General features: G+C 40.1%; 2 protein-coding genes and 1 non-coding gene across 16 annotated transcripts; 2 read left to right on the forward strand and 1 right to left on the reverse strand.

Annotated features, from left to right (window-relative positions):
* Positions 1–10,171: 10,171 nt before the first annotated feature.
* On the reverse strand, positions 10,172–95,428 carry FBXO36 (F-box protein 36). The gene is made up of 4 exons (XM_028105331.2): positions 95,333–95,428; positions 41,012–41,120; positions 21,134–21,306; positions 10,172–10,619 (listed from the first exon to the last, which is right to left on the reverse strand). The coding sequence occupies exons 1-4, from the start codon at positions 95,426–95,428 to the stop codon at positions 10,431–10,433; spliced, it is 567 nt and encodes a 188-aa protein (XP_027961132.1). The 3' UTR covers positions 10,172–10,430.
* On the forward strand, positions 27,619–27,724 carry LOC148164661 (U6 spliceosomal RNA). The gene has a single exon (XR_015767944.1). It is a non-coding gene; the product is annotated as a U6 spliceosomal RNA (small nuclear RNA).
* A 505-nt stretch (positions 95,429–95,933) lies between the features above and the next one.
* TRIP12 (thyroid hormone receptor interactor 12) lies at positions 95,934–232,986 on the forward strand. Of its 14 annotated transcripts, none has more exons than XM_088021522.1 (43): positions 95,934–96,061; positions 134,235–134,381; positions 149,741–149,866; positions 150,690–151,345; positions 151,433–151,492; positions 164,467–164,572; positions 167,161–167,297; positions 172,560–172,643; positions 173,568–173,663; positions 183,130–183,278; positions 186,248–186,283; positions 186,370–186,465; positions 187,343–187,435; positions 187,634–187,795; positions 189,609–189,677; positions 189,768–189,933; positions 192,738–192,855; positions 192,976–193,135; positions 194,955–195,108; positions 196,231–196,459; positions 196,762–196,880; positions 199,215–199,422; positions 202,218–202,318; positions 202,552–202,726; positions 203,921–204,062; positions 205,149–205,340; positions 206,839–206,990; positions 208,519–208,691; positions 209,072–209,145; positions 209,228–209,427; positions 210,220–210,347; positions 211,415–211,566; positions 212,236–212,378; positions 213,471–213,627; positions 215,630–215,728; positions 222,155–222,269; positions 222,588–222,742; positions 223,792–223,956; positions 227,291–227,455; positions 229,029–229,142; positions 230,860–230,954; positions 231,656–231,759; positions 232,445–232,986. In XM_088021522.1, exons 2-43 carry the CDS (start codon positions 134,284–134,286, stop codon positions 232,639–232,641), a joined length of 6,120 nt encoding a protein of 2,039 aa, XP_087877648.1. In that variant the 5' UTR covers positions 95,934–96,061; positions 134,235–134,283; the 3' UTR covers positions 232,642–232,986. The 14 variants fall into 14 exon arrangements, with proteins under 14 accessions (XP_087877648.1, XP_027961063.1, XP_027961056.1 ...); XM_028105262.2 differs by having other exon boundaries at positions 192,976–193,132; positions 208,534–208,691; XM_028105255.2 differs by having other exon boundaries at positions 150,690–151,492.
* Positions 232,987–243,793: the final 10,807 nt, after the last annotated feature.

Consider the following 243,793-nt stretch of genomic DNA (forward strand, 5'->3'; position numbering starts at 1 on the left):
ACACTGTTAAGCTCAACCTCGGCAAGGCGGGAGGCAAGGCTAGCTGTCAGACAGTGAGTCTCAAGTGTCCTTCCTACTGGAAGCATGTGTCCCGGAAGAACAGGATGGAGCAGAGACTAACCCCATCTCCCTGGGGAGCGTATCAGAACCTCCAAGGGAGGAATTTCAAACTATCACCCTCCTACCCTCATTACCCTCCTCCACTGCCATCACCAGGCAAGCTCCGTGAGAACAGGGCCCTGGCCCATCTTCTTCGAGGTGTTCCCAGGCCCTTGGCACAGTGTCTCCCACTGGGCACAAAGCAGGAGCCTGAGAAGCCCCTGGGCAAAAGCCCCCTTGCGGTGCTATGTTTGGTGGTGGTGAGCTTGAGGCACCAGCAGCCTCTCTCTCACGCAGCATCACACCACATAGGCTTGGACCCATGAACAGCCTGGAGAACTAACCTGGAGGTTAAGTAGAGGCACATGTGCAGGACGTTTAGGGGTGGGAGGAAAGGAGCAGAAAGCTAGGAAGCGAGCCCACTAGCGAAGAACCTTGGACGTTACAGGAGAAAAAAGCTGAATGTTTACTGCCTGTGAACTTGCTGGTGGGTCGAGCTGTGTTCTGTCTACATGAGCATCCCCAGTGCTGAGTCCAGTGCTTGGAGCAGAGTAACTAATAAATAGAGTTTGGAAATGAATTAACAAGGAGAAACAGGGTAGAAGCTAAGGGAGTCACTTCAGAAGGCTGCCAATAGAGGCAGGAAGAACAGAGGACATAGTGGGAGCAAGGGGGGCGGTAAATGAAGAGTTAAAGAAGTTTGGAGGTTGCCAAGGAGAGAAACAGGATGGCACTGAGAAGGACAGTAGGATGAAGGGAAGTTTCTTTCCAGGAGAGATGGATGCAGATAAGGAAAGAAAACCAATGGGGATCTGTGAAGAGGAGAGCCTGAAGGTGCGGGAGAGCAAAGAGAGGGGAAGGACCACGGTCCCTGCCAATGGGAAGGAGTGAGCGTTGGAAATAAGGTATCATCTGCCTCTCAAGGTAGAAAGAAGAGAAGGCAGGGCCAAGGACAGGGAGATTTATTTAAAGCAGGAGAGAAACACAGCTGTGAAGTTTACACTGATATTTTCTGCAAAGGGGGAGGCAAGGTTTGAAGATCCGCTGTGAGGAGTCCAGGAAGTAGATGAGACGACAAGTGGGCTGTTAAAGGGGTGGCGGGAAGCCAGATGAGCCTGGCCGGATTCTGTGGTGCACCAAGGCAGCGCATCTGAGCATGTTCGCCCCAGCAATGCTCTGGCACTCTGCCGCAGGGAAAAGGAAGTAGTCTGCCAGTCCAGCAGACGCTGATGGTGGAGGGGGAGGGCTGTCAGGTGTCACTGAGGGTGTCACTGATCACAGAGATCAGAGAGGGCGGGCTACCAAACACAGCCGGTGAAGGGCTACTGCCTGAACAGGAAGAGCTGAGAGCAGAGTCAGAGATGCTTGGAACAAGGGGTGGGTAAGGAGACACCCCTGAAAAGGGAGCCTGGCTTCACCCCAGAAATCTCAGATGGGAATGCTGCAGAAGAGCCCGCCATGTTGGCCACGTGGGAGTGTGCTTATGGGGGCCGGAGATCTCCAACGTCAAAACGTTCACAAACAGCAAAGTGAGGAGAGAATGCTGATGCTGAATTAGGAAGGCTGGGAAGGAAAGGAAAACTGGGTCGTGTGGAGGGTGGAGATCACTGGAAAGGTTAAAGTTGCCACAGATGAACTCTATGGACCTCCAGCAATGACAAGCAGAGAGGGTTGGGTTGAGAGTCTCACACTGGCACTGGGGAGCCTCTTCCGTTGTCAGGTCAAGTAGAAAAAGGGAAGAGTCTTTGGGAAGGACTCGTTCCCAAGTGGAAGAAGTGGCAGGAAGAAGAGGGGACTGAGTCTGAAATTCCCACTGAGCCATATTCAACCCTCCACTCAATCCCTTACTTAGTTTTCCTGAAGACTGTGTGAGGGTTTGGAAAAAGAATTAACTCATTATTAAATGAACTTAAGGTACTTGTTTATAGAAAAAAAAAGGGCAATAATTTAATTCATCAAGAACCTAGATGGAAAAATCCTCAACAAAATATTGGCAAAGCAAATCCAATAATACATTAAAAAAATCATTCACCATGATCAAGTGGAATTTATTCCCAGGATACAAGGGTGGTTCCACATTCACAAATCAGTCAGTGTGATACATTGCATCAACAAGAGAAAGGATAAAAACCATATGATCATTTCAACAGATACAAAAAAAAAGCATTTGACAAAGTACAACATCCATTCATGCATCCATTCATGATAAAAACCCTCAACAAAGTAGGTGTAGAGGGAACATACCTCAACATAATAAAGTCCATATATGAAAAACCCACAGCAAACATCATACTCAATGGGGAAAAACTGAGAGCTTTTCCCCTAAGGTCAGGAACAAGACAAGGATGTCCACTGTCTCAACTTTTATTCAACATAGTACCGGAAGTCCTAGCCGAAGCGATCAGACAACAAAAAGGCATAAAAGGCATCCAAATCAGTAAGGAAAAGTAAAACTTTCACTATTTGCAAATGACATGATACTATATATAGAAAACCCTAAAGACTCCACCAAAAAACTACTAGACCTGATAAATGAATTTGGTAAAGTTGCAGGATACAAAATCGATGTACAGAAATCCATTGCATTTCTATACACTAATAATGAAGCAGCAGAGAGAAGAGATTAAGGAAACAGCCTTGTTTACAACTGCATCAAAAATAATAAAATACATAGGAATAAACTTAACCAAAGAGGTGAAAAACCTGTACTCTGAAAACTATAAAACAATGATGAAAGAAATTGAAGACGACCCAAACAAATGGAAAGACATTCCAAGCTCATGCATTGGAAGAACAAATATTGTTAAAATGTCTATACTATTTGAGGGGGTCTTTGGTCTTGGAATCAGGGTAATGCTGGCCTCATAGAACAAGTTTGGAAGTTTTCTATTTCTATTTTTTGGAACAGCTTCAGAATAGGTATGACTTCTTCTTTAAATGTTTGATAGCGGGGCACCTGGGTGGCTCAGTCAGTTAAGCATCTGCCTTTGGCTCAGATCATGATCGCAGGGTCCTGGGATCGAGCCCCATGTCGGGCTCCGTGCTCAGCGGGAATCCTGCTTCTCCCTCTGCCTGCCACTCTGCCCGCTTGTGCTCTCTCTCTCTCTCTCAGTCAAATAAATAAATAAAATCTTTAAAAAAAAATAAATGTTTGGTAGAATTCCCCTGGGAAGCCATCTGGCCCTGGACTCTTGTTTTTTTGGGGAGGTTTTTGATTACTATTTCAATTTCCTTGCTGGCTATTGGTCTGTTCAGATTGTCTATTTCTTCTTGTTTCACTCTTGATAGTTTATAAGTGTCCAGGAACACATCCATTTCTTCCAGATTGCCTAGTTTGTTGGCATACAGCTGTTGGTAATAAGTTCTAATAATTGCCTCTATTTCCTTGGTATTGGTCGTGATTTCTCTTCATTTATGATTTTATTAATTTGGGTCCTTTCTCTCTTTTTTTTTTTTTTTGGATAAGTCTGGCCTGTTCATAGCAGCAATGTCCACAATAGCCCAGCTGTGGAAGGAGCTGAGATGCCCTTCAACAGACGAATGGATAGAGAAGATGTGGTCCATATATACAATGGACTATTACTCAGCCATCAGAAAGAATGAATACCCACCATTTGCATCGACATGGATGGAACTGGAGGGGATGATGCTGAGTGAAATAAGTCAAGCAGAGAAAGATAATTATCATATGGTTTCACTCATATGTGCAACATAAGGAATAGTGCGGAGGACCACAGGGGAAGGGATGGAAAACTGAATGGGAAGAAATCAGAGAGGGAGACAAACCATGAGAGACTCTGGACTCCAGGAAACAAACTGAGGGTTACAGAAGGGAGGTGGGTGGGGGGATGGGGTAACAGGGTGGTGGGTATTAAGGAGGGCACGTGTGGTGATGAGCACTGGGTGTTAAATGCAAATAATGAATCGTTGAACACTACATTAAAAACTGATGATGTTTCATAGGTTGGCTAATTGAACATAAAAAAAGCCTATATTATCCAAAGAAATCTAGAGATTTAAAGCAATTCCTATCAAAATACCAACAGCATTTTTCACAGAACTAAAACAAATAATCCTAAAATTTGTATGGAACCACAAAAGACCCCAAATAGCCCTAGCAATCTTTTTTTTTAAGATTTTATTTATTTATTTGACAGAGAGAGAGAGAAAGCACACAAGCAGGGGGAGAGGCAGAGGGAGAAGCAGGCTCCCCGCTGAGCAGAGAGCCCGGCACGGGGCTCAATCCCAAGACCCCGAGATCATGACCTGAGCTGAAGACAGAGGCTTCACTGACTGAGCCACCCAGGTGCCCCTAGCCAAAGCAATCTTGAAAAAGAAAAACCAACATAGAGGTACCACAATTCTAGACTTCAAGTTATATCACAAAGCTGTAATAATCAAAACAGTATGGCACTAGCCCAAAAAAATAGACACACAGATCACAGAATAGGAAGCCCAGAAATAAACCTACAATTATATGGTCAATTAATCTTTGATGAAGGAGGCAAAACTATACAATGGGAAAAAGTCTCTTCTACAAATGGTATTGGGAAAACTGGAGAGCTACATGCAAAAGAATGAAACTGGACCACTTTCTTACACTACACACAGACATAAACTCAAAATGGATTAATGGATTAAAGACAACATGGATTAAAGACCTAAATGTGAGACCTGAAACCATAAAAATCCTGGAAGAGGGCACAAGCAGAAATTTCTCTGACATCAGATGTAGCAACATTTGTCTAGATATGTCCCCTGAGGCAAGGGAAATAAAAGCAAAAATAAACTATTGGGACTACGTTAAAATAAAAAGCTTCTGCACAGCAAAGGAAACAACCAACAAAACTAAACAACAACCTAATGAATGGGAGAAGATATTTGCCAACAATATAGCCAATAAAGGGTTAGTATTTTAAATATATAAAGAATTTATATAACTCAACACTAAAAAAAACCAAGTAATCCAATGAAAAAAATGGGAAGAAGGCATGAACAGACATTTCTCCATAGACATTCAGATGGCTAACGGACACATGAACAGATGCTCAGCATCACTCATCACCAGGGAAATGCAGATCAAAACCACAATGAGATATCACCTCACACCCGTCAGAATGGCTAAAATCAACAACACAAGGAACAACAAGTGTTGATAAGGATGTGGAGAAAAAGGAACCTCGTGCACTGTTGGTGGGAATGCAAACTGGTGCAGCCACAGTGGAAAACAGTATGGCAGTTCCTCAAAATTTAAAAATAGAACTACCCTAAGATCCAGTAATCGCACTACTGGGTACTTATCCAAATAATACAAAAACACTAATTTGAAGGGATACATGCACCCCTATGTTTATTGTTACATTATTTACAATAGTCAGATTATGGAAGCAGCCCAAGTGTCCCTCAATAGATGAATAGATAAAGAAGATGAATAGATAAAGATGTATCTTTGTAAAGATACAATGGAATATTATTCAGCCATAAGAAAGAATGAAATCCTGCCATTTGCAACAACATGGACAGATCTAGAGAGTACAATGCTAAGCAAAATAAGCCAATCAGAGAGAGACAAATACCATATGATTTCACTCATATGTGGAATTTAAGAAACAAAATAGCAAACAAAATAGCAATCAAAGGGGAAAAAAAGAGAGACAAACCAAAAAACAGACTCTTAACTATGGAGAACAATCAGATGGTTACCAGATGGGAGGTGGAAGGGGGGTTGGGAGAAATAGGTGAAGGGGATTAAGAAGACACTTACCTTGATGAGCACTGAGTAATATATAGAATTGCTGAATCACTATACTGTACACCCGAAACTAATACAATACTGTATATTAACTGCACAGGAATTAAAATATTAAAAATAAAAAATATAAAATAAAGGGCGCCTGGGTGGCTCAGTCAGTTAGGCGTCTGCCTTTGGCTGAGATCATGATCCCAGAGTCCTCGGATTGAGTCCCGTGTCAGGCTCCCTGCTCAGCGGGGAGTCTGCTTCTCCCTTTACGCCTTCCCCCTGCTCGTGATCTCTCTCTCTCTCTCTCTCACTCTCTCTCAGATAAACAAATAAAATATTTTTTAAAATAAAAATGAATAAATAATAAAAAAATGAATAATTTAGTTCATCAAAAGCTTGGAATATTCTCTGGATAACTAAATTAGAATGGTCTCTTATATTGTGCTCAGGGCCTAATAATTTCAAATGACCTTGGGTAAATCCCATCACCTTTTCAAATTCCACTGGTCAAATGCGGTGTTGGCTCTGAAAGGAGAAGTGATATGTGGCACTTGTGGTTAAGAACATAGACTTTCAGGGGGCCCCTGGGTGGCTCAGTTGTTAAGCGTCGGCCTTCGGCTCAGGTCATGATCCCGGGGTCCTGGGATCAAGCCCCGCATCGGGCTCCCTGCTCAGTGGGAAGCCTGCTTCTCCCTCTCCCACTCCCCCTGTTTGTGTTCCCTCTCCTGCTATGTCTCTCTCTGTCAAATAAATAAATAAAATCTTTAAAAAAAGGACACAGACTTTCAGTATAGATTTAAATCTCAGCTTTACCACTTATTAATCATGAAACCTTGGGAAATTTGTCCTCTTTGAGAATAATTTCAGCTTTGCAGGCCATATAGTCTGTATTGTAACTACCTAATACTGCTATTGTCATGTGAAGGTGGCCATAGATAATACATAGGCTGTGCTCCAATAAAACTTTATTCTACAGACACAAGTGGCTGGTCAAATTAGGCCTATACCATAGCTTATAGATTTCTGATCTATGGGACAGAAATAATAAATAATCACTTACCTTCAAGGGTTGCTGTAAGAATTAAGTTGGTTACTATCTGTTTTTTGGCACCCAGTAGACACTGAACAAATAGAAGCTGCTCTTCTTCTTATTATTATTATTTTTACTATTTCTAAGGTTTATTATTATTTTTACTATTTCTAAGGTTATTCCAACTCAGTCTGTGACCATGGATCTATGGCTGTAAGACTTCCTGGATGTGCAGAACAAATTTCACAACTGAAAATTACTTTTCTGAATGGAGATCTCTGTGGAAGGAACACAGATCCGGGAACTAATAAACAGGAAACGTGGGAGTTCTCTGTGGCTCCCGACCCTGAGGACTCCACATTACGAGGACAAACCACTGCTATCCCAGTGTGTGGATGATCTTGTTTCAAAACAATAAATGTGTAAATCTAAGATAGCAATTTTCCTTTGTAAAATGACCTGATACATGGCATTATGCTCCTAACTGCCAGGGCACCTTCTTTCATGTGGTGGTTGCTTGTCTACTTAGCGTTTTTAACACCCAAGTGAAGACATTCATCGTCATTTGAAACCAACTATTCAGAGTTGAAAAGCTTGTATATTGTCCCATAGTATATTATCTTAACAAAAACTGAAGATAAATGTCATCCCACTAAATCTCAGAGCAAAAAACTATGCCGTGCACATGTTTATGTTTTTGGTAAGGTTGTTCTATATTAGTCGTTGGCATCTTGGGAGTCAGGTTGGGGTAATTAATGAGGGCTGGTGACCATCTTGGACAGAAGCCGCTGGGAAAACAATGATAAGTGGTGGCTAGCGAGTTGTCCCTACCCCTGCTTCCCATCCTTCACTCCAATCATAATCTGTCTGAGGCGCCTGGGTGGCTCAGTCCCTTCAGCATCCGACTCTTGATTACAGCTCGGAGCATGTTCTCAGGGTCGTGGGATCGAGCCCCACATTGGGCTCCATGCTCGGCACAGAGTCTGCTTCTCTCTCTCCCTCTTCTCCCCCTGCTCTCTCTCTCTCTCCCTCAAATAAATAAATAAATAAAATCTTTTTATAAATTCATAAGCTCAGTCTCAGTTCTTGAGTCTACCCAGTGCACAATAGTTTGGATTCCATTATAACTGGGGTTGAAGGCACGTACCATGCTAACTTGTTCAGGGGGGAAAAAAGCAGTAACGGAACTTGATAGTAAGTAAAATATATTTATTTTTTTATTTTATAAACTTTCACATTTGCTGTTGTTCAGTAGTTGTTCTTACAAAACTAAACATATAAATCATCAGAAAATATCAGCATTTTGCTTTTACTATTACAGTGGTAAATGAGAACAGACTAGAAACACTTTTGACTTAAAAGATGGGAAAGGATAAGATTATAAAATGCTGTGGCATTTCACTCTGAAATGGTATGTCACACATACAGTAATTCGTCCACATAAAAGCTGTCTGTGGAGGCAGAGAGGTGTAGCTATCTATTCCCATCTGATGGGATTACCCCGTGGGATCTAACACGGAAAATAAGGCTGAAGAAGAGGGGCAAAATGTTCCAACCACTGAGGATACCAGTCCCCTGCAGAATTTTAGGTTGGTAATATTTGTTTGCTTTTTTTTTTTTTTGGACCAAAAAAAATTATAATTGTGTAATAAGGCACCCAAATTATTAGGGCTAATAATCACTGGAATAATAATAACCTGTGCTATTTTAACTACTATCAGCAATAGCCAATGTATAAATAACTCATTTTTCATTGCTATTTACTGTTATTATCTATTTTTATGTTATAATATTTTCCGTAGATAGTAAGAGTTTTCAAATGGCCACATTTGTGTTCTTACTGATTCACGTTGAATCTAGAACGTCTTGTCTGCCCATAAGCTTTCAGAGTCTCGGTTAGTTGATTAAACAGGACATATGAAATGCTTAAGCTGTTGACGTATTTGCATCGATGTTACGAAGGAGCTGTGACTTTATATTTATGCAGTTATGTTGTGTACCACACCGTACATACACACAGTCGTTGCGCACACAAGGTATTAATCAATGTTCTGGCCCTGAGTGAGGTTGCGGACTTCCGGGAGAAACAAGGCTGCAGGATCTGTGCAGAAGTGCGTGCCCCCTCGGCCTGCCGGCGGTCACCTGTATCACCCTGGCAGAGGCCCTCCTGGGTGGCGAAGGCAGCCCAGCTCTCTCGCCAATTAAACCTTTGCTCTTTGCTTGGACTACGTCCAGAAACAACTCTGACAGGCTCCTCATCTGCCAGGAAGCCGACTGCACTCGATTTCACAGATGTCGCTGGAAATATATGACTGAGTTTTAAGGGGGTGAGTTTTAAGGGATGGGGGTTAAACCTGGTTTGATACGAACACAGGTTTAGTAAAAAAGATCCCTGAAGTCGTGGCTCCAAGCCATTCAGGAGGACTTGAGTGGGGAGATCAGCCCATGCTGGAGGCCTCAAGATAACACAGGAAATTCCTCTGCACGGGGAGCAGGTGGGGCATGTATTATTTCTTCCAGGCACTAAAGTGCAGGTTGCAGGGAAAGAAGAAATGGCATAAGGGGATGGGAGGTTGATAGCTACTTCTTTCTGTAGCCTAAAAGGAGTCATCAGATGATTTGCTGCTTTGAGTGTCATGGGGGGGGGGGGGGAGGGACTACTTTATTCTCAGGAAAGCTTGGGAAGAAAACAATTTGTAAATTACCCATTCAGAGAGACAGAGTTTCCTCCCCTCAAACTGTACTGTTTTTACCCCTCTTCCAAGTTAATAGACTACAAACCGCACTTGGGTTTTCACTCGGTTACCCACAGCTTGAGATCTTAAAAATCCCTGGGGTAGAAGGGGTAGCTTTCCGCATTCCTGCGGGGACGGGAAATTGGGGCAGCATCCCCCTAAGGAAAGTTTTATAGGCTTATTTGGCAATGTGAAGTCCCGGAAAGTTGGACTCTGGAGAGGCTCTGTGAGCACAACAGTGGACTTCGCTCCAGCCACGCCCCAGGGCCAGATCGGAGGCTGTCCACATGGAGGGACAGAGCCTGGCATCCAGGGGCCACATGACAGGGCCCTGAGTTAAAACGTAGGCGAAGAGCGCTGGGAAGGCGGCCGTGCCCACCAGGCTGCCTCCCGTGGCCCCTGCCCCTCGCTGTTTCCCGTGGGGACGCGGAGCCCCCTCTATCAGGCCAAAATTCAGAAGCGCAAGTAATCCTTTCAAATGCCTAGAGCAAAACAGATAAGGAGTAAAAACCTGCGAATAACCATTTATTGTTTGTTTCTGTACAGCAGAAGCCTCTTTTTCTTACGGGTGTCACGGGCTTCCTATCCAGCAGCCCTTTGCTGGGGCCACGAACTGGACCCTCCAACAGGGGGACCGTGGTTCAAGCGAGGCCCCGCCTCGTCGGGTGGGGCTGCAGGTGTGTGCAAACCCGGTGTGCTTTTCCGATGGCTCCTTGAATCACCAAGTTCAAATTTGAGTTCGGGGTCGAAGGAAACGGGAGAGATTTGGACACGGAAGGGAACTACACCCAGGCCTCGACGCCCCTGCCGGTAAGAAAATGTGTCCCTAAAATTTACTGTTTCCCTGGCTCTCTTGTCTCTGTTTCCTCTTGCGGAGTTGCCGCTGAAGCTGCAGCTTGTTGGTGAAGAACATCTGCCTCCAGCCTATGTCCTTGGCCAGGGCCCGCATGTCCGGCGTGATGGTGTCACAGGCAGACTGGACTACCTTCTCCCACAGCTCGTCAGACATGCACAGCTATGGGCGGGAAGAGCCAGGGGTCGTATGTCAGACACGGTTAAGTACGAGGCATCTACTCACTCGCATCATCGCTGCGCAGTTCCCGTGGCCTGTGAGGCACCGGGGGAGACGCGATGTGCGCATGTGCACCACGACGCTCTCTTCCTGGAGGAAAGACCGGGGCACGAGCGCCTGGAGGACAAAGCAATACTGGGTTCGTGGCATAAACCAAGGCCCGATCTCACTGAAGGTGGAAAAGGCAAGATAGCTATAAATAGTACATATAGAACATTGGGTTGGTTTGTTGTTTTTTTTTTAAGATTTTATTTATTTGTCAGAGAGAGAGAGAGCACACAAGCAGGGGAAGCTGCGGGCAGAGGGAGAGGCAGGCTTCCCCCCGCGCAGGGAGCCCGAGGCGGGACTCGATCCCAGGACCCTGGGATCATGCCCTGAGCCGAAGGCAGACGTTTAACCGACTGAGCCACCCAGGCGCCCCATATGTAACGTTATACGGTTAATTTATATATGCATTATATTGTTCATTTCCAATGAACCACCTAACAGAGGCTGACAGTGTGGTCGACCTCCCTTCCATCCAGTGCTGCAGTAAATTCTCAGATGGGAGCATTGCTAACTCCTGCTAGGCTTGCCTCCATTTTATTTTATTTTATTTTATTATTTTATTTTATTTTATTATTACTATTTTTTTTTTTAAAGTGGGCTCCACGTGGGGCTTGAACTCTCAACCCTGTGATCAGGACCTGAGCTGTAACCAAGACTCGGTCACTTAACTGACTGCACCACCCAGGCGCCCCCTGATTTCCCTTTCATCAGTTCTAGTCAGTGGTCGTTATTCGTGAAAATCCAGAAGTGGAAAGACATAGGCACTGTGGGCAAGCAAGAAGGAGCCCAGAGTCCCGTTAGACCCGTAGTGCCCGAGCACACTGGCCTGGCTCCTCCCTTCTGCTCGAGCCCCTCTCAGACATGCCCCAGCTACCCGAAACCCCACAAAGTCTTCTCTTACAAGGAGGCAAAGAAAAGCAAGAAGTCTGTGGACCCCTCAAAGATCAATAACTCATGGAGCAAAGGCTAAGGGCAAGAAATTTTGTGTTCAGGACCACATTTATTTATTTATGTCTATTTATTTCATAAATTATTTATTACAGTCAAATAATCCGAAGCAATCTCATAATGGGATACAATGATGGAAGGGAAGGCATTCAGTCAATTTACACACAATGTTGCTGAAGAACCATGGTGTGCAAGGAAGGCAGATCCATGTCTAGAATAGGGCCAGGATCTGGGAAGGACAAATTGCTGCTTCCTCCATGATGAAGAGTCTGGTGTTACTCACCTGCCACCAAGTTACTGACTGGACCCCCCTGGAGTACAGCCTTCACTGGGGGCGCAGTATTAGCCTCTCCTGTGGCAGTAGCCCGATTTATCTTGATAGGAGGAGGCTACTGTTGAGGACACACAGGCCCCATCTTTGCCATGGGCCATTTTGTTTATGAGCCCAGCAAACAGGAGGGTGGCTGGGGAAACACGCTGACTGACATTCGCAGAGCATTTTACCCATCTAATTACTGAAAACCTCCTCTGCATTAAGTGCCTTTTGCTGAGCAGTCACATGGGACACAAATATTGTTATCCTCTGGCTTATGCTGAGAAGTCCATCCAAATACCTCTTCCTTAGGAATCATCACTAATCTCCAAATCCGGTTCTTTTCAAGACTTTGACCATCTAGCCCAAACAGTAGCCTTCGCCCAGGAGAAATCCAAAAACAGAACAGTTTTCCTACAAACAAATTTTTGTCTTTACTCTAAGGCCCTGGGGGACAAGCTGTATGTTTCCTCGGGAGGTGTGCTGCAGGTCTCAGCAAGGACCCAGACAGGCCCCCCTGCCATGTAGGCTGCAGACATTTAGAGCGTCATCAAATCTGCTGGCTCATGAGAAGCCAGTGGCACGGCTGCTTACAACACAATCCAGACCAGCAGCTGCACCCCACTCACCCCTGGCGGCTTTAGAGCTATGTGCAGAAGCACACTCAAATTGTATATGTACCTTGAAAACTAAAAAAGATCCACAAAGATCCATGGCCGCTTTCTTACGGTAGAAAGTAAATCTAAGGCACGGGTTCTTAGGTAATTTATTGAGATGGCAGGCCTCTCAATTTTTGCGCAGTTCGTCTCCACCTCCTTGGCATATACATATCTTGCCTGAGCATCCAAGGTATCTGCTACCTCCTGCTCATCAGCATGATGTCATCAACGTTGAGCAGCACATAGGAAGGTGACAGGATCAATAGATCTGTGATATATGACCCATAGCCAGAGAACCAACATAATCCTGATGCAAAATGAAGAAGGTATACTGTCATCTCCATCAGAGGAAAGCAAATCTATTGTGGTGGTCTTATTGGAAAGTCCAGGAAGACATGAGGATGGTGTGTGACAGGGTGGTGGCAAGGGAGGAGGTGAGAGATGGCCAGACTGTAGATATATTTTGAAGGCGGATCTCCTAAGACTTGTGAATGAATTAGATGAGAAGTAAGAAGAAAGGGAAGAATTAATGATGAGCTTTTTGGCTTGAGCAGCTGGGTGAATGGTGTTGCCAATGACTGAGAAAATAAGATTGGGAGAAGCAGAACTGGTCAATAGGTATGTGGCGGGGGGGGCGGGGGGAATATCTAGAGGTCTGGTTTTGACACATTAAATCTGCGATGTCTATACTACATCTAGGTGGAAGTGTTGAGCATGCAATTAGACTTAAAAGTAAGGAGTTCAAGGGGGCAACCTGGCCTGAAAACATATGTTTGAAAATTATCAGTGTGTAAATACTGTTTAAAGCTCTGGGATTAGATGCTATCAGCAGATGTGATTGTAGAGAGAGAAAATGCCCAGGGAAGAGCTCTAGGACATTCCAACAAGAAAGCAGTCAGAAGGTACTGCATGGAGCACTGGGTGTTATACAAAAACAATGAATAGTGGATCATTACATCAAAAACTAATGATGTCTTGTATGGTGACTAATATAACATAATAAAATTAAATTTAAAAAAAAGAAAGAAAGAAAGCAGTCAGAAAATAAAAAAAGTTTCCAGCAAGGGAGACTGAGAATAAGGAAGAAAACCCAGACCGCAATCCAAGGTCTCAAAGGCTGCTGAAAAGACAGGAATGTAAAACTGGTGTTTTCGCAAGATTGTGTGCAAATGGCAACCTTAACAAGAGGTTTTGATGGCACAGTGGGGACTGAATGCCTGGCTAGCGTTGAGCCCGAGAAAGGACAGGAGAAGAGGAAGTGGATATAGAAAGTACAGTCACTCTTTTGAGGGAATTTTGCTTGAAGAGCTGAATGGGGAATCAGGTCAAGGCTTTTTGTTTGTTTGTTTTAAAATTTATGTGCCGATGGAAATGATCCAGTAGAGGGGGTAAAACTAGTGACAGGGACAGCTGCATGAGCAAAGTAGTGGAACAGAGGAGCTGAAATGCACTGGTGGAAGTGTGACCATGGGTAATGAGGAGAACTTCTTACTGGGACAGGAAGTTCACAGGGTCGATGGGCAGAGGGATGAGGTGCCAGTAGAAGAGGGGAAGGGACAATGGAACAGTCCTCTGGGTACTGCTTCGGAGAGATCGGGCGCGCTCAGGGTGGTATGGCCGTAGACTGGGGACTGCTTCGGATTCCTCCGCGAAATGAGGCCACAACGTCAGCTAAGAGTGAGGAAGAAGGAGACTTCAGGAGAGAGAAGAGAGTGTAACATAGACATCTTGGAGGGCAAAGGAGAGTAAGAAACTCCGTTTCTAAGATAAAAGGTATTTTATGTATAATGCCGTCTTTGGTTCTGAGTCAGTTCTTAATGCCAGACACATGTTCAAAAAATATGGTCCCAAGAAACACGGAGAAAGAAGAGAAGTGAAAGGATGAAGGTCTCTTGTTTCTAATGTCGAAGATGTGAAAGCAGGGCACTGTGTTCAAGACGGCACACTATTATGGTCCTGCCTACGGATATATGGATCTTGATGTGTGCCCTGCTCCATTCTGGATATCTGGTTTGTCACAGAGCCAGCGGTGCTCAGCAAATATTGCATGTGTTCGCCACCCCCGCCCCACTATTTCCCGGCCCTCTGCAGTCAAGGGGGGCTGCAAAAGTAGTTATGGTCGAAGGGCTAGGAGTAGAAGTGCTATATCCAAACCCAGGATGTGAACCTCCAGCTGTCTCTTCCCTGCCACAGTGTCTGAGGAGACTGCGCATTCCAGATGGTGCAGTACAAGATGGCGGCATCTCCGGTCCCAGATGGCCCACTGAGCATCCAGCCCTGGCCAGCGGGAGGTCAGGAGAGCAGTAGCCTTCACCCCCTAACCTGTGGCCTTAGACATAGTATGAATAGCACCACATCGAAGGGTTGATGCCCCGAACGTTTCAGAGAGCATGGTGGGTGAGGAAGCCCAGTGGCCTCCCTTGTCTCTGGGAGGAAGGCCTAAGCGATTACAGCCCCCTCCCCCAACACCCACAATGTAATGTGTGTGTAACCGGAGCTGGTGTGTGCTCCGGCCCTGGACACAGTCCTGCTCTGCCTGTTGCCACCGCCATCTCTACCTGTCCCTCACAAGCTGCGCCCGACCCCGAGGACCAGGATTGGAATCCAACCCAGCATGCAACAGCTGTCTAAAGGGGAAGCATGGGTGCCCCTGATTTCTGCCCACCGACCGTGGGCCACCATTTCAGCCCACGTGGCGCACAGCCCGCCACCTACTTCCCTCCCTGCCCCCAGCCCCAGGCAGCCAAGCATTCCCACTAGTACCCCTCCCCCGCCCCCAGGGCCTGGCCTTGGCTCTGTCCTGCCTTGCTCCCCTGCATCCTAGCTTCCTTCTGAGGAGCGGGGAAACATGTCAGCATCATCTCTATTTCAGGACACCATTACTGCTCAATTTTGAGCAGAAAGCAGCCAGGACTTTTTACTTTTGCACTTTCCTATATTTTTATGCTACTCTAAAAGTACTCTAATAAGGGAAAAGAAGGAATTACAAATAGAAATGAATAGTCTAAGAAGGCATAATCACTTAAGATCCTTTCTGCAGAAATATCAAAGCAAAAAGTATTACACATACACATAATGGATACTATGACACAGCAACACTGAATCTTCCGATATTGACAGCTCACCAAACATTCTGATATCAATCAAATCATTTGTTACCTTCAACAGTCCTTCAAGGTCTAATTTCTCTACTCGGATCACAACATATTCTAAATATAAGCAACAAAGGGCAACTCTTTAAAAGTGTCTTAATATTGAAAAATTAAATGGATCTTCCGATCCTCCTTTAAAAGATTTGAACTCTAACACCACGGTAGATGACTACCGCATTACCGGCACAATACATTTCAGGATATCAGTGTGTCTCATATAATGAAGATTATTGAAGAAAACTATGAGATTTGGAGGGAAAGAAAAAAATTCTCAAAAGAGAGCTGAAATTCCCACCAGTGTAACTTCATTTGTGACTCATATTTTATACTGGAAATATTTACAGTTTGTTTTATATTATAAATTGGTCTACATAATACCCCCATTTAAGACGCCCAAACCCTGGGGCTCTTTGCTTGGTAGATGCCAGGCTGAGAAACACAAGGTATGCATCCTGACTATGGTTCCAGTTATTTGATCCAAGGCACAGCTAATCGTGGACTTAGCTCCCCCTCGTGGTGGTGCATGAACTTAACACACATGATGCTATTTAAAAGTTTAAAGGGATCCTAGGGCTTATCCACTTAAGACCTCTCCTTTTACAAATGGGGAAATTAAGGGTCTGAAAGAATAAGGGTGGGGCACCTGGGTGGCTCACTCAGTTGGGCATATGCTTTCGGCTCAGGTCATGATCTCGGGGTCCTGGTATCGAGCCCCTTGTCGGACTCCCTGCTCAGTGGGGAGTCTGCTTCTCCCTCTTCCTCTTCTTCTGTGCTCTCTCTCACTCTCTCTCTCAAATAAATAAAAAAAAATCTTAAAAAAAAAAAAAAGAATAAGAGTGCTGCCCAAGGCTCCTAGTGGGGAGTGGCTGATCGAAGAACAGAACTCTGTCTTTGTCTGATTTAAACACCTCCCAATGCCTGTACACAGTGAAGGTAGGAAAACACCCCACCACCACCACCACCCCCCCCCAACAGAACTCTGTCTTTGTCTGATTTAAACACCTCCCAATGCCTGTACACAGTGAAGGTAGGAAAACACCCCACCACCACCACCACCACCCCCTAACCTGTGGCCTTAGACATAGTATGAATAGCACCACATCGAAGGGTTGATGCCCCGAACGTTTCAGAGAGCATGGTGGGTGAGGAAGCCCAGTGGCCTCCCTTGTCTCTGGGAGGAAGGCCTAAGCGATTTTGCTTGAGACCTTTTATCTGTACCATTTTAATATCAAATTCTTGGGCAGGATTCAGAATTGGGTTGCTGTAAATACAAGCAAACACATCAAGAGCAGAGATGCTGGATCCACCTCAGACCTGCCCACCTACCAGGGTGTGGGCCTCGAATCTCTATTTTCACCTGCTCCCCAGGTGCTTCGCCTACTTGGCCAGTCTTGGGAATCATGGTCATAGGGAGTTTGTAGCTGTTCCTGAGTCATGACCAAGATGAATATGTTTATATACCAGTCACCATAGTCTTGCCCTGTCTGGGCTTCAACCTTTCATCTAGCTGCTGAGGTTCTTTGGGTCTACTCGGCTGTAGTTTGCTGAAAAAGGATAGCATCAAGGCCTGGTGCCACCTGGGCCAAGCCAGCATGCCCCCAAGCAGGTTCCTAGCAGCATTACCCAGCAGGAGTTTGCAGCAATCCCAGGGCTGGCTCTCAGGCAGCCTTTCTCGTATACCATGACATGGGATTCACCTTTCAGGGGTGTGCTCATATTAGCCAAGCTCCCAGAGGATGCCTCTTTGTTGTTCACCCTGAGAAATACAACCACCCAGCAACCAGGCTTTCGGATGCTCATCCATGGAGGCACTGTGGTTGGGTCAACATGGAATCAGAGCAAGAGCAGATGGTGGGAGTTAAGAGAAGTGGGTCGAGGGCGCCTGGGTGGCTTAGTCAATTAAGCGTCTGCCTTCGGCTCAGGTCATGATCCCAGGGTCCTGGAATCGAGCCCCATGTCGGGCTCCCTGCTTCGAAGGGAGTCTGCTTCTCCCTCTCCTTCTGCCCCTCCCCCGGCCTGTGTACTCTTTCTCTCCCCCAAATAAATAAATAAAATCTTTAAAAAAAAAAAGAGGTGGGTCAGAAGCAGGACATTCCTGGGGAAGGTAAGAATATTAGCAAATGCCAAAGGCCCAAGAGAGCCTACCCAGCACATGAGAGATGGCCAGGAGAAAAGCCAGCAGAAAATCCTGGAAACAAAGATGGGTCAGGAAGTGAAAGGCCTGAAACAGGCCCTTTAGATGTGACAATGAAGGGGTTCCTGTGAATGAGGCCAGGGATATTTAGTTATATTTCTGAGGCATGGACAGAGGGGGGAAAAGGGAGATGAGGTAGGTTGAGAGTAGACTAGTGGCTTTGGGAATTTAGGATGTCATAAGACCATTGAAATTTTTAGAAATCCAACAAAACAAAAATTAAGAACCAAAATAAGGTTACTAACTTTTTTAATTTTTCCAAGTAAGGATAATTGGTTAAAATGATCATGATTTAAGGCCATTATTTCATAAAAGAAGGGACATTTTGGGGTGCCTGGGTGGCTCAGTCAGTGAAGCATCTGCCTTCGGTTCATGATCTCAGGGTCCTGGGATCGAGCCCCTCGTCGGGCTCAGTGGGGAGTCTGCTTCTCCCTCTGCCTCTGCCGTTACCCCATCCCCTTGTTCTCTCTCTCTCTCAAATAAATAAATAAAATCTTTTTTAAAAAATAAGATAAAATTATTTATAAACAAAAAGGTTTTTAGGGCCGCTTGGTGGCTCTGACTCTTGATCTCAGCTCAGGTCTTCATCTCAGGGTCGTGAGTTCAAGCCTCGAGTTGGGCTCCACAAGGGGTGTGGAGCCTACTTAAAAAAAAAAAGGTTTTTTAAAAACAATAACAACACAGAAGAGAAAGGAGATAAGTGGCAGACTAAAGTCCCTTGGGTCAGACCTCGGAGCCAGGTGGCAGGCGGCACTGGCCTGCAGAGGAGAACAACACCTCCCTCCCTGAGGTCAGAGGAAAGGATTAGATATGGACACAAATAATTTGCTAATAAATTTGCCTGCAGAAATTTGAAATGGAAGCTTTTTTCTTTTCATTAATAAGGAAGTAAATAGCAGGACAAAGCAGAAAATAATGTATAAATGCAGGTGAAAACTAAGTAAATGGTATGCAGATAAAATGTAGACTGAAGACAGAAATGAGTGGTTACTGTTACATGGAGAGAAAAAGGCAGCAGCCCTGGACCATTCTCCATCTTCAAAAAATTCTGCTCTGCAAGGATACTGAGAGCTGAAATCAGCAACCTAGAAAAGGCTTACTTTAGAACAGCAGGTAAAGTACGGAGGATATTTCCAAGACAGCATTGAAATAATGGCAGGACGCTAAGAGGAGTCATCAAGATGGGAAGGGAGCAACACCTGGAGAGAAGACAGTTGCTCAGTGTAAGGAATAAATTGCACAAGACACTGCAGTTGCTGCCATTCTCTGTCAAATCCTTCCATTTCATTTCGGGAACAAGCGCAGGCCCTAGCAGAAGCTTTCAATAGATCCCCACTAGTATATTCATGTATTTAAAATTCTTTTTCATTGAAAGTATGAATAATCAGATTCTTATCAGCAGCAAATCTTAACTTTAATACATATGTTAATGGCAAAAAAATGTACAGAGATTACTCATAATACTTGCTTCTGTCTCTCCATTTTTAGGGGGAAAACCAAGTAAAAACATATGGCTTTATCCTCAAAGATATGAAATAATATAGATTATATTATTTAATATGTATCAAGAAATATGATGGCATTATTGTGAAAAAAATGTTGACTTTTTAGATAATAAGACTACGAACTGGGGCGCCTGGCTGGCTCCGTCGGCAGAGCATGCAACTCTTGATCTTACGGGGTCCTGAGTTGAAGCCCCACAATGGGTGTGGAGCCTACTTAAAAATAAATAAATAAATAAATATAAATAAAAAGAAATGGGTGAATACTGTCTTCTTTTATTTAAAGATTTATTTATTTATTTTTAGAGAGAGAGAGATCTCACGTGTGGGGGGGCGGAGCAGCAGAGGGAGAGGGAGAGAGAGAAACTCAAGCAGACTTTGCACTGAGGGCAGACCCCAGTGCAGGGCTCAATCTCATGACCCTGAGATCACGACCTGTGCTAAAACCAAGAGTCAGATGCTTAACTGACTGTGCCACCCAGGCGCCTCATGAATACTGTCTTTAAAGAAAAAAAAGAGATTATGATTAAAATCATCTTGGGAAATATTGCATGCTCCTTTTTTTTAAGATACTATTTATTATTTGACAGAGAGAGAACACAAGTAGAGGGAGAAGCAGACTCCCGGGGAGCAGGGAGCCCGATGTGGGACTCGATCCCAGGACCTGACCTGAGCTGAAGGCAGACGCTTAACCGACTGAGCCACCCAGGCGTCCCTACTGCATGCTCTTTTATAAATGGACATTGCCCCAGTAAATTACAACTAAATACCGGGTTAGGTTTCTTCTGTTTCAAACAAACTCCAACTCTGATTAACTTAAGCCAAAAAAGGATTTAATGGAAGTGTGTTTAGGAATAACTAAAAGGGCAGGAACCAAGGCACCTTCCAGGATGCAAGGAGAAGAACCAATAATGGTTGCTGCAAGACCCTGACATTGGGCGAAATTAGCACCAAGTGTGTCTTCCGATGGCATCATTCTGCTGAGGATTCAAAGTAGTGAGAGACAGTCCATTCTGTCAGCCTGGGGCATGGAAGACAGGGCACTATGATGAACAAGTCCCCAAAACCACCCACATTGTGAATAGATAATTCTACAAAGGGCTGTTAATGGAAGAAAGGGAGATGGATAGAAGATTCACTACTCACTGTCTTCTTTCATGTGGCCATGCCTCTGCCGGAATCGTTGCCTGGACTTAGAATGCCCCTTGACCTGAAATACCCCTAGTCTTCCAGACCACCTGGTGAGCTCCTATTTTCCCTTGAAACCCCAGATAAAGTAATCCCTTCTGTGAAGCCTGGCAGAGGAAATCACTTTGTACTGTCTTTGTACCTCAAACACACATCCCTTGTTGAACTCCTCACATTATATTGTAATAATCTGTATCTGTTAGGGTCTCTCCTATTAAACTGTAAGTTTCTTGAGGGCAAGAATAATGTCTTTTCATGTCTGCTACCTCTGTGCCTAAAACAGGGCTCATGATCAAGTAAGTATTCAACAAATGCTTGCTGAAATGAATGCAAACAATAAACCACCATGTGAAAGAAAGCAAGAAAGCAAGCAAGCAAGCAAGCAAGCAAGAAAGAAAAGACTTTGAGAAAGCACAAAAAGAAACCTGCATAGACATAAAATAATTATGTTACCTGTGCAAATCTGCGTGATGTTTGAGAAAGCCTGGCAATATCTTCAAGATCCAGATAAGAAATGATATTCAGGAGCAAATTGTCTGAGAGCTGTTCAAGGAAGTCAAATTTACCTTCACATAAATTGAAGACATAGTCTAATATTCTTGCACCAAATATTAAGGCAATTTGAACTGTAATTCAAAGAAACCAACAAACCAACAAGGTTATCATGTGGAGTCAGGTAAAAACCATGATCTTTATCAGTAAGACGTGCTATAGGGCATTCTTCCCCAGGGAGTAATGTTGGCTTCTGCTGAGTTATCCCCACCTTCACCAAGCTGCCTTTGGGACCAGTGACATACGTTTGTGAGACATTTGTTTCCAAGTGCTGTCCCTGCCATGAGATCGGCACCTTTGAGGGACACTCACTGTTTAACGCAGTGATGAACTACATCCCCTTGATCTCATCAGCACCAAATCCCAGTCCAGACGACTGACTTGACTAGTTCTTAGCTCCATCCTCACCATCACCCCTGAATGGGCAAAGATGCTAGTCCATGTGGGTTTTCTACCATCCTTCCTCTCCCCAGATTAGTCTGAAACATATTAATATCTCTTAATTTTAGTTGACTTTTGTTCTCATTGTTGTATGTTGTTTCTCCACCAAACTTTCTTCTTTCCTCTTCACCTTCTTTCTTTCTTTTTTAAAGATTTTATTTATTTATTTGATAGAGCACAAGCAGGGGGAGGGCAGGCAGAGGCAGAGGGAGAAGCAGGCCCCCTGCTGAGCAGGGAGCCCAATGTGGGACTCACTCCCAGGACCCCGGGATCAAGACCTGAGCCGAAGGCCGTTGCTTAACCAACTGAGCCACCCAGGCACCCCTCTTAACCTTCTTTCATCCCTATCTTTACATAATGGGAAAAAAAAATAGAAAGAGGCAAAGAGGAAAACAAGTGGATATTTCATGAGAATCATGTTAACTTTTTGCCTAATATTTTGTACAATTTTTCAGTTATTTCCAAATTAGAAAATAGTTCAAAAAGAATCAACCAATTATAATGATCTAAACATTTTCAATGCAAGAAAGTAATAGCTTATCTTTTTTTAACCCAGTTACCTAAAAAAAAAAAAAAAAGAAAAGAAATGGCTAATAAGTAGGAAAACATGTGTGGAAGGATACATATTCAAATTTTAACAGTGGTTAAATCTGGGCAGTGACTTTCATTTTCTTCCTTTTGTTCATCTGTATTTTCTCTTTTTTCTACAATATACCTATATTACCAGTGTAATTTTTTTAAATCTAGGAAGGAAGGAGGGAAGGAAGGAAGGGAGGGAGGGAGGGAGGGAGGGAGGGAGGGAGGGAGGAAAAGGGGAACGGAGGGAGTGAGGGAGGGTCGAAGGAAGGAAGGGAAGCCTGCTACCTCCTCATACAAGAGAGGAAGACAGGGTAATGATGGAGTAAGCATGTGGATTCCAGTGATTCCAAAGCTGGGGACTTTTTTGGTTTCTTGAAGCTCATTTTTTTTCCCTTCTGATTCTGAAAGCACCACTATAACTACCCTTTCTAGAGGCCTGTTCTTAGACGAGAGAGAGTTCTCTACTCTACAGGGACTAAATACCCAAGATTTGGGGACCACCTTCCTTCCTCAGCCTGAGCATTCTTTCCGGAGCAAATAGGATGGAACTGTCAGGAACCCTGGGCTCCATGCGGAAGTCAGTAGAACCGAGATTCGACTGGTTGATGGGTCTCTGATTTCAGAATGGATGTAAGGTGAGAGCTATCTTTATGTCAAACTCCAATTGTGCAATGTAGAAGAGCCAGGTATATAAGATTGCTCTCCAAAATGGGTTAGTCCAGCATTCCAAAGGCATTAAGGGTTTTAGTGGCTTCTGAATTCCGAGAGCTTCCAATTCAAAGCACTTCTAAAGTCCAAGGGCTTTCCAGAGGGAAAAAATACCCTTGTCAAAAGTTTAACTCTAAAGGATAGGTTTTGTGGAGGGACGCCTGGGTGGCTCAGTTGGTTAAGCATCTGCCTTCGGCTCAGGTCATGATCCCAGGGTCCTGGAATCGAGTCCCACATCAGGCTCCCTGCTCCGCAGGAAGCCTGCTTTTCCCTCTCCCACTCCCCCTGCTTGTGTTCCCTCTCTCAGTGTCTCTCTCTCTGTCAAATAAATAAATAAAATCTTAAAAAAATAAATAAATAAAAATAAATAAACTACTATATCCCAAACAAAATACACAGAGCAAACACTGACAGAATTACGAAGAAAAAATGATAACCCTCCACTGCAGTGGGCAATTTTATAACCCTTCTATCAATACTCATTACATCACACAGAAGTGAAATTATAGAATATTTGAGTAACACTTTTAAAAAGAGTTATTAAAAAAAAGTTATTCAATGGACATTGTTGTAGAAAGACAAAGATCTAATATTAGTAAGTTATGCACCCAGATAAAAAAAAATGGTTACCTCCCTCAGAAGAAAATATAAAGATAAGAGCAAATATTAATAAAATAGAAAAGAAACAATGGAGTTGATCAGGGAAACAGAAGGGTTGATTTTTAAAAAGATTAATAAAATAGATAAACTTCCAAGAACAAATAAGAAAAAAAGGACAAAAGCATAACTCAGTCCTATAAGGAATAAAAAAAAAAGAATATAACTAACTACAACAGGGACTTACAAAAATTGTTACACTGGGGCGCCTGGGTGGCTCAGTCGGTTAAGCGTCTGCCTTCGCCTCAGGTCATGCCCTGCTCGGCGGTGAGTCTGCTTCTCCCTCTGCCCCTCACCTTTTTCCTTTTTCTTTTTTCTTAAGATTTTTTTTTATTTATTCACGAGAGACAGAGAGAGAGAGAGGGAGAGAGAGAGAGAAGCAGAGGGAGAAGCAGGCTCCCAAGGAGCAGGGAGCCCGATGTGGGACTTGATCCCAGGACCCTGGGATCATGACCTGAGCCGAAGGCAGACGCTTGACCATCTGAGCCACCCAGGCGCCCATCTCTGCCCCTCACCTTGCTTGTGTTCTCTCTCTCTCTCAAATAAATAAAATCTTTAAAAAAAAATTGTTATGCTAACTAACTTAAAATTAGACCTATTGGACAATCCTTCAGAAATATAGAACTTATCAGTTCTGACTCAAGAAGAAAAAGAAAACCTGAGAGATTATAACCAGTAAATAAATTGAATCCACTGATTGGATCAAAAAGGAAAACCTCAGGTAAAGCTTCAGACTTTCACTGCTTTACAGGTGAACTTTATAAACTCTTAGAGAACAGACAAGCCATATTTTATGCAATTTGTTCCAAAAAATAGAAACAGAAGGAAACTTCCAAATTAAATTATGAGGCTGCTCAAACTATGATGATGGTAGGCAAAAGCAAAGGTGCATGTGAAAAATCACTTAGGAATGCACACGGCTGGGGCGCCCGGGTGGCTCAGTTGTTAAGCGTCTGCCTTCAGCTCGGATCATGGTCCCAGGGTCCTGGATCGAGCCCCACATTGGGCTCCCTGCTTGGCGGGGAGCCTGCTTCTCCCTCTCCCACTCCCCCTGCTTGTGTTCCCTCTCTCGCTGTGTCTCTCTCTGTCAAATAGATAAAATCTTTAAAAAAAAAAAAAGGAATGTACATGGCACACATTCTAAATATAATGTTAGGAAATTGAATCTATCAAAATATCAAAAACATAGGTAAATTGTGACCACTACAGTTAATCCTGAGATAATCCAAGGATGGAATAACTTTGGAAGACTATTTAATAAAGTTTGCCATATTAACAAATAGGGGGGAAAATGATCATCTCAAAAATATAGGAATATTATTTCATAAAATTCTAACACCTATTTATGAATAAAAACTCTTAGAAAATTGATAATAAAAGGGAACTTTTTAAAATCTTTTTTATTGTTATGTTAATCACCATACATTACATCATTAGTTTTTGATGTAGTGTTCCATGATTCATTGTTTGTGCATAACACCCAGTGCTCCACGCAGAACGTGCCCTCTTTAATACCCATCACCAGGCTAACCCATCCCCCCACCCGCCTCCCCTCTAGAACCCTCAGTTTGTTTTTCAGAGTCCATCGTCTCTCATGGTTTGTCTCCCCCTCCGACTTACTCCCCTTCATTCTTCCCCTCCTGCTATCTTCTTCTTCTTTTTTTTTTTAACATATATTGCATTATTTGTTTCAGAAGTACAGATCTGTGATTCAACAGTCTTGCACAATTCACAGTGCTCACCATAGCACATACCCTCCCCAGTGTCTATCACCCAGCCACCCCATCCCTCCCACCCCCCAGCACTCCAGCAACACTCATTTTGTTTCCTGAGATTAAGAATTCCTCATATCAGTGAGGTCATATGATACATGTCTTTCTCTGATTGACTTATTTCACTCAGCATAACACCCTCCAGTTCCATCCACGTCATTGCAAATGGCAAGATCTCATTCCTTTTGATGGCTGCCTAATATTCCATTGTGTATATATACCACCTCTTCTTTATCCATTCATCTGTCGATGGACATCTTGGCTCTTTCCACAGTTTGGCTATTGTGGACATGGCTGCTATAAACATTGGGGTGCACGTACCTAAAAGGGAACTTTTTTAACCTGATTATCTGATATAGGCTAATTACCAGAATCCTAATAACAGTAGCAATAATAATAACAATAACAAGGCACCTAGCTGTCTCAGTCAGTAGAGCATGTGACTCTGGGTCTCAGGGTCATGGGTTCAAGCCCCATGTTGGGTGTAGAGCTTACTTAATAATAATAATAATAACAACAGTAGCCAATATTTGCCAGGTATAGCTCTAATATATATGTACACACACACACACATAGTGCATATAAATCATATATATAATCATTTGGTTCTCACAATAATTCTATGAGATGGGTACTATTATTATTCCCCTCTTAAAGAGAGAAAGATGGTAAATAGGGTAAGTGGCTTGCCCAAAGTCACACAGTGAGAACCAGGATTGAACCAAGCAGTATGCTCCACTGTGCCTCTCCTAACCATGATGGTGGATGACCTTCCATGTCAGGCATGATTAGAATGCCCACTCTCATCACCGTTTCTACTCAGCATTGTTTTAGGATCAAAAAATAAGTAAGTAAAAGACATAAAAATACATTGGGGTTAGAAAGCAAGGACAAACTGTCAATATTGCAGATGATCTAAATATCAGCATATGAAAGTCAAGAAATTGTACTGAAAAATGATCAGCATCACTTCTCTATACACCAGCAACAATTCAAAGCGATGACTTAATAGGCATTTGTCTTTTGACCCAGTAATCTCACAAACATATATTGACCAAATATGAAATGACCCATGCACAAGGTTATTCATTTTGGCATTATTTGTATTACCACAAAATTGGAAAGAATCCAAATTTTCATCACTGGGATTTTCTGGTGCATTCACACAAAGAAATACTATGCACTTCTGGAAAAAAAAAAGAAGGAGGAGGAGGAAGAGGAAGAGGAAGATCTTTAAAGACATGAAGTGATCTCCAGGATCTACTGGTGGAAAAGTAAGCTGTGAACAGTAGGGATAGAACTCTACCATTTGTATAAGGGGTGAGGGAATACAAATATATATATACGAGTTTGTTTATATGGCAGAGAGAATCACTGAAAGGGCACCTAACAAATACAAGTGCTTAGCCCAGGGCAAGGGAAGGAAAGGGTGGAGCAGACTGGGATGAAACCAAGCCTCTGAATGTACATTGTTTTACAGTTTTGAATTTGGAAACACACAAGTTTTATATAATCTTAAAATTGAATTTTAATCTCTTTAAATTTTACTCTTTATAACTTAGAGGCACCAGGTGGCTCAGTCGCTTAAGCATTCAACTCTTGATTTCGGCTCAGGTCATGATCTCAGGGTCAGGAGATTGAGCCCTGTGTTGGGCTCTATACTCAGTGCAGAGTCTGCTTGAGATTCTCTCTCTCCCTCTGCCCCTCCCCTGCTCTCTCTCTCTAAATAAATAAATAAGATCTTAAAAAAAAACTTAGCATTAAAATTATTTTTTTTACATGATTCTATTCTTAGTTACAAAATAATCATAAAGTACCTGGGAAGAATTTGAGTAAAAAATGTTGAAAGGTCAAATAAAACCTATATGAAGAAAACATTAAGACTTTATTGAAACACATAAAAGAAGACCTAAATTGATGGGGAGACACACCATGCTGATTTTGAGCAGACCAAAAGATGACAATTCTCACCTCAAAAACCTAGAAATTGAGTCCAATTCCAATTAAAATCTGAACAGGGGGGCACATGGGTGGCTCAGTCTGTTAAGCGTCTGCCTTCAGCTCAGGTCACGATCCCATAGTCCTGGGATCCAGTCCCGCATTGGGCTCCTTGCTCCACAGGGAGTCTGCTTCTCCATTTGCCCCTCCTCCCACTCATTCTCTCAATCTCTCTCTCTCTCTCAAATAAATAAATAAAATCTTGAAAAAAAAAGATATTAAGTAAATATGGTGCTCACTTCAGCAGCATGTATAATGAAACTGGGATGATAAAGGGAAGATTAATATGGCCCTGAGAAAGGATGACAACAAAATTAAAACCATTTAGATAACATGATCACATGATATCAGCTAGAAATCAAGAAAAAAAAGTAACCAAAAAATCCCCAACTACCTGAAAATTAAACAAAATCTTTCTAAATAATCTAAGGGTCGAAGAAGAAATCAAAACTTAAGAACTTAAGTTATGGAACTTATGAAACTTAAGAGATATTTTAAACTGAATGAGAATACAGGTACAACTTATCAAAACTAATAAAGCGGGACACCTGGTTGGCTCAGTTGGTTAAGCCTCTGCCTTCAGCTCAGGTCACCACCCCAGGGTCCTGAGATCGAGTCCCACATCGGGCTCCCTGCTCAGTGGGGAGCCTGTTTCTCCCTCTGCCTGCTGCTCCCCCAGCTTGTGCTCTCTCTCTCTGACAAATAAATAAAATCTTTAAAAAAAAAAAAAGAACTTCTTTAAAAAGAACAAAAAATGAAAACTAGTAAAGCTACACCTAAAGAAAATTTAGGGGGAAAATGAAAACAATGATTTAAACCTCTATCTCAAGAAGCTAAGAAAAGAACAACAAATCAGACCTAAGGGAAGTAGTAAGAAGGAAATAATAAAGGTAAGAACAGAAATCACTATACACCAACAACAAGACAGAAGAAAGAGAAATTAAGGAGTCGATGCCATTTACAACTGCACCCAAAACCATAAGATACCTAGGAATAAATCTAACCAAAGAGGTAAAAGATCTGTACTCTGAAAACTATAGAATACTCATGAAAGAAATCAAGGAAGACACAAAGAAATGGAAAAACGGTCCATGCTCATGGACTGGAAGAAGAAATATTGTGAAAATGTCTATGTTACCTAGAGCAATCCACACATTTAATGCAATCCCTATCAAAATACCATCAACTTTTTTCAAAGAAATGGAACAAATAATCCTAAAATTTGTATGGAACCAGAAAAGACCCCGAATAGCCAGAGGAATGTTGAAAAAGAAAAGCAAAGCTGGCGGCATCACAATTCTGGACTTCCAGCTCTATTACAAAGCTGTCATCATCAAGACAGTATGGTACTGGCACAAAAACAGACACACAGATCGATGGAACAGAATAGAGAGCCCAGAAATGGACCCTTAACTCTATGGTCAACTCATCTTTGACAAAGCAGGAAAGAATGTCCAATGGAAAAAAGACAGTCTCTTCAAATGGTGTTGGGAAAATTGGACAGCCACATGCAGAAGAATGAAACTGGACCATTTCCTTACACCACACACAAAAATAGACTCAAAATGGTTGAAAGACCTAAATGTGAGAACGGGATCCATCAAAATCCCTGAGGAGAACACAGGCAGCAACCTCTTCCACCTCAGCCACAGCAACTTCTTCCTAGAAACATCACCAAGGCAAGGGAAACAAGGGCAAAAATGAACTATTAGGACTTCATCAAGATAAAAAGCTTTTGGGGTACCTGGGTGGCTCAGTCGTTAAGCATCTGCCTTCAGCTCAGATCATGATCCTGGGGTCCTGGGATCGAGCCCCACATCGGGCTCCCTGCTTGGGGAGGGAGGCCTGCTTCTCCCTCTCCCACTCCCCCTGCTTACGTTCCCTCTCTGTGTCTCTCTCTCTCTGTCAAATAAATAAATAAAATCTTAAAAAAAAAAAGATAAAAAGCTTTTGCACAGGAAAGGAAACAGTCAACAAAACCAAAAGACAACCAGCAGAATGGGAAAAGATATTTGCAAATGACATATCAGATAAAGGGCTAGTATCCAAAATCTACAAAGAACTTATCAAACTTAGCACCCAAAGAACAAATAATCCAATCAAGAAATGGGCAGGAGACATGAACAGACATTTTTCCAGAGAAGACATCCAAATGGCCAACAGACACATGAAAAAGCGCTCAACATCACTCGGCATCAGGGAAATCCAAATCAAAACCTCAATGAGATACCACCTCACACCAGTCAGAATGGCTAAAATTAACAAGTCAGGAAACGACAGATGTTGGCGGGGATGCGGAGAAAGGGGAACCCTCCTACACTGTTGGTGGGAATGCAAGCTGGTGCAGCCACTCTGGAAAACAGTATGGTAGTTCCTCAGAAAGTTGAAAATAGAGCTACCCTACAACCCAGCAATTGCCCTACTGGGTGTTTACCCCAAAGATACAAATGTAGGGATCCGAAGGGGTACATGCACCCCCATGTTTATAGCAGCAATGTCCACAATAGCCAAACTATGGAAAGAGCCAAGATGTCCATCAACAGATGAATGGATAAAGAAGATGTGGTATATATACACAATGGAATATTATGCAGCCATCAAAAAACCACGAAATCTTGCCATCTGCAACAACATGGATAGAATTAGAGGGTATTATGATAAGTGAAATAAGTCAATCAGAGAAAGACAAGTATCATATGATCTCACTGATATGAGGAATTTGAGAAACAAGACAAAGGATCATGGGGGAAGGGAGGGAAAAATGAAACAAGACGAAACCAGAGAAGGAGACAAACCATAAGAGACTCTTAATCTCAGGAAACAAACTGAGGGTTGCCGGAGTGGTGGGGGGTGGGAGGGATGGGGTGGCTGGGGGATGGACATTGGGGAGGGTACGTGCTATGGTGAGTGCTGTGAATTGTGCAAGACTGCTGAATCACAGACCCGTATCCCTGAAACAAATAATACATTATATGTTAATAAAAATATTTTTTTTAAAAAGAACAGAAATCAATAATAACAATAAGTAAATAAAAATAGAGAAAATTAACAGAGCTAAAAGGTCTATGAAAAAATAATAAGATGAATCAACCCCTAGCAAGGAGTCACAAAAAAAAGGGAGAAAGCACAAATTACCATTATCAAGGAAGGAAAAAGAGGAGAGCATTACAGACACCACAGCCATCAAAAGAGCGTATTCTGAGCAAAGTATTTGATAATTTGGATAAAATGAAGTAAAAGTGACCACTGTTAACATCTTTTGTTAGTATTGGGTATAATATTATCTTCTTTTTTGTAGGTTTAAGATATTTCTGAATTTTAAAGCTTTTATATTTATTTAATTTATCTTATTTTATTTTGCCTTATTTTATTTATTTGGCACAGAGAGAGAGCACAAGCAGGGGGAGCGGCAGGCAGAGGGAGAGGGAGACGCAGGCTCCCCGCTGAGCAGGGAACCCAATGTGGGTCTCAATCCCAGGACCCTGGGATCATGGCCTGAGCCAAAGGCAGACGCTTAATCATCTGAGCCACCCAGGCGCCCCAAATTTTGAAGCTTTTAAAGAGCAAGGTATAGGACACAATGTATAAGATTCTTTTTTGTTTGTTAACATATTTTGTATAAATGCATAGACCATTTCTGGAAGGATATACAAGAAAACTGTTCATGATGGTTGTCACAGGAACTGGGAACATGGGGCCAGAGGCAGACTTACTTTTATTCTAAAACCTCTTTAAACTGACTTAATTTTTGTATTTACTGTGTGTGTGTATTAATTTTTTTAATCTCAGAAAATTAGTTAATAAAAAATGATAAAATACAAGAAGAGTCTTGCTGAGATCTGCCTTCCCTGCTCTGTAGCCCAGAGCCAGGCTCCCACACTTCCTTGAAGTGCTGTGTCCAACACTCTCCCACCCTTCCTTCACCCACAGATGGGCAGAAACTAGAAATCCAGGCTGAAGTCAAGGAGCAGCTGATTCAAGAGGACAGAGAGAAGGAGGGAAGTAGACTAAGAGGTGGTGGGCAGGCCTAAGAAAATAAAGTTGTAGGTCAAAGGCTGAGATACAGGCTAAGTGAAGAAGGGACCCAGAGAAAATGGATCATGGATCCATGGCATGGGGCTGATGCAGATTTGGGAACAAGGAAAAGCCAGTTGTTTCCCACTCTCTTTTTTTTTTTTTTTTTAAGATTTTATTTATTTATTTGACAGAGAGAGACACAGCGAGAGAGGGAACACAAGCAGGGGGAGTGGGAGAGGGAGAAGCAGGCTCCCGGCTTTGCAGGGCTCAATCCCAGGATCCTGGGATCATGACCTGAGCCAAAGGCAGATGCTTAACGACTGAGCCACCCAGGCGCCCCAGTTGTTTCCCACTCTCTTATTTCTCACGTACCAATATCCCTAGGATCTAGAACTCAGGCCAGTATTTCAGGATTATTAGTATTGATTGGTATTATCAATTTTCCCTTATAGTCCCCCATTTCAAACATGCAGTCCCGTTTTCCTCATAAATCATCTAAGTGTCTAAGAAAATTTCAATTCTTTGACATCTAAATTATATCACCCATGCTTCCTTTTACAAGCAGTAGCAGAAATAAAAAAAACCTTTGTCATTTGGCTCAGAAGATATGGTTGTTGAAGGCATTTGGTTTTATCATGGGGATTTTTGTGGATTGGCCTAAATCCTTAGCCACCACTTATAACTCATTCAAAGATCAAAGCAATCAACTTTAAAGCGGACTTAAGTTGGAAAACAACTTATTTTTAGGTTGGACTCAACCTCAACTCATGAATCAGCACTTTCAACTGAGTTTATATAGGCATAATTTTGCTTTAAAGTCAATTTTAACAAATATTTCCAATAACTAATTTTCTGGTAATTCCTATTTCTTTAATTTAGGGGAAAAATCCATAGATGTTTCTTCAGATTTTTAAAGGTCTCAGAGGAAAAAAAAAAAATTAAACTTCCTAGACAAGTGGACAAAGAATACAAACAGGCAAATTACAGAAAGGATATAAATGGTAATTAAACATGACAGGATGCTCAACTTACTAGTTATCAGGAAAATGCTAATTAAATATGACACTATTTTCACCATCTGAGTGGAAAAGATGAAAAAGAATAGTAATATCTAATTAGTGATGGCAAAGTTGCAAGAAAACCATATCCTGTCGGATGGAATATAATTAATTCAGCAGTTTTTTGGAGGGCGGTTTGTGAGGACATTGAAGTAACTGGCATTTTATGTAAATTTTGGATTACTCAAAATTAAAATATGGTTACATCAAAATATTAATGAAGTCTCATTTATGAAGAAACGTTGAAATAATGTAAATTGCCTGATTTAAAATTCTTTCAAAATAGCATAATCATAAAGGTCAAATAAGTTATAGATGGCATTGGCACTGCATCCATCCCATGGCAGGGCTACTCAAGCTAGCTAACAGAAATACCATTGCTGGTCAAGTGAGCCTTGAACTACAGATTCAATAATAAAGTAAGATATTTAAAATACTCTATCAAAAATTTATAATGTATATTTCCTTGGTCCTAGTAATTCCATGACTAGGAATCTATGTTACTAATATTCTCACATAAGTGTGCAAAGATAAATATGCCCCAGAATGTGCCCAAAGCCTTCTGAAAATGCCCATCAATGGAGGATTGTATATTTCTACCATGAAAACACCACAGTCTTGGAAAAGGACGAGGTACTTCTTTATGTATGCTAACAGAAAAAATGTTCACAATATAGTAAGTGCAAAAACAAATTAAAGAATTAAAGATTCTATTTTTGTAAACAAACATGCACAGTCCCAAACAGAAAGAATTCAAATGCAAAGGAAACTATTTATAGTGGTTATCTCTGGGGAGTAGAGGTTGGAAGAAGAGAGAAGGAATTTTCACTTTAAAAATTTTAAAAACTAGGGCGCCTGAGTGGCTCAGTCGTTAAGCGTCTGCCTTCGGCTCAGGTCGTGATCCCAGGGTCCTTGGATCGAGTCCCACATCGGGCTCCCTACTCGGCGGGAAGCCTGCTCTCCCTCTCCCACTCCCGCTGCTTGTATTCCTGCTCTCGCTATCTCTGTCTCTGTCAAATAAATAAATGAAATCTTTAAAATAAATAAATAAATAAATAAATAAATAAATTTAAAACTATATTAGCTAGTTTATAGGTGTTAGGCAAATTCTAAGCACTTCATTCAATTACTCCTCATAAGGACCCTATGAGCTAAATGCTGTTATTATTCCCGTTATCAACAGTTGAGGAAACATATCCAAAGAGACAAAATTAGGACCTCCTGGTTGGCTCAGTCAGTGGAGCATGCGGCTTTTAATCTCGAGGTTGTCAGTTCAAGCCCCACACTGGGTGTAGAGATTACTTAAAAAAAAAAAGACTAAATCATTTGCCCAAGGTCACATACGTAGTGCATTTGAAGTCAAGATTTGAATAGAAATAATCTGTATTAAGCAACACTCAATTGCCTGCTAATAGTTTCCCATGTATGTAAGTATGAATGGCTTTTTAAATAAACATATGAATTTTGTCTTTTAAAAATACAAATCTACAGGCACCTGGCTGGTTCAGTCAGTGGAGTGCCTGACTCTTGATCTCCGGGTCGTGACTTTCAGCCCCATGTTGGGAATAGAGATTACTTGAAAAAAAAAAAAAAAGCAAATCTGGGGGGGTAAATTCAGCCATGTTTTTTATTTTGACACCTATCGCTGTGGTAGGCAAGATAATGCCCCTGCCAAAGATGCCCTATATCTAATCTCCAGAGTATGTGACCTTACATAGCAAAAGGGCCTTTGCAGGTGTGATTAAAGATCTTGAAATAGGGAGATGATCAGATTAACTGGGTGGGCCCAATGTAATCACAAGGGTCCTTGAGAAGGAAAGGAGGATGCAAGAGGGGCAGTCAGAGAAGATGTGACCACATAAACTGTATCAGAGCAAGAAAGGTTGGACATGCCATCATCATAGGTTTGGAAGATGGAGGAAGAGGCCAGAAGCCAAGGGATGCAGGCACCTCAAGAAGCTGGAAGGGGCAAGGAAACAGAGTCTCCCCTAGAGCATCCAGAACGAAGGCAGTCCTACTCACATCTTGAATTTAGCCAGATGAGACTTCTGAACTCCAGAAATATAAGACAATAGGCAAGGCACTGATCTATGCAGCTTTACAATTCCTATAAATAATAAAATTACCTATTTATTCGTGACAACAGAAAAAAAAAAGAAATATAAGACAATAAATTGTTATTATTTAAGCCACTATATTTGTGGTAGTTTGTTACGGGAGAATTAGGAAACCACTACAATCATTAATTACTAATGTAGTAATGATACACTCTGTTTCTAAGATTATGGGAATTCCCCTACATGGAAAGTTTGTGTTTTGCTATGGGCTGAACTATGTCCTCCCAACCTCCCCCAAATCCACATGCTGAAGTCCTAAACCCCAGAACCTCTGAGTGTGACTGCACTGGGAGAAAGGACCTTTATCGTGGGGCTTGAACTCATGAACCTGAGATCAAGAGTCACATGCTCTACCAACAGAGCCAGCCAGGCCCCCCCCCATGGAGAAAGGACCTTTAAAGGAGTGATTAAGTTAAATTGGTCATATGGGTGGGCGCTAATCCATTCTGACTGGTATTTTTTTTTTAAGATTTTATTTATTTATTTGAGAGAGAATGAGAGAGAGAGAGAACATTAGAGGGGGAAGACTCCCTGCTGAACAGGGAGTCTGATGTGGGACTCAATCCCGGGACTCCAGGATCATGACCTGAGCCGAAGGCAGCTGCCCAACCGAGCCACCCAGGTGCCCTCTGACTGGTATTCTTAGAAGAAGAGGAACTTTGGACACCTGGAGAGACACCAGAGGACAGGTCCTATGAGGACACAGTGCGGTGGCCATCTGCAAGCCAAGGGGAGAGGCCTCAAAAGAAACCAACCTTGTCAGCACCTTGAACCTGAACTAGCCTCCAGTGCTGTGAGAAGGTACATTCCTGGTGTTTCAGTCATCCAGTCTGTAGTATTCTGTTATGGCAGACTTAGCACACTCGTGCAGATTTATATGATGTATTCCTCCAGAGCTGCTTATAACTACCCTAAGTATTAAAATACTAGGAAGTTCTAGAATTTACTCCCTGTGCTCTTATATGAATATAGAGCCATGAAAATATAATTTGAGCACAGTGATTTTGTTATTTTAAACAATATTCCTGCATCAGAAAATGTATTTTCATTCATTTTAACAAACATACTAAGTGCCTACCAGGTACCTGATCTTGAAAATGGAAGGATTAATAAGATGTGGTCCCTGTGTTTGAAAAACCGTCTTCAAAGTATCAGTCTGGTAGTGTGACCAGACTTGGTGTAAGGTATTTTCCGCCTCTGGAATAAACCATTGATCAGAAACCTGAACTCTGTTAGGACCAGACTTATAATTTAGAAGGATCTGTTTTAGAATTTACCTTGTCCCACTCCCTAAGAGTTCTCTCAAATAATTCATAAAACCATTTACAGAGCTATGTACCAGGCATTGCTCTAGGTGGGTGCCAAAGACCCATTGGTAAGCAAAGCAAAGTCGTTACCATAATGGAGCTTACATCCTAGTGATGGAGACAGACAATAAGTGAACAAATAACATAGACTATTTCATGTGATGAAAAACGTTATGGGAGATCCAGTCTTCCCCAGTAAGGAAGGAGGGGGTGATTTTTTTATATGGTGGTTAGAGAAACACTCTCTAATAAGGCAGTTTTGGCAGAGACCTGAATGAAGAGCAAATCATGGGGACATCTGGGAAAATGCATTCTTAACAAAGGGAATAGCAAGTGCAAAGGCCCTGAGGTGGGAACATGCTTGCTTTGTTCAAGAAACACCAGGGAGGCCAGTCTGCCTGAATTAGAGTAGGCAAGAGGGGAAAGTGGCTGAAGATCACTACAAGACTTGGATTTTTACTCTACATGAGATAGGAAGCCACTGAAGGGCTTAAAGCAGACAATGTGACCTGATATATGTCTTGAAGGGCTGATTCTGGCTACTGTGATGAGAACACACTATTGTGGGGCAAGGGCAGAAAAAGTGAGACCAGTTAGAAGGCTAATTCAATAATCTGGTGAGAGGTTGTTGTTGGTTGGACCAGAGTTGGAATTGGCGAGAAGCGTTCTGTATTAGTTATCTACTGTTGCATAACAAATAATCCCCAAATTTACTAGCTTAAAACAACAAACATTTATTGTCTCACACAGTTTCTGAGGTTCAGGAATGTGGGAGTGGGTGGTTCTGGCTCAGAGTCTGTCTCTCCTGAGGTTCAGTCAAGACGTTATGTGGGTCTGCATCATCTGAGGCCTTGACAGTGCCTCTAGGGTCCACATTCAAGAAAGCTCATGCATATGGCGGCTGACAGAAGGCCTCAGTTCCTCATCACATGGGCCATTCCACAGGACTGCCTCAAGGCACAGCAGTGGCTTCCCCCAGAGCAAGTGATGAGAGAAATGGGGAAAGGAGAAAAGTCAGACGTCATAGTGTCACTTGTAACCTTATCTCAAAAGTAACACACCATCACTCCTGCCAGATTGCACTGGTCACACACACTGACCGGGTACAGTGCGGGAGGGGATTTCACAAGAGCATGAATGTTGGGAGGTGGGCATCTTTAGGAACCATCTTGGAGTCTGCGAACCACCGTTCAGATTCTGGTTTTGTTGATGGATTATATCTAGTGTGTGCGAGAAAGAAAGGGAGCAAGGCTATCCGTGGGATTTAGGCCTTTTTTTTTTTTTTGCAGGAGGGAAGATCAGGAGCTATTTTGGGATATGCTACATTTGAGAGCCTATTAGAAATAACTCAAGTGGAGATGTCAAGGGAGCAGCCAGATAAATATCTGAGTGTGGGGTTTCTGGGGAGATGGGCCAGCTGAAGATATCAATCTGGGACTGCAGTATATGGTGGCATTTAAAGCCGGAGCCCGGATCCAATCCCCCAGGAGTCAAGCACAGACAGACAAGAGAACAGGCACTAGAGATAAGCCCTGGCCCCCAGTGTTTAGATTTGGAGAGAAGAGGAGGAGCCATCAAGGAGGCCCAGAAGGAGCCAGTGAGGCAGGAGGAGAACCAAGAGCTCGGAGCTCCCAGAAGCCAGGGGAAGAAAATGTCCCCTCCAACTTCAGTGCTGCTGAGAGGTCAAGGAAACAAGAGTAACACGGTTCTGGTCCTCTGCCAGGACCGCCACCAAGGGTGACCCAGATTCTAGAGACCTACCACCAGTGTGCACCATATGAGTAGGAGAGGACCTTCAGATGAGAAAAACTTTGGGGGGATCTTGGGAATATGATAAGGAGGAATGGAAAAAAATCAAACCCAGTCAAATATCAATACTTAACAACAGCAGATAGTGATTACGAGTTGATTATGTATTATGTGCGGCTCTAAATACTGTTCATGTGTCAGGGCACTGAATGCCCAAGCGACCATGTGGAATAACCATTTTTTTTCCCCAGGTATGAGGAGAAAGTGGGCTCATAGAGGGAGTTAGGGTCAGCCTGTGGTCACACAGCTGGGTAGAGGCAGCAGGGATTCAAATCCTGGCCACTGGCCCCTGAGCCCCTCTCTCGGCCCAGGGCACACCTGTTCTGCTGTAGAGACGCCTTCTGAGGGATCCCTTAAGGACCAAGGAGGAGAAGGGGACCAAACAATATCATTGTCTGGAGTTTTCTCCTCTGCCAGAGACCTGGATGCTGTAGGAAATCTAAAAAGTGAAACACAGGAGACTTTGAACTTGCCAGGTGATTTAATTCAGTATATCAGTGCTACTCCTGGCTAGAGGCCACCAGCCAGTCCTGAGACTGCAGTTCTCACACTGCTATTTTGTTTTATTTTATTTTATTTTATTTTTTAAAGATTTTATTTGTTTACTTGAGAGAGAGCAAGAGTGAAAGAGAGCACAGGGGGAGAGGGAGAAGCAGACTCCCTGCTGAGCAGAGAGCCCACGTGGGGCTCGATCCCAGGACTCCGAGATTATGACCTGAATGGAAGGTAGACGCTTAAATGACTGAGCCACCCAGGCGCCCCTCAAACTGCAATTTTAAAAGTCCCACTTTATTGCCTATTTTCTCAGGATCAGGACTCCCACAAGTGTTATCCCCAAGCCACTGTTACCCCACCCTCACCCCTATATCCTAGCAGGGGGCAGGAGTGTGGGAGGTGTCTGGGGCAAGCAAGAAACTGTACTCAGAACACAAGCAAGGCCAATGTTCCTTGCCAGGTTTTGTGGAAATCAATTAGAAAATCACATGGTCTGTCAATGAATATTTATCACTTAGACATAAGCTTTGTGGTAGTTACTACAATGTTTAGAAAGTAAAATGGAGGGGCGCCTGGGTGGCTCAGTTGGTTAAGCGACTGCCTTCGGCTCAGGTCATGATCCTGGAGTCCCAGGATCGAGCCCCGCATCGGGCTCCCTGCTCGGCAGGGAGTCTGCTTCTCCCTCTGACCCTCTTCCCTCTCATGCTCTCTATCTCTCATTCTCTCTCTCTCTCTCAAATAAATAAATAAAATCTTTAAAAAAAAAAAAGAAAGTAAAATGGATCCTGACATGAAAATGAAATGTGTTATATAGCAGTTTACTTTATTTTTAAGATTTTATTTGTAAGTAATCTCTATACCCAACATGATATAGAGTTACCCCAAGATCAAGAGTCACCCACTCCACTGACTGAGCCAACCAGGCTCCCCTACAGCAGTTTACTTCATAACTGTGCAGAAACATGTCTATTTTACAATTAAATAAGTAAGGAGTGCCTGGACTGATTTTTATTCAATGAAAAGTGGATAGTCTTTCCCTAACATGGTTGTTTTTAAACCACTAATGCATTTTATAAGTACTTGCTATAAAGAGGTTAACAAAATAAGATGTATGTAATATCAGGAATTGAAGGCAATCAATCCAGACTTTCAACTGGTTAAGGAAGCACAACCAAACCAAACCTACTCTCTGTCTTACAAAAAACTATTACATGCTATAATTTAAAAAATAGAATGTCTTTTAAGAGTGTTGATTATCAAAGATCCACCCAGAATGTGTCTTTGAGAATAAGATTAATGTACTTGATTTTTCCACTCTCGGTGCTTAGTCCTGGCAATGTCCGTAATTAGCTATGGAACCCTGGAAAGTCACATCCATCCTGAACCTCACTTGTGAAATGGGGATAATACCAGTTATTTCACAAGGATATTGTAACAATAAAATGAGAAAGCATATATAAAAGTATTTGATACTAACTCCTAATAAAATAAAAATCTCTAGCATAGCTTCTAGTTTTCAATTTTTATACTCAAAGTAAATAATTATTAAGGAGTTTAGTTAAAGGGCATCCTTTTAAGGGACACATACTGAAGTAGTTTAGCATGAAATGATGTAACAACTAAGATTTGCTTCCAACTAATCCAGTGGGAACAGTGGCTTGGTGTAGAGATTTTGGCCACATCTTGAGTCTCATTGAAGCCAGGTGATAGGTACATGGGAGTTTGTTAAAAACCACTGTTTGCTTTTTATTCTTTTTAAATTTTATTTATATATTTATTTTTTAAAGATTTTATTTATTTATTTGACAGAGACAGACACAGCGAGAGAGGGAACACAAGCAGGGGGAGTGGGAGAGGGAGAAGCATGCTTCCCACTGAGCAGGGAGTCCGATGTGGGGCTCTATGCCAGGAACCTGGGATCATGACCTGAGCCGAAGGCAGACGCTTAACAACTGAGCCACCCAGGCATCACTTATTTTTTATTTTTAAAGATTTTATTTATTTATTTGTCAGAGAGAGAGAGACAGAGAGGACAAGCAGGGGGAGAGGCAGGCAGAGGGAGAAGTGGGCCCCTCCCCCCAAGGCAGCTGCTTCACCGACTGAGCCATCCAGGCACCCCTGCTTTTTATTTGAAATTTTGATATTGTGAAAGCAAAAAGCACAAGGGAAACTGGAGGGCAGTTTGTATTTAGCTCATGTACTACCTGATTAAGGCTACTTCTGAGCAAACCTTGATATTAAAAAGAAATGGGGGTGCCTGGGTGGCTCAGTCGGTTGAACATCTGCCTTCGGCTCAGGTCATGATCCCAGGGTCCTGGGATCGAGTCCCGGGTCAGGCTCCTTGCTCAGCGGGGACCCTGCTTCTCCTCCCTCTGCCTGCCACTCCCCCTGCTTGCGCTCTCTCTTTCTCTCTCTCTGACAAATGAATAAATAAAATCTATAAAAAAATAGAAAAAGAAAAGGTAGCAATTTTGCCCAAATGCATGAGAGTTCATGGATTTGAGAATTTGATTATGTTTTCAAATAACCTTTTAATTTATTTTTAACTAAAGGAAAGCCATTTTAATTAAATGTTATAAGAAAAAATTAAATTTATGCAATTTAAGATTATTAATGGAATCAACGCATCAGCCTGGAATCTTAAACACTTGGAGATCTTTCCCAAGAGAAATTTTGGGATATGTTTAACAATTTTCTGTCTTGAAGTACATAATAACATATCAATATTTCAAATGATGATATGCTGGATATTTCTGTGACAAAATCTATCACTAATTAAAGGGAACTGAGCAGTAAGTACATAACATGCTCCCTTCCTTACCTTGAAGATGGGAGTTCCCTAGGAACTCTTCATGAGACTCTTTGGCTTCTCCAGGTTTTGTTGATCGATACTCACTCCTCAGAGAGATCTTCCACCATCTAAAGATCACCTGTGATTGAATAGAAGGGGATAGGAATTAAAACTGATTCCAATACCAACAGCTACAGTTTGGCCTGGGATTTTGAAAGATCACTGCAGTAGGCACATAAGGCTATGCGTCCAACATCATATGTAACTTTGCAATCTGGTGTCACATCACATTAGAAGTGAGGTCTGTGCATCAGTGAACATTCTTCTCAGAGATTAGGGTCACAAAACCAAAGTGCTGGAAGGAATCTTAAACATCTATCAAGTCACTTGATGTTAAAATCACGCAGACCCAAATGGCTATCTGTCTCTTGAGGGTCTCTGAGAATAGGCATTCTCTAACTCGCTCCACTCTCTGCCTTCCTTCCTGTCTACAGGGCAGACACAATGCGTGGATACTTCCCTCACAGAGAAAGACAGTTACATGGCCAGCACCAGGGAAAGCACCATTATGCTTTGTCTGATGCATGTAAGTGTCATTACACAGGACACTTCTTGGTCATGGATCTGCCGCTAGTCTGTTTGACTTCTATGAGCCTGTTGGTTTATCAGGAGCAAACCTCATTTCCATGGTTATGGACTGCATGTAAGTTCTATGTTGATTTCATGGCAGTGTCAACTCCTGGCCTGGCTGAGGAGCCCCCTGAAGCTTATCCAATTTATCTCACGCTCTTCAACCTGTCATGGAACTGGGTAGTTAATTGAGATAACAAAGCCTCCACCAATTTGACAAGCAAACCAGATTCTTTCCACACTTAGATGAGGGCTACGGGGGAAGAAATGGAGAAGGGGACAGTGCAGAGAAACTGGTTGGCTTCCATTCTCGCTAGCATCACCTTGTAAGGTTACAATTATGGTCAGGAAAGCTCAGCCCAAGGCAACATTGTTAAGCAAGTGAAACTTGCTGTGGGCCCTCCCCTTGTTTACAGTTTCCTCTCCCCCGTCCCCACCCACCCATCGCTCCCTGGGGTCCTCACAGGTCCTGGGTATGCCTTTTTGGGCCACTGCCCTGTTACCTACAGCTCTTCGCCCCTGTCCCTAGGCCCTTTTTTTTTTTTAAGATTATTTATTTATTTATTTGACAGAGAAAGCACGAGCAGGCGGAGTAGCAGGGAGAGAGAGAGGGAGAAGCAGGCTTCCCGCTGAGCAGGGAGCCCAACGCAGGGCTCAATCCCAAGACTCCGGGATCATGACCCGAGCCGAAGGCAGACGCTTAACCAACTGAGCCACCCAGGCGCCCCCCAGGCCCTTCTTGGTGTTGTTCTGGAACCCCTCCCCCACAGGCTTTGAACTGCCCGACCACCTCATGGCTCCTCACTCCTTTCTCCTTGCTTGCAGGCCTGGACTTCAGCCAGCGTTCCTCTCCTTGTAGAGCTGCCTCCCTGTGTCCTGTCGTCTCCTGAGGCCCTTCTCCCCTTCCCTGATATCCGAAAGATAACTGAACTCTCAGGGCCGGGGAGGCTTTTTATACCATCTTACCTAGCACCCTGCCCAACAGAAGGTAGGTCCTTTTAAAGGGTTGCTGTTCATATAGGTTTTGTGCTGATCACTATAGAATATGTAAGTTACAAAACCCCAAAGTCTCAAAATTGTGGTAGCTGATTCCTTTCAGCAAATCTGTTAACCTGCCACTTTTGATTTTCCTGAGCAGGAGCCTCACCAAAATTGTCCTCTTAAACATCTTTCTACCCCATCTCCACAGAGGTGAGGGGCATTTTAGTCCCTAGGGCTGCCATAACAAAAGACTAAGGGCTGAAACAACAAAATTTATTTATTCACAGTTCTGGAAGCTGGAAGTTCAAGATCAAGCTGTCGACAGGTTTGGTGTCTGGGAGGCCTCTCTCCTGGGCTGGCAGATGGCCACCTTCTTAATGAAGCCTCTCACATTGGCTTTTCCTCTGTGCGTGTGCATCCCTGGTGTCCGTCTCTTCTTATTAAGGACACTGGTCATATTGGATTAGGGCTCCACCTCTATGACCTCATTTGACCTTAATGACCTATTCAAAGCCCCTATCTCCAAATATAGTCACCCTGGGGGTTAGTGCTTTGACATAGGCATCTTAGGGGGACACAATTTAGTCCCTAGCAGAATTATCTGTTACTGTATCTATATGATACACAGGGCCATCAGTAGAAAGAGCACGAATTCTGGAGAGAGGCAGAACTTTGCTATTTAATCGCTCTATACTTCAAATTCCCTTTTTATTCCCTTTCTATTAGACATCATTGAAATTAACATTAAATATGATAAATATTTCTTTTCTATTGAATAAAGATGCCAGGCAATCTGAATCTAATGCTATGTTCTTTATATCACATGATCTAGGACTTTTAGAACTAATTGGGAAGTCAGAAATAATTTAGTCCACCTCTTGCAACTCATACAGCAGAGCAAAAAGTTTCCAAGAGGTTAAGTTAGAAGTGGTGGGTTGTCTCTCGCTACGACCACACCACTGGAAGTATGTTACAATGAAAGCAAGTCTCAGGTTGAATTCTGCCACAAGAAAAACCAGCAAGCAGGCACCACAAGAGTCCAAACTACATTTCTGGAAGCTCAATGGAGTCCCCTCCTCGCCGTGCACTTGGACACACTGCAGGAACCTTCACAGGAAAGTTTCCCTCTGGGGCACGTGCCCCTCTATTACAATGATGTAATCAGCTACTCTTCTAGCCAGATCAAGCAACGAAATCCTTGGGCAACTGGAGGATTCCGGAACAAACAGAGTTCTAGACAGGGCACTAATATAACAGCAATGTTGTTAGTGAGCTTATTTCTTATGTTGTTCAAAAAAAGGCAGAGAGATGTACACAATTGTCGAATCACAATATCATATTCCTGAAACTAATATAACACTGTGCATTAACTATCCTGGAATTAAAACAAAATAAAATAAAATAAAATAAAATAAATTTTTAAAAAGGCAGAGAAACACATCTGCAATCTTACTTGTCTCATATCTTGCACGTTACTCATTTCATCAGTGAAAAATTATTTCCGACATTCATTAGACTAATTAATTAACCCTCCGGTACTGATTTAGAAGGCAATATTTGAAGTGCTTGCAATAATGGCCTCTAGAGGGAGGATCCTCAGGGCACAGACTCAAGTTAACTTGCACAGAGATAAGCATCCCACTGGCTCCTCTGAGGTATTTAAAGTAAATTACTGAGAATATAACACTTGCCTAAGGAAAGATGACTGGTTAGAACCGGAATCCAAGCCTCCTTACTTCTAACTCATAAACACAGGGTTTGTTCTGAGGCACAAAGCTTTCTTGAAGTATGACTTTTATGCTACAGGTCAGCAGATCACCCCTACAGAGCACAGCACAGAAGTCAGAATCACTACTTAGCCTCATCAAGACGCAATTATGCTCCATATACTATACTTATTAAAATAGAAAATTATATTAGATATTCTCTACCACCTACTGTCTCTCAGAATGGTAAAGTTGTGTTTTTGTCTTTTTGGTTTTTTTTTTTTAAGCAACAAAGCCTAGTATTGGTAAGGACAAGGAAAAATAAAAGCCCTTAATAATCACTGAGAAGGGCATGCATTGGTTTGGCAATATTCATCAAAAACCTTAAGTTCATTCCTACCCTTTGACCCAAACATTCTACTTGTTAAGAATTTATCCTCAGGAATTTATTAGAAATGCTTATAACATGAAGGATAGTTGAAAGACAGGCAGGCAGGGAAAAGCACCCCGCCCCCAAGAGGAAACCACCCTTAAAAGGATTTTACACCACCCTGGAAGGAGCACTCCACCCTTTCCCACATGATAGGTAGATGACAGGCACACAGAGGGTTGATCAGATTAAAACAGCCTACAACAAAGAGCCCATAAAAACCCCTAGATCTTGGGGCGCCTGGGTGGCTCAGTCGGTTAAGCATCTGCCTTCAGCTCAGGTCATGATCCCAGGGTCCTGGTCTCGAGCCCCACATTGGGTTCCTTGCTCAGCAGGGAGCCCGCTTCTCCCTCTCCCTCTGCAGCTCCCCTTGCTTGTGCTCGCACTTGTGCTCTCTCTCTAATAAATAAATAAAATCATTAAACAAAAACAAAAATACCTAGGTCTAAATGCCAAATCGGCAACCCTCTCAGGTCCCCTCCCTCTTCAGGAGTTTTGTACTATCGCTCAATAAACTTTACTATCACTTAACAAGCTTTGCTTTGCTGCCCACCACTGTTCGTCTGTCTGGTCTACCTCTTCATTCTTCTAAGCAGCATGACCAAGAACTGTGGGCAGTGAAGGAGAAGAAATCCTGTAACATTTTGATATAAGAATGTCATAGGTTAATTATGACAATGAAAAATCAGAACTGACCTAAGGGTTTGAAAGTTGGGACTAATTAAATAATTATGGCACATTTAGATGATGGAATACTTTGCAGCCAATAAAAGAATATGTGAAAAAATAACATAGAACAATGTTAATGATCATTTGTGAAAAGGCTCAAAAGTATATACACCACTAATCCAAATATTGAAAGGAAAATATATACACAGAGGGAAGGAGCATCAGTGTAGCAGTAAATACAACTGTTTCACATGACAGAAATAGCTTGAAGGAAGCTGAGCTAAGAGGTATCCCCCAAATATTTGTGAAGTGGTTGCTAACTATTCTGGTATTATCTCATCTTAAATCAAGTCATATATTCATATATAGTTATTCATATATAGTTATTGTTACATATTTATCTCTATTTTGAAAACCTTGAAGTCCATAAATACTGTTTTAAACATCATTCTTATTTATTTTGAGACAGAGGGTGCACTCAGGTGCAAGTTGGGGGGAGGGGCAGAGGGAAAGAATCTCAAGCAGACTCCCCACTGAGCACGGAGCCCACGCAGGGCTCATCCCAGGACCCTGAGATCATGACCTGAGCTGAAATCAAGAGTCGGAGGCTTAACAGACTGAACCACCCAGGCGCTCCAACATCTTGTTCTTATTAACTGTGAGTGTTTTGCTAATGAACATGCCTACAAGAAAAGCTACAGAAGAGCTGGCACTGTTTTTGCAAGACTGTTGAGATTTGGCTGGAACATGGGCTTCGCCGTGCTCTCCCCAGGTCTCCTGAATCTCCCAAACGCCTGTGAGCAGTACACGACTCTTTTTATGAAAGGAGAAACTGACCCTAGACCGCTTAGAGACCTTGTGTCTGCTCTGGCCGCGGTGGCATCTGCTGACCTTCCCCAGTCTAGTTCTTGTGCATTGCTTCATACCCGCTCTAGGAAGGATGGGCAGTGAACCTCGTTAGAAGGTACATATCATTATTTGGTAGCTTAGTAGAAGTCACGTGACTATTGGTAGAATTCTTTAAAATTTTTATTTATATTTAGCGTATTTTTAAATTTCTTATATATTTCCAGTAAATCATTGTAATAAACTTGGAAATTGTGTTTACTTTTAAAGAGAAGTCAAAGGTTTCTCATTAATCCCTGGGCACCTCTTCTTCATCATTTATAAAGGCAAGATGATGAGGCATTTCTTGTTCACCTGGCAAAGGTCCCTAAACGTTAGGTCCTTTCCCCCATTGGGCCAGCAACTCACTAGGCAGCCCTTGAGGGGACACTGGGAAAGAAATGGGCCCACCAGGGCATCTCAGCATCTGAGAATATCTGGACAATGCACAACCCTGTCTTTTTTTTTTTTTTTAAAGATTTTATTTATTTATTTGACAGAGAGAGAGCAACACAGCGAGAGGCGGAACACAAGCAGGGGGAGTGGGAGAGGGAGAAGCAGGCCTCCTGTGGAGCAGGGAGCCCGACGTGGGGCTCGATCCCAGGACCCTGGGATCATGACCCGAGCCGAAGGCAGACACCTAATAACTGAGCCACCCAGGCGCCCCGCACAACCCTGTCTTCACCCCCCGGTTGAAATTGTGCTAATCCCACGACTGCCCTAACTGACAAACCCTGCCACTGGGACCAAAGGCAGAGAGAGTCTGTGATTAGACAGGTCTGGGTTTAAAACCTGTTCTCTTTTACCTTGGGCAAATGTCTTCGCCTCTTTTGGCCTCAGTTTCATCTCCAAAATGGAAATAATGATGATGCCCCCCTCACCGACTCGGATGGATGACATGAGATAAATCCAAAGCACCCAGCCCGATGTCAGATATGGAGTACACCCCAAAGAGGGAGGTCCTTGCCTCTTTCTTTCTCCCTTCCCCTCTTGTTCACCTGCTGACCAGTCAGTCCATCATATCTGTAACAGCCAGCTCAGCCCCAAATACCAAATATCTCTTTCCTCATCAACTACCTAACAATATTTGGTTCTTGACCGTATTTTTGATTGTATTCTTCAAAGACATTTATTTCAGCTTTTCACTCTGACCTGGTGTTTGATTTTTTAATCAATAATCATTAAGAATCGCATGCTCTTTGCTGTATTTCCTCTACAGCATAATTATCATCTATCATCTATCCAGTTAAAAAACAAAGTTTCTCATGAAGGGTTGGAATGACTTGACAGATACCACACACTCAGTGGGGGATTACAAATCTTTCTAAGCGTCTGTCTAGGAAATAGGTTTGTAAGTTAGCACACGGCTGTTTTCGCTTTCTCCTGCAGACTACTGTTATTCTATCAGATCAAATTGCTCCTTGCTTTGGAAATCATATATAATTAGGGGGTTACACAGAGTGGGGGTTGAGATACTATGTCATGGAGAGTTTGTGGAATCAGATCTTTTATTAGGGGAAGAAGGATTTTGTTATCTGAACAGCACACTGAGAAATGGAGAAGTGAGGACTGCAAGGTAAACCCTACATGTAACTTTACCTTTTGATATTACTCAAAAGCTCACAAAGCACCGGTTTCCTGAAAGGCAGAAAGATATTATTTTTTAAGTGAATTATGAAGAGAATTGATTTTATTTCACCTCATTTAAACGAGACAACAATTATGGTTTCAATGCAAATTTACAACATCAAATATGTGCTCCCCTCTGTGTGTCTGTGTTTGGTTCAAGTTGTCTAAATACAGCAAAACTTAGATTTTCAAATATCCAAAATTTCACTCTGGAATGGTAGTAATTTTTATACATTAGGAATAAAAGCAACATTATTATCAATATTAGTAGTAGTAGTATTTAGAGAGAGAGGGAGGAAGGGGCAGAGGGAGAGGGAGAGAGAAAATCTTAAGCAGGCTCCATGCCCAGCACAGAGCCCAACGTGGAGCTTGATGTCACAACCCTGAGGTGAAATCGAGAGTCAGATGCTTAACTGTCTGAGCCACCCAGGCGCCCCAAAAGCAACATTATTAATAATGGACAAGATGAGTCTGAGGCTAAGATGGGAATGGAATAAACTGAAATTTATAGTAAGGAAGAGCTGACTGCATTGAAATATTTCTTCAAGAATTCAGAAATGCAGTTGCCCTTGGAGAGTCAAATTAGTAAATTTCAAACACAATGGATATGATTAGGAATTGATAGCAGACATCGCTGGTTGCCACCCACCTGCCTTTCCTAGTAGAGCCCAATTTGTCCAGCAGTCTCTCTCTTCTGCATAGCTTATGCACAGAGTTCAGGCCTCATCTCTAGTCCTAGGAGGCAGGACATGATGGGTCTAAGTCATTCTTGGTAGTTTTTCCCCTTGGCCAGTGATTGGTGTGGGCATGGGCATGTGATAAAATTTTGGCCAATGAGACACCAGGAAAAGGCTGCAGAAGCTTTGGGAAGATTTATTACTTACAAGAAGAAACAGAGCCTCTTTTTGGGCACCAACCATTGTGCTTTGATGTGATTAATGGAGTTGCTGCAGCCACTTTGTGACTATGAGGGGAGCCAGGTTGAGATGACAGCAGTCACCTGGAGGAGACAGAAGCAGTAAGTTGTGGAGAAGAGGAGCTTGAGCACGTCACTGTGCTGGGAACCTCTTTTTCTTTGGATGTGTTCATGTGAAATAATATCATATTTCATCAGATCTAATACACTATCCATTGTATGTCATGTCACAGCATTATTTTATGTGCCATGTAGAAAGAAATAACACTGGCAAAAAAACTGATGCACATTTTTTTTAAAGATTTTATTTAGTTATTTGACAGAGAGAGAGGGGGAGCACAAGCATGGGGAGCAGCAGAGGGAAAGGGAGAAGTATGCTCCCCGCTGGGCAGGGAGCACGATGAGGTTTCCATCGCAGGACCCTGGGGATATGACCTGAGCCGAAAGTAGATGCTTAACAGACTGAGCCACCCAGATGCCCCAGCATGTTTTTTTAATCACTTATTTTATATTTATTGAAAGGCTATTTTATTTGTCACTAGACATGTATTTTATTGTTATTTTTAGTATTTGTATTACTTCATTAATTTTATAAATTATATTGACACAATATATGTATTTTGTTAATTGTGATATAATAAATTTATACTGTCCTTGTGTATATCTAAAAAAGGAAAATATAAGTGGAATAAATAGATGAAGGTATTCCTGAAACTTCCCCAGATTCAGAGTCTGAGTCTTCTGGATCACATTGTGGATGAGAGTCTTCATCATTTTACTCAGAATATTGTCCTCTGTGACACCAATAACATGATGATAACCACAATAAAGTACTGAACTCTTTTTTTTTAAGATTTTATTTATTTATTTGAGAGAGAGAGAGAGAGAGAGACCACGAGCTACAGAACACAATCGGGGGACACAGGGCTCAATCCCAGGACCCTGAGATCATGACCTGAGCTGAAGGCAGACGCTTAACAGACTGAGCCACCCAGGTGCCCCTAAAATATTGAACTCTTAAGCTGGCTTTGGGGTTATGCAGAGCTAGCCTCCTTTTGATTTCTACTTTGGGAATGAGGTAAACATCTCAGATTCACCCCGCTCTCTCATAGCTTCTGGATTTTCTTCCAAGCTGCTGCTTTGATGCCTGGGCTTCTGAGTTGTTTTCAGTTTCTGGCTATTATGAATAAAGTTTCCATAAACGTTTGTGTACTGGTTTTTGCCCTCTTTGACTCCTTTTAAGTTGTTAACCATCCTCTATTCGTTAACAATTCTTTATAATAAACTGTCCCTGGTAAAATAGCAGTATGGTTTCTGTCTCCTCAGTGGACCTGATATGAATCTTCCACCATTCATTATATAGGGCACTTGGTAAGAGGTTTTAATTTAGGGATACTTCACGTCTAAGACATTTTCTCGTATAATTTTTTTTTCTGGAATCCCCCCCCCTTTTTTTCCCAGCTATTGGATGTCCTGTTCTAATTCTTTTATTTTTTTCCCTATTTTCCATCTCTTGCCTTTGGTTCTTTTTTTTTCTAGGAGAGTTCTTCAATTTTATCTTCCAACCCTTCTGTTGAGTTTTTCATTTTTCCTATCATGTTTTTTATTTTCTAAAAGCTTTTGTTAATTTTCTGACTTTTTTAAATGATGTGCTGTTCTTGTTTCATGGCTACAATACCTCTTCTTATGCTGCTGAGGCTATTACTGATGAGTATTTTGTTCTGTGTGCATTGTCTTTATTTTCTCCAAAATCATATTTCCTGGATTTTATTGGTGATGGTGGCACTGATGATTTGTTTTGCCTTTCCTGAGAAGCCTGATAACTCTTAGCTGTCCATGTGTATTCAGGAGTGGGGTGCTAGGAAGCTGTTGATTGTAAGTTCTGGCATTTGAGCAGGGCTTGTCCAGAGGAGGACCTCATTATAGGGTGATCTGCTGGGGCTCTTTGGTTGGAGGATCCGGAGTATGAATATCTTCTGATCTTTTCACTTGGCTTGGTCTGATTCTCTAGAGAAGAATCTTCCAGCTTTCTGCCTAGAGGGCATGAGGCTGGCTGCCTACAGCATCCTGTGAGCCTTGGGAAAGTCAGAGTGAGTCTCCTAAATCAGTATGTGGATTTTCCTTTCATCTCTTGCCATATTCAACACTGAGTTCCTCTGTCCCAGTGACCTGGGGTCTTGAGGCTACAGTATCCCTCCTTAACCCTCCAGAGACCAAACTTCCAGTCTTCTGGAGGGTGAAGCAAAACGGTTGCTGGTTGTGCAGAGGAGGGGAGGAGGTGAGGAAGGTGGTTCTAACCACATCTCAAACAGAATTTTAATCATTCCTATTGTTTTCAGGTCCTTCTTTACCCTTGTTTTCAAAAGAACCCATTTCTACCCATTCCTGAGCCTCCCTGCTCTGAGTTTCTGGGGCACAAATCTGATTGCTTCTTGACTTGGCCACCACTGGCTTAGATTTCAGCTTTTCTGGGGCTGTTGAATCAGCTACCAGTAGGTCATCTGCCTTCTAGCTCACAAAATTGTTGCCTTTCCTATTCTCTTTGTCTTTGTGGGTTATGCTTTAAAAAACCCTGTAATTGTCATTTTAGTGGTGTTGCCAGAGGGAGGAAAGGTATATAACAGTTCTTTAACTAGAAGCTGTACTTTGTGTATTCTTAAGATGTTTAAAATGTCACCATAGAGAATCTGAGATACTGTATTTCTCAATTTAATATAAACACATAGGATAATGTAAATGATTGAGTTGGTAGTCAATATTTAAACTTAGGAGTATCTGTTACACTTATAATGATTTTAAGATATTTAAAAGAATTTGATCTACATTTTTACATTTGTTTCATTAATGCTTTGCACACACTTGGCTAGATTTTGTTAGATTTGTGATTATGTCTCTTTAGATTTTAGAAATGCTTGAGAAAATCAAATACATTAACTTTGTGGTATAGATTGAAGCGTTTAAGACGATTTAATTAAGTTTGTAAATAGTACTTACATTTAAGAGAATTTAATTTGTTAAATTTATAAGTTCCATAGCTTTAATTAATAATTTCTAAGATAATCTAATTAAGTTTGTAAACGGTGCTTTAAAGTTTAAAGGATTATAATTTGCTAACTGTAGTAAGTTCATTAAACGTTCAAAAAAGGATAATGAAACTGAGTGTTTTGAATTGTCATTCAAAATTACTTGATTTACAATTGAATTTACTAGGTTTGTATTTGAATGTTTAAAGAAAAATAGGTTTTAGGGGCACCTGGCTGGCTCAGTCAGTAGAACAGTGGAGCTTGGGACTCTTGATCTCAGGATTCTGAGTTCAAGCACCATGTTAGGTATAGGGATTATAAATAAATAAACTTTAAATTTAAGATTTTATTTATTTATTTGAGAGATAGAATGAGAGAGAGAGCGTGCACACGAGTGGGGGAGGGTCAGAGGGAGAAGCAGGCTCCCCGCTGAGCAAGGAGTCAGATGCGGGGCTCGATCCCAGGACTCCAGGATCATGACCTGAGCCGAAGGCAGTCGCTTAACCAACTGAGCCACCCAGGCACCCCTAGGTTTTTAAATTTTTAACTTTAATTGAATAGCAATGAAAAACACAAATAACTGTAATAAATCAAAGTATTTGTATTAAATTATAAATTATAAATAATTACAAATAATTGTAAAATAGTTTCCTACATCAGATTAAAAAGTTTGATTTAGGTATTTGGGGACAACTTAGCCATTTGGAAAAAAAAAAATTGATTTATGCCTAACACCAAGATAAACTCCAAACAGATCAAAGATCTGCATGCAAAAAATGAGACCATACAGGAGCTAAAAGGAAAAAATGGTGAATTCCTTTATTATCTTTCTATGTCTCAAAATCTAAAAGCCATAGAAGAGAGGATTGATAAATTCGACTATATAAACATAAAAAACTTGGAAACATGATAAGGTTTAAAGCAACTTTATTTGTAACACCTCTGGGTTGAAAACAACCAAAATATCCATCAACTGGCAAATGGATAAATAGATCCATATGACAAAATATTACTCAGCAATAAAAGGACCTGCTGATACATGCAATCACATGGTTGAATCTCAAAAGAATTATGCTAAGTGGAAGAAGCTGGATATAAAAGGCTTACAGACTGTATGATCCCATTTAGGATTCGTTGGAAAAGGCAAAACAGAAATCAGGTGAGTGGTACCAAAGGGATGGGGGTGGGAGAGGGGAATGACCACAAAGGGACATGAGGGAAATCTTGGGTCGATAGAAATGGTCTCTCTCTTTACTATGGTGCTGGTATTTCATTTGTCAAAAATCACCTGAAAAGGGTGATTTTTACTATACTGAAAGCATACCTTGAGAATCCTGATTTTCTTAAAGTTCATTTATTTTTTTAGTAATCTCTACACCCAACATGAGGCTCGAACTCCCAACCCCAAGATCAAGAGTCAATGTTCTTCCGATTGAGCCAACCAGGCACCCCATAATAAGCCTGGTTTTTTGAAAAAACATATCAGACAAAGTCAAAAGAAAAATGATACTCTGGAAAGAACATCTGCAATTAAGATCATGACAACAGGCTAATCTCCCTAAAGAGTTTGTAGAAATAGAGAAAAGGCCAACAAATTAATTTTTAAAACGAGCAAAAGACATGAAAACAAAGGTCACAGGAAAAAATATTTACACAGCTCAGAAACATATGAAAAGATGCTCCGTTTCACTCATAATAATAGAAAAGCATATTAAAATCACATCTCAATGTGATTTCATTTCTCATCTATCCAGACTGGCAACATCCAAAAGACTGAAAATGCCCTCTGTTACCAAGAATGTGGGTAAACAGGTACTCTCAATGTGGTACAAAAGCTATGGAGGGAAATCAAGCATGATCTAATAAAATTACAGAGAGTAAGAGATGCATGATTGATTGATTGATTAAAGGATTTTATTTATTTATTTGAGAGAGAGAGAGCAAGCACAAGCAGGGGGAGCAGCCGAGGGAGAGGAAGAAGCAGGCTCCCCACTGATCAGGGAGCATGATGCGGAGGCTCGATCCCAGGACCCTGGGATCATGACCTGAGCTGAAGGCAGACGCTTACCCAACTGAGCCACCCAGGCACCCCAGAATGATTTATTTAATAAATAATGTTGACATGGGGCGCCTGGGTGGTCCAGTTGGTTAAGCATCCGCCTCTTGATTTAGGCTCAGGTCATGATCTCAGAGTTAGGAGGGTTGAAATCTAGCTGTATACGACTCTGTGCTGGGCGTGGAGCTTGCTTAAGATTTTCTCTGCCTCGGTTAGCCTGGTGATGGGTATTAAAGAGGGCACATTCTGCATGGAGCACTGGGTGTTATGCACAAACAATGAATCATGGAGCACTACATCAAGAACTAATGATGTAGTGTATGGTAATTAACATAACAATAAAAAATTTTTAAAAAGAGATTTTCTCTGCCTCTCCTCTGCCCCTCCACCCTCCCTCCCCAGCATGCATGCCCTCTCTAAAAAAAAAAGTGTGGACATGATAAGCCATCCATCTAAAAGAAATAAATTTAAACCCCTACCTCCAACTACATTCAAAAATAAAATCTAGGGCACCTGGGTGGCTCAGTTGGTTGGGCGACTGCCTTCGGCTCAGGTCATGATCCTGGAGTCCCGGGATCGAGTCCCACCTTGGGCTCCCTGCTCAGCAGGGAGTCTGCTTCTCCCTCTAACCCTCTTCCCTCTCGTGCTCTCAATCTCTCATTCTCTCTCTCAAATAAATAAGTAAAATCTAAAAAAAAAAAGATTTCATTCCTTTAAAAAAAATAAAATAAAATCTAGATAAACTAATATAATAAATGCAAAAAGTAATAATGTAAGATGTATTACTTTAAGAATAATAAAAAATAGCATTTTCATTTTAGAAAATGGTACAGGAACCAGCGATAGTATCACACTGAGCATGATTATGCATGCTTTTTTATATTTATTTTTGAAGTGTAGATGACATATAGTATTTTATTAGTTTCAGGAGCACAACATAGTGCAATTTTAAATGTTATGCAATGCTCACCAAATATAGTTACCATCTGTCACCATATAACGTTATTGCAATATTAATTGACTATATACCCTATGCTGTACTTTTTCATCTCTGTGATTCATTTATTTTATTTTATTTTTTAAGACTTTATTTCTTTGACAGAGACAGCGAGAGAGGGAACACAAGCAGGGAGAGTGGGAGAGGGAGAAGCAGGCTACCTGCTGCGCAGGGAGCCCGATGCGGGGCTCAATCCCAGGACCCTGGGATCATGACCTGAGCCGAAGGCAGATGCTTAATGACTGAGCCACAAAGGCACCCCCGTGATTCATTTATTTTAACTGGAAGTTTGTACCTCTTAATCCCCTTCACCTGTTTCACTCACCACTCCGCCTTCCTCCCCTCTGGCCACCACCGTATGTTCTCTGAGTTCAAGAGTTTGTTTTTTAATTATACATGCTTTTAATATCATCTTATTCTCTCGCTGAAATCTCGGAATCAGAACTCCAGATTCTGACTGATTAGAAGCTGTTATTTTAACTAGGTAATTCACGACAGAGGTTGTAGCTTTTGGTTTTGCTTCCACAACTCATTTTGAGATCCAGAAGTGCAACTTTAAGCAGTATTCTTTATAGAAAAACATTCTACTATAATAGAGCAAATTGGAGGCCCTACACAATTCACAATGACTGTAATTTTCTCCTCACCGTTGCATAAAGACCTGGGTGTTTATACACCAGACAAAATATCACATTATGAAGATTTTCTGAAAGCAAAACTTGCACAAGATTTTTCACAAAGGAGGATATGTAAGAAAACCACACATACTAATGATAAGAATCTTTGCAAAAGAGGGGCACCTGGGTGGCTCAGTCGGTTAAGCGTCTGCCTTTGGCTCCGGTGATGATCCCAGGGTCCTGGGATCGAGTCCTGCATCAGGCTCCCTGCTCAGTGGGGAGCCTGCTTCTCCCTCTCCCTCTGACCACTGCTCTGCCTACTTGTATTCTCTGTGTGTGTGTCTCTTTCTGTCAAATAAATAAATAAAATCTTAAAAAAATATATTTTTGCAAAAGAAAACGGACAGGATGCCAGGCTGCCTCAATTGGTTCAGCATTCTACTCTTAATTTTGGCTCAGGTTATAATCTCAGGGTCGTGGGACTGAGCCCTTTGCCGGGCTCCATGCTGGCCCTGGAGCATGCTTAAGATTCTGTCTCCCTTTCCCTCTGCCCCTCCCAACCCCCAGAAAGAAAAAAATAATAAATTGTTAAAAAAAAGAAAAGAAAACGGGCAAAATCCCACATGAGTCCTTATGATTCAGGAGAAAAAAGTCATATAAGCAATAAGAGGATTAAACATATGTCACGCCAAATTGGGTGGGATGTCACTGACTGTGTTCCTACGATGTGAAGGCACAATGTCAAGGGTGTCCAAGCAGTTGTTTTGGACCCAGAGGGACATTCCAGTGCTAGGACTTAGTATCAGGGTGACCTTGGGCCCGTCTCATAATCTCTGCCTACTCGCTCGTATCAGTCACATCTTCAGGGAGGATAAAAATGAAATGATTCATATAAATGAGCTTAGCAGAGCACCAGATAGGTTTTTATTTTCCTATCCCATCAAATTATTACTGGAATTTGTTTACATAAGAGGTCACAAATATAGATGCAGTTCCCTAGGTTTAAAAGAAGCACAGATCCACTCTTACAGCTCTAGATGGAGAACCTGATGAAAGCCACAATTTCCTGAGGCTGGAGACGGCAGGCTCCTTCACAAGTGCAGAGACAGTGTGAGTCAGGGCTACACCAGTCAGTTCTAACACACACGCTGCAGAGGCCTGACCCTAAAACACTGTGTCTGCCAGATGGGTATGCAGAAAATCTCAAAAGAAATTCAAAGTACTCAGGATGCCTGGGTGGCTCAGTCGGTGAAGCATCTTCCTTTGGCTCAGGTCATGATCCCAGGGTCCTGGGATTGAGTCCCTCATCGGGCTCCCTGTTCAGCAGGAAGTCTGCTTCTCCCTCTCCCTCTGCTACTCCCCCTGCTTGTGCTCTTTCTCTCCTTCTCTCTGACAAATAATAAAATCTTTAAAAAATAAATAAATAAATTCAAAGTACTCAATAAACAATACACTCAAACCAAAACAAAAAACAAAACCCTCTAAACACAGATGCAATTGCTTTTTTAAATTATTATTTTTTTGTATTAGTACAACAGTATCTTCTGGAACAATGCCCAGAAAAAAATAATACAATCTGGAATCTTTTCTCCAAAACCTTCCCAGATAAGGGCAGGAAAAGTGACCAAGCAGGTAGAAGGCCCAGGTGTCTATGGCCCCACTTCACAGACCCCATCTCCGGGTGTATGTGCCTAAAGCTTGCAACCTGCCTTCTTGATAAAATTACTATTTACAGCTCGAAGGTGTCTTTGCTTTTGCTTCTGGTAACAAGAGTAACTTGCTGGTAGAAAATTTATTTTTAATTTTTAATTTTTTAAATTTTTTTAAAGATTTTATTTATTTATTTGAGAGAGAGTGAGAGAGAGAGAGAGAGCACATGAGAGGGGGAGGGTCCGAGGGAGAAGCAGACTCCCTGCTGAGCAGGGAGCCCGATGCGGGACTCGATCCTGGGACTCCAGGATCATGACCTGAGCCGAAGGCAGCCACTTAACCAACTGAGCCACCCAGGCGCCCAGAAAATTTATTTTTTTTAATTTTCCCCAACTTTCTCGGGGGTCTAGTTAGAAGTAGCTCTGTGTAGACCTAACTGGTGGAGAAATGGACAGTGTCTCTCGATAGCAAACATTTGCTATCAGAAATATGGTTGCCTTCTCTCTCTCTCTCTCAGCTTTCTCTCAACAGCTGTTGCTAGCCCTAAACCCTCTGGTGACTTACCCATTCTGTATCACTGCTCCTTCAAATGCATCCTCAGGTAGAGTCCCACCACTCAGGAAGGAGCCTTTCGGGCTCTCTGCACACGTAATGTTTCCCTCTTCCCGATGGTTTCCTTTTTCTTGTTTGTAAAATGAACACCTGCTACTGAATACTTGGATCTCTTTCCTTCTCAGTGCCTATCTGCTAGTCAAAACACAGCCACCAAAGTCCCTTTGTTACTGGGAATTAAAGATAATTTAATTATCCAATATATCAAAATTGGAGTTACTTTGTCAAAACCTTCCTCACCTTCTGTTACGGACTGAACTGTGTCCCTCCAAAGTTCCTATGCTAAAGCCCTCACCTGGGGACAGGGTCTTTGAACAGGTAAATGAGGTCATAAAGGTGGGTCCTAATCCAGTCCTTAATAAGAAGAGTAAGAGACAAAGGGGATGCACATTTTCAGAGGAAAGACCTCGTGAAGCCCCCGTGAGAAGGTGGCCACCTGAAAGGCCAGGAGAGAGGCCTCACAAGGTGTAGTGCTGCCAACACCTTGATCTTGGACTTCTAGCCTTCAAAACTATGGGAAAATAAATTTCTGGGTTTTTTTAAGCCCCCCAGTCTGTGGTATTTTGTTATGGCAGCCCTAGCAGACTAATACGGCTCCCAAAGTGATAAGATAGTAACAGATGTTTTCAAGTGCCTACCACGTGCCATGGGCAGGCAGTGTGCTTTGGACTTTTTTCCCATTTAATCTTTACAACAACCCTGGGAGGTGAGCCTCATTGTACATTTTACGGATGAAGAACTGGCCCGAACTCCTTCAGTGCTCAGTGGGTTTTGAATCCAGGTCTATCTGACCCCAACGCTTCTACATCTGTTCAACATGTTGCCTCACTGGAATGACGAAAGGCCTTAACTTCTCCATGTCCACAATACGCAGGGAAGCCGTGGTGTTTACAAACCTAATGGTGTTAATCTTTAAATCATGAAGACTTGACATTGGATGGGTTTCTCACCTAATTTTGGTGGGAGTGTGACTGACGCGCTGAGAAGTCACAGCATCTCATGCACTCGCTCCCCATTCCACAAGTACGTCGGGTATCGCATTGTTCTAGCAAAAGTGACAAAGCCCTGTGCCCATGGAGCTTGCATTACATGGGGGTGTGTGTGGGGGGAGATGGACAGTCCACAAAACAAGTAAATATATTTCATAGTGTGTTAGAATGTGAGATAAATGCTGTGAAGAGAGGCGCCTGGGTGGCTCAGTGGGTTAAGCGTCTGCCTTCAGCTCAGGTCATGATCCCACGGTCCTGGGATCTAGCCCCGCATCAGGCTCCCTGCTCAGCAGGGAGTCTGTGTCTCCCTTTCCCCCTGCTCTCTCTCCCTCTCTTGTGCATGCACTCCCTCTAATAAATAACTAAAATCTTTTTTTTTTAAACGCTGCGAAGAAAAACAAACTAGGAAAGCCAGACAGGGAGTGCTGACCCTGGGCTGGGGGTTCCATATTAAATAGGGTTTTGGAGCAGGTGTCATTTGAGCCCTTCCGAAGCCAGATGGTGAGAGGAGCCAGTAAACTGCTTTGCTTCTCACCCAACATGCCCCATGTAACCTTTCCAAACATGGAGGTGGTAAGCAAAATCCCTTTCTAGCAACTGACCCTAAAGCTGAGTTGCTCACCGGAGACAAATGGTACCTGTATCATATCTCATAACCCCAGGATTACATCTAACAGGTTTTCCTGCTAAACTGCAGACTGAAAGGGTGAATAAGAGCAAAAAAGCAATCTCGAACACTTTCTTCAAGTGCTTTGATATTCACTCGTGCATTTGTTTTCATGTCTGTATGCTCTGTAAGAGCCAGCCCCTTGGGAGATCTTGTCTGGAGCCCAATGCATCTTCCATGCCTAAGATGCTAGCAAACGCAATGAAAAATTGGCCTCTGGATGATCAGCATCCTATCTCCCTGTCCAGTATCATTTCTCATCATCACCCCAGCGAGTTGTGTGTGCCATGTTTGGATTATACCGCCATGCATTTGCACACGCATGCCCAATGCCTACAGTGTCCTCCCCTGCCTTGTCCTCCTGAAAAAAACTCATCTTCAGACTTAGTTTGAGTCACTCTCTTTGTGTCATCACAGTCCATAAAAGGTCTTATTTGTCTGCTATTCAAACGACTTGCTAGATAGAGAAATGTTCTCTATTCTCTCCGGAAAACAATTAGCCCTCGATATATGGTCAACTTCCAAAATGATTTGAATCAAATCTTCAAAGGGTCTGTAGTGATGGTCACATATCCATTTACTTTATCAATATATTTATCAATCAGATAAATATTTTCTGTGTCCCTACTACTTGCAAAGCAGTGAGCCAGCCAACTGTTTGTGTATGGAAAGAGGGTAGTGTAAAAAAATGAATAAATCTTGTTTAAGAAGATCCTATCTGTAGAGCCAGAACATGAATACAAAGTAATATAAAACAATTATTTATGTTGGCTTGTAAAACGACTATCTGGCTTTAATTGCTTAGAATCTATATTGTTATAACAACATAGTAAATAGGACACTCACTTGCTTAACACACGTGCAAGAAATAAAATTTTTTCTATATGTGAATATTTTATTTTTGAATAGGTAATAAATGCACATGGTAAAATGAGCAGGGTAAACAGGGAAGAGCATCTCTTTCCATCCCGACCCCAAGGGAACATGTTTCCTAAACCTAATCTCGGTCCCTTTGGCACCTCCCTCCTCTCTACTGGGGCTGAGTCCAAGTTCCAGGGGAGCGGTGAGGCCTCTGTGCCATTCACTATCTTCAAGCCAGCAACAGGTGAGATGGCCTCCATCCCACCTGTTCTTGGTTTCTCGTGGCGCAGGAAACTGGTAAGGGCTGTAGCAGTCTCCTCCTGGTCCCCTTGTGGCAACATTTCCCCCCCAATGGTGGCCTGCAGAAGGAGGTGCCCTATGACCAAGGTGGCTGGGAGGCTGTCAGCCAGTCCGGACAGCACCTTCTCTGGCCACCTGCCGGGGGTGGGAGGCACTTGAGACCTCTCAGCAGGCTCTCCCATTCACCTGCCTCTCCTATTCCTCACCTGGTGCGGAGGGGGAGGGCAAAGGTCTGCTCAGCTCCTGGAACTTCAGTCTACCTGGGGAGTCCCTGGGTTTTTGACCTTCACCCCCAACCCAGCTTGGAAGGAAATGGCCAAGGGCTCTTCAGGTGAACCAGCAGCATCTAACTCCTCTTTCCCTCCTCTCTGAATCCTGCTTCCCTCTGCAATCTGGAAGGTTTTCTCAGTTGGAGATTCAGGAGAGGAGCACTTACATTCTAACTGTTGTCTGTTCCAAAACCTTTAGGCACCCATCCCCCCCACCTAGTTTGGGCTTTTGAAATTTAAAATCCTAGGGCCTTGCATCTCAAAGCCTGATCTTGGGAAACTCCCTGAAGGCAATGCATGAAGCTGATTTGAGGGAGGAAAGCAGATCTTGAAGGGAAAACAAGATAAGAAAATTCAAGACACCCTCAATCAAATTTAAGGTTTTGTGTGGCCTATAGTCTGCTGTGATAGTGTAACCTTCCAAATGCACAATTTAAAATAAAGTAATGCTGGCACTTGGGTGGCTCAAATGGTTAAGCGTCTGCCTTTGGCTCAGGTCATGATCCGAGAGTCCTGGGATCAAGTCCTGCATCAGGCTCCCTTCTAGGTGGGGAACCTGCTTCTCCCTCTGCCTCTCTCTCTCTCTCTCTCTCTCTCTCTCTGACTCTCATGAATAAATAAGTAAAACATTTAAAAAATTTAAAAAAATTAAAAAAATAATGACTAAAAGTATTTATATTAGGTACAGTAATTAAAATGATTTATGGTGAAGTGTTCTCTTGGGCAGAAAAACATTTTCTTGAGAAAGTTTAAATGAAACATACTTGATTCAAAAAGTTTTCCCTCCACCCCCCAAAATAAGTTCTTTCCCAAGTTACATTAATGGCCATAGTGCTAAACTTGGGAAGTTTTCTTGTCAATATAGATGAGGTTCCATTTTTGGGTTTAAGTTTAACAGCTGGCCAAGCATCCCATGGTTCTTTCTGTTTAAGCTACATTGGAATCAGCAAAAACCATTTGTAAGCATCTGACAAGCTACACAATCTAGATTTTTCTGCTTCCAGCCCCTGACTTCTGACCTTGGGCAGAACCCACCTTATCTCCTGTGAAAAAGAAAACCACAAGTCCAAAATGGCGTCACTTAAGCCAGGTCACGTCCCCAAACCAGAGCTTACTACTCAACTCAATGGCAGTTTCATCCTCCCCCACATATAGGGTCCTAACCAGTCAGGCATTTTATTGTCTCATCCCTTTTCTGCCTGTAGAATCCTTCCATTTTGTATAGCTCCTTGGATCTCCTATTTGCTAGATGGGATGCGGCCTGATGCATGAACTGATTAATAAAGTCTATTGGATCTTTAAAAAATTGACTCGGTAGAATTTTTTATATTTAACACTCCACACCTCCTCCCCCACCTTCCCTCTCCTACAGACTCAGCTCTTGGTTTTTTATTTGGGCCGTGATTTTAATGCAAGGTCTTGGTCCCACAGCTCTCACCCACTCCCCTGGGGCCAGTCCTCAAACTACATGCTAAGATTCTTTCTTCCCGAGACAAAGGACAATTTCCTCCAGTTGGCCACGTATCTCCTGTTCTTCCGAGGAGCCTTTTCCAAGTGTAGTCTAGGCATTGTCTCCAATTCCTCATCCCATCACTTTTCAGGCCACTGTAAAAGGGCTCTGCACTGCTCTGGGGACACGGCTTAAACCAGCAGTGATCTCTAATGGTTTAATGGGGAAACACTCACTCATTCATTCAACAAATATTTATTGAGTGTCAACCATGTGCCATGCACCGTTCTGGGTGCTAGGGATACAGCAGTGTATGGAAATGATGAAAAGTCTCTGCATCCATGGAACATTCTAGCAGGGGGAGAGGGACCATATAGACTTATTTCTTTACTGTCCCCATTTCAGTGACATACCAGTCACCATCTCATAAAATGGAAATCTAAAAGAGCCTGTACTTCTTCACCCTCCATTCAACTGGTTATCAAGTCTCAATTCAACTCCTAAATCTTTCTCTTAATCCACTCTTTCTCTGTATTGCTACTACTTGCCTTAGTTTGGGCACGATAGAAATATTTATATGCAAAAATTGGCAATTGCCACAAAGCAGGTTTTTTCCGCCCCTGGAGAGTCAGTTGTAAAGCATCTCCCAGCACATTACTGATTAAGCACCTTAAATGTTTTCCCCTTGATCAGGTACAGAGGTTTTCTGTTTCTTCCCTCTTCCCCATGCTACCCTCCTGGAAGTCAACCTTCACACATCTGCTGCTAGGATGCCGCTTCTAGGCTTCTAAGACATCACCATGATTGTTTCAATCCTCTGCCCGAAACTCTTTCAGATCCCCATCCCTTTCAAAGTGTTAGCATCGCATATAAAACATTCCAGATCTGGCCCTTATCTCTCCAGCCTATGTCTGATGTTACATTTTGGTCTACCTACATACCAGCACTTTTTTTTTTTTTTTAAGATTTTATTTATTTATCTGTCAGAGAGAGCGCACAAGCAGGAGGGGCGGCAGATAGAAGGAGAAGCAGGCTCCCTGCTGAGCAAGGAGCCTGATGCGGGACTCCATCCCAGGACCCTAGGCTCATGACCTGAGCTGAAGGCCGATGCTTAATCAGCTGAGCCGCCCTAGTGCCCCTACCTACATACCAGAACTTGTATTTGTCTCCCTCTCCTCTGTGCTTTGGCATAGGCTGTTCCTTCTGCCTGGGATACATGGCTAACTCCCGGGCATCTCACAAGACTGTTTTAACAGGCATGACATTTTGAGTTCCCCTTTCAAGCTCATGCTGGTTAGATGCCTGTCCGTGTGCACTTACGGATCCTTTGCATAAGTCCATCACAGCACATAACCCACTGCACTGAGTCTGGTTTCCTTCTTGTCGAGTTCTTGGTTAACCTGTGTGGGACTGTGACCCTCACTCCAATCCTGGACGAAAGGACTTTTTGTAGGCTCTTCCTTAGCTTTTTCCTTATCTTACTCGTAGACTACATAGTCTTTCTGGGTGATCTAATCCATCCCTGACTTCCTTGGCTTTCTACCATCTGTGTGTTAATGATTCGCCATTTATATTGCCAGCCCCGATCTCTTGGCTTCATTAGCATCTCTACCTGGATATGCTGCCTTTATATATTTAAAACAGAATTCAATTATCTTCTCCAAGCCTCCTCTTCCTGGGTTCTTGTGTCAGTGAATGGCATTACGAGGGGTCGGCAAACTCCAGCCAATAGGCCAGCTATGCCCACAGCTTAGGCAAGAATGGGTCCTGCATTTTTAAAAAAGAAAAAACAAAACACAAAAAAGAATATACAGTACAGACCGTATGTGGCCCACAATGCGGGCCAATGTGGCCCGCTAAATATTTCCTATCTGGCCCTATATACAGTTTGCCAACTCATGGGTACTACCATTTGCCAAAGAACCTGGGTATCAATAATAGTATTAATTAATAGTAATAATTAGCAGAAATTGAGTTTACCCTATTCAAACACTGGATGTTGTACATATTTCACTTTATTCTCCTATCAACCTCTAACTGTTAGGGTACTTTTGGCCACATTTAACCGGAAACCCTGACTAGAAGGCTGAAATGGGAGTCTAGAGAGAGGGAAGGCTCTGGCACAATGTGATCAGTGGTTCAATTATGTCATCAGGGACCTAGGTATTTCCCTTGTTCTGCTTTCTGGAGCTCAGCCAGTACTGACTGCAGCTAAAGTCTGGTTCCCGTATGGTCATGGACTTGGCTGTCAGTGGCAACTGGGGCTACATGTGTTCTCACGAACATCTGCTGAGAGCGGGAGAGACTCCTCAACCATGGAATAGGAGGACTTCTGTAGGACTGAGCCAAACAGGACAACATGCCCCACCCCCCTGTCTACTGTATAACCTTCTCTCTCACCCCAGATCCAAATAGTAACTGTGTCTTCAAAACAATTTTTTAGCCTCCTAAATATCTCTTGAATTTATTTCTATTCTTCACAACTACATCCACCAGTCTGTAACATCCTAGAAAGAGAGGACAAGTGTCTTCTCTGCGTGTCCACCATCTGCCATCCTAGTGAATTATATGAATGAATGAAGAAACTTCAGGCATGTATCAGGTTGTCATTTTACAGTAGAGGAAAGTGAGTTTCAGAGGGCCAAGTTCACACAGCTACCGAGATTTACTTTAGGTCTGTCTAACATGGAAGCTCATCTTACTCAAATTATATACCACGCTCCTCTTCCTCCTGTTTTGTCATCTTCTCCTTTTCCACTGGCTCCTTCTTCTTAGCCTTAAACACGCTCAAATCTCTCCTTCCTAACAATCCCTTTGGCCATGCTTTCCCTAAATTTGAGCCTTCTCTGATCCTTCCCTTTATAAACAAGTTTCTTGGAAAAATGTCCACTTGCCTTGTCTTTATTTCCTCCTTTTTCATCCACACCATTATGTCACTGAATCCATCTTGCAAATGTTACCAGGATCTTCCCAGCTCTGTATCAAAAGGCAACTCCCCATCTTTATTTTACTATATTCTGCAGCATTTCTCCTCTTTCCAGAATCCTCCCTGATTTCTAAGGTTAAGTTCTCTAAGGATTCCTTGCCTTGTAATGTCTCCCTGTCTTTGCACAGGATGGCCTAAAATCCCCTCATCTTCTATGGCCCCAATTCCACCCAAGCTTCATGTTACCTACTGGCTTTGTATATGGCCCATCGAACTGTAACTATCTGTTTATCTTTTGTGACTATTACTGCCCTCCAAGACGATCTCCATGTCTTAGTCGGAGACTTTTTTGTAGCTTGCAGAGCACCCGTGGTGAAAGACACAGAGTTGATATTAATAAGTGCTTGCTGAATGAATTATTGAATAAATGAACACACTGACTTATCCAACAGCACATAGCCAGAAAATGGCAGAAATCAAATCAAGAGAGGTCAGAGATTTTTCCAGGAGACGATACGTTGAAAATGACAGCAAGTTTTTTAGGTTTTAGAAGTCATCAGTATGTGGGATATAAACTGCATAAAGTTATACTTTGGACGATACAAAATTCAAGTAACATTTCTATTTATAGAGTTATATTCACAAACATTTAGATTTACTTTGCAGTAATTTACTTCTATTTAAACAAAGCTTAGGATGTACACTCATTACACATTTATGGTATTTCATTTAAAAGTCAAAAAGAATAAACTAGGGATACCAAGCAATGGAAATCTAGCAACTGAGACATTCTTATTGTTATGAAAATACCAGAAATGCACTTTTCTGTGAATGAGCAGACTATTTTCTGTTAAGTAAAATTAAATACTTTAATCATATTTAAGCATATTAAATAATTTAAAAATTAAGACGGCAATTCAGCCACATCTTCTGATTTTATAGCTGAGGGAGCTAACGAGAAGTGGGGCGGGGGGCAAATAATGACTGCCTGCTGCTTTTCTTCTTTTTTGAAATGCTAAGTAAGGCCAAGTGCTGGGGAAATGAACATAAGGAAAATGAAGAAGGGATTCTCCTGCAGTGTCACTCAAATGGCCATAAAAAGAAGATTAAACTCCACAAAAGGGCTAAAACTTTTGCAGATTGGGCTGCAGCCTATTTCCAAAGTGGTAGGCAATCCCTCAAAAACACAAACAAAAAAAAGAGGTGATATGTTTTAGAATTGTAAAATCGGGAGGTACTACTGTGAACAGGTCTATAATAAATACATTAAAATTAGCCTTACCTCTTTAGGGAGCTCCACTATTTTATTTGCATTTAACTATGAATTGCATAAGTACATAGCATTTCTTTGTAAATAAGCTTTTCATACCAAAAAATAAAATGACATAAAACATAAAATATAATAAATAACCTGAGACTGGGGTGGGGAGATAAACTATAGAGTTACTCTGGGGTAGGAGCCCATCTTTAAAATCCAAAACTTCATGACGTTGCGTGTTCTTATACTGTGTGCATAAAGAAATATCTTCCTAGATGTACTAAAATTACTGTGGATATATTTCTAAAGAAAAAATAAAAACGAGGAGTCCTAAATGACTGAAGTTTAAGCTGAAACCATAAATATATTTCCTTCCCCCGTCCCAACTCCTCAGATTTATAAAAAGTAAAATGGAAGAATTGAAATATATTCTCCGTTAAGGAGGTAATCAACTAAGTTCCAATTATTTTTCAGTAAAAAGCTTAAAAATCTGCCAATTAGGATGTCTCCACCTACTATAGACGACCCACCAAAAGCTGAGTCAGTTTTCCTGGAGTGTGTTTTCATTTATTCGGCTTTTAGCAACAATGGCCGCACCTCTTCCTGAACAGTTTGCTGGCAACAACTCCCCACATTACTTTCTTAATGATATTAATTGTTTAAAGAGAACATTTTAAAACATCAAAAAGCCCTGATAGTTTTTATAACAGCAATAAAGCTGATTGCAAACAGTTCAAATAACAATACAAAGCACGGTGGGTAAGTTAAAAAGAAACCAAAATCTAAAATCCCATTTCCAGGTATTAAGCGTATTTTACATTCTCCAAACATTCCTCAGACTCTACACTTACAGATTTGTGTGTGTGTGTGTGTGTGTGTGTGTGTGTGTGTGTGTGCGCGCGCACGCGCGCGCGCGCGTCTGTATGTATCAGTTTTACATGAATGGGATAATAGTAAACATGCTCATTTGTGAACTCTTCTTTTATTCTATGTCACAGACATCTATTCATGCAATGTCTAAATATAGCTTCATCTAGCTTTGTCTCTAGTGGCTTCACGGTGTTCTCTTATACAGAAGTATACATAATTTATTTAACCAATTTTCTACTGAAGGACTTTCAGCAGATGCCCCATCTTACTTTTTGGTTATTATAAACAATGCTGTGATGAATATCCAGTTTATGTGTCATTTCCAACGTGGGTAATTAACTCCTCAAGGTAAATTCCCTGAGGTGGAGCGGCAGGGTTAAGGATACACACACTACTTGACTAAATATTGCCAAACTGCCTTTGGGAAGCAGATCGGTAAGGATTAAGTTCAGTTGACTTCAAGACCCAACAAGATGGCTTACACAAGACAGAGGGTTATATAGAAGATGAGGCAGTTTATGACCCAGGGGACCAGGCACCTTCCATTTTGGTACTCCATCATCTTCAGAACTTGGCTTCTTCTGCATGGTGTGAGGTGGCTGCTTAAACTCACCACTTCTGGTAACATCTATTGGTCATGTGGCTACATCTAGCTACAGGGCAGACTGGGAACATAGTCTCTTTCTGGGATGCCCTTATGTTCAGTTAAAAGTCAGGTATTCTTTTACTGAGGACAAGGGAAAATAAATATTGGGGACCACCAACAGTTTCTGCCATGGGAAGGATGTACCAATGTATACCCCTGTGAACATCACACAAGAGGCGCCATTTCCCATCTCTACCAAGCCTGTTATCCAACTGTTCCCACTGCCATTGCATTTTATTACTTACAAGGACAAATATTTAGCCTATTCTCAAATAGCCTGTGTAGTTCATGCCACCAACATCAGTGATGTACACCGCCCCACCCCTCAGCCCCCCACCAAAAGTATTAAGAATCCAAACGTGCCTTGATTTGTGCTTCAATGTTAACGCTCTGCCCTTAGTTAACTTCTCTCCTCCCTCCAGGTAATCTTCCATAGCTTTAATGCTGTTGAGTAAAAATCTGTATTTTCATTCCTGATCTCCAGAGACTTAGTAAATTAGCCAGTTGATTACTGTGTATACTCATCTGGGTAATCCACCAGCATGTTACAATCAACTATAAAAAAAAATTGGTCCCATCATCTTGTCTTAGAAACACTTCTTCCGGGCGCCTGGGTGGCTCAGATGGTTAAGCGTCTGCCTTCGGCTCAGGTCATGATCCCGGGGTCCTGGGATCGAGTCCTGCATCGGGCTCCCTGCTCAGTGGGGAGTCTGTTTCTCCCTCTGCTTCTCTCTCTCTCTCTCCCTGTCTCTCATGAATAAATAAATAAAATCTTTAAAAAAAAAGAAACCCTTCTTCCTGCATTCCTTATTTTGGTGGCACCAGTTGAGTCATTTTAGACTCTTACCTTTCTCTCATCAAAACACTGACTTCATGGCCAAATTCTATTGATTTCACTTCCATAACAACTTTCAACATTCCCTTCATCTCCAGTGTGCTCTTGAGGATCAAGATAAAATCTCATGACTCTCTGCCTCCATGCTTGAACCAATCCAGGCTACCCTTAACACAGCAGCCTAAGGCTTCTTACTAAAATGCAAGGTGAATGTGATGGCTCTCTCCCACCCACCCACCCCCAGTCCTTTAAAGGCTTTCCATAGTCAAAATTCTTGGTATGGCACGTGAGGTCCCCCAGCCAGTGACCTTCATCAGCATCATCTTGCGTTAACCCCCTGACTGTGCCCCATATTTCAATACATTACTTGCAGTTCCACAATCCAGTGACTTTGGTAAAGTGGATCCCTCCTGCCTAGAATTCCTGGAAAAGATCTATTCCTTTCTCTCCCCCCCCTTTTTTTTTGTTTGAGATTCAGATCCTGTAGACACATGAATAAAACCCTTCCTGATCTGACTCCCCACCTTGTGGCCACTCCTTTGTTTCGTGCCATTTTTGTATTCCATACTTCCTTCTAAAATGTTATGTAAATGGGGTTAATATTTATTAATCCAACAAATATTTACTGAATTCCCACTGTGCGCTCAGCATTAAGCTAAGCACTGGATTCAGGGCCATGTGTAAGCTGAACATAGACCTTAGGTACTTGCAACTTTTAGTCTATACAGCTTACATTAGTAAACCTAATTTCCATTCATCATCTTGGTTTGCTAGAAAAGAAATTACTTCTCTCTCCCATTAATCTCCATGAGAGACTAAGAAACTGATGTTGCCCTGTTGCTGATCATGTCAAGAGACATTTTCTTTAGTGTCTTGTTGCTTATTCAAATATTCATTTATTGTGCTTTTATGACTTCATGCTGTTGGCTGCCACTCTCAAGTCACTTGGATGTTTAAGAAGGACAAATTGGGGGGAACGTTATTTGACCTATTATTTCTCAAGCTCTTTCCTCAAACTTACACCCGACAAAGGCCCAGTTAAGGGGATTCCTGGCAGAGATGAAGGTAGACCTAAGAACAGGATGAATAACGAAGCAAAGATTGGGGTAAAGGGTGGTCCAGGTGTGGCGGGGCAGTGTAAGCAAAGGCTTAAGGACAGAAGTGAGGAGATGATATCTTTCAGAGGATAGGTGCCCCCTAAACAGACTGCATAGGGTTAGCTCACAGCACGCTTTAGACACAGCAGAGCACTGAGACTCGGCTGCACCCACGTGGGTCATATATGACCCATGGAAGTGCAATTCTAAGGCCTGCATCACCTGCCTCTGCTTCCTTTCTCTTTCCCAGGACTGTACTGCAAACTTGCTACTCCAGTGTTCTTTCCTTCCCTTTCAAATCTTCCCAATTCCCAGTTTCCTCTTTTACCGTCTATCCAAAATAGGAATAGACTTGAACCAAAAAAATCTTGCAGAGAAGATTTACAGAAGGAAATCCAGGTACACTAAATTTTGCACAAAAAAGAAATCCCAGTTAGGGAGAAACTCATGATTTAGTGTAGAGTACTAGAATGCATTCTGGATAGATCAAAAATATCTGGGTGTATTACTCAGGACTGCCTGGTCTCAAGAGACAAAATTCAATCCGGAGAATTTTAAATAAGAAAGCAGTCGTGTCGGGTTATATAACTTGGAAAGACAGTGGTGTGGCTAGCCTCAGGCATGAAGGGATCCAGGGGTGCAAAATGACAGCCTCAGATGATCAACTCTCTCTCTTTCCTTCTGTTTCTGTCCCTCTCTGTTGTTGGCCTCATTATCTTCTATTGCAAATGTGTGTCACTCATGCAAGTGGGGAGCCTGGCAACTAGAAACTCCAAGGCTACATCACCCAGTTGGAGCATTCCCAAAGAAATGAGAAACTAACTCTTTCTAATTGAGGGTGAAAAATCCCAGGGAATAATTGCATGGGGCCTGTCTGTCAAGTACCCACAGGTGTCCTGGAGGTGAGGGTGGGGGTTGGGGGGGTTCATGATGGGCCAGGCCCGGGTCATGTGCCCATCCAACTGCTGGCACCTCAGTGGATTCTCCACAGGTGTGGAGGTGGAGGTAGGGGGGAGGAGCAGTGGCTGAAAATAATTCTGGGCAGACAAAAAATAATGTGATTTGGTTGGAACAGAGGCTTTGTGGCAAAGATCATCAGGAGATGCGTTAGGAGTGGGAAATGGGGCCAGATTGTGTAGATCAATATCCCGTAACTGAAACGGAGCACCAAAGACTCCAAAAAGTCTGTGTATGTGTATGTACATACACATGTACAGCTGATTCTCGTTATGCACAGTACTTAGGTTCTAGAAAGTCACTGCTCCTGCTGAATTAGCAAATCACTGCCCTACGGGAAATACAAGAATAGGTTCCTGTGAGCCTCTGGTCACATTTTCATCAACTGATCAATGCATAACCTTGTTTTGTGTGTTTCTGCTTAAAGATTATTTAATATATATTGTTGATTCATTAACATGGGCCTCACAGGCAAAAGCACTATCACTCATGTCTGAAGGGCACTTATCTAACACATGTGTTTTCTGCATCAGGCACATTGAGGCCTTCTTGCACTTAGGAACACTGGACGGCCCCGCAGCACGACACTTGGGGCCATTTTAAGTAGTGAAATCACCAACAAAAAGCACAAAAATAAGAAAACCATGGCACTGAATGGACCAGGAAATGGACCCTGGCTTGTTTACAGAATGAGAGCTGACCCATGAAGGCAGGTGTTGCCCCGTTCCGCCTCAGTTGGGGTCATGCCAGTGGGTGGACTCGGTTTCTCTCTCTGCTCTGCAGAGGTCCAAGAATGACTGCAGAACTGTCAGGAGAATATCAGTTTTGGGGGTTATACAAATTTTAGCAAGCAGGCAAATTCACAAAGACAGAATCTATGAATAATGAGGATGGACTGTATTTCCCCCCTCAGTATTTGGGAAGATTCCCCTGGCAGTGGTGGGCAGGAAGGAGGATGGCGTTGGATGTAGAGATCAAGTGCGAGAAGCAGCAGTGCTGGTGGGAGGCCCTGAGGGAGCAATGTGGAGGCAGTGAGGGATGAACACGAGAGGAAGGGAGGACAGACCTGATTCCCAACCGGACATAAAGGGCGGGGGAAGGCCACATCAAGGAGGAGGGAGGAGTCAGCAGCTTGAGTGTAGAAGAACGAAGAACCAAGTCTGGAACAGAATCTGACTTCAAAGGGCAGAATTTGACTTCAGTTGTTTGTTTGTTTTTTAACTTATTTATTTTAAAGTAGACTTCACGCCCCATCTGGGGCTTGAACTCCTGAACCCTGAGATTAAGTCACACACTCTCCCCATTGAGCCAGCCAGGGGCCCAACTTCAGTTCTGTAATGAGCCATTTGTTGGTCCTGTCAGACGCTTTTGTGTTCCTTGCTCCAAGATTTTTAAAAAAGCTGTACTTCAACTGACTTAAAAGTAGGGAACAAGTACTGTTCTAGTATTACATGTCTCCACTTTCAATCAACTAATTAACCAATTAATCAACTAATTAACCTATAATAATAATGGTAATAAAACACACACACAGCACTTACTATATGCCAGGCATTGTTCTAGGCCCTTTATGTTTATTAGCCTATTTATTTCTCACAGACTATGAGGCATCATTATCAGACCCATTTTTAGATGAACAAACTGAAGTGGAGGGTAGTAACTTGCCTGCAATCCAACAGCGAGTAAATGGTGGAATCTGCGTGTCTAACTACCATGTTATATTGGCGGTATCAGTTATGGTTTCCTTTTTTTGTTTTTAAAGATTTTATTTATTTATTCGACAGAGAGAGAGCATGAGCAGGGGGAGCAACAGGCAGAGGGAGAGGCAGGCTCCCCGCTGAGCAAGAAGCCGGATGTGGGGCTCCATCCCAGGACCCTGGGATCATGACCTGAGCTGAAGGCAGCCGCTTAACTGACTGAGCCACCCAGGCGCCCCATCGGTTATGGTTTCCTTATGAACTCTCTTGTACCACACCGCTGTCTCCCTGCCTCCCCACTGCCTGTGCCAATTCCCCCCACTTCCCTTCCAGCCAATGTATGGCTTTGTCAATGTTGCTTACTATTTCTCATCTAAAATAGGGGCACCTGGGTGGCTCAGTCATTAACCATCTCCCCTCCGCTTGTGTTCCCTCTCTCACTGTGTCTCTCTCTGTCAAATAAATAAATAAAATCTTAAAAAAAAAAATAGAACAGTAATAAACCACGTTCACCCTAATTTCTTTCTTCTTCATTTTTCTCCTAAAAAACCCCAACAATGATCTTTAGCTACCTAAATTTATGTCAAACTATAGCTCACAAATCCCTGTGTATCACGTTTCTTTTCTGAATAAGCCTAAACTCTTCATTTTCTTATACTTAAACAATACCAGGTTGCTTGCTTCTATCAGCAGTTGTTTTCTCTCTTTTATTTTTTTAAGTAATCTCTACCCCCAATGTGGAACTCGAACCCACGACCCTGAGATCAAGAGTCCCATGGCCCACTGACTGAACCAGGTGGGTGCCCCACTTTTTCTTTTATATTTAAAGTAGTAATAGGGACACCTGGCTGCTTCATTTAGTTAAGTGTCTGCCTTTGGCTCAAGTTGTGATCCCAGGGTCCTGGGATCAAACCCTGCATCGGGAGTACTGAACAAGGAGCCTACTTCTCCCTCTGCCTGCTTCTCCCCCTACTTGTTCTGACAAATAAATAAAATCTTAAAAAAAAAACAGTAATAATCTAGACTTTTTAGGTACTAACCAAAGAATTCTTTTTGCCTTAAGTAACTCATTTGACATCCTCATGTTTAAAGAAGTAATACTGGCAAACCATAAGTAACCCTTAACCACAGAGAACAAACTGAGGGTTGCTGGAGGGAGCTGGGTAGGGGATGGGCTAGATGGGTGACAGGCATTAAGGAGGGCACTTGTGATCAGCACTGGGTGTTATATGAAAGTGATGAATCGCTAAATTCCACTCCTGAAACCAATACTACACTATATGTTAACTAACTTGAATTTAAATTAAAAGAAAATAAAGTAGTTCTCATTGGAATACTATAATAATTAGTATTTACAAAACAACTGGAAAGTTGGGGCACTTGGGTGGCTCAGTCAGTTAAGCATCTGACTCTTGATTTCAGCTCAGGTCTTGATCTCTGGGTTGTGAGTTCAAGCCCTGCATTGGGCTCCACGCTGGGTCTGGAGCCTACTTAATAAAACAAAAACAAAAACAGAAATAAAAAAAATCCTGGAAAGTAATAAATGGAATTTTTAAATAAATGCAAATGTTTTAATGTGGATTTGCCTAGAACATCTACACAAACATCTCTTTTGTTTGCCAGCTTTTAGTTTTTATTTTGTTTGATTCCTCAAACATAGCTGGTTTTTAGGTGTGGAGAATGAGGGAGAGGTCTTGTTCAAGAAAGGTGGGAAGTATTTAATTCAGCAAACACATACTACTCTGTGGCAGCCCCTTTATTCAGCACACACAACCTCATGCAGTTTTCATGAAAAGATCTTGGGAGATGTCCACAACAGCAGTCTGTCTAGGTTCAAGTACACAGCCACGGTGTGCCGGCAAAGCTGCCAATGGGCCAAGGCTCCTGAATGCTTCACATACTTAAGTGCTTTTCGAGGCTACTGTTTTATGTTGTTTTTTTGTCTTAAAACGACAGCCATCATAATTTAAGAACACAAAACTTTTAACCTTGCCTTGCATACCCTTCTTATTTATATTTGGAGAAGCTGAGCATCACACTGCCTGTCTCACTCACATCTCTGGGCTGAAATTCCTTGAGCACACTTTGTTCTGCAGGTGACATCTGGTTGCTACCCCAACTACGGCAGATTGGACCAGGGTGACCATCTGACCCGGACCAGTGAGGATGTTTTCAGTTTTAGGTGATGGAAAACCCTGTCACCCTGGTTTGCGAGAAAAAGAGAAGGCGATTGGCTTACACAGCCGTAGGCCTGCTGGCTCCAGAAGCTGCAAAGGAGGCCACAAAGACCCGCTCTCTCTTCACCTCTTGGCTTCTTCCTCTGTGTTGGCTGCATTTGCAGGCAGGTTGTCCCTGGTGGTGATAAGCTAGCAGTTCCTTGGTGAGGATAAGATGGCTGCTTATAGCTCTAGGCTCATATCACTTCAGCTTCGAGTCTAGGGGTAAAGGGAATGCTCCTTTCTCAACAGCTTTAACATCAAATTGGCTTCAGCTGGGTTGTCAGCCCATTTTCCAATAATCATCACCACTCGAGGTCGGGTTCATCTATTTGGACCATATACCATGAACACAAGGTAGGGGTGATTTCTTCAAGGAAAATCAGGGCACTATTACCACAAGAAGGGAGACAGATACTGGTGGCAAAAAAATCAGCTCTTCACACATGACCCAAGGATAGGCAATATAGAGGCTTGACTGTGGCCAAGGAGGAGGCCTGTTGGGAAAAACTCCCCAACAGGGACAAGTGGCTGAATAAAAACACGAGATCCTCTCTCTGGAGAAAAGGGAACTAGGTCCAGAACTGAGTAGTGGGTAGGGGCAGCATAAGCAGGAAACAGAGACCAGAGACAGGGAGGGAAATGGAGGGGCTGAGTCCCGTGGTAGGGCAGCAAGTAAGCCCCAATGAGCTTTGCTGAGTGAAACCAGGCTAGTCCTGAGGCCTGTGGGACCTGCAACATCCTCATGTCTCTGTAGCATAGCTGAGCTGCCAAGAATTCCTACTATCACTAACTCCAGGTATTGCCTCAAGATGAGGACCCACTAGATTAAGTAAGTGGGATGAAGAATCCCAAGGACTTCACCAACATTTAATTCAGGAAAGGTAAAGACAAACAAGAAGGAAAAGAGATAAAGGGACAGAATGTGGTATACGGGGGAGAGGCAGAGAGCACTACTTCCTGTGCTCTGTGCTAGGCCAGGATATGGGGGGAAGGGGGCGGGTAAGTTGTCTCCCATTATCCTTTCTACCCCTTCTTTGCCCCCAAGGTTTATTTCTAAGCAGCCAGTTGGAGAAGCCCCTCACCCCCACCTCACCCTTATGGAAATGTCCTGGAAGTCTTGAATACTTAGCTTCAAGGTCATACCTGGCTACCAGGGAGGTAGGACATGCAATCTTTCGGCTAGGCAGCTTTAAGCACAATGACAATGGTCATAGAGAGGCGACTTGCCATCTCAGCCACATCCCCAAATCCAAGTTCCCCCTCCTCTGTGCCACCACAGCCACCCATGGCCATGTCCCTTCTTGTGGTGTTTTTTCTGCTTCTCTTGTCCAGTAGCTTTCATATGGTTCAGAATGGCCACCTTAAACTTCCTTTTTACTTTTCCATTTTAGTTCCCTGCAGCTAATTGGCTATATCCCTTCTTGTCCAAATTTTCAAATGAAGGATCACCTTTTCACACCAGGCCCTACAAGTCATACAATTGCTGGTCTGCCAATGGATTCACTGGCCTAAAGACAGGTGTCCATCTTGGTCCAATTAACTGGCAAGGGGAGGGACTGGGGGACTGTATATTACAGATGGTGACTTATCTCAGATGGGGTTGAGACAAGGTATGTAATGACTGACATATCCAGACAACTGTGTTTTCCCCTGACATATTCAGGTGAATCAAGTAGGTGGGCAACAGATGTCCTCACATATTGCATTAGTTTCCTAGTATTGTTTTAACAAAGTTCCACAAACTGAGTGGCTTAAAACAATAGAAATTTATTGCCTCAAGGTTCTGGAGGCGGAAGTCTGAAATCACAGTGTTGGCAGAGCCATGCTCCCTCTGCACCCTGCCTTGCCTCTTCTCTTCTAGCTCCTGTGGTTTGCTCACAATCTTTGGTCATCACATGGTTGTCTTCTTATAGACATCGGTTGTACTGGAGTAGTGTCTACCCTACTCCAGTATGACCTCATCTTAACTAATAATATCTGCAACAATCCTATTTCTAAATAAGGTCACTATCTGAGGTAATGGGGGTTAGGACTTCAACATCTTTTTTGGGGAGGACACAATTCAACCCTAACACATACCTACTTGGTTGCACAATCAATTTCTCCACAAATCAGGGAGACATCTAACCCTTATAGCAGACTTACTACCAGAAGTACAATCCTTACTCAAAAGATATATGACACTGCAGCAAGTACTATGATAAAGATGTTTTTACTGTGTCTTTCTGTATTCATCAAATGTTCTTAGTTATGCTATTAATAAGTGGTCTTGGTGTTAGTAACCTCCTTCCAGAAAAGAAAAAAGGTAAAAAGAGAATCGGTATTCAAAGGTAACAACAAGGAATAATTTTTATTTACTTCATAAACATATATTTTAAAAGTCACTGCTTAAAGTCTATTAATTGGAAAAAATAAATCTATCCAGTAGACAAAATACAAAAGCACTAAGAATGCATCAAACTCTTAGCTCCGATAGTGTCTTATGTGGAGCCTTCATAAAGGCCAAGATGGCTGCCATCTTCAAGGAGGGTAGAACCTTGAGTAACTGCAGGAAGTCATGACCATGTCGAAGAGAGTAATGGAGAAGCTAGAGGCAGCCACTGAAATGCAGTTTGGCATAAAAGGATATGAATGTGTAAATAACTTTTTCCTGTGGAATGCCAACCTCTCCCTTTAAAAAAACAAATGGCAAAGAGACATTTTAATAGTTTTAGAGAAGAGAAAAACTCATCTTGGAACTAAAGGAAATGTGCCAGAATCATAATGTAACGTAGGAAGGGAATTGTGTCAATAATTTGTATACATAAAATCCTTAAAACATTCCTATGCAGTAGGAAGTATTATCTCTCTCTCTCTCTCTTTTTTTTTTGGATAAGAAAATGAGACCATTTCAAGAGTCTGAGTGCCCATCTCCCTTCTCCCATTCTCACAGAACCTTCCTCCCTCTCCCTTGTGTCATCCATACAGCTGCATTCATGCCATTCTCCTCGGCAAGAAGCCTCGCTGCATTCCTATTACCTAGAACAGACTTTTCATAGCAGAACCCTTTTGTTAAGGGAAACTCTGTACAGACGTTATTTATATCGACTTACGTGATTTATATCAATTTATGTTTATCAAATAAACAAAAAGGGTACTTTATGAAGATTTTTTAAAGTTTAGATTAATAGTATTATGAAGTTAACAAGAACAAAGAAACTATTCTCATAAAAACAGCACTTTGAAATTAGGCAGTGAAACACAGATGAAGATGAATATTAGTGTTACTCAGCACCAGTAGTCAGTTAATTTCAGCATTTGGTGATAAAATAAAAAGAAAACCCTAATCCATGCAGACATCATAAATCTGTTCTCCACATTATATCCTACTGATCTTTTAAAAATACAAACCCAAGGGGCGCCTGGGTGGCTTAGTCGTTAAGCGTCTGCCTTCAGCTCGGGTCATGATCCCAGGGTCCTGGGATCGAGCCCCACATCGGGCTCCCTCCTCCGTGGGAAGCCTGCTTCTCCCTCTCCCACTCTCCCATTCTCCCTGCTTGTGTTCCCTCTCTCGCTGTGTCTCTGTCAAATAAATAAATAGTATCTTTAAAAAAAAAGAAATGCAAACCCAATTAACATATTTCATCAACTCATTAAAATGCCATCGATTGTAAGTTGCATCATTATTTTATGTATAGTCCAAAAAGAAAAAAATGCTAATTAAATGTTGATTTGGGAGATACTAAGATGTTAAAAAAAGTGTGTCTCATAATCATTGGAATGTGGTATGCCAGCCCCTTCAGCCTCTTAAAAAAACCCGTGGCGTCTAGTTCTCTCAGGATCAGGACACTGCTCCTGACATTCTAGGAAACCTCCATGGCTTCACCATTGTGTTCTCTGCATTCGAGCTGCCCTGGCCTTCTTTCCATTCACCCAGCCTTCCAGGTGGCAGATCAAGCTTCACTTTCTCTGGAGAGCCTTCCCTGACCTCCCTGATCAGGCCACACCCTTGAGCACTTGGGTGTCTCTCCTTGACCACACTCCCCATGGTTGACATCTTCTTTGGTTCCCATCTTAGTTTGGCTTATGTGTTTATGTGATCAGCATCTCACTCGGCGAGGGCAGAGAACATGAAGTTCTGCTCCCCACTGTAACCCTAGTGCTTGGCACAGCAACCGCTAGTGTCTGATACACAGAAAGCACTCAAACATTTGTTGAATAAATGAATTGAAATAAAAATTTTAAAAATTCATGTTGCAGTTTTTAGGATACTCTTCAGTTCAGAGGATCTCGAAGATCCATGAATGTGAGTAGTAAGACTTCTGTTTCACGGTTGAATCATTAACAGTATCTACCAAATTCTTGTCTCCTTCTCACAGATCCCACATTTAGACAAAAAGCATTGAAAATTACTCACTATATGTTAAAACTCCCCTTAGCTCAATGTTTTTATCAGAAGGTGGTCAGTGTGTTTTTGTAAACTCTCAGTTCCAAGATTCTGTGCTGAGCTGGTATGTCTGAGCTTCTCCTAATTCTCAGGCTCCCTCTCCGCTCTGATTATACCTGCCTTGTACAGGCACGAACCCAAAGTGGGTTGGTCAGAGCTCAGCCTTCTGAAACAATGACACATTTGTAAGAAATTCTCCTGTGTTCACAGTGATGACAGATGCTCTCCTGCATCTGCCTGGAGATCTTCTAGATCTAGTTCATCCAGATTATGGGAGCACAAGTTAAGGCTTTAATATCTGGTACATAAAACATCTAAGGGTGTACGTATTTCTTTTGCATAACAAGCTTTAAGTTAGTGAAAAATATTCCGAAAAAGGATATTTGAATAAAACACCTGCAGAACCTCAGAGGTACATTTATTTGCAAAACCAAAGGGTATGTGAAAACCACTGACTGGTTCTATTGAGTCTTTTTTCTTTCTTCTTCTTTTTTTTAATATTTTATTTTTTAAAGCAAACTCTGTGGGACCTGAACTCATGACCCCCAGATCAAGAGTCGTATGCTCTACCAACTGAGCCAGCCAGGCACCCCTGGCTGTATCAAGTCTTCATGCTTGATTTACCAGGGACTTCCTGATCTGTTCCCTGGCTGCTCCTCAGTGGGCCCAGCACCCAGCTTCACATTTTGCAATTGTACAATACTTAGGACTTGCCCCTGGAATGAGCTCTGCCCTCACGTACCTTAGGCCCAAAGGACTGCCCCTAGTTTTTCTGTTTTGGTCTCTGTTTTCTGTTCTGTTCTAGTCTTTGTGAATCTTCCCTGACATGCTGCCAGCTCAATTCCCTCCAATGCTCTAACCAGACAGCTTGGATCTCTGCTGTATGTGACCTTGCTATAGTCTGTCTGTCTGTCTCCCCATTAGACTGCACACTTCCTGAGGAAGGGGAACTCATCTTTGCATTGTTGGCATGGTCCAGGACTAGGTGTGCAGCAAACACTGAAAGAAGCCTTTTCAGAGCCTTGCCGATCTGGATAGTTTCAATTTTTTGCCAGTAGAAAAATTTCTATCTGTGGTTTTCAATTGTATTTCCTTGATCACTAGTAAGAGTAAGCATCTTTTCATCTTTTTATTAATTTATTTTTTAGACAGAGAGACCGTGCACAAGGCGGGGGGTGGTTGGGAGGCACAGAGGGAGAGGAGAGAATCTTAAGCAGACTTCATGTCCAGCTTGCAGTCTGACCTGGGCCTGGATCTCACAACCCTGAGATCATGACATGAGCTGAAATCAAGTCGGATGCTTAACCAACTGAGCCACGCAGGCATCCCGTTAGGTAACTCTTTCTTCATGTTCTTTGCCCATTTTTCCATGAGGCTATTTATCTTACTAATTTGCCTTGACACTTGCAAACTATTGTTTTTTAAAGATCTTATTTATTTGAGGGAGACCGAGAGCGAGAGCGAGAGAGCACGAGTGGGTGGGAGGAGCAGAGGGAGAGGGAGAAGCAGGCTCCCCACTGAGCAGGGAGCCCGATGCAAGGCTTGATCCCAGGACCCTGAGATCATGACCTGAGCTGAAGGCAGATGCTTCACCGACTGAGGCACCCAGGCGACCTGACACTTGCAAGACTATTTCAAAAAGATCTCCCAAGTAGGAAATTCCATAACCTTTTGTAGTCCTTCATCCCGTTGTGTTTAAACCTAAATCCCACACACTGCAGTGGGCACTCATTTCCTCTTGTTTTGATCCCTGCTGTGTAAATGGAGACTAGCTGATTATCATCAATTATGGTGAAATCATTCTTAAAAAAAAAAGTATTAAATAACCCAAGCCTCCCTTATTTAATTAAATAATCATAATTATTTAACCTATACTCATAGATCTTATTTCCTAATTATTTTTCTCTTTATTACTAAACTCTACATTATTATTTTTTTAAGATTTTATTTATTTGACAGAGAGAGAGCACAAGCAGGGGAGCTGCAGGCAAAGGGAGAGGGAGAAGCAGGCTCCCTGCTGAGCAGGGAGCCCGATGTGGGGCTCAATCCCAGGACCCTGAGATCAAGACCTGAATTGAAGGTGGTACACCCTTAACTGACTGAGCCACCCAGCTGCCCCTAAACTCTACATTCTTTTTTTCTTTTTTTAGTATTCTATTTATTTGTCAGGGAGAGAGCAAGCGAGCAAGCATAAGCAAGGGCAGTGGCAGGCAGAGGGAGAAACAGGCCCCCTGCCGAGCAAGGAGCCCAATGTGAGACTTGATCCCAAGACCCCAGGATCAGGACCCTGAGCCAAAGGCAGACGCGTAACCAACTGAGCCACCCAGGCATCACTAAACTCTACATTCTTTGGTCTAGAATCTAGAGCTTAAAAATGGGGCCCAGGGACTGGCTAGTTGTAGGCATAACTGGAAGATGACCTTATGGTTCCTGATGTCTGTACTTCTATTCCTGTCTCCCATTATGGTGCCTCCACTCCTTGCAAGGCTATATTCTTGTTTCATTGCTTGATAATCACTCCTAAAATACCTATCAGCCAGACTGAGGAAGATTACAGAGAAAGACTCCCTTTTAGTAATTATTGCTCTGCCCCAAGTACCTGACACTCTTAATCAAAATTCTGTGACTTTCTTACCATTTGTCCACATTAGTAAGGATTCTACATTAATAATGCCAATCCTATTCCCTAAAATCGACACCATTTTAGCAAATGGGTTTTAAAACAAATTTAATGGCTATGTTTCTTCTTTTTTTTCCCTAGATTACTGGCCACTTTGTCCTCAAACCCCATTCTCCCAAGTTAGCATGTATTTTCATAACCATGCTCTGAGTTTGGTCCTCTGTCCAGTGAGCCTTTATAGGATGGTTGTAACCTGATTCCCTAATACATGGGTGAGTGTTTTCTATAGAATATAATTTTAAACATGTTAAAAATCAAAATAGACTGCATCAAGTCTCCCAAATCCCCCTTTCAAGGTCATAAAGAATGAGTCTGACAAGGCTTTTCTCTTCATGAGTATTCACGTATCTGTCCAAGTTTTTTTTTTTTTAAAGCTTTAATTCAGGTCATCCTTTAACTTTAGAAATTGTATTATTCTGCTAGAGTTGTTCTAACACAGTACCACAGACTGGATGGCTTAAACATAAATCTATTTTCTCATAGTTCTGTAACATAGAAGTCAAGGTGCTGGCAGGTTGGCTTCTTCTGAATCCTTTCTCCATGGCTTGTAAATGGCTACCTTTTCTCTGTGTCTTTACATGGTCTTCCGTCTGCACATATCTGTGTCCTAATCTTTTTAGGAAAGCAGCATTGAGTTGCCATAAACCCAGAAGAACCTGGAAATAAGAATCCATGGGCTATAAAGAAGGGAAGCATTTCAAGAAAAGGCTGATCAACAGCATGAAATGTCAAGTATGCTACAGTCGAAAGATATCCTTTAGATTTGGCAATTATAGAGTTATTAAGTAACATAACAGGAGTAAGAGGGAGGTAAGAGTTATCTTAAGGAATGAGTGAGAGAAAGGGCCATGGAAGCAGTGAGTACTTTGTGAAGGAAAAGAGTAAGAGCAGAAAGGGATGTAGGGTCAAGGATGTGATTTTTTTTTTTTTTAAGGTGGCAACTTGAAGAGAAAGTACTTCAAGAGTAATTTATTGCATATTAATCTCTGAATCATTCTGAGTCATTCATTGTTTTCATTGAATTTTTTTTTCTTTTTTTAAAATGGAAACAAAGCAGAGATATAGCGGTAGCGTTTGGAAAAAGCCCAGATAGAGTAAGTAAGGCCGGCCAAAGGTTATTCTCTGCTTAACCATAATGTACAGATCCCAGGCAATTTACTTAAACTCTCTAAATCCCAGTTTCTCATGTATATAACAATGGTACCCATTTTATAAGCTTGTTGCAAGGATTAAATGCCTCACCTGTTACAAGCACTCAATAATGTTGAATATTACTATAGTGATTAGGTTTGTTATTAAGAGGTGGCTTTAGAGGGATCAAGCAAATTCTATTTGATTGACTGTGGATTTTAAGATGGTTCTTAGGTGAATAACTGTTCATTGAGACCAAAACAGAAAACAACAACAAACTGATTTTTTACTGAAGTAATCAGGTCTATTTCAATGCTAAATCATACCTTAACCCCACAGTGAAGATTTTTCTTTTTAAAGATTTTATTTATTTGAGAAAGAGAGGGAGAGAGAGCACAGCCAGGGGGAGGGGCAGAGGGAGGAGAAACACTCCCCACTGAGCAGGGAGCCTGACACGGGGTTCCATCCCAGGACCCTGGGATCATGACCTGAGCCAAAGACAGATGCTTAACTGAGCCACCCAGGCGCCCCCCCAGTGAAGATTTTTGAAAGTGAAGACTGTCAACCAATCTCTCCAAATCCCTAAATAATTCTATAAGCCATTTAGAACTTCTAAACATATATTTTTAAGATTTTATTTTTGAGAGAGAGAGCATGAGTTGGGGAGATGAGCACAGGGAGAAGCAGACTCCCCTGCTAGGGAGGAGCCTGACACGGGACTCAATCTCAGGACCCTGATATCATGACCTGAGCTGAAAAGGCAGATGCCCAACCGACTGAGCCACCTGGGTGCCCCTAGAAATTCTAAATATTATGTAGATGTTAGAATACTAGCATAGTTATTTACTTAAAAAAAAATCGATTTATTTAAACTAAAAAAAAAAACCCACCTATTTCTCCCAATCCCAACCCCCTGCCTCTGGCAACTACCAATCTGTTCTATCTGTGAGCTTGGTGTGTGTGTGTATATATATATATATATATATATATATATATATATATATATATGTAATATATATATATTAAATTTCACATATAAGAGAGATCATATGGTATTTGTCTTTCTCTGTCTGCCTTATTTCATTTAGCATAATACCCTCTGGGTCCATCTATGTTGTTGCAAGTAGCAAGATTTCTTTTTTATGGCTGAATAATATTCTGGGGTTTGTGTGTGTGTACGTGTGTGTGTGCATGTGTGTGTGTACTACAACATCTTTGTCCATTTGTCCAATGGTGGACACTTAAGTTGTTTCCATATCTTGGCTATTATAAATAATGCTGCAATGAACATGAGGTGCATATGTCTTTTGAATTAGTATTTTTCTTTTCCTTGGATAAATACCCAGAAGTCAAATTGCTAGATCATATGGTAGTTCTATTTCTAATTTTTTGAAGAATCTCCATACTGTTTCTCACCAACAGCACACAAGCGCTTCCTTTTCTCCACATCCTCAGCAACACTTATTTGTCTTTCCATTCAGACAGGTATGAGGCAGTATTTCATTGTTGTTTTGATTTGTATTTCCCTGATGATTAAATGTAGAGCATTTTTTGTGTACCTTTTGGCCACTGGTATGTCTTCCTTGGAAAAATGTCTGTCCATATCTTCTGCCCATTGAAAAATTAGATTTGTTTTTGTTTTTTGCTATTGAGTTGTATGAGTTCTTTATATATTGTGGATATTAGTCCCTTATCAGATATATCATTTGCAAATGTCTTCTCTCATTCAATACGTTTCTCTTTCATTTTGTTGATGGCTTCCTTTGCTACGTTGAAGCTTTTAAGTTTGATGTAGTCCCACTTGTTTACATTTTTGCTTTTGCTTTGGGTGTCAGATTGAAAAAAATTATCACCAAGACTTATGTCAAGAAGCTTACTGCCTCTGTTTTCTCTCAGGACTTTTATGGTTTCAGGTCTTACATTTGTCTTTAGTCCATTTTGAGTTTGTGTATGGTATAAGAGAGTGGTCTATTTTCTTTCTTTTGCAGGTGAGTAGTTTTCCTAACATCATTTATTGAAGAAACTGTCCTTTCCCCAGTGTATACTCTTGTCTCCTTTGTCATAAATTAAATGACCATACATGTGTGGGTTTATTTCTGGGCTCTCTATTCTGATCCATTGATCTGCCTATTTTTGTGCCAATACCACACTGTTTTAGTTACTATAGCTTTGCAATACAGTTTGAAATCAGGGAGCATGACACTTCCAGCTTTGTTTTTCTAAATCAAGATTGGTTTGGCTATTCAAGGTCTTTTATGAATTCATACAAATTTTAGGACTGTTTGTTCTATTTCTGCAAAAAATCCCATTAGAATTTCGATAGGGATTGCACTGAATATGTATATTGCTTTGGGTAATATGTATATTTTAAGAGTATTAATTCTTCCAATCCATGAATATGGAATATCTTTCCATTTATTTGTGTCTTCTTCAATTTCTTTCACTAATGTCTTGTAGTTTTCAATGTACAGGCCTTTCACCTCCTTGGTTAAATTTATTTATTGGTACTTTAAATCTTTCTGATGTAATTATAAATGGAATTGTTTTCTTAATTTCTTTTTCTGATAGTTCATTATCAGTGTACAGAAATGCAATGGGTTTTTGTGTATTGATTTTTGTATCCTGTGAATTTTCTGAATTCTTTTTACTAGTTCTAACAGTTTTCTGATGGAATCTTTAGAGTTTTCTAGAAAATGTCGCTTGCAAATAGTGATAGTTTCACTTGTTCCTTTACAATTTGGATACTTTTTATTTCTTTTTCTTGCCTAATTGCTCTGGCTAGGATTTTCAATACTATGTTGAATAAAACTAGTGAGTGGGCATCCTTGTCTCATTTGTGATTTTAGAAGAAAAACTTTCAGTTATTACCACTGAGTATATGTTAACTGCGGGCTTGTAATACAGCATGTGGACTTTATTATGTTGAGGTATGTTTCCTCTATATTGCTTTGCTGAGAATTTTTATCATAAATGAAAGTTGAATTTTGTCAAATTTATACAATTAATAATCTTTAGGTACTGAGTATATTATCTCTTTGCCTGCAAAATATTAGCCAACATTTTCTCCCAGGAAATTTATTAATTTTAAGTATCATTCATGAAACAAACTTTATTTTTTATTTATTTAGTTTTTAAAGATTTTATGCTTAAGTAATCTCTATACCCAACATGGGAGCTCAAACTTACAACCCCAAGATCAAGAGTCACATGCTCTACTGAGTAAGCCAACCAGGCACCCACAAAACTTTATTTTTAAAAAAAGATTTTACTTGGGCGCCTGGGTGGCTCAGATGGTTAAGCATCTGCCTTCGGCTCAGGTCATGATCCCAGGGTTCTGGGATCAAGTCCTGCATCGGGCTCCCTGCTCCTTGGGAGCCTGCTTCTCCCTCTGCTTCTCTTTCTCTCTCTCTCTCTCTCTCTGTCTCTCATGAATAAATAAATAAAATCTTTAAAAAAAAAGATTCTACTTATTTATTTGTCAGAGAGAGAGAGTGCACAAGCAGGGGGAGTGGCAGGCAGAGGGAGAAGCAGGCTCCCTGGTGAGCAAGGAGCCCGAAGTGGGACTTGATCCCAGAAGTCTGGGATCATGACCTGAGCCAAAGGCAGACGCTTAACTGACTGAGCCACTCGGGCATCCCAAAACTTTATTTTAAATGTACTTGATCTGCCATTCTTTTCCTTTATGGCTTCCAGATTTGAGTTTTGTGTAGACTCTACTTCCAGGCTCAAATAATATTCTCCCTCATTTTCTTATGGTACTTTCCTAGTGTATATTTGTGTGTATAACATTTACTTCTTCAATCCATATAAAATATTTTTAATAGTATAAGATAGGGATTTAGTTATTTTTTTCTATTTTGTGGCTTTTTTGATAGCCAGTTGTTACAATAATTATTCAATGGTTCTTCATTTCCCCACTGATTTCAAATGTTAAGTGGGCATTTTATTTTTTATTTATTTATTTTTATTGGAGAGGCTGGGAAAGGAGGGGCAGAGGAAGAGAGAGAAAATCTTAAGCAGGCTCCATGCACAGCGCAGGGCTGGACATGGGGATCGATCTCACAACCCTGAGATCATGATTTGGAGGAAAATTAAGAGTCAGATGCTTAACTGATGAGCCACCCAGTTGCTCCTTAAGCAGGCATTTTAGATGAGACTCAAAGGAGGGGGAGAATTTGGATGTGGGGGTCTGACAGGAATTGACTCACATGACTGGGGCCAAATTCACAGGGACAGCATGAGAAAATGATGGGTGTTCTTTAAGGAATGCTGAGTGTGGTGGTCCTGGAGCCAGGAAGTGCTCAGTTTATAATAACCTCAATAATAATTTAGGGTGTCTGGGTGACTCAGTTGGTTAAGCGACTGCCTTTGGCTCGAGTCATGATCCTGGAGTCCCAGGATTGAGTCCCGCATCGGGCTCCCTGCTCAGCGGGGAGTCTGCTTCTCCCTCTGATCCTCCCCTCTCTCATGTGCTCTCTCTCTTTCTTGCTCTCTCAGATAAATAAATAAAATCTTAAAAAAAATAATAATTTAAAGAAAAACAGCAACCTTGAATTTTAGTATATAGCTAAACCTTTTTGTTTTTTTTTTAATTTTTTTAAAAAATAAAATTCATTATCCATTCAGAATAGAAACTTTCTGCAACCTTGAATAAAAGGAAATACCTTAGGGCACCTGGGTGGCTCAGTTGGTTAAGCGACTGCCTTCGGCTCAGGTCATGATCCTGGAGTCCAGGGATCGAGTCCCATATCGGGCTCCCTGCTCAGCGGGGAGTCTGCTTCTCCCTCTGACCCTCTTCCCTCTCGTGCTCTCTGTCTCTCATTCTCTCTCTCTCAAATAACTAAATAAAATCTTTAAAAAAAAAAAGGAAATACCTTAAACTTGATGTGAAAAAACCTGCAGCACACATCATACTCTATGGCAAAATACTGAAAGCCTTCCCATAAGACAAGAATGCCTGGTGTCATCTTCTTTCTTCAACATTTTAGTGGAAGTCTTAGCCAATGTCATAAGGCAAGGACAAATAAGATATGAGGATTAGAAAGGAAGAAATATGTCACTATTCACAGAGGACATGAATGTGCCAGAAAATCTAAAAAAATATGAATTATTAAAATTAGTAAGTGGCTTGGTAAGATCACCAAATAAAAGGACATTTACTAGAAGCAAAAATCGTTTTTATTAGTAGCTACAAATAGAAAATACAATTTTAAGAAGCAATATAACTTTAATCAAACACCTAGAAATCTAACAAAATATATGTAAGATTTCTATAAGAAATCCCTAACCAAAATTAAGGAATACTTAAAAAAAAAAAAAAAAAACTTCTAAAAAGAAGGATATACTGTATTTTTGGATTGGAAACTTGATAGTGTAAAGATGTTAATTCACCATAAATGGAGTTATATATTCATTGCAATCCCAATCAAAACACGAATAGGTATTTTTGTGGAAATACAAGCTAAGTGTAAAAACAAAAAAAAAATAAAAATAAAATAGGAGTCAAGAGTTTCTATAATCATTTTCATGTAAAAGGTGAAATTTAGGGGTGTCTGGGTGGCTCAGTCAGTAAAGTGTCTGCCTTCAGCCCGGGTCATGATCCCAGGATCCTGGGATCGGGTCCCACATCAGGGGTCATTGCTCAGGGGGGAGCCTACTTCTCCCTCTGCCCCTCCCCCTGCTCGCATTTTCTTTCTCTCTCAAATAAATAAATAAAATCTTAAATAAAAAAAGGGTGAAATATGGCTGATTTGGCATTGGAAGAAGACAATACAATGTAAATATTTAAACTCTTCAGTATTTGCTGCTCTTGTACCAGGCACACTGCTGGGTATTTTCCAGTTAGCATTCCCCAAAACCTCAGCTCATGAGGTGCTCAGAGATAAAAGGGTTCCACAGTCACAAGCCTATAGGAAAAGCTCCATGGTACAGTCTCCTCTTGGGGGATTCATGGTGGACAGCAGGATTTTAAAGGCTCTGACAAATTCCAGAGAAGAAAAGAAAATAGATTGTGTTTAACCCAGGATTTTCCAAACTTATTTGATCATACAAGCCCTCTTTGAGAAACACTGGCCTGGAGTGCTTTTTATATGTATCTGTTCTTACCATATCTGTGAAATAGCCAAGAGTTGAATTGTTCATTTTATGGATGAAGAAATGGAACCTCAGGCAGCTAAAGACTTATATAGGTCACATAGCTACTAATACAGAATCTTCAATGCAAATCTATAAAAAAAAAAAAATCTAGTACTTTTTCCGGGATGAAACACTACTTACATGCAAAATAGCATTTTAGAAATGGAATAAACCTTTGTGATCTCTTGGAGTAGTAACCTTATAATGTTGATGAGACAACTGGGGCCCAGACAAATTAAGTGCCTTGCCCCAGGTCAAGAGCTTACAGATGAGCAGGAGGAATAAAAGAATCCATGACTCAGTGACTCCCAATTAAGTGCTCTACTGCCCCATATAATTAGGAGACAAATATGTGTCAATGTAGGGTGAGACCAAATTAACTGCCCAGATTGAGTAGGTGCTCACAGATGCTGAATGAACGATTTACCTGAGAAAAGAAGATACTGGAGCTCTGTCAGGCTGTCACGTAATTTTGAAATGAGGGTTTAGGAGCCACTTGACAACTGGGTTATAATATGGTAGAGCACTGAATATTGTCATTTTTAAGAATTTAACCCTTATTTGTATTATTTTATCCCTCTCTCCCAAAAACTGCACATGTCACTTTGAAAAACTAAAAGGAATTTAAATTTCTGATCCAAAGCAATTTCACAGCTGGAATTGGGTACATCCTGGAGTGTCACAGGTTGGGAATCATTTTTCTGAAGTGTGTCAGATCTGAGGACTAGAAGGATAATGCAGTAGGCATGAACACCTGGCCAAACCTGTAGGGCAGGGAAGGGTGTTCACGGCAGGTGCTACTGTCGGAAAGAGCAGGAGGGAAAACCAAAACACTCGTGAGGAGGGCCTCGAGCAGGGCTGGGCTGAAAGTTCTAAGAGTGAGGAAAGGAAAAGCCTCTATTTCACAGCAGAGGGAAAAATGAGGGACTTAGGGAGACAAAAGAGCCAGCCCCCTAAAAGAGGAGGAGAAGTCCATCGAAGTAACAGGGAAGAGGAAGATAAGCAAATGCAAGCATTCCACTGAATTTTGGACTTTAAAAGGAGCAGCAGTCGCTCTGTGTAGCAACATTCTGGCTGTGGCTGAATGGGTGAAATAGCTTGACATCTGCAGACATATTCAGTCTATCAGTGGGAGACATTCCCTTAGCGACAAGGAAAGAGTAACCGGAAACAAAAAAGGAATGTATGTTTTATTCTCCTTTGCTTTATCTTCTCCATGTATGTTACTCTTGGGGACCTTATGCAGGGAGCGGGGCTAGAGCAGAGGATGATTTAGGAGTTCCTGGGTCCCCTGGAGAAATACCATCATATCAATTTGACTGCACCCCATCCTCCTTCCAGAATGTGCAACCTGGTGTCTAGTTAATATAATTTTAATTTACTTGAGAAGTTCTGTTCTTTAATAGTTCATTACTACTATCTCACCCCCAACAAAGCAAGAGAAGATAATCCTTTACTTTCTCAAAAGTAATTATTACCGACATTAAAAACTAAAAAGCAAAAACACGTAAAATCAGGAGTTTCTAGACATTAAAATTTCCTAAGTAACCATCAGCCCACTTGTACCCTCTAAATTTGTTGAATTAGAACCACTCCCTCCCCCAGTCAGTAGACTCTGGTGACACAGTTACTAATGCTGCCCATCATGTAACGTGGGAGGTGGCTCAGAGATGGTACCGGTGGAACAGATGCAAGTTCAAGTATTGAGCAGGACAATTTCTCAGAGAATGTGCTATCCACTCACATTTTCATTTTCAATTTTTATTGCTTTTCTCAGATTATAAAAGTAAATGTTCATTGTAGAAAAACTCAGATCTTTCAAAAATATGTAATGCAGAAAGTGAAAGCAATCAAAATTCCATCCCTTGGAGTGAAGCGCTTCAACTGTTTCCTCTAACATTTATTTAAATTTCATTAACATTTATTTAAAACAAAATAAAACTATTGCGGTGGTCCTTTTTTCAAGCGGGATCATAGTAATGTTTAACTCAGCAACTTACTTTTCTTGCTTAAGATCTGGTTAACTAAAGAGATCCATCATATTGTTAAAAGGTTGTATAGCATTCTCTGGTATGAATGATTCAATTTAACCAGATTTCCACTAATGGAAAAATATTTTTACAATTATTTCACTCTGGTGAACTTCTTGCTCACATATCCTAGTACATAGGTGAAAGCATTTTTGCATTTAAAATCCTAGAAATGGATTTGCAGGATCAAAGGTGCGTGTATTAACATTTTTATTAGGCTGTGCTTGAATCTTAAATCTTTAAAATTGCTGTGCAGTTTGAAACAGTACCGGCCTGATTCTTCGTTGCAAAGTCTAAACATCAGCCACTAAATCTAGTTTTAATTCCTTTTTCAGAAGTCTTTGGAGAGGACAGTTTCCTGTCATAGGCTGGCATGGAACCTCATGTGTTTTCTGTCTGTCAGCGCTACAGCTCTAACGTACGTTAAAAATATTTACTTTTGAGGAGTGAGCTTTTGGAATTTTTTTTTTCAGATGACATTAGCTTTAGGTATCTTTTTGGAGTTTTTAGTAGACTTAAGTAAAATAGGCAAATTAAGGTAATCTATCACTCATTCTTCCTCCTTTCATTCCCTGGAGTGACTATCACATATAGATGCTCTTCGGACAACTGCTTAACACAGGCGCAAGAATCTGCCAATTCTCATCTATTTAGCATACAGTTACTGTTTCTAGCAGTTTTCCAGTATTTGTCACATTAAGCTTAAGTCACCATAGGTGACCATCTTAAGCAATACTTCCACTTCAAGAGAATGAAGATGACAAAATTTCAACAGTAAAAGACTGATAATGGTACCGTCCCAAGCCTCCTACTCTAAAGTGATTTTTGCTTCCTCTGGACTCAGATTTTATTTTTTATTTTATTTTATTTTATTTTTTTTAAAGATTTTATTTATTCATTTGAGACACAGAGATACAGAGAGAGAGAGAGAGAGAAAGCATGAGCAGGGAGAGAGGCAGAGGAGAGGGAGAAGCAGGCTCCCCGCTGAGCCAGGAGCCTGATGTGGGGCTCGATCCCAGGACCCTGGGATCATGACCTGAGCCAAAGGCAGACGCTTAACCATCTGAGCCATCCAGGCGCCCTGGACTCAGATTTTAAATCATCTGTCCTATTCATTAACAAGGTGATGAACTTCCTTTGTTCTTAAAAAGCCATTTCAGTGTTTATATGAATCAAATCACTAACCATATTCTCTCACCTAGATTATATGCTCTACAAGAGGAGGGATTTTGTTTGGTTCACTGATGTTTCCCCAGCATCCAGGACAGTACCTGGCACATAAAAGTTGCTTGGTACATATTTGTGGAAGGAAAGATGAATTCTTTGAAGGCAGAAATCTTATATTTTGCATCTCCATAGTAAATGCCAACTTGCTGATTAAATTAAGGAAAGGATCTTCACTTAGGAACACAATTTAAGATTTTCTTAGAAGCAAAGTGTGGAGTATCCCTTGCCTAAATAATATTCAAGGTTCTTTCCAGCTCTAACTTACTATGAATCTAGTAGTTTTCAAAGAATTAGAATCCAATATAAGAAAATATATATACTACTAAAACTAGAGTGAATATAATTGGGTAAATCTTTGATTTAGAAAGCAGTGCAGTGATTTTTCTAAGTCTTCAGATCATTATAAAGATCAAATGTGGAAACTATATTGACCGCAAACTATATTCTGTAAGCGCCTTTTTGGGGAAAAAAAAAATCATGGCATTGAGTTGTTAATTGGGAATGCCTCTATAAGCATAGAAATATGTATTTAATGTTACTGTATAAGCAAGAAGGCAAAGAAAATATTTATGTACAACATTTATATTCTGGGCTATAAGAACGGTGGTATGACCCTAATGAGAGAGATATCTGCCTTCATATCCATGTCAAATGTTTAGTTATTTGAATTTAAAGTCAATAAAAATAAAAGCAGTGAAAAAGAATAAAAAAGAATCAGAGGGACAGAAAGATCCATCTAAATCTGGGGCATATTTCGAATAATATACAAGATTTTTGGAAATAAAGGAAGAAAGAAAGAGGAAAAATTTTAGAAAGTCACTCCAGAAAAAGTCCATCTTATAAAACTCATTTTAATTCTAGTCTTTCAGTACTTATTTATGTCAGACCACCTTTTAGTGGATGTTTGGTTTCCTGTGCTGAGCCTTAGAAAAATTATCTTGTGGTCAGAAAATAGCATATTCTCAAGTCGGTTGACTGAAAAGACTGTTTTTTTGGCTTACTATTTTTTACAACAAATTTTACTTTAAAAAGAGAGTGAATTAATCAGATTTGAGAACTGTAGTGGATATAGTCTGTCTGCTTAAAAAAGAAAATGAATCAGCCTGAAAGGGATTTTATATAGAACCAATTGACATGAAGAATAGGGCCTGAAATGAAAGCCAGTTTTTGATCTGCGAAAGGAAGAAAGAAAGAAAGAAAAAGAAAAGAAAATGAAAAAGAAAAGAGGAGAGAAAGCTTTAAGAATCCTTGGGTGGGGGAGGGGGAACTTCATAAAACACAGTAGTTAGAAGAAGGCGTGTGCCCAAGTTAGACCACAGAGCAAAGTCTGAACATCAACAACAGAAGCATTCTTGGGGAAAACTAATGCCAGGAGCACTCTTATGGTTAATTTACTAAAATAAAAAGGTAAACAAGTATTCATTTGTTGAAGCTCAGGACATGATAGTACACATGACAGTACACTTGTAATACCGGACCTTCAAGAAAAAGAAATCCTCAAAAAAAAAAATTTTTAAAAGACAAATTATGGAAAAAAACTGTAAACTTAGAACATTTTAACTTAGGTGAGGTAGATGAAAATAGAAAACGAAGTATGAATATGGTAAGATGTTACTGCTTTCAATCATTAATGTTAGAATGTGAAAAATTGTTAGGATCATACATCTTAAGACAAATGGAAAATGGTCCTAAAAATGTACAAAAAATGAATTTTAGCGTTTAAGAAATTCCAATTAATGTGTAAAAACTCCCCTCCCAAAAATGTTCAATTAAATATTTAAGTATGACAGGCTATCTGTCATGTTTTATTATTGATATACTTGCAATATTTATAAATCTCAGGTTTAAAAAAATAAAATATATATTATTTTTAAAAGATGCTTTTGAAGATGAAAAAAAAAAGCATTCTCTGCCTACCTAAGGGCTCACGGGAAAATTGATGCAATGTTCAGTATCTACACCAAAACAAATATATACAAAGTTCTAAATTTCATTTTATAGAAATACCATCTATTAAAGAACAAGGTGCTTTATCTCAGTGACAGGCTTAAGCTCAGCCAGGAATCAGAAAACGTATTCCGAGTGGAGGCCCAGTTCAACTTGATCATTTCATGAACACAATAAATCATCCAAAAAGCCCACCTTAAATAGCTAAAGTAGTCATAAAAATAGGCTGATGGTTACTTTACTCCAGCGATAACATAATCCTCGGTCTTATTGTTGTGGAGCAGATGTCATTATGGGTGGGGCTGACGCGCAGAGCAGCTGAAACATTTTTGTACCACCCCCCGCACACTTCCAATGGGATAGAAGGGGCTCCAAGAAGGTAAGGGGAAAGCTCTCAACAATGAATTCTTACTAGAAATGAGGAAGTTTTGATGTGGTCGTGGTACGCATAAAGACCACAATGAGATTTTAAAAACCCCCCATGATTAACTCCTACCCTGGAAAAGAGATCGTCCCTTTCTCCCCTCCCCTGCCGACTCCTCCTTGGGACACTTGGCTGAGTCTTTCTTTCTCTCCTTCCCACGCTGAGGTGAGGCTGCACGCAAGCCAGGGACGCCTGTTTTTCTCTTCGCGCGGAGAGAACTCTGCGGGTAGGAACCCCGGGTGGCAGGAAGGGAGCGGGCGGCGATGTGGGAAGGCAAAGAAAGCTCGCCAGGGACGAGCCGGGCTGGGGTTGGAAAAAGACACGCAGGCCACCGAGGAGCCGGCCGAGGAGGCCGAGGTGGCCGAGGTGACGAGGGAAATCTCCCGGCTCGGAGGTGGGACCGGACGTTTCCGGCGGGCCACAGTCGCTCTCGGCCTAGCGCGGCTCGCGTTCCGCGCTCCACCGGGGCGGCAGGGAGTTAGAGAGGGTAAACCGCGCCTCGCACTTGCCTGGGACCGGGTGACCAATAACTGGTAATAGTCTTTGCTCGGCGCTGGGCCTTGTCCTACAATTTCGAACAGAGTCTCTGGCAGCCACGACGCCATCTTGGGACGCCACCGCCGTCGCTAAGACAACCAGGAAGGGGCGGGGCTTGATTGGGGTCATGGGGCCAAAGCCCTAGTTTCAATCGAACCCCGCTTTTGGGCTAGCAGGGGGTTTCTGCCTTGGGGTGATCGACCTCTCTCCCAAGAGTCAGAGGGAACTCTGGTCCGTGAAATTTCAACCCTCAGGCCCCGGTGACCCGAAAGGGAATTAGTTCCTGCTACCATGGAGGGGAGGGGGTGACCCCGGCGGAGGGATACCAAGCACAGCCTCACATTCCCCTTCCTGGTCCCTCGATCGGGAGGAGATCTCAGGCCGCTGGGAGAGAGTCGCTCGGGGCGGTGGGGGAGGGAGGGGCGATGTGATGGGCCGCGAGTAGGCAGCGGGGCCTTTCCCGCGGACGAGCTCGTCAGCCCGAGCCGGCGGGCAAAATAGTTCCCGGAGGGTGTTGGAACGGGCGGGGAGGGAGGCGGCGCGGGCGGAGGCGCACGCCGGTCGTGGTGCTGCGGCTCAGCTGATAATTGAAGGGACCCGAGGAGCCGCCGCCGCCGCCGCCGCCGGGGGGGGTGGGGGGAGCGAGTGGAAGTTACTGCCGCGCCACCGAGTCCGGACCGGAGACTTTGGGGCCTAACTAGGTAATTGGGGCGCAGTTCTGAGCGGCCGGGCCAGGCTTGGGGGAGGGGGTTGTGCCGAGGGGTTGGGGGGGCGGCCGGGGGGGGTGGGGAGGAGCTGGAACAGAAAGTCCCAGGAAGCCTGGTTGTGTCATCGCCGCGATTCGGCTCCCGCTCGGCCTGCTCCCGGCGGCGGCGGCGGTGGGGCCGCGGAAGGACCGGGCTGGGGGTTGACGGGCGAGGCGCTCGAGGGAGACCGGGGCCGGGCGGGAGCGGGGGGTTAGCTGGGTTCCTCCTCCGGCCCCCCGCGATGAGGTGGGCCCTTCACGGAACCAGGGTAAGGCGTGCGGGTCTTGGGGAGCCCGGTGGTGGCCGGGGGGGCCGGAAGTGGGCTTTGGAGCTTGGGGGGCGTCTAGGAAGCGAGAAAGTGGGGGGCCGGAAGTGCAGGTGGGGGGTGTGAAGACGGCAAGGGTTCCCCGGAAATGGGATGGGGGGCCCGGAAACCGGGAGAGAGGAGGCTCCAGGGCCGGGGACGGCCCGGAAATGGAAACTAGGGAGCAGCTCGAGTGACAACAGTTGTGGGAAGCGAGGGTCAGAGGAGGGAAGAGGCCGGAGCGACTTTAGACCGCAGTAAGGGGTTTCCTGCCAAGGGGGGAGGGTTGTGGGCGGGCGAGGCCGGAGACGGGGTCTGCGCTGGGCAGTTTCTTTAGCCGTGGGAAGTTGAGGCTGAGTGAGGATGACGAAGAGACGGGCATGCAGGGGGGCTGGAAAAGAGGCCGAGAAACTTGGCTGAGAAGAGCAGAGCATGCTTCTAAATAGATCAGAATGGAAATCGGGGGTGGGGGTCCAGGACTTGGGAGGGAGGTGGACCAATTGTCGCTCCAATCTTATTAGCATTCAAAGCGAATCAGGCGATTAATTTATTTATATGTGGATTACATAAAACCTATTACATCGTTTGTCCATTCAGTTCCCCCTCTTCTGCATCCTCCTCCATGGTGAGTGGGTTTCTAGTTCAGAAACAAGTTACAGGGGAGTTCAAATAACGAAGGTTGGAAAATCCCAAATCCTGTCCTTGGTGGCGCTTCCTTCCTCAGAATAACAGGAATCCTTAATTTGCTACAGGGAAGAAGATTAATAAAGACTTAAAAACACATGCAAATCGGGAGGAAATAACTTAACACATTTGAACGCTGGGGGGACGGGAGGGAATTGGTTACCCTTGTGTGGTAAGGAGAGAACGGAAGAGGCTGCTCCTAAACCCTTAAGACAGGTTGGTTGGTTTTTGATAACGCCGTTTTACTTTGGAGATGGTTAGCTTAAGCATCGTGTCTGGCGGTGGGTAGAGTTTAATTGCTTCGTTAGGTAATTGAAGGAGGGACTGTGTCAGTGAGTAAACGTTCGTGTGTGAGGGGTGCGGGGGTACGTTTAATAGCGCAGTGAATGTGTTCTGAGTGGACGTCTAACTGCTCCCCTGCTGTCTCCTTTCCTAGTCGGCCTTCCCCGGATCTTGCCTGGGCTGCCAAATCACCCGATCCCCGGGCTTTACTCCGTTTTGTAGGCCCTTTAGTGCTGTGTTCAACTTTCTATTCCTCTCCAGTCTCTGTAGATATTTTTGGCATTTCATTTTTTAAAGACCCAGAAAGTTGAGGCTGAGGATCTTCTCTCTAAAAACAAAACAAAACAAAAAATATAGGGTAGAAAGTTGAAAGAGCTATTGAGTGGGGCAAAAAACCGACGCTTGGAACAAAGGTCCTAGTTATTGGGGAAAAAGGCAAGAGGCCTATATGTGAGGCCTGTGTGTGTGTGTGTGTGTGTGTGTGTGTGTGTGTGTGTGTCGCATTTACTCGGGGTGGAGGGGAGTGGGGGGGCGGTTAAGGTTGAGGAATGGCATTATCAGGTTTAGAGACAATCAGTTGGCAGATGGTTTTGTTGAGGTTTCTTTTCATTATGCAAAGAGATCAATACTAAGTGTGAATTTTAAAGTAAACAAAATTTCTTTTGAAGTAACCCTGCTCCATTTTCAGGCCCAGAAATATTAATTTATTAGTGTGCCTTTGTGTGAGATTGGGGAGTTTTTATTTCATTTATTTTACGCTTAAGAGAACATATTAACATGGTTGGAGTTTGTGGGCTTTGTCCACATCTGCTTTTCTATGAATGTGCCAATATCCATAAGGATTTAAGAATTGCCATGTAATTAATGTAGAATGTAATTAATGTTATCATTGTTTCTATTCGATTCCCACTTTTTAAGGAGTTTGAGTGGTTTTTAAGTCTGCTGAGTTGATGGTTACTGTTTAGTTTGTGTGAGTGAACAGGCTTTTTTTTTTTTTTTTTTAGTTTTTCATTTACTTTCTAAAAGTTTTAGAATACTTTTGGCAGTTAGAGTTCCAGAAGCTGCTAAGCTAAAATAATTATTTTAAAAATTAAGGGGATCCTAAGCCAGTGTAAAATCAGTGTTTTCACCTAGCAAAGTAAATTTGAATATTTACCTTTCCATTCTGACTTTTACGATTACTGGATTTATGTTATCTAGATAAGATTTTATGATCTTATTTTAAGCACATCATCCCAGCAAAGAGACAAACAATGGCTTGGGAATTCACACACTGCCAGTTAGTAGCTGTGTGACCTTGAACTATTCATTTACCCTATTTGGTCTCCAGTTACGTATTTTTTTTTTTTAAGATTTTTTATTCATTTGAGAGAGAGAGCGAGTGAGCATGACCAGGGTCAGAGGGAGAAACAGACTCCCCACTGAGCACGGAGTCCCATGTGTGGCTCCATCCCAGGACCTCAGGAACAAGACCTGAGCTGAAGGCAGACGCTTAACTGACTGAGCCACCCAGGTACCCCTGGTCTCCAGTTATTTTATCTGTAAAGTAGGGATGGGTAATCACTGTTTTACCTCACTGGGTAGTTTTGAGACCCAGTGGATATGGTGGCTGTGAAAAACTACAAACTGCTAAATAAGTGTAATATATTATCATTAGTTTTAGAAAATTACAGTAGCTATTTTGAGGTCGTTAAAAACAAGAGCTTCTCACCAGTGATGGTGATAGGGGGGTGACCTTGATGTAAGGTAGGTTGCAGATAAGAAGTTACAGCAACTTATATTTTGAAACTGCTGCCAAATTGGTAGTGGAACTTGGGCTCAATTTCTGTTATTTTTTTTATTATTATTATTTGCATCAGCATGGTAGATACTTTTTCACCATATCTCCTACTGAATAAATTTGTTAATCATCCTTAGAGAAATCTCTTTACATTTTTATTATTGATAACCTGTATGTGTTCAGGTCTGTGGGTCTTAAGAAATAGATTTCTAATGTCAGAGACTACAATTAAGGGAGAATATTGCCAAATCTTGATCTGTTTTCTTTACAGGATTTAGGGGGATTTTTTTTTTTTTTTTTTTTAGTTCTTTTAAGTGGGTGGGTAAGGATCTTTCTGAGCAAATAGGATACCAGTTGACCCTTTATCTTTCCGTTTGCTGAGGTAATTGAATGGACTCAAGTTGAAAAAGCAACCTGTTTGTTGCTTTTCCTCTTCATTCATGTTCTTGCTACTGCCAGCCTGACATGCACTTTTCGATTATTTAAACCATTTTAGGTTCACTTCAACTCAACCCTTCATATCACTTCCTCAAAAACTTCTACCCCATGACCTTTCCTTTTTATTTCTTGGTTATCTAAATAAGCTCCATTTTGGGATTATAGTGCTGAATTTGTTGACATGTGTTCTTTTTGTTTCCCTAACTGGATTATAGCCTTCCCGAAGTCAAGGATTATCTTGTATCACTGTGTTTTGCATGAAGGTGCACTCATATGCCTGATTGAAAATAATACCCATTTTCCTTCCAGTAATGTTAGCCTAGTCTTGCTGACTATGCAACCAGTCTTCCTGCTTGGGAAGTTTCTTAGCCTCGACAGATTCCTCAGGATGCTATTTGGTTTTGTGATCACAGCCTCTTCATGTCTTCCTGACTGCTGTACCATTGAGTGCCGGGAAAGGGAGGAAGAGTAAGAAAGAAGTTGATGGATATTACACCATAGATAGAATCTATAGATTGTTCAATAATCCTGGTGCTTGTAGTTCTTAACATATAATGTTAACTTTACATTTGTGTGTTTTCTTTCAGTGCCTCTGTATAGTTCATACAGATTTCTTGAACACCTAAACCCCTCGCAGTTATTCTCTATAATCGCTACCTGGTCTGCTAGGTTACACTGACACACAGTGGGTGCTCACTGTTAGAGTAAATAGGTGAATAGACTGATCCTGAACCAGTCTCTTGATTTTTTTTTTTTTTAAGGATTTTATTTATTTATTTGAGAGAGAATGAGAGACAGAGCATGAGAGGGAAGAGGGTCAGAGGGAGAAGCAGACTCCCTGCCGAGCAGGGAGCCCGACGTGGGACTCGATCCCGGGACTCCAGGATCATGACCTGAGCCGAAGGCAGTCACCTAACTGAGCCACCCAGGCGCCCCAGTCTCTTGATTTTTTAAGTAAAATTTAACTTGGCGAGTGTTCTGGATTTTTAACAATGCAGTTCTTTAAATCTAATACCCTGACTTACTGATTTTAGGTGATGGGCAAGAGAAATTGTTTCCTAGGCTGAGTTAAGTCTGCTTCACAGTTCTTCTCTGAGGCCTTTCAGAGTTTGGTTGTGATTCTTATAGTTTCATTAAACTGGGTTGGCCAGAAGAAAAAGGAACTTGTCCATTATCCAGACCTACATGTTTTGTCTTGAGTGTGCAGAAGCTATTAGTAATAGTTTTGCAGCTCTGCTTGATTTAAAAAGTCATTTTAGTGGTCTAGAGTGAAAAAAACTGCTTGCCACTCTGTCCTTTTCATTAGAGAACAGCATTTATTGTTCAAGTGAACATCTGATTTGAAGGTAGAAGACTTGGGTAGTGGTCTTGACTGCCTTTTCCGTCTTTGTGACCTTGAGCGAATAGTGAGTTTCAAGTGCCTAATCCGGAGTGTGGTTATTGCCACCTAACCTAGATTTAATTGTCATTTGTATGCTAGACAATGTATTTAGGAGGTTAGGCTAGGAAGCTAGATTGGAACACAGGGCCCTTCCTCACTGGTTCATTGCCATTGCCTTATTTGGTAACACCTTTCTACCTAGAACATACTTATATATGTAGACTGGAGAGTTTTTGAAGATACGATAGTGTTCTTTAGTTGATTATGAATTCCTTCAAGTCCATCTTCCCCCCTTTTTTTTAATCCCTCTAGCACAGTGCCTGGCCTGTATAAAGGAATCTTTGAATCCTTATTAAAGGAACAAGTTTTGTGAGAACAAAATATTGCTGTAAGTGAAAATAATTTGTAACGGTTTAACGTCTTGTTTTGACAAACTTTTTTTTTTTAAGATTTTATTTATTTATTTGGCAGAGAGAGATACAGTGAGAGAGGGAACACAAGCAGGGGGAGTGGGAGAGGGGGAAGTAGGCTTCCTGCTGAGCAGGGAGCCGAATGCGGGGCTCCATCTCAGGTCTGGGACCATGACCTGAGCCGAAGGCAGACTTAACGACTGAGCCACCCAGGCGCCCCTTGACAAACTTTTTGAATCATAGTTGATGCTAAAAAAGATTTTGAAAGTTTTCTTTTTAATCTGTTGGATATGTTTTAGAGACTACAAGTTACTTTAAGTCATGTATTAAAAAAATGAGGACAAGCCATTTCATAATCTTTAATAATCCCTTATTTACATATAATAGTTGATCATTTAAATTCTACACTGAGGCCCTAAATATATCGATACGATGCATATATATTTATGCAGTTGAGTTTTATACATCATTTTTGTTTCGTTTCTTTGTTTCTTTTTTAGAAAGGATATATTATTTCTATAAATACGATGTTATTACCCATATGTGGATTTTGAAGGCTATTTATAAGCTGAAGTGTCTATCAGCAAGTCTTCAAGATTTGAAGTTACAGCATTTCAGTGTGTATTTTAATCAACTTGTTGGCTGTCATAACCAGTGAGTTCTGCCCTGACTTCAAAACTCCTACTCATTCCACCCGTGGGCAGCATTCTGAATAAATAGATGTACCTTGTGCTATATCTTCTTAAGGTCAGATTAACTCAATGTGAAGTCCTACTGGTAAAACATGTGTGATGCCCTGGAACCCCACAATGAGTTTTTACAGATAGCCCGTCTGAAATTCACTGTTGAGTTGTAATTTAAGCTGCTTTGTGTCCTTAGAGAGTAGGTTCATGGAGATCATATGGAGGGCCTCTCCCTCCCCCCCTTTCTTTTAATCTTCTTGAAAACCAAATGCTTGTGGTTGCCTTGTAAATAGTAAATACATGAACATGCTGTAACTTCTGCCATGGCCCCAGTATTTTGTAATCTTGTCTGTTTTGCACCTTTGGCTGCCTGCAGTCAGATCAAGCTGCTTGTTCCTCTCTGAACACACTCCAGCAACTTCAGCTTTCTTGATGGACTTTGACTGTTAAGTCTACCTGGATCGACACCCTTCCCTCATCTTGGGTCTCTTGTAGCTACAGGTACACACTTCACTTTCTTCCAGTATCTCCTGTAAGAGTTTTACTCCTCACTTCTCCCTTCCCTAGCATTTTGTTAGTTTTAGTTACTGCTTTCACCATCTGTTTTCTAATTAGTCACTTACTTCTTCTTAACTAGATCTTCGGCTTCTTGTGATAAAGCTCTCATTCTGCCATCACCACGGTGGCTGGCACAGGCTCCTGACCTGCATTGTACATGGCAGTGATAGTTTGTTTTGGTGACACATTGAGGAACTATATTGTGAAATAATGGTAGCACCATTTGCCATAGTTTCAGTCAGCTTGCTTATTTTCATTTCTCAGGGTTTCATTTCTCAGCCCTGTGTGTAGGATGCTAGAATATACATTTTTCAGAATTAGGGCTCATGAAAATCCCCATTTTAAGGGATTGTTAAGGCACTAGACTATTTTACTAACTTTGCTACCTTAGGTTTAGCATTTGGGAATTATGTTTACTAGCAGGTAAAAAGGTGTTTATCAATACATATTTATCTAGTGCTTACTGCGTGCCAGGTCTCTGCTGGGAGGAATACAGAAGGTTCTTGTCCTGAGTTCCATGGTTTCATTTAGTTGAAAATCACTTAGCTGGTTGAATCTACTTGATAACTATATATAGTATAGTGTTTAGCATAGAGAAATATCCTGTAGATATTGTTTTGTTTTTTTTTTTAAGATTTTATTTATTTATTTGCCAGAGAGAGAGAGAGAACGCACAAGCAGGGCGAGCGGCAAGCAGAGGGAGAAGCAGGCTCCCTTCTGAGCAAGGATCCCTATGTGGGACTTGATCCCAGAACCCTGGGATCATGACCTCAGCCGAAGGCAGGCGCTTAACTGACTGAGCCACCCAGGTGTCCCTCCTGTAGATACTCTAAATGCAGGTTTTCTAAATGTAGAATATGAGAATCTAAATTAAGAAACTGATAAATTAGGGCACGAAATTTGGCTTTACTGAATAAATTGGTGGAAGTGCCTTCATTGTGAAAATATTTCCTCAGCAAGTAATGCATGTGCATTTCTGGTTCCAAACCCTCTTGAAAAATGCTGAGGAGAAATAGATTTATAAAATGGGATCTCATGTTGAAGAGTTGTGGTACTTTATTGTAGATGAGTTCAAACTCTGACGACAGAACACAACATCTAACATTGTGCATGTTGTTAAGTACAGAGTTGAGTTTTACAGAGTGGGTACTCAGAAGCTTAGAGATTCAGTCCTAGGTTGAAGTTGACTAGGTTGAGGAAGACTTTATGGAGAGACGAGGGACTGGAACTGGCCTCAATTGTTTGGGTAGGTAGAGAAGAATGGGGAGCTTAAAAAGGTGAAATTGAGGTGCGGGTCTAATGATCAGATAAACTGGCTCTTTGGAGTAGAGGGTCCACATTTATGAAATAGGAAGTCAGGCTGAGATGATTGAGGTTCTTAAATGGGAGAAATTACAAAATTAGATTTAACGAACAGACATGTTGAGTTTATTGATCCCTGAATAGGCGGTGACATGAAAAAAGTATACAGAAATATTTAATTTGTAAATGATCTACAAAGAAAAAGTGCTTTCAGATCTTATTTGGATCTTACCTTTCTATGAAATGGCTTCCCTTTCTGGGACTGTATACTATAGGGGTTATTTTAAGTTTGGGGGTGAAAGAAGCAGTGGAGGTAAAACTTCTTGCTTAGTTTCCCTACCTTGTTTAGTTTCCCTACTTAGCAGTTAGAGTACCTCTGTTAAGTAAGCAGGAGCTGTCTAATGACTCCTGTTACTCCTCTGTTTAGTCATAGAGTTCGTCCCCGTTAATGGAAGGTGGCAGTCATTCTGTCTTAACACATGCATCTATGTTTTGTTGTATTGTATGTAATTTTGTTGAATTGTTTATATTCAGGTTTTTTTTAATTCAGAGTACTATTTCAAAATTAATACTTGATTTTTTGAGTTCCTCAGTAATGTCAGCCCTCTTTATAAGAGAAACTTTTGCTAAGCATGTAATGCAGTAAAAAACACGGTGTTTTAAGAAAAGCAAATTGTGGCTTCAGTGTTTACATAATTTTTTTTTTAAAGATTTTATTTATTTATTTGAGAGAGAGAGAATGAGAGCTAGAAAGCACGAGAGGGAAGAGGGTCAGAGGGAGAAGCAGACTCCCTGCTGAGCAGGAAGCCCGATGTGGGACTCGATCCCGGGACTCCAGGATCATGACCTGAGCCGAAGGCAGTCGCTTAACCAACTGAGCCACCCAGGCGCCCGAGTGTTTACATAATTTTTTAAAAAAAATTATTATTTGAGAGAGAGAGTGTGAGTGAGAGCACGAGTGGGGTGGGGGGGCAGAGGGAGAGGGAGAAGCAGACTCCCCGTTGAGCAGGGAGCCTGACGCGGGGCTCCATCCCAGGACTCTGGGATGGTGACCTGAGCCAAAGGCAGACACTTAACCAACTGAGCCACCCAGGCGCCCCTACATACTTAAAAAAGAAAAAAAAATTTAGTTATTTCTTTTGAGAGAGAGAGCTCATGAGTGCGGAATCTCCAGCAGATTCTGGAGCCCCAGGAGTGGGGAGCTCAATGTGGGGCTTGATCCCACAACCCCAAGATCATGACCTGAGCTGAAGTCAGACGCTTAACTGAATGAGCCACGCAGGCGTCCCAGTATTTATATACTTTTAAAAAGTGCAAGTTAGGGCGCCTGGGTGGCTCAGTCGGTTAAGCGGCTGCCTTCGGCTCAGGTCATGTTCCCAGGGTCCTGGGATCGAGCCCCGCATCGGGCTCCCTGCTCTGCAGGAGCCTGCTTCTCCCCCTCCCACACCTCCTGCTTGTGTTCCCTCTCTCGCTGTGTCTCTCTCTGTCAAATAAATAAATAAAATCTTTAAAAAAAAAAAAAGTGCAAGTTAATATTACCTGTTCTTTTGGGGTCTTTCGTTTGTTTTTCCTGAGGGGGGGTTGCGGGGGTAGAGGGAGAGGAAGAGTGAGAATCTCAAGCAGGCTCCATGCTCAGCAAGGAGACTGATGTGGGGATCATGACCTGAGCCAAAATCAAGAGTTGGTCACTTAACCAACTGAGTCACCCAGGCACCCCAATATTACCTGTTTAATCAAGTTAAATATCTTAGTAAAATATTTGCCTAGCACTTTGGTTGATGTCATAGCAGACTATTTGTTATCCCTGTTATTTTATAAAAGTACACAAAACAGGATTTCAAAATTAGGAAATGAGGTTAGCTGGTGGCTAAAGGGAAACTAAAGATACAGAGAATAAAACTTCATTCAGGGGTCTGGTAGCAATAATATTTAGTTTTCTTACAGCAGCTTTTGTTCCTAGAGTATTCTTGTAGACTTTGCTGATTGCAGTTTGAATTCATTTTATTCTTGTGTGGAAATAGGAGAGATGTTAGCAGTTAGTGCAAGTTCATGACTTACACCTGTTAAAGCTGTATAGCACAAAATTTGTGGGGGTTCGTGGACTTTGGAATAAAAACGTTTATGAAGGCTGTGTATTTTACTAATACAAGAGACAAGAGTGTTTTTTAATTCAAGGCATTCGTGCAGCTTCCTAATTTTTCCTTTATTAAATACATTTCCTTGTATCCACCTAGGGAAAGCAGCCTAGTCTCGAGGGAATTAGACTTGAAGTCTACCCCTCCATCCCAGACCCACAAGCATTTCTGCCTTTCTCCCAGTAGATGGCAACAATTAGGCTGATTTTTTTAGAAGATTTCAGTAGTTTGTAGCTTTGTATGTAATCAGACTAGTTTCCTAATTATTTCTCAACTGTCATTAGGAACTTCAGTGTTAATTTACACATCTTGACCTCAAAATACTTTTCTCGGAAAACTAGACTGTTAATTGCAGAGTTCATTCTTTTTTTACTTTACTCTTCACCCGGTCTTTTTGAAAAGTTTGCCCTTCCAGTTGCTGCTATGAGGTAAGACTTGGGGAATTTCAGCCTTTGGTGTGGCACTGTAAGATAATCCGCTTCTGCCTCTTTGAACCATCTAGTATTACTTTTCAGCTGCCTGTATATTAGGCCATGCCATTTATCCTCCAGGTATCTTCTCATCACACAAACTAAGGATTCTGAAAGGAATTATGGAAGAGATAGTAAACCCCCATCATTTGGGGATCTCCGTTGTGGCACTGGTGTTAAATGACACTCAGTTCCTAGTTCTTTTTTTTTGACAGAGAGAGAGACAGCGAGAGCAGGAACACAAGCAGGGGGAGTAGGAGTGGGAGACGCAGGCTTCCTGCCAAGCAGGGAGCCCCATGCGGGGCTTGATCTCAGGATGTTGGGATCATGACCTGAGCCAAAGGCAAATGCTTAACCGCTGAGCCACCCAGGCGCCCCTCAGTTCCTAGTTCCTGATTCAGCTAAAGAATCTGTAAACTTCGTGTTTGCTGGAATACCAGCGTTTTCTTTTCTGTGGGATGGACCTTCAGCTTAACTCCTGCATTTACTTCCATTCAGCATGCGTTAATTCTTCCTTGTTACTAAAAAAGAAAAATAAGATGATTCATAATGCCCAATTAACTTTTCAGGGTTTACTATATTTAGAGATACTTAGAACTTTTTACAGGATGCCTGCTGAGTTTATTTAAATTTTTAATGCGATAGTAAAGGATTTGGGAAGTTTCCATATTAATTAAGAGTTTTAAAGTTAGGAATGGCTTAATCTTTTAAGGAACATACAGTCAGAGACTTAGTAAAACAGTGGTTCTAAAAAAACATTCTGCAATTAGGTCTGTCTTAGGGTCCAGTATTAGAGTCATGGTCCAGTGGAAGGAATTAGGCTGGTTTCAGCAACTGCTGCATTTATCTTTTAGAGGTGTTGCTTAAATTGCATTAGCAACACTCAGACCTAGAAAAATACGTAAGATGTCTGCTCTCAGCGTAGGTAGTCTGAAGTCAGTGGTGGACATAGAATTAATGTATATGAGTAATAAGCAAATGGTATGTATTATTACAGATCTTTTTGAATACTAAAGTCCTAAATCAAGATTTAGGATTAGGAAGATATGTAAGATGTGGTCCTTGGCCTTGAGTTTATAGTCTCATTAGGGAAGGAGATAAAGTTGGGAATAAAAGTAACTATAAAAACTCTTAAACTGAATTTTAAGACATTATTCAGATGTCTTATCAGGTGACTAGCTGTTAAGAACAGAGAATGTGGTAAAAATATCACTCACATACTTCTCAGAATAGTTATCTTCATCCATGTATACTTGATCACATTTAATTCCAAATTCAATTCCTTGTTATCTTTCTGTTGTGATTTTCACTATAAATATGTATAGTATAGTCTAACAGTGATGTAGACCAGTCTAGTGTGGGAGATGAATGGGTTCAGAATAACAAGAAAAGGCTCTATGAATAATAGCAACAGCAACCAACCTCTATTGAATCCTTCCCTTGGCTTACTGGTACTTAGGTCAGTCTCCACTGGAGGAGGGATGGGAAATGGGGAGGTAGGTGGGCTGGGGATGGGTAGGTAAGGGGGTAAATAGAAGAGAGTTGGACATTCTGCACAAGAAGTGTAATGAGGGTGGATGAGAGTCTGCTTCAGAAGAGGGTAGAATTTTTCGGTGGCCAAGGAGAGTTAATTGTACTGAGTAAATACATTCTACATGCTGTGTTTATTTTCTGTGTTTATTTAAGTGAGTTTTTTGCCCCACAACTTTACATAGGGAGAATGTACCATATATTCTTCCTGTGTTTTGAGTATCCCTGGGTTATTCATAAACCCAATTGGAATAACTGGAAATATATAAATAGGGTATAATGGAAAATAAGATGAAAGTATGAGCCAATTAATATTTGTGCATACATTTACATGAACATTTTTCTTTTTAAAGTTGGTGTTTTTATCGTGAAACTTTAGTCAGTTTTCATAAACAATTTTGCTTTTTCATGGCTATACACATTTACATATTTTGAAGGCAGTGCCCTCCCTGTACAAAGGATATGGGCCTTGGTGCAAGGAACTCTAATTTAAACAAGTTCCTCCCTGTGCTAGCTAGGTGATCTTGGATAAGTCATTTAAACCCTCTGAGGCTTAGTTTTCTTTTGTATAAAATGGGTTGCCCTTAGGATCTTGCATAAGTAGTATATACTTCAGTGATAGCTGCTGCTGTTTTTATTTATAATGATGAAGAAAAAATGTATATTAATTTAGATGGTTTAGAGGAAGGCTTTTACACTGTCTTCCAGAACCGGGGTCAGCAAACTTTTTTTTATAAGGTGCCAGACAGCAAATATTTTTGGCTTTGTGGGTCATGTCTTCTCTGTTGTAATTACTCAGCTGTTGTGGGGCAAAAGCAGCCATTGCTTTTGTTTAAATAAAACTTTATTTACAAAAGGAAGCAGTGGTCCAGATTTAGATTTGGCCTGTGTGCCATAGTTTGCCAACCCCCTGCTCCAGAGTATTACTTGCTGCCTTTACTTGGTTCACAGGATTTGGAAATGACATCTGTATGTCTTAAAAGGTAATGTAGGGCGCCTGGGTTGGTTAAGCGACTCCCTTCGGCTCAGGTCATGATCCTGGAGTCCCGGGATTGAGTCGCACATTGGGCTCCCTGCTCAGCGGGGAGTCTGCTTCTCCCTCTGACCCTCTTCCCTCTCGTGCTCTCTGTCTCTCATTCTCTCTCTCTCTCAAATAGGTGAATAAAAATCTTTAAAAAAAAAGAGGTAACGTAATAATACGTAAGTGATAAAGGAATTTGGTGTAAGTGGCTAAGAGCAAAGACTGGGATTTAACTTAAACCCTGGCTCTGATACAATTAACTTTGTGACCTTGGGTCAGTCACCTTTTTTTTGGCTTCAGTTTTGCATCTGTAAAATGGGAATGATAGTAATACCTATTTTAGGTGTGTTGTGAGGATTAAATTGGTTACTATGTAAAACTTTGAAACAATGGCGGGTAAAGGATAAGTGCTCCATGCGTTATTATTGTTAATAACCATTCTTTTTGAGAGGAAGCTTTTCTTTCCTTTGTTGATAGACTATCTAAAAAGACAGGTTTGAGAAGATGGATTTCTCTGATAACATCTTGGAATTCCCTGAGTGTTAGAGTTTTAGGGTTGAAGGAGATCATTTGATAGTATGGGTGGACGCATCAGCAGGGTGAATTTGGGTTCTGGTTTCCTGGTTGTTTGATCTTGGGCAAGTTATTAAGGTATAAAGTATAGGAAAATCGTACTTTGTAGGATTCTTTTGAGTTTTTAGTGAGAGAGAAGTGCTTAGCACAGAGCCTTGTTCCCAGTGAGGTGATCAAATGATAGTTGCTGTATTACAATTTTTTTGATTAGGGTATTGGCTCCTGGAAGGAGTTTAATAGCTTTTTTCTATATAAAAGAACCATATAATAGTTCTTTTTAAATGACTTATTTTCGCAGTTTTTATAAATGTATGAAATTACAGTCAACAGTGTGAATTTACTATTTTTCAGATGTCATAATTTAGGTGTTAGTAAATTTAATAGGCAATTAAAATGACACTTTAATATATATTTTTTTAATTTTTGAAGACTATTTGTTTATTGGAGAGAAAGCAAAAGTATTCCTGAAGGATGCTGAGCATACTTCATCATACCTTTTATTTGGGGAGAGCTAGGGCATACCTCTGACAAAAATAAGAGTAATGGTGTAATTGTATGAATATAGGTTTAAACCACTGGCTTTTAAATTCTTTTGATCTTCAGTCCATGATAAGAAATGCCCTACTTTGCTTCACCAGTGTATGTGTAGAAATGTGTATGTAACTGAAGTAAATGTCAAACAGTACTTAAGCATTCGGCATGCTGCTATTCTCTATTTAATTTAAAACTTCTGGTTACGACCTTTTAAGTCCGAGAATTCTTAACCTTTTCTGTCGTGTGGACCATTTCACAGTCTTAAGCTGTGGACTCCTCAAAATAATTTTAAATTCCTAAAATAATTGCATAAGACAAAACCGCCAGTATATCAAATGTTGAAATCTAGTTCTTAAACTTAAATTAGTATGCTGTAAAATAGTAAGACATTTCTTTATTAGCATTTTCAATAACATGATCTAGCAGCTGTTGAAAGCGGTGACGGGTGTAAATGATATTTTGAGGTATCTGCAACAATTGTAATGTGATAGGATAATATCTGTGATTTCTCTTGGTGCAAAGCCAACACTACTGCCAATAATGCTGTGGTTTATTGCCTATTCAGGATGGAAGGAAATGTTAAATTTCAGTTAGAGGTTAGTGAAATTTTTTTCAATCCAAGTTCATGAACTCCTGATTATGAACCCCTGGTCTAAATTGATTTCAAGGCTCTAATCTTAGAGTTTGAGAAAAAATACTGGCTTTGGCCCAATCATGACTCATCCCTTAGGGGCCAGGGAGTAGCCTCCTTCCTCAGAGGTGAAGGGATTTTTACCCCCTATAAGGCAGGATTCTTTTAGCAGGGAAGAGTGTGGGATAGATGGAATTTGGGTAGGGAATGTTACCTTCTGCCTTCTCCTGTGTGTAGTCCCCCCTCCTTTATTCTCTCTACTGATTGCTTAATTTTCCTCCCAGTACTATCCAGTGTTACTGTTGTCTGCTTCCCCAATGGTAGGTAAATAACCATTGGGGAGAGATTAGCCCTTTCAGTAATTGAGTAGCTGAGTAAGACCTGGCACTCCCATATCCCAACTAGTAAGTCTTGGCCTTGGTGCCCCTCATTCTTCCCTCCCCTCCAAAAAACCGGTGTGACCATTGCAAAGGCTGAAATGTGAGGAAATGTAGGTAAAGGCACTGCTCCGAAGTGCTCTACATAGAGGAGGTGATTCTCCTGGTGTAAAATGACCTGTGTTCGTGTGGTTCCCCGCCCTTGGTTTTTAGATGTGTGGGTACATCTCATATAGTTAATAAACCAGGAGCAGAGATATCTTTTTTTTAATTTGTATATGAGGAATAAAAAAAGTACTCAGTAAAGAATTCTAGTCTAAGGACATTAATGTAAACCTCTCTGGAGTTGATAGTATGCCCTCCCCTCTTCCCCCACCCTACCTTCATTTTTAAATTTTTTTATTTTTCACTTCAGGGCAATCTGCTTTTCCTTCAGCAGGCATTCTTTCTTTTCCTTTTTTTAAAGTGGGTGGCCCCAAACCTGATCAATGAAAATTCTTGAAGAACTGGTTGCTATAGTTTTGGATTTTTTGTTTTAACTTAGGTGGTTAATTTTAAAGTTTAAAGCTTTAAAGTTTAAAGGTAATTTAAAAATTTTAAAGTTTCCTTAAAGCAATTATTTCTGACTTAAAAGACACATCAGTGCCTTTTGCACAGTTGGACTGCAAACATCTGTTGATTGAGTACATTTTTACGAGTCTACATATCTAGAATATCTGTCCCTCAGTCTTTAGGTTTGTTAAAGTTTTGATAGAAAGTAAACTAGTACTTCCATTTGGATCACTGGACTTTTTGAGTCCTAGAAGAACTTCTTTTGGAACAGGTAAGTGATAGTATCCATGTTGGATTTAATTATTCTTGTTTTGTTTGCTTTAGAAAAAATTAACAATTGCTTAAATTGATCCATTATTAGGTATTGTGGAATATAGTTGTCAGTTCCTATGTAAATACTTCTGGTTTTCATTTTATTTTTATATTTAATGACATTGTTGGGAAACAAGAAAAAGTTAATGACGTTCTAACCAGTGTAAGGACTATGAAGTAAAAAGCATCATTACTTTATTAGAATAGAGAATAGGAAAATGTATAAGTAGTGAAGAAATTGGATTATCAGTCAGGTTTAGTAAATGCATTAGAAAATATTCCATTCTACGTAGGAGCCTTTTCATTCTTAAATGATGATTATTTGTCTTTAAAATGTCAGTTGGTTTATAGTACCTTTCAATACCTGTTGGGAAGAGCCTGGCATGTTACATTTTGTTTGTTGACATATTTGAAGATCTAAAAGCAACAGCTTTAGAATTTTCCTTTTTATGCAGTACTTTGGAAGGCAGGAAACACTTTCAAAGCAAAACAGATTTTTTTTAAGCAGCTCTATCCAGATACATAATTCTTATGCCATACAATTCACCCATTTAAAATCTACAGTGTTTTTAATATATTCACAGAGTTGTGCAACCATCGCCATGGTCTAATTTCAGAACATTTCATTGCTCCAAAATAAACCCTGTACTCATTGGATTTTCTGTAAACTTTTAGGGTTAAGTTTTAGAATTGACGATTCAGATGTGATGTCTTTCTGTTAGTTAAAATCATACCAACTAAAAAAAGTAGCCTTGCCCATTTTGTAGTATGGGACTGCAGATGGAAACTACTTGGTACTTGGATTTATCCTCCAAGGAGGGTTCAAACCCCCTTTTGATAATTTTTCTACTTGAAATTATTATTTGAATTTAAACAGCCTGTTAGCTAGAAACTATGCTTATTTGTTGGCTGTAACAGTGTCACTTGGAGAAGGCTGGATAGGAAACTATTCTTGGAAGATGCCATATTTACTTCAGAACCAAACTCAAGAGTGCTGGTTCTACCTGGTAGGGAGCAGTTTGCCAGTTCTTTTTGATATTTCAAGGTAGAAGTCCAACATGTAAAAATTGAATTTTTGATTGGCTTCTACACACTTCCATTCATTTTCTTATTTTTTTTAGAAGTTTATACAGAATGTTTTGTTTTGAAAGACATATTAGCACTTTCTATGTTATTGTCTTTGATATGCAGTTAGGTTGGCAGAGTTTAGGTGTGCATTACTTCTTTGGAGTTTCTTTTGTCATTTCATTTGTTGAGGTGCTTTCAGACTTTTCCTCTTAAACTCCCCTCCGGCTATTTCCTGTTGATTCATTCGTTCATTTATCTACCTCCCCAGGCCTCCCCCCTCTCCCCCAGGCCTTTCTGAAGCTGTCTCTCTGTCTGAAATGCCCTCTTTCTTTGCCTTCTCACCCCACTCTCTTCTGGGCAGATACAGGAAGAGTTTTCATATTTCCACACCCTGAGAGATGTATCTCCTCCCCTAAGGAAGGCTTGGATTTTTCTTCTGAAATAAGTGCTTCTGGTAGTAGTCTGTCGGTTTTCACTCCACAGTTTTGCTCTTTCACTGGTCTGAGCTTCCCAGAGTTCCTTTGAGTCTTGCCTGCATCCTACCAGACATTCTAACGTCATCATTGCTCACCTTACTTTAAAAGAGGGCCAGGGCTAGCTGATGTCTCAGCACAAAACGAAATCGTCCTTAACCCTTTTGTCACTTCTGGTTTATGCTTCCTGGTGACTTTTTTTCCAGAACAGACGCAACTGTCCTCTTTTATGTTTTGGCACTGCTTCCTCTTTCTACCTCTCCTCTAGTTTGTTTTGGCTATTTTTTTATTTGTGGGTGAGAAATGACTGCACATAGAAATTCGGTGGCTGTGGTTTCGTTCAGTTCTCTTTCTCTTGCTTTTACTGCTACTACAAGTTGTATTAGATGTATTTCATCTTAATATTTTTCTCTTTTAAATTTTAATAAAGGATGGGAAAAGAATACTAAATTTTATGATTTCTTGATACTGATTTTAGTGTATTCAGCAATGCTATTGGTACAGTTTTTAGAGTGGTATCTTATTTTAGTGGAACTGTACGTGTTATCACTTACTGTTGAATTTTTTTCACTTAGGGTTACATATCGAAAGTTACAAACTGGATTTGATGCATATGAATTTATACTTTTTTAAAAAAGATTTATGTTTTTATCTTAGAGAGTGATCGAGAGAGCGGGGGTGGGATGGGGTAGAGGGAAAAAAATCCCAAGCAGACTCCCTGTGGAGCATGGAGCCCAATGTGGGGCTTGATCCCACGACCCTGAGACCACAACCCGAGCCAAAAATCAAGAGTCAGCTGCTCAACTGATTGAGCCATCCAGGCGCCCCTGAAATTATACTTTTAAAAAAGGCATCTTATAAGATTATTGGTCTGAGAGTCAGGAAACTGGAATAATAATCTGATTTCAATTTTAGATACTTAAGCATAGATGAATTTCCTTTGAATCTCTTCTGTTAGATATGAGTAATATTTGTTCTTGCTACAACTCTGGGATTGTTAGGATTAAAGAGAGAGACCTATGTTACAAGTATTCATATAGAAAAACAGTATACAAAAACTTTATAGTTTTGTCCTTGTTACTGCTATTGGAGAAAACAGTGAATCTCCATGACTGAGTTAGACTTGAAAGAACATCTGAATTTGGAGGCATAAAAAGGAAACTAGGACTTAAGGATTTTATTTGTCAGAGAGAGCGAGAGCGAGCACAAGCAGGGAGAGTGGCAGGCAGAGCAGGCAGAGGGAGAAGCAGGCTCCCTGCTGAGCGGGGAGCCCGATGCAAGGCTCAATCCCAGGACCCTGTGATCACGACCTAAGCCGAAGGCAGATGCTTAACCACTGAGCCACCCAGGTGTCCCCTCCCCTCCTTTTAAGATTTTATTTTAAAAGTAAACTAGGACTTAAAAAAACATTCAAGTGTTAATTGGATACTGGGTCACCTAGAGTTATTACTTGAGATCAACTACCCATGTTTGTCTAATGAAATCTTTTGAGGATGGAATCAGGAAGCTAAGCCTCAGGAGCAATTAACTGAAGCCATCAGTTCAGATATTCTTAACCTGTTGTCTCTACTGTGTGTGTGTGTCTGCTTTATCTCTCTCTCTCTCAAGACTCCTTCCTAATGTGCCTGTCTTAAACATAATGCCAGACTTTGCACTTGACAGTCTAGGTACCCAATCTGAAGTACCTTTGGGAAGGACTCTGAGTGATCTAGCATAGGTCATTTACAGAGTACTGAACCCTAGTTAACTTGTGGTGGGTGTTGTGGGATAGACTTGTCAGGTAGTATGTTACAGCTTCTATAAGAATCTGTGAGACTATATTGAATAGAGAGAAATAGATGAAACATGGTTGTCTAGTACATGTGTCCCCTTGTATTTAATGACATAACTAAATTTGCAAAATGCTGTGGAGCTCTTCAGAGTTGTAATATGCAGAAACAGAGATTTAAGGCAAGATTTTTAAAAACTTGAATATACAATATTTCGGGTGAACTTTAGTGGGGCAATCAGAGAAAAAGCGATCTAAACCTTGCCAGTGGATAATGAACTTAGAGTTAATTGCCATTTGACTGTAAAAGTATGTATGTATGTATTTAAGATTTTATTTATGTATTTGACAGAGAGAAAGACACAGAGAGGGAACAGAAGCAGGGGCAGAGGGAGAGGGAGAAGGCGGCTTCCCACGGAGCAGGGAGCCCCATGTGGGGCTCGATCCCAGGACCCTGGGATCATGACCTGAGCCAAAGGCAGACACTTAACAACTGAGCCACGCAGGCGCCCTGGTAAAAGTATTTAGATACTGCTCTGGAAGTGTGCTTACTTTCCCACTGTGGGATATTCTAGTCCTGTTTTTGCTATTGATTTCTGTTCATTTGTATTCATTGTGGTCAGAGAATATGCTCTGTGTGATTTCATTTCTTTGAATTTGTTGGTTTACTTTATGAGGCCTAGTGTACGGATAGTTTCTGACAGCATTCTATGTGTGCTTGAAAAGAATGTGTATTTGCAGTATTATATTTGTCCCCATTAGGTCTATAAAGAATATTGTTCACATCTGTATCCAAACTAATTTATTTTTTGGTTGTCTAGTTAATATCAGTTACTGAGAGAGGAGTTTTAAAATTCTGGATTTGTGTATTTTTCAGTTTTTGTTTTAAGGTTTTAAAGCTGATGAAGAATTGCTGTCTTCCCGGGGGTGCCTGGGTGGTTCAGTTGGTTGAGCATCTGACTCTTGTTTTGCTCAGGTCATGATCTCAGGTCTTGGGATCTAGCCCCGAGTTGGGCTCTGTGCTCAACAGGGAGTCTGCTTGAGATTCTCTCCTTCTCCCTCTGCCCCTCCCCTGCTCATTCTCTCCCCCCGCCAAATAAATTTAAAAAAAAATTCTTTTTATTTATTTTTTTTAAGATTTTATTTATTCATTCATGAGAGACAGAGGGATAGAGAGAGAGAGAAGCAGAGGGAGAAGCAGGCTCCCAAGGAGCAGGGAGCCCGATGCGGGACTCGATCCCAGGACCCTGGGATCATGACCTGAGCCAAAGGCAGACGCTTAACCATCTGAGCCACCCAGGAGCCCCAAAAAAAATTCTTTTTAAAAAAAGGGAATTGCTATCTTCCTGAATTGAATCTTTTATTATCATGAAGGAACTATTTTTTAAAAATTATTTAGTTTTAATTTTTTAATTTTTTTAAAGTAAGCTCTATGTCCTTTGTGGGGCTTGAACTCATGAGATCAAGAGTCGCATGCACTGATTGAGCCAGCCAGGCATGACTGAAGAAACCATTTTTATCTCTAGTAATGTCTTTTTAAAAACTTGTAATGTCAGTTTTTTAATGCTAATAAACTACACCAGCTTTTTTTGTCCAGTGTTTGCATGGTATTTTTCTAACTTAGATCTGTTGCTTCTGGTTGAAGTGTTTTGAAAATCCAACTAGACATTGAGTTTTACCATTTTATTTTCTAATTTGGTGCCCTCATTTGAATTTATTGTTTTTCATAGGTGTATGATTCTAGTCTTTGGTTACTTTAAAAACTAAAATAGTATATCTAACAAGGTCTGTAATTAATTGGTACCTTTACTTGCAGAAAACACAAAGACCTTAGAATAGTAACTCAGTTTACCAAGCTCCTCTTGGCTTTAAGATATTGTTGTCATTTTACTTTAATCAGTTCTTAAAACCTTAAGTAAATAGTATAATTTCATAGCATTAACATTCATTTACATTTATCTGTTTGTCACCTTTATTTTCTTGAATCTCAGTACTATATCAAGGTCATTTTCTCTGTATTGCTGGTGGAAAAAACTCAGTTTTTAGTCTGACAAAAGCTTAATTTTTTTTTTAACACTTTATTTATTTGAGAGGAGGGGGGGAAGAGGGGCAGAGGGAGAAGGAGAATCATAAGCAGGCTCCACGCCCAGGGTGGAGTCCAACGTGGGGCTTGGTGCATGACCCTGAAATCATGACCTGAGTGGAAACGAAGAATTGTATGCTTAACTGAGTCACCCTGGGGACCCAAAAGCTTGATTCTTTAAAGATAATTTCATTTGGTATAGAATTCTTAACTGGCATGTATCTTAAGTGTCCTGAAGAAAATAAGAATTCTTCTGTCTTCTGGCTTCCATTGTTGCTTTCAAGAAGTCAGCTGATAGTCTGTAAAAAATTTCCCTCCTTTCCCTTTTGCTGAATATTTTCTCTGTCTTTGGTACTTAGTTTCATTATGACATGTCTAGGTAAATATCTTTTTATTTATCTTGTTTAAATAATCATTTGGGCTTCTTGAATTTAAGGATTGGTATCTTTCACCAGTGCCAGAAAATTCCAAGCCAATAAATGTTTAGATATGCCTCACCGTGTCTTCGTTCTTGTACTTCTGAAATTGTGACTAGACATATGTTTGAACGTCTTTTATCCTCATTATTTCTTCTTTATTTTTAATCTTTTGGCTTCTATGCTGCATTCTGTGCAATTTATATCTTAATGCTTTGCCTAACTTTGTCTAATATGCTGCCAGACCTGTCTATTGAGTTTTATTTTTATTCACATATTAGAAATTCTCTTTGGCTCTCTTTCAAATCTTTCCCTTTGAATAGTTTTTTTGTTACCTTTATTACTTTTTTCAGTTTTGGCCTTTGTATTTTAAACATAGAGACTGCTTTGCTTAAGATTTGTCTGATAACTCTTAATATCTGAAATCTGTGTGATTGTTTCTGTTGTTTGTTTTTGCAAATCCTTGTTCACGGTGCCTTGTTTATTTATGTGTACTCTATGTGGTGTTCACTGTCTATAGTTTATTTGTAGATGTTTCCTGAAGCCTGGAATAGAGAAGATGTGCTTTGCTTCTGGCAGGTATTTAGGGGCACCAAGACTTTCCTACCCAAAGTGTAGCCCTTGGGCTGGCATGGGAGCTTGTTAGAAATACAGCATTTCAGGCCCATACCTGTATTTTAATAAGAATCTGCATTTTAATGAGATCCCTAGGGCATTCTCAGGCAGGCTAAATATTAAGCAGCCCTGCACTAAAAAATTGACAAGATTTGGAAAACTCTGGTTTAAAGTATTTTAGATTATTCAGATTATTGAAATTTCAGATTATGACTAGAAATCTTGGCCATACATGTAGAGATTTTCAGATACAGTTTTTTTTTATTCTCTCTTTCTCTCCCTCGATGAGTCCCTCTGTCCTCACCGCTTAGCAGCAAGGTGATTTAGCAGTTGGGTGCATTGGGGATTAGGCATATATCTGGTCATCTCAGTCCTCACAGTATAGCCCAGAGTGGTAGTTTGTTTGTTTTGTTTTGTTTTAATGATAAAGACTAAAATTTGAAATAAGATTAGATTCTTGAAGTTTGGGTTTGGAGAGGCAAGTGGGAAAATCTTTTTAAGGAAGTGATCAACATCATTAGAAAGGAAGTATAAATTCAAACAGTGAGATACCACTACCCCTCCATGAGAATAGCTAACTTTCTAAAAGACTGATAACACCATATGTTGACAAGGTCATGGAGCAACTGGAAATTCTATTCTTATTGGTAGGATTGTAAAATATAGCTGCTTTGGGAAACGTCTTATGGTTCCCTTAGAAGTTAATCATAACCTTCACGATGATCTAGGGATTCTACCCTTAGTATTTACTTAAGAGAAATGAAAGCATATGTCCTTTGAAAGACTTGTAGAAGAATGTTTGTAGCCCCTTATTCTTAATGGCCGAAATCTAGAAATAGTCCATGTGCCCGTCAACAGAAGAATGGATAAACCAAATGATAATCACACAGTGGAATACTACTCAGCAGTACGTACTCATGCACTCAGCCACATGAATGAATCTCAGGATATACTGAGTCAAAGAAGCTTTGTGCAAAAGAGTACACGTTCTTTGGTTCAATTTACAGGAAATTGTGGAAGAGGTAAAACTAATCTCTGGTGAGAAAAATTAGCATGATGGTTTTTAGAGTTGGGAGAAATGCAGGATTGACTGGCTAGGAGCACAAAAAAACTCTTGGGTGATACTCTAGCTTGATAAGGGTTTAGGTTACACATTTATTTAGGATTTAGGTGTATAAGCTTGACAAAATTCATTAAGCTTTATACTTAAGATTTGTGCATTTCACTGTATGTAAATTTAACTGAAAACTTGAAACAAAATTTGCACCCTAGTTAATGATACAAAGTATAATGATGTCTGCAGCTTAATTTGAAATGCTTCAAAAATAGGATGGGTATTTGGCCAGACAGACAGGGATGAATAGGTAAATAAATAGGGATACATCTGTGATAAAGATTAGCGTACTGCTACTTGTAAAAGCGTAGGTGATGGAATTATGGGTATTTATGGAACAATTCTCAAGTTTCTGTATTTTGAAAATTTTCATAATTGTTGGGGAGAAGTTGTGAGTGAGAAGTAAAAAAGATTACAATGAGTTCAGGAAGGGAATTGGATTTGTACAACTAGCCTGTTTTCACACATTTTGTTCAATTTGTATTTGTGCTATTTTAAGAGTGGTAAATATTCTTTTGGGTGGCTCAGATGGTTAAGCGTCTGCCTTCGGCTCAGGTCATGATCCCAGGGTCCTGGGATCGAGTCCCGCATTGGGCTCCCTGCTAGGCAGGAAGCCTGCCTGCTTCTCCCTCTGCTTCGCTCTCTCTCTCTCTCTCTCTCTGACTCTCATGAATTAAAAAAAAAAAATTTTTTTTTTAAATGGCTTTTAATTTTTTGATCATTTTATTTCAGCTGAGAAAATTTTGTTTAGGCTAGAAATGAGATCCGCTGGTCCATAACTACTCAATGTGCCAAAGATTGTTGGAACTCACCATCATTGCTGTTTGTATCCACTTACATATGTGTAAAAGATCCAGTGCTCAGTTGAGAAGGGCTGTTGTTAATATACTTTATTGGTCCACATGGGCCAGTTTACTTTGTTTTCATTGTATTCCATGTTTACATGTTATTTACATGTTCTTGCTAAAGGTGCTGTTAGTCAGTACTTGAGACTTAGCAGGACGCTGACGTGCAGACTCCCTGAAGTGGAGGTGTTTGTCTTTTCGTATGGAGAACTGTTTAGCTCCACCGAAAATAATTGGGTGAAGGGTTGAACTGATTCTGCATCCTCTGGAGTTTGCTGTTAGGCAGTTGGATCTTACAGTATCAGAAGACTTGTGCTCAGCTTCTATAAGGAAGGAGTACTTCCATACTTAGAAACTATGGAAAACAGGGCTGTAGCACGATGTATAGGGTCATTGTGGCCATTTCTCAAATGATGGGGGACAGGGTTTGTTTTCTTTTGTGTCTACCTCTGAAAGGCACGTCTTCTTTGATAATCTTCCAGTGTGTTAAGAGTTGGGAGGCAAGGATTTAAAGGATGAATGAATGAAATGTAGGTTGACACATTTAGGTCAGGGATGATTTGTTCTGTATCCAGAAGCTTAATTTTTCTCATTTCTGATAAAAGTGAAATCTCTATGGACATATTTTTTAAAAAAGCAAGTGGTAATGACTCTGAAAACAAAAGCAAGTCTCCTTTCCCTTCCAAAGTTCCTAACAACATATATTTGGGTGCTTACTCTTTCTGTGAGAGACTTATTCTGGAGGATTTCGAACATACACAGAAATAGAACTGTCTAATGAACCTCCGTGCACCCAAGACCCAGATCCTACACTGTCAACTCCTGGCCAGTTTTTTCACCCATACTCTTAGCCCCGCCTCAATTATTCTGAAGCAAACTTTGGTTGTTACTTGATCTGTATATATTTCAGTCCGTTTCTTTGAAAGATGAGAACTCTTTTTAAAGACATAAGCTTAATCCCATGACTGTACAATAAAAAATAGTTCCTTACGATCTGTAAATATCGTGTTCACAGTTTGCATACTGCATTTTGTTTCTGTGTTTCTTAAAACTTAATATGTACATGCTCTCTTTTTCCCCCTTCTTTGCAGTTTGCTTGCCTTTTTTTTTTTTTTTTGAGAGTGCAAGACAGCACACGTGTGTGTGAGACTGGAGAGGGCACGCGGGGCGGGGGGGGGGGGCGGTGGTCTTAAGCAGGCTCCTTGCGCAGCGCATAGCCCAGTGCAGGGCTTGGTCTCACGACCCTGAGATCATGACCTGTGCCGAAGTCGAGACAGATGCTTAACTGACTGAGCCACCCAGGTGCCCCTGCTTACTGTATCTTCTAAATGTTATACTTTTAGTTATTTTTATTAACCTGATGAGATCTACGTATCTTCATTTTATAGATGAGGAAACTAAGCCTTTGATAAGTAATAAATCTCTCCCAGGTAACATGGTTTATGGTAGAGCCAGAATTCAAACTGATTAAAGCAATAGGTGCTTTTTACAAGCTTCCCTCTCTTCTTTACTGTTGACATTTAGGTATATTTTTCTGGATTTTCTTCCCCTTACATAGGTACAGACAAATACATAGAATCTTTCCCCCTGTTTCGTTCTTGTCCTCTGGTCTCAGCTTAAAAATCTCTCTTCAGACAGGTATTACCTGATGAGTCAACCTAAAGTAGCTTTTTCCTTCCCACTTCCTGTTGTTCTTTGCTTTGTCCTCTCTTTCTCCTATTCCATCTTCCACGGTACTTAGCACAAGGTGCAGATAACTTGATTAGTTTTTGTCTTCCCAACTGAGCATGAGCTCCATCCAGGCAAAGATTATGTTTGTTGATGCCTGTCAAGGCTCGCAAATATTTGTTGCAGGAATTAAGTAAGTTCTGCCCTTCATAGGAGTGCAGTATGTACAAATCTGCCTCTTTGTTTTTAGAACCTCTAAGCATGCTGTAGACTTGCTACAGTGCGCTTATTTAACCGTTCCCTACTGAGAACATTTGGATTCTCTTCGGTTATCCTCTCTGGTGTACAGCAGCTAGCATCTTGATTACATACATCCTTGCATACTTGTGCAAGCGTTTCCAGAGGTTAGATTCCCAGAAGATTCCTAGAAGTGGAATTGCTGGATTCTAAGAAGATGAGTGGCAGTTTTTAATTATGGGAAGGAGGAGATTCCTGTAAAGGTTGCACAGGATTAGGTGATACGTAATGATAGCAAAAAAATGATGGAACCTGTGTCAGTTCTGAAACCTAGCTGATACTAGAATAATGTAAGGAGCTTTAAAAAAAAAATCAGCTTGATTTCCCTTTACCCTCATTCTGATAGGGCCCAGGGATCGATATGGAAAAAAAAAAAAACCCTTTAGGTTTGGGAGCAATAGCTTTAATATTTTCCTTCATTATAGGTTTGTTACTTGTTCTGGCTCATTGTAGATACAGTCATTATACTTATTTTTGGTAAAAATGCTACTATTTATAGAAATGTGGGGCACTGCTCTGTAGAGTATGTAACATTCTAAATATGAGGTTTTTTTTTAACTTTTGAAAAATATTTCTGAGACTGTTTCCAAATTTAGATACATTTCCTATGACATGATTTTAAACAAAAATTTGGCACTATGCACTGTTCTACCTTGTTACAGTCCATATCTTGTCTCTTCAACTTTGAGTTACATTTTTTAGTTTACTTTGCCTTGAGCCTAACCACAAATTTAGTAATATTTGTTCCTGAAAATTCTCCAGGATCTAACACTGTTGATTACAGGTTACATATTGTTGCTTCAAGAAGTTGGTACCAATCCATGATTATCACAGTGTTGAAATAGTTTTTGTTGTTGCAAGGAAGGCTAGGTAGACTTTCTAATACAAGCAGTGTTAAAGAAATTAACCTCTTTGATTTCATTATTATGGTGGAGTTTGCAGCAGTGACAACATGTATTGAAAAAAATATTTTGAAAGTAATTTGCCTTATTATGTGTGTCCCTGTGGTCTAACGGTCATTTACCAAACATAAAATTATTTTTGTCCACCGGGAGCACCTTGCTGTAAACTACAGGATACTTTGTGTTTTACTTTAAATAACTGATTCTTACGCAGCAGGCATCATTCTGTCCCTGGGTGGAGAGAGGCATTTCCCTAATTACTCCTTCCTCCCTCTCTCAGTAGCTCTTCTCTTTTGATTATCCCTCTGTGTGATCATGGTGTTACTAGGTCTTTATAAGGAAGAATTTACACAATATACTCCATTTAAGAAAAGCTAAAATAAATGTTAGGTTAGAGTGTTAGAAAATTTAGAGCAGAATCAGATTTTAGAGATTATCTAGTACGTAACCTTTCCCTTTTGTCTCTTCATTCCTGGGTAGGTGGAAAAGAACATCTTTAAGAGGATGCACTAGCCAGCAGGATTGCGACCTCTTAAAACTGGGTCTATGAGCCATCTTTGGCACATGGGCTTAAACTTGCTGACTCTAGTCTGTAATCCCTGAGACCTTAACAACTAGAAGGAAACACTCTATTAAATGCAGTTAGTATTTTGAAGGATTATGCAAGTGATAGGAGCTAGGACAGGACCCATATTAGGGAATGAGGTGCTATTTTAGAAGTAGCTGGGCTAGATTGTATCTGTTTCTGATAAATCGATCATAGTACAGTGTTCCACAAAACAGACTTTGGTGCAGTGATGGATACGAGATCTCTGGCTCTTTCAGAGTGTCATTCTCTGTGGTCTGTGTTTTTAGGCAGTTAAAACTCCATTTTCTTGGAAACAGGATTTGGATTATGAAATTACTTTCTTTTTTTAATAAACCTGTATCTGGGGTATAGAAACCTTTGAAAATAATCAGATTTTGAATTTTTCTGCAGTTTCTACTAAAGAGACCACGATTTAAAAAAAGAAAATGAGAAAATAATCTGCTAAAAATGGGTAGTTTTTCATGTATTTTTTTTTGTTATTTTTACCCACTGTCATCTTCTGTAGAGTTAAAATTACAACATACGTAATTGTGTAGAGAATTTTTTGAGTAGGGAAATAGGTACATGATTCAAAATATAAAAGGTCTCAATGGGTCCTGTTCTAAAAAGGTAGATGATTTAAAAAATTTTTTAAATGTATTCTCTATAGGTAATATTTAAGCCAGTGATTACTTATTTATACAAAGTTATATATGTAGATGTATTCCGTGCCCAGCATTCTGTACATGCTTTTTCGCTTAACAAAATCTTGACAGTAGTTCCACTTGAAATGCGTAGAGCATTTTCCGTCTCAAAATCTGAAGGTTGTCTTCCTGTTTGATAATCAGTTTTTTAAAATTGTGCAATAGTATTATTTTTTCCTCTTGTTTCTTTTATTAATCATGTCCTTCCTTTTTGTCTCCTTCATTTGTTTCACCAATTCGAATTTCTTCTTTGCCCTGCAGTTAATTTTCAGTTTTGCTTTTGGTTGTTCTCCCTTTGAGCAGAGTGGATCATCTCGGTGCAAAGCCGTTGTGCTACCTTTGGCCTGGTGGTTTAGTGATCGTTTGCCCAGCTGATCTTAATTTTGGAGTTGGCTGTTTCCCTTACCTGCTTCTTTCCTGGTTCTAGCCCGTTTTTTGTCTCGGTTAATCAGGGTGCTGTTAAATACAAGTGGTGCACCTGCCTCCTTTTTAGTAGCCACACCTTCCTTGCTACTCTGGCTTGTGAAACTGGCCCCTAAGGAGGAGGTGCTTTGATCTTTTGTTGCCCTTGCTCTATAGTTCTTAGTTTTTTCAAGGAAAAGGTCATTGATAGGAAGGAACCCTTAAGATATTCTTCTTACCTTTTTCTTCTTAAAAAAAACAAAACAAAACAAAAACTCTGGGATCTTTACCTCTTTCCTGTTTTTGTTATAGGGTTTTTTTTATAGATTTTATTGTATCTGGCAAATGGTCTTGCATGATTTAGGGTATAGTCCGTTTTTCCTCTAGTTTCATTACAAATGGGATTTTCTTATGCATCTTTTTTAAGATTTTATTTATTTATTTGACAGAGAGCTAGAGCAGGAACACAAGCAGGGGGAGTGGGAGTGGGAGAGGGAGAAGCAGGCTTCCCGCCAAGCAGGGAGCCCAGTGTGGGGCTCCATCCCAGGACCCTGGGATCATGACCTGAGCCGAAGGCAGCCTCTTAACCAGCTGAGCCATCCAGGCGCCCCAAGATGAAGTGTTTGTTGTAGGCACTTTAGTTTCTAATTTGTACTTTGTAAATGAAAGTATAGTATAGAAATTATTCAGAGTTCAGACGCTGGTGGTTCAGGTGTATTCTGTTTCCCCTCTGTAAATGGATCAGCTGTCAACAAATCAGACAGAAAGTGGTTGAATTGGTGTTTTGGAGTAGAATGGCGTAACAGAAAATGTACTTTTCACTGGCATTCTGGAGAGCTGGATTCCACTGTTAGGTGTGTCCCTAAATAGATGTACGCTCTTGAGCGGTTGACTCTTTGGATGAGGATTTCCTCTTGCATAAATGAGATAATCACATCAGGTGTGGATTGACACTTAGGTTTATGGATCTTCTTACGTAGGTTCTTAGTGCTGCTGGGCGGTCTTCCTTGCTCATAGTCCGCCCAATTCCCGGTCCTTCATCAGGGAAACTCGTTGAACTCTCCATTTCTCTTATTTTTCTCATACATGTTAGTCACAGATTCAGTCCAGCTAGGCATGCGCTTCCTTGCCTTCATTTATCTTATCTTGCCTTGGAGATTGATGTGCCTTTCTAATTGTCTGAGGCTTATACTCTTTTTTTTTTTTTTCTCTTTTTAAGATGTTATTTATTTGACGGAGAGACACAGTGAGAGAGGGAGCACAAGCAGGGGGAGTGGGAGAGGGAGAAGCGGGCCCCCCCGCCGAGCAGGGAGCCTGATGCGGGACTCGATCCCAGGACCCCGGGATCATGACCCGAGCCAAAGGCAGACGCTCAAGGACGGAGCCGCCCAGGCGCCCCTGAGGCTTATGCTCTTAGTTCTCTTTTTCTTCCTGTAGCAGACTATACCCGATTTCCAGCCCTTTCAGTAAGATTTTCCCTTAAATACATAAACGTGTTCAAGACTTACTTTTTTTTTTTTAAAGATTTTATATATTTATTTGAGAGAGAATGAGATAGAGAGAGCATGAGAGGGAGGGGGGAGGGTCCAAGGGAGAAGCAGACTCACTGCTGAGCAGGGAGCCCGATGTGGGACTCGATCCCAGGGACTCCAGGATCATGACCTGAGCCGAAGGCAGTCGCTTAACCAACTGAGCCACCCAGGTGCCCAAGACTTACTTTTTTAGAAAGGAAAATCACACACATTCCTGCCCATGTGTCCTTTGTCAAACCTGCCTGCCCCTCCTTCGTTGGCTGTCTCTTCTGTCCTCTTTATAGTCCAGCATTTAGTATTTACTGCCCATTGAACGTAACCATACGTTCTCCTCCTCAAATCTGATGGACACTTCAGTCTTGTGTGTCCTTTCTGTGACCTTTGAACTCTGCTTGTCTTATTCCTCTCGGTGTCTGCAATACCACCTTCCTGATTTTTCCACCATACTTTTTGTTTTGTTTTATACCTTCAATGTTTATTCCTCATACTTCAGATGAGTCTTTGATTCTGCTCAACTGGATTCTTCCTTTTCTGTTTTCCTTTGATTTTAGTGTTTCCTAAGGTTTCATCCTGGGCCTGTTCTTCTCTTACTCTGCATACGTTTCATCGAGGAGGTGAAATCTCCTTATTTTGGTTTCAGCCTACCTTCTGCACATTGATAATTTTTCTCGTCTACACATTCACTTAACTACTTAATTCCAGATCCTTATTTCCATCTGTATACTGGAACTCTTTACCTAGATATCCTACATAATAAGTCAAACTGGACACGTTTGGCATTAGACTTCATTTTTCTGCCCTATATGTTTCATTTGGTAATGTTACTACCATCTCTTGTATGATTTTCTGGAGTTAAAAGCATAACTTAAAACAATAGAATGAACACATAGTAAAGACTTTATTCATCTCACTAATTAATGAAGGGGGGGACCTCTTAGGGTGAGGCTGGTTTAAAAGTATTTGGGGAATTGGATATTTATAGGATATTTAATAAAGAATTGTAGAATAATGGGGCGCCTGGGTGGCTTAGTCGTTAAGCGTGTGCCTTCGGCTCAGGTCATGACCCGGGGTCCTGGGATCGAGCCCCGCACCAGGCTCCCTTGCTCCGCGGGAAGCCTGCTTCTCCCTCTCCCACTCCCCCTGCTTGTGTCCCCTCTCTCGCTGTGTCTCTCTCTGTCAAATAAATAAATAAAATCTTCAAAAAAAAAAAAATTGTAGAAAAAGATTACTGATGCCGCCCAGGGTAGCAAACTGCAGTCTTTGGGGTTATCTTGTCAGCTGTTGTAGAAGTTATTTCTATTTCCACCAGACACAGATCTGCAAGGCAACATGTGAATTCACTGTCCGAACCCCTCAGTGATAGTATATAGCAAAGTTAATGCTCTTCTTTCCTAGAAAATTAATTCCTGTTAAGTACTCTTTCCTTTGACATTGAAAGGATATGCTATCTTTACATGGCTTAGATCACTTTCCTTAACCCTTGTCACCAGAGCAAGAAACTTGAGTGGCATTCCTATTCCTGTGCACGCTGAAGTCTGATAACCACAGACCTGTATTCTCTTTTCTGATTGTGTAGATTTTATAGTTTCAGTGTTTGACTGCCATCTCTTCATTCTGTCTTCCATTATCAGACCCTCATTTATCCTTAGATTTATGTGGTAGCTTTATAGTTGATCTGCCTCCATATCTGTAGATCTCAAATGCAAAATTTTGAGTTTTAGGCCCTTCATGATACAGATTGGGCTTGTTTCCAGGTCCAAGTTCTTCCCAGATCTCGTGTTTGAGCACTGTTAACCTACTCAGCGTTCCTCCATTGTGACTTCCTCATTCCTCTGCCCTTCTCATGTCTCTGTCTTTTTAAGCTGGCCCCTCAACCTGGTGAGGGCAAAGTTGAGTCACCTTTTCTTCTCTGTTTACAGTGTCACTTTTGATACTGCTTCTCAGATCATTTAGTGCATTTTCTGACAATTCATTTACAGAATGGTCAGTTAAACTGATTTTTTTTCAAAGAACTATGAAAGGATTAGAATCTTCAGGATATGCTCCAGACTTGGAATGTCATGGTTCTCTAATGTTTGACTCTTTAAAAAAGGTAAATGTAGAATTCATTTTTGTTTGTTCGGCCATATTGATATAATCCTAAAGGGCATGGACTTTAGGTCAAGTCTGTGTTTGAATGTGGCCTGGTTACTCGTTGGCCTCATGGTGTTAGGATTTAACTAAGTTCCACCGTTTCTCGGAAGGAAGGTAATTTCCAGTACCTATTTTTTGTAAGGTTGTTGTAGAAATTAGATGAAAAGGTACTTAGCCTGGTACATGGTAAGCACAGAGTAAACTTTATCTATAGTTTTTATTTTAGTTTTCACTTTAAACCCTGCATCTTTCCACTAAATATTGTTTTCTAGTGTTAAAATATATAATTTGAAAATACTACTTTTATGTGTTGTACAACATTCAGTATTCCATCATGACGTTGGATTGGTTTTGATGCCCCTAAATTGAAATAAATGCCTAGCTGACATTCTCACGTCACTTGGCCTTTTTCTCTGTACCCAGTGGCTCTTACTCCCCCCTTTCTGCTCCTTGGTGGTTGGGGATTGTTTCCTGTCTCTCAGCACCTCTCAGCCCCTTGCTCTTAGGAAAGCTGAAAGGTTTTTCATTCCTGTTTTAAAGATAGTCTTGTTTGAAGTCCTTGGCATTTTTATTTATGCAAAAATGACTTCTTATGTAAACAAGGGTGACTTCTATACTATTTTATTGTGGCGTTGTTTAATACTACCACTGGGGTGTTTAACTTACCATACTTGCTCCTAAGTCTTAGACTTTTTTTTTTGGATCTAGTATATGGAGTTTTTCACATTTGCAGTTCTGGATGCCATTGCTTGCAGTCTGAAAGTCCATATGCCGTATCTTGTTGCATGCAGGCTACTTAATTTTGTAATACTTCCCTTACCTTATTTATAAAGTAGGAATAGTAAAATGGTTTGTAAGGCTCATTGGCACCTTTATATTTTGCTTAATAGAATCGGAGGAATAAACGTGTTATGCAGTTGTGTTTATTACTGTTGTGATTAAACTCCAGTTTCAGAATCTGAAGCCAAAGCAAGTCTTGTTTGGAGGACCATATCTAAATAGAGGGCATTAGAAATGAGGGTGGCAGAGACAGTGGATAAATTCACTTTCAGTGTCAGTTCTGGAAGCTGGAAACTTTTCTGCAGACACCCTGTGTGGATATAAATGTTAGCTTTTTTAATGTTACTGTCTTTACTGTGAAATAATGCAGTTTTTTTTTTTCGGTTTTCAGTGTTGTCACTCAAATAGGTAATAGGTAGTGATTACATGAATAAACACATTAGGTTCGCTTTGGGGCTATTCATGACTCCGTTTTGCATTACTAAATTGGAGATTTGCTTTCCAGTCTATCAAATGCCCTTCATGTGATAAAAATTCTGCATAAATACTAACCTCTGTGGTATTCCTTTCATACTTGACCATTTGATTAGGAAGAAATAGCACATCCTAAAGTTAATTTTTGCAGTCTGTTTCTCTTGGTGTTCTGAGTTTTACACTAAATGAATGGTTGAATTTTTTTTAAGTTTTTTTCCCCTAACCTTAACCTCTCTTCTGTGATTTTTGAAATACAGAATTAGAAGGAAAATCACTTTCCAAAATGACTGCAGTTGAAGTTTCTTTGAAAGAATACCCTTTTTATAAAATTTTAAGGATGAATTTTTAAATGTAGGTTAATAACGCAGTTCTGTTTTTCTTGAAAAGGTTCTGTTTGCCTGAAGAACTAAGCACTTACTTGTTTTATCTACCTACCTATCTATCTGAGAAAGCACAAGCACGGGGAGTGACAGGCAGAGCTACAGTAATAGGCTCCCGGCTAAGCAGGGAGCTTGGTGTCGAGCAAGGAGCTTGGTGTCGAGCAAGGAGCTTGGTGTCGTCCAGGACCTTGGGATGATGACTTGAGCCGAAGGCAGACTCTTAGCCGACTGAGCCACCCAGGTGTCCCAGAACTAAATACTTTTTCACATAAAATTCAAATGCTGTTTCACCTGAACAGTGAGTAAGTTTGTTGGACACTTAGCTGTGAACAAAGTCACAAGATTTAGTCTTGAACATACCCATTAGTATTTTTATGCTTCTCCTATTGAGTTCAAAGTCCTATATGTCATCTATTTTATTTTAGTTCTCTAGGAATTAATATCAGAAGTTTTCTGTGACAAAAGCTTGGTGATTATTTTCACAGAAATGAAGGTAATAGAAGAGTAGTATGTTTATAGGACTTGATAGTTAGGGTTACTGATAGGCTGGACTTAAAACTTCTAGTTTCAACATGATGATGGAATCTTTTGAGTTCATATTCATTTCAGGTTATTAAAACATTCCAGCAATATAATTTTTATATTGATGTAACTCGTGTGTGTTTTAAAATTTAATTAGTAAAATACATTAGGCATAAGTAATTGGTTAAGACAGTACTGAATATTCATATAATAAGGAAAAATCATTGCTTGGTAAAAACTTTTGGGCTCTTACCTGGAGCCAGAGAGGAATTAAATTTGATTGAAGTTGAGGTGGTGGTGATCTCCAGAAGGGTTAGATCTCAGTATCAGGATTCAGAGACTTGAACTTTTTTGGTTTTGTCTGTAATGTGAAGAGTTGAACTTGCTTTTTCTGGAGGGTCCCTTCCAGCTTTGGATTTATTGGTAACCTGGCAGAGGGGGTGGTCCTGTATGTATTCTATGTTAATCTTATATTTACTTTCTGGGATTTAAACTCCACAAAGTTTAATAGAACCTGTCCTCCTTCCTTAGAGATCAATTTAGGCCGTACCTGGCTAGCTCAGTCAGTGGAGCATACAACTCCTGATCTTGTGGGTTGTGAGTTCAAGTCCCATGTTGGGTGTAGAGATTACTTAAAAATAAAATCCAAAAAAAAAAGATCAACTTATGCTTTAAAAACTAAAAGCATAAAAAATGCTAAAAAAATTTATCGGTAAATAAGTGTCTTGTTACTTGCCACCCTTTCTCTTGTAAATCTCAAGAATTACCCATGAGCAGGCCATGGTCTGATAATGGTACTGGTGGACAAGCTCTGAAGATGTTGAGGGTGTTATTTAGATTACTTTGGTAACTATAGGTCAGAATAACCAGTGTGACTTAGACTCCTTTGAATGACTTAATACCCCGTGACAGGCAGTATGCATTTAGTAGCAGGAAATAGGCAGGTGAGATCTACCAAACTTGTTTAATAATAGTCTTTGCGTTTCAAAGTGAAAGCAGCAGTATCACCCTGTTTCCTGTGTATCCATGCTGTTTAGGGTCTAAGTGAAATGGCATCGTGATGTTTGAATTGGTGAAGCTTCTTGGGTGAATTCTGAGTAGAACGGCTTTTACTTAATTCTCTAATAGGGAGTTGTTCTCTGGTGCAGTCCGGTAGGAGAGCTCTTTTAAAATGTCTCCAGTTTCTGCACCCACAGAATCGGAATCTCTGAGGGCAGAAGCCAGGCATTCATATTTTCACAAAGCTTCCCAGGTTATATTGTGAAGTTCATCCATAATTAAAAAACTATTTATTGTGTTTATAGCAAAATTCACTTTGAAACTATATTGCCAGAAATGTAAGACTCAACTGGACAGTGGTTTTTATGGTGAAGTCTCCCTCAATATGTTGTTTTGCCACCAGTATTTTTATTCTGAATAAGCATTGATAGTAATAACAGTAATAATTAACATGTACTGCACCTTTGCAATACCAGAGGCACTGTGTTACATGGTTTGCGTGGATTTCTCATTTAATCCTTCCATCTGCTCTAGGAGGTAAGTTCTTTATCCCCATTTGGTAGACGGAAGCACAGAGAACGAGTTGTGTGGAGTCAGAATTCAGACTCAGCCAGAGGCAGTGTAACTCCAGAGCCCTGCATTTCTAACTCCATTGCTAGAGTGACCTACCTTTATGGCTTGCAAAAGGTAAATAATAACAATGACTCCTTTCATCGCAGACTTCAGACCCCAGGTCCTCTTTCCCAACAGCAGGCAGTGTTTCGTTTTTTGTTTTTTTTGTTTTTTGTTTATTGTTTTTTTTAAAGATTTTATTTATTTATTTATTTGACAGAGCACAAGTTGGGGATGGTGGGGGGGAGCGGCAGGCAGAGGGAGAGGGAGAAGCAGGCTCCCTGCTGAGCAGGAAGCCCAATATGGGACTCTGTCCCAGGACCGAGATCATGACCTGAGCCCAAGGCAGACGCTTAACTGAGCCATCCAGGCGCCCTCAACGGCAGGCAGTATTAACAGAGTGTTTTATGATTCCTTCCATCAGTTTGCAATGTGTAGACAATATATAAGGATACATACTTGACCTTTTAAATATACATACACAGCTCGGAGTTTTATAGTGTTTACCCTCTAACATATCTTGGGGGGAGATCTTTCCATATTGGTACATGTAAATTTAATTTTTCTCTTTCTCAGTGTTTTCATACTGTCTCCCCTTTTTTCTTTCTAAAATTGGTGGTAATTACATTAGTATGAACTTTCTCACCAGAGTTTTTTAGTATATTAATTGATGATGTGGGCACATGTGACAGAAACAGTCCTTTTCTACTGATTTGGGTCAACTTGTAACTCAAAAGAAAACTCACTTCCTGTTACAGGCAAGCCATGGAATCTCTTAAAACAAAATCTAGTAATAGATTTAGTCATGATTGATTTGCATTCTCTTTAGCACCAGTTCCTGTAATGTCACATTTGTTCTCTTCCCTCCCAATAAATAGAATTAAAGAACTCTACTTGGCATTTGACTCAAGGCTTAAAAAAAATTGTGAAGATTTGATTTATACAAATTGTGATTATTTCTATGATAGTTATATTGGCCTCTTTATCAGTTGAACAGATTTTCTTTGAGTATCAGCATTTTTTCCTGCATAATAATTAAATTTCTTACAGAAAGTTCACATTTATGATTAAAAACCGTGTTTTGAGCTAAATTGTTATACTTAGGAATTATTCTCTCAATTTCTAGCAATTTTTTGAGATAGGTGATAACACTGATTTCACAGAAGAGGTCAATGAAATCTAGAGATTAAGTGTCTTGTCCAAGGTCACAGCCAGCATAGCTGATGTTGAAATTTGGGATATCTGGGACCATTTCTCAGTTCACTGTACTTGAGCCGCTTTCTCCTCATTTCTCCATAGTTTTAAGGTTTCTTTTGTATTTATGATGGCATTTGTTATTGACAGCAATACTGTGAAGTAGGCATGACGTGTTGTTTTTTATTCTGTGGCTGAGGAGTTGGAGGCTAGAGGCTCTGGTTAGTACAAAGGCAGACTCCTTTAATACCTGTTCTATCACAGGACTTGAGCCATGCTATTCTGATGTTAGGCGTAGTGCCCTTTGCTGCACACCACAGGAAATGGAGAAGCAAAGATAAATTTCTGCTTGTGCTCTGTTTTCTTTGAGAATTTCCTGGGTGTTCCATGCGAAATCTATGTTAATTTTATGTCCTGGGTTTTGGACCACCTGCCTTGAATTTGGTATGTTGCTGACATCTTACAATATACTAATCAGATTTCAAATAAGACAATGTAGCATCGGTGAAGGCTGTACAGATTATTTACATAAAATTTCCCCTTCATCTTTGGTTCCCTTCATTTGGTTTCTGTGTTGTACCACATATAGCTGATATTTTTTTCTCATTTTTTCCCCTTTTAGTGAATGGTAGTGTCTAGAAAGGGTATGTCCCTTCAAGAGAGAGGTGCCAATGTCCAACCGGCCTAATAACAATCCAGGGGGGTCACTGCGACGTTCACAGAGGAACACTGCCGGGGCCCAACCACAAGACGACTCGATAGGAGGAAGGTATGTATTTGATGGTAATTTGAAAAGTAATTGGTGAATAAAAGCGTTTTTAGAAACCTCATTATGAGGACAAAAACTTAAATGGTTCACTACAAATGGGTAATTTTTTCCTTATTTTTGAGCCAAGTAACACAAATAAAACTGGAATTCAAAGCAGTTCTTTCATCATTTCCCAAATGTGCTAGGATCAAAAAATAGTTGTCAGTCATTGACATTGTCAAAAATCTAACTTAAGGGTCACGAACATAATGATATGTCGTATTTGGTTTGCCCGTTCTCTTCACTCTCTTACACACGTGCTGTAGCACGGCTTTCGATTGATGGTTTGTGGTGCCTTTCTTTATGTCTTTATTTTACTGTGAAAGGAAGCTTCATTTGTTTTAAGATCTTGAGTTCTGATGTTTAGCTTTTGAGTCCCCCCCCCCCATCTTATTGTTTGACAGTATATGGATGCTGACAGGCTGGTGAGGCAGTCTGACTTTGTGGGCATATCACTTCCTCATCATTTTCTTAGTGGTCTGCTGTTCAGCAGGTTTTTAGTCGGACTACTTGTATAGGAGGCACTGTGAAGAATCAGATGCATTCTCTGGAATGGAAAATTCCTTGTCTCATTTAGCCAAGGACTGTCATTTTATGTATAAAATACTCCAAACTTTACTTGCAAGGCGTCATTCTCCGACCCATGTTTAGCTTGCAGTCAATAATGGCAAGATCCTAATACAGTTACCTGATACAACATTTGGAGGCATTACCGTGTATATATTGTCTAGTAAATTATATTAAAAAAACTAAATGTCAAATGTAAAGAATATATCATCCCCCCCTATTGATGTCAGGCTATTTTGGTAGTTGAGCATATGGACTTTGGACTAAGACAGCCTTCTGTGCAGTGACTGTCACTGCTGTTAAATAGCCGTGTGTCCTTTGTTCTATCTTTTGGAAACCTCAAGTTCTTAGTCCACACAGTGGGGGGATATCTGTGTCGTAAGACTGTCAGTTAACTTCAGCAATGTGTGCTACCCTGGTAGCACAGTGCTTAGTACAGAGTTCTGTTCTGAACTTGTTTTTTTTGCTTTTTTACATTCAGATTCTTTGTAGCAGCCACACTTTATCTGTTGATTAAAAAATATTCCTCTTCTATTATAAAAACAATCCATGTTTATTTTAGAGAATTTGGAAAACACAGAAGAGTGTAAAGGAAAACATCCAAACAATTCAAATATTACCACTGTTAACATTGGCATAGTTTCCTTAGTTGTCTTTATCACGTGAATATGTGTGCCTATATGTGCATGTGTTTACACATAAGTACTTGTACCATTTTGGGGGTGCCTGGCTGGCTCAACCAGTAGAGCATGTGACTCTTGATCTCCGTGGCATGAGTTTGAGCCCCATGTTGGACATAGAGATTACTTTAAAAAAAACTTTAAAAAATCACTAAGCAACTTGAACCTTTTGCACAACTGCAGTTTTCCATAGTAATACTCAGGTTCTATTTGAATTCTTGGACATGACTGACAAAGATTTTGGTCTTTATACAGTACCCTGGTTCTAAAATCCACAGTGATGTTTCAGCAGCATTGTCTTTTTCTATATGTTGGTGTTAAATATTTTATTGTATTATGCATTTTAACAATATGAGCGGGAAATAGAAATGGGAGTGGTTGATATTAGTTATTAAGATGCATTAGTTTAAATAACTAATAAAGTTGTAATCAAGATGGAACTGTAATTTGATTTGTAGATTGGCACACTTTTGCCATAGTTTATTTGCTTTAAGTCTGTCAGTCATATGTTCAGTTGGTGCGGTGACTGTGGAAAACAGTATGTAGGTTCCTCAAAAAATTAAAAAATAGAAATACCATGCAATTCAGTAATTCTGCTGGGTATTTACCCAAAGAAAACAAGAACACTAATTCCAAAAGATATATGCACTCCTCTGTTCATTTCAGCATTATTTATAATAGCCAAGTTATGCAAGCAACCTAAGCATCCATCGTTAAAATGATGGATCAAAAAGATGTGGTATATGTGTACAATGGAATATTACTGAGCCATTTAAAAAAGAATGAAATCTTGCCATTTGCAACAACATGGATGGAGCTGGAGGGAGTTGTGCTCTTTTTTTTTTTTTAAGATTTTATTTATTTATTTGAGAGAGAGAGAATGAGAGAGAGAGCACGAGAGGGAAGAGGGTCAGAGGGAGAAGCAGACTCCCTGCTGAGCAGGGAGCCCGATGCGGGACTCGATCCCAGAACTCCAGGATCATGACCTGAGCCGAAGGCAGTCGCTTAACCAACTGAGCCACCCAGGCGCCCAGAGGGAGTTGTGCTAATTGAATTAAGTCAGTCAGAGAAAGACAAGTACCGGATGATTTCACTTATATATGTAATCTAAAAAGAAAATGAACAAACTAAAAACAGAAACAGATTCATACAGAGAACAAATTGGTAGTTGCCAGAGGGAAGGGGGGGTGGGTGGCAGGATGGGTGAAGTAGGTGAAGGGGATTAAAAGTTCAAACTTTCGGTATTAAAATAAGTCACAGATGTGAAAAGTACAGCCTAGGGAATATAATCAGTAATGTTGCAGTAATGTGTGTTGACAGATGGTGACTACACTTAGTGTGGTGAGCACTGAGTGACGTGTAGACTAGTCAGGTCACTGTGGTGTTCACCTGAAACTACTAGGACATTGCCAACCATACTTCAGTAATAACAGTTTGAAAAAAAAATTGTACGCTCGTTTGTGAAGGATAAGTATAAAATTTAAAAATGTGTTTGAATGGCAGAAAACATGCCAAAGAATATAAAGCAGAGTATAATGAGGGGTTTTGTACTTTATTCCCTTCTCCCTTTCAGTAATGTAGCCTATTTCATTTCTTACAGTTTCAACTTTTGCATGTTTTCAAAAAACATTTCCTGGCAAAACTGTCACACACAAGAGGGCCAAGTCCTACCCCTCCTCTCCCTTAAAACCCAGTATCATTTGTGTCATTTCCCATGTCCCTAAAATTGTTTAAAAGACATGACTTTTAAAATTTTATGTTCCAGTGTGTGGCTGTACCATAATTTAGTAATAACTTTGAATATATATATTTTTCCTCCTTTTATGTGGATAAGTATGATTATGATCAGGACATTCAAATTTAGAATATTAGCCCCCAAAATTTACCAGTTTGACTAAGAATGCAAATTAGGAGATATTAGTTCGTTCGAATTTTATTTTCTCTTCTTAGCTTGATTCTTTTTTTTTTTTTAAGATTTTATTTATTTATTTGAGAGAGAGAGAATGAGAGACAGAGCATGAAAGGGAGGAGAGTCAGAGGGAGAAGCAGACTCCCTGCTGAGCAGGGAGCCGGATGCGGGACTCGATCCCGGGACTCCAGGATCATGACCTGAGCCGAAGGCAGTCGCTTAACCAACTGAGCCACCCAGGCACCCCTTAGCTTGATTCTTTGCTCATGATAGAATCTTGAACCTGGAAAGGGACCTTTTTATCAAAGCCCAGGCTGACATTGAAACCCCCTGTAGAGTGTGCTATACTAGAAGTGATCTAACCTATAGAAACCTTTCTGGTGATTTTGGGGGTAAGAGAGAGGACTGGGTAAGTGGGGAGGGCGCAGTTAACAACTGTATTTTTGTTCTCTTTATCTGATTCCTATTGATTAGCTTTCCTAAGTAAAATGCTGTTATTGTCAGCTTTTGATTCAAAAGTAGACCTGATCCTGAAAATGTACTCATAGTGGGGTGGTTAAGCATCTACCTTCGGCTCAGGTCATGATCTCAGGGTCTGGGATGGAGCCCCGTGTCCATCCTGCTCTGCTCAGCGGGGAGCCTGCTTCTCCCTCTGCCTGCCATTCCCCCTGCTTGTGCTCTCTCTCTCTCTCTCTCTCTCTCTCTGTCAAATAAATAAATAAAATCTTAAAAAAAAGAAGAAAAGAAAATGTTCTCATAAGTGATACAGTGATTCAACTCATGGTAATAACAACATCCACAACAACAACAGTGCACTGTTGGCGTGTTTTAAGTTAAAAATTTTTTTATACATGTTCTTCCAGTAAAGACTCACAGAAACTCTGTGTACTAATACGTATGTAACTCCTGTTCTCCAGATGTGGTAGTTTGCTCAACATTATACAGCTAGTGTGTAGAGTCAGGACCTGATTTCCAACCACTTGACTCTAAAGTCGGTGATTATTTTCATTATGCTCAACTGTTTTTATTGCACAAACCACTTAATCCATATGATAAAGGACTTGGAAGAGGGTATGAAGTATGTATAATGGAAGAATATTAGCTCATTCAGTTGAGGACTTAAGTAGCAGTTTTTCCTTCCTAGAATTTTTAAATTCATTTTTTTATTCACTTTTTTTTTTTAAACTTGCATCAGGCTGTCTTTGCATAGCTTTCTTCCTGTGACCATTCCTTCCCTTCCCCCAAATCAAGGTCACTTACCTTTTCTTTTCTTTTTAGAATAGTTTTCATTCATCCTCAAGCTAATAGAAATTAGGATCTTTGGTATATATTTAATCTCCCCTCATTATTTTCTCTGTTTTCCCCTATCCTTGTTCTTTATCCATAAATGAACTAGATTTCTTCTTTGATTTCTCTCTTTCCCTTCTATAGTTTTTTGGGCTGTAGCTGATCTGTTCTTCTCTTTTCTGGTCTCTGTCAGATTTTTTTTTAAGAGAGAGAGAGCTGGGGGCAGGGCAGGGAGAGGGGGAGAGAGAATCTTAAGCAGGCTCCACATCCAGCACGGAGCCGGACACAGTCCTCTCAGTACCCTGCGATCACGACCTGAGCCAAAATCGAGAGTGAGATGCTTAACCCGACTGAGCCACCGCCCCCTCTGTCAGATTTTTTGATGGAGTGAGGAAATGCTTGAATCCAGTCCACTCCACCTCCCCAGCCCCATTAAAAAAATTTGTATGCAAAGTTTAAATTATTTATTATGAAGTAAAAACTCAGTTATGAGACCTGTAGGTAATAACTTTTTGTTAACATTGTCAGAATAGGGACTTTTTAAAATTTTTTAGCCGGTGTTAATTGTACAGAAAGTAAATAGATTGGGGTTTTGCTTTAAAATCTGTTTCAGTTGGATGAGATACAGAAAAGTACAAAAAGAACATGAATATCCAGAGATAAAGTTTGTGTTAACATTTTTATTTTTATCTGTCTTGAAAGTACAATTTAGCATGTAGCTGGTTACATTGTAAATACAGTTTTGGATCCTGTTTTTATTTTATTTCTTTTTAAATATTTTATTTATTTGACAGGGAGAGAGCTAGAGTAGGAACACAAGTAGGGAGAGTGGGAGAGGGAGAAGCAGGCTTCCTGCGGAGCAGGGAGCCCGATGTGGGGCTCAATCCCAGGACCCTGGGACCATAACCTGAGCCGAAGGCAGACGCTTAATGACTGAGCCACCCAGGTGCCCCTGGATCCTGGGTTTTTTTTTTTTTTTGGTAATTGTTTACAAATGGCCACTTGACTTACAGAATCAATATATAACATTTTCCAAAATTACTTTTTAGTTTTTGGATAGTTAAATGGTTGCAATGGGAAAGTTGTTGCTCATGCATAAATGTATTTAGGTGTCTCTTAAGGATAGGTTCCTGGAAGTGAAATCACTTGGTCAAAGGGAGTTCTTTTTATGGTCAACTTGTTTCACATATGGTCAACTTTTTTCACCCATTTACTTATTTGTCACCATCAGGAAAAAGAGTGATTTTTCCTCACCATTCTGTTCATGTTATTTTCACCTTGTTATTGTTAATTTGATAAGGGAAAAAATCACATAAACTTTATTTTATTGGTGTTTCTATAGTAATAAAGTTAAACAGTGGAAAAAATAGGTTTAAAGAATGAGATCTGAGAATATTTTTCGACATAAGCATATACCAGTAAGTTTGTATATATTGTGAGTCTTCCCTTCATACCACTGTATAGTAGAACTGACCTTTAAAGTCACTCAGCCGATGTGAGCCCCTCTGTAACAGTAACCCTCTTCTGTCGAATTATCTTCCTCAGTTCTTCACCTCTGCGGTTTGAATGGTAGTTACTCTTTTCCAACATGATCATACTCTGCTTTTGGCTGCCCATTGCCTAGTCTTTTGCCAAAGCTGGGAGAATATGCAGTCTTCCATTTTTCTGAGGTCATTGGTGGGACTGGGGTGGTCACATGATTCAAACTGGAAACTTTCTCCTTCCTGGTAGCAAAGAGAAGATGTGAATCTGAAGTTGCCAGCTGCACATCTCCTGCCTTAGGGAAGAAGATGGACAGGCAGAGAAAAGCAAATACATCAGTTCTGGCTAGTTTGAGTTCTTAGTTCTTTAGAACTATGTTGACTCTTGTTTTCTCTAGGTTTGGTTGTTTAGCTGTTTTGAATCTGGAGATATGTGTGTATTATTTTAAAGATTTTACTTATTAGAGAGAGAGAGAGAGAGAAAGAGACTGTGCACAAGTATGGGGAGGGGCAGAGGGAGAGAGAACCACAAGTGGACTCTGCCCTGGGCTTGGAGCCCAACGTGGGGCTCAATCCGACAGCCCTGAGATTACCACCTGAGCTGAAATCAAGAGTCAGATGCCCAACCAACTGAGCCGCCCAGGTGCCCCACATGTATATTATTTTAATAAAGCTTCTTTTGGCTTTAAAGAGCCCTATCCTTTCTTAATGTACTTGTAATCCAAACTCCATATAAGATTGTATTCATCCATTTGTAGAACACCATGCTAGTAAGCACCACGCTGAAGGGTAGTTATAAAAATGAGAGTAGAAAGCCTTTATTACAAGCTGTTACAACTCAGTAGGGGAAATGGGCATGTAGGTGATTATTAGGGTCAGGTGAGAAACATTTCTAGCGATGACCTCATTGATTTGGGCTCTGAAGGCTGAAGAAGCAGTTGCAAAGCAGGTGGTACATGTCAGCTATATTTGTCTCTACTTGACATGTGGTGTCATTAGAGGGTGCGGATTTTATTTCTAATTTTTTGTGCCACTTGCTACTTTGCTCTAAAGTGGTAGGTGTTCAGCAGATACTACTGTGGGCTCGAAATAAGAAGGTTGACTTCCTTGGCATTTCTCGGCACAGAAATGTGACCATCTCTTATGGAAATGATCATGAAAAGATGATTGGAGTGAAGGCAGAGTTGAAATAGGGCAGGGTCGAAGTGGGCTGCATAACAGGGTGGGTGAGTATGATGCAGGAACAAACAACTAAATCATTCTTGTATTTGATGACAATCTAGCCACCAGAACATGTGTCCATCCTTGGTCAGCTGCCGGCTCTGCTCTCTGTCTGCACATTCATGGATTCACGTAGATTGCTCTGGCAAGGGAGTGTGGGGAATTGCCCTCTGGCTTTCCAAGGCTTCCCCCAGAAGGGATTCATTTCCGCTCACATTCCCTTGACAGAACAAGGTGTGTGGCTGCACATAACTTCCAGGTACTTTGGCAAGTGCCACCCTACCATGTGTTCTGGTCAGAGGAGAAATAGAATATTTGTAAACTGAACATCATAACTGTTAAAGGCCATTGAAACATTTTTTTCTTACTCCCATGTCTACAACAGACCATTTGTTTCCTTCCCGAAATTCTACTTGGTGCCCCATAGCCATGTGTACAGTGTATTTTCTTCAATCTCCTGCTTAATTCACCAGTATGGATCCCTTTTTTATATTCTTTTTTTGTGTGTGTACCTTCTGTCTCTTTTTTTCATCCTGACCTTTGCAGGTGGAAGTTCAAGCTTTATCCTCTTTGGGAGGACAAGAATGTTAATGGGAGACACGGTTTGTGTGGTGTGAAAATGACCTCATTGTATCTTAGGACTAAATTGAAGCCACTTTTATAAAAACGTATACTAGAGTTAGCCAGATAACTGGTTCAGGAATGGTGAATCTTATTGCTCTAATTAGGTGCTCTGAGTTTTAGCCACCCAACCATGTATGCACATACTCTTTCACTTCTAGCATTGTTTTGGTAATACTGAGAAGGCTGGTCTGTCCCACCAGGCCATTGGGCTGGGAGGCATGATTTACAGTGTTGTGTTAAAACAGTGGCATGGTTGCACTTGGTCTAAGGACAAACAGAGTCTACTTTTTTGTAGTTGGAGGTTTCGCACATAGGGTTCTTCATAGTTAACCGTGTGAAGTTCTTTCTTGGACCAACAAAATAATATCTTAAACGTGTTTTGTAAATTTCTTCGCAGTATAGATTTCTTGCTTTAACCACTAAGTGTGAGATTGTGTTTAAAAGTCACATGATACACAGATTGGAAACCTGTAAGATGTCAGCTGCCATAGATTATTTCATATCCTTAACTGAGGCTTTGCTTTGATTCTTCTGTCCCTCCATATTGAGGGAATCTGATGTTCCACACACCAGTTTTTACAAGTGCTTTCTCAGTATCGGAATGTTTTCCTAGAAGAGTATGGGTGTGAATGAAAAAAGGAATATATACAAATGCTCCTTCCATAGTTGAACACCAAGTTTAGCATCACACATGGAAGGCTGTTTCTTGGTAATGTGGAAAGCAAAAGAAAGCAGGAGGGCTCCTTTTTTGACATACTTTCTTCCATTTTTCTCGTATTATTTGCAAAGCCTTAAGCCATTTAATTTGACATGTATACAATTAGGGACAGAAATACCAAAAGGGATAGGAAAAATTTCATAACTGTAGATGCAGGCCTTTTCCTTTGACCCCGAGTCCCTAGGTATGGCTGTGGGGTTTCAGATTTACAGAGTCAGAATGCCTGGACTCAGTCTTACCTTTCCTGCCTAGGGGCCGGGTGATTTTGTGCCAGCCTCATTTCCTGCATCTTTAAAATGGAAATAGACCTGCCTTGGGTGTCTTTTGAGGATTAAGTTGGATAATGCATCTAAAAAATAAATGTAATGTTATCACATAATCACACCTATAAAAGTATGTGTTCTGGGGTCATCTTAAAAGTTTTTACTCAGGTAGTTAGTTCTAAAAGCCAATCTACCCCATGAAATACTTTTAACACCGCATCACTAACCTGTCACTAATCACTAATTTACTTTGGATTACCTTGGTGTTTATACTCCTTTCCCAACTCCTTTGTGAAATGTGGGAGGTGAAAGTATATTGAGCTGTATGGTTCCCTTTTGGGGCCATCTTTTTCCACAGATTTGATTCTATTCAATCCCTCTGCCTTGTTTCCATTACACAGTAAAGTACATACTGTAGTTTATTCATCCTCAGTATTACTTGGGTTGTTGAACATACAGAATTTTTTGCTTTTGCCTAACTGTTTGTAATGCTGTCAATCTCCTACTGCAGCCTGTTATCAAAGGACAAAATCTAGATCCTTTGACAAGGCATTTAAGCCCTAGCCTGTCCTTTCAACCTTGTTTCCTAATGTAGCTCTGTGCTCAGGGAAATTCATTTGCCACGTGCCATGTGGGTTTCATATTTTCCTGCCTCTTCTGCCTTTGCCTATGCTCTGCTTTTGACTCGAATGTTCTTTTTCTTCAGCTTTTCATTCTTCAGGGTGTGGTTTAAATCCATGTAGTGTATAAAAGCCTATGTTCTGCTAGTAGTAATTTATCCCTTTGTTGGGAACTTTATGGCACCTGGTAGATCACTTTGTTTTATGAGGCACTGACCTGTTTGAGGACAGGAACTCAACTGTGTTATCCATATTTATATGCCTTGTCATGACTTGCATATATTTGAGTTGGCAAACCTAACAAATCTGTTGAAATGAGTAGCTTGTTACAGTAGTTCTCAACTCTGTTCTATTGATCTAATGCTCCCACTCTATAATGTGTATCATATAATGTAAACATCTTTATTATGATGCCCCTTTGTTAGCTTGAAATGAATTAAGAAATACAACATACCTGCCTAAACAGTTTAGAAACAGGATGTTTCTAAATATATATAATGTACAAGCATTTTATAAGGGTAAAAATAAGTAAAAGGAAAACAGTAACAAAATAAGATTATTTCAGTAGGTAAATGCTTGGGTGCATTGACACAAGATGACAGTGTATTCAGATGCTTGCCTCTATATTTGAACTTACTGGATGTGGCAGGTACAGCAACATACTTAAATGCCATAAGCAGCATTTTCATCGTAGACTTTTCCTGAATGTTACATGAGCCTTGGTAAAGCTGCAAAAATGTAATCTTTTGTTGGTTCCCATGGAGTGCTGGAGAAATTAATGTATATAAAAACCATGCAAAACAAATATAAGCTGAGAAATTATGAGCATGTATTTTACCTATTATCATGGCCAGATTTCAAGTTTTTTCATAAGGTTTTCATATATTACCAAGGCTACTTGAAATCTATGGGTCATGGGACAATTTTTCATTTTGTCTGACATTTTTTATCTCTAGTCCACATCTGCTAAATGGCAGTAGCACCCAGTTCCCTAACATGTTTTCAAAATGTTCCCTAGAGGGAGAGCCACTGATATTTAAAACATTGCTTTATAAAAAAGGAGTTTTTACTATAAATTACAGAATCCATTGGGCTAGCATTTTGCCATGACTAAACATAGGAACATTGGTCAGACTAATCAGTTTTTGTTTTGTGATTGAAAATAGGAAAACAGTACATTTTGCTGAGAACATTAGTGAGTTTTTTGTTTAATTTAAATGAATTTTCCACCCTGATTATTGACAATCAGTATTTAAAAATCAATTTAAAACATGCATTTAATTTATGAACCTTATAAACAAAGCATTTAATTTTTAGAAGACAAAATTATACTGTTAATTTCATGTATAAAATATAAAAGCATAAAAATGCATGCACATCTGTATACACATACAAAAAAACAAATTTGGAGATTTAATTAAGCCCCAAATCATTTATGTTTGGTAGTATGTACATGTATTTGAACTGTGAATACGTCTGGCACAAAAATTAGTTTCAAACAAAATTTAAGACCTATGATGTAAAGTATTAACTGGTTACTTATATAACTAGACACTCATTTTTCCTACCATTAAGACAAGAATGAGTTCTTTGATACAAGATTTTATCCTGTCTTAGATGTCCCCTGGATTAGAGATGGTTTTTAACCCTTTGGACTACCAAGTATTTTATTAAATAGTAGTAAAAGTAGATTGAAGTATCTAGAAGGGGCAGTCAACTGTGATTTGCCTAAAAGTCAACAAGAAGCATGGGAGTCTTAAAATAAGCACATAACCCAGAGTTGATTAGTTTGTTCTGTTGTAACCTGGGTTTCTTTAATATGAGTTGGCCCACATACACTTGCTAAATAGGGAAATGATATCAGTATAACATGGAAGTAGTATTGATTCATAATGAAGGCAGTATTTCCTACAGTGTTAATATATGAACTGAAATTGAATAGATGTTCAGTTAGCATGGAAGATTTGGTAAGCTATGAAAATCTTATGAAAAAGCTTGAAAATCTTACAGAAATGATTTACAGAAATCACTTAGTGTAAGAAGTAGCCAGTTCAGTGACTTCCAGAACCACTACATTTTGCACTGTTGAACACTCGAAGGAATCTCAAAACCATTTACTTCTGTATTTATAACAAAAGAAAATGAGAAAAAGGAAAGCATCCCCCAGAATTATATTTTTAATTTTGTTGAAGCTGGTCTTAAATGTCTCTAAAAATTCACACTTAAAAGGAGAAAGTACAAAAATAAGGTTCCAAAGAGTCGGCCAAGTGTGATTATTGGTGCAAATGTTAGTGGAGATTTAATCTTTAAAATTGGTGATGTTTTTGTTAAGAACATGATTATAAAATAACATAGGTTCGATTGCTCTGTGCCCAATCTTAATTTTTACCTGGTTATTTTTAGTGAGTGATTTTGCAGAAAGTGAGATTTTTTCCCCCCCCAGGAATACACATAGGATGATATAAAAGCTTCTGAATATACACCCACCCACTTATCCACCTATCCTTGGGCTGTAATTTACTAAATGGGCTCATTCTGGAGCTATCTAAAAGAGTTTGTCATGAATTTTACTGTGTTATTTTTGCAAATTTGATTTGTAGTGGCTATAAATTTTACTGGGTCTTAGATTATGCTTTTTAAAAAATTTTTAATAAAAATTAATATTGAGCATTAAGTTCTGATAAATGAGGGAATTGGTGAAATATCTAAAAGGCAACAAGGCTTATTGAGTGTTGAATCCTGTGATACTCTAATTGGCTATTCTAGATTGGGTGCTATTATTTTATGGAGATTTACTTTACAGTATTCTAACCATTAATAATTTATAAATGGGCATAATAAAACAGAGCCCCACTTTGGGAGGCCCCATATTGTTTCTTTATGGTACCATCTGGTTGCCTACTGTCTTGTGGTAAGCCGAGGGTTGGAAAACTAACATATGACCCATGGGATAGATCCAGCTTCCTGCCTGTTTTTGTAAATAAAAATTTGATTGGAACATAGCCATGCCCATATGTTTACATATTTTATACCTGCTAATGTGACACCTAGTATTGCCCACAAAGCCAAAAGTATTTATTACCCTTGACAGAAAATATATACAATAGGTGGAAGGACAATAATGATCAGTATTTATCTGTCCATCCATCCATCCGTCCATCCATTTATTTATTTATTTATTTTTAAAAGATTTTATTTATTTGACAGAGACACAGCGCGAGAGGGGAGGGAGTGGGAGAGGGAGAGGGAGAAGCAGGCTTCCCACTGAGCTGGAAGCCCGGCCCAGGACCCTGAGACCATGACCTGAACCGAAGGCTGATGCCCAACGACTGAGCCACCCAGGCGCCCCATGATCAGTATTTAATATTTTGAAATGTTTTTAACCAGTGTTCAGTGAGAATGTTACACTTAATTTTAGGAAAGGTGCAATCAGGTCAATGTGGGCATTGTTGGTTTTAAGCTAGTTTTGTGAGTTTCAGTTTCCAAGATGGGCGAATTTTTTTTTTCTTTCGTAATCAAATATTGAGTATTTAGAGTATTTACCTGCTAAATCCTTTAGGTCATTGAAGGTGTAAGGACGATAGAAATTCAGGAGTTGATTTAAGTGGCTCTAAAGTTAGATGTGTTGAAGAGCCAGGAACAATTTGTTTGCGGTAAAAAGAGGAGGGCTTCTGCCTCTGCAGCGCTGTCAGCATTGCGTTGATGTTGGTCAGATTCTTTTGACAAAGAGAATGAATTCCCTCTCCCATCCCCTAGTTATTAACAAGGAATATATTACGATAAACATTTTTTAAGATTGTCATTTGAATATTTAATTGAACGTTACTGCAAAGTAGTCTAACTCTGGATAAAGTTTTCTTTTTAAACGATTTTAAAATTACAATCCAGGAATGGGGCGCCTGGGTGGCTCAGTTGTTAAGCATCTGCCTTCTTCTCAGGTCATGATCCCAGGGTCCTGGGATCGAGCCCCACATTGGGCTCCCTGCTCCACGGGAAGCCTGCTTCTCCCTCTCACTCCCCCTGCTTGTGTTCCCTCTCTCGTGGTGTCTCTCTCTGTCAAATAAATAAATAAAATCTTTAAAAAAAAACTGCAATCAAGGAATGCAGCAAGGGATATTTTAAATTTTATAATGAAGTAGAAATTGTGATTCAAAAATCAATCCTTAGCAAACTTGACTAAAATAAGAATATGGAGAACCTGAATGACATAATTTATAGATATTGTTCTATGGATATTAAATTGTATACCCTGAAAACAGAACATTGTACCTTTTAAAAACTAATTAGGATGACTTGAAAATATACTCAATTTCATTTCTTTTTTTTAAATGGAACTCTCAGATCTGTTAGTAAAAATGCAACAAAAACAAAAGCAACTTCTAGAAATTAAATCTCTTAATAGGAAACTCATGAGTTACCATAATTTCAGTCTGGAAAAATGCAAACTAAATCACATTGGATAAATCTTACAAGGTTCAGCTTGGAGACACTCAGAAAAACTATGTATCTTGAAAAATGCTTACATTCATTACTACAGTCAAGACTAAGACTTGAAAAGACTAACGTAGAGTTTTTAAGTAGTTGATCTATTCTAGTAAGTCTTTAGAAAGTGCTAGCCTGTCATATATTGAAATCTTAAAAATGAAAATGATATTACGGATCCAAAAATATTTCTTTTTATTGAGAAGCTAATTTCATATCTTCTTTCAAGAATCCAGTAATGAACTCTTCTGGAAAAATGGAAGAAAAAAATAAGAGACGAGAAACCTTAGAGCATCTTTTTGAAGAAATGGTGGAACTTGTATGATATGTTAAGAACTGTATGGCATCCTTACAGATTCAATTAGAATCGTCATGTGAGGTTTCAGTGACTTATTTCTAAGTTCCTTTGAGATGATGTTCAGAATGAAATCCTTTAAATAATTTTTTTTAACAAAGTAAACAACTTTGGTATTAATGAAACTTTGTTATTCTTACCAGAAAATGCTCTTTTAATGTTACTTACATGAAGGATGGATGTTGTCTGTGAATTAAAATAGTTGCATCTGTTAACCTTAATATCTCACCTCTGTAACACCAGCTTTTCTGGGTATATATTAATGCATGCTCTTTTTATATTGCTTATGTAACTCTAACTTAATCATTGAGGTTAAAAAAAAAATCTAACAACTGAAAAACAATTGATTCGTGTCCTGCAGACTTGCTCTTAGAACAATGCTGGCACAGGATTTGTTTTATTACAAATATAACCCAACCGTACATCAATGATGGACTCTCTTAAATGTTTTGTAATATTTTGTGGTCAGTTCTTTATCTCTTTCTCTAGGACTTGGTTTTTGGTGTACATTCTTTTGATTAGTGCGTTCTATTCTTAGCGAATATCATTCTGTTGATTTCATGTAAGTTTATTTACTGTTTAGGGCTCTAATGATTTTCTATGTAAAATCAGTTTGGGAATTGATTTCATCTGCCTCTGCATTTACTGTGCTAACCTGAATTATAATCTACAAATTGGGAATCAGTATCATTGTGGGATTACAGACTGCCTCTTCCATAAAGCTTTTAAGCTGTTACACTCACATTATCTATTAAAAGTAGTGTTTAGATTTCTAAAGGCCAGATTTGCTTTTTGCAAACATTTAGCATATGTGGGTTTGCAGTACAATTGTTAAAAATTTCTTTATTGTGTAACTATAATATTGCTGTTCAGTCATGAAACTTGGTAATAAAAGACCTGCACTCTTGGGTATTTAGGTATTGGTTCTAAGGCAAATTTTTTGGCAAGATTATTTGGTAGAACAAAAATTTAATTATGGAAATAATTGGGGAAAGGGTAGGATCAATAATGAACTGGGAGACTTTAAAAAAAATGAAAACATAATTCACTTTTCAGTACTGTATTTGCATCTCAGTTTCCTGATAGATTTCTGTTTTGATTTTCTGCTGACAGGTCACATTTAGGGCAGGCAAAACATAAGGGATATAGCCCTCCTGAGAGTAGAAAATCTAATTCTAAGGCACCCAAAGTGCAGTCTAATACTACTTCTGAACTGTCAAGGGGACACCTTTCTAAAAGGTAAATCTTCACATTGCTTGTACATTTTCAAGGCAGAATTATTTGCATTTGAATCATTGCATAATATTAAAATTTAGCAGATTATCCCAAGATGTTGTGATACGTGTTTTCATTATTCCCTGAATGTAACTTTAAGGATTAATAGTTTACTTGGCAGTGATGTCAATGCAGTAAGCTCTAGACAAGGCATTTTTTTCCCTTGGTTAGAGAGCCGTGAGGTTCCCCTTTTGATTAACCTTTATGGGCATCTGAAATGCCATTTTACTTTTTTTTGTTTTTAGGTTTTGTTTTTGTTTTTAGTTTTTTATCGGTAGAGCCAAAGGTCAGTGATTTCTTAAGATCTAATTGGCAGGAGTCTTTTAGAAAGGAATGATAATATACTATACAATTTTCTTACCTTCATTTTGAAAGTTCATACATAAGTGGTTATTTATTTCAAGCTTTAACAAAGAAGTTGTATTTGTGAATAGAGCATCAGTATTCTAGTATCAACTAGTTCTGACCTGCTAAGTATTCTTTTTCTTAATTCTTGTTCTGTGACTAGGAGGGTTAGTGTAAGTAATCTTTGGGCTAAAGAATTACTCTGATCTATTCAAATATTTGATCTTCTAATCAAATATTTAACCATCCAAAGTCACACCTGCTTTTTTTTGTTTTTAACCATTTGGAAACCTGTGTTTATTTAGCCCTGGACTTAATCAGGAAACCTTTGCATCTTTTTTTTTTAAGTCTTATTTGCCCAGATTTGAGAAGTGAATAAGTTTGTACGACAGGTACAATGCTGGCAGGCTGGTACTAACTCTCTTCTTATCTGACCTCTCAGAAGCTGCAGTTCAACATCTGCTGTCGTAGTTCCACAACCAGAGGATCCAGACAGAGCCAATACTTCAGAAAGGCAAAAAACGGGGCAGGTGCCTAAGAAAGACAATTCTCGAGGAGTGAAACGCAGTGCTAGTCCAGACTACAACAGGACCAATTCTCCTAGCTCTGCCAAAAAACCAAAAGCACTTCAGCATACTGAATCTCCCTCTGAAACAAATAAGCCACATAGTAAGTCAAAGAAGAGACATTTAGACCAGGAGCAACAACTGAAATCTGCACCATCACCATCAACAAGTAAGGCTCATACCAGAAAGAGTGGGGCCGCTGGCAGTTCACGGAGTCAAAAAAGAAAGAGGACAGAGAGTTCTTGTATAAAGAGTGGTTCTGTGTCTGAGTCAACTGGTGCCGAAGAGAGATCTGCAAAACCCACCAAGCTGGCTTCAAAATCCGCCGCCTCGGCCAAAGCTGGGTGCAGCGCCATCACTGATTCTTCCTCCGCTGCCTCTACTTCCTCCTCCTCTTCTGCCGTCGCCTCGGCCTCCTCCACTGTACCACCAGGGGCCAGGGTGAAACAAGGAAAAGACCAGAACAAGGCCAGGCGTTCCCGTTCAGCATCCAGTCCCAGTCCCAGAAGAAGTAGCAGGGAAAAGGAACAGAGTAAAACTGGTGGCTCTTCAAAATTCGATTGGGCTGCTCGTTTCAGCCCTAAAGTTAGCCTTCCTAAAACCAAACTGTCTCTTCCAGGGTCTTCTAAGTCAGAGACATCAAAACCTGGACCTTCTGGATTACAGGCCAAATTAGCAAGTAAGTGTATGGAAACATCTTTCTTTTTTCTTCTTCTTTTTTTTCCCATGGATATTTTTCTTGGTTTGTCAGAAGTGATTATGCTTTCAAGGTAGTCGGATTTGTTTTGTTTTGTTTTGTTTTTGCAGCTTGAGGCAGTCTTAGGTTTATTACTGTATCCGTTCGTAACAATATGTAATACTTGATACTGCCTTTAGTTTTAAGGAGACCTGTCAGGAATGCTGCCTTCTTATTTCTAAATGGTCACATTGTAGTGCCTGTATCTTTATCCTTTGAGCACCTGCTACTGAGTTATTTCCTATTATCAGGTTGGCTCTTCTGTAACCAAACAAAATTATTTCAGGTATGAGTTGCTTTTGACTATGATCAAAAGTCAAATGGTGGGGTGTTTTTTTGGGCGGGGGGAGAGATTTGGTATGATACAATCATGATATATGGAAATCCTGAGCTAAATTTTCAGAATAAATATAGCCTAGTATAAATGAAATCTTATTCACATGTCATACTTAATGGCCTTTAAAGAGCTTAGTCTGAAGATGAATACCTCTTACGTTCCATACACTGGGCTCTAGTCCCATGTAAATGGGAAAGAATGTTGCCCTCTTGAACAGTGGAGTGGAACCAACGTTTCAGAATAATACTTTTCAAGCAAAGAAACAAACTAGGTGAGAGATAGGGATCTTGAGGCAATTGTCTTTTTCTCTTTTGTTCAAAAGACTTCAGGGAAGCCCACTCTTCATGTCATTAGAACTGATTAGAGCTGGTGGTGGCCTTCTTCAGTTACGTGATTGCTGTAATGCTGAAGGGTGTTCTTTTTTCTGTTTTGAGAAATCTGAAAAACACAAATAGAATAATACAGCACTTAGGTCCAGTTTTAATTTTTGTAATATTTATCCAGGAAGCTCGCTTTTCACCATCCCCCCCCAGAACATTTTTAGATTTATATTTTGATAGGGCTAGAACCTTTTCTTGGTTATTGAAAATTTTACATAGTGTTGTAGTATTCTGGTCAACGTTTAGCTAATAGTGGATCAGCCTAACCTGTTGGATCAGAGACCGTTGTTGTTAGCTCTGTTTCCTTTAACCCTATTATCTGTGCTTCCACTTGATTCAATATTTGCTGAACTTAGAAAACAATACTAGTAGACACTACGTAAAATCTTGTGTTTATACCAGGGTTATCTGCTTTTATACCTCTTCCTTTCTGTTTTGAAGTGAAGTAGAAGCACACATGCACATTTGTCTCTCCAGTGTAGTAGCTGTGCGACCTCCACAGCTGTTGGGCCAGGGTGAGTTTTGTAGCTGGTTTGGTGGGATTCACGCCTGCGTTTTCTGCCTTCCAGTATGCTTTACTTGCAGAGCTCATCTCCTGCAGCTCTGATTTCTCAGAGGGTCCAGGGCAGGGCCAGAGCAGATTGTTCTTGAGTCCTCGACTCTTCTTAGACACTAGTTTTTTCTTCTTTGGGGTCTGTTTATATAATTTTTGAGAAGAAAACCTGACCCCCAGTGCAGTTTCTTTGGTTTCTCTACATGAGAAAGCACCGTGAGTTCTGATGTGACCCCTGGGCCATAATAAAACCAGACAGTCTATGAAGCTCACTCTGCACATGGTGACAAATGGAGTAAAACTCAGCTTGTATTGTCCTCCTCACGTTCACAAAATCTGCGTGTGCCGTGTGTTCACGAATACCGCTTTTCCATTTTCACTACCACTACCCTAGTTCTCAGCTCTAATTATAGCCCAAGCTGTTGAAACAGGAGAAGGGAACCAGCATTTATTTTGCATCCAATAAATGCCAGGTATTTTACATATGCAATCCATTTAATTTTTTTTATAAAATGGTGTTTAATGATAGTTATTAAAGAAATTTATTTTAAGGAGGTGGAATAAGCTGCCTGGTGACATATCTCACAAATGGCAAAACTAGAATTGGAAGATGGAGGCTATGTGTAACTTGAAGCCACTGCTTCCCTCTCTTCACCACTTACTTTTCACCCCTGTTAGAAAGAAAACTTTCTGTGTTGTACTGTCACACCATATTTGGGTCATTAGGAGATGTTAAGACCCTGGAGGAGATGAAATTCAATTCGATCCTTCTTTACTGGTATTGATTCATTTTTAGGGATGAATATTGTGTGAACCCAAGGATTTATACCATTCCATTCACTGCATATTTGCTTATTTTCAAATAAGTGAAAAACATTTCAAAACAAAATAGTAGGGAATATTTCTATGTAGCGTTCTTGCAAGTGCCTGATAACTTGTAAATCCTTTACACGGAGCATGTCATTTACTCCTCATCAGCCCTGTGTGGCAGATGCTGTTATTTCCATCTTAGAAGTAAGGAAACTCAGGGTCAGTGGTCAGTTTGCCTCCCTAAGGTCACAGAACCAAGAAGCCATAGAGCCAAGAGTCCTTCCAATTTTAGTATATGTGCTGTCGCAGTGAGCACTATAGAGCCAGATTCAAACCCAGACCATCTGGTTCCAGAAATCAGTCGTGAGACTAGGATGCATAGGATTGAGTAGATTGGGTGAGCTAAATCTAGGAAGGCTTCTTGAGGTCAGACAGGACAGGGTGGATTTTAGGCATGATTACATATGTCATTTCGGGAAAAGAGTTTATATAGGAAGCAATACCGCAATAGAACTGACAGTACTTGGTAATTTTACTTAAGAATATAGGGGCAAAACTAGGTATTTTATGGGAATCTCTTGAGTTTCAAGTAATGGCATGTTGGAGATAGAAAACCCTTATTAAAGAGGTGAAAATCCTGGGTTTGAATCCTAGTTCTGCCATTCTATCAACTGGCAACTATGGGAAAGTTTGTAGCCTTTTCCTTCTAAATGGGCATAGTAGCTTATTTGAGGAATAAATGATTATATGACGACACTAAACATATAATTAGTACATGAGATGCATTGTAGAATTTAGAACAGCAGAAATTGAGTATGTTAAGACAGAAACCATATTCAGCAACCTTTTGAGAGAAGGATTGATAAATCCCAGCCACTGATCAAGTTTAAGGTATAACTCTTCTCAGATTTGGAAGATTTTTTTTTTTTTTAAGATTTTATTTATTTATTCATGAGAGAGAGAGAGACAGAAGCAGAGGAAGAAGCAGGCTCCCAAGGAGTAGGGACCCGATGCGGGACTCGATCCCAGGACCCTGGGATCATGACCTGAGCCAAAGGCAGATGCTTAACCCATCTGAGCCACCCAGCACCCCAGATTTGGAAGATCTTGATTTGAAGTTATCTCTCTTTTTTTTTTTTTTTAAAGATTTTATTTATTTGACAGAGTGACACAGCGAGAGCAGGAACACAAGCAGGGGGAGTGGGAGAGGGAGAAGCAGGCTTCCTGCTGAGCAGGGAGCCTGATGCGGGACTCGATCCCAGGACCCTGGGATCATGACCTGAGCCGAAGGCAGACGCTTAACGACTGAGCCACCCAGGCGCCCTTGAAGTTATCTCTTTATAATTTTGTGAGGTTGGGCAAATCATGCAGCCTAATTCCTGATCTTATTTGCAAGATAATAATGATACTCATTCTTGTGAAGCTTAAATAAATGCATGTTTGTGAAAATAATTTTGTATAATTAAAGTACTGTAACATAATGGTGACTTGAGAGTTATTGCCATATATTTGAAGGGCACTTTACGCATGAGGAAATTTCCCCTCCCCTCAAACATCAAGACATGGGGTGTAATTCAGTGGGTAGAGGTTGAGAGGCAAGTTTCTGATTAGCGTATCTCGTGGAACCAGAATCTGTGTGTTATCCAAAAAATGGATTTGGCCACTTGGTGAGATGGCATTCCAAATTGGGTAGATTATTTGTTTTCTTCAACTTTTGTGAACCTATTCATTAGAATATGATAGGTTTTCTCAGGTAAAGAATCACTGATATGGTTGGTCAGTAAAGCTTCATGGGAAAAAAATTGTTAACAAATTGTAGGAGTAATGGTACTTACATGATACTTTATGAAAACTCATTTCCCATGGTTGAATACTACTGGAGGAGATTTGGGATTATATTAACACATCGAAGGCTGTGAGAAATCTTATGCAACTTCTGCGTATTTTACAGATTTGCTTGACCTAGGGAGACGGCAGTGGTCCAAGGAACCTTTGGGAAATGATACAATACATTTAGTCAGGATACTTGAGCAAGAAGACCTTTCCCAGTGTGTTGTTTCAGCAACTGTTAACAGACTGATGAACGAGTTCCTGGTCAGGAATTAGGGCTGGCAGGAGAACTAGAGAAACAGCTACTTTTGTGATGGGCTTCCTAAAGCCTTGTGGCTTGCCAGCTGCAGCTGATCAAAATAGCTCTGTGTGACAAAGGTCACACTGTATCAGTTGAAAGAAGTCTTGAGAATACCCCAGAAGGGATAGTGTTACGTGACAATTTTTAATATGCATTAAGAAATTATTCTTGCTTTGTGTTGTTTAGCATAAGTAAACAGACATTCTCAGAAATTTGTATAGCATAGATGTAAAACCAGTTCGGGATTGTAATGATACAAGTGATTTCTGAAAATGTTTTTATATTTTAATATATTTAAAACTTTTAAAAATTAGTATGGCTTCAAGATCTATTTTTCTAATCTGACTTCTTTTAAAAGAAAGCTAATCTTGAAGTAATACGACTTTCAGAGTATGTAGTGTGACTAGTAGAAGGTGATGGATGGCGTAGAAATACAAGAAAGTTTGTGATCAAAATCTGGGCTGTTATGAAATTTATTTATAGCAAAATTTAAAGATATTATATTTCTAGTCTAATATGTCTATTTGTAGATCTGGTTTCCTCTCATTATTTAAGTGGACATCATGTGCACATTATTAATAACCTAGTCAGCAATAGTTACCAGCTTATTTCCAGCTTGAGTTTCATGCTCTTCTGGTGACTTGCATGCAGCTTGTGGCCATTATTAGAACTAGACAAGAACCAGGCAGATGCAGAATTCTGGGAAGGTAATTCGGCTGAGATTAGGACTCTATCATCAGTCTGAGACTGAGACCTGGTTCTTCACATCCGTAGCATGGAGGGAAGAAATAATGTGTTGAACAGGAGAGAATTAAGAGTTAAAATCTTGGTTTCACCGAGAATCTTAAAGGGTCATCCATACCGAGTCTAAATAATTAAATTATCTTTTCACCTCATGAGGTGTTGGCTGAGGAGCTTAAAGGGAAAAGGATTGAGTGTTGCGAGTTTTCTGTATTATAAGACAGCCATTAAAATAATTTAGCAACTTAAAGCTCTAATAATTTTAATATGTAAGTGCTTTGAAAAATTACTGATTCCTAATAATTTTGAGGCTTTAAAAAATAAATTAGAAAAATGAGTTGCCAAATTAAAAAAGAACACTGAATGGAAACAAGTATCATCAGCCTCTTTGTTAAGAAGGCTTTGTTTCACTTTTCAAATTTTTATTATTTTTTAAAGATTTATTTATTTTAGAGAGTACGTGCACGACCACGAATGGGGGAGGGGCAGAGGGAGGGGGGCAGGGAGGGGAGAGAGAGGGAGAGAGAGAGAGAAAAGCAGACCTCACTGAGCACAGAGCCGGATGTGGGGCTTGATCTCAACGACCTGAGCTGAAATCAAGTCCAGTGCTCAACCAGCAGAACTATGCAGGCACCCCAAAGAAGGCTTTTATTTTACGTGGCAAATTTTAAACAATCATGGTATGTATTTTTGTATACCGGGTCAGAATAAGAATTAATTTAGCCAGATTACATTTTACTAAAGTTACATATAAGTTTTAAAAAACAGCAGTCTTCCTGTCACATTGCCCTTCCCCAGTGCTGATTATTTTGGTATTTATTTCCAGCTATATAGAATATGTGCTCGTATGTTTATTGGTTGGGTTTTTTTTTTTTTTTTCAGTTTGAGCACTACTGCCTGCCCTTTATGAGAGTTACTGCACCTCTATACCCACCAACCTTGTACTGTGTACACTTCCCCTTTGCCAAGGTGTGATCAATGCATTACCGATGTTTATATGGATACATAAGTGCATAAATGCCGTTTACCAGAGTCTTGTCGGAAGAGTTCCTTTCTTACACATTTTTGTTTTTCTCGATTTAAACAATTATTTTGTTGATGTTGTTTTCCTTTTCTGTGAACCCATTATTCCAAACTCTTGACTAATTGTTTAAATCTTTTATCAAGCTGTCTACTTGGTTTTGTTAAATTGTCCTGAAGAAATAAGGCCTCTGGATGGCTGCTCTTTTATGCCTGCTTCACAGCTTTTATTTATTTAGCCTGGCATTTTCTTCAGTCTTCGGTTTAGCTTTCTGTTTCCAGATCCCACATCATCTTTCCCGGTTCACTATTTTGTTATGATGGAATGTATCTTCTTCCACTTGCTTTCTAAGAAAAAAAGCTATGAGATTTTTAAAAACCTTTTTATTGTCTTCAGATATTGACTGAAAATACACAACCTTGGTACTGGTTTGAGTGGATATAGAGTGCTGGGTTAGAAATGATTCTTAAAAATTTTGAAGAATCACATTATTTTTAAGCGTTCTTTACTGGAAACATTCTGATTACTGATCTGTTGTATATGTAACCCATTCTACAAGCTTGCAGATCTTTACCTCCATTATTTAGATATGTCATGGTATTGCCACAGCTGTGGGTTTGTTCTCATTTTTTGTTAGGGTGACCAGCAGTCCTGGTTTCCCTTGGATCTCTCAGGACTCAGCCTTAAAACCAGGGTTATAGCCAAGCAAAAAGAATGGTTGTTCACTGTATCCTTGTTTCTTTTCTCTCTAGATCTCCTATTATTTTGGATGAGTGTCCTCTTGGAAATTTCTGATGTTTTCATTCTGGCTTTGCTTTTTCTTCTACTTTCTGATAGATTTCTTCAACTTCTTCCAACCTTTCTATTGATTTTTTTTTCCTGTTTGCTCTCTTGTTTTTATTTTCAAGAGGTTATTTTGTTCTCATTTCCTTTTTATTATGGATGCATTTCCTTTTTTGAGGACATTGATGGTGAGTTTTCTTTACGCAGCTCTCATGAAGTTTTTTTGGGGGAGGGAGGGTTGGTTTGGTTTTGATTTTTCCTATTGGGAATTTTCCACAGGTTTTGGTAATTCCTGGTTGTTCCTCATACTCAGATTTTTGGTCCAACACTTAATTTGTAAACTCTTGAGCACATAGAAGAGATTTCACTGAAATCCATTCTCTAGTGATCTGTTTGGGCTAGTCATTACGAAACCTATCATTATTTTTAGATCTTTTTCTTTGGTGAAATTCCACAGAGAGGATTCCTTCACACTCCTGCCTAGAGGTAAAAAGTGAACTGACCGAGGGCTGGGGGTTGAGCAGGAAAAGAGGTCTAGGAAAGAGGCCATCTGTCATCTAATCTGTTCATACTTGATCCCTCCACCCCCTCTCATTTTGGTGCGGTGCACCTGGATACAGCTGTGTACTTTAATTGAGAATTTCTTTATTTTATACTTTCTAAAGAATAGAGGTCTTGTGTTTTGCTGGGTCAGCAGAGAGACAGTTACCCAGCTGTGCAAGGGGGGGGAGGGGAGCTGGGGATCTGACTGCTTCATAAACAGCCTATCAACCAATCCTCAGTTTTAATTCCAGAGTCATCCCAGAGGTACCTGGTACCATCAATTCCCGAACTTTGTGGGATTCTGAGTGTCATTCTCATTGGTAATTTATCTCCGTTTTCTGCTTTTTAAGTTTTCTGGAATTTCTAGTGCTGGGATTTCTGCTTTTCATCTTGTAAAATTGTGATAGTAATCTCTTCCATTCATCTCATCCTTGTGGATTTATGCCTCAGATTCTTTTAATGCTAGTTTAGTGGAGTTTCTGGAGAGGACAGAAGTGAATGTATGTGTGTCCAGGTATCTGTCTTTAACCGAAGGCACACGCTTTGTCATGTATACGCACATATTTCTTCAAAACTTGGCGCTTGCTCCACATGACAGTAGAATGCCCATTATAAGCCACACTCCATGCTAGACATGTAACACATTAAATTTTATCCTCGTGACAACAGAATGAGGTAGTATCTGTGTTTTAGGTATGAAGAAACCAAAGTGCTTTATTTGCCTAAGCACTAGACCTTTTTCCCTTCAAAAGAACTATTAAGTTATGTCATTTGAATGGCTGTAAATGGACATATCCTAATTTAGATCATTCTCAATTAATGGGCCTTTACATTGTTCTAAATTTTTTTAATTGACCAGAGCTTTGTAATTTACATTATCTCCTTGTTAGGTTTCTGGTTATGTTCTTTTTAAATATTGATGTATATTTTGAAATTGCCTGTAGAAATAAATGAATTTACATTCCCACCAGTAGTGTAAAATGCCAGTCTGTTCATATACTTACTAGCTAAGATTGTATTCCTGCAGTTTTTATTACTGGTGTTTACTTAACCATTCCCTATTACTGGACATTTAGCTCTTTTCCAGTATCTCATTATTAAAATAATGGTTAGATGATCGAATATCTTTTGTACATTTCTAATGTGTATAATTTGTATTGCCGAATCAATGCATGAAATTGCTCTGCATTGGCTAGAAAATAAAAAACTTGGCTTAGAAAATTCCATTTGGGATTTACCTTACTGCCATCTGCAAAACTCATCTTTTATTGTTACTGAATGATTTTAAAATAAACATCTATGATCACTTATATGCTAGGTTGCTTTCCATTTTGTGAATTTATTTTGGCAAAGTAACCATTAGTAAGGATATATATACTGAAAGCAACACCAAGTTATACCAGGTTCTTGTGATTCTGTTTTGGCTGAAGGAATCAAGATCAAGTTACCGAAAATATTCCCACTGTTAGTTCTCTTTATTGGGCCTACTTTTTCCAGTAGCTAAATGGCCCCATTGCATGATTCTAAATTGAACTCTTCATGTGCGATAGTACTCATGTTATTTGGTGCATTTTTTTTCCTTTTATGAAGAAGAAAAAAGTCATTCTGAATACCTTTTGAAACAGATACAACATGTAAATAAATGGATAATTGATAGCTTTTTATCTTTTTATTTATTTTAAAGATTTTATTTATTGAGAGAGAGTGAGACAGAGCACAAGTGGGATGGGGTGGTGGTGGTGGTGGTCAGAGGCAGAGGGTGAGGGACAGGCCAACTCGTGCTGAGCAGGGAGTCCGGCCCCTGGACTCTGGGATCATGACCTGAGCTAAAGGCAGGTGCTTAACCAACTGAGCCACCCAGGTGCTCCATTTGTTAGCTTTCTAAAATATATAAACAAATTGGGGATTTGCATTTCAAAACCCAGTCCTCCCCACACCTCCCCCAAAAAACCAATCCTAATCATCCTTTGATACCTCGAAATGTAAATGAATTGTAGCACTTTTGAATACCCTTGTTTAAAATAACTGGTGTATCTTATTCATTGGTTTGTCTACTGTACCATTTTAAAAAGGAGATGTATTTATTATCTGTGGGAGTATTGCAAAAATTATAAGTAAAAAAGTCAAGATAACTAATTCTAGAAAAATTACTTGAAAATGAGATTGTTTATCTCAGGTCTTCTTTTTCTTAAAATACAAGGGATTTTCTTTTGTTTGTATTTTGTTTTGGACAGGTTTTTGTTTTTTAAATTTTTATCTGATTTTTGAAACTTAGGGGAGTCCATATACTGTTCTTCCTTTTTCTTTTCAAAGTCCAGGTCAGTAATAATTATTATTATTTTTTAAGGTCCATTTAGTAAATATTTTAGGTTTTGCTACCACCTACAGATTTTATTACATATTCTTCTTTTTAACAACTCCCTAAAATGTAAAAATCATTCTTAGCTAGCGGGAGTTAGAAAAACAGGTTGCCAGTTGGAATTTGGCCCACAAGCTGCAGTTTGTCAACATCTACCTTAGCCCCAAAATTTTAATATAATTGTATATTATGTAAGATATGTATATATGTGTATATGTATATGTGTGTGTGTGTGTATATATATATACACACATGGTATATATTATATGATGTGTGGCATATACACACACAAACACTGGTCAGTTCATATGACTGTGAAGCCAATAGATTGACTAGCTTCAGGCTTGACTGGGTCCAGGAGCCCAAAAAGATGACCCTGTCAGTCCCAAACCTATGTTATGACTCTCACACCTTCCCCTCTCCTCCCCAGAGATGCTGTCCATTCATTTATGTATTAAATTCTAAGAAAGTCCCTGATTTCCTTGGATCATATGCCTATCCTTGAATGAATCACTGTTTTGGACGCAGGGTTGTGTTTGACTATGATGGAAATAGTCTGGCCAATTTGAGTCCTACTCATATAGTGGGAATGTACTGTGAATGGTACTTCCATCAGTATCACATGGAGAAGGGGTAGGATAGAGTTCTCAGAAGAATTAAAAAAAAAAAAGGGTGTTCAGAACAAGGGTTTCTGGGTATTATACAATAGATGTCTACTTGATTTTATTTGTTTATTTTAAAAGATTTTATTTATTTGAGAGAGACAGAGATAGCAAGAGAGTATGAAAGGGGAGGAGAGAGGGAGAAGCAGGCTTCCTGCTAAGCAGGGAGCCTGACATGGGGCTTGATCCCAGGACCCTGGGATCATGACCTGAGCCACCCAGGTCCCCTACTTGATCATTTTTAAAGGTCATTTTGAAATGAATATGTAAGTTGGAGAATAAAAACGTTAATGCAGTTGAATTCATCATTAGTCACTGCATAAAGGTATTAGGTCAATCTCTCCCCCATCTCACTTGATTTTCAAACAACCTTAGCAATACATTGACATTTAGGTTTATTTTCAGTATACAACAGAAGGAATCATTAGGAAACTGGAACGTTTAATTATTGCATTGTTAGATTTATCATGGGGGCTATATTTTCATTGTGGAACCATATGTGTGTGTCATATCAAAGATTAGCATCCTTATTTAATTCATGAAAGAATTAAAAATGGAATAAAAGCATGACAGTGAATATTATCTAATTATTCTTACTTTCAAAGTAACTTAATGGATTACTAGTGAATGAATATTCATTTTCTAGAATGAATATTGTTTTACCTCTGGTTATTCTTGTGCTGAAGTAGGCAGATCTCGTGACTAGTGCTCTTTCCTCCTGCTACTCCCACTCCCCCTGCTTGTGTTCCCTCTCTTGCTGTGTCTCTCTCTGTCAAATAAATAAATGAAATCTTTAAAAAAATAATTCTGAATTTTTTAAATATTAAAAAATAGTGATGCTAATTAGTTGAATATATTAAGTTAGTCCCATAATCTGTCCACGTGCCATGTTCATCTTTCAGGTGACAGGATGTGTGTCCAAACAAAGATAAAATAGTGTGGGGTATCAGACATTGATTTGTGATTGCATTAAGTAATTGGTGATACGCTATGTAGTAAACCAGTCCAAAAACAAAATTGAAATTTAAAAAACCCTTAGGCCAATCTTCTTTCCCCACTTAAAGTTTCATTTTTAGTCCTTTTATGCCAGTTTGAGGAGTCTAGATAACCTTTCACAAAATTTACTTTGGGGAAAAAAAAAAGGGCCAAAAGGTGTGGTTCAGATTTCTAAATGGTAATACCTGTCTGAACGTAGATTTTTGTCTTTATAGCTTCTGTTTGGTATTTAAAGATTCCTTAATAGTGTGCTTTTCACTTAGCAATTTTCACTGTGTGTGTGTGTATGTGTATGATATAGGGACTATCCCAGGATGAATGAACTGTAAGCGTCTAAAGGGTCAGAAAGATGTCTAGAATCTTTTTTACCACCTATTACCCATATCCTTTACTGGTGTTTTTAAGAAAATCAAGAGGAAGGCGTTTCTGTTACTCTACTTTGAAGCAGTAAAATGGTTAAAAATTAAAAGTTCCTGGGGGTCCGGCGCCTGGGTGGCTTAGTTGGTTAAGCATCTGCCATTGGCTCAGGTCATGATTTCAGGGTCCTGGGATCCAGCCACGAGTTGGGCTCCCTGCTCATCAGTTGTCTGTTTCTCCTTCTCCTGCTGCTGCACCCTGCCCTCCCATTTGTGCTCTGTCTCAAATTGAAAGGAAAAAAAAAAAAAGGTTCCTGGGGTGGGGGGGGCGGATAAGTGACCTGGAGAATTGTTATTACTGTATAATTAGTCTCTGAAAAAGGAAATGCTCCTTAAGGTGATGTTGAGGTTCTGGAAATAAGCTTTTTCACTTGGAGACCTTTCACTGTTGGAAGTCTTTGTTTAGATAGAGCACACCACCCAGTATGATGCCTGGTACAGTAACATTGTTTGGGGGAGAGGGAGGGAGAACCAATGCCCGATGGCCTCCCCATTGTTTATGAAATAGTAATAGACTTCATTTAATTGCTCTACCTTTTTAGAATCTGTTAAGCCTATGAAGGTTTTCCATTAGCTTCCAGAATAACATGTAAAGTGTGCTCATTTGACTTTCCTCCTTAGTTACCCAGTTTATCTGTACATTGGACATTCTAATAACCTTCTAATAACCTCAAGTATATTTTCCTTGCTGATGGGGTGGTATAAAGAAAAGAAAGCATTTTGTTTTCTCGTAGTCTTAATTGATGAACTTAATGTATGAAAGGGACAGCTTAAAGACAGTGTAATGTGCTAATGAATGAAAATGAAAAATAGAAAAATTTTTAAATTTAGTAAAATCCTGAAATATATAATAAATGCAAAAAAAAGTATCTCTTGGCTTTAGTCAGTGGAGGAATAGAGATGATAGGAATGGTTAAAGGCGATGGTAGGAGAAGGGACCATCATTCATGGTGTAGGATTGCTCAAGTCAAGGTTGGGGCCAAGTGGCACTTGTCCTGACGGGGAATGCCAGGTACCATATTAACCTTGCCAGAATGGATTGGGTAAGTAAAGGCAAACTGTAACGGGAGCCTATCAGAGTGCTAGAGAGCCCATGGAAGATGCATTGGACTTTGACCTGAAGAATTGTGTAATTTTTAATTTATGATAACTTTTTTAATTCCCTTTTGCATTTCACGTGTATAGGTTTAAGAAAATCTACCAAGAAGCGCAGTGAATCCCCACCTGCTGAGCTCCCCAGTTTGAGGCGGAGCACTCGCCAAAAGACCACGGGCTCCTGTGCTAGTGCCAGGTAACACATTGGCGTTTTCCAGTTGATCCAGTTTGTTATCTTCTCAACTTCCATTAGGATCCTTCCCTTTCCAAGTTTTCAAAAATTATTGAAATTTTCACTTGAATATTGAGTAGTACAGAAACTTGTCCAATATAAATGAATTCTTTCCCAGTGTTGATTTACATGTTTTTGCTAAGTATTAATCATGCTATTTTTTGACAGCACTCTTACCCTCTATCTTTTCCTCTGTTGCTACATTACTTTCACAGAGTTATTGCCAGCAGTTGGACATTTTGTTGTTTTCAGAGTTCCAGTTGGCCAATAAATCTCTAATGAGCATCTTTATGCAGATTTGGGTTATTTTTTAAAAAGTAGCTAAATTTCCCAGTAGTGTGATTAATGGATCAAAAGGGATGCCTATTTTAGTGGCTGTAATATTGCCTAATTAGTTTCTCAATGTGTTGGCACCACTTGAGTTTAATGGATAAGGGGGAGAGATGTACTTCATTTTCATTTTGTATTACAACACCTACCCCTCACAGAGGAATGTGGGTGTCGTGTGTCTGCTTTCAGTCTCCAGTTCCTGTTTTCCCCAGTTGCTGTTTTGGATCTCCTTTTCAGAAAATCAGCTACCTTTGATATGATACAGTGTGTTATTTCACATTCTTACATTAACTGATTTGAGAACTTAGGTTAAAGTTAAACATTTTTTTCTTTCTTAACAATTTCCTCACCTTTTCATGCGTGGTCACTTGCTCAAATGCCCTTGTGCTGCTAATTATTCACAGCTGTGTAGGACTTTTACTCTTTTATATGTAGTTTATTCTTTCTTCTAAATGTGCCAAAAACAGTGATGGGGGCAAATGATTTCAGTTTGCCTTTTCCCTACTCTCAGGTGAGCTGAAAGGTTTTAGCCCTTCTGTTGTTTGTCCTCTAAGATAAGTGACAATGACTGCTCTTGGTGGTGGGTACAGTAGTAACATAAACAATATGACTAGTTGCAAGTCATAAGAAAAGGACTCTAGCCGCTTAAATCTCTACGTTTCCACTTATTTTCTGGTTCTCTCTGGATTGTTTAAAATGTTATTTAAAATATCTGGAGTTGGTGTACCTGTTTGCTTTTGTGGTTTCTTGGCAATAGTTTTACGAGAACCCTGAGAATTTTCTTAGTTCTTCAAAGCTTTTGTCTAAAAATTTTGGGCTAGATTTTGAATCTGTTTACCCAGAGTTTATAATCTGAGATATAAACCGAATTCACTGTGGTTGAAAATTAATTTTAAGTTGGTGTGATGTCAGGTAATCTAGTGTCCCAGCTTTGTTGCCTGCCTTCCTCCTACTCACAACCACTTTCGTAGCACATGTGAAATTACTTAGAGTTTACATGGTTATTCTCTACAAAAGCTATCTAGCCACCTGCCTGGAAAGCTCTTCATCTCAAACTTTTTCTGAATTAGTGGCAATTCCTCTTTAGAGTTAGTGCTTTTACAGCCTGCTACAGCCGTGTCTTCATCTCTGTTTAGCCTAATACTCCTTGAGGACATCAAGCAAAGTGTTGAGCACAGTGTGTGTCACATGGCTCGTGTAAATTGAATGTCAAATAGATGAATTAGTTTGAATCCCACTACTTTGTAGCTTGGTAAATTGGGTCTGGAGTGAGCTGTTTCTCTGCAAGAAAAGATTGGCTAAGCAAATCCCTGTTTATGGAAGATTTTTTACTACTTGGAAGAAGAAACTCTTCTAGTACTTTCTGGTAATTCAGAGCCTTCATTTACATGTCACTTATGCCTGCTGCTTCCTGGTTGTTTACTGGCCAGCATCTAATTCCACTGCAGTTTGACTTAAAACATTTCCTTAGTAGTATGTTTCTTCATTTCCTAATTTAGAGGGCTGCTATTTAAACAATACCAAGTTATAATAATTTGGGGAAATCTTTTGTTTTTACCTGATTTGCTTACTGATTTCTCTATTAAAATAGAAAAAATCATCATCAATAAAATGTAATTTGCTTTGTGAGAAATGATCGTTATTCTTTCCATATTACACTGTGCCTCAATCCTAAACCAGTGTCTTCCTCAGTATCATCTGTATGTATTTATAAATGTTAAATCTTTAATTCTTTATTTTAAAGGATGGATCTCTTGTCATTATTACGGCAGTTCTTTTTTTGGTGATTTAAGTTATCTGGAACTTAGGTGATAGGAATTTCCCACATCTTTTCCTCTTCTCTCCCCTCCCCCCATTGTTAAGTGTAAAGTCTGTGTATTGCTCCACTATTTACCCTGGAAGTAGGGATCTAATTTAAATGAGTTGAATTCTCTAAGCAGGGGTCACTTTTCCATTTAGTTGAAGTGTTTAAAAATCATTTCTGTCTGTAAGGATGACAACAGCTCATAGCACCACAAAAGCATGTATTGTGACTGCAGTGTAACTTGGAAGAATTTTAAATATACAAAGTCTTGGTTGTTACCCATAATGATTTTCTGCAACAATTTCTGTGGAAAAAAGAAGAAACTGGCTTTGTGCTCCATGCATTAGAGCTTTGTGCTGCATGGACATTGCTCGTGGTCACTGGTAGTGCTGCCTGTGATGGCATCTTTCTGTTGTAGCCGGCGAGGCTCTGGCCTGGGCAAGAGAGGAGCAGCTGAAGCTCGTCGACAGGAGAAAATGGCGGACCCTGAAAGCAGCCAGGAGACAGTGAATTCTTCCGCTGCTCGGACAGACGAAACTCCCCAAGGAGCTGCAGGTAGATTGGCACGTCTTAGCTCTAAAATGCATTTATGAACCTTACTGATTTGTTTAGAGATAAATTACCTTGTAGGCATATCAGGTATAAGGCAAGCGAGGGGACAGAGATATACTCAGTGTTATCATCAGATAAACTTGTTCTCCTTTGTTTTACTTCATAGGCTTGGGTTTTTGATGAGTTGGATTCATTTGTTTTTGTTTTTTAATTCTTTTCCAAATCCAAGTTTGTATTCATTACATTCAAAGAGCTTTTAGGAAGTAGTCACTTTCTGTGAAGGTTCTTCTGTAGCAATGTGGACATACAGTAGTTGCCCCGTGATTGAAAATTTAAGTTCATAATAACAAAGTAAGGATATGGCTTAAATTGCTTTTTCATACATGTGTAAATTTTAATGGAGAATGTTGTAGCCCCTAAAAAGTAATAGGTATTCCTCTTGAAAGGAGCTTTAAGAATGCTGTTTATGTTTTTATGGGCTTATTTTTATGCTTCTTGATATCTTAGCACAACAAAGATTAGGCTGCCCCCCACCCTTTTCAGCTTTGAGTATGTACGGATCACCAAGAGGAAAAGAAGACTAATACTTCGGAGGCTAATGGTGGCCAACAGGTTTTAAAATGTAGCTTGTTGTGAGCATTTCTATCTAACATTAAGAACAGATAGGAAAATGTTGCAGTTCATCATTATGAACGTGGGTATGATGAGTCCCTTCTGTCAGAATGATACACGTGGGCTTAGGTGTCAGGTGTGTTCTCTCCTTTAATACCAACGCTCTTTCACATAACATTCACGTGTGTGCTGGTTTTCTTTCATGCCTGTGGTGGAGCCTATGTCCTAGTTTGCCCTCCACTGTTCATGTTTTATGCTCTCAGCTTTCGGTCCAGCTTAACATCTTTACCACTGTCTTTCCTGGTTTTGTATGATAAGTGGCATGGCGAACTTGAACTGTCTTCTTCTGGTGGGAGGGGACCTTTTTCATGTACCCCCCCTTTTTATTAAACGTAGTTTTTCCCAAGGATTAAATATGAGGGAAAGTACAGTCCATTGCACATACAAATTATTGAAGCTCTTGATGACACACAGGCGATGCTTCTCAATGTTTTAAATGTTTATTTCAAGTCTGTATATGGAAGTGGGGCAATTCCCACGTGGATGACAGAAATGGAGCTGTGGCGTGTATGAAAGCCGACTCATTACAGTAATTCTTGTAGCTAACGTTTATAGAGTGTACACTGTTGCAGACACGGTATTAAGCACTTTACATATATTCTCATTTAATGTGCAAAACAGTGGGCTGAGGTGTGAGTGCTGTTCTACCCATTTTAGAAATGAGGGAAAACTGAGGCACATAATGGTTAAGGTTGCCCAGGATTGTGGGACTCTGAAATCCAGGTTCTCAGAAAGAAGGGCACATTTCTTTTTGGCTGTTTATTAATTTCTTATGGATACCACTGGTGGCCAGAATGAGGGGGCGGTGTGTAAGGTGTGATCCCTGGTGTATTTACCTAAGAGGATAAAGGCTTCAGGGGATTAGGTTCATGAGACTGTCGGAAATCACGGTGTTCTCAGTATTTTCCACTTCAAGGGAAAGATAACACGGGGCCCACAGCACTACTTCATTTCACTTCGGTGCCTTCTAGGTGCTGCAGGACTAATTCTCTGCCAGCTCGCTGAAGTAGTGCTGCGGGAAGCAGCAAATTCCTTATTAACTTTACATTAAGTTCTTCAGTGTGATGTGCTTTAGTTTCTCCGTATGTACAATTGGAATTTAAAGAGAAATACAACCCTCTAAGTCAGTGTGGAGTATAAATCGATGGTGTTAATAACTTAGAGCATGTTTGGCAAGCATCTGTTCACAGACAGCTCTTAGACAGTTGGTATAAGACTATTGGAAACATTTATTTTAAAATAATGTCTTTATTAATTTAAAGAGATTGATTTAATCTCTTCAGTGTTTTTATGGGTTCCCCCCCCTCCCCGCATTATTTTTGGAGATCCCATCTTCCTGACCTATTCCAGTGAAATCATTGAAATAAGCTTATTGCCTTATTGCTTTTTATCCATGCAGTGATAAAGCATTGCTCTGTCTTCGGCAGATCTGTTCATATCACCCTGACTTTGCCAGTATTGTTGACACTCAGGAAAATTTGTTGATAACGGTGTACCTGCTCAGTTACCTTGAAATATACTTATATATGGAGCCCAACTTCTCTGGCTCTTCATAGAAGAGGTGCCAGCTCTTGGCGTTGAAAGTTAAGTGTTGTCCACGTTTTCCCATGAGATAGGGGGGTCTAGTTTTGGCTTTATCAGAACTGTGTAACTTTGCATAGTGCTGATAAAGTCTTGCAAATACTAGAAACACTAAAGTGAGAAGTAAGTATTCTTCCTTACACCTGCAAAACAGTCAAATGGCAAGGAAGAATAGCCCATGTTCTGGCACCTGATTTTGCATTGAGAATCTTAATTTCACAAGAAATGAATAGGGTCAGTTTGTAAAAAGAAAGCAACCCCAGTTTTGTAAGTTTTTTTTAATCTCCCTAACTACTTTTGTTTGGAATCCCTAAAAATTAGATGTTTGCATATCACCTGATACCAGGGCCCATCTAAGGCATAATTACATTACTAACAGTTATTCTTTTGGCCTTGCCCAAAGGTTTTCATTACACTCATAAAAATGTCTTCCTGATGCCTCTTATAGTCAGGGATCTGGTAAACCCTTAAGGTTCCTGTCAAGTAAAATTGAATTCTATCAGCATTCGAGTATTTTATTGTCTTTCTGCATAAGAGGGCTTTATCGGTTAAGGTATAAAGATGTGGGGTTCTGTGATAAATTTCTTGTGTTCTGATTTAAATATTTTTCCATAGTTTTAATTGAACTGTGTATTGAATGAAACTATCTTACGTGGTGCTGTGAAGTTATGCTAAAGAGTAGATGGGGGAGATAAAACAACAAAAAGATTGACACCTCTTAAAATCTGGCATCAGATTTTCTCTGCTTGATAATCTTAGGTTTATATTTGTGTTGGGACAAATCTTGTACATGTTGCCCAAGGAGGTTTGACGCCTTGACTAAAGAATTTTGTCATTGACTCCTGTCGGCCGATGACATTTCCTTACCTGGGTCACTTTACAGACAGCCACCCACAAGCCAGGCTAGTTTGGTTTATCTAATTCTGTAATACCTACATGGAACTATAGTAGACAAATGATTAATACTTGCCATCAATGGGCTGGCGAAGGATCTTTTCTTCTTTGGGTTCACTGACTGATTTCTGTCAAAACAGGCCCTCCACCTCCATGAAAAATCAGAATATTCTTGCCTCTCCTTATGGTGACCCTCTAATACATAAACTAACAGAGCCAGCATTACCTTCCCAAGTGAATTTTTGTTATTAGTTTTTTTTTTTCCTTAAAAAAGATGTGGTGCCAGAGGGTGCTTTAAAAAAAACCCAACAACTTCATTTGTTAAGACTTTTTGTATTTGCTGTGCACATAATTAGAACAGTTTAAAAGCAAGTTTAAGAGTCACTTTAACAAATTCATCCATAATTGGAACCTTAATAACAGTATTTGTTATCAAGATTTCTGTTTAATGTGAAGAAGCAGCTGTACTAGAACGAAAAATTAGAACTGAAGAATATTTTTAAGGGGCCAATAGAGTACAGTATTTGAGTACAACCTATGAAGAGTCAGACCACCTGCCCTCAGATCTCTGATCTGTGGGTAGCTGTCTGACCTTGGGCAAGTACACTCAAAGTCACAAGGCCTCAGTTACCTCATATGAGTGTGAAAAAGCTTACAGTGCCTCGTAAGGAAACAGACACAGTCTGCAGATGGTAAGCGTTTCATAAATGCCACATGTAAGCAGCATCCTCGAGTGTAGTTATTTTTTCTTCCCCAGAAGTGTGGATTTTGTTAAACTCTGATACACTTTAATACTAGCATTTCTGGCTAACCTGTAAGTATAAATCAGGGGCTAACCTTGCCTGTGAAGGGCCAGATAGTTGATGTTTTAGGTTCATGCAGGCTCTGTTGGAACTAACTACCCAGCTGTGGGGTTGGAGCAGGAAAGCAGCCGCAATGTGTAAAACAATGAGTTTGGCTGTGTTTTAATAAAATGTTATTTACAAAATGATGTGCTGGATTGAATTTGGCCTGTGGGCCACAGTTTGCTGACTCCTGTTCTTAAGCCATACGTTTTTGTATGGATTTTTTAAAAAATCCTAGTGAAATCATAGAAAATACTTAATGAGGTGTGAAGAAAACTATTAAGAAAATAATACAGTTGGTGGCTTGTTTATTAGCATCTCTTCAGAAAAGCTCTGTAAATTCACATTTTATCCATGTGCTTTTAACAATAAAAAAACATTCTGGGCTGATCTTTTGTAATTATCTGAAAGGTGTAAGGGTTTAGGGTATTGTGGATAATGTGGTCATACACAGGTTAATTGTATAGAAAAAATGCTTAAAGACTCAATAGACACTGAGAGGAGGAACAGTAAAACTGCTGGTTTTAGAGAAATATAGTTTTGTCTGGTCAGATTCATAATAGAATCAGCCTCTCTTTGCTTAGACTGAATTATTGCTCAGGTTAGCTTTTTGGGTAGTAGAATCCTAAATCTGAACTCTTTTCTTCTGCACTTGTTTTGACATCCTCGTTGTCCGCTATTTTGTACTTCAGTGCTTTGCTGTTGGTTGTAACGTGTATCTTCAGTATTTTGCCTCGGAAATAAGAAGGGTATTATCTGCGTGCTCTTAGGGAAAACGTCTGAGTGATTGTGTCAAGACTGCAGCCCAGCAGTAAGGCAGACTGAAGAAGACACACGTTGGCATGGCGCTTTTCCCCCAGATGTCAGTTTTGCTTTCTGTCCTGTTCATGGCTAATTGCCCATCTATTAAACCTCATGGCGGTTTTGGCAGTGTGATCTTCGTGGACTTTTGGTAGATGAGTTCAGGACAAAACTTAATTTAGGAACAGTTTCAGAGGCACGAGGAATCTGTCAAAGCCATGTATGGAAGAAATGTAAAAGTTGTTATTTTTATGCTTGTTGAACACTGAGATAGTTGAACCATCCTATTGTTCATAGAAGCTACGGGATGAAATCTAGAACAGCTGAGTGTTCAACGGACAGACACATTTAATTGCCTTTATTCGCAGTAGTCTTTAAAACTCTGCTCTTTTTTTAAGATAAACCAGACATAATGAGTTTGAATGTTCTTCTCCTAACCCTCACCTTCTTTTCTCCCCCCCGCCCCCCGAAGCCTCTAGTTCTGTTGCAGGGGCTGTGGGCATGACCACCTCTGGGGAAAGTGAATCCGATGATTCCGAGATGGGACGATTACAAGGTAAAGACAGTTAAGGAGCTTACAAGAAACAAGAAACCATTATCAGAGGCTGCCTGTGACTTCTGTTCTTTGTTGAAATTAATTCGGATAAGCTCATTTAAACATAATCTAGCAATGCCTGTACTTATAAAAACTTCTTTGTGACGATTTGGATTTGGAAGATGATCTGTCTGGCTCTATTTTTACTGTTTAGACAAAATGTTATGTATGTGTTCTTTGTTTTTAAAATATTCTCTATTATGGTTGCTTGTATAGCTGGAAATAAATTAAGATCTTGAAATAACGATGTTCTCTGGTACCTGCAAACGTAATGCATCCCAGTGAGGTGCTTTTGCTGTGTTCTTGGTCACCTATTTTAAAATGAATGTAAAGTGTATACCTAAACACCAGGTATTTTAATGTTGTGCTTTTAGAAAAGCAGCCTTATATTATGTATATGCTCTTTACAAATGGGTGGGTATGTATTTTTGTTGACTTCGGACAGTTGGTTTACATGATAGATCCGCAGTGTGAGGCTTACGAGAAACATTTATGAAGCACTTTCAGATTGCTTTTAAGTTCCTAAAGTAATTTACAGCAGTCTCTTTTCCACTAGAAGTCTCATGAACACATTTTTTTTCACCTATTGGACCTGATAAAAATAATTTTTCCGTATGTTTTTTAGAAGATCTCATGACCGGTATCAGAGAGAAAGCAACACAAGGGTGCTTAACCTATAATTTCTTCAAAGTAAATACTTACTCTGGGTTATTCTTGGATCATTTCATATCTTAAGAGTGGTCTTGAAAGTTTAGTTTCTTCTGAAGATAAAAATGGAAAGTAACCTTGTCTAAATCATGAGATAAATCAGTTACTTGAAATTTTTACGTAAGATCAACTGCATTTACAATTCAACTGTTCCTCATGCCTTTCTTTTTTCTTTAGCTTTGTTAGAGGCCAGGGGTCTTCCTCCTCATCTGTTTGGCCCCCTCGGTCCTCGGATGTCGCAGCTGTTCCATAGAACAATTGGAAGCGGAGCTAGTAAGTGAATACTCTTAAATCCCCCCTGCCCCCCAAAAAAACCTTTAATAATTAGGTGAGTGCTGTTTTTACTGTTTCTCTATTGCTGTAAAGAGGCTTTCATATAAGGAGGTTTTCATGAACTTTAACCTGTTTTAAAAAATAGGGTTTGTGCACATTCTTGCCTTTAAACCCAGCAACTCTAGGACGCCTGGGTGGCTCAGTTGGTTAAGCGACTGCCTTCAGCTCAGGTCATGATCCTGGAGTCCCGGGATCGAGTCCCGCATCGGGCCCCCTGCTCGGCGGGGAGTCTGCTTCTCCCTCTGACCTTCCCCCTCTTGTGCTCTCTCTCTCTCTCTCTCTCATGCTCTCTCTCTCAAATAAATAAATAAATAAAATCTTTAAAAAAAATAAATAAATAAACCCAGCAACTCTAGGTTCTTCTGTACTTTTATTTTGATCTATACTAGATTGGAGTCATTAGAAAATCATCCAGAGTTTCGGCAAGATTAAATCTTTGTTTAACTCTAGCATAGTAAAGAATCTCAGATGATTACATTGATTATATTGTAGCATCTGATTGCATGATTTGCATAGATTTGAATTTTTGAATTTTTTGTGGCATAATAAAATTCAATCCGTATGTAAGACAGTCAATTGTAGAGTGAGCCGGAGAGAAAGGATTTCTCAGCAGAATTACCAGTCGCTAGACTCATTTAATCAAATTAACATATTATAATCCAGAGATCTTGTCATATATGGTAGACAAAACAGTGACTCAGTAACAAGAATAACTTTTGCATAATTACAAATCCAGTTAAATTCTTTCTGGTGTAGAATACAATCTTTAGCTTCCTTAAACAAAATTTACATTTAAGCATTTTTTTAATAACTCCATTGATAATGTTTTCAAAGAATTAGCAGGTATTTTTAGATTTCAGTCTTTATTAATTTCAACATTTCTAAAGTGTTAACTGAAGTCTATTAACTCTGACCTTACTAATATGTGCTCATACAATTTTCCATCAGATATTCCAAGTTGTTGGGTTGGTTTTTTTTTTTTTTAATGTGTGGACATAAGCTCACATGTGTGGATTTATACTTAAGTCCTTTTCAAGTTTCTGGCCTTAGCATTTGACAGAAATTTAAGAAACAGCTGGTAGTTTTGGTTTGGTTTGGTTTTGCTTTTGCTGCCATGACACTCAGATCTCAGATAACGTACCCTCTTGCAAAGTTCTCATGAACCCTTGAAGGAGGATTCTTATTTAGTGTCATTTATTAGGTACTGGTATTGTCCGGAGTCATGAACAGGATAGTACAGAGTTGTTTCCCACCCACATGGAGCTTCCACACTAAAGGGTGACCCTGGCGATAAAGAAGAGTTTTATAATAGAAGAAATTTCAGGTACTGTTAATGCTACGGAGAAAAACAAAACAAAGTAAGGATGTAGGTTGGCTGGTTAGGGGATATACTTAGCCTGATTAGAGAAACCTTCTCTGAGGCAGGGTGAATTCGTGGATATTTAAATGAAGTGAGGAAACCAGCCCTGCACAGGTCTGAGGGAAGATGAAGTGCACCACCAGAGGTGGGAGTTAGCTTGGCATGTTGAGAAAAAGCGAGAGGGGCCTGTGGAAAGAGTGAAGTGGTAGAAGATGAAATCTGAGAGGGGTAGATACTAGGTCATGTAGGGCTTGGCAAGCCGGCAGCAAGTGTGGGATTTAACCCAATAACTGTACTCAGGAACCACTGAAGGATTGATGTAGAAAGGGCAGTGACATGATATGTATTACAAAAAAGATAAATATATGCAAATTTGATAGTATAGTAGTAGAATAACCTCCATGAAGCCATCAGCAATCATCAGTCCCCAGCAACTATTGTGTCAGTTAATGTTCTCGTTCTCCCCATCCCCACGATTATTTTTAAGGCCATCCTACACATCATTTCATTTGCATGTCATTTAATTTGTAACTATAAGGACAAAAAAATTTTAGACAGTATTGTGGTTAAGACGAATCCTTACTTTTACTAGGTGCCTGTTTAGAGTGCAGATGTTCTAGGCCTCTCATAAATCCATTTACAATTTTTGCGTATTTGAATCAGGATCAAAATATGATCTCTATATAGCCGTTGGTTAATACATTGTTCTTTTTTTTTTTCTTCATTTATTTCTTGGAGAAGGCTGTTAAGAGTGTTAACATTAAATCATCTCAAATTTGTATTAAGGGTTGACCATTGCACATGAAATTAATGTAATAAGATAGCCAGAGTAGACAACAGTGTCTGTCGTGTGTCGTTCCCCCCCCTCCCCCCCCCCCGCCCAGGATCCAGTTCAGCGATGCCTACTGTATGGCCAATCTTTGGTTTTACCCTTACCCACATCCCTCCTCCCACATTGTTGGAAACAAATCCCAGACATTGTATATAAAATTATCTACAAACATGTAGCTCGAGATAATGCCCATTAAAACAGACTCCCTGCCAGATTACCATTATCATACCTGAAAAATAAACTAATACTTTGTTTAATAATAGCTGTCCAATGAGTGTCAAGTTTCCTTCTCTCAAGTGTCATAAGTGTACTTCTTTATAAACTGGTGTTTGGATCTAGAGGCTTTTTCAGATTCAAGTGTAATTCTTCATTTTCTTGGTGGGGAAAGACTAAGCAAAGGTGGTAATGTGTTTTAATACTAGGAGGCACATAAAGTCTGATTGTCTCAAGCCATCAAAACTGGGTGCCTAGATGACGGGGATTATAAAATGATAGTACTTTACATCTAATGACCAGACTTCATTTATTAAAAGTAAAAGAGATAACTTAGTAGAAATATATTAATATCTCCCTTCTATTTTGTTACACAGGAGAGTAACTGGTGTAGGAAAAATGGATTTCTCCCCATTATTTACCAGTTTGGAAAATAGTTGGTTTTTGCATCCTTCAAAATGCCATTATTGTTCTTTTTAAATATCACTGTGAAGTGGAGACATTTCAGAGATTATTTAATTATTAAATTGTCCTGTCATTGGATGATGGCATCTTTTGGGGGTTGGCTTCTGAATCTTTTGGATAATGTCGCCAGTAGTTTTTTATAACTTCCTTTCTGATATGTCAGGGTCAAAACCCCCACCCCAGATACCTGAAATTAGGGATTTTCTCAGAGAACACCCTGGTTTCTTTTATATGAAATAGTATTTAGAGTTCATAGTCTAGGGTCTAGGTCTACTCATTGCTACTGGGGTGATTTATTTATTTATTTATTTATTTATTTATTATTATTATTTTTTTTTTAGATTTTATTTACTTGAGGGGGGCGAAGAGCATGAGTGTGTGAGCGGGGAGGGGGGAGGGAGAAAGAATCTGAAGCCTACTCGGACCTGAGGCACTGATGCTGGGCCCAAGATCAAAACCTGAGTCAAAACCAAGAGTCCGGATACATACCCGCATAACTGACTGAGCCGCCCAGGTACCCCTGGGGTAATCATTGTTATTAGACATGTGTAATGAACAAACCTAGGAAATAATTGTATTTTATCTTTTAAAATAAAATAATGAGTTTCTACCTTTAATGCAAATTCAAATTTAGGGCTGTGAGGTTTTTATCTGCCTAATTTATCTTGTATCTTCTTTCTCCCAAGCCAAAAGTTCCAGTTCCCACTGATAGTAACATAGTCACTTAATTTGCATTCTCCTACAATACAAAATTCCGACTTAACACCAAAAGTAATATTATTGAGAGTTTTAATTTTTCAACAGTCTTTGTTGTTGGTGTTCTTGGGGGCTCATTTTGTGGTCAAGTTTCTGTATTTTAAAGTCATTTGAAATGATTTCTTCTCTTTATTCAGGCCACCAAGTTGGTTTGGTTCATTTGCTTGATTTGCTTCTAATTTCTCGAGATTGCTTTTAAATTTTAACTTCGATTTTATCCTTATGGGATGTTTACATGGTTTAGGAAGTCTAATCTACAAATAAGGTATATTTAGGAAAGTCTTATCTTCTTTTGCTTTTCCCTTTACCCTGCTTCCTCCTCCCACACAAATAGCCTTTGTTACTTTCATGGCTTGTCCCTCTGTTATTTACTTAAGAAAACAAAAACAAATTCATATTATCTGCTCCACAGATGCTCCCTTTTTAAGATAAGAGTAGTACACTTTATACACTTTAGGTTGCCTTTAACAGTATTTTGGTGATCACTTTGTATAGCTGCTGGAGAGAGGGGGGCGGGGAGGGAGGGGAGATTCTGTATTCCTTTTGTAGAGCAGCCCTAGTGTTCCACTGCGGGGATGTAGGGTTTATTTAGCGTGCCCCTATTGGACATTCAGGTCATTTCCAGTCTTGGTTGTGTTGCAGTAAAACACAGCTTTTGTATTTTTTCCTGCATTATCTTTAGTATAAATTGTTGTAAATCAGCTCTTTGGAGCTATACCATTTTGCATTTCTTCCAGTCATGTATAACAAACAGAATGGTATCATTTTTTCTTCTTTTTAAAGATTTATTTATTTATTTATTTGACAGACAGGGAGGGGGAGAGGGAGAGGGAGAAGCAGGCTTCCCACCAAGCAGGGAGCCCAATGCGAGGCTCGATCCCAGCATCCTGGGATCAGGACCCAAGCCCAAGGCAGATGTTTAACTGTTTGAGCCACCCAGGGGCCCTTTTTACCCGTTTTTGTCCTCTAACTTTTTAGTTCTATACCCCTGTAGATGTCTGTTAGTGGTTACTGTAGAGATTTTAATGCATGTCCTTGGTTTATTATGGCTTACCTTATATTAATACTTTATCACCTCCTGATCAGTATAAGAACTGTATAGTAGTTTCACTCTTTTTACCTTCTGCCATCCTTTATACTATATTTGTTCTACTTATACATGTGTTATAAACACAGTAAGACCAAATTGTTGTGTTAGATTACCCATATTCCTTTGTCCACACACATCCTATTTTCAGTGCTCTTAATTCCTTCCTGCAGTTTCTCTCTTCTAATCAGAGTTGTTTCACTTCTCTTTAGAAGAACGTTTTTTTTTTCCATGTGGTGAATGAGTGGTGCTAGTAATGGTTTTTCTCTACTTTTGAGAAGTCCTTGATTTGCCTTAATTTTGAGATGCTATTTTCCCCAGCTATAAAATTCTCATTTTAGCACTTTGTAATGTCTTCTGTTTAAAAGTCTTACTGGTACCCTTTCAAGGCAATGTCTTTTTTCCTCTGGCTTCTTATAAGATTTGCTTTTTGGGGGCACCTGGCTGGCTCAGTGGGCTAAGCGTCCCAACTCTTAATTTCGACACGCCGGTCATAATACCAGGGTCATGAGATCGAGGCCCTCATTGGGCTCTGCTTTGTGCTCAGCGTGGAGACTCATAGTCTCTGTCAAAAAAAAGATTTGCTTTTTCAAAATATTTTTAATATTTTAAAAATATCCCATTAAATATTTTAATATTTTAATTTACTGTATTAGGCCTAATTAGGCCTTATTTTTTATTTGCTTATTTCACTGACCATTTGAATCTGTGAGTTTGATACCTTTCATCAGCTTTGGAAAATTCTTTGCCATCATCTCATGAAATACTACTTCTCTTTTCTCATTATTTCTTCAGGTATTTTTCCTTTCCTTCCAGGAGTATCAAGATCATACATGTTCAAACTTTGGGCTTCACCCAGCATATTTCTCTGGCTCTATTTTATTTTTTTCTCTTTGTCCAGTTTGAAGGCTTTCTATTGGACAGTTTTCAGATGCACTAATTCTTTTTTTCTGATGTCATCTTTAATCTCTTCGTAAACCCACCATTTCAGATACTATGTTTTCCAGTTCTGGACAGTTACTTGGTTTTGTTTTGTAGATTCCAGTTTTCTGTTGAATTTCTTTACATACTTACCTATTTTGTCCATCTTTGGTTATATTAGCTGTTTATTAATCATTGTTATAAAATAGTCTTATAATTCTAATGGTGTTGGTCTGCTTCTGTTCTCCCCTCCCTTCTTCTTCCCCCTCCCCCCCGTTTTTTAAAGATTTATTTATTTTAGAGACAGAAAGAGCGTGGAAGCGGGCCAGGGGCAGAGGGAGAGGGAAGGAAATCCTCAAGAGGACTCCATGCTGAGTGTGTAGCCATGCCATGCGGGCCTTGATCTCATGACCCTGAGATTATGACCTGAGCCGAAACCAAGAGACAGATACTTAACTGAGCCACCCAGGCGCCCCTCTCTCTTGATTATTAGTCACATTTTCCTGTTTCTTCATATATCTAGTAGTTGTTTATGTGCTGGACATTTTGTATAAAAGAACTGAAGAGACTCAATAATGTTTTGTACCGTAACATTGTTTCCCCCTTTTCTGTATTGACACATAAGGGTTAGAAGCTGATCATTTTGTGTTAGTTGGGGCTTTAGCTTGTTTTGACCAGAATCGCAGTTTTTGTGTGACTCCTCTCACCTGTGGCTCATCCCTGTTTGTATGTTGTGATCCTCCTAGGGTTTTGATTGAGAACCTTGCAAGTCTTTGTCTACTTAGACTTTATTCATTATGCAGTTTCAAAGTGTCACAGATGTCCTGGGGGTAGAACCGAATGGCTGTGTGTGTTTGAGGCAGGCCTCCTCCCTCTGTAGGGCCTTTGTCTTCTGAGCACCATGAGACTTCATAAGCTTTTGTTCTGTCTTACCAAAACTTCTGATTCAGCTCCAGCCCTCTTCACAGCTCCAGAACTGGGCGGATGTCCGTTGGGGACCAATTCAGTCAGAAACATCATCTTCCTGTGACTCCCTGAAGTGCTATGGGTTCTCTCTCCCGTTCGTATCAGCAGTTGGCAAACTCCTGCCCAAGGGCCAAATTCAGCCTCCTGCTCAGTTTTAGAGAGCCTGTGAACTAAGCATGATTTTTATATTTTTAAATGGCTGAAAAAAATTTAAAAATAGTATTTTGTGAGATGTGAAAATTTAAATGAAATTCAAATTGCAGTGTTCATAAATAAAGTTTTATTGGTACACAGCCATGCTTATCTGTTTATGTAGTGTCTGTTCTGCTTTTGTGCTAGGGTTGAATAGTTGCAACAGAGACCCTATGGCTTGCAGAGCCCAAAATAGTTATTATCTGGATCTTTATAGCAAATGTTTGCCTACCAACCCTTGATCTGTGATAGTGCTTCTCAAAATGTGGTCTGTGGTTTGCCTGGGGCTCCTGAGACCCTAACATTGAATCCATTGGTCAAAACTCTAGTAATAATTGGTAAACTTTTTCCTTTTCTACATTGTTGTTTGAATTTTGTTGATGTTGCAAAAGCTGTGGTGGGTAAAAACTGTTGTTACGTTATGGAAAGAATCAAAGCAGTCGTTCCAAACAGCACTAGCAGTCATTGTATTCTTCAATGCTAGATGCTCCTACTAAAAGTAATTCCAACTGTGGCTCAGTCGTTAAGCGTCTGCCTTCAGCTCAGGTCATGATCCCAGGGTGCTAGGATCCAGCCCCGCGTCACGTTCCCTGCTCGGCAGGAAGCCTGCTTCCTCTCTCACTCCCCCTGCTTGTGTTCCCTCTCTCACTGTGTCTCTCTCTCTGTCAAATAAATCTTAAAAAAAAATTCCATTTTTATGTAAGGATGCCCTTGCTAAACCAAGTTATTTTACTGTCTTTAGCAGTAAGTATATGTGTTTTAATAGTTTTTGTGAAAAAGCTAGGCCCATGTTTTCTGCATTCTTCATCTCAAATAATGTTGCCACAGATTGAGAATAGATGCAGAGGTGGTCATACTGCTGTTTTTCTTTAATAAAGCCTGATATTTAAATGATTTGCAACAAAAAAATAACGGTGCTCATCACGTGAATTTTTTTGTTGTAGAAAATATGGTGGTTTTCACAAAATATTTGTTTATATTAATATGTAATGAATTAATCGAGTATTTAAAGTTTTTCTCTCAATCCCAGATGCATTTATAAATATAAGTTAGATATAAGTCACATAGACAAAGGTGCTTTGGGGCTCCTTAGTAATTTTTAAGAGTATAAGTGACGAAAACCAAAATTGACTGATCAGAGCATAAATTATGGCTTTTGCTTGTTGTTGTCATTTTCAGTTTGGTTTAAGGTTCAGTGATACCTTTTGATCATGCTGACATGACCTCTGTCCTTTAATCCCGGCTTCCATGCTTATAATGGATGTGTTAGTTTTTCCTATTTTGGGTGGTTGAGCTAGTTGAATACATGAACTATTTCATCATTTAAAAGCAAATCTAGAAGCAACCGAGGATTCTTCTGTTTTCAAGAGTTTACTTTCCCTTCATTTGTTTTGCCTTTCACATTTCAACGCAAAAAATGATAGGCCTGCTGTAAGTGGAACTCCTATTTAGCTTGAAAATTTTAAAGATGGCAGCCATCTGAACTTGACTTTTTGCAATATATTTTTGGGTTGACTCTTAGTTATGGTAAAGGTAGGTAGGCAGTAATAGTTATATGCAATTCATTAGCCAGTCTTACATAGCAGAGAAAAAATAGATCTTATAATGCAAGGATCACCATGTGTCCCCTTTGAAAGGCTGTGCCTTCCGGGAAGATCACTGTAACTTAATTGAAATAAAAACACCTTGGTTTTCATATGAATTCCACATTCGTTGACAGTTTCTAAATATTTGGCATTTCTGAGCTGTTTCACTAATGACATGGAAGTGGACAAATCGCATATGCAGACGGGAATCTGAGAAGGTGTAGGAAGAGGAAGGGCTTAAAGGTAGCATTGGCTATAATTCGGTAAGCATTAATTGAGTTAATCATGGTTTCAAGTAGGAAGGTGTTCATGAAAATTTGAAACACATTTGTGGCGTTTATTTTTGAGTGTTTTATCCAGCTCACTGACCATAGTCTTTCCCTGTGGGAGTTGAATATTTGTTTTTCAGTTCTTTGAGCAATGGATTTGAGCCTTAAAAGTGGAAGTCTTCTGCGCAGGGAATGAGAGGAGGTGAAAAGGCCAGTTTTTTGCTGTTTTTAGAAATACTTCATTCTCTTCTGTTAGGTACATTGCTCTGTTTGCCTTTATTTTCTTGCCCTTCCACTGTTACCAGGATTCCATTTATTCTGAGCAGGACTTCAGGAGTATGTGGATTTTCATTGAAGACTGGGCATCACTGTTTAACAGGTTGTTATTCCTGCAGAAAGCTTTTGTTCAGTCTACATGTAAAAAGTTAACTCTGTCAGAGGTAACAATTCATATTAGTCTTACGGATATTGTTTTCTTTTTGCTAGTAAGAGCCAATCAACTTGTCTCATTTTAAAAGAAAAATTAAAAGACAAAAATCTATAAATACTGTGAGATCACTGTAAGGTAGGATAAATTCAGCCGATTTAATTGTGTCTTGAATTATCAGCAGCCTGTCTTAACCCTGATATAGACCTAGCCTTTCACTGGGATGGAAAGATAAGCAGCCAGCTACCATACCAGGTAGAGTCACAGCTTAGACCTACTAGTAATTTCCTTAAATGTTTAAAAGTAATGATTTTTTTTCCCTCCCTCTGAAGGCTCCAAGGCCCAGCAGCTTCTGCAAGGACTACAAGCAAGTGATGAAAGCCAGCAACTCCAGGCAGTTATTGAAATGTGTCAGTTATTGGTTATGGGAAATGAGGAGACACTGGGAGGGTTTCCTGTCAAGAGTGTCGTTCCAGCTTTGGTAAGAGAGTTTGCCCCTCATTTTACCTCAGTTCTCCGAATGCTGCCGAAAGGATGATTATTATTTACGCGGTTTGAACTAAGAGATAGTAGAGTGTGGCTTCGTGATTTTACTTCATGCTTCTAGATCTTGTCAGTGATTGCAAATGATGAATTCGTAAATTTTCTAAACTACTTCTAAAACTATTTCTTGATACTTAAAATAGTTCTAAACTTTAAGTTGTTTGCCCCATCAGGTGATACCTAAATTTTGATGCCTTCTCTTTTAAACTGGTGATACATGGCCAGTAATAAGCAGCTCACTAGTGGGTTGCCTTTGTGGGCCACAAAGGTTTCATGTTTGGTAATTGTGTGCGTCGGCAGCGCATTCAAGCCAGAATACCATGTGAATCCTTCCCAGCTTAGGTTTTATGTTAAGTAAAAATAAAAAGAAACAAAACCTTTTAGTGACTTTTCAACACAGTTGTGACTTGATGTTTAGAATTTATTAACATCTTAATTGCTTAAGCTTTTTAATGGGAAAACAATGGGAACAGAAATTGCCAGTACTAAATGTAGGCCCCTGAGCACAGTGAGTCTTAAATAGCACTTGGTAGTTGTCTTAGTTCTAGATTAAAGAGATTGGCTAACTGAAAATTAAAATTTAAGTCTGAGTGAAATACTAACAAAAGACTAACAAACATCATGAATATACTCCGAGCATATGAGTACATGGGAAGTTAAAACCAAGTATCATGTTAAGTCTTTGTTTATATAGCAAATAAAGTTGACAAATATGGTTGATTTATCAGATTGTCTCAGTTGATCTCATTATCAAATTGTGGAGACGGTTGAATGAAGCTCATTGAAACACAAGGTGACATAGTCTTTGTTCTTGTTGGATGGCTCAGCTCTGGCAAGGGGTGAGAAGGATGGACCACTTTCTTCACTTTCTGCCGTGCAGATCTGGGTAGTGAGAACTGGCATTTAACTATTACCCGTTCCACTCTAATGAGGGCCGGCATGTTGATTTCTGAATGTATAATGAAAGCAGTATTTGTTTTTGTGTTTTTATATTTTGCCTATATCATATTCATGCTCCCCCTCCCCATTTCCCCAGGAGCTGGTTTTGTTTCCTGAATTAAACTATTTTGTTTTGTTGATGTTATTGTTTATTAAAAAATAACAAAGTGGGGGTGCCTGGGTGGCTCATTCGTTAAGTGTCTGCCTTCAGCTCAGGTCATGGGACCCTGGGATCGAGCCCCACATGGGGCTCCCTGCTAGGCGGGAAGCCTGCTTCTCCAACTCTCCCGCTTCCCCTGCCTGTGTTCCCTCTCTCGCTGTGTCTCTCTCTGCCAAGTAAATAAGTAAAATCTTAAAAAAACAAAAAAAAACAAAGAACTAGGTTTATACTCTATAAAATGTGGTTTTTATTGAATAAAGATGCTGTTAAATCTGAGCACAAATGTTGACACGTAATCTAATTTACTTAATTTGCTGGATGTTTATTAGATTTAAGTGCTTAATAGACCTTCCATAAGTCAGCTCCTACCATTAATACTGACTGTTAATGAATTGGCCAGATTTATCTTCTATCAGAATTGAATATTGTGAATATTATGTCCATCCGTCACCATTCACTTGTGTGACCATAGTCATTTTTGTTGAAAGGTAATCAATTAAAGCAGTTCTTCCCAAACATGTTCTTATAATGTTCATTCCATCTTCAGAATTGGAGAACTTGTTACTTTTCCTGTTAACGTGACAACCCCTTTCAATCTATAGTGGGTCTTTCAGATGACTGGTTGTAGGTGATTTGAATTCCATTGAACCCCAAAATGGGGAGTGTGTGTGTGTTCTAACAAAAAAAGTAATCAGGACCTCGAGTATGTAGATATACTTTAACCAGCATAATTCAGAGCTGAGAAGGCACTCCAATTTTTTTTTTTTTAAGATTTTATTTATTTATTTGACAGAGACACAGCGAGAGAGGGAACACAAGCAGGGGGAGTGGGAGAGGGAGAAGCAGGCTTCCCGCTGAGCAGGGAGCCCCATGCGGGGCTCGATCCTAGGACCTGGGATCATGACCTGAGCCGAAGGCGGATGCTTAACGACTGAGCCACCCAGGCGCCCCGAGAAGGCACTCCTATTAAGTGAATATTGTATTAAAATATCTGATGTTCGTTGCTAAATACATTTATTTGAAGGGTACTTTATAGCTTAAATTCAGTGCATTTAAAATTTTCCATTGAACTAGAAGACAGTGAATGATTGCTTCCCCAAATAGGAAATTTCTTTGGTAGCTTTGACTGCTTCAGGAGGATGGAGTACATATATATCCCTCGCAGTTTTGAATTTCTGCCTTTGAAAAACATGGCTGAAATCTGCTTAAGGTCTTGTCCACAAGAGAAACTAAAATAAATCTAATATTTAGACTCACTCATGCATTTGCAGAATAATACTAATTTGTGTTTTAATTAGTGCATAATTAGTTTCTCATGTGATCAACAATGTGTTTGAAGACTTTACAGCTGCGTTAAATGGTGTTTCGCTCAACTTGTAGAGAAGCTTATTCACAGGAGTTGAAGCAGTGGTCTTGAGTCTGTCCGGACAGTTGTTAACAAATGCCAGGGCATTGGTGCTCTATTTCTTTAGGTATGAAGTATTTATTGATGCCTGTTAAACGGGCATCTGAGAGAGGGCTAGAGGCACCAGAACAGTTGGTTGTAAGCAACAGGAAGGCTTTGTTTCTGACCTGGATCATGAGAGGTGATGATTATCTAGTAAAGTTCCCAAGTCAGAGCATCATGCCATCCTTAATAAAATCATTTCTTTTGTATGTGTGCTGGGTTTTAACTTGATACTGTTTTTGTAAGAGTAAGGTCTTGACTAATACTTTCCATTTCAGTTGACATAGAGGAAGAAACAGTTCCTCTAGGACTTCTCTAAGGATAGAGATAGCTTCTAATAGTTATCTTTTTTTTTTAACAGATAACATTACTTCAGATGGAGCATAATTTTGATATTGTAAGTATGTGGTGTATTTTTTTTTTAACACCCCAGATTTAAATTTTGAGTTCTTAATTGAGTAAAAGTGCTGCCTTGTTTTCTAGATGAACCATGCTTGTCGAGCCTTAACATACATGATGGAAGCACTTCCTCGATCATCTGCTGTTGTAGTAGATGCAATTCCCGTCTTTTTAGAAAAGGTAATCCTGCTTTTGCTCAGCTTGTTCGAAAGCAGGCCTAGGGGAATCAAGTTGAAGACTCTGGACTTTTCTAAAGTAGTACATCGAATTGTAAGGCCACCTTAAAAGACTTTTTATTCATTATCTAGTCAAAGTATATTTTTTAGCCAAGATTCCAGAAAAATATTTCATGTTTAGCGGACCAGTAGTTTAAAGTTGATGCTAATAAAGCATTTATAGAATCATTTCAGTTTTATGATTTTTAATGATGGCATTTACCACATGAATATAAAATCTTTCAGAGAAGAACTTTTAAAGCACTTTATTAAAATAATCTCATTATTTCTAGAAAATATCCCAGTGAGGTTGATAGCTATTTATACCCTCATTTTACAGCTGAGAAGGCTGAGACAAAGTGCCTTGCTCAAGGTCCTAAAGTGAGTCAGTGGAGAAAGGAAATTTTTTCATATGGTCTGTGGTAGGTTGTGTTTTTAGTCTGTTTTAAGGGCCTTTTTCTTTTCAATGCACAATGAAATTGGCCTTATCCGATAACCTTGGAATATGGTATAAGTGTAAAACTTGAACATTAAAATTTGTTATATAAAACAACCCATTTATTATAAATAGATTGAAAGTTATCTAATTGGATTTAGTTTATTCTTTATATTAAAATCTTACATTTCTGTCTTAAAACAGAACAAAGTAGTTGGAAGGAAGCTATATTGGCTGTTACAGCTTAAGCTCCTAAATCACTGCTTTCCTATGGTGGGTTTCATGTTAGAGGCAGTGTATAGATTGATGGAAATTAGAGAAAATACTGTGTTTATCCGTGTAGAAGGTAAGCGCCTGGAAAGGCACTTGAATGATGGCCTTAAGTTACCTATTTCTCTGTCCCCAGCTGCAGGTGATTCAGTGTATCGACGTGGCGGAGCAGGCCCTGACTGCCTTGGAGATGTTGTCCCGAAGACACAGTAAAGCCATTCTACAGGCGGTAAGTGCTGCTACCGCAGGACTCGGTTTCATTTCAAGTTGGATTTTAGATCCACATTTGTGCTAGCCCCTCACCTGCATTATCTGTAAGGTACACATGCTGTTTCCAGAGTGGTGGCGCTAGACTTTTTAGTACTTTTTTTTTTCTTAATTGCTGTTAGAGGGTATTTCTTCACTTTAACAATTTTCTGTATTTTAGGGTGGTTTGGCAGACTGCTTGCTGTATCTAGAATTCTTCAGCATAAATGCCCAAAGAAATGCACTAGCAATTGCAGCCAATTGCTGCCAGAGTATCACGCCAGATGAATTTCATTTTGTGGCAGATTCCCTCCCATTGCTTACCCAAAGGCTAACACATCAGGTAAAACATGAACCTATTTTATGTGCCATAAAACATTTTTACTGTGTTTTTTAAAATGCCAGTTTCATCTAGGGTTTTAAATCTTCCAACTGGACATATAAATTGGAAATATTCTGATTCATGTTTTGTTTTGTTTTTTTTTTTTTCCGTGCTTTCCAGTCATGTCCCATACTCGGTTATTTTATACAATTTGATGGATTTATCCAACTGACAACATGTCATATGTTTGATATCTTCATGTATTTTGACATTAAGGGATGAGTTTGTTATTTCAGCAAACATTGAGTGTTTACTATGTGATATGATCAGAGTTTCCTTTGGGGGAGATCATCTCTCCTCTAAGGTATTGGGTTCTGCAGGAAAGACTAGGAGGGTGTGGGCTAAGATCAGAGGTGAGATGACACTGCAGACTGTGACTCTCTGAAGTTGGAGAAGATCAGGAGCAGTTATTTAGGAGCTGGAATTGGCAGACCAGGTGATGGAGGACGAGAAGCAGGGCTTACAGAATCTGGTGTGGAGGACAGTGAGTTAAGCTTAAGCCTCATTGTAGAGAAATTGAATTTTCTTTCAATATAAATTAATGTCTTAAAATGTTATTGCTAAAAAGATTTTTAGAAATCGGACTCTTGAATATTTTATTTTGGGAGAGAGTGCGCAAGCGAGTGGGGGGAGTGATAGAGGCAGAGGGAGAGAGAGAGAGAGAATCTCAGGTAGACTCCAAGCTGAGCACGGAACCCGGTGCAGGGCTCCGTCTCATGACCGTGAGATTGTAACCAGAGCTGAAATCAAACCTTGTTTGAAAGCAAACCTTGTTTGCTTCTTTAATTTTAAAAACAGTGGGCTGAGGGGCGCCTGGGTGGCTTAGTTGGTTAAGCGTCTGCCTTCGGCTTGGGTCATGATCTCAGGGCCCTGTGTTGGGCTCCCTGCTCAGTGGGGAGTCGGCTTCTGCCCCTCCCTCTGCTCTTGCCCCCTTTCGTGTGCACGTACAGTCTTTCAAATAAAAAAAAAACTTGGTTGGCTGAGATAACCTGTGCTTATCGGGGCCAGAAATACATTCTGTATTTAGGTATGATTTCAGTACCTTATGTTGGAAAAAAACATGAGAATCAGAGAAGTTAAACTGTTGGGCATGTTATTATTTGTAGCACCCTTTCTAGACTTAAGTACTGATAGTGAAGGTATAGGGCTTTTATGATACCAGAATTATTCTCAATTTTGTATAAGCCAGTCTGGTTTTCATATCTGAAACCCATTTATCAATTAGGAAAAGAATACTATGAAAAGACTTGTTCAGCCGTTAAATTGTTCTTTCCATTTTTATAAGGATATTTCATATATTTTCTCACCGAGGCCACTGTAATAGTATTTCTACATTGTTTTCATAGTGAATTTAGCAAATTGACACCTAGTTTTTCACATCATCAGTAAACCTGTGGTTTTCACACATATATACTGAACTGTTTCCAGCTTTTTGTGTTTGCGTGTTTTAAACATGGGAATGCTTTTTTAGAATGATGTTTGTTTTAATTTGTGGTTAAGTATTGAAATTACAGAAGCATAAAAGTTGTTTCTTTTCTGTATATTTGTTCTTATTTATTGGGGTCTTAGAAGAGACGTTCTCTCAGTATGATTTTGTTTGCTTTGAAATCATGATGGTTACTGATTGTACCTTGCTTGGGCTCATTGGATTTTCAGGGCTCACATGTAACTGAGCCGGCCTTGAGGAGTTTGGGGTTAGGAAGAAAATTAGGTAGTGATGTTAGACAGTGATACGTTTTATATTCATGAACTTTATTCCTTCTATAAAAAATAGGACAAAAAGTCAGTCGAAAGCACTTGCCTTTGTTTTGCACGTCTAGTGGACAACTTCCAACATGAGGAGGTAAGCATTTAATCTTTGGTGGTATTTTCATGAAATTGTTAAATTGTTGGATCACGATATAACAGTATCTTTTCTCTTCTGTTTGTGAAGAATTTACTCCAGCAGGTTGCCTCTAAAGATCTGCTTACAAATGTTCAACAGCTATTGGTAGTGACTCCACCCATTTTAAGTTCTGGGATGTTCATCATGGTGGTTCGCATGTTTTCTCTGATGTGTTCCAACTGTCCAACCTTAGCTGTCCAACTTATGAAGCAAAGTAAGTGCTACTTGTTATCCTACTTCAGGCAAGAGAAGTGGGTTTTTCAAAAGTGTTTTATTAATAAATAAAATCAACATAGGCAAGTAGAAGAGCTTGCTAATAGCATAGACGCTGGAGAGTAGAGGAAGGAAACTGTTGATGTAAAATAAATTTGTGCGGGGACAGCATAGTAGTGCTTCCTGTGTACAGTTCATAACGTCTCTAGTATATTAAAATTTTATCCGTGGTGATTCTAGGGTTCAAAATGCAAGATCATTGCCTTCGCTCCAATAGCAGTTACTATTAGTAGTGATGCTTCATTTCATTAGGAGAATTCTGAGTTCTGTGTTACCAGTAGCCTTCTGCCTTCTGCTTCTCTGTAGTCCGTTCTGCCCCTTTTAGAATTTTTCCAGCAGTTTTATCTGATTCCACAAGTGCTTTTCGTCCCTCAGAAGTTTGGAACTTATTTGCGCAGATGAATCTCTCTCATCTTTGCTGCCTTTGTATTTTCTAAGCCCTTCTCAACCTTACGATCCATAGAGTTTTACTGCACTGCTGTACTATTGCAGTTCTCTCACAAACCTTAGATTTTGCAAGGTAATGTCAGAAGACAGTGGGCTTCATAAAACACCTATATGTTAGGATTATTGCTGCTAGAGTGTTGATCACGTTTATATGGAATGCATACAGGAATGCATGGGTAATTTCGTATCTTTTAATTCTTATCTCTGGGGATATCACCATGGGGGCGTTAGAGATGGGTATTCACTGACAAAAAAGCCTCTGGTATCACTGTCTCAGATAAAATATTCCATATAATGTTACAGTCTTTATATTTAGTCACATTTCTTGTGAATTAGAACATTGGCCCAACATTTTGCAGGAAAGTAGTGTTGCTGAGATGTTTTATTGCAAAAATACCTCTTAAAGCACTGAATCACTCCTAAACCTGGTATTCCGGAGAAAATTGCACAGCTTGTGTCATGAACAAAATGAGAAGTTGGAGAAAGGTTTAACTTTGTGTCTTGAGTAGTCGCAGTGCATGTTGCTTATTAAAATCCCTAGGAGCCCTTTGAATTTTGCCAGGCCGACCATCTCCTGAAGGTTGAGTACAGATTTTTTTCTTGCTACCACCTCCACAGCATTTCTCTAAAAGAGTCTGGGAAATTGTTCACTGACTTCTGTTTTGCTTTATTATTTAGGATTTTTTTCCTTTTCTTTTTCTTTTTCTTTTTTTCCTTATGATGACTATTTTCACCTTCGCTTACTCCATGAAGTTTGGCATACATTTGTCACTTGGAGGCCACTAGACTTAGATTTTCTTTGTTCAGCAGTAACACAAAGGAAACATGTTGTTACCCTCTGATCTCTTAAAAAAAAACAAAACAAAACCTTAAACCTTATAATGTAACATTGCCATGTATTCACATTTCTTAAGGAAAGTTGGCAAAACTGTACTTTTTCAAGAAATTTAAAATATTTTTAATCACCGTCAGTGAAATTTATGTGGGGCAGTAATTTTACTATCCACACTTTTGCCCAAATCAATAGTTAATACTTTCCTCGATTAACAGAACTTAATGATTTTATTATCAAAACACTTCAGCAAAATGTTTATATTTTGCAAATGTATAGTATTTGCAGGAACCCAGCCACAACAAAGACCCAGCCCCATCTGTACTTTTAGTTATTTGAATGACTAAACCTGTGGATAACGGGAACTTCCTCATGTCACAGTGTTCTTGCATCAGGCTGGTTTTCATACAAATTCCTCCATAAACTGATGTCTTCTGGCATTAGAAACTTAGGGTAGAGAATATGTTAATGACCTTTGTATTAAGTTGGCATGCTTGTCTTTAAGGTATTTACTTCCTGACCACAGTATGGTAATTTTCAGATGCTTATAATTTCTACATTTTATTGTGTTGACCACCCATTTTCAGTATATTTAAATTAAAGACAGATATATTTGAATCGGGGATTAAAATGTATGTTGACTTAAATCTCAGGAAACAAACTGAGGGTTGCTGGAGTGGTGGGGGCTGGGAGGGATGGGGTGGCTGGGTGATAGACATTGGGGAGGGTATGTGCTATGGTGAGCGCTGTGAATTGTGTAAGACTGTTGGATCACAGACCTGTACCTCTGAAACAAGTAATACATTGTATGTTAAAAAAAAAAATGGTAGGAAGGGAAAAATGAAGGGGTGGAAATCGGGAGGGGGAGACGAACCATGAGAGACTATGGACTCTGAGAAACAAACTGAGGGTTCTAGAGGATTGGGGGGGTGGGGAGGGATGGGTTAGCCTGGTGATGGGTATTAAAGAGGGCACGTATTGAATGGAGCACTGAGTGTTACATGCAAATAATGAATCATGGAACACTACATCAAAAACTAATGATGTAATGTATGGTGATTAACATAACATAATAAAATTTAAAAAAATGTTGGCTGTACTTTTGAACAAAGCACTGTGTTCTTCAAACACAAATAAAACCAAAAACAAAATAAAAAAATTCCTGAATACTCTGGCATGGATTTTTGTTTAAATGTCCAACTAGGACTCAGACTGAAGCCTAAAGAAAGAAATTCTTAAAATTTTCATAAATTTCTTTTTAGGTTTTCATTATAGCTCATTTGGCTTTTTAATTCCTATAGTATATTGCTTTATAAGAAAATAAATTTTTTTACTCTTTATTCACGTATAGTTGACTGTAAGAAAAATACTTCTGATTGCTTTTCCCCCCATGGGAATGATTGCCTTTTAAATTAGGTAATATAACTAGTTTCATGGGTTTTTGGTTTCTGTTGTTGGTTTTACAGACATTGCAGAAACACTTCACTTTCTCCTGTGCGGTGCCTCTAATGGAAGTTGTCAGGAACAGATTGATCTTGTTCCACGAAGTCCTCAAGAACTATATGAACTGACATCTCTGATTTGGTAAAGATTGGGCTAATAATAACAACTGTGGCTCATTTGTGGGTCTTTTACTTTAGAGCTCTTTCATTTACTAATAGTTCAGGAAGCTACTTAATGAAATAATTGCACCTTTGTTTTCAGCGAACTTATGCCATGTTTACCAAAAGAAGGCATTTTTGCAGTTGATACCATGCTGAAGAAGGGAAATGCGCAGAACACAGATGGCGCGATATGGCAGTGGCGTGACGACCGAGGCCTTTGGCATCCCTATAACAGGATTGACAGCCGGATCATTGAGGTAGTAGTTTCATCGTACCGTTTAAACATGTCTATTTTGGCGGAGAGTGGGTGTAGGGATGGAGTGGGGAGGTGGATATGTGTACTTAAATGTGCTCAATTTTGAATTAACGCAAGATTCTCTCATTTTGTCTCCTGAGAACAAGGTCCTCATTTCTGTTCAGGTCAGAAAACATGATGTTCTAGTCCTGCTTCTGCTGCTAACTACCCGATTGACTTGGAGCAAGTAATTTAAGTTCTTTGTTCCATAGTTTCCTCATTTCTAAAAGGAAACATCGGAGGGGTCAGGCTATATGTTTTCAAAGTCCCTTCTGTTTCCTACCCAGAAGATGCCTCCCATAAGCAAAGATTTACATACAAATAGCTGTTTCTCAGCACACTTTTCAGAACAAAAACATGGGAACAATTTTAGTATCAAAGTCTAGGTGAAATGGTTAAGTAAGTTTTGATACCAACTAGCCTCATATGTAGTCCAGATGTTAATGGGATAAATTTTAATGACATAAAATGGGATATGAAAAATGAACACAATATTCAGAATTATATGACTCTTTGGGGCACTCAGCAAAATAAGAGAAAGAGCAATAGTAAAAAGGAAAGAGATGCACCAAAATATTTAGTGTTTTTCTGTGAAGGTTTTATGTGTGATTGTATTGTTTTTGCTAACTTCCATATTAAGTATGCCTTGAAATATTGCAAGTCAGGAAAATTGCCTTGTATTAGGAAGTGCAGGTCACTGCATTATTTGGAATACCATGCATCATTTACTAATATTTTCAGTATAGGAGATAGCTTTAAGTCTTACTGTATTTTCCAGTCTGTGATATTTGAATTTTTTTTAGAGCATCACACTTGGAAGAGACATTTTTCTTTAAAGATGTCTTCTACCATTTAGTTTTTAAAAATGAATAGTTGAAAAACAACTTCGAAATCATTGATTTACCTTATAAAATCTGAAGTTCTTATAAAAGTATCCACGTTCCGAGCCAGCTTTTAGGAGGAAGTGAGGTGTGATGGGTCTAATGTGTGTTGTTCACCTTAGTGTGTAAGCAGGCCATGGTCTCTGACGTTAAGCTGCCTTCTTTTTAGCGTTGTCTTATTAACTGCATTTTCCCTGTTAGCTTACTGTCTTAACACTTGAGTCCTGTCTTTCATTTAACCTAGGAATTCCATAGACTGGACTGTTACATTCTAGCACATATTTTGGCTGTCTTACCTCAAGCAAATAGTGTTAATCAAAGTGTGTCCTTTTATTTATGTACTGTGCACACGTGCACACCCTAGGGGTTACTCTCTTAGGTCTGGGTGTGTCCCTTTCAATCTTAAAAGCGTCTTTTAGATGGAAAGTCTTTTTTACCTAAGGATAATTTTGTAGGATCATTTTGATTAAACAAGATTTTGTGGGCTGCTAAAAATCCATGAGTAAATACTATTTTAACCTAAGAATTAGATACTAAGATTTTATAGATAACAATTTATTTTTTCTATCAGCAATGTCTTAAAAGCCTTTTTAATACAAACGGTGTCTTCCTCACGTCAGTGATTCTACATGACTGGATCTTTCATCAGGAATTTATCTGTATTTATGTCTCCGGTGACTTTGTAGGGCCTGTCGTGTATAATTGTGTTTAATTAAAAATGATTTATTGAATGAATGGGTTTTGTCATGTCCACACTATTAAATTTTCCATACTCTCTTATTTTACCATGTGAAACCTGATGAAATAAATATGTAAGTTAGCATTTATGGAGGGTCCCTCTGTGTCTTAAGTTAATAAATTTCTCCATGTTTATATTCAAGGTTTCTCTCTCTTTGCTCTCAGGCAGCCCATCAGGTCGGTGAGGATGAGATAAGCTTGTCCACTCTGGGACGAGTTTATACTATTGATTTTAATTCTATGCAGCAAATCAATGAGGACACGGGAACAGCACGTGCCATTCAGAGAAAACCTAACCCCTTAGCCAATACTAACACTAGTAAGTACTTCTTGAGTTAATAGTAGTACTGTATTGTCATGTGAGTAATATTTGTGATAATAAGTATTTCATTGAGTGTCTTCATTAAGCTTAAGACCATTATATAGTAGTAATTAATTTGTTGTTGTTGTTTCTATCACGTTTTAATTGATGAATGAGCCAGCATTGCTGAAATGATACCCTCCGCATTACTTTGCTGCTGTGTGATTTGCAGTGTCCCGGACTCCAGCCAGAATTGGCCCATGCAGTTTTTTATCTGATCCTGTTATTCCTCTTACACCTTTAGATCCACCCACACCTATCAGCTGAGTTCTTTGCGACCTTTTATATGTTCCCATGAAAATTCTCTTCTTCACTAATGAAGAATAGTTTTTTTTGTTGTTTTTTTTTTTTTTGGTTCAGGTTTCTGATATTTGTCTCTGTCCTTGGGGATTCGGTCTGTTGCTTTGGCACCTCTAGTGTAGAGTGCAGGGGTCAGCACACTTCTTCTGAGAAGGGCCAGATAGTAAATATTTTAAGCTTTATGGATTGTGTAGTGCCTGTACTCCACACTGCTATTGTAGCTCCAAACAGCCATATAAAAAATACAAAGAATTGTATGTGGTCATGTTCCAGTAAGATTTTTACAAATATAGGCGCTGGCCCAGATTGGGCCTTTCAACTGTACTTTGCTAACCCCGGGTCTAGAGTTTACTTCCTCATCAGTTTCCTTTTCCCTCTACCTTATTCCCTTGAAGAAAAGCATCAGATCATCTTGTTTTTCCGTGGCTTTTAGTCACATACCCACTGTCATTTCTTGAACTCTGTTTATTTCTTACCAGTCATTTAGCTGGCTAACACTGAAGTATCCTTGGTATTTTGTTGAACATATATTATTCAAATAAGAGGTACAGTGTGCTGATACCTTGTTCTTTCTAGCCGGCTCAGTTTTGTCTTAATGCTGCCTTTGGTATCTTTGTAGACCCCAGTTGATCACATTAGATAAGTTAACTTGTCATATAACCAGATTTTTTTTCATAACATTTCAAATAATGACAACAACTTGAATGGTTTGTTGTTTACGTCCTTTTATTTGTGAAGTCTCTAAGTTTAAGATTGTACTTTTTTTTTTTTTAATAACAGGTGGATATTCAGAGTTAAAGAAGGATGATGCTCGAGCACAGCTTATGAAAGAGGATCCGGAACTGGCTAAGTCTTTTATTAAGACATTATTTGGTGTTCTTTATGAAGTGTATAGTTCCTCAGCAGGACCTGCGGTCAGACATAAGTGCCTTAGAGCAATTCTTAGGATAATTTATTTTGCGGATGCTGAACTTCTGAAGGATGTCCTGAAAAATCATGCTGTTTCAAGGTGTGTTCATGAAGATAGTGAAAACATTTTAGAAATTCAAGTCTCTGCAAGTAGTCTCAGCAATCTTTAAAGTAATAATACAGGAAAAGTGCATAAAACAGTTTATTTATAATGTCTCGAGGCCTTTGTTGTCTCTTTATAGTCATACACACCTTTGAGAAAGACAATGCAAAAGTTAAGCATTTAAGAAAAATTTTGGTTTTCACAATTAAAATATTTTGCTCTCAAAATTAAAGTAGTATGGCCAAAAATAATTCTCAAATTCAGACAGATGTTTTATATACGAATGCTTTCTTTTTTAGTCACATTGCTTCCATGCTGTCAAGCCAAGACCTGAAGATAGTAGTTGGAGCACTTCAGATGGCAGAAATCTTAATGCAGAAGTTACCTGATATTTTTAGTGTTTACTTCAGAAGAGAAGGTAATGTCATTCACGATAATTAATTAATGGTTAATCTTTTAGTCTACATAGTATTTCAGTAACCATATAGCTTTAATTTAGAACAAAAATTAAACTTTTATATAAGGAATTTTCATGCTTATTACTCACGTACATATAGAGTATGTCTTTCGTAAAATCTGCTAATATGGGTTGTGTGAGATTAACGGTCAGGTGATAAACGCTTAGTTACATTTCAGTTATCTGAGTGTTTATGGGCCAGAAGCAAGCATTGAATAGATAATGTGCACCTGCCCATAAAGATGCCTTGAAAAAGTCAGAGTTCACTTTCCCAATGAATCCCATTAGTAGATCAGAACATTTGTAAAAGGAATTATTACTTACTTCACTGGGCTTAGTCCCCTAATTTGAGGAATTTAAACACGGAAATCAGTCTAGGAGACACAGTACTTTTCCATTCTCTTTTTGAAGATCACAAAGATGAAACCGTATTGCTCATTCGGGTGTTTTATCCTTTTCAAACATGCCAAGATATTAAAGGAGTTCTTTCTCATCAACAAATCTCTTTATGGCTCTTTTGGTCTTTGAGGATACTTTGGTCTTGTGTGAGGGCACAGGAAATAATGGTATTTTACCCTCAAGTAATCCTTAGCTTCATCTTCCATCTTACCAACAATCCTAGTTCTTTCTGTATGATCTATTTCCCCTTTCATCACCTTATGCTGGATCTGCCTCTCTTCACATCTCGAGAGTGCTGTAGTCATGCTAGTATAAGAGTATTAAATGGGAAGAGGTTTTCCCTATTTCTTACTAGTTCTATTTAAATAAAAAAGGTGTTTTTTTTTTTTCAACCCCAACACTACATATTTATATGAAATAGAAGGCAAACTTTATAACTATGGTTAACAAATGGGGTGCATTTATGAATAGATACTTCTGTGATCACATAAATACTTGGTATGTGTTCTTTTTAGCCTTGGATTATTTTGTAATTTGCATTCTGTGTTTTGGTTTTGATGTTCTGTTTTAGTTGTTTGCCTTTAGTAGTACTGCTTTCTGATCTATTTCACCTTTTGATTTGGAAGTGTATCAGAATGTCTTTTTCTCAAAGTGATTTTTTTTTTCTTTTACATTTATAGTATCACTATGCCATCAGAATGAATTTTCCAGCCCCCAAAATTTATATAGTTTATACAGTATGAAGTTTATGGAGGAGTTTTGATTAGTTCTACCACTTTGCATCTGGCTAGGTATACTGTCCTTTCATGTTCCAGTTAAATGTCATTTATTCCTGAGGACCTTGCCTTCCTTCTAGAATCTGTTAGGTCCGAATTGCTGGTATGCTCTATCAGAAGTCATTTTCTCTCTAAGGAGCAGTTTACTCTTTTGTTTGTAATTTCTTATAATTTTTTTTTTTTCTCCCCAGTAACTGCCCTGAGTCCATTTTTCTCATCCATGGCCATATTATTAGTACCTAACACACAGTCTGGCATGTGATTGCTGCAGATAATATTTGTGGAATGTCAGTGCCTCAAGTTTGAGTTCATTCAGACATCTTGTGGGTTTTTTTGTTTGTTTTTGTGTTTGTTAGTTTGTTTTAAGAATTCTGATGGAAAACTCTGGACTGTTTCCCAGAAAAAAATGTGAATGTGTGAACATGCATTCATACATTTGGACACAGACCTCGGCATACAACTACCCCACACTCCCCAGCACCACCCCCTGCCATGTACATTCTCCTGTGATTCTAGCCCAGACATGAACCCCTGCCTTGTAAGTTACTATTTAGCTCTCCTTATACACCTCCAAGGATGTGAAAAATCACCATCCTTGGATTGCTGGTGTTCTCTTTTGGCAGTGGTGTTATTGTGATCTTACTCACTGTAGCATTTGAAGTTAGCTAGTAACTATGGCGAGTCTTTCCCTCCTGGCTATCAAGCCACAGGTGCGCTACTGCATTTTTGTAGTTCATTGTTTTTATAATGGTATCTCGAATTTCTAGTAGAACTTTACATGTGACCCTGTTAAATTTCCTGTTATCAGGTTTTTGAATATCCGAAGACATTCAATATAAACCTCTTTCTTTAATGTTGAATTTGCCTCCTGCCTTCCAGAATGGAGTCAAGTCGAAAACCCTGGCACCTAAGTCATCATGCTCCATCCCTCCCCTCCCCTCCCCTCCCCTCCCCTCCCCTCCCCTCCCCTCCCCTCCCTTCCCTTCCCCTCCCCTCCCCACCCCCATTTGCCAGATACTTTTAATTCATTCACTATAAATAAGTGTTAGCGTTTAGAGATTCTGTAATCCTGGGGAGGTGGTCTTGGTTAAAACTGACTCTTAAATCTGTTACTACGTAGGTGTAATGCATCAAGTAAAACACTTAGCAGAATCAGAGTCTTTGTTGACAAGTCCACCAAAGGCATGTACGAATGGGTCGGGATCCTTGGGGTCCACGACGTCAGTCAGCAGCGGAACAGCCACGGCCGCCACTAACGCTGCAGCTGACTTGGGGTCCCCCAGCTTGCAGCACAGCAGAGATGATTCTTTAGATCTGAGCCCTCAAGGGTAAGTCAGAGTTTTGTGCTGATTGTCATGCTCTTTGCCTTTACCTGTGTCCTGGTACCTGAGATTCACACAGGGAATAAAATGTAAAGTGGTCAAATATTAAGAGAGGACCCTTTGTTTTTTCCCCCCATCTCTGTTTTGTTCAGTGTTTAATGGGAATGGGAAGAGACCGACATTTATTGGAAAGCCACTGGATTGAGCTGTGTTTAGGAACCGCAAGAGACACGAAGTATTTCCAGTGTCCTCTCAGGGAACTGAGGCTCAGTGAACTTTCTGAGTGAACTAATTGAGAAGTTAATGATGAGCACAGGGTCACACACTTATTTTACAGGTGTAGGATTTGAACCCTCATTTCTAATTCCATAGTTTTGCGATTCTTTACTGCACTGTTGCATACATACCAGCTTCAAGACGTCCAGATCGTGACGTAGTGAGAAATATTAAACACTAGAATTTTTGGAACATACAGGAAAAAACCTGATTTCCCATTAATTCTTAACTGGCAAATGGAAACTTTGCTGTTAATAAAAGTGGGAGTTGTTAAATATGTCTGCTTCCACCTCCTTATCTGTTTTAATCCCTTTGTTATACTGTGCTTCTGAGACATTACCAAACCCTCATATTAGATTTCATTTTGTTGTGTTGAAACAAATTACACTCTAAAAGTGTTTTTGTTTCTTTAACATTAGAAACTTAATACTGCTGTATGACTGTTGCATGATCAACAGATACAGTTCTGAAATTCAAAGTGTACTTAGTGTAACACTCCTTTCTCCTCCTTTTAAGCTATAACGTGATTTTGGTACAGCATACTATACTTACTAGTAAGTGAGGTCCAAACATTTAATCCTGTAAACTACAAGGTGTCATTGTCCTGAGAATTGATTTCGCTCAGGATCCCAGCTCCTTTTGGTGCCACCTGGTGGCAGTTGTCCATTCTAGCTTACATATGAATTTTGGCAATTCTGGGACTTGGGCTACAGACTAGGACTTCTGACACACAGTGGCTTTTATTTTAGGAAGGTGCTTAGTTTGGGTGGTACCTATATCATGGGCCCAGTCCAATGGGATTGAGCCTGGAGAATATATTGGGGACCCTTGACCTTCTCTCTTCTCAAGTTGGATTTGTTGGCCAGTTTTCCCTCAAAGCCTTGTCTGCCTGTCTTTTTCCTTCCTCTCCAGCCCTAATCCTTCCCCTTGGCTGTTGTAGTAACTTAAGCTACTGCAGGGTTTCACTATCTAGCAGAGGCATGGTGCCCGAGACATCAGGTGCTTGGGGAAATGTGATGCAACTCAGACATGCAGTATTTCTGAGCCACTTAAAGGAATTAGACTTGATTTATAGTTTCTAACAGTTAGAAATTCTAAAAGATGAGGAAAGAAACTTTCAGAGTTTTAAGTGGTTCCATTCCTTTCCTATGTGGTTTCAAATAAAGAAAAGTTTATATAAATTTGTGAAGGGGGAATTGTTCAATCATGTTTGAAAGTTCATTTGTCCATGGGCACCTGGGTGATTGATTTGTTCAAGCGTCCCAACTCTTGGTTTTCGCTCAGGTCATGTTCTCCGGGTCACGAGATGGAACCCCGTGTCAGGTTTCACGCTCAGCGCAGAATATGCTTGAATATTTTCTCTCTCTCCCTCTACCCTGCCCCTCCCCCTGCACTTACATTCTCTTTAAAATAGATAAATGTTGAAAGAAAAAAATTCACTTGTCTTGATTGTGAAGCATATTTAAACATAGTAGTAAGTGTTTTTAATAGACATACCAGCTTTTGGAAGATTTTAAAAGTTGAGTGTTTTTTGGAGGGGGTTCTAATTTTATTTGGTTTGCAGACCAGTTGAAACAGAACTTTTTGTTTTTAAAAGATTTATTTATTTTAGAGAGAGCGTGCTAGCATGGGGGGGATTGGAGCAGAGGGAGCGGGAGAGAGAAACTCAAGCCGACTCCATGCTGAGCATGGAGCCCGATGCGGGGCTCAAGATCACGACCTAAGCCAAAACCCAAGAGTTGGACGCTCAACTGACTGTGCCACCCAGGAGCCCGAACATTTTTTCCATCTTTTCCATCTTAAGTGTTTTTGTTATTCTAGGAATCTGCTGATATTTCAAACTATTTCTTACTGTTGTTAAGAACATTGAAAATAAGACACAAAGTCTGTGTATGTTCTCTTTTAGGTATTGTAACTCAAAATAGGTTATTCATACTATGAGTTGATAGATTTGTTTATAGGTAATTTTGAGTTTAAAAAAAAATCACTAAACTATTTATAAATACATTCAGTTAGTATGTTATTGTAATTACATACCGTGAAAGTACTTTGGGTAGTATTGGGAAAGTATCTTGGTAATACTCGATGTCCTGTATATTTTACTTTTTGTCATTTAAGCTAGGGAAGAAATACGGTAATCAGATTTAACATTCTTTTTCTAATTAGATAGCACAGTTCTTTTTAATATTGCTTCTTTGCATCATAAATTTGTTGTATGTACTTTATGTACAACATTTTATAATAGTTTTAACACAGGATTAATGAGATACTCTGGTTTTACTTTTAGTAGTTCAGTGTAGTGTTAATACGGTGTTTTCTGGATTAATCATTTTCTGTGTCTCTAGACCTCTAGAACATGATTGGTGCAGAGTCTGCATTAAATAAGTAATCACAAAATGAAGAGTACCCTTTTATGGCCATATTTTACAAGTCTTTGTTTCTGCCATTTTAGCTTGCTTTTCAGTGAGCGATGATAATAAATCGTGGTGATTGCTAAATTTATCCCATCTTTTCCCATGTGATAGTCGATTAAGTGATGTTCTAAAGAGAAAACGGCTGCCAAAACGAGGGCCAAGAAGGCCAAAGTATTCACCTCCAAGAGATGATGACAAAGTAGACAATCAAGGTAATTGCTTTGGTGATGCGGTGGGGTGCAGAGGGAAAGATGGTAGCAGTGAGAGGCATGTACTTCTTGAAAATGGTTGACAGCTTTAGGAATACCTTAGCTTCCTGAACACTCAGTGTTCTTAGTTGTTTCAGCAAATTCATCTAGTACTGTCAACAGCAATGTTAAAATTCGGTTGATTTTCGTCAATTACGCTAAGATGACTTAACTGTCATTCCCGTTTCTTTTCATAGCTAAAAGCCCTACCACTACTCAGTCACCTAAGTCTTCTTTCCTGGCAAGCTTGAACCCAAAAACGTGGGGACGGTTAAGCGCACAGTCCAACAGCAACAACATTGAACCAGCACGAACTGCGGGAGTTAGTGGTCTTGCTAGGGCCGCCTCAAAGGACACCATATCCAATAATAGGTGAAGTGGGGGAATTCTCTATTACTTTCGTTCTCAGATTAGCGCAAAACTCTACATTGTTGCCGTCAGCACATTTACTTTGTGGAGATGAAACATGGACCCAGACCTTTTAATTTATGCTGAGAAGTGGCATTGCTCAAGGATGGAGCAGATTCTCAGTTCTTGAACTCTGCCTGGCTTTGTCCTAAATTCCAGTCTTAACATCTTAAAACCCATTTCAACATTTCTGGTTGGGAGTTAACAAATGTTCAAAACCAAATAAATTATGTTCCCTGTGGAACCTGTTCCTTAGTTTTGTTCTAGACAAGCGAAAGCTGACATATTTTCTGTGTGCATACACAGACATTCACCCACTTTTATAAAGATACCCTTCCTTCCTCTACCCTTTACAGTGGAACTTAAGGATCCTAGAGTAGATGCTTATTTGTTTGTTCTCAGATATTTAGAACTGTATCAGCTAAACTTTTCCACATTCTAGTCTGGCTTTTTTTTTTCTTCCCCCCAGTCTGTGGCTTTAATTGTTTCTTTAAAACCCTTCCGCGTTGTTTTATTTAGTTTTTTTTTTACTCTGGATGTAACATACCAACAAGGAGTACTTCCTCTGCAAATAAATTTTTAAAAATCAAATGCCAATGGGTAAAGAAACAGGCTCCTTTTTTTAGTGGATTGGTTTAGTTGGTTGTTTTTCCAAATTTTGGTTAATAAAAAATAATTAAGCAAAAATATATCTAAAGCCATCAGAGTTTGTAATTTAAATAGCCAGGTCTCAGTTAATCACGCATCTAAGAGGTGCATGTTTCTGGTCTATAGTTCTTTGCTTCAGCTCTTCAAGGAACACAGTAAAGGACAAAGCAGATATGTCTGTACCTAAGGAAGCAGCCATGTAAAGTTGCTTTCAGGCAAATACTTAGGGAAGAAATGATTGCCTGGTAGAGTTCCAAGAAGTTAGAACTTTTTGTGTATTCTTCATGTAATGATCTGAATTATATTTTAAGTACATGTGCATTTCTCTACTGCACCTTAGCCCATTTTCAAAATGACACTTAATTTGGTTCATCTGAATTTATTAATCTGGAAGCATAGGTGAAAAAGGGTTTTAAATGTAGCAGCTGTTTGCCTTTGATGTGCAGTTATAATTGAAATCCTTTCTATACACGGAGACTAAATTTAATATCTTGGTTTTCCTTCTTGCAGAGAAAAAATTAAAGGTTGGATTAAGGAACAGGCGCATAAGTTTGTAGAGCGTTACTTCAGTTCTGAGAACATGGATGGAAGCAACCCTGCACTGAATGTCCTTCAGAGACTTTGTGCTGCAACTGAACAACTCAACCTCCAGGTACCACGCAGGCTGCACCGTGTTGGTCCTTCGTTGTCTCTTCTAGCATCTCTCTTGTCTTTCTGTCCTTCCCTTGATGACTCTGACTTTCCATGACTTGCTGTCCTAGATCACCTTTCTCGCCAGACCTGTGCCTTTAACACTGACATTTCTGTAACTTGTCCCTTGGCTTTCGTGCTTCATTATTTTATCATTAACTATACTGGGAATCTCAGCTTTGACTTTCTTCTCTTCTCATCCCATATATACATATTTTTTAAAGAGTTTACTTAGAGAGTATATGCATGTGAGTGGCAGGAGGGGCAGAGCAGGAGGGAGAGAATCTCAAGCAAGACTCTGCTTGACCTCACAACCCTGAGATCATAATGTGAGCCCCACATCAGGAGTCAGACGCTCAACTGAGTGAGCCACCCAGGCGATTGTCACATCCCATATTTCTTGACAAAAAGACTTGAGAAATGTCCCCCAAGTACATTTCAACATGGGTATTGGAGTTGATGTGACGGACCCTCCCTAACCCCTCACCATGTGGATCTGATAGTACTTGGAGAGGGAGATTGAATAAGCCCTTTATATTTCATCTGATTCTTAGCCTTTTTACATTTTTAATGCACTTTGAGAAATTCGAGTAGTACATGTTTTCCAGGAAATTGTCCATTTCATCCAGGTTTTAAATGTACTAATTTAAAGCCACACTTTATATTCTTGTTTTATCTTCTCATTCTGGTATTCTAGCTCTTTACCCCTCAGTTTGTATTCTCAATTCATTTTCTCTTTTGTTTATTTCTTTATATATCTTTTTTATTTATTATTTCTTTATTTCTTTATTCAACGTTGGTTGAATGTGAGACTTTTCTTTTTTATGTTAGTAGTATGGATGCTGGTTTTCTTCCATGAAATACTAACATTTTTGACTATGCGTGTAAGATCATAGTTTCCAAGCTTCTACCAAGAATGTATCACTCCCCCCGCCTTCTTTTTTATAGATGTTGAGAATATATTCAATTCCTTTTGGGGAAATGTGAACTGTGCATTTAGTGATTACTGTTTAAATCAATATAGAAATACTGTTCCCAACTCTTTCAGGTGGATGGTGGAGCTGAGTGCCTTGTAGAAATCCGTAGCATAGTCTCAGAGTCCGACGTTTCATCGTTCGAAATCCAACATAGTGGATTCGTGAAGCAGCTGTTGCTTTATTTGACGTCTAAAAGTGAAAAGGATGCTGTGAGCAGAGAGATCAGATTAAAGAGATTCCTTCATGTATTCTTTTCTTCCCCAGTAAGTTGTCTCTTAATGCTTCTCTATCATCTTATAGGAATCACTGGTCACTGATTTGTGTGTTTTTATCTCCGTAATTTACATTAGATGCTGATCAAGATATTGAGGTCAAGTTTCTAGCTTCTGATACATAGTTGTATTTGGATTCCTTGGTCTTTTTTATATCAAATATACTAATAAAGCAACAGAAGGATGATTTGATGGCTCAGGTGCTACAGTTTCTATGGTCAAGTATCTTTGAGTCTTTGTTTTTTTTCTGCAGGACCAGCCATTAATCGTAGTCTCTTACTTGTGAATGTATTTTATTCTCAATATTTGTCTTTAAACATGTTGTAGTTTACAATGTATACATATAGGGAAATATGGTAAAATAGCTGTAGATACAATCTTTTTTTTTTTTTAAAGATTTTTTATTTATTTATTTGAGAGAGAGAATGAGATAGAGCACGAGAGGGAAGAGGGTCAGAGGGAGAAGCAGACTCCCTGCTGAGCAGGGAGCCCGATGCGGGACTCGATCCCGGGACTCCAGGATCATGACCCGAGCCGAAGGCAGCTGCCCAACCAACTGAGCCCCCCAGGCGCCCCAAAATAGCTGTAGATACAAGAGAGAGTGAGCATATATGTTTCCATTTTGAATATAAAGTACAGTATTAACAGTTCTCTTTGAGAGTGTCAGTCACCACTTATAATCTGGATTGCAAGACCAGAAGGCTCAGGGAGGCTCCCCTTCCTTCAGCCTCAGTGGGTGAGAGCAAGAATGTAACTACTCTTGGACACTAATGACTTAACATCATTCTACTTGTTCAAACTACTTGAGAGAAGGCATCCTCTGGATCATTTGTGTAGTAGGACTAAGGGTATTTCTCCTGTGTGTTGGTGAAACTACTTCACCATGCCTTCCTTTCAGTGTTGGTGGGCATGTGAGCACCTACTATATTGTTATAACTTGGGCTTTGTAAAGTAGTTATTTGTTTGAGATACATTAGATGTGTAGCAATACAGGAAGTAGTTTTATGCCATGCTTAAGATTACATACAGATCTATAATCTCTTACCTGAAACTTCTTGGGGCTGAAGGGGTTTCAAGTGTTCTACAATACAGTACAAATATATTACCTGATAATATTCCCAGTGGATTCTAAATAGCACTCCATACATACTAAATATTTTTGCAGGAAAGCATATGGATATTCCTACTCGCTACAGGTAAGTAAAGACTGCAGATGGCCTCGTGTCTGTCTGAGTCAGATCTCACCAATTACTTGTGTTTTCAAGCCTTTTGGACGTAGGAATTATGAATAAGGGATTGTGAGCCTATTACAAAAGGGAGTCTCTCTTTGAAATAACTTATATGGAAATAGTCATTCCAAACAGATATATCAAAAGAGATAATAGATGAATGGCTCTCTTTTGTAAAACTGCGTGTTAAATTTTCTTGTTGAGGAGTGTTCCATTTTCAAGAGGCCTTGCTTAACCTGTTGGTTTATTTATAACTTCAGCTTCCTGGAGAAGAGCCCATTGGAAGAGTAGAACCAGTGGGTAATGCACCTTTGTTGGCATTAGTTCACAAGATGAACAACTGCCTCAGCCAGATGGAGCAGTTTCCAGTCAAAGTACATGACTTCCCCAGTGGAAATGGGACTGGAGGCAGGTAAGGATCACTGCCTGTGCATACCCTTGCCGTTGGACCCTGCGCTTCATTTTGTTGAGGGAAAGCGGCAAGAGGTCTGGTAACCTCTTAAGCTGCCCAAAGACTGTTTGGTTATAATGACGGAAGAAAACCACTTTTTACCTTTAAAATCCCCCCATGTGTTTTAAATGTGATGTTTTGGAAATATATAAGCCAGTGACTGTGTTGACAAGCTGTAAGAGGCTTAGTGTTCCTTAAATTGATAAACTTTAATATATATTGCTTCTCCCTGTGAATTTTATAAATATGCATAATCAAATATTTGCGTTCTGTGCAATAATGTGATTTCCTGTGATGTGAGTGGTTATACCTTTGGTGGGTTTTAACAGATAAGTGTATATTTTGAAGTTTTCTTGTTTCATTGAAACTTATTTTCTCTGTATTAGTTTTACTGGACTCATGAAATGCTACAGAAAGAATGCACTGTGAAAGTTCATTATTGTATTTTACGGGATGTTTACAAAGTTTCTGGAATATTATGACTAGAAGCCTACAAAATAAGAAATTAGTTTCATTTTAAAATACACAATCTGATGTGTTTTGAAAACATACAGATTTTTTATTGAATTAAAACTATGTATTATTGGACAGATGAAGGGATCTGTTGTGCTAAGGTTTTTTCTGGCTTTGAAAATTAATACAGAATGTGATGATCAGTTTTGATCATTATCCTGTCCTGGAAAATTTTATGAAATACAGGGGCATTTTCATCTATGCCTGAGAAAACCATGAAGTTTTTCATTTTAACCCAGATTTGTATAAAATACGTATGTTTACGTATGTATATATCCTGTCTAATGGAATATTCTTTTCTATACTCCTATTTGCATGCCTTATGGAATCTTACAGATAACTGCATTTTAAGCGTGTCTGTGTCCCACTGTTGTCAGCCATTTCCAGAAATGAGCAATTAAATTAAAGATCATTACCAGGGTTAGACTGGCCTAGCTATCAAACTGCTTCATTCAAATGAATGTAGCAAAGTAAATTTTAAAGGTTACTTTTTAAAGTAATTTTGTAGCAGAAATGTTTGAAAGCAAAAAAGAGGGCTTTTTCCTTTGTTTTTAAAGCCATAGAATTTAGGCAGTGGCAAAATACTGCAGAAGTGAGCATGCTCAAGATGGTTGAGGAACTTTTAGTCTAGAGAAATAGTTAAATCTCAGTGGTGAGGATTTCTGCTCACATGGGTTTCCCCGTATGACCGAGATAGAATGATGATTTAATGTTTTCATATGCATGCATACACAGCGTCTGAGATAGAATGATGATTTATTAATGTTTTCATATGCATGCATACACACCCTATTTTATTTTTAACTTTATAACAACTTTCACTAAATAACTTGAATTGCTGGCTTGACTATTTACATAACTAAGTGCTTATTTTGTGCCTTAAGAAAATGCAGTTTGTTTTGTCTTGCTTTTGTTTGAATAAAGTATGTTGATTTTGAAAATAATAGAATAACTTTTTTTCACAAATTATCTTGAGCTTTTCTCTCAACAGAGGATCACAGGCTTTAAAATTTTTCAACACACATCAGTTAAAATGCCAGTTACAAAGACATCCAGACTGTGCGAATGTGAAGCAGTGGAAAGGCGGGCCGGTCAAGATCGATCCCCTGGCTTTGGTACAAGCTATCGAGAGATACCTTGTAGTTAGAGGTACTTTCCCTATATGTGTGTTTTGTGTTTATATGTACATTGGGCTGGGAATATTAGGGAATGTGGAAACGATTTCCCTGTCTATTGCTGCTTCTGTTAAAACCTAGCATTGGGAACTTGGGTTCCCATCATTCATTTTCTACATAGCCTGTGGAAACGTGATACACTTGGGAGGGGTTGATGGCTTACTTCAGTGATGCGTTCATTTATCTTGTTGGAACCTAATGTAGTAGGTGACAATTTTCTTAGCTCTTTCTGCTTCATAGGTCACAGTTTAATATACACGTTTTTCTAAGAGTATGTTAGTTTAACCAATACGCGTGGGCTTTTCTTTGCCATGGACAATTGCTAGGAGTTTAACAGCCTTCTTGGGTCCTCAGGGTATGGAAGAGTAAGAGAAGATGATGAAGACAGTGACGATGATGGCTCTGACGAGGAAATAGACGAGTCTCTGGTAAGGGTGCTATTCTCACCATGTTGTCATGCACACAGTTCAGGTCCTTGAGCTTAAATGGGTTTTGTTTTGCTTCATTCAGGCCGCTCAGTTCTTAAATTCCGGCAATGTAAGGCACAGGCTACAGTTCTACATTGGAGAGCATTTGCTACCGTATAATATGACCGTGTATCAGGCAGTCCGGCAGTTCAGTATCCAGGCCGAGGACGAGCGGGAGTCCACGGACGATGAGAGCAACCCTCTGGGGAGAGCTGGTATTTGGACAAAGACTCATACAATATGGCAAGTCTGAAACTGACGTCGTTTGCTTTGTCATCAGCTTCAATATGTTGTTTGTGTGTTTCGGAATTCATATTAATGGCTGGCTTACATAAGGAGAGGGGACCCAAATCCTACATTTTATTATTAAAAGCCACTTCAAATATTTTATCTGTGTACGTGAATGCATGCATGTGCACACATGTGTACGTGTGTATTTGCCTTCATTATGTCTCCTAGAAAACATGTGCTCGTGGGCAATAATCATAGTTTAAGTCAGCTCTTTAGATTCATTTCAGGTCTTAAGAGAAAAACATCTCCAGAAAATTACATTCGTTTAGGTAATAAGCTTGGCATTTCTGTGCCCTTCGAGGCATTTGGATGCAGCTTTCTGCATTGTTTGTTAATGTCCACTACTTAGATTTAAAGAGAGCCAGTCTCCGGGGCACCTGGGTATGCCCCTGGGTAGCTCTGTCGGTTAAGCGCCGACTCTTGATCTCTGCTCAGGTCTTGATCTCAGTGTTGTGAGTTCAAGCCCCACGTTGGGCTCCACATAAAAAAATAAATAAAGAGAGCCGTTCTTCTGTGAACCACCCCCAGAGTTCCTCAGGTGGCCCCTCCTGGGACAGTGTACTCTTTGTGGTCTCTTCTCGAAACAGTGCCATTGGTAATTCTCCAAATCCATAAGTAGGGAGAAACAGGATAGATCTCAGAGTTCTGGTAACTCTGGTGTCTGTGGGTCACACTTTGGCCCCTGTAGAATAGTATTTATTTTTAAAATCTACATTTAGTTTATATACTCTCCAATCAATTTAGGTACAAACCCGTGAGAGAGGATGAAGAAAGTAATAAAGATTGTGTTGGTGGTAAAAGAGGAAGAGCCCAAACAGCTCCAACAAAAACATCCCCTAGAAATGCAAAAAAGCACGATGAGTTATGGCATGGTAAGTTGGTACATACATGGGAGGGAAAACAAATTGCCGCGGGGCAGTAGCCTTCTTGTGGAAGTTTTAAAGGAGTGATTTATATCTAGCAGTGAAACCCTTGGATATAATGTAGAAAAGATGAAATTACCGCAAATAAAAAATTTAGCACCTGCAAAATTAAATTTGGGAAGAAAATTGGGAAAAACTCATACTTGTTCCGTGAAAAATTTGTTTTCATGAAGGCTAAAACAAATTTAATTAGTAGAACACACTTACTAAAGAGACTGATCGTGGTCAGGCAGGCCCTTCACTTTTGTCATTTATAATAATCTAACAATTATAGGAGGAATGAAAAGTTTTGCCAGGATTATAGTAGTGTTTTGTTTTGTTTTTCATAAAACTAAGTTCTGTTATAAAGGGTTTTTATTTTGAGGTTTTTATGTCTATGTTTTTGATGTTAAAAATTGCCCTTTCTTTTATGGTAGTGATAGTGTTGTGATTTTTAATTCCTAAAAGTAAATGGCAACAGTTTTAACCCATGACCCCCTGCCCAAGCTATTACTTAGTGAAATCTGAGAAGAGAAGAATCATAGATCCCCTTGGAAACTATCACAATCTCTCCTATCCTAAGCCTTGGATTAGATAACCAAATCTCTTCTAAGATTTACAGTTGGGAATATTTGTCTATTTTACATGGCCATTTTAAGCTGGATATAAAAATTAAAAATCCAGGGAATTTATATAAAACTGTGAACTTAAATTTAAATATTTTGTCTTTATTCTTCTCTGGCCGTTTTATTCTTAGCCGTTGGCTTCTGTTGAAAAGAAGAAAATGGGAAATGAGTCCATTTTTCTCCTTTACAGTGTATGTGGATATGGGAGGAAAGCAACATTTGCATAAGCCTGTATGATTTATGCATAAGATAAAGGGAAAAATGTTCAAGCTATCAATACTCTAGAGGGATACCAAACTTTAGAGCCTCACAGCTTGTGGTTACTATTTTCGGGGTGATGGATGACACCAGCTCCTCGGCACAGCCTTTCTAACTTTGATCACACCTTACCTTTGATCTTTTGCCCTCTAGATGGAGTGTGCCCATCGGTATCAAATCCTTTAGAAGTTTACCTCATATCCACACCACCTGAAAATATAACTTTTGAAGACCCGTCATTAGATGTGATTCTTCTTTTAAGAGTTTTACATGCCATCAGTCGATACTGGTATTACTTGTATGATGTGAGTAATGTGGCCTGCTTATGGAGTTTCCCATTATATGTTGTGCATGGCACGTTACCTGTAGTTCTGTCAGTGGTTGATGAATTTTTGTTGTGCTAGAAACAGACCAAATGTTTCAGTTAAATGTAGGGATCATAGCCCAGTGAAATACAGCATACTCACCAGTTGGAGCTTCTCCCCCACTTTTTGTTGCTGGCCTACATTCTTGGATTAGTGTTCTTCCTAGCTGTGACTTGTATCAAGTTAGGCTACAACATGAAGAACGAGTGTGAATTTATAGTTAAAATTCTTTCAGTACATTTAAGCAAAAGTTCATTTGTCTGAGTTGAACTATATGTTAAGTAAAAAGTCAGGTGAAAGTTGAATGCTACTTTTGACATTTATATAATATAGGGAAGAATGACAGAATTGACCTTGCACAACACATGAGCTGTCACATCAATGATTGGGTCAGTACTAGTGGCCTGTAGGGGTTGTGGTATTTGAGCTATGCATTGTAGAAATTGTCGTTTAGGTTGAGACACTAAAGTGAGAAGCTATATATTGTTATGTTGGGAACCAGGTGAAATCTAGGCACTCTGCATACATTTTTGGAGATAAAGAGTTAGTGAATATAATCCTAATGTTTTACTACATGTAGACCTTTTTTTTTTTTTTAACATTTTACAGAATGCAATGTGCAAGGAGATTATTCCAACTAGTGAATTTATTAACAGTAAGTTGACAGCAAAAGCAAATAGGCAGCTTCAAGATCCTTTAGTAATCATGACAGGAAACATCCCAACATGGCTTACTGAACTAGGAAAAACCTGGTAAGATGATCATTTCTGAAATAGTGGCTTGGGAGTGTGTTACTGTTGTGTTGGTCTTAATATATTTTGATTCAAAAACGGTCTTCGCTGAACCTATTTGAATGTGTTTAAATAACATATTTGATCACAGCTTGCTTAATATTTCGTGTAGCTAGCTATCTAGAGGAGGCGCCTCTAGCTGGGGTTAATATAAAATCTACTTGTGACAGTATGTGTCTATATATATATGAAATAGGAAAGTATGCAAGGATATTTAAAGAGATTAAAATCCTCTGTCTTCATAAAGCTGGACTCCAAAGGTATAGTTGCTTGATTTTCTGAGCCTGTTTGGGTCCAGACTTAAATTCTCAGAGACTATAGAACTGTACGGATCAATACAGTAGTCAGTAGCCACATACATCTATTTACATTTAGATCAAAGAAAATTAAGTAGATTAGAAATTAGTTTTTAGTCACATTAGCCACATCCTTATGTGGCTCCCCATGTGGGACAGAACAGATGGTAAATATTGGCATCACCACAGGAAGTGTCTTTAGCTGTTCTGTGTCAAGAACTTCCAAAATCCTACATCAAGAGGCAGTAGAACCTAATATTACCGTGGAGTTCCTTCTTTGGAAATCAGGATGGCTGTTGGGCTGGTTTGAGGGACTTAGGAATGCCGGGGCTGGGAGGAAAATCATGAGCTAGTAAAGCCATTTTTATTATTTGTGTGTATGTGGTACGGGGATGGCTTGGCAGTGTCACGAAGCGGTGATCGTATTTTGAAAATAGGGTTTGCTAGACAGGTTATACTTCCTGAAGGTCTTTGGGCAGATTAAAGATCTTGAATAGACCTGATTTAAAGTATAGGATTTTTAATAGTTGAACTTCATATTTCATAGAGAAAAGCTACTTAATGCATTATTACTTGATCACTTAGAGATTTCATCAAGAATTACGAAATTTCTTCAAAATTAGTTTTTGCCTAGACCGTTTTTATTGGTTCTATTTATAATTCTTATTTCTGTATCATAGCAAAAGTTGTTTCTAATGTAGGGGTTTGTGTGGTTTCTGATTCTAATTCAGATAATCTGTGTTGTGTCTTTTTACAGCCCATTTTTCTTCCCTTTTGATACCCGGCAAATGCTTTTTTATGTAACTGCATTTGATCGGGACCGAGCAATGCAAAGATTACTTGATACCAACCCAGAAATCAACCAGTCTGATTCTCAAGATAGCAGAGTTGCACCTAGATTGGATAGAAAAAAAGTAAGTTTCTCCCCCAAAATATGTAAAGGTAAATTGCACCGAGCTTTTGACAGCAATGGGAACACTAGAGATGTGATGCATGGGAGCAGTGCCTGGTGGTGCAGAGCCGTCCCTCAGTCATAGCTGTCTCTCCGCTTGTCTGTCTTCTTCCCTGGAGCGGCCGGGCTTTCCTGTCAAGCTCTTGAAACCAGGCTGTCTGTGATTCTTCTTCATCCTGCAGTTAAGAGTCCTTTTTTCCCCCGTTTCTGAAATAATTTCTACAGTTCTTTTTTTCTTAGTTGCCGTTAACTCTTGTGCCAAGAAAGAATCCTGTCTTCTCTCACCAAGGTTTCTCTCTCTCTTTTTTTTTTAATTAGGAACTCACACTGTAGCCTCCCTTTTATAATTGATCCTTTATGCAATAGGTAGAATTAACCAGATCCACTTTCTTCCCTTCACACATAACTGATCAGAGATGACCGAAACGAGATCCTTCAATTTTTCCACTAACTGAGCCAAAACCTCCAAATTCTCCTCTCTCACTGTCGTAGTGTGAAGCATCAAACTGAGCATCATAGTTAAGGAGCTGCACACTGGCTATCACAAGATGGTTTTGTTCATCTGACGTGTGTGTTCCCAGGACAAGTCGATGAATGCTGAAGTCTTTCTCTTCCGGTCTGGTTACATCTGGAAGCCACTGTGCAGTTAGGCTAGGCCACTCCAGAGCATGGGTCATCACCAAATCGTAAAGAAAAGCGGTGTTCTTTTTCCATATTTTGTACTCCTCGTTGATCACACGTTCTTCTGCTGCGTCATCAAAGGCTGCTTCCTTGTCAGCCATGGAGGGCAGGCAAGCTGGGGGGATCCCAGGGTCGAGTGTTGCGGGAGGGGCGGGGAGGCTATGGGCGCTCACTCTGCACGCACGGCCTCTATTGTTTCCTGCTGCCCGAAACTAGATTCTTGATGGGATTCGCGGCTGGGGCCTAGTCAGCCCCCGTGTTGCTGTTATCAGCTTCCTGGGCTTCTCAACCTTGGCTCCACATTCAGAGCTATGACCGCCCCACTCTGAGCCATTCCAGCGGGGACCCCGTCCTCCATTTCTGACAACGCACCGCCTTTTACTTCTGATGTCTCTGTTCATCTTGCTCTTTTGTGCTGAGGATTCTTACTCAAGTCTGTCTTTCCAAAACCTGTAACTCCAAGACTCCTGAGAGCCATTAGTAATGACATTAAAAGAGGGGTTCGAAGGAATGAGAAGCAAAACAAAAAAACCTTTAACACTTTTTGTCTGTTCCTCAAAGCCTTTCTATTTCTATCTTTATTTGTATCATTAGGATTGTGTCAGCGGTGGTGTTGGTAGAGTTTGGAAATCTAGCAGGACCTGTCTTGTCCCCATGAATCTCAGTAGTAGATGTTTGTAGTTGTGCTTGTAGGATCTCTGCAGGTTGGGGCCAGGAGGTTTCAGCTCACCTGTCTCACCTGCCACCCCCATACCCATCTCTCCGTATGTAACTGTAGATGTGCCCAGGGAGATGCCGTGCAGCTGCAGCTCTGACTTGCATTGCTGTCTGGCAAGGTTACAGAGAGCCTTTCTTCTCCACCTTGAACTTTCTGAACCTGCCATGGGCTCGATAATAATGACACTTAACTCCTGGCTTTGCTGTCCATGTTTGTAGCAACGCAGCTACTTCTTAACCTTTTCTGAGGTGTGCCTTTTATAGAAATAGTCTTGGGGAGTGTGGGTGGCTCAGCCAGTTCAGTGTCCAGCTCTTGGTTTTGGTGGGCTCCATGCTGGGCTTGGAGTCTGCTTGAGATTCTCTCTGTCCTTCTCCGTCTGCCCCTTCCCGCACTCGAGCGTACACTTGCGCACTCTCTCGTGCGCGCGCTCTCAAATTTTTTAAAAAATAGTCTTTTAACAGTTGATTTTTGTTTTTTTTTTTTTTGCACTGCGAGAAATGCCACCTGTTTATTATTAAAGTATAATATAAGCATCGTTTCCTCACATTTGTACTTTGTTTTTTAGCGTACTGTGAACAGAGAGGAGCTGCTGAAGCAAGCGGAGTCTGTGATGCAAGATCTGGGTAGCTCCCGGGCCATGTTAGAAATCCAGTATGAAAATGAGGTGAGCGCATGAGTGTGGATGGTTTTCGACTTAATTTGTGCCTTCAATAAGACTTCATTGGTCCTCTGAAATTCTAAAAGACAATTGGGAAATTTATCTAGAAACTGGAGATTTGCTCTGTTTTGGATGATCTTGGAAGGTCGAAGCTCTCCAGTTTCCAAGATTTAAGTTGTATAGGAAAAGACGGGGTTTTTTCTTGCATAAGAGCAAACGTTTGTGTAATTGTTAGGTTGATAAAGTGAAAGGGTGTTTTAAGCATACCATTCAAAATGTTTGAACTGCTTTTAAAAAAATCACAGATATAACCTGTATAAAAGATGCATACTTATAACACGTACAGTTCTAGTTGTACAAATTGTAATGTCCTGATGTATTCGGTCTGGAATCACTACCACATCAAGATCAAGAAAAAAATCCCATCACCACAAACTGCTCTCTTAGACCACTCTGTGGTTCGCACCCCCACCTGCACCCCCAGACAACTGGTAGTCTATTTTTTGTCCTGTAGTTTTGTCTTTCTTACAAATGCCGTAGGAGGTGGAATCCTACAGTATGTAGCCATCTGTGTTACTCTTCTAGCTCTTGGTATAATGCTTTTGAGATTCATCCATGCTGTTGCAGGTATCGTTTGTTTCCTTTTATCACAAATAATAAGAGTCTGTTGTATGGATACTTCAGGAAATGGTTCATCACCAGGTGACGCACATTTTAGTTTCCAGATTTTGACACTTACATGAATAATGCTGCTCTGAACCTTTGGGTACAAGTCTTTGTATAGACATATATTTTTATTTGTCTTAGGTAAATTCTTCAGGGATGAATTGCTATGTTACTTAGTAAGATATGTTTTTCCTTTATGAGAAACACCAAACTGTTTTCCAAGTAGCTTTGTCATTTCCCCTTCCCACCAGTGATGGAGCTTGTGAGTTTCAGTTGCTTGCCATGCTCACCAGCCCTCAGGTCTTATCTTTTTAATTTGGGGAATTCCAGAGGGTTTACAGTGGTATCTCATTGTGTTCTATCTGCATTTTTCTGATTGTTTTACTAACCATTCATATATCTTCTCTGGAGAAGTGTCCACCCACGTTTCCATCATCGTGTTTTTTTATGATTAAGTTGTTAAGAGTTCTTTATTACTCTGGATACAAGTTCTTTATGAAATAAGTGATTGCAAATATTTTCTTCCAGTCTGTGGTTTATCTTTCAGTTTCCTCATGAAATGTCTTTGGAAGAGCAGAAGTTTTTAATTTTGTTGAAATCCAATTTATCAAAAGATTTTTTTTCTGGTTTGTGCTTTTTTTTATCCCAGGAAATTTTCCCCTCACCCTTGGTTTTCAGAGATTTTTTTTCCCCCATGTGTTTTTCTAGAAGTTTTATAGTTTGGCTCTCATACTGAAGCCTATAATCCATTTTTAGTTATATATAGCATAAAGTAAGGTGTTAAGGATATTTTTCCTTTTTTTTCTAAATATAGGCTATTTCATTTTTCCAGCACCGTTTGTTTGAAAAGGCATACTTCTCCCATATTGAATGACCTTGGCACCTCTTTTTGAAAACAAGTCGATTGTGAATATTTGGATCTGTTTCTGGATTTTTTGTTTTTTTATTAATCTATACTGTCTTGATTACTATATCTTTATAGTTAGTCTTGAAGGCAGGTAGTGTGAGTCCTCCCAACTTTTTCTTTGTCAAAGTTGTGGTTATTCTCCATTCCCTAGTATTCCCATGTAAATTTTAGAATCAGCTTGTCAGTATCTACAGAAATTCTCACAGGATATTGATTGGGATTGTGTTGAAATTTTGGTCAGTTTGGGAGAAAATTGACATATATTGTAGTTCTTACACCATGTAGACTTCCATCTTTCTCTTGCAGTTTCACTTATTAAGTCTAGAGAGGTCTTCCATGTGCATATTTTGTTAAATTTCTCCCCAAAATTTCATGTTTTGTGATGATGTTGAAAAGGATACTCTCCTTATTTTAGTTTGTAGAAATAGTTGATTTTTTTAAATCTTGACCTTATTTTATGTGACCTTGATAATGATTAGTTCTAATAACTTTTTAATAGATCATTTAGGATTATTGCAGAACCCAGGTTTGGGAAACTTTTGTAAAGGGCTGGATAGTAAACATTCAGGGGTTGTGGGCCCTACAGTCTTCCTCGCAACTACTCCATTTTGCCTTTGTTGTACAAGCAGGAAAGTGGCCATAGACAATACTTACACAAATGAGCCTGGCCATGTTCCAACAGAATTTTATTGTCATTGAAATTTGGAGTTCATAGAATTTTCACATGTGGTGAGATATTATTCAAGGTTTTTCAACCACTGAAATTGTAAAAACCACCCTTAGATTTGCAGATGGTACAAAAACAGGAAGTGGGCCAGAGCTGCAGTTTGCTACGCTGTGTTGTTGGACAGTTGTGTCAGCTGTGGAAAATACAATTTTACTTCCTTTCTATTCTCACCTTTGTCATTTACTTGTTCTGAGGCACTTTTAAACAGCCTGGACAGTCCACCAAAAGATTCAAATAATGGTTTTCTCTATATTTTAACTGTGAAATACTGAGTCCTTGGGGATACTCTCCTCCCTCTTTCCCCTCAATATTTTTAAGACAAAACTTGAGAATGTTTGGCCTTCTAAAACTTTTATAGACCCCTCAGTTTTCTTGTCTTAAAATGTGAGTTATAGTACAGCCTCTAACAATCTGCAGTATTACCTGTGGTTATCCAAGGAATTTTAATTATGATTTTGATTTTTCTTAGGCATTTTTATCTCATTAAGACTTTTGAAAAGTTATTTTGAGTATTATTTAGTCATGAAAATTAAAACTTGAAGTAGTTGTGACCTGGGAGGTATACAGTAGGCTGGGGGATCCAGGTTGTGGCAGAGTTCCTGTAGTCCAAGGATTACCGTGTAGTTGATTACAATGTATATGGCTGATGAGTGGCGTAGGTATCAAGTGGATGAGGCTTTCAGACAAGTCCTACCGTCCCAGGAGTGTGTGGGCGGCAGGGTCACAGAGTTATACCTTAATGGAAGTGAGTGAGAAAATTAGGGGACCAAAGGTTGTGGCTCTAGCAAAGGATTGGGCTTGGTGGTGAGGGGCAGGAGTAAATGCTCTGGAAGTGATGGGACAGAGGGAGATGGAGTGGAGGCCTTGACTGCTGGGATAAGAAATTGGGATGGTCTTTTGAATCCACCCTGATCAGGATCGTGCCTCTTGCTCAGAGGATACAGGTTTTTAGATGTTTACGTGCTCCGATTTCTTCTTCATGAAACTGCAAGACCTCTGCTCCAGCTGACTTCTTTTCCTGAGTCTATTTTAACTTTGATTTTTACTTTTTTACTCCAATATATTTTTTTCTTGCCAGGAATGTCTTTCCTTCCCTCTCGCATCCTTCATGGTTCTGTTCAAATTGCATCTCACATGGAACCTAAACAGGTTCAGAATAGCATCACATTGATTGTTCTTAGGTCATCAGGATTGAGTTACTGATACAAAAATCATAATTTTATAATCTTCATTGCTGGATCCTACCTACTAATTATGGAAAAGATTCTAGGAGGATCATTGGGGAATAGAGCTTGGGAGGAGTATTGACTTTTTTTTATACGAAGAGCCTCAGGTTGTAAATCAGATTCAACCATACAAGTCTGCAAGTGGCCATTAGAAAGACTTCAGAGTAGCTCTGATTCAAAATATCAAATCCAGGGGCGCCTGGGTGGCTCAGTCGTTAAGCGTCTGCCTTCGGCTCAGGTCATGATCCCAGGGTCCTGGGATCGAGCCCTACATTGGGCTCCCTGCTCAGCGGGGAACCTGCTTCTCCCTCTCCCACTCCCCCTGCTTGTGCTCCCTCTCTCACTGTCTCTCTCTCTGTCAAATAAATAAATAAAATCTTAAAAAAAAAAAAATCAAATCCAAATGGGCCCCATCTTGAACAGGGAATGATTGGTAAACCAGTCTCTGGGCTCAGAGAGTCTTTAAACCCCAGGATTGGCTGCGGCTACGAGTGACCAAGCTTCGGGCAGGTGAAGTGTTAGGAGTGTGGACTGTGGAGCCTGGCATCAGCGCTGACTGACCCTAATGCTGGGGGGTTCTGTAAAGTCCTGGTGGATGCCTCAACAGGGGCAGAAGAGATGGTCCTTTCTCATCCTGTGTTGTAGATTGATTAACAATAGAACACTGTCACATGTTAAGTGCTAGTATGTGTTAGCTTTTGAAAGGCAAAGACTCAAAAGTTTTGAGTCAGACAAGTTGTCAAAACTCATTTTTCTGTGTTTTTACTTCTAGAGCTTTATGCTTTTCCTTCCTTTAAAAACAAACGAAACAAAACCAAAGTTACTTACCTTTCTAGTGGCGTGGCTGAGTAGAACAGATGCCCGAAAAGATCAGGTTGATCTATGACAGGGCCACTGGCCATCCCAGAGTACGTACGGGGTGGATTTCCAGATCAGCTGTGACCTACCCCTCCACCCTCACAGGTGTGCAGTGATGAGGTGTTCACAGTGATACTCATGCCATTTAATATTTTAAGTCTGTTTTACCTTTAGAAATAACAGCCCATTCCTTGGATGAAGGAATTAGACTGATCTGATTTGTGGTTTCTATTTAGCCTAGGGTAATTATGCTAAAGGGAGGGGAAAAATTGTTTCTAAAGCACCATCTGGTGGATATCAGATGTTACTGCAGTTTTGTTCTTTCCTTTTGGCCTCTCTTCTTTCCCTTCCTTCCTCTCCACGAAATTCCTACCGTCACAGAACTTTTTTTTTTCCCACATACGTACGCATATGTATATGTTAGGCCGCATGATGAAGAAAAATAAAGCAAACCAAGATGGATGGCGATGAAGAAGGGATAGAGTGCTGTAAGAGGACATGTGAGCCGAGGCAAGTCATTACCATTTAGGGAAGGGTGTCTCTAGCAAAGAACAGAGAAGCAAAAGCCCCTGGCCCTTTGCATAACGACTGGCTAGAGTAGGAGCCAAGCTGTGGGAGCGGTCACCGAGGTCGCGCAGGCCGTGGAAGAACTTGAGCTTTTGCTTTGAGTGAGATGGGAGGCCTCTCGGCACCGTGAGACTAGACTAGGAGATGCCAAGAGTGTTGGTGCAGAGACCAGGGAGGCTCTGGCAGTAGACAAGGTCAGGGACCAGTTCAGAATATATTTTGAAAGCGGGGCTTATAGTGTTGAATGATGGATTGGGATGTGCGGAGTAAAAAAGAAAAGCTTAGGTTTTGTTGGCGTCCTGGGCAAATGCAGGTTGCATTCCATTTACTGCCATGGAATACTAACAGGGAACAAGGGTGGTTCCAGAAGGTGTCACCACATCCAACCCGATATGTCACTGTTTGCAAAGTTAGAGTAAAATATTTGGAGGATTGCATCTAATCTGTTAAGCTAGTTTGGATACTTTTTAAAAGTAACTATGGTAATGATAAAATAATACCCATTATTTGCAAATAATCTCTAAGTGAACTCTAGTTCTCTTGACCAGGATGGTGGTTTGATGTAGCCTACAAACTATGATATTAACTTGTCGTTAGCTGGATATCTAATTTATGGTCCGAGCTGGTAGGTCTTGGCAGAACGTGAAGGAATAGCGAGGGTATGAACGTGGACATGGGAGCCTCCGTGAGTTGTTCTCGTTCAAAGGTGTACAGTCACGGCAAGGCAAGTTTTAAAAATACCAGTGCCCAAGCCCTAAACCAGACCTCTCAAACAAGAATCTTCAGCACGTGCTCACCATCTCCCTGCGTACATACTGATAAAGCTCTCAGGAGTTTACAGGGCACCGTGGGGCTTGAGAAGCCCCGACATAACGCTCTGAGGCTAAGTGAGCCTGGTGGGTGCTGGCATGGTCTGGCCTTCTCTGAGCCCTGTGTCATTCAGCAAACCACTGTTCAGTGGCTGCTTGTGTGTCTGCGCACTCCCGAGGGTGTTAAAGTTGCCCTCGAGGGGGAAATGGCAAACACATACTGAAATTGTGGCAGTGTGATGTGATGTGAGAAGTCACTGAACAACAAGTCCCAAAGAAAAAGGAGCAGAGTCACTGGGCAAACAGGAAGCTTCTGAGATGACATTTGAGCTGGTTTCAGGCTAACAGCTCGCCCAAGGGGGCTCTGGAAGGAGCTCCATCCTCAGAGAAAGCCATCTTACTCGCCGGGGGTGTGAGAGCTGCAACAGTACTGTTGTCAGTATATAAGCCTGAAGCAGATGGTGGGAATGTGAGGGTCCTGGGCAGTAACAAAGGGTGGCTTGTTCTTGTTCCAGGGGACCAAGCCTGAAGGAGCACCATCAGGACAGTTTGGGAAATGATGCATGAAATAAACAGTTGCTGTTAGTATCCATATTGCAAAAAGGTTGGCCCAAGAAAAAGGCAGCATAAATTCTGAAAATTTGAAATTGTTCTACATTTGTTCTTCTGTAGGTTGGTACAGGTCTTGGGCCTACACTGGAGTTTTATGCACTTGTATCTCAGGAACTACAGAGAGCTGACTTGGGTCTCTGGAGAGGTGAAGAAGTGACTCTTAGCAATCCGAAAGGTAAGATTGGTTTGTGAGGCAGTCAGTTTGTGTTTTTCAGATCAGGTAAAAGGGCCTTTATAATTCATTAAATAGATTGAATTTCTAGTAGAGGGCCATGGTCTCTGACCTTAATTCAACTTTTAGCCTTTGTTTTCTCTTTTATCAGATTAGGGAGAGCCTTCCAGCTCTAGAGGACTTCATTCCATGATCTGTCTGATTTTTGAGAATACTGAATGTCTTAGATGTTCTTAGTTACCAGGTTTTGTCCTGTCTTGTTTTGTTTTGTTTTGTTTTGGGAAATAGCATCTAAAGTTTTGTGACTTGCTCATTTTATAGGAAGCCAAGAAGGGACCAAGTATATTCAAAACCTCCAGGGCCTGTTTGCGCTTCCCTTTGGTAGGACGGCTAAGCCAGCTCACATCGCAAAGGTTAAGATGAAGTTTCGCTTCTTAGGAAAATTAATGGCCAAGGCTATCATGGATTTCAGATTGGTAAGTTTAGGATTATTTGCTTGTCTACAATTTTTTTGTATCCGTGTACTCTGAAAATATCTTAATCCCCTGCACTCCATGCTGTATTTTAAAACAGTGTTTCACAGACTTTAATGTGCATTTGAATTACATGGAGAGTCTATTTAAAACGCTAATTTGGGTTCAGTGGCTCAGGGGTGAGGCCCACGATTGCACATTTTCTTTTCTTCTTTTTGTCTGCTGCTTTTCTCATTAAAGATTTCACATTTTCATACGAGCTCCCAGGTGATGCCGAAGTGCTGTTATGAACCATTTCTTTAGTAGCGAGGGTCCAGAGAATCAGGCAACGTGAAGGGTGGTTTTAAAGTATTTATTAGATTTGTAATTCATTTAGGAAAGCCTGAGCTTTCTGGAGCTGAACTGCAGTAAGTCATCATTGGAGTGCCAGAGGGAAAATAACCTGTGAACTAAGTATTAACAGAGGTCTGAGTGTTGCCAGGCTTTTCTTCATTTCCTCTTCTCACATTTTCTGAGATACTTTGTCAGTATGTAGAAGACATTTTTTTTCATTTAGTGTCAAGTTTCCAAGCTGACAGTTTCGCTGTGCCCACAGAATGGGTTGTTAATCAGTTATTTTAGAAGTTATATTTTTTGTTTTAATTAGTTGGTTCTTCTTTTAACCTCTTTTTTCCCCCAAACTTGCAGTAATACAAACTACAGTGGAATTTAGTTTACTCCACCCCAAATAGAGTGAGATTCCTAGAAACATCTCTTAGTTTGGAGGCCCTTATGGAGAGTATATGTCCATTATTGAATAGATAACCTTTTCAGGGTCAGTGTTTAAATAGGATTCTTTGGTGTACTAAGTTTTTCACAATATCGGGGCCCCAAATTGGGTTTAAATGGGAACAATTGTGTATAATGAGAGAAACAGTTCCAAATGGGTTTTTTTGGGGGGGGTTATTATTACTCAGCCTTTGTAAACGATCTCTTAAAGTGTCAGTTATAGAACTGAGGCAATTCTAGAAGCTTAGCGTGACTGTTAGAATATTTTGTGTATTTCCTTTCAGGTGGACCTTCCCCTTGGCTTACCCTTTTATAAGTGGATGCTGAGGCAGGAAACTTCACTGACATCGCACGATTTGTTTGACATTGACCCGGTTGTAGCCAGGTCAGTGTATCACCTAGAAGACATTGTCAGACAGAAGAAAAGACTTGAACAAGATAAATCCCAGGTAAGCTTAGAAGATGAGGAAATAGGGACACCTGGGTGGCTCAGTCAGTTAAGGGTCTGCCTTAGACTCAGGTCATGATCCCAGGGTCCTGGGATCGAGTCCCACATCGGGCTCCTTGCTCAACGGGGAGCTTGCTTCTCCCTCTGCCTATCGCCCCCCCCCCCTTGTGCGCACGCGCTCTCTCTGGCAAATAAAATCTTAAAAAAAAAAAAAGTCTGGATCGGTTTCTGTTGCAAGGTAAGGTTTTTGTTAAGTGGTTATATTTGACCCAGTTATTATGTTTTATTACTTTTACTTATATACTTTATATTATTTTAGAAGAGTTTAATTTTTTTGTTAGAATACCTGAAATGATTTCACAGTGGGAAAGGATGACCCATAAAAACAGCAGGTGATAAATAAACCGCTTGATTGACAAATGAAATACACTCCTGACTTGAACCCATAAGGCTCTTATTTATTAAATTTTAGATGGGCATTATGTATCTGGGCAGATACTGTATCATACTGAATTTTTTTAGTAAGCATTTAAATCAATAAAAACTATTCTCAGTACAGATTGTTTTTCCAGAAAGATAGCTTAATGTAGGAACAGCAGTCCACTTGTTTCTAGAAAGATCTCAGGAAAATAGTTTTAAAGGTCATGGTGGGTGTTCACTATTTCTTAGCAATACCTGTTGAGGCTTCTCTATTAGAATGGGTAATCTTGAGCTCTATATCATTAATATGTATTCTTTACATATTAATAAGAGATTAAAAATTATTTGACCCAATCTGAGATTAATAGTGGTTCTATATCAGATGTTAGAAGAAGACAAAGTTGTATTTAAAAAACAGTGGCACAGATTCAGTTAGCTATATTTGGGCAGGCAGCGTGGCCCAGTGTTAAATCAACTTCCATATTATAAATTGTGTAAACTGTCACATCTCCTGGTAAACTGGAGAATAGCTGTCGGCAGATGGGGATTTTAGAATGCCTTGTTAGCAAAGAAGAAGGTGATTTGTAAGTGAATTAATTTTATCTCCCTTACTAATTGGTGGTGATTTTTGGTGAAAGAAGTTTGTTTATGAAGAGAAATTGGCACTTAAAAGAGGCCGAGTCCGTCTTTGCCATAGAAGATCTATTGTCTTAGGATTTTTAGAATCAGTTTTATGCTTACCGACTTTGTAAATTTTAAAAACAAATGCTATCTTACTAGGAATCATCTCTTAGATAAATAATGCCCCCCAAAAAAGAGGGAAAGAAAGTAAAACTCAGGCACTGTTCCCCGTGTATATTAACTCATTTAATCCACGACACCCCTCGGAGACTTAGGTATTTCTGTTATTCCTCTTTTGTATGTGAGACACGAAAGGCAATAGGTCGCGTAAGCGGCCAAGGTCACAAATCCAGAGCGTGGGCGGAGAGCAGAATCACACGCAGGCTGTTGGCTCTGGGGCTGTCACTCTTACTCATTTTGCAGTATGCCACCCGTTCTCTTCTTCAACTCTTTTTTGAGATTTGTTCTTCTAATCTTTAATCTTTATTTTTCATGTTGTCAATTTAAAAGTATAAAATGCATAGCACAGAAACCACATTCCTTGGACACTGCTCTATTGTTTGAACCAATTTTCATCCAGCACATGAGGAATGGTGGTATTTGGTGTTCTGGAGCACCTCACTTCATATAAAGTATACAGATGGAACAAACTTGGTAGTATAAATTCTTAAAAGATACATGGGAAATGGGGTAAAGTCTGAAGAAATGAACAGTGAATTCCTTTTAAATATCTCAGGGACACCATACTAGATTCCTATCAATGATAGCATTTTATAATGCAAACCTTTATAAATAAGCTGTTTCTTAGGTAGCTGTGGGAGAAGAGACTTTCTGTTAGAATAGCAGCGACCACCTTGATCTGTGGTCGATCAAGGTGGGAGGGGGCAGTTTTGAGAGCTTTCCAGCAGAGAACATTCGAGCGACGTTGATGATTACTAGTCTTTCTGAAGAATAATCTTAAATGTAAAATGAAAGACCTCCCTTCTGATGTCATCAGATGATTCACCTGAAGCTGGGGAGAGACCTAAACACAGGCTTTTGCAGAGAAGGACAGATTAAGATTATACCTTAATCTTAGTGCTATCTCCTTTTCTGCATTCTGAATTAATCTGGAATCCTCAATGGCTTTCATTTCCTTTTTATTTTTTATATTTTTTATTTTTATTTTTTTTTTAATTTTATTTATTTATTTGACAGAGAGAGACACAGCGAGAGAAGGAACACAAGCTGGGGGAGTGGGAGAGGGAGAAGCAGGCCTCCCACTGAGCAGGGAGCCTGATGCGGGCCTCGATCCCAGGACCCCGGGATCATGACCTGAGCCGAAGGCAGACGCTTAATGACTAAGCCACCTAGGCGCCCCTCATTTCCTTTTTAAAAATGACTAATTTTAAATCAGAACTTCCTAGCTTTAGTGTGTAAATGACAAATTTCTTGCACCTGGACTGTGTTGCCACTGGGAATTTCATACTTGGAGGTATTTCCAATTTGGAAAGCCATTTTGCTTCTTCCTCCTATGCCATATATACCTTCATTTTCAGCTAGTATTTGCAGTTTTGCTTTTGGTCTTTGGTTTCTAATCTTAAAAAAAAAAATACATATTTTATATAAGCCTAAATATTCTTAAGCATTTAAAAAACTGAATAATACAAATTGCTTTTAACATTTGTCTTTAGAGTATGACTTGAGGGCTTTGTTGGAACCTTTCTTCACTGAAGCATTATTGTGTGCATACAGAGCTGTTGTGCTAGTCCTGAAGTCATTGGATGAGTAATCTCCAGGGTGGTGTTCCTTAGACTTGAGCTTTGCAGGGGGGAAAAGTTAATTACCATTCCTTAGATAGTACATTATTTGTATTTACTCAAGTAATAATGCATTATTTGTGTTTATGGTTTCCTGTCTAAGGAATGGTAATTAACTCAATGTAATTGGATTCATTAAGATTAATAAAGAATTTAAGAAAAGTTTGTCTGGCTCTGTAACCACTCTTAAATTGACCATCGCGTAAGCGATTGACTTTTTGTGAAATCTGATTTGAAATATGGTCACAGTGACAGACATCTCATTTTGAAGGAACACTTAAGTGATCTTATTTTTCCCCATACAAAAATAGTTGGATTTTGAAGTGCTTAAGATTATTTCCTTTGTGATCTGTGACTTGTTCATGTGTAGATGATGACACAAAAAGAAATACTGTAAGAGTGGAAGGAACCCTTAAAATGCATTAGCATATCTTTTATAAACACAGAACCAACTGAATGACTGTGCTTGACATCTCTCATCCCCCCCCTCTTTAGACCAAAGAGAGTCTACAATATGCATTAGAAACCCTGACTATGAATGGCTGCTCAGTTGAAGATCTAGGATTGGATTTCACTCTGCCAGGGTTTCCCAACATCGAACTGAAAAAAGGAGGAAAGGATATACCAGTCACCATCCACAATTTAGAGGAGTATCTAAGAGTACGTAATTGCGGCGTCCTTCGGGGAGAAGGCCAGTGCGGGGCCACGGGGCTTCCTCTTGGCCCTGTTCTGGGGGGAGAGGGGGAGCACCTGTCCAGGGAAGCTGTCTCTCCCACCCAGCTGAGACCCTTGGCACCCAGGATCACTTCGTCGCATCCATTTCTTCAGGCCTTAGCTTCCGTCTGCACTTGAGAGAATGTGGCTGATAGTTCAGGAGGCCTCATAATGACCTCAGATTTACTTGCTCTCTTCAAGCTTGAATACTGATAACATCACATTGTCTTCATTGAAAAGAAATCAGTGAAAAGGAGCCATCACTTGTGTTCTTGCTAAATTGCATTTTGTCTTTCTATCAAAGTAGCTAACTTGATAGAATTTACACACAAGTTTATGGGGGTAGCAAAGACTTTCAGGTAATTCATGGTTCTTGACTATATTTGCTAAATTAAGGGAAAACTATTTTGTATTGAAAAGCAATTCTATTTTAAGTTATAACCTATATAGATCTTTATTACTACTTTTTGAAAAGTTTTCTTTTGGTTTATTTCTGACCTAAGTGGGAAGAGCATTGGGCTCAAGATAGAATATCATCTACACCCAGACTTGGGTTTTCCAGCAACCTACAGTGGGATTTTAGATAGAACCTCTGAAAAATGTTGGCTCTGGTTTCTTCATCTGGTAGAGAAAGAGAGTAGATAGCAGAGGTCTTCAGGTATTAATTTAGTGTCACCAGCAGTTCTGTGACTGATACCCACTCCCTTTAATATTCAGAGAACTGGCTGCTCATACTACCTGCTTCTTTTCCTCACTTTGAGAAAGCTGACATTTTACCCTACTGGTAAATGATGAGTTAACATCCAGATTAAGGTTCTCTGAAAATAATTTGTAATAATGCTTGTGTTTTTGTTTCCATTTCTATCTGAATATGTCCTGTACTTCTTGAATCCAGTGGGTTAGCCAAAGTCACTGATGTCTAGATAATGTTGGACCGATAACAGGTGCTTTCTGTTACTTTTCAATTTCACGTGACTGCATTTCCACAGTTGGCCTTTCTCAAGTGAAGGTGCACTGCAGAGGGATTGGCTTCTAAGAACTTATTCAGGGTTTAGATCTAAAATTTTCACATTAAAAATTCAAAACACTTAACAGTTGGTAATTGTGAATCTTGAAACGTTAGCTTTACTTCTTAACATTCTGTCGTCTTGGGAAACTCTAATCTGCTTCTCATCTGGTAAGGTACTATTCTGTGCCGTTGGGATTTTACATAAATGAATTTTAAAAATACACTAAATATAAATGCTCATGGTTTGTTTGGTTTGTTTGTTTGTTTGTTGTTGTTTTACATTTTCTTATTGGCCAGGCCCCAGGTAGAAGTTGACGTGAGTGATCTTTTATGCAGTTTTCTGAGAGGTATTTTAGAGACTTAATAACTTGTGTTTTGTTTTTTCTTTTTTGTTGTTCCCTTAAGTGATCAGGAAGGATGTTTCACTGTACTTTGCCACATACTGAATAGGAAAGAGAAATGAAATCTTGACATGTTTTCTAAAAGACCTTTTTTTTTTTTTTTTTGCAGCTGGTTATATTCTGGGCACTAAACGAAGGCGTTTCCAGGCAATTTGATTCCTTCAGAGATGGATTTGAATCCGTCTTCCCACTTAGTCATCTTCAGTACTTCTACCCGGAAGAAGTGAGTAGCTTATGTCTAAAAGAAGGAACTGCACATCGCTGCTCCACTCCATGTGTATCTGTAGTTGTCCTAGTGGGCTGTCTCTCTGCCATCTAGTTAGAGATTGTTGCAGACAACAAACACGGGGGCGGGGGGTTGTGGGAGGTTTGGGAAAGATCATTTCCTGAACAAAGAAGAGTATTAAATACAAAGTATGATATAATATAAATGTAACACTTTATATTACATAAATACTAAATATAACTTAACTATTAGGGAGTGGCGTCTGTGTGTGAATGGTGAGCACATAGCCTCGTTGTCACCTGATCCTGGGTGCTGCCCGGGGCGGGGGGAATGGGACGCGGGTGTCTGTGGGACTGTGGTTGGCCAGGAGGGCCCTGGGTCCACAGTAGTGAAAGTGACACAGAGGAGGGTGCACTTTTTCTTTTTTTAATCTAAACTTCCTGGATTAGGTGAGACATTGCTTTATGATCGGAGTCAGTCCTTGAAGTTTTAAGGAAGTGTTGCAGATACCTTTGAGAAGGGGGACATGAGCGTATGTGCAGTTTTCCAGCCTTCTTAAGTGCAACAAGAGTCTGAAAAACCACTCGCTAGTGATGAGATGGCATAGAAAGGAGCGACAGTTTGGAATCCCTTTTGTTTATTGTTGGAGTGGAAACTTTAGAATATACCGCTATTACTGGCTGAATCCAGCTATCTTTGAATGACTTGGCATTGTAATCCCCATTATGATTTTTATGTCCACTCTGATTTGCTACTTACTGAAGCAGGTAGTGTATCTGACACTTTGAGGCTCTGAGTGTTGCCTGGAATTGAAAGCAGCAAGTGTTGCTCCTGGAATTGAATTCTGGTCCCCACCACTTAACCGTGTGACCCTATCTAGGTCATCGTATGTGATCTCCCTGCCTCATCCGTAAATTGCGATAATCTCTGTCTTACTGAACAGGATGCATAAAGTACCTGACAGTGGGTGACATATAGTAGATACTAAATTTTATATGCCCTGAATTGGATTTTCTCAAGGTACGAAGTCATTCCGCAGATGGACAGTTAACCAGAGAAAAGATGGTTTAATTTGAAACTGATGTTAGATTTTCCAAGGAGACACGAGCACTTCTTTGCTTTCTAATGTCCCCCCTGTGATGGCTCGCTTGGTCCCCGTGCCGCCCCAGCCACCATCTGGCAACCCTCTGCCTCGCTTTACAAAGTGAGCAAGCTGCCCATTTGTTGGATCTCCGTTCCACTTGCTTCTCCCACTTCTCTCTCCAGCTCAGTAGTCTGGGTCTTGGCTTCCGTTACTGTATACCCTTGTGTTTCTAGGGAACAGAGGATTTATGAACTGTCCCTGGTTAGAAGTAGGTTATCAAGTGAAAGCCTCTAAAGGGACGAGAAGAGTTAGGAAAACTTAAACCAAGGGTTTGTCTCAGGTATGTTTTGTTGGCGATAAAAAGGTTTCTCTAGGACCCAATCCCTGCAAATGGGCAGGGTACCTGTTAATGCAGTTGAAGAGGAGATGGATTTTATAAATACAGTAGAAGAGCACATTGTATAAAAATAGGTCCTAGGCAGAACTTTGTGATGCTGAAAATGATACTTCGATTTGGCACATGTAGACCTTTATTATATTGGCATACTGCAAAACAACATGTCTTGTGAGTTTTCACTGAGTTATGCAGCTGTGTCTGTAGTAATTTGTTACTGTTGTGTAAACACACAGCTGGATCAGCTCTTGTGCGGCAGTAAAGCAGACACTTGGGATGCAAAGACGCTGATGGAATGCTGCAGGCCAGATCATGGTTATACTCATGACAGGTAAGTAGTGGGGTCCTCTGGTTTTTCGTCTTACGGTCAAGAATTTGGTGGCGTGTGTATGTGTGTATATATACACATTATAAACCTTTTCAAATTTGTCTACCTATTTTATTATATTTTTAATTTTTTAAACTTTTTTTTTTTTTTTTAACTTATTAGAGCGTAGGCACGAGCGGGGAGAGGGGCAGGGGGAGAAGCAGGATCCCTGCAGAGCAGGGATCCTCATGAGGGTTCTCGATCCCAGGACCCTGAGATCATGACCTGAGCCGAAGGCAGACGCTTCACCAACGGAGCCACCGAGGCGCCCTAAATTTGTCTACCTATTTTAAAGGAGGGACTCTGATATTTTGGCCTCATTTCTGTTAAGACCTTAGGACCCAAAGATTTCTTTTTCAAGCACTTCTGCAAAAATGAACAGGGAGAGGGGAGAACACAGGTCTCACCCCATTACCCATTTTTCTGTGTAGTAAAACGGAGACATCTGTACAATTCCTGACAAGTCTTACTTGTTACAACATTTGAATTCCAGCTGTGACAACAGAAACCAGTTTGATTTCAGACTGCACTGTAATGTGAATTCATAGATATTCATAGTTAAATTTCTACAGTGTGTAGCTAATTGTGAGAGTCTGCATTGTGGGGTGAGTCAAAACTGTATTTTAATATGATGAAATAATTGTGGTTATTTATTTCTGTTGTAGTCGGGCTGTGAAGTTCTTGTTTGAGATTCTCAGTAGTTTTGATAATGAGCAGCAGAGGTTATTTCTCCAGTTTGTGACAGGTAGCCCAAGATTGCCTGTTGGAGGTGGGTATGCCTTTGCTCTGTGGGTATGTGTGTGTGTCCGACAGACAGGCGATACTTCAGTACCAACAGCAGGATATTCTGTACTTATAGTGCCTCTTAGTTATCCTAATATCATAATGCTTCTAAGTTTTTACCTTGTTTTGCAATGTATATGAGGCATCACCAGCAGGGAAATTCATAGGGACTGTCTTAAACACATTGAAGTAGGATTGTTAATGAGCATATAATGCTGCTTTTCTAGATAAAATTCAGATCCTCAGGCCATTTGAACATTACAAACTCTTAGATGAGAATGCACTGTAAAGTCTACTTTCCCAGCAGTGAGTCAGTCCTAACAGGAGTTGAATTGGTACTCTGTTTTAAAACTCAGAAAGCCTAAGGAACTGTTTGCCTCCATATTATGCGAGGGCTTTTTATGGTAAATAAAGCAGATACTAGGCACCATACACTAAACGTGTATCGAATGTGTAGATTTAATTGCCAAGCAAGAAAGAGCACCTTGTGTGTGTGCTAACCCCGCACAGCAAGGCAGCGCAATGTTTTCTGGTAGGAGTAGCAGAAGGGTATGTCTGGGATTCCAGACGGATTCTTCTCCCGGCTAAGAAAATGTTCTCCTCTGAGTTGGCCGTATGCACCCTGCAAACTTATTAAATTCCTTGGTCTTTTTTCCTTCCCCTTTCATCAGGCTTCCGGAGTTTGAATCCACCTTTGACAATTGTCCGGAAGACGTTCGAATCAACAGAAAACCCCGATGACTTCTTGCCCTCTGTCATGACGTGCGTGAACTATCTTAAGTTGCCGGACTACTCGAGCATTGAGATAATGCGTGAGAAACTGTTGATTGCAGCCAGAGAAGGGCAGCAGTCGTTCCATCTTTCCTGATCACAACGAGAAATGCAGCGTCTGCCTGTTACAGCAAAAGAAAAAAATCATGATTTCTTTTCTAAATGTATCACCTGAGTCAAGGAAACATGTTACGCCTTCTTGTTGTAGGAAAAACGGCTTGCAGATTATACAAGAGACACTTGGTTGATATTCATTAATGGCCCCATGGACTTAAAAGTGATCAGGCCCTAAAACGTTGTTGTGATGAGGTTTCTTTAGCAAGTTCTTGTTTAAATTATCATTTATTTGATGAGTGAAGTTTTTAACTTGCTTTGCTGTGTGAAATTTAAAAAAAGGGATGTTTTTCCAGGCTGAAACAATAAATGTCGCTGTGCAGTTTAATTCTGGGCTGTGTGTATCCATCGAGCTAAGTCTGCAGTTTTGTTTCCTCCAAAGACAACTCTTGTACATAAGTACAGAAATTCAAGCTCACGTGTATTTGACAAATATGGTCTAGTAGGTTAGAGCTCTGTGCTTTCCACTACCAACCCCCTTCCATTGCCCTCCCTGAGTCCTGTACTGTCTGCAGTCCACACGGTTCTTTTGTATACAGCACTCGCGCTGGTTCCATTCTCGTTAGCCATGGGCTTCTGTTGTGCCATGTTCTCTCTCACATTAAGAAATAATTTAAAACGCATTGAACGGAAATATATTGTCAGTATAACTCAGCCTTTGTAGCTAGGTAGACTTTTCTCATAGCTTAGTTTGAATCCAGCTGTAGGGCATTGCTGGCCTTTTCCCAGTGACACCCTAGGACTTTTTAACCCGGTGATTCTGGCGACCACGGCAGCCTCTCGACCGAGGCTGGGAAAGCTCGCTCATTCCCTCTGTGTAGGTTACAAAGTCTGCACCTCGGGCTGGCCGGGATTTATTATCCTAAGACCAGAGCATTTTGAATTGATGTAACATTTTAACCAAAATTCGCAGTTTTCATTCCGTTGGAGTAAAAGAATTTTTTTCTCCCTTGTCCTTGTTCTCAGTTTTTGTTCAGAGTCTTCTTCCTTCCACACTCCCCTTCCCCTGCCCCCAGTGCTAACTTGGGACAAACAGTTCAGCCTTTGTCTCGGCACCGATAAAGGCACCTGTAAGCAATGCTCTGTCCAGTTGTTTCATGTGCTGATTTCTCAGATATGCAAGAATCCATCAGGTTAATGTTTTTACCTGAAAATAAATAAAGTTTGCTTCACCTTTTTGTTTTTAGTTCTGTGCTGTATGCATAACTTTCCATCGTGTAGATGTATTTCAGTGCAAGCAAATCGTCACGTCTCCATGATTTGCATCATGGCTGATTTCGCTATTCAAAGAATTTATAATAGCACCTTGAAGAACATAAAACGTGGAAAGAAAATGGGAGGAGATTCCTTCCTTCCTAAGGTTCAAAATTAAGCCTGTTGCATAAATTTGAGAGAATTTCCATAATTCATCTTTTTGAGAATGAGAGATGAGCTCCTTGTTTTTTATTGAACTTTGAGAAAATCAATTCTCTTTTGTTTCACAGACTGTTTCAAAGTCTTATTTAATTGGTGTAGAAACCCCTTTGTTGCCCATCCCTCCACTGAAGAGAAACTTCAGTGGCTTGTTTTATTCCGATGACCTTTTCATTTTTACACTTATATGGCCTTATACGGAGCATCCCCCTCCTCACCAAGAACTTGGGCGGTGTCCTCCGTTAAGTGTGATGGAGCTGTCGCTGGAGCTCAGGGGGGCTCTGGCAAGCTGGAGCAGCTTCACCGTGACACCCAAGAAGGGAGTTGTCTTTCTGCAGTTCCGACATTGACAGCCTAGGAGCCGAGCAGTGCGATCAAGTGAAGTTTGTGTTACGAATGAGCCGATTTGTTGGAACTGTTCTGATACCTTTTTGCAAACTAAGCACAAAGATTATTGTGTGAACATAGCATTTTGTTCATTTTTCCTAAGGATTCTGTTGTTAAAATTTAGACCTGTATAAACAAAGCAATGTTTCCTACTAAAATATCTGTATCTGACATTTTATCCATAATGTGGCCCTTGGCATATTTGGCCTCGTTGATTTTCCACATCAACCAATACATTGGATGGTTTTCAATCAACCTCTGGAGGTTGGTTGTTTCCAAGTCAGTAGTTCACCTGTTTAAATGCTTGTCAAGTCTTTAGCTTCCTCCTTCATGTGTGGGATCCCTTGTTAATTAGGGGCAGGAAGACTCTTCCCATTCTAAAGCAATCTCTCTTGGCAGAGGCCTTAATCTTGCAATGTAGGGAAGAAAGTATATACTTCATTTGCTACTACTCCAGTTTTGCCTTAAATTTATTTGCTTAGTAATCCTGCCAGCAAGCACTGATTTCTCGGTATGCTTTGTACACCTAGACGATTGGGTAGTGACAGATTTTGTTTTCCTTTAATTTTTGCCGAGATGGAGTCAGATGTTAGTCACAGCCAACACCAACTGTGTGGTGGTGTCATTTAGACGGTTAACTGATCTGATCTGCTTTGTATATGAGAACATATTTTTAACTATTTCACTTTAGGAGAAGGAAGGAAGAGGTAATTAAATGAAATCCCCTCATCCCAGCCCCTCCAAAAAGTGAATCGTTGTGAGTTCTAGGTAGTCTAATTAGGATCAGACATGGAGAGAGTTCTAGATGCCTTAGCCCAACCCAGCAGAAAACTTTCACACAGCTACTCATTGTGAGGATACAGACTTCTCTCTTCCTGTGCTTCGGCTCTGGTTCCTGCATTTGTAGTGACCGAGAACTTTCTTTGACTTAAGCATTCTATGAAGAAGGTAGTATTCCTAAAGCCCCTCTTACCTGCCTTTGGCTGTCGTCGTGACTCGGGGACAGGGCATGAGAGGGGGTGGGGCAGCTGGCTGACTGTGACCAGTCACTTCCTCGTCTGTGGAGTTAACAGCCCTGGGGCGTCCTGGGCAGAAAGGCCCTAAGGCTGAGGGAGAGGCCCCAGGGTCCACATCCCAGAAAGTAGATCCAACTCTTGACTTAACACAGTAAGGATTATCTCGCCAGCAAATTCTAAGTGTGTCTTCCCTCTGGTTGGTTCGTCAGCTGTTGAGGCTATGCTCCTGATTCCTGTCAGTGCTTAGGAACTCAGGAAATGGGAATGTCCCTGATACTCCAGGAAAGCTATAACTGAGAAAGGAGACTTGCAGGGGAAAGACATGACCATGCACTCAGAAGCCAAATCCTCGTGTGGGATTCCGGGTGCCATTGTTCCTTCTCCATTAGCAAAGATTTACTTTTCTTTATCTGAGGCTTTGGTTTTTTGACCCATTTTATTTTCCCTACTGTAATGAGAACGTTCGTTGTTTGGAAATGTCATGCTCTGTATTTCTAATTCTCAGAAATGCTTTTGTATGAGTCTTAGGTTTGACGTTGCAGTAGTTGACATGCCCAGTAAAGGATAACCTAGTGACAAATCACTGAAAATGCTTCCTCTGTTACCTCAAAAGAAAAATCCAGACAAAATATAGCATTTATATTTATAGAAAACGGAGGATTGGCTGTTTTCCAAGAACTTCAAGTTAATGCAAGAAAAGTTCTTAACTCTGAAGACTTGTCCTGCATAAAGGAGACATTCTTTACTAATGGAAGAGGTGGTTTTATTTTTACAACAAGCCTACTCATATTACCAAACCTATAACCGATTGCTGATCTCCTGTGTAAAGCATTTTTTTCTCTTCTCTGAAACAGTGATTTATATGAACTGTTGGAATAATGGAACCTCAAACTACAGATGTGTATGTAAAATTGCATAAATGCACTGACTTCCTTCTCCCTGAATATATTTTTAATAAACAGCATTATCCTACATGGTCAGTTTTATTAAATTATGCACAACCAGAGGGTTCTTCTGAGAAGTGGTGTGCTGGTATGGGTGGCTTTTGGCAAGCTTCCTGTTGTGGTAAGTAACACAGTAATCTTAGCCTTCTTTGGAGGCAGAGAGTGGAGAAAGACGGATGTATTCAGAAACCTGACCCTAATGCTTGCTCGTTGGTGGTGAGATTTCACACTGTCAGATACTCTTGTGCGGTGGGGAAGCGGTGCCTTTGGGATCGGGAGATTCCTGACAATGTGCACAGACAATAGAGCCTCCTGGTTGGAACGTCATGGAGTCAGTTTTCAGCTTTCATGACCGGCTGCCCCGCCCTTGACAAATGTCCGGATCAGTCTCTTTCACTGAAACCGAAAAATAGGGTTGATTTAGGATAGCAGAGGAGCTGGATATGTTTTTTAAGAGCGGTGACTGAATTGGGGGGTTGGGGCTGCTATTCTCCAGAGAACAAGTGAGTGAAGGATAGACATCCGAGGTACTGATACACAGCACGCCTGTGACACCTGTATACGCGCACACACCTACATGCTTCTCTGTTGTCTTGGTTTACCTGCCTAAGGATAAAGCCCCATTTTTCCCTTGGTGAATCTCTTGGTCTATCAAATGACTTTAAATCACAGATGAAAAGTGCCCCTGAGCCCAAGCTTGTCACGAGACTGGCACATAGGTAAAGTTTGTAACCAATGTCGAGTTGTCACAGAATCTGGTGGGGGCAAAGAACGTCGTCTGGTAGCATCACATTTTTGGTTGCTGTAACTCCACGGACTGATGTTGGTAGGTTAATGGCTTAAATAGAAGTCTTAAGTCTTAGGAAGCACACAATGTCCCTTCAGACCCACTTGAGACCGGTGCTTTTGTGTGTGTGTGGCGGGGGGTGCAATTCTCACAACTTGCATGCTTCCTTGAAGCCCCAACATTTTTTTCTCGTCCTCAGCCAGGATAGGAACCTCCCCGCCATCTGGTCTGTGTTCCCTCCACCCCCACTTCCTGGGCGGAGGACCAAAGACAGGGCTGGAGCCCAGAGAGGTTGCCTCTGCCGGGTACTGCAGGGGTGGGGGCAGGCCCCCCGATCCCCCAAATGTGTATTTGGTCCCCAAGAATTTGCCTTGGGACCCCAGATGACCTTGATAGACATGGAAGGTGTTGGTATCTCAAATACCCTATTGTGGCTTCAAGACCCAGGCTTACCTGGATGGTGGCTCTCTCCCTGGGAATTCCGTTTCTGGAATAGGTGCTATCCTACATCGAAACCTTCATTAGGACACTATATTAAGAATTTTTATCTTATCAAAAAAAATTCATACCAAGGACTATGTGGGCTGAAAACAGTCGAGGTTGCTGAAGGGAGAGCTCGGTGTTTACGGAGTTTAATGTTCCGTGGGTGGTTGCCTCAAGGAAGCTTTGAAACAATTGTCTAAGATTAACCGTGATGAAGGCTCAATGCACTCCGTTGGGTGTTCACGTCCTAATAAAGGAATTTGGGCCTTTTGTTCAGACTAGTTCTTCCAGCCAGTTCTCACTCCCAAAGCAAGTCCTGACACCACTGTGGAACAGAACATACAGCTCTTAGAATCCACGCACAGCTGCTGGCGTCACGATACCTTGCACAGAGCTGTGTAAAGGGCTTGATGAGAACAATGCTGGGACCAGAAAGAGCCCTAACCCCCCTCCAGGGGAGAGTCAGGACCCGGAACCGCACCCTAGTCTCAGCAGGGGTCCACTCAGTTGAGTCATCCAAGGCCTGTTTTAATGTTAATAGGCTCACAGTCTTGGGTATGATTCTTTGAATTGTCTTCCAAAGCTTCTTGACAAAGACAACGCCATTACGGTAGGCATTTGGGTTGGCAAGACTCTCCCTAGGGGAGGGGCTACTGCAGAGCGCTCAGCCTGGCCCCTGGCTCCAAATGTCAGTAGCTGTCCAGTCATTGTCACAAGTCAGAATGCCCTCTCACGCTTTCAGAGATCCCAAATAATGGGGTCTGGTTCTCCCAGCTGAGAAACGGTGACCATGTGTGGCGGCTTTGGGGAAACATTCAGATTTTATGTTCAGTGGTTAATTGTAGTAACTAACAAATCAAAACTTTGTGGAACTTCCAAGCAGGCATAAGACAGGGATCCGAAGAGGAAAGAAATTATTTGGTCAGAAAAAGCCACAATTGTGTCCTCCCCCTTTCTGCACACACGCTACATATCTCTTCCCCCTCTTGCGTTCTTGGGAGGACATCACCTTCCTTACTGTTCTGACATTCAGCTTAAATGAGAATTTTCACATTCCTGGAAAGAAGGTTTCCTCCTTTTTCTTTAAAATACAACTAACCTTAAGAGAATTCTGGAAGTGTCATTACAATTGTCCCTTTCCCAAATTAAAAACGGCCTTCACTAAATTCGTTGAGAAAAGTTCAGTAGTTGCAACTGATGTTGGAGGATGATAAGTAAATATCCACGCCAGTGTTTTCAACTAGAACTACTTACTCAAAACAAGTTGGTCTCTGCGTTATGGGCTAGTGGGATGGGCAAAACAAGCTTGCTTTCCTCCATGGACAATTTGGTGCTGTAATAGATTCATTTGCTCCCATTGTCCCGATGCATAACATTCCAGATGGATGGAGAGAAGATGAAATCCATTTCCTCCCCAAACATTAAATGGTGTTTTGGCAAACAGAAGTAAAAATTTGGGACTTTGATGGTCTTTCCAGCGTACCATTTTTCTTACCCATCTCACCATAGCCATGGCGATGGGTGGGAGTGGGACGGGAAACTCTTCAATCACTGATCACTTTGACGTTCACCACAAAGCAAATGAACTTAAAGGGACAGATGATAGATGGATGGGTAGAGAGATGATAGGTAGATAGGCGTACAGGCTTTTATTTAAACCATTGTTTTCTCTTCACAGGGAGATTCCACTAGGCTCCCGTGGTCACTGAAGTGTACTACAAACACTGTCGTGTGATGTGTGCCGTGCTCCTGCTTTACCATCCACAGGAGATGCCATACCTCCACTCTTCCCATCTCCGGTGGCTGGCTCGGTGGCTGGCATGCAAGTAGTCACTGAAGGAAAGAGGAGTTCTACATTTGCATTGTTTCCTCTTTGCCAGTTAGTTTGCCTAATCTGTGTTTGCTCTTTGACTTCAGGGACTTTAAGGTCCAAGTAGAAAGTAAAATGGAACCAAAACAATTATATATACAGTTAAGTTGCTGAACTATGTGCATTTGTAAGAAGCCAAAGAAGAGCGGTGCCTGGGTGGCTCAGTCGGTTAAGCATCTGCCTTCGGCTCAGGTCATGATCCCAGGGTCCTGGGATCGAGCCCCACATCGGGCTCCCTGCTCCGCGGGGAGTCTGCTTCTCCCTCTCCTCCCCACTCGTGTGCTGTCTTGCTATCCCTGTCTCTCTGTCTCTCTCTCAAATCAATCAACCAACCAATCAATCCAAAGAAGAGTTAGGGTGATCAACAGTCAGAATTACACCCACTCAGAAAAACTACCTCTTCGTGTCACCACGCACTACCACCAAGAGCAGCAATGACCGGGTCCATCACCACAGGCAATACTGTATTCTCTGCCAAATGTGCTGTTGGCACAGTCCAGTTGTATTTTTATGGTAAATAGTTCACTTGGGCCAGTATAGACTAAACAAACAAAATCAGAGATTGTTCAAGAAGGGAACTTAGATTCATGACCAAGGAGGATGAGCTAGGTAGGAATGATTAGGAACATCAGTGTTGGTTAATTAAGAAAGCATTGTTAAAACTAATGAATGAAAAAAGATCTTAATGTTTCTCTCACCAGAATAGATATGCTAGGGGAAGACAAAAACTCCATTTCGAAAGCAAAATTCATTTTTAAAAAACAACTTGAAGATGACAAGGAGAGAATTGTAATGTATTTCTTAGTACAGACAGCCCAGGAGAGAGGGAAAGTCAACACACAGTGATTTCTTATAGTTGCCAATACATTTATAGGGGCTGGTTCTAACTTCTGTAATAGCGTTTCGTGATGATAAAGTTTTTTTAAACTAAAAGTTGCTGTTTGCTTCAATTCAGAGTTTTGTAAATATTCAAAAAATACTGTGGAATTTCAACTTTTAATCCCTTCCCACTCTTTCTAAAACTTGTTATGAACATTTCTGTTTAACTGCCATGGTATTTTAGAATGATGGCTGGGCTTTGAATTTTGAGAGCTCGGTTCTTTTTTGAATTTGACTTCGGATAAGTCCTGTAACTTTCACTGAGTATTTTCTTATCAATTACGGGAGCAGATGAAATGAACTCTAAATCCCTTTCCTGCTCTGAACTTCTAACATCTATCACAGTCCGTGGACTGTCTTTTTCAGATCAACTCAGTTGATTTAAGAGTGTACATAGGTCCTCTTCTAATTGAGTTGAGCAAAATTATATGACTATTTGCTATGTAATTTTAATTTGCCAAAGAAGAAGTGGAGGTCTATTTTGGAAATACTCTGACCTGCTTTCGGTCATGTAACCGGGTATTAAAATGACTCCGGGAATAAATATTAGTTTGATTCTATGCCTTGGATTTTTAAGACCATCTTGTTGTCCTGTACTTAAGCCCACCTTAGTGTTTCTGTTGGTTTGTTCAGTTACTATTAGTCAAGTTAGGGAGTGAGATGAGGTAAGACTGGGATGTTAATAATTATTACCATTGGTGCAGATTCTTGGAGTTGGGTGGGTCATTGGAACAGCAAACCAACTTCTATTTAAAAAATGATTGAGTTGATACATTTCACCCAAGATCACATACTTATGCAATAGAGTGAGATTTATAGTCTATACAACAGATCCTCCAGGGACCTTTCCTGAACCCTCTTCATTCCCAGCTGAGAAGATTATAGTTCACAGAGGTTGTGGGAAGGGATATGGGCAGTGCCCTGGTGATTAAGACCCCCATCCCAAAGAAAGGGGTGCCAGGGCTCTCCCAGGATATAATGCAGAAATATTAAAGTAAGGTTTGCCCTCCCCCTCCGTCCATCCCTGCTTTCTGGCTCCCATTCCTTCACTGCCATTCAGCACTCGTAAGAGCTTTCCACGTGCACTTAGTCTTGAGTAGGAAGACAGTGCAGGAAGTAAAGAGAATTGCTGGCTTTCAGATTTCTGAGTAGAGCATTTATCACAGGTAGCAGTCTTCTAATTATAGCTTCTCATTGCCACCCATCACTTCTCAAACAAAACAAAAATAAAACACCAGGCTTTTTGGCAATGTGTGTGTGTGTGTGTGTATGTGTGTGTGTGTGTGTGTGTGCACTTATGTCTGTTTTTTATTTTGTTTTTTTGAATACCAAGAGCTTGGCTTTTGTACGTCAGTGGCCCAAGCCTCAATGATTTGGAGCAAACCCTTTACATAAGTATGAGTTCTTATATGTTTATAAGAACGGTTGTACGCTACAGCAACAGGAAGTAAAGACTTGACCAGCTGGCAAACTGGGAGAAAGAGCAGGAAATGATGAGGATTAAATGCTAATGGGTCCCCACGAAGCCACCAGGACACACAGCCCAGACTAAGTCTCCACCAGTGGAGGAGATGATGGTCCATTTTGCTGGATTTGGTAACAGAATCACCTTCCTCTAGTGCCTGGTTGTCAGCTTTCCATGGAAACCACAGAAAAGTCCTCTAATTGTGTTTTTTTTTTTTTTTTCACTTTGCCAGGACAAGGGAGCGATCTAATGAATTCAACTTAATTTTGTATTCCACTTGGGGGATGAGTTGCTTTTCTTGGCTGCACACAGCAAGGATGGGATGAGTAGGATGGCGGCTGCAGAGGTGAGTTTTCGCTTCCAGGTATCACACGCCTCGCCTTGAGCACAGCTGCTTGTTTTGTAGCCTGAGTTTGCCATAAAACTTTCGTTCTGTATTTTCCTACTCCTTCCTGCTCCCTGGGCTTCCAGTCAAATTTCTCCCTACTTGTCAACAACAACAGAACAATCCCGGTTCCTTCTCTTCTCTCTCCTAATTGGGGGTTGCCCGGCCACCACAGGGAATCCCAGTGACCATTCATTGGGAGGGTGTATTAGTTAGCTATTGCTGTGTAACAAATTATCTCAAAATTGACCTACTTAAAACAACAAATATGTGTTGCCTTACACATCCAGTGGTCATGAATCTAGGAGCTTAACTGGGTGGTTTTGGGTCAGAATCTCTCATGAATGTGCTGGGCCTGTAGTTATTGCAATTGTTCCCTAGGCTTCTGCATTATTCACTTGGCTATTGGCAGGAGGCCCCAGTTCTTCATTGACTATTGGCTGCAGACCACAGTTCCTTGCTGTATGTGTCTTTCACCCAAAACAGAAGCCACAGTCTTTTATAACCTGATGTCTGATGTGCCACTCCCTCACTTCTGTTACATACTATTGGTCACAGAGACAACCCTGATACAGTGTGGGAGGGCACTCTACAAGGATGCAAACACCATGAGGTGGGGATCACAGGGGCCCATCTTGGAGCCTGGCTAACCCCAGAGATATGAGCAAGAAATGAGGGCATTTATTTTAGATTCCAATATACCTCGAACCCTGGAGCAAGAAGTTAGGAAACTGATCCTTTCCAGCATGTTTCCCCGCACCTTGACCAAACTTGTTTGAGCCCTACTTAGTACTACTTGAAAGGAAAGAAAATGATTTTTAAATTTTGGTTTTTGTTTTGTGTTTTTACTTTGTTTTATTACAAAATGGGTTTGCTGTAGAAAATATTTTAAAAAAGCAAAAAGAAAAACATTTAAAATCCAAAAGAGCAGCAGCTAGAGATAGCCTTTGTATAGAAAGAATAATTGAAATGGAGTGTAGAATACATCACAGGTAGTAGGGGTAAGTATTGTTTTGTGAAACTTTTATTTCAGTTACTAATATATGCGTAACTTTTCAATTCTATTTTCTTTTTCTTTAAAGATTGATTGATTGCTTGGTTGGTTGATTTAGAGCACAAGTAGGAGGGGCAGACGGAGAGAGTCTCAAGCAGACTCTGCACTGAGTGTGGAGCCCAATGTGGGGCTCTATCCCACAACCATGAGATCATGACCCATGAGATCACAACCTGAGGCCAAACCAAGAGTCGGCCACTTAACCAACTGCACCACCTAGGTGCCCCTCAATTCTATTTTCTATAGATACTTTTTAAAAATAAAAATGTAGGGGCACCTGGGTGGCTCAGTTGTTAAGTGTCTGCCTTCGGCTCAGGTCATGATCCCAGGGTCCTGGGATCGAGCCCTGCATCGGGCTCCCTGCTCAGTGGAAGCCTTGCTTCTCCCTCTGCCACTCCCCCTGCTTGCGTTCCCTCTCTCACTGTGTCTGTCTCTGTCAAATAAATAAATAA

Source organism: Eumetopias jubatus, unplaced genomic scaffold (genome assembly GCF_037043125.1).
Source record: "Eumetopias jubatus isolate StellerSeaLion01/CBP00866 unplaced genomic scaffold, mEumJub1_p1.0 scaffold_3, whole genome shotgun sequence".
Classification (NCBI taxonomy): Eukaryota; Metazoa; Chordata; class Mammalia; order Carnivora; family Otariidae; genus Eumetopias; species Eumetopias jubatus.

Coding starts and splice junctions, on each gene's coding strand:
- FBXO36 (XM_028105331.2), bottom strand. CDS start 95,428: ATGGCGTCGTGGCTGCCAGAGACTCTGTTCGAAATTGTAGGACAAGGC. Junction 21,307..41,011: donor AGGGAACTCCCATCTTCAAG/GTAAGGAAGGGA, acceptor TTTGAATTACAG/TTCAAATTGCCTTAATATTT. Junction 10,620..21,133: donor CATCACGCAGATTTGCACAG/GTAACATAATTA, acceptor TCCCGCCCATAG/CTGTGCATGTCTGACGAGCT.
- TRIP12 (XM_028105255.2), top strand. CDS start 134,284: ATGTCCAACCGGCCTAATAACAATCCAGGGGGGTCACTGCGACGTTCA. Junction 189,678..189,767: donor ACAACTTCCAACATGAGGAG/GTAAGCATTTAA, acceptor CTGTTTGTGAAG/AATTTACTCCAGCAGGTTGC. Junction 210,348..211,414: donor GCACGATGAGTTATGGCATG/GTAAGTTGGTAC, acceptor TTTGCCCTCTAG/ATGGAGTGTGCCCATCGGTA.